This window comes from Lithobates pipiens, unplaced genomic scaffold, assembly GCF_037356315.1.
Source record: "Lithobates pipiens isolate NorthernLeopardFrog02 unplaced genomic scaffold, aLitPip1_a1.2 Scaffold_23, whole genome shotgun sequence".
In the NCBI taxonomy this organism is placed as follows: domain Eukaryota; kingdom Metazoa; phylum Chordata; class Amphibia; order Anura; family Ranidae; genus Lithobates; species Lithobates pipiens.
In genome coordinates, this window is record NW_027507785.1 from 167,300,432 (window position 1) to 167,588,789 (window position 288,358).

At 45.5% G+C, this 288,358-nt stretch overlaps 2 protein-coding genes across 2 annotated transcripts in view; both read right to left on the reverse strand.

The window, feature by feature from the left end:
• Positions 1 to 22,715: 22,715 nt before the first annotated feature.
• RGS21 (regulator of G protein signaling 21) lies at positions 22,716 to 223,972 on the reverse strand. The gene is made up of 4 exons (XM_077452568.1): positions 223,801 to 223,972; positions 71,650 to 71,741; positions 38,520 to 38,686; positions 22,716 to 23,023 (listed from the first exon to the last, which is right to left on the reverse strand). The coding sequence occupies exons 2-4, from the start codon at positions 71,690 to 71,692 to the stop codon at positions 22,823 to 22,825; spliced, it is 411 nt and encodes a 136-aa protein (XP_077308694.1). The 5' UTR covers positions 71,693 to 71,741; positions 223,801 to 223,972; the 3' UTR covers positions 22,716 to 22,822.
• Positions 223,973 to 279,502: 55,530 nt separating this feature from the next.
• The window catches only part of SEC22B (SEC22 homolog B, vesicle trafficking protein), a 10,959-nt gene continuing 2,103 nt past the window's right edge, over positions 279,503 to 288,358 (reverse strand). Inside the window, exons 3-5 of the mRNA XM_077452569.1 lie at positions 287,703 to 287,863; positions 285,412 to 285,558; positions 279,503 to 281,060 (exon numbers count right to left, since the gene is read on the reverse strand). Coding sequence (XP_077308695.1) covers positions 280,906 to 281,060; positions 285,412 to 285,558; positions 287,703 to 287,863 — 463 coding nt within the window. The 3' untranslated portion in view covers positions 279,503 to 280,905. The remainder of the gene's footprint in view (positions 281,061 to 285,411; positions 285,559 to 287,702; positions 287,864 to 288,358) is intronic.

Here is a 288,358-nt window from a genome sequence, read left to right on the forward strand (position 1 = left end):
AACACAGACTGTTACTGGGTAAGCTTGACAAAGGCCTGGGCCATCTCAATCTGCGGATTGGGTACGTAACGTGCAAAACAGGAGGACTTCCATCTACCCAACTTTTTAATAACATGGACCGGGACCCCTTGGCGGGAGGCCGTTGAAGCTGCCCCGATGCGAAACGAATGTCCTGAGTAGTGCGCAGGATTGAGGTGAAGGATGCCCAGGAGTATCCTGACATGCTCCATGAACTGGGCTGCGTTGAGAGGTTTTGAGTGAAAGGGTAGAAGTGGGCCAGTCCCTGGTTGATCGGCCAAAAGGGTCAACAAGCGGGAGAGGACAGTAACCGGACACCAGCGGTTTTAGGTCTTATAGAAATGTATGTCCGTCCCTGGGCCAAGCTGCTGTGTCTTGGAAACCGCTAAGTGCAAGATGAAGTGGTCCTCGAACCTGACTAGATGGTGCTTGCACAGCATACGTGCCGAGGGGCTACTGCAGGTAAACTCGCCTGGGCGCAGGAAGCCGTAGAAGGCCAGATGTATGGCTGCTTGCAGGACGACACTGACATGGAGACCGAAAGGTGAAGAGGCCAAAATGTCTGACATGTCCCTGAACACTTCGCCTGTGATGGGCAGCCGTTTGACGCTGGAAACTGGCCGACGTTTCTGAATGCCGCGCATGAGAGCCCGGACGGCGTGAAAGGTAAATAAGGAGGGCTTGGTAGGGTCCTGGAGGGACGTGAAGTGTTGTACCCCGGCCAAGTACAAGCGGATTGTGTTAAAGGATAATGCCAAGTCCGAATGGCAGTAGGAAAGGAAGGCAAGGACTTGTTTGACCCGGGAGGACTCTGTATTGTGAGATGATGTGAAGCGACTAAAGGCCCTCCAGGCCGACTGATAGGCCTTGCGGGTATTGTCTGAGAGGGAGTGATCGATGAGTTGCGTTGCTGCTGACAAGTGTGGGGCTAATCCAAGATCAGTTGAGACCAGTCCGGGATAGCTGCTGATGTTGGTTCGGCTCCGGGTACCTGATTAAAAAATGAAACAAAGTTAAAGCGGGAGAGAGCATCCGCCGCCTGATTAAACTTGCCGGGAACAAAGGAACAATGCAGGTTGAACTGAAACAATAATGAGAGCTGAGTCAGTCGCCGCAGGAAGGACATAATCTGTAGAGACCTGGACCTGCCTTTATTAACAATCTCCGCAGTGGCCAGGTTATCTGTAGAAAAGACCACCGTCTGGCCCGACCAGCTGCGGCCCCAGGTGTGTGCAGCGGCTACAATGGGATATAGCTCAAACAGGGAGGACGTCTCAGTGAAGCCAGGAATAGCCAGTATCTGTGGAGGCCAGGGGGCTGCGAGCCAGAGGTTGCCAAAGATCGCCACAAAGCCCGTGGAGGCCGCCGCGTCGGTCACCACCCGAGGTGAAAGGGCGGACACGGAGGGGACGAACAGGGACACTCCGTTCCAAGAAGATAAGAATTCCTCCCACATGGCTAGGTCTGCCATAGCCGCGGAATCCAGGCTGAGTACTTGCTCCGGGTCCTGAGAGTGGGATAACAAGGCTAACAGGCGTGACACGAACGAGCGTCCCTGGGGGATGATGCGCATAGCAAAATTAAGCATACCAAGAAGGGACTGAAGTTGTCTCTTGGTACAAGTTCTGGCATGAGTGAAGTCCCTCAGGACTGTCCTGATGCGGGTCAGTTTATCCGGGGGAAGGCTGGCCTGCATAGTGTTGGTGTCTAGGCTGACCCCGAGGAAGGTGATAGCCTGCGACGGACCCTCCACCTTGTGCTCGGCGATGGGGACATTAAGATTGTTGAAGACTACCCTCAACTTACCCAGATCTCGTGGAGGAGAGCCGGGTGGCTCTATCAGCAGGAAGTCATCCAGATAATGAATGACTTCCTGACACTGGGCTACGTGTAACAGGATCCAAGCAAGAGCCTGCGCGAAGGTGTCGAAGAGCCAAGGACTACTTTTGGACCCGAACGTGAGTTTAGTGGCAAAGTAGTACCGCTGCCTCCACTTGATTCCATGCCAGCACCAGAGGGACGGATGGATGGGAAGAAGTTTAAAAGCGTTTGAGATGTCGGCTTTGGAAAGCCAGGTACCTGTGCCTGTTTTAAGAATGGCCTGGATGGCCATGTCTACTGATGCATATTTAAGGGAGAATTCCTCAGAGGGAATAAGGGAATTGAGGCTGGGAACCGTGGAGGAATGAGGCGCTGACAAATCATAAACCAATCTGAGTTTATTAGAGAACTTGCCCTTGACAAGCCCAATAGGGCTGACTCGCCAGGTGCTGAAAGGGGGCTGTTCAAAAGGGCCGATGACAAAGTCCTGATCTAGCTCAGATTGCAGTAGTTGGTCGATGGCTAGTTCATCCGTGGCTGCTGACCGTAGGTTCTGGCATTCATGCGTGCAGTGAGGGAGAGAGACAAGTCCAGTGTGAAAACCTTCTGTGAAGCCCTGGACGAGGAAGGTGGACAGTGAGGGGGTAGGATGACTGGAAAGGTAGACACTAAGCCATGCGACATTGAGCCGGCTCAGTCAGGACCTTTTGAGCTGCTTGACCTCACACATGAGCCGGGGGTGAGCTCTATGGCACTGGGTGCACACATGGAGCAGCCTACACTGACTGAAGTTACACGACCCGCTGTTGTAGTTGTTGCAGATCGGAGCACCGCCCATGGTCTTAACTGGGCGCCCTAGCTTATCGGTCTGTGGCGGGCGAGCTGGTGCTTGCAGGCCCTGAGCGGTACCCGAGGTAGATGGACCGTCGAAGGGAGAGGCTGCCACTGAGGTAGCGCACCAGGCTGCAGTATGTGTTGCTGACTGGCATATTGCACACAGAGGGGACCGTAGCCCCGCGAAGTGGCGGCAAAACAGTTCGGTGTCCATGGTGCTCCAGTCCGTAGGGGTCTGGAACTGGGAGAGCCTGGCAGCTGCTCTAGCGGAGAAGGAGCGGTGATAGTCATAGAATGAAAACCCGCCGTACTTGTACCCCAGGTCAACTACCACATGGAGGTACCGATCTAGCTCCTCCCTTCTGCCAGGGGAGGCTGAGCAAATGATGTCCCTCATCATGCCGAAGGCCAGGGAAAACTCGGTGATAGAGAGTTTCCTGTCTAGTCTGGGATCCTTGGCCTTGAGGACCACTGATACGTCCCCCCAAGTATACGCCTTATTCTCTGCCAGCTCGTGAATCGAGATCAGAAGAGAAGCCAAGTTGACGTCCTTGCCCTCTAATATATCTTTTCTGATGTTTGCTGACACCAAATGAGATGGGTACACTATTGGTGCACCTCCGGAGATACCTGCGGGAAGACTAACAGCTGGCTGGGATGCTGGCTCTGGCGGAGAAACAGAGGGGTGGGTCTCGAGGAGGGCCACTCGGCCCTGTAGATCAGACATCGAGGTAGTGAGGGACGACACCAGGGTGTGGAGCTGCGAGATAGAGGAGGCGATGGAGCCCAATGAGGCCTGCTGAGCCGAAGCCTCCACCACCGCGGGGGGAGGAAACAGGAGCCGGAAAAGCTCTGCCTTTCTGGCTGTTGCTGGAAAGGGGACGCCCCTGCGTCTCAGCTCGGCTGTCAGCCTGGGAATGGTCCATGCCCTGAAGGCCCTTTGACTGCCATTTTCTGAAACGGATGGGGATAATGGAGCCGTGAGGTCCTCGCTGTCAGCCTGGGACATGGTAACAGAACGTGGGTCTGATGAGGCTACGCCCTCTGATCCGGGTTTTCTCCTAATACGGACCGAAGGAGGCACCGTCCGACCAGGTGCAGGCTGGACCTACTGAACTCGACTGACCTGAGGAGATGAAGGTGAAGTTTTTTGTTTGAGACTTGCACTTGATGAAGGCTAGCTAACAGTGGAGGTGAGACTTCAGACATGAGATGGAAATGACACCAATGAAAGAAACAGATGAAATTTCTCTTCTCTTCCCCCCTACCCCCTTTATTATATATATATTTCCCCCCTTTTTTTTTTTTTTTTTTCGTGAAATGAGGCTGACGAGCAAGGGCCCCCCGATAGGAATCCAACATTGAAGAATCAACTGGACTAGAAGCGGGAAGCGATACGTGACCGTGAAATGAGTAAATCTGCCATGACAGAGATCCGAATCGCCATGCCACAGACTTGCGACCGAGCACGAAACGGAAACTGGAGCATGTACTGAAATGAGGCCAATCCTGGGGCACGCCGGGACGAATTGGATCGTAAATGTGATTTATTCGTACCGGAACGTGATAGGTGAAATGAAATGAAACCCATGACAAAGACTGGAATCAGAAGACGAGCCCATGCACCTAACAGATGAATCCCGTCTTTGGAGCACGTACTGAAATGAGGCGTAGCAGCTGGGCACACCGGGACGAATCGGTGCATCCAATGAATGCAACAAGATTCGAATCGGAGCGTAATAAGTGACAGAAATGATATCCCATGACAGAGACAGGAATCAACGACTGGACTGATGGTAGCAACAAAGAATCCGTCTCTGGCGCATGTACTGAAATGAGGCGTAGCAGCTGGGCACACCAGAATGAATCGGTGCATAACAATATGCGACAGGATTCGAATTGGAGTGTAATAAGTGACAGAAATGATGTCCCATGACAGAGACAGGATTCAAGGACTGATCTGTAGTTTTACAAGAGAATCCGTCTCTGGAGCATGTACCGAAATGAGGCGTAGCAGCTGGGCGCACCAGGACGAATCGGTGCATAGAGGAATGCGACAAGACTCGATTTGGAGCGTAATAAGTGACAGAAATGGTATGCCATGACAAAGACCAGAATCGGGGACCATGCGTGTCCCTGCGAGTGATTCAGTCTCTGGAGCATGTACAGAAATGAGGCCGAACCCTGGGGCACTTCAAAGCGAATCGGTGCACCGGAGGTGCAACAGGATTCGCGCCGGAGCGCGACTAGTGACAGAAATGATTTTGAAACAGTAGAAATGACTGGGACTGAAATGAATGAAACGAGATGAAAAATGAGACATATAACACAATTGCATGAAACGAAGAGACATATTCGAACTGGAGTAGACCAAGCGAAACGTGCGGACTGTTTGCCTTGTCGTAACAAGCAGTCGGCTGTGAGTCGAACGATTCGACCGCTACAAATGAAATGCTCGGGCAGTCGAACGATTTCGACTGCCGTACCTGCGAATGAATCGCCTGACGTGGCGTAATCGAACGTGTCGAACGATGATAACGACTACATCGAAAATAGAACATAGTGACATGCGTATGAGGCCACCGAAACCTTCGATATGAAAGGACCGAGCGGCTCGTGAGTATAAGCATGATGACGGTACATCAAAACATAATGAAAAGAGGGTGCCGAAGCCCTACCTGCGACAGCCGGCCCGAGGCGTAGCGACGAATTCGACGGGTACAAATGACACTCCGACGGCAAAACCTACGGATGCTGATGGACGAGACGGTTTTGTCAAAATTGGAGACGAATAACGCGGGAGCTGACGAACGGCTCACTGCGTCTGGTCTGGATAGTCGGCCCTTGATATCTGACGTATCAGATATCGCGCACTGGAACCGACGAGGAAGGATGGGCGAACGGCTGCTTATATACCACCGGGCTCCACCCATAATTTCAGGCCACCATACTGGCCTTTCTATATATATATATATATATATATGACACAGAGAAAAATTAAGCAGAACTGGATGTTATATTCACTAAGAAATGTATGTTGATATACTGATAAATATGGTATATTAACATCTACCCCAGACAAAATTGTATGAAAAATCGCATAAAGACGAAAAAACTAAAATTAATACCAGTAACCTGCATGAAAATTGCACGCATATTAAGTTTTTTTGTCCTTATGCAATTTTTTTATGAGATTTTTTCATACAATTTTGTCTTGGGTAGATGTTAATATGCTATATTTCTCAGTATATAAACATACATTTCCAGTTCTGCTTCATTTTTCTCCGTGTCTTTCTATAGTTGTCAATTTCAAGTACACATATGCTCATACCATGGTTTCTGAAGTGTAGTGACCCAAATATATTTTTATGTGGAAAAAAACTTTTGAGCTAAAAAATATGGACACTTTTTACGCGTACACATGATTGGACTATCCGGCGGACTTTGCAGCGAAGGTCCGCCGGACTTTCTGAACGAGCGGACCTGTCCACACACGACCGGACTTTTACGGCGGACTATGGCGGGAGTCCGCTGGACTTTTGAAATGAACGGACTTGCCCAGGCACGGAGTAAAGTCCGTTCATTTTCAACGTGGCTCCAGATAGACGGAACTAACAAGGGAAGTGAATGTCGCCGCTTCCATCTGCGATATTGACACCTTGCTAGCCCTGCCACCTGGTATGGATTTAAAGGGGAACCCCTAAGCCCAAAAAACGGCGTGGGGTCCCCCCCAAAGTCCATAGCAGACCCTTATCCAAGCATGCAGCCCAGCAGGTCAGGAAAGGGGGTGGGGACGAGCGAGCGCCCCCACTCCAGAGCCGTACCAGGCCACGTCCCCTGCGGCCCCCCACCCCAAAGCACCTTGTCCCCATGTTGATGAGGACAAGGGACTCTTCCCGACAACCCTGGCCATTGGTTGTCAGGGTCTGTGGGCGGGGGGCTTATCAGAATCCGGGAGCCCCCTTTAATAAGGGGGCCCCCAGATTCCGGCCCCCTACCCTATGTGAATAAGTATGGGGTACGATGTACCCCTACCCATTCACCTGGGGGAAAAAAGTGTACAGAAAAAAAACACAACACAGGTTTTTAAAATACTTTATTAGACAGCTCCGGGGATCTTCTCTTCTTCTGTCTTCGGGGGTCTTCTCACTGGACTCCTCCGCTATCTTCTGCTCTTTTACTAGCGGAGGAGCCCGGCTTTCTCCTTCATTGCCGCCACCGTCCGGGGGTCTTCTTCCGACTTTGGGGGTCTTGTCCCTCTCTTCGGGGGTCTTGTCCTGCTCTTCGGTTCTTCTTGCCGGGCCTCCGCTTTCTTCTTCCAGCTCTTTTACTAGTGGGGGCCCGGTCTTCTGTCGCCGCCTCCTTCTGCTTCTTCTTCTTCTCTTCTTCTTCATTTTCTTTCTTCTTCCTTCTTCCTTCTTCCGATGTTGACAAGACTCTCTCTGGCCGTAATGACAGGGAGGCGTTGTGCAGCGACTTATATAGGGATAAGGGGCGGGGTCACCGGGTGATGTTACATGGTGCCCCGCCCCCTTATGATGTCACAGTCTTGGAGGATGCTGGGACTGTGACATCATAAGGAGCGGGGTCTCCATGTGACATCACCCGGTGACCCCTCCCCCTTTCGGATAAATTCGTATTCGTAACAGACAAATTTGAAAGGGAATTCCAATACCTATAATTTAATAGTTAGTTATTATTTAGAATTAAACAGATTTTTTTAGTTTTTTTCAGATTTTCGAATTTTTTAATTTCCGAATTTCCAAAAATTCAGAATTCCGAAATTTCAAAATTCAGAAATTCGGAAATCCGAAAATCTGAAATTCAGAAATTCGTAATTTCAGAAATTCGGAAATTCATAATTTCGCAAATTTTGAAAATTTTGGAAATTCGGAATTAACGAATTTGTCAAAATTCGTTAAAAAACTAATTCAGAACTAAACAAATTGCACATGTCTAGTAATTATGTCTGTTTATGTACATTCTTTCAATTATGTATGAAATAGTATAAAAATGTTATAGGTAGTAGCCATTTTCTGAATAGTTTACATCTAGAAGCCACTTCTATTCATATATATATATATACTTATATATATATATATACATTTATATATATATATATATATATATATATATATATATATATATACTTATATATATATATATACATTTATATATATATATATATATATATATATATATATATATATGAGCCATACTCATTTTTAGTAATAATTTTACTAATAAAGTGTTCATATTTATATATAGGCCACAGACACAAGACAACTTCTTGATTGCATTTGCATCCTTTGTTTAATACATGGTCCCATATTTTCATATGTAGTTTTTTGTTATATATTCACGTACATATACACTACCGTTCAAAAGTTTGGGGTCACATTGAAATGTCCTTATTTTTGAAGGAAAAGCACTGTACTTTTCAATGAAGCTAACTTTAAACTAGTCCTAACTTTAAACAAATATACTCTATACATTGCTAATGTGGTAAATGACTATTCTAACTGCAAATGTCTAGTTTTTGGTACAATATCTACATAGGTGTATAGAGGCCCATTTCCAGCAACTATCACTCCAGTGTTCTGATGGTACAATGTGTTTGCTCATTGGCTCAGAAGGCTAATTGATGATTAGCAAACCCTTGTGCAATCATGTTCACACATCTAAAAACAGTCTAGCTCCTTCCAGAAGCTACAAAACTGACCTTCCTGTGAGCAGATTGAGTTTCTGGAGCATCACATTTGTGGGGTCAATTAAACGCTCAAAATGGCCAGAAAAAGAGAACTTTCATCTGAAACTCGACAGTCTATTCTTGTTCTTAGAAATGAAGGCTATTCCATGCGAGAAATTGCAAAGAAATTGAAGATTTCCTACAACGGTGTGTACTACTCCCTTCAGAGGACAGCACAAACAGGCTCTAACCAGAGTAGAAAAAGAAGTGGGAGGCCGCGTTGCACAACTAAGCAAGAAGATAAGCACATTAGAGTCTCTAGTTTGAGAAACAGACGCCTCACAGGTCCCCAACTGGCATCTTCATTAAATAAATGAATAAGGAAGGCTATCACTCCATTTTGCAACGCCATGCCATACTCAGTGGACAGCGCTTGATTGGAGCCAATTTAATCCTACAACAGGACAATGACCCTAAACACACCTCCAAATTGTGCAAGAACTATTTACAGCAGAAGCAGGCAGCTGGTATTCTATCGGTAATGGAGTGGCCAGCACAGTCACCAGATCTGAACCCCATTGAGCTGTTATGGGAGCAGCTTGACCGTATGGTACGCCAGAAGTGCCCATCCAACCAATCCAACTTGTGGGAGCTGCTTCTAGAAGCGTGGGGTGCAATTTCTCCAGCTTACCTCAATAAATTAACAGCTAGAATGCCAAAGGTGTGCAATGCTGTAATTGCTGCAAAAGGAGGATTCTTTGACGAAAGCAAAGTTTGATGTAAAAACAATGTTATTTCAAATACAAATCATTATTTCTAACCTTGTCAATGTCTTGACTCTATTTTCTATTCATTTCACAACGTATGGTGGTGAATAAGTGTGACTTTTCATGGAAAACACAAAATTGTTTGGGTGACCCCAAACTTTTGAACGGTAGTGTATGTCTATGCTCACATGCTTAGATTTCCTTACCTGGAGATACACGTGTTTATATGGACACGGATGTTTGTTTACCATTACATCATTCCACTTTACGTTTTCACCTTTTTTCATATTATTTTCACAGTAGTTCACGTTTCTATTTATAATACATATCCTCATTTTCACTTTCTACACTATATAAATGTCTATATGGTTATGTTTTATATTGAGTATTTTTATTCCAACGCATATGCACTTTGGTTTAATATCCAACATTAAGTATTTTTAATTTTTTTGATTATATTCAATGTTTTTTGGTCTTTGCAGATAGCATCTTCCAAATATATATATATATATATATATATATATATATATATATATATATATATATATATATATATATGCACATCCACTTTTACACTTTTGTTTTTATCTTTTAGATTACTTAGTGGTGCACTCACATTTAACCACACATGTTAGCTATACACTAATGAACCCACTTTACCTATCAACTAACTCTAATTAGAGTCATTTATTCACAGGTTTGGGTCATAGGTTTAATAGATATAAGTGTGTATATATTGCAGTTAATGTTTGTGGTTCCTTAGCTATGAATAAGCACTTTTGAAAGTGTGAAACACTTCAGTCCTGTGATCTGTTGCTTGCTGTGACTTGTACTTTTTGGATTATTACTTGCTTTTTTAATAAAGGCATTTGATTTTGAGTGCGACTGTCCAGAATCTTCAATTCATCAATTTACCCGTGTATTGTCTTGTTGAGTACTAGTGTCAGGAAGCTAGTTGTTAGATAATTTGGACAGGGTATAATCCCCAATCTTCATTAAATTTAATAGGTATGATGCCCAGTGGGTGTGGAGAGGTGTACATCTTACGACATGTATGCATTCCTTGATCATCCAATCTAGGGTGAATACTGCTGTGCAAAATGTAAGCACATTGTTTCCCTGCAAGCCCAGGTTCTGAATCTGGGGAAGCAACTATCAGCACTGAGAAGTCCCTCCATACTAAAGGAGAGCCAGGAATGTACACGGCAGGGGCCAGCACAGAGGTGGGTTGAGACAAAGAGGTGCAGGCAATAGGAAAGTGTAGATGGGTGACAGTCAGGGTAAAGGGGAAGTGCCAGGGAGCATCTCAATAAGTACGCTCCATTGAGTGACATTGGTGAAACCAGTCAGGGACCAGCACTGCTGGAGCTGAGGGACTCTCCTAGCTGCCGGGGAAAGAACTCCTCCAGTGAGAGTGTGGGGGGGGGGGGGGGCGAATGGAAAGAAAAGACAGATTCTGGTGGTAGGGAACTCAATTCTTAGAAAGACAGAGAGGGCAATCGGTAACAAAGATCTGAAGCACCAAACTGTATGTTGTCTACCGGGCTCTCGGGTTCGGTACATCTCGGATCTGATGGACAAATTACTGGGAGGGGCTGGCGAAGACCTGGCTGTCATGGTGCACGTTGGCACCAATGACAAAGTCAGATAGATTGAGTGTCCTAAAGAAGAAAGGACCTCCAAGGTAGTATTCTCAGGAATATTACTGGTATATCGAGCCACACCAGAAAGGCAGAGAGAGATTGGGGAAGTAAGCAAGTGGCTGAAGAGCTGGTGTAGTAAGGAGGGGTTTGGGTTCCTGGAGAACTGGGTGGACTTCTTAGTTAGTCACCAGTTCTATAGAAGGGACAGACTGCACCTAAATGAGTAAGGTGCAGATCTGCTGGTAGTAAAGATGGCCAAAAAATTTGAGAGGTTTTTAAACTAGGCGATGGGTGAGTGTCCAGAGGTAGAGATAGTCAGCAATGAACATATTCCAGAGGGTAGTATTGTGGGCATTAGTGATAGGTTGACTAATGCACATAAACCCAAGGTAAGTATAGTAGCAAGTCCTAGTTGCAATATCGGAACATCCAATAAGAGGATAATATGCGACCAGTCTAAACTACATGGCATGTTCACCAATGCCAGGAGCCTGGCTGACAAAATGGGTGAACTAACGATACTGTTGTAAGAGGAGGATTTGGATTTTGTGGGAATTTCAGAGACTTGGCACAACAGCTCTCATGATTGGCTGGCAACCATTCAAGGGTATACCCTTTATTGCAAGGATAGAGAGGGTAAAAAAGGGGGAGTGGTATGTCTATATATCAAGAATAAGGTACAAGTGAATGTGAGAGATGACATCAATAAGGGAGCTAGGGAGGAGAGCTTATGGGTAGAGCTCCAAAGGGATCAAGCTAAGGGGAAAATAATACTGGGAGTATGCTATAGGCCTCCTAACCTGTGGGAGCAAGAGGAGATAGATCTCCTATCACAATTTGGATTAGCAGCAAGGATGTTAAGTGTTATCATAATGGGGGATTTTAATTATCCAGACATAGACTGAGCGGAGGGAACCATGCATTCTTCTAAGGCTCGCCAGTTCTTAAATGTCTTGCAGGACAACTTCATGGTTCAGATGGTAGACGCACCAACTAGAAATAAAGCATTACTGGATCTACTGATTACCAACAATACAGAACTGATCATAGATGTGGAAATATGGGGCAATTTAGGTAACAGCGATCACAGGTCAATTGGCTTCAGTATAAATCACACAAATAGGAAACATAAACAACAAACCTTGCTAGAAGGCATAAATTGGGATAAAATCTTAGGAACAAAGAACACGGAGAAGAGATGGGTTTGCTTTAAGAGCATATTAAATAAGGGCATTAGTCAATGCTTCCCATTGGGTAATACATTTAAAAGAGAGAAAAAAAGTCCTGGATGGCTTAACTCCAATGTAAAAATACATATAAAAGCATAGGAGAAGGCTTTCAAAAAACACAAGGTTGAGGGATTATCAACAGTATTCAGACTTTATAAAGAATGCAAAAAGAAATGTAAGGCAGCAGTAAGGACGGCTAAGATAGAACATGAAAGACACATAGCGGAGGAGAGCAAAAACAAATCCCAAGAAATTCTTTAAGTATGTAAACAGTAAAAAAAGAGAGGACAGACCATATTGGCCCCATAAAGAATGAGGAAGGACATCTGGTTACAAAGGATGGGGAGATGGTGAAGATATTTAATTTATTCTTCTCCTCAGTCTTCACAAGGGAATCAGGGGCTTCACTAATCAAAACTGCAGTGTTTATCCTCATGACACATCACAGGAAGCACCTCCATGGTTAACAGAGGACAGAATTAAAATTAGACTTGGGAAACTTAACATTAATACATCACTGGGACCAGATGGCTTGCACCCGAGGGTAGTTGCCAGACCATTGTTCCTAATTTTTACTGACAGTCTACTGAATGGAATGGTATCAGCCAATGTAGCACCAATATTTTAAAAGGGTCCAAAATACATCCCTGGGAATTACAGACCAGTTAGCCTAACATCAATAGTATATAAACTCTTGGAGCAGATGATAAAGGACTATATACATGATTTTAGTAATGAGAACGGTATCATTAGCAGTAATCTGCATGGATTCATGAAAAATCATTCTTGCCAAACCAATCTATTAACCTTCTAGGAGAAGGTGAGTTGCCATCTAGATAAAGGAAGGCCCGTAGACATGGTGTATCTGGATTTTGCAAAAGCATTTGACACAGTTCCCCATAAACGTTTTCTGTACAAAATAAGGTCCGTTGGTATGGACCATAGGGTGAGTACATGAATTGAAAACTGGCCACAAGGCCGAGTTCATAGGGTAGTGATAAATGGGGAGTACTCGGAATGGTCAGTAGTGGGTAGTGGGGTCCCCCAGGGTTATGTGCTGGGACCAATCCTGTTTAATTTGTCCATAAACGACCTGGAGGATGGGGTAAACAGTTCAATCTCTGTATTTGCACACAATACAAAGCTAAGCAGGGCAATAACTTCTCCGCAGGATGGAGAAACCTTGCAAAGCGATCTGAAAAAACATTTCGGGGCATCAGTCCTCAGGAAGGATATACTGGAAATGGAGCGAGTACAAAGAAGGGCAACAAAGCTAATAAAGGGTCTGGAGGATATTAGTTATGAGGAAAGGTTGCGAGCACTGACCGTATTCTCTCTCGAGAAGAAATGCTTGAGAGGGGATATGATTTCAATATGCAAATACCGTACTGGTGACCCTACAATAGGGATAAAACTTTTTCGTGGAAGGGAGTTTAACAAGACGTGTGGCCACTCATTAAAATTAGAAGATAATAGGTTTAACCTCAAACTACGTAGAGGGTTCTTTACTGTAAGAGCAACAAGGATATGGAATTCACTTCCACAGGCAGTGGTCTCAGCGGGGGGCATCGATAGTTTCAAGAAACTATTAGATAAACACCTGAACGACCGCAACATACAGGGCTATACAATGTAATGCTGACATATAATCACGCACATAGGTTGGACTTGATGGACTTGTGTCTTTTTTCGACCTCACCTACTATGTATGTAACTATGTGGTCCACACTGGTTGCTAGAACTTACTGCACATTAGTACTGCTCACTGATTTATTGCTAGACATTATTATACATCATTACTGCTCACCCATTGGTTGCTAGAGGTTACTGCTTATCATTACCACTTGATCATTGTTGCTAGAGGTTACGGCATATCATTACCGCTCACCGTCTTCAGCCCTGCATAACATCACACTTGTCTCCACTCTCCCAGCTCTGCAGAACATCACACATCTCCTCTCTCCCTGTTCTGCAGACCATCACACGTTTCCTCTCTCCCTCCTATGCAGAACATCACACATGTCTCCTCTCTCCCTGCCCTGCAAAACATCACACATGTCTACTCTCTCCCAGCAGAACATCACACATTTCACCTCCCCCCTGTCCATGTAGATCATCACACATGTCTCCTTTCCCCCTGTCCTACATATCATCACACTTGTCTCCTCTCCCCCTCTCTTGCAGGTCATCACACGTCTCCTCTCCCCCTCTCCTGCAGACAGGGGCGGACTGACCATTGGGCCACTCGGGCACTGCCCGAGGGCCCCATGCCACTAGGGGGCCCCATCAGGGTTGCCAGCCTCAGTAAAACCAGGGGCAGTATGTAAAAATTTGTGTTTTTTTTTACATCTGTCTCTGAAATGTCCCTTACCGACATCCTTTTGATCTAAAAATCCAGAGATTATAGCTGCCCCACCTCTCCAGTACCTTCTCAGCCAATAGAAACATGTCTGTGTATACTGTGTGATTGTATACTGTGTGTGTGTGTGTGTTTGTGTATACTGTGTGGCCCCATAATCTCTGATTGCCTGGGGGCCCCATAATCTCCTCTTGCCCGGGGGCCCCATGAGTTGTCAGTCCGCCCCTGCCTGCAGATCAGCACACATTTCTCCTCTCTCCCTGCCCTGCTGCAGATCATCACACGTCTCCTCTCCCCATCCCTGCAGATCATTACAAGAGAGGGGAGATGTTCTGCAGGGCTGCAAAAGGGGAGACGAGCACTGTCAGTAAACTAAGGAACTGGCAATAGTTTTTACCTTGCTACTGGACCCCCATACCACAGAGCTCTCCAGACCCGCCCCCCACATGGCTATAAATGCTCTACTGTTCAGCAGCCCAACCAGCCTCTCCACCCACAGGACAGTGTAGGAACAGCAGCAAACCAGCAGGGAGAGAAAAGGCTGAGCCCCAGAGCAGGCATGGAGTGACAGGCAGAGCAGAGGAGTCAGGCTGCCCTCCACCTTTGCAGCCTGACAACGCTGAGTCAGGAGACACCACTCCCTGTAGCAGAGCAACGGAAGCAGTCAGTGTAGGATGTTTCTTCATTCATCCTGGCGCTAGCCCTCCTCCACACATTCCTGAGTAGTTCAGGCTGGTGAAACAGCTGCTTTGGGCCCCACAACAATGACAGGGCCCAGGGCAGCTGCCCCTTTTGCCCAGAATTAAAGAAAAATGTCGGTCTTACAGTCTTTTTTTTGGGGGGGGGGGGGAATGAGCAGTGATCTTTGCCTTCATTAGCATTGTTCAAGTAGAGCTCCATCTCTCAATGGTTGCCTACCCCTACCTTGAACCATGTTAGAGTTTGCATGCACATATCCATAGATATTTTATTATCATGTTTTCACATATTTCTTATATATCTTTCATTCAGGTATACACGCAAACTCTATATGGGACCCTTAAGGTGTATAGCCAGATTTTATTTTATTTTGTTTGTTTCCATGGTAGATATGTAATGATGTATATATATTAGCTCTCATGTGATTTTATATATCGATGGTTTCCGTTACATCAGAGGGGGGGAGTGTCACCTATACGTCATTGGGGAAGCCCGGCTTCTCCATCGCATCAGGGGGGGGTGGGGTCAGGTGACGGGTGGCCCCGTCCTCCGCATATAAGAAACATCAACCCGCAGTGTCTCCTCCATGGAGACAGAAGATGAATGGATTTGCTGCGCTGGATCAGATCAGCCATCGCTGGAGAGATGATCATCCGTCGCTGGATAGCAAGAGTGAATTACCACCGCTGGAATCTTTTTTTTTTTTTATTTATTTATTTTTTTAATAAAGGACTTTTTCAAAAGTGTGTTTGTCTTATTTAAAGCGGTTGTATACCCGCTGAATTTTTTTTTTTTTTTTGCTCACCTGCAAAGCAAAAGGCATAATGAGCTAGTATGCACCGCATACTAGCTCATTATGAAGTACTTACCTTAGAACGAGGCCCCGACATTTGTCCCGATCCACGCCGAGGGAGCTGACATGTTCCCTCTGCGTTTCTTCCAGGTATCCGTCACTCCCGTGCATTCGCGCTGGAGATTTCTCTCTGGCAGGGTCTGTCGTCTGCCGGGCTTCCAGCCGGGAATCCCCTGTGTGCATGCGCCGCTGCAGCCAGTGGCGCATTGCGAGGGGAATATCTCCTAAACCGTACAGGTTTAGGAGATATTTTTTTTTACCTACAGGTAAGCCTTATTATAGGCTTTCCTGTAGGTAAAAGTCCCCAATTTGACTATACAACCACTTTAATTATTTTTTACACTTTCTTTGTGAAATGGTAGGGGTACTTTTGTATCCCCTTACCATTTCAAACGGGGGGGCGGGATTTGGGGGTCCCCTTGTTAAAGGGGGCTTCCAGATTCTGATAAGCCCCCAACCCGCAGACCCCCGCAACCACCGGCCAGGGTTGTGGGGATGAGGCCCTTGTCCCCATCAACATGGGGACATAATGCTTTGAGGGGTCACAGACCCCTAAAGCATCCTCCCAATGTTGAGGGCATGTGGCCTGGTATGGTTCAGGAGAAGGGGGGCGCTCTCTCGCCCCCCCTCTTTTCCTGCGGCCTGCCAGTTTGCATGCTCAGATAAAGGGTCTGGTATGTATATTTAGGGGGAACCCCATTGCAATTTTTTTTTAATTTGACGCAGGGTTCCCCTTAATATCCATACCAGACCTGAAGGGCCCGGTAACTTAATTTGGGGGAACCCCACGCTTTTTTATTTATTGATTTATTTATTTAATCAATGACTTTCAATGAGTGTTCTCTGTATTACGGGAGCTGAGAATTCATTATAGCCGCAAGTGATTTTTAAAGGACTTTTTTTCCTGCAGAAATGACACTTTGTGCAGGGACAGTTCTAAGCACCAGGAACATGCGCCCCTTCACAGGCATACTATAGACACCCCCCAGGTATGAAATTTAAAGGAATATTACACTTTTATTGTTTCACTTTAATCATTATTAAAATCACTGCTCCTGAAAACACAGCAGTTTTTAAAACTTTTTTTTGCATTGATACATGTCCCCTGGGGCAGGACCCAGGTCCCCTGACACTTTTTAAGACAGTAACTTGCATATTAGCCTTTAAAATTAGTACTTTAGAATCTTTTCTCTCTGTCAAATCTTTTCTCTATGTCGAATATTTTCTCTATATAATCTTGGACTAATAGAGTTAAGGTTAGGCACATTTGACCACAGGTTCAATAGACACAGATCGTTATTGTCAGAGTCACGTCGAATCTCCTATTCTATATCGAACTGTTGTAACAACAAAAATAAAGCATTTATTTATGTCGGATCTTTCGTTTTTCGGATTCTGCACTTTCGTTATCCTTTGTCAAAACAAAAAATGTCTAAGCACAACCAGCACAAGTAGTGTGCTCCATATTAACAGCGCAGATATATCTGTTTCAGGTCTATCTGTGACACTTGCACCAGTTTCTATATTAGAGGGAAATTGAATCTAGTGTGCATTCTGTCACCCAATTAACTAAGAGATTGTGGCAGTTTTCAGTATAGAAAAGTGCCACAGACCCCTGCCAGGTTGGACTTGGGTAGCAACAGAGAACATCAGTCCTAATTACCAAAGGAATAGAGCCTGCATCACTCTTTGTTAATTCCCCCTGTGTCTCCTGGTGGGACAATGGGACAAAGAACTCTCACTGAGGCACAACCCCATGGTATCAGGCCTTCATCAGAATTGCCGATGGTGTTAATATTAGGCTGCTGAAACACCTCTTATCATGGCATTTTCTTCAATATAACTCTAGAGTGAGGGTGCATGTACGTCTGGATCTACAAAAAGTGCTGATGACTTCAAATTACTTACTCTGTATTCCAGACACTCAGAGCCTCATGAACACTGGAAACTGACAGCTGATGAACTACATTGAAAAAGTCCATCTAACAGCTTTTACATACTGAGTTTATCAGCAGTTGGGGTTAGAAGCTTTTTTAACCATTTCCCATCCGGCGCACGCTGATGTACATCAGCAGAATGGCACGGCTGGGAAAATGGACATACCTGTATGTCCCTTTAAATTTTCCGCCATGCCATTGCATGCGTGCCGCTGGGACCTCCATGAGTCGGGTCACGGGTCCAGCGGACTTGATTGCCGCGGGGATACCTGCGATCGCCTCACGGAGAGGAAGAACGAGGAGATGCTAATTTTATCAAGCATCTCCCTGTCTGCCTAGTGACAGTGTCACTGATCTCTGCTCCCTGTGGGAGCAGAGATCAGTGATGTGTCACACGTAGCCACGCCCCCCCCACTGTTAGAATCACTCCCCAGGACATACTTAACCCTTACACTGCCCCCTAGGGGTTAACTCCTTCACTGCCAGTGTCATTTACACAGGAATCAGTGCATTTGTATAGCACTGATTGCTGTATAAATGACAATAGTCCCAAAAATGTGTCAAAAATGTCTGATGTGTCCGCCATAATGTTGCAGTCATGATAAAAAACACTAATCGCCACCATTACTAGTAAAAAAAAAAATTATTAATAAAAATGCCATAAAACTATCCCCTATTTTGTAAACGCTATAACTTTTGCGCAAACCAATCATTAAACGCTTATTGTGATTTTTTTTTTAACCAAAAATATGTAGAAGAATATGTATCAGCTTAAATTGAGGAACATTTTATATATATATATATATATATATATATATATATATATATTTTTTTTTTTTTTTGGGGGGATATTCATTATAGCAAAATGTAAAAATATAATGCGTTTTTATCAAAATTGTTCCCACTTTTATGTTTATAGCACAAAAAAGAAAAGCCAGCAGGGATGATTAAATACCACCAAAAGAAAGCTCTATTTGTGGGGAAAAAGAAGACTCCAATTTTATTTGGGAGACACGTCGCACGGCCGCGTAATTGTCAGTTAAAGCGATGCAGTGCCGAGTCACAAAAAGTGCTCTGATCTTTGGCCAGAAAAAATGGTCTGGGGCTGAAGTGGTCAACCACTTCATCCCCTGAAGATTTGGCTGCTGAATGACTGGGCCATTTTTTGCGATTCGGGACTGTTTCGCTTTAACTGACAATTGGGCGGTCGTGGGACGCTAAAACCAAACAAAATTGATGTCCTTTTTTTCCTCACAAATAGAGCTTTTTTTTTTGCTGGTATTAGATCGCCTTTGCGGTTTTTATTTTTTTGCGCTATAAACAAAAAAAGAGCGGCAATTATGAAAAAAAACACAATATTTTTTACTTTTTGCTATAATAAATACCCCCCTTTTTTTCAGTTTAGGCCGATATGTATTCTTCTACATATTTTTGGAAAAAAATCACAATAAGTGTATATTGATTGGTTTGCGCAAAAGTTATAGTGTCTACAAAATAGGGGATATATTTATAGTATTTTTATTATAATTTTTTTTTTACTAGTAATGGTGGCGATCTGCGATTTTTTTATCGGGACTATGACATTATGGTGTACACATCGGACACGTTTTTGGGACCATTGGCATTTATACAGTGATCAGTGCTATAAAAATGCACTGATTACTGTAAAAATGTCACTGGCAGGGAAGGGTTTAACACTAGGGGGCGATCAAGGGGTTAACTGTGTTTCTAACTGTTGGAGGAGGGGACTGACCTAGAGGAAGTGACGGATCGTGGTTCCTAGCTAATAGGAACTCACGATCTGTCACGCCTCACAGAATTGAACAGGGATTTGTGTGTTTACACACACACTTCCCTGTTCTGCCTCTTGCAGCCGTCTGTCATCATGACCAACGGCCACTAGCATCAGCACCCCCGCCGTGCAGCGAGCATGTGCACATGCCTGATCCTGCGAGCCAACCTATAGTTACAGTGGTTCGCGGGATCGTGCCGACCTGCCGCAGTAAAATGACAGCAGCTGGTTGGAAAGGGGTTAAAGATAATCACAGGAGACCCTCCCAAATGTCCACAATGCAGGAAAAACATGTAAATGATTAACTATTTCAGGCATTCTGTGAGAGAAGAGTGCAGTGCGCTTTAACTATATATTCTCTCAGGTTATAGCTTTTACATGAGCTTACAAACAGTTAGACCTCATGTACACTGCTGCTGGTAAACAGATGTTCAGAGGTAGTTGGCTGCTTTTTTCAGCTGCCCCTGAACTCATCCAATGTTATCTTATGTGTACATGTACAAAGGTTTGTTTAATGCCCTTTTTAAACAGGTGCGTTTATAGGCTTTTCTTTAAAGGCAAAAAAAGGATTTCAGACGCCGAAGTTTCCGACGTTTTAGACGCTAAACACGGGTTAGGGTTTCCGATTAGGGTTTCTCATTAGTGTTAGGGGGTTATAGTTAGGGTTAGGGTTTTCACCTTGAAGAACAAGTTAGGGTTTCCGGTTAAGGTTAGAGTTTCCCATTAAGGTTAGGGGGTATAGTTAGGGTTTTCCTCTAGAAGAACAAGTTAGGGTTATGGTTTCCCATTAGGGTTAGGGTTTCTGGTTAGGGTTCACCATTAGGCTTAGGGGGTTATGGTTTTCCCCTTGAAGAACAAGTTAGGGTTAGGATTTCCGGTTAGGGTTTGGTTTATTGTTTTCGGTTAGGGTTTCCCATTAGGGTTAGAGTTTTCTCTGTGAAGAACAAGTTAGGGTTAGGGTTTCAATTAAAATTTTAAAATTAAATAAATATATTAAATATATTTAAACAATTGCAATTTTGCATAAAAAAGAAAAAATAAATAAATGTAATTACATATACAGCTTATAAAAAAATATAAACAAAAAAATATACTAATCAATAATTATATTAAAAAATTTTCATTTTTTCCTCACATATGCTCATTATGGGATCCATAGTAAAAGCACCGAAATTGAGGTACAGTGCCTTGCGAAAGTATTCGGCCCCCTTGAACTTTTCAACCTTTTGCCACATTTCAGGCTTCAAACATAAAGATATAAAATTTTAATTTTTTGTGAAGAATCACCAACAAGTGGGACACAATTGTGAAGTGGAACAAAATCTATTGGATAATTTAAACCTTTTTAGCAAATAAAAAACTGAAAAGTGGTGCATGCAAAATTATTCGGCCCCTTTACTTTCAGTGCAGCAAACTCACTCCAGAAGTTCAGCGAGGATCTCTGAATGATCCAATGTTGTCCTAAATGACTGATGGTGATGAATAGAATCCACCTGTGTGTAATCAAGTCTCTGTATAAATGCACCTACTCTGTGATAGTCTCAGGGTTCTGTTGAAAGCGCAGAGAGCATCATGAAGACCAAGGAACACACCAGACAGGTCCGTAATACTGTTGTGGAGAAGTTTAAAGCCGGATTTGGATACAAAAAGATTTCCCAAGCTTTAAACATCCCAAGGAGCACTATGCAAGTGATCATTTTTGAAATGGAAGGAGTATCAGACCACTGAAAATCTACCAAGACCTGGCTGTCCCTCTAAACTTTCAGCTCAGACAAGGAGAAGACTGATCAGAGATGCAGCCAAGAGGCCCATGATCACTCTGGATGAACTGCAGGGAACTACAGCTGAGGTGGGAGAGTCTGTCCATAGGACAACAATCAGTCGTACACTGCACAAATCTGGCCTTTATGGAAGAGTGGCAAGAAGAAAGACATTTCTCAAAGATATCCATAAAAATTCTCTTCTAAAGTTTGCCACAAGCCACCTGGGAGACACACCAAACATGTGGAAGAAGGTGCTCTGGTCAGATGAAACCAAAATCGAACTTTTTGCCCACAATGCAAAACGATATGTTTGGCGTAAAAGCAACACAGCTCATCACCCTCAACACACCATCCCCACTGTCAAACATGGTGGTGGCAGCATCATGGTTTGGGCCTGCTTTTCTTCAGAAGGGACAGGGAAGATGGTTAAAATTGAGGGGAAGATGGATGCAGCCAAATACAGGACCATTCTGGATGAAAATCTGTTGGAGTCTGCAAAAGACCTGAAACTGGGACGGAGATTTATCTTCCAACAAGACAATGATCCCAAACATACAGCAAAATCTACAAAGGAATGGTTCACAAATAAACATATCCAGGTGATAGAATGGCCAAGTCAAAGTCCAGACCTTAATCCAATCGAGAATCTGTGGAAAGAGCTGAAAACTGCTGTTCACAAACGCTCTCCATCCAACCTCACTGAGCTCGAGCTGTTTTGCAAGGAAGAATGGGCAAGAATTTCAGTCTCTCGATGTGCAAAACAGATACAGACATACCCAAGCGACTTGCAGCTGTAATCGCAGCAAAAGGTGGCTCTACAAAGTATTAACGCAAGGGGGCCGAATAATTTTGCACGCCCCACTTTTCATTTTTTTATTAGTTAAAAAAGTTTCAAAAATCCAATAGATTTCGTTCCACTTCACAATTGTATCCCACTTGTTGGTGATTCTTCACAAAAAATTTTTTTTTTATATCTTTATATTTGAAGCCTGAAATGTGGCAAAAGGTTGAAAAGTTCAAGGGGGCCGAATACTTTCGCAAGGCACTGTAGATACAAGTACACTGCTGCTCTCTCAGCTGCTGCTACTCACTCTGGTCTCACAGAATGGCTGAAATAGTTAAATAATACTGTTTTTTGGGCTTTGGGAGGGTCCTTTGATGTTAACTTAAATAAACGCTCCTAAACACGGGAATGCAAACGCCGCAATAGATATGGCGAATTTGCAATGCCAACAGGCCTTGTGCAATAATAAGGGATGTTTAACTAGAAATCAACTTTTACAAAAACAAAAAAAATGAAACAAGACACAATACTGACAATTATGTTTATTTAAATGTTTTTTCAAAATACATCTTTCTAAATGACACTGACTAGTAAAATTATTTAATAATTACACTATATGATGCCACATTCATTATTAGAATGATAACCACCTTTTTTGTCCGTTATTTTCTTGCTTCTTCATCAACTCTTTATAATGTTCTGACCTTAAAAAACGAGGAAATGAGTCCTTTGCCATAAGGCACAAGATAAGTTCCTGAGCATTATCAAAACAATTAACTGTTGGCTGTGACATTTTCTGGGAGATCAGCTCTCTTGTTTTGTGGTCAATATTTACCTGGAGGAGATAAAAAAAAATACATGTTATAATGCCTTGGTATTACCTGACCTTTACTCATAAAGGAAATTAAATGTTGACTTCATCATTTTTATTACTAGTTTAGCATGTTTGCTTGCAAGATACTATGCTCACATTCAAAATGAACAATAGCTTGCAAAAAAGTCAGATTCAATAAATGTAATAATAGTATAAAGACTAGATATGAGCACATAGGTCTCCTAAAGTTAATTTACACAGATGTTGAGGCTAAAGCTGGCCATACACTGTTCAAAGTTTTAACCTGTGTGTGGGCTCCCTTGCTCGACAGTAGTTGATTGTTTTATCGACTTCTGTCAAAGGTACATGTTGAAATATTTTCCATCGATCGGTGGTTACAGCTGCTGATCTGTAAATTCTGACAGTGGCAGGTGGCGCTGTCAGAATACAATGTCTCAGTGAGGATTGTGTGGATGGAGAAACCTGTCAGGTTTTGTGTCTGGTGACTGAAAGAAAAAAACACTAATCGTGCATGGCCAGCCTAAAATGCTTCATATAGCTTAGTTTGCACTTCATGTGTATTTTAGATGGTTTTCAGAGGTGTTTTATTGACTGGAAAGGTGCCATTTTTCAAGCTTTGCAAGCCGCAACGCAGGTTGCAAGCAAGATCAAATTTAACCAAAAGTGATGTGTGTACTAGGACCAGTACAAAAGTGCAGTCGCTGTAGATCGGAGGGGGACATGCAAGGAAAATAAAAAAAACTGCATTTTAGCTTGAACATGATTAAATGATAAAATCAGCAGAGCTTCCCCTCATTTCAGATCTTCCCCTCTATCTACATCTACAGCGACTGCACTTCCAAGTGTACTTTCAGTACAATTTCAAGTGCACTTTGCACTTGTAATGCAAAGTAGATTTGCCTTTCATAAATAACCCCCTATGTACTAGATGATCGCTGTTTATGTAAATCACAGGCATTTACTTTGAGCATTCAAAAAGCTATATCTACACAAAAAAAGGCCTGTTCTTTAGCCCTGTGTGAACAAGGCCTCAATCACTTTTCTACCACTGTATGTTTTTTAATAAACAGAAAAAGTTTTTTTCCTGCGCTCGTGCAGGCGGTATTAATGTAAAATAGTAGTAACTTTGAATGGTAAGTAGGAGGATGAGCCGGATGAACATCGGGTGTTTGCCTGTTCGCCGAATAGAGAACAATTTGGGGTGTTTGTGGCGAATTCAAAAGCTGCGGAACACCCTTTAAAAGTCTATGGGAGAAATCAAAAGTGCTCATTTTTAAGGCTTATATGCATTGTATTGTCATAAAAAGTGTTTGGGGACCTGGGTCCTGCCCCAGGGGACATGTATCCAATGGACTGGGTACCATGGACCGGTTGATCCAATGGACTGGGTACCATGTGATAGCTGTGATTGATCACAGTGATCAAATTGTACTATTTAGAGTGCTAATGCCTCCCCTTCTCCTTAAAACAGGGGAGGGAGAGCGATCGAGTAATTGTGAATGAGACAAATAGGAATGCACCTGCAGATTCATTCATTTTATTGCAGTGACAGAAGGATCAACTTCATTGGAAGAGCTGCACTTGCAAGGGCAGCTAGGTGGAGCTGTTGCAGAGGTTTTTGGCATGGAAGTCAGGGTTGGGACAGCGTGGTGTGAGAGAGAGAGTGTAAGAGCAGAGGACCGGACCCCCCCCACCCCTGAGAGTGGCAATGCAGCAGACCGCACCCCCCTCAACCAGACTGGACCACCCCCACGACTGTACCGGACCCCTCCCCCATGACTGTGAGCATGAGCAGATGACCCAGGGACCTACAGTGGCGGCAGAGCGGGACATCGCAATGTGGAGTACTAGGGACAGGATCACTCCACAGACGCAGACAGGGGAGGAGGGAGGACATCCAGCAGGACCGTTAGGTGGAAGGCTGACAGGGAGAGGTGACAGGTAAGTGAACTGCAGACCGCAGGAGAGAGTGTGAGAGACTGATTGGAGAAGCGAGACTGAAGGTTACTGACTGCTAGTGTCAGATTACAAGGGGAGGTTGTGCAGAGTGACAGACACAAACTACAAAACCTGACTGACAGTGTATTGTGAGTACCTGAGTATTGGGTGTATTGTGAGTACCTGAGTATTGGGGGTATTGTGAGTACCTGAGTATTGGGGGTATTGTGAGTACCTGTGTATTGTGAGTACCTGTGTATTGGGGGTATTGTGAGTACCTGTGTATTGTGAGTACTTTAGTTTTGCGAGTACCTGAGTATTGTGAGTATTGTGAGTACCTGAGTATTTTGAGTACCTGAGTATTGTGAGTACTTTAGTTTTGCGAGTTCCCTAAGTATTGTGAGTATTGTGAGTACCTGAGTATTTTGAGTACCTGAGTATTCTGAGAATCTGTGTATTGGGAGTATTGTGAATACCTGAGTATTGGGAGTATTGTAAGTACCTGTGTATTGTGAGTACCTGAGTATTGGGAGTACCTGAGTTTTGTGTGTATTTTGAGTACCTGAGTATTGTGTGTGTATTGTGAGTACGCGAGTACCTGAGTATTGTGTGTGTATTGTGAGTACTTGAGTATTGTGTGAGTACCTGTGTATTGTGTGTATCTGAGTAGTGTGTGTGTGTATTGTTAGTACCCGAGTGTTGTGTGTATTATGAGTATCCGAGTATTGTGTGTGTATTGTGAGTACCTGTGTATTGTGAGCATCTGAGTAGTATGTGTGCATTGTGAATACCTGAGTGTTGTATGTATTGTGAATATACCCGGGTATGGTGAGTGCCTGATTACCTGTATATTGAGAGTATTGTGCGTGCACGTGGACTGTGAGTGTGCGTGGACTGTGAGTGTGCGTGGACTGCGAGTACACAAGTGCTAAGAATGCACGTGGGCTGTCAGTGCACGTGTTGCAAGTACCTGTGTATTGTCTTGTTGAGAACCTGTGTATTGTTGAGTATTAGTGTCAGGAAGCTAGTTGTTATTTAATGTGGATAGAGTATAACCCCCAATCCCCAATAAATTTGTGGGTATGATGCCTGGCGGGTGTGGATATGCGACTCGGTGTATATCTTGCAGCATGTATGCGTTCTTTGATCATCCAATCAAGGGTGAATACTGCTGTGCAAAATGTAAGCACATTGTTTCCCTGGAAGCCCAGGTTCTGAATCTAGGAAAGCAACTGTCAACACTGAGAAGTCCCTCCATACTAAAGGAGAGTTGGGATCATACCAGGCACGTCCTGGCAGGGGCCAGCACAGAGGCGGGTAGAGATAAAGAGGGGCAGACACCAAAGCAGAGTAAATGTGACAGTCAGGAAGGATAGAGGGGAAAGATTCAGGGAGGCTGATCCTGGGCTGGAACATCCCAATAAGTACGCTCTGTTGAGTGACATTGGTGAAACCAGTCAGGGACCAGCACTCCTGGAGCTGAGTGACTTCCCTAGCTGTCAGGGGAATAACTCCTCCAGTGAGGGTGGGAGTAAAGCCAAGGGAAGGGATAAACAAATTCTGGTGGTAAGGGACTCAATTCTTAGAAAGACAGAGAGGGTAATCTGTCACAAAGACCTGAAGTGCCGTACTAAATATTATTTACTGGGTTCGGTGCATCATGGATCTGGTGGACAGATTACTGGGAGGGGTTGGGGAAGACCCAGTTGTCATGGTGCACGTTGGCACCAATGACAAAGTCAGAGGAAGATGGAGTGTCCTATAAAACGATTTTAGGGACTGAGGAGCTAAATTGGGGAAAAGGACCTCCAAGGTAGTATTTGCAGAAATACTAACGGTACCTCGAGCCACACCAGAAAGGAAGAGGGAGATAAGGAAGTAAACAAGTGGCTGAGGAGCTGGTGTAGAAAAGTGGGGTTTGGGTTCCTGGAGAACTGGGGCAACTTCTCAGTCGGTTACCAGCTCCATAGAAGGGATGGACTGCACCTAAATGGGGAGGGTGCAGATCTGCTGGGAGTGAAGATGGCTGAAAAGTTTGAGGGGCTTTTAAACTAGGCGACAGGCGGGAGGGTCTAGAGGCAGAGATAGTCAGTGCGGAACATATTCCAGACAGTAGAATTGGGGGCATTAGTGTTAGGTTGATTAAAGCACCTAAACCGGAGGTAAGAATAGTAACAAGTCCTTTTCCAACCACAGAGCACCCAATAAGGAGATAGTATGTGACCGGTCTAAACTACATGGCATGTTGACCAATGCCAGGAGTCTGGTGGACAAGATGGGAGAACTAGAGCTACTGTTCTACGAAGAGGATTTAGATTTTGTATGAATTACAGAAACCTGGTTCGACAGCTCCCATGGTTGGCTGGCAACCATTCAAGGGTATTCCCTATATAGCTGGGATAGAGAGGGTAAAAAAGGGGGAGGAGTATGGCTGTAGAACAACAATGATGTACAAGTGAATGTGAGAGATGACATAACTAAGGGAGCAAGGGAGGAGGTGGAATCCTTGTGGGGATTTCTACAAAAGCAGGAAACTAAAGGGGAAAGTAATACAGGGAGTATGCTATAGGCCCCCTAACCAGAGGGAGGAGGCAGATCTCCTATCACAATTCAGATTTGTGGCAAGAGTGGGAAGTGTCATTATAATGGGGGATTTTAATTATCCAGACATAGACTAAGTGGAAGGAACCGCGCATTCATCTACGCGGCTCGCCAGTTCCTAGATGTCTTGCAGGACAATTTCATGGGTCAGTTGGTAAATGCACCAACTAGAAACAAAGCATTACTAGACCCACTAATTACCAACAATAAAGACCTGATCACGGATGTGAAAATATGGGGCAATTTAGGAAACAGTGATCACATGTCAATTTGTTTTAGTATAAATCACACAAATAGGAAACATAAGGGGAATACAAAGAGACTGAATTTCAAAAGAGACAACTTCACTAAACTATGAGCCTTGCTAGAAGACAATAATTGGGATCAAATCATAGGAACAAAGAACACGGAGGAAAAATGGGTATGCTTTAAGAGCATAATAAATAAGGGCATTAGCCGGTGCATCCCAATGGGAAATAAATTTAAATAGCGCTAATAAAAGTCCTGGGTGGCTTAACTCCAATGTAAAACTGCATAAAAAAGCAAAGGAGAAGACCTTTAAAAAATACAAGGCTGAAAATTCATCATTAGCATTCCAACTTTACAAAGAATGCAACAAGAAATGTAAGGGTACAATCAGGGCGTCTAAGATAGAACACAAAAGGCACATATTACATAGTTACATAGTAGGTGAGGTTAAAAGATAAGACACAAGGGGGGCGTGTCCGAATGTGAGAGGCGGCTGACGTGTTAATGAGGAGCTCCGGGTGTCCTATTCTCCATCCTAAACCATCCGTGCACAATATACATGTCAGATTGCCTGCCTGCTTCTCTCCATTCCCTGCAAAATCCTGGGCCTGTATTGCGGAAGATTCGCCCGCCATCATTCAAAGAGCCATCGTTCCAGTACGTCCATGGACGTCGACATCTTCCCGGCCTGTATACTGATGGAAGGAGCTGTTTTTGGCCCATCCTGCCTGCCCATCCACCTGCCTGCCGTGATCCTGTAGCCCGCCGGACCGCTGAAACTGCCCGCCGCGGTCTAGTGAAGCCTGCCGAGCACCGCTCTTTCCTGGGCTGCTGCCCCACGGAGGTGCGTCGTGGACGATCGGCCTCGGGCTCCAGAGTGCGGTCATATCTGCCACACCATCCATCCATCTACCTGCTATAATCAGGTGTGCTGCCCAGTATAGACTGCCTGGTAAGGCTGCCTGTGTGGGCTGATCGAGTTTTCCTGGGGCCCAGGTTTATCACCATCCTTCTGTCTCTGCCCCTGGACTCTGGGCCTTACCTACCTGGTACACCCAGCCGGTCATCCCCACTAACTGGGGGGTTTTCTGAAAGGTGGGGGGGCTGCTGGTGACCACGGTCTATCTATCCAGGCTGTGACCTCCTGACCCTCATCACCTGCTAATGATCTGGATTACCCCAAGCAGCCTCCTGACCGCTGACCTGGGGAGGATCGCCTTTTGTAGGGATCCCCCTGGAGACTTACCAGATGTCCTCCTCTTCCTCCAAAAAGGGGAAAAAGAATCTCAAATGTGGTTAACTCACCGCTCCGGCTGGCACCACCCCCTTCCCTGCTGCCGGATCTCACACTGGGCGGAGGACTTCAGGTTTTGTTATCGGAAATGGAAATGGGTCCTGAGGGGGCCCAGGAGGCGGATGTACCAGCCCCACTACCTGCTGATAGTACAGCCATGATCCTTGCTGCAATCAAGCAGAGCAGGACCACACTATGGTGCGCATCGACCACCTTGCTGAGGAGTGTTATCTCATAAGGAATGACCTCAACAAAATAAGGGGGAGAATGTCTGAAACTGAATCTAGAATATCAGCCACCAAAGATCTGACAGCCACCCATGCCACCTCCATTGCTGAATTGCAGCTCACAGTACAGTCCCTAGTCGCAAAGTCTGATGACGCTGAAAACCGCCTCAGGCGCAACAATATCAGAGTCCTGGGACTGTCTGAGAAAGAGGAAGGGGATTGCCCGGCTGAATTTGCGGAGGAGTTCTTTAAAAACCTTCTGGGCCTCACAGACGTCCCACCCACCTATGTGGTTGAGAGGGCCCATTGGGTGCCCACGGGCTGTGCCAGGCCTTTTCTGGTCCGCTTCCTTAACTACCGGGACAGAAACGGGATTCTCTCAGAATCCCACAAACATCCCACACTCAAATATGTAAACGCCTCCGTTCTCCTTTTCCCTGACTTTTCAGCTGACTTGCAGCGGAAGAGAAAAACCTTCAATGATTCTTGTTCTTCTTGTTCTTCCTTGAGATTTTGACTCGACGCGCTCTCTGGCCGCAATGACAGGGACGCGGTGTGCGGCGACTTATATAGGGACATCGCTGGGTGATGTCCCCACCCCTTATGATGTCACAGTCCCAGAGGATGCTGGGAATGTGACATTTCCTCCATTTTCTGTTTGCTTTCTTAGCAGCAGCTTGGCATTGCATGCAATTGCTGAGCCTATTATGTACTAGGACCTCAAGATTTTCCCTCCCCGTGTATAGATTGCATTCATATTTTTGCCACCCAAATTTTACATTTTTCTACATTGAACCTCATTTGCCATGTAGTTGGTATAGAAGGTTAATGGATTGGTTTGGCAAGAATAATTCTTCACGAACCCATGCTGATTACTGCTAATGATACCGTTTTCATTACTAAAATCCTGCATATAGTCCCTTATCATCCCCTCCAAGAACTTGCATACTATTGATGTTAGTCTAACTGGTCTGTGATTCCCAGGGATTTATTTTGGGCCCTTTTTAAATATTGGTGCTACATTGGCTTTTCTCCAATCTGCTGGTTCCATTTCAGTCAGTAGATTGTCAGTAAAAATTAGGAACAATGGTCTGGCAATTACTTAACTGAGTTCCCTAAGCACCCTCGGGTGCAAGCTATCTGGTCCTGGTGATTTATTAATGTTAAGTTTCCCAAGTCTAATTCTAATTCTGTCCTTTGTTAGCCATGTGGGTACTTCCTGTGATGTGTCATGAGGATAAACTAAAAAAGTTTTGATTACTGAAGCCCCCCGATTCCCTCGTGAAGACTGAAGAGAAGAATAAATGCAATACCTTCGCAATGTCCCCATCCTTTGTAACAAAATGTCCTTCCTCATTCTTTAATCGCTTGCCGACTGCCCGCCGCCATTTGACAGCGGCAGAATGGCTCCCCTGTGCAAATCGCCGTAGCTGTACGGCGGCCGATTTAAGGGGTATAGGGGGCACCCGCCGCGGTACTGAGGAGCTGGTGCACGTGCCTGGCGGCCGCGATGTCCACTGGGCACACACGATTGCTCCTGACAGAGCCAGAATGAGGATCTGTGTATGTAAACACACAAATCGATGTTTTGACAGGGGAGAGGAGAGAGATCGTGTCTTCCTAGTATATAGGAACACCAATCGGTCTCCTCCCCCTGGCAATCCCAACCCCCCCACAGTTAGAACACACTGAGGGAACACAGTTAATCCCCTGATTGTCCCCTAGCGTTAACCCCTTTCCTGCCAGTGCCATTATACAGTAATCAGTGGCTATTTTTAGCTCTGATCACTGTATAAATGTCAGTGGTCCCAAAAAAGATCACCGCCATTACGAAAATAATAATGAACGAATGCCAAACGAAAATAATAATAATAAAAATGCCATTAATCTATCCCCTATTTTGTAGACACTATAACTTTTGCGCAAGCCAATCAATATACGCTTATTGTAATTTTTTTTACCAAAAATATGTAGAAGATTACATATCGGCCTAAAATGAGGACATTTTTATTTATTTTTTTAATTTGGGGATATATATTATAGCAAAAATTAAAAAATATTGTGACTTTTTTAAAATTGACGCTTTTTTTTGTTAATAGCGCAAAAAATAAAAACCGCAGAGGTGATCAAATACCACCAAAAGAAAGCTCTATTTGTGGGGAAAAAAGAACATCTATTTTGTTTGGGTACAGCGCTGAACGACCTCGCAGTTGTCAGTTAGTTATCGCAAAAAATGGCCCGTCAGGAAGGGGGTAAATCCTTCCGGGGCTAAAGTGGTTAAGGGGAAAATATGGTCTGTCCTCTCTTTTTTACTGTTTACATAATTAAAGAATTTCTTGGGATTTTTTTTCTCTCCTCCTGTGTCTTTCGTGTTCTATCTTAGCTGCCCTAATTGCACCCTTACATTTCTTGTTGCATTCTTTATAAAGTTTGAATGCTGATGATGATCCCTCAACCTTGTGTTTTTTGAAGGCCTTCTCTTTTGCTTCTATATGCATTTTTACATTGGTGTTAAGCCATCCAGGACTTTAGTTCGCTCTTTTAAATGTATTACCCGATGGGATACACTGGCTGATACCCTTATTTAATATGCTCTTAAAGCGAATCCATCTCTCCTCCGTGTTCTTTGTTCCTAAGATTTTATCCCAATTTATATCTTCTAGTAAGGTTTGTCGTTTAGGGAAGTTGGCTCTTTTCAGCTTGTTCTGACTACCTGCTTTGGCTACCGTACCCTGGCTATGTTTTGACTACCTTTACTGAATTTTACCATTATATTAAAAGGTGTAATTTTTACTGCATTTTCTGTCTCTGTCTGATTTATGGTTCCTGACAGTAGGTGAAGGCCATGAATTCAGAAGATGCAGGCAATCCACCCAGTGGTAATATGTTTTCCAGATTGAATGAGCAGGACCACCACATGGAACAGTTTGCCATAGCGTTACAGGCCCTCCTGATTCGCACTGTTCACCTGGATCCTCCCACTGTGGCCATTCCAGAGCAATCTGTGTTGCAGGCTGTCCCTGTGCAGGCACCCGCCTCGAATATCACCTCTGTAAGAAGTATGTCTGCTTCCGCTCTGCTTCTTCAATGATTTTGGGTGATCCAGTTTAATGCAGAGGGTTTCTCAACCAGGTTGGGATATACTTTGAGATGCTGCCCCAGGCGTTCTCCATGGACAGAAGCAAAGTAGGCTTTATTATTTCTTTACTTTCTGATAGAGCCTTTGCCTGGGCAAACCCACTATAGGAGATGCAAAGAACCATTGTCCTGAGTTACCCTGAGTTTGTGGCTTCCTTTAAAAGGGTATTTGACCTTCCCGTACGCTCCATTTCTGCTGCCAAGAGCCTCATGTCCATCAAACAGAGTACGAGAACTGTTGCCGATTACGCCATTGAATTCCGTACTCTGACAGCAGAAGTCACTTGGAACAGTGAAACACTCATGGCTGCTTTTTCTCATGGCCTCTTGGATAACATCAAAGATGAGATAGCAGCCCGAGACATACCTACAGATCTGGAGAGGTTGATCACATTTGCCATTCTCATTGACTCCAGACTCTGAGAGAGAGTCCCACCCTTGCCTCCCTTACCCCCTATGCCTCCTGGTAATGAGTCCACCACTGAAGTAGAGCCCAAGCAGTTGGGCTTCACATGTCTCTCTGCATAGGAGAGGGCATTTAGAAGGAGGGAGAGATGGTGCCTTTATTGTGGCCAGGCAGGTCACTTTTTGAAGTCTTGTCCTTCCTGTCCAGGAAACGCTTGCACCTGAGGTCCTGCATGGGTCCTCAGACTAAAATACAGACACCCAGCATTGCTTTGGGCACACTGTATTGGCCAGGGCTGTATCTGCATCCATCCTCTCACCTGCTAGATTTCCTCCCACTGTCCAATACGCCTTCTTGCTATTGAATCAGGGTGAAACATCAAGACAGCATGAGCTACACCAGAGCACACCGAGCAGACCTCACTAATCAATCACTGCTTTCTGTTAAGTAGAAAAGCCAAAAATGATATACACTTTCTAGCACCTACCTAGAAGGGTGTTACACTTATGTGGTCTCTTTTGGTGTGTAAATAGAAATAGAGAAAAAGTGCCCAATATCATACAAAACTGCCTATTAGTATAGTTTGTGAGATCTTTTTTTGCAATACCATACTGCAATGTCTTAAAGTTTAATAAAATTTAAAAAACAGAGTGCACAAAACACTTTTAAACCACAATCGCACATTCCCTAAACCCCCTCTTATCCCTGTATCCCTAATTATTAAAAATATTTAACATAGAGACTTCAGATATGTGTTTAGTAGAAATTGGCTAGCACCAGGACAGTAAGTAAATTAGGGGTCAATTCACTTGACTGCATGCGATAACACGGTCACTAATTTGCATAAATTATTGCATAGGGTAAATAAAGTCCAATTAAAAAAATAAATACAATAAGGATTAAGCGGTATTTACCATAAAATGAAAAATGTGGCCTGGTTTGCATTGGGAGGAGGGACCCCACGCTGTTTTTTTTTCTTAATTTTTAATTGTCGGCATGCTTTTTTAACATTCAGATGTCAGCGGGGAACCCGCTAACAGCTGATGAGCCATCCGCTGTTAAAGAGTAACTCCACTTTTACGGGGAAAAAAATATCAAATAAAAAAAAAAATTACATAGCATATACAATTGTAAAACAAGTCATATTGTAATTGAATGTTATTAAAAATGACCTTTCCTTTTCAATCTGCAGCTCTGTCATTTTCTGTAAAGTACAATGCAATATGGTTCCCCAGAGGTGGTCTGTACACACAGAATGTGTACAGAATGTCCCACAGAAACATAATTTCCTGCTTTTCCCAGAAGTCTACACTAAGATACAAGTCAGATTTTTGGCATCCTCTGCAACAAAATTTTTTTGGTAATATACTCCCAATAGGAAATAACGTCTAAAGGGATGCAGACCCTGCACATTTCCTTATTAAAACCCTAATTCAGTAGCAGGTGGTTGATAATTATGGGACCACTCCCATTAGACTAACTGATCACTGGGGCACAGAGGAACAAACAGTGATTTCTTCAGAATAATACGGTAATAATAAATAATAATAAAACGGTAGGAATCTGCAACAAAGTTTGTTAAAATCCTTGCAATGTACATAGATCACTTAGAGGGGAATGTTTTTTTCTCAACAAAAGTGGAGTTACGCTTTAAGGACTTGGCAGCCGGCCCACACCTTAGCAACCAGCTCAATGCGGTAAACGACTGATTTATTGCAAGCGTTATTTTATCTCATTTTATTTAACTCTTTTTTTAATTGACCCCTAACTGAATAGGCAGCAAATAAAAAGAGGCAGTGCAGGTTTTATCTTGAAATAGAGATTGGAGTGTATTCATTTGGAGAAAATAGGCACAAATATTGTTCAGTGGCTGGACAGAGTTTCAATGCCAATTTGACAAAATGTATGGTTTTACAGCTGTTTGCCTAGGGACAGGAGCCACACTTCGCCAGCATTTTTTTTTCAATGCCGGCTCTTAGTTAAGGAGGGGGGTGCAGAGGGAGTTAGGGGGGTGATTGAAGCTGAACTTTAAATGCACTTTCAAATTGTGCCTTTCTTTGATGAAATGCTGAATGTTTACAAAACTACTGCCCTCATTCTCATACAGTTCAAACTGACACTTCCTAAAAGTGTGGAAATGTATAGGCTCCCTTTTACTTACACCTGCCCCCTGTCACTGACTCAGTGTCCCTTCTTGTAGCACAACCTTGTGATTTTTACATAGGCTGTGCCCACAAGCGATTGCATTGCTGTACATTTGCATTGATCTCCATGTAGGACTTTAAGCTAAAAGCTTCCAGCAAATAAACAAAACATCCTGAACTGGCATTCAACAAAGATTGTACCACCCACATGCAAGATCCCAATGTAAATGGACTCACAAGCTGGTGGTTGCAGGCTTAAATATAGAGAGTAGAGACAAGATGGTGGTTCCCAGAAGCGAACAGGCAACATTTTCAGTGCAGGAGATTAAGGCCCCTTTCACACAGAGGCGTTTTCACTAAAAATAGCGCCTGTATAGCGCCTGAAAAAAAGCATTTCCTTTCACTCCAGTGTGAAAGCCAGAGGGCTTTCACACTGGAGAGGTGCGCTAGCAGGACGGTAAAAAAAAGTCCTGCTAGCAGCATCTTTGGAGCGGTGAAGGAGCGGTGTATACACCACCCCTGAACCACTCCTGCCCATTGAAATCAATGGGGCAGTGCGGTTATACCGCCGGCGAAGCACTGCTGCAGCGGTGCTTTGTGGGTGGTTTTAACCCTTTTTTTGGTCACTAGCGGGGGTTAAAACCTCCCCACTAGCGGCCGAATAGCACTGCTAAAATGACGGTAAAGAGGCGCTAAAAATTTTATAAGCTCCTGATGAAGCTTTATGGTGAACGTAAAACATGTAGAGCATTTGAGTATCTCTGAGCTGATTTATTTGTGATATACTGTCTGGATAAACCTATTCTTGTATTGATGGTTATTTGTTCCTTGATGCTCCCACATTGAAAGCTTATGGGAATATATGTAGAATATGATATACTTTTAATATGTTAGACAGTGAAAGATCATGCTCTGAAGTATTGAGATTTTGTTTGTTTTAGAAATAAAAATTTTTTAAATCTACCCCCCCCCCCCCCTCTCTTTGTTATATCTATATTTAATGCCTAAAAAGTCCATCATTGTCAACAATATTTGTTGAGCCTTTTATCAAATAGCGCCGCTTTACCGCCGATGCCCGCACCACCCCAGTGTGAACGGGGCCTAAAGGAGGAAGGATACTTGAATACAGCAATAGTAATTAAAGAAAGTTAAAATTGATAAAGTTTTAGAGACTTGATAAAACGTCTCAGGCCGCGTACACACGGGCGGACTGTTCGCCCAACTTTGTCCGCTGAACAGTGTTTCAGCGGACAGTCCGCTCGTGTGTGGGCTTTCAGCGGACAGTTTCAGCGGACAGTTTGACGGACAAAGTCTTTCGGAAATTCCGAAAAACTGTCCGCTGAAACTTGGTTTGAGCGAACAGTCCGCCCGTGTGTAGGCTACTTTCGAAATGAGCAAACTGTTCCCGCTCGGAGGGAAGTCTGCTCATTTCGAGCGCGTGTGAAGGTAGGCGGGGCCCGCGACGGAGACGTCGCGGGCTCCGCCACCTGGAATGGACTTAAAGGGGAACCCCAACGCCGAAAAAAATCGGCGTGGGGTCCCCCCAAAGTCCACAACAGACCCTTGTCCGAGCACGCTACCCGGCCGGCCAGGAAAGGGGGGCGAGCGAGCGCGCCCCCCCTCCTGAGCCGTACCAGGCCGCGTGCCCTCAACATGGGGGGTGCCTTGGGGAAGGGGGGGCCGCGCGGCCCCCCCACCCCAAAGCACCTTGTCCCCATGTTGATGAGGACAAGGGCCTCTTCCCGACAACCCTGGCCGTTGGTTGTCGGGGTCTGCGGGCGGGGGGCTTATCGGAATCCGGGAGCCCCCTTTAAGAAGGGGGCCCCCGGATACCGGCCCCCCACCCTATGTGAATGAGTATGGGGTACAATGTACCCCTACCCATTCACCTGTAAAATAAAAGTACCCAAAAAAAAAACACAACACACGAGAAAAAATGTTTTATTGCACAGCTCCGGGGGTCTTCCGTCTTCGGGGGTCTTCTCGCCGGACTCCTCCGCTATCTTCTTGTAGCTCTTTTACTAGCGGAGGAGTCCGGCTTTCTTCCTCCCCGCCGCCGGCCTCTTCTCCCGACTTTGGGGGTCTTGTCCCCCTCTTCGGTTCTTCTGCCGGGCCACCGCGCCTTCTTGTAGCTCTTTTGCAGGCGGTGGCCCGGTCTTCTGTCGCCGCCGCCTTCCGTTCTTCTGCCGGGCCACCGCGCCTTCTTATAGCTCTTTTGCAGGCGGTGGCCCGGTCTTCTGTCGCCGCTGTCGCCATTGGCGGCGGCGGGGAGGAAGAAAGCCGGACTCCTCCGCTAGTAAAAGAGCTACAAGAAGATAGCGGAGGAGTCCGGCGAGAAGACCCCCGAAGACGGAAGACCCCCGGAGCTGTGCAATAAAACATTTTTTCTCGTGTGTTGTGTTTTTTTTTTGGGTACTTTTATTTTACAGGTGAATGGGTAGGGGTACATTGTACCCCATACTCATTCACATAGGGTGGGGGGCCGGTATCCGGGGGCCCCCTTCTTAAAGGGGGCTCCCGGATTCCGATAAGCCCCCCGCCCGCAGACCCCGACAACCAACGGCCAGGGTTGTCGGGAAGAGGCCCTTGTCCTCATCAACATGGGGACAAGGTGCTTTGGGGTGGGGGGGCCGCGCGGCCCCCCCTTCCCCAAGGCACCCCCCATGTTGAGGGCACGCGGCCTGGTACGGCTCAGGAGGGGGGGCGCGCTCGCTCGCCCCCCCTTTCCTGGCCGGCCGGGTAGCGTGCTCGGACAAGGGTCTGTTGTGGACTTTGGGGGAACCCCCACGCCGATTTTTTTCGGCGTTGGGTGTCCCTTTAAGTCCATTCCAGGCGGCGGTGCCCGCGACGTCTCCTTCGCGGGCCCCGCCTACCTGTACACGCGCTCGAAATGGGCGGACTTGCCTCCGCCTTACGTGGGCGAGTCCGTTCATTTCAAAAGTTGAGCGAACTGTTTGGCAAACAGTTCGCTGAAACAGTCCGCTCGTGTGTGGGCAAGTCCGCTCATGCAAATTTTGAGCGGACTGTTGCGGCAACTGTTTGACGAACAAAGTTTCAGCGAACAGTCCCCGCGTGTGTACGCGGCCTCAGAAACATTTTGTTAATTTAAAAAAAAATGTTTTGGCCTTTACTGTACATAGAGAGCAAGAAAAGTGGAAAACCCCTATCAGTTACCTTTTGCCAACAAACAAATACTGCAGAAAAAAATATCAAATATAATTTTTTATTTTTTTTCTGCAGATATAGAATCTTTACTTGAACGTATAGAAATGTAAAATTAGTCCTTATTTTATATAAAACATATTTTTTTATTTTAGGCTTATATTCGGCTTTTAATTGTATAGTAAGTTGACAAGCGGTTAATTCATGATAGTGGTCAACCTTTTTCTGTTCCTTATTGAAATTATTTGTTAAGTTGTAAAATGCCCTATATTTTTATATTTAGTTTATAAAAATAAATAAATAATACATTTTTTTTCATGGAAAATGTTTACTTTACCTCTCTTGGCGCTTCAGTTTTGATGAATTCACAATATATTTTGTTTGCTTTAACAGGAAGTTGGCTTGGTGTTTTGGTTTTTTTGAAGTCCTCACAGGCCAACCAAAACTCTATGTTTTCATCACTAAATTCTGACTTCAAGAAATCTCTAAATGCAGTAAGCCCATCTATGATGAAAAGAAAATGAAGCAATATTTTAAAGTGTTCAAAAAAGAAAAAGGAAAACATAAACTGCTAAAATAAAGGCAATATTGTAGTCTGTGATAATTTGCCCATGTTAATCAACAATTTACAAGAAAACTGAAAAGCTGTTTGACCTGATATGAGACAATGAACAATTGTTAGAAGATTTATCACTTTGCATAACATCAGGTTATAACTGCACATCCAGCGCTATAACATGCCAATAAATGTTTGCCTACGGCTATGCCAGAGAATACCCAACAAACATATTTATGGGAACTTTCACAATAAAGTATGTTGAAACTATGCATGTTGTAACTATGAGAACAATTATTGCAATATAAACTAATTCAGCAATTTATACAGAAAAAATACTGAACTCTTCCTACATTATATACATAAAGTATTGGTATACCACATTTACAGTGGTGTGAAAAAGTGTTTGCCCCCTTCCTCATTTCCTGTTCCTTTGCATGTTTGTCACACTTAAGTGTTTCGGAACATCAAACCAATTTAAACAATAGTCAAGGACAACACAAGTAAACACAAAATGCAATTTGTAAATGAAGGTGTTTATTATTAAAAGTGAAAAAAAATCCAAACCATCATGGCCCTGTGTGAAAAAGTGATTGCCCCCTAAACCTAATAACTGGTTGGGCCACCCTTAGCAGCAACAACTGCAACAAAGCGTTTGCGATAACGTGCAATGAGGCTTTTACAGCGTCCTGGAGGAATTTTGGCCCACTCATCTTTGCAGAATTGTCCTAATTCAGTTACATTAGAGGGTTTTCGAGCATGAACGGCCTTTTTAAGGTCATACCACAACATCTCAATAGGATTCAGGTCAGGACTTTGGCTAGACCACTCCAAAGTCTTCATTTTGTTTTTCTTCAGCCATTCGGTGGTGGACTTGCTGGTGTATTTAGGACCATTGTCCTGCTGCAGAACCCAAGTTCGTTTCAGCTTGAGTACACGAACAGATGGTCGGACATTCTCCTTCAGGATCTCTTGGTAGACAGCAGAATTCATAGTTCCTTTTATCACGGCAAGTCTTCCAGGTCCTGAAGCAGCAAAACAGCCCCAGACCATCACACTACCACCACCATATTTTACTGTTGGTATAATGTTCTTTTTATGAATTGCAGTGTTCCTTCTACGCCAGATATACTTGGACACACACCTTCCAAAGAGTTCCACTTTTGTCTCATCGGTCCACAGAATGTTGTCCCAAAAGTCTTGGGGATCATCAAGATGTGTTGTGGAGAAATTGAGACGAGCTTTGATGTTCTTTTTGCTCAGCAGTGGTTTTCTCCTTGGAACTCTGCCATGCAGGCCATTTTTGCCCAGTCTTTTCCTGATGGTGGAGGCATGAACGCTGACCTTAACTGAGGCAAGTGAGGCCTGCAGTTCCTTGGACGTTGTTGTGGGGTCTTTTGTGACCTCTTGGATGAGTCGTCGCTGCGCTCTTGGGGTAATTTTGGGCGGCCGGCCACTCGTGGGAAGGTTCACCACTGTTCCATGTCTTCGCCATTTGTGGATAATGGCTCTCACTGTGGTTCGCTGGATTCCCAAAGCTTTGGAAATGGCTTTATAACCCTTTCCAGACTGATAGATCTCAATTACTTTCTTTCTCAATTGTTCCTGAATTTCTTTGGATCTCGGCATGATGTGTAGCTTTTAAGGATCTTCTGGTGGACCTTACTGTGTCAAGCAGCTCCTATTTAAGTGATGCCTTGATTGTGAACAGGTGTGGCAATAATCAGGCCTGGGTGTGGCTAGAGAAATTGAACTCAGGTGTGGACAACCACAGTTATAGTATGTTTTAACAAGGGGGGCAATCACTTTTTCACACAGGGCCATGATGGTTTGGATTTTTTTTCACCTTTAATAATAAACACCTTCATTTACAAATTGCATTTTGTGTTTACTTGTGTTGTCCTTGACTATTGTTTAAATTGGTTTGATGTTCTGAAACACTTAAGTGTGACAAATATGCAAAGGAACAGGAAATGAGGAAGGGGGCAAGCACTTTTTCACACCACTGTAACAGTGTTAAAGTGGACTTATCCATAAAAAGTTAAGATGTGCTGATTTATAAGGGATTATATAGAAATTATAGTAATATTCTGAAAATCTACCATTTGCTTTGGATAGCAGTGCATTGGACACTTCTGTACTGTTGTGTAAGACAAGCATGAGATCATCTAAGTCAGGGGTCATCAACCCCCGGGCCGTGGCCCACTACCAGGCTGTGGCCTGTTTGCAGCCGTGCCACGAAGGCTGCACTGTCTGGCGTGCGGCGACTGAGCGAGCAGAGAGATGACATCATCTCTCACCGCCTACCCGAATCAGCGCTATTCTGCCCTCACAGTGGGGCTGCTACACTGTTAGAGATGAGGCGAGTGAGCAGAGAGATGAGTTAATCTCTCACTGCCCGCCTGCATGACTGCTCTTTCGCGCTCACAGCAGGACAGGGCTGCTATATTGATGAGATCATCTCTCATCGCCCGCCCCCCATCACTGCGTGGCAGAACACCTCTACACTGCTGGAGGTGAGGCAGTGGAGCGGAGAAATTCGATCATCTCTCACCCCCCACCCCCATCACCCTATTCTCCCTCACTATCCACTACTCCAGGCTTGCCTCTGAACTAATGCACACATCTGCAGTGACAATCTTCATGTGGTGGCAGGTGACAATCCACACCTGGTGGCAGTGATGTGGCAAGGGACAAAACACATCTAGTGGCGGGCGAAGTGGCAAGGGACAAAACGCATCTAAAGGCAGCTGACATGGCAAGTGACAATCCGCATCTGGTGGCATGCAACATGGCATGTAACAATCCGCATCTGGTGGCAGGTGACGTGGCAAGTGACAGTCTGCATCTGGTGGCAGGCGATGTGGCAAGTGACACTCTGCATCTAGTGGCACATTCTGCATTATGGTGAGTTACATAGTTACATAGTAGGTGAGGTTGAAAAAAGACACAAGTCCAACCTATGTGTGTGATTATATGTCAGTATTACCTTGTATATCTCTGTATTTTGTGGTTGTTCAGGTGCTTATCTAATAGTTTCTTGAAACTATTGATGCTCCTTGCTGAGACCACCGCCTGTGGAAGTGAATTCCACATCCTTGCCACTCTTACAGTAAAGAACCCTCTACATAGTTTAAAGTTAAACCTCTTTTCTTCTAATTTTAATGAGTGGCCACGAGTCTTCATAGTTAGTAAGTAAGGTTGAATAAAGACACCAGTCCATCTAGTTCAACCTGAGTAAGTGTCTACAATTGTCCCTATCCCTGTACAGTGCACACTGACATTGGTCCCTACCCTCAAGCAGTCCACAATCCAAGGTCCCCATTCATATACTAGGGCCAATTTTGGACAGAATCCAATTAACCTACCTGCATGTCTTTGGCGTGTGGGAGGAAACCGGAGTACCCGGAGGAAACCCCCACAGGCACAGGGAGAACATGCAAACTCCAGGCAGGTAGTGTCATGGTTGAACCAGCCCCCCTTCTTACTGCTAGGTGAGAGTGCTAACCACTACACCACTGTGCCACTGAGTCTTGTTAAACTCCCTTCTGCAAAAAAAGCTTTATCCCTATTGTGGGGTCACCAGTATGGTATTTGTATATTGAAATCATATCCCCTCTCAAGTGTCTCTTCTCCAGAGAGAATAAGTTCAGTACTCGCAACTTTTCCTCATAACTAATATCCTCCAGACCCTTTATTAGCTTTGTTTCCCCTCTTTGTACTTGCTCCATTTCCAGTACATCCTTCCTATGGACTGGTGCCCAAAAAAATGGGCAGCATTCTCTAGGTGCGGCCAGACCAGAGTCTTGCCATTGGCTGAGACACCCCATTCCATTCCTAATCTGTACTTGCTATGCCCTTGTCTTACCTAATGTCACCAGATACCTGGCCATCTAGTGACAGAAGAGAAAAGTACACCAATTCCAGAATTGGGGCAAAATCAATTGACCTCCTATCAATTGGCCAAGGCAACTATCACTTGGCAAATAAATTTAATCAGGGTGCTACATCAGTAGAATTACATTTAAAAATTTTTGTTTTAAAATGCTCAAATCCCAAAAATTTTTTTTGAATGAATCAAAATCTACCAGTGTATATGGTTTTTGCTCAGGAAAGTCCATTAACTCCAAAATTGAATGTTAAAAGCCAACATTCTTTGAAGTACTTTTGAACAATATTCATCATATCATCAAATGTATTGATGAGAATTATCTATAGGTTGAACGACTTTTCTTTATCATACATCATGGGACACAGAGCAGTTATTCATGACTATCTGGGTTATACGCTACCTCTAGGTGATTGGACACTGACAACCAATAGCAAGTAGGTTCCTCTCATATAACCCCTCCCATATGGGAGTTACCTCAGTTTTTTCGCCAATGTCTTCAGGTGATGGTCACAAACGTGAAGCTCTTCAAAATTTCATCAATTGAGCGTCCCAGTGAGGACGTTGTAATCGGATCCGTTCGGATGGCAAGAAGCTAAAAGAATGGTACCCGAGCCTCGATGCAAGAGCGAGGTTTTGCTTGTAATGTGTCCTATTTAGGCACTGGACCCTTGGATAGTGGTATTCTGGTCATTATCTTGCCCAAGATAACCCAAAGGGTGCTTTACAGGCCCAAGGGTGTGGACCTCAAGATGGGGGACCCGGTCCTTGAAGGTCCACAGAGGCACTACCCGCCGTGATGGGGGAAGATTGGGCCTGGCTTCTCAGGTCCTTCAGCGTGGACTGGTGAGTACTCCCTCTGGAAAAATCCTGGCCCCTGTATTGGCGGTCCTAAGATCCCAGGGAATTGCTGTGGTAGGATATCTGGATGATCTTCTGTTGAAGGATCAATCTCGTCCCTTTCTGGTCCAAAACATCTTAAAGACCGTACAAATTTTGCAACACCTAGGCTGGATTCTGAATATAAACAAATCAAACCTTCACCCCACTCAAGTATTAATGTACTTGGGCCTAAACTTGGACTCTATCCAAGAAAAGGTGTTTCTACCTCCTGTAAGGATCAACTCCATAGTGGAGCTCGTCCTGAGGGTGAAAAGAGAAGAAAAAAACATTGGTTCGCCTTTGTATGAGGCTATTGGGCAAAATGGTTTCGTCTTTCAGCGCATGTCCCTTATGCTCAATTCCACTTCAGGTTGTTCCAGAGCAACAGACTCTACGCAGCCTAACTTGGTGGTCAAAAAACAGCAATGTAAAGGTCGGAAAATCCTTTCCACCAGTGGCCTGGAAAGTGGTGACCACAGACGCCAGCCATCTGGGCTGGGGAGCAGTTCTGGGGGAAGCGTCGGTCCAGGGACAGTGGTTTCAAGCAGAGAGGGCCTTACCCATCAATCTCTTGGAGATTCAGGCAGCCCGACTAGCTCTGCATTTTTGGACGACCAAGCTGAAGGGTCTCCCAGTCCGAGTTCAAACCGACAATTCCACAGTGGTCGCTTATATCAACCACCAAGGGGGCACCAGGAGCGTAGCGGCTCAAAGAGGTGGATCACATATTAAGATGGGCAGAGAGGCATGTGCCATTTCTTTCGGCGGTATTCATACCGGGGGTAGACAACTGGAAGGCAGACTATTTAAGTCGCCAAAAGTTGTTGCCAGGGGAATGGTCCCTTCATCCCGAGGTGTTTCTCCAGATTTGTCAGTATTGAGGGACCCCGGATGTGGATCTTCTAGAATCCAGGTTCAATGCCAAGCTGGACAGATTTGTGTCCAAAACCAACGATCCTCTTGCAGTCGGGACAGACGCATTGGTGACTCGTTGGCACCAGTATTCCCTGCTGTATGCCTTTCCTCCAATCCAAATCCTGCCGCATCTGCTGCGCAGGATACAAGAGGAACTAAGACCAGTGATCCTGGTGGCCCCAGCCTGGCCCAGGAGGTCCTGGTACACGGAAATTGTGAAATTGGCAGTAGGGGACCCGTTGCTCCTTCCGTTACGCCCGGATCTATTGTCCCAAGGACCAATATTCCATCCTGCTTTACGGTCACTGAATTTGACGGCCTGGCTATTGAAGCCAGGGTGTTAAAGGACCACGGGGTTAGAGGTGCAGCCTTGTCCACTGTGATAAATGCTAGGAAACCGGTTTCCAGGGCCATTTACTACAGGGTTTGGAAATCATACATTTTCTGGTGCGAAGGGAAAGGTTGGAACCCTCCTAAGTGTACAATTGGAAAGATCCTTGCTTTCCTTCAGGCAGGTGTATGCTTAAGATTGGCCTTGGGCACAATTAAAGGTCAGATTTCGGCCTTATCTGTTTTTTCCAAAGACCCATTGCAGCCCATTCCTTGGTGCGTACCTTTATTAAGGGAGTGACGCACCTAAGACCACCGATCAAGCCCCCCTTATGCCTCGTACACACGGTCGGAGAATCCATCGGAATGCGTCTTATCGAACCGTGTCGTCAGATAATCCGACTGTGTGTGGTATGCCACGGACTGATTCCGTCCGAATCTCCATCGGACCCAATTTTCCAACATGTTGGAAATATTTCCCGACCAACTGGGCCGGTCGGACGTAATCCGATCATGTGTAGAGAATTTTGATCGGACCAAGTGCCACGCATGCTAAGATCAAATTCCTACATCAAAGCTGTTGGCTACTAGCCTGAATCTAGTCCCATCGTAACGAAATTACGTCATCACGTTCTGAAAGATCGGATTTTTCGACAACTTAGTCCGACCGTGTGTATGCAACAGTTTCGGACACAATCCGTCAGACTAAATCTGACGGACAAAATCTGACGGATTTGGTTGTGGAAATCTCCGACCGTGTGTACAGGGGCTTATACCCCTGGGACTTGAATTTGGTACTGTCAGTCCTTCAGTATCTTCCCTTTGAGCCTATTAAGCAAATTCCTTTAGTCCTATTGACCAGGAAATTAGTCTTCTTGGTGGCCAAAACTTCGGCCAGAAGAGTGTCGGAGCTAACCGCCCTTTCATGCAGAGAACCTTATTTGATTCTGCACCAGAACAGGGCAGTCTTGCGCCCTCGTCTGGAGTTTTTGCCAAAGGTAGTTTCCAATTTTCATTTGGATCAGGATATCATTCTGCCCTCCTTTTTTCCGAATCCCGGGTCTAAGGAAGAAAAGTTACTTCACTCGTTGGATGTAGTAAGGGCTATTAAGGTCTACTTAAGGGCGTCAGCCCCTTTCAGGAAAACTGACTCTCTCTTTATTCTGTCTAAGGGTCCTAAGAAAGGACAGGCAGCTACGACTTCAACTATCTCAAGGTGGATTCGCCAAACTATCGTTCAGGCATATGAGTTGAGGCATAGGATTCCACCGAGACCTGAAAGCACATTCCACTAGAGGGGTTGGCGCTTCGTGGGCAGTGCATCGACACGTGTCTTTGGCTCAGGTCTGCAGAGCAGCCGCTTGGTCTTCAGTTCACACATTCACCAGATTTTATCAGGTGGATGTCAGGTCTCGAGAAGAGACAGTCTTTGGTCATAGCGTATTGCAGGTGGCCTTATAGGGCCAAAGGACAGTTGGGACTTGTCTAAAGCCGCGTACACACGTAGCCGTCTGTCCGACGTACTTAGTCTGGCGGACGTCCGCCAAACTGTCCGTCGGAATTTTCGAACGGGCTACTTGCCCACACACGGTACTTTTTCAGCGGACTAATACGGCGTACTAAGTCCGCCGTACTTTCGAAATGAACGGACTCGCCCACACACGCGGAGGAAAGTCCGCTCATTTCGAGCGCGTCTCCAGGTAGGACGCCTGGTATGGACTTAAAGGGGAACCCCAACGCCGAAAAAAATCGGCGTGGGGGTCCCCCCCAAGTCCACAACAGACCCTTGTCCGAGCATGCTACCCGGCCGGCCAGGAAAGGGGGGCGAGCGAGCGCCCCCCCCCCTCCTTAGGCGTACCAGGCCGTGTGCCCTCAACATGGGGGGTGCCTTGGGGAAGGGGGGGGCCGCGCGGCCCCCCCCACCCCAAAGCACCTTGTCCCCATGTTGATGAGGACAAGGGCCTCTTCCCGACAACCCTGGCCATTGGTTGTCGGGGTCTGCGGGCGGGGGGCTTATCGGAATCCGAGAGCCCCCTTTAATAAGAGGGCCCCCGGATACCGGCCCCCCACCCTATGTGAATGAGTATGGGATACAATATACCCCTACCCATTCACCTGTAAAATAAAAGTACAAAAAAAAAACACAACACACGAGATAAAATACTTTATTGCACAGCTCCGGGGGTCTTCCGTCTTCGGGGGTCTTCTCGCCGGACTCCTCCGCTATCTTCTTGTAGCTCTTTTGCTAGCGGAGGAGTCCGGCTTTCTTCCTCGCCGCCGGCCTCTTCTCCAGACTTCGGGGGTCTTGTCCCCCTCTTCGGTTCTTCTGTCTTCTGTCGCCGCTGCCGCCTTCCGTTCTTCTTCTTCTCCTTCTCCTGGAGATGTTGACTCGACGCTCTCTCCGGCCACAATGCCAGGGACGCGCTGCGCGGCCACTTATATAGGGACAAGGGGCGGTGTCACATGGCTTTATGTCACATGGGTTGGTCACATGGGTTGATGTCACATGGGGACTGTGACATCGTAAGGGGGCGGGGTCACCATGTGACACCAACCCATGTGACATAAAGCCCCTTGTCCCTATATAAGTGGCAGCGCAGCGCGTCCCTGGCATTGTGGCCGGAGAGAGCGTCGAGTCAACATCTCCAGGAGAAGAAGGAGAAGAAGAAGAAGAAGAAGAAGAACGGAAGGCGGCAGCGGTGACAGAAGACCGGGCCACCGCCTGTAAAAGAGCTATAAGAAGGCGCGGTGGCCCGGCAGAAGAACCGAAGAGGCACAAGGCACCCCCCATGTTGAGGGCACGCGGCCTGGTACGGCTAAGGAGGGGGGGGCGCTCGCTCGCCCCCCTTTCCTGGCCGGCCAGGTAGCGTGCTCGGACAAGGGTCTGTTGTGGACTTGGGGGGGACCCCCACGCCGATTTTTTTTCCACTCAATTTCCCAGCAGTCAGTGTTCCGCCTATCACGGACATCCGCTCATTCTCATACTACGGACGAGGATGAGAGGATGTCCGTCTGTCAGACGAGGAGAGGATGGCACACAGAGGCTGCAGATCGGCACAGGTAGGCAGGGATGGACGGGACACAGCGACGGACGGGACACATCGACGGACGGGACACAGCGACGGACGGGACACAGGGACGGACGGGACACAGGGATGGACACAGGGACGGACGGGACACAGGGATGGACACAGGGATGGACGGGACACAGGAATGGACACAGGGATGGACGGGACACAGGGATGGACACAGGGATGTCTCACCCTCGGCTTATACACGAGTCAATAAGTTTCCCAGTTTTTTTGTGGTAAATTGGGGGCCTCGGCTTATATTCGGGTCGGCCTATACTCGAGTATATACGGTACATGTTTAGAGTTACAGAAAAGGTCTAGTGCTAGAATTATTGCTCTCACTCTAACGATCGCAGCATATGTAACCTGTGTGTATCAGGCTCCAATACTTGCCAATGCCTCACCAGCCACTGACCTCACCACACGTCCCTGAACTAAATGGCAAATTAATTAGGTTTAATGTAGAAAAATGTAAAATTATGCATTTGGGTGGCAAAAATATGAATGCAATCTACTCACTAAAGGGAGAACCTCTGGAGGAATCTAGGATGGAAAAGAACCTGGGGGTCCTAGTAGATGATAGGCTCAGCAATGGCATGCAATGCGAAGCTGCTGCTAACAAAGCAAACAGAATATTGGCATGCATTAAAAAGGGGATAAACTCCAGAGATAAAACGATAATTCTCCGGCTCTACAAGACTCTGGTCTGGCCGCACCTAGAGTATGCTGTCCAGTTCGGGGCACTGGTCCTCAGGAAGAATGTACTGGAAATGGAGCGAAGAAAAAGAAGGACAACAAAACTAATAAAGGGTCTGGAGGATATTAGTTATGGGGAAAGGTTGTGAGCACTGAACGTATTCTCTCTGGAGAAGAGATGCTTGAAAGGGGATATGATTTCAATAAACAAATACCATACCGGTGACCCCAAAATAGGGATAAAACTTTTTCGCTCGTGGCCAGAGGGTTCTTTACTGTAAGAGCGGCGAGTGTGTGGAATTCCCTTCCACAGGTGGTGATCTCAGCGGGGAGCATCGATAGTTTCAAGAAACTATTAGATAAGCACCTGAAAGAATGCAACATACAGGGATATACAATGGTCAGGGATTTTCTTGGGTCCCTTGGCCTGCTAGACAGGGCCGATACTAGGGTCACCGATGCCTGGGTGCAGAAATATTTCTGGTGGCCCCACATGGGCATGGTCATCTTATTAACTTTTCCCCATTACAAATGTTTCTATGTCAAAAACTCAAACACAGAGATGCTTCCCTAAGGAGTCTTCGTTACCCTGAGATCCTCCCATGATCCCTTAATAATAAACAAATTACAGAAAATTATACAGGAGATGGTCAGAGACTGCAGAAATGATACAGGAGATGGTCAGAGACTTCAAACATAACCCAGGACTTTTTTTCTTCTCAGAGAATAGGTGTAGGTACAGAGCGGCTGTAGTGAGAGCCAGTTATCGGAGTGGGAGCGTCAGTGGAGCTCCCGGCCGGGAGCTCCACTGACGCTCCCACTCCGATAACTGGCTCTCACAACAGCCGCTCTGTTCTGAGCATACAGGCTGCACGGGGGCGGGGTCAGAGAGTCAGTGGAGCTCCCGGCCCCGCCCCCTCTCAGCTGGCTAGCGAGGGAATACAGCTTCCCGTGTCCTCTGTGCACTCTGCAAAGCCGTCATCGGGGCCCCAATTCACGGGTAACGGGGCCCCCCCTACAAATCATCAGTGGAGCTCCCGGTTGTTGTAGTGAGAGGAGAGAATGGAAGCCCCGCCCACACACCTCTAAATGTATGTAATGAGTTTGGCTAGCCAGGTATGTCCTTACACCTATAAAATGCCTGACTGCTTAAACCCTGAGCTGTGCTATTCAACTGTAAAGCTGTGCGTTGCTGATAGTTCTCTGACCATCACCTGTATAATGTCCGCAGTCCCTGATTGTCTCCTGTATTGTATGCCCGCAGTCCCTGATTGTCTCCTGCAGTATGTCCGCAGTCCCTGATTGTCTCCTGCAGTATGTCTGTAGTACCTGATTGTCTCCTGCAGTATGCCCGCACTCCCTGATTGTCTCCTGCAGTATGCCCGCAGTCCCTGATTGTCTCCTGTAGTGTATGCCCGTAGTCCCTGATTGTCTCCTGCAGTATGTCCACAGTCCCTGATTGTCTCCTGCAGTATGTCTGTAGTACCTGATTGTCTCCTGCAGTATGCCCGCACTCCCTGATTGTCTCCTGCAGTATGCCCGCACTCCCTGATTGTCTCCTGCAGTATGCTCGCAGTCCCTGATTGTCTCCTGCAGTATGCTCGCAGTCCCTGATTGTCTCCTGCAGTATGTCCACAGTCCCTGATTGTCTCCTGCAGTATGTCCGCAGTCCCTGATTGTCTCCTGCAGTATGTCCGCAGTCCCTGATTGTCTCCTGCAGTATGTCCGCAGTCCCTGATTGTCTCCTGCAGTATGTCCGCAGTCCCTGATTGTCTCCTGCAGTATGTCCGCAGTCCCTGATTGTCTCCTGTAGTGTATGCCCGCAGTCTCTGATTGTCTCCTGTAGTGTATGCCCGCAGTCTCTGATTGTCTCCTGCAGTATGTCCGCAGTCTCGGTTTGTCTCCTGCAGTATGTCCGCAGTCCCTGATTGTATCCTGCAGTATGTCCGCAGTCCCTGATTGTCTCCTGCAGTATGTCTGCAGTCCCTGATTGTCTCCTGCAGTATGTCCGCAGTCCCTGATTGTCTCCTGCAGTATGTCCGCAGTCCCTAATTGTCTCCTGTAGTGTATGCCCGCAGTCTCTGATTGTCTCCTGCAGTATGTCCGCAGTCCCTGATTGTCTCTTGCAGTATGTCCGCAGTCTCTGATTGTCTCCTGCAGTATGTCCGCAGTCTCTAAATGTCTCCTGCAGTATGTCCGCAGTCTCTGATTGTCTCCTGCAGTATGTCTGCAGTCCCTGATTGTCTCCTGCAGTATGTCCGCAGTCCCTGATTGTCTCCTGCAGTATGTCTGCAGTCCCTGATTGTCTCCTGCAGTATGTCCGCAGTCCCTGATTGTCTCCTGCAGTATGTCCGCAGTCTCTGATTGTCTCCTGCAGTATGTCCACAGTCTCTAAATGTCTCCTGCAGTATGTCCGCAGTCTCTAAATGTCTCCTGCAGTATGTCTGCAGTCTCTGATTGTCTCCTGCAGTATGTCCGCAGTCTCTGGTAATCTCCTGCAGTATGTCTCCAGTCTCTGGTAATCTCCTGCAGTATGTCTGAAGCCTCTGGTAATCTCCTGCAGTATGTCTGCAGTCTCTTATTGTCTCCTGCAGTATGTCCGCAGTCTCTGATTGTCTCCTGCAGTATGTCCGCAGTCTCTGACACTCTCCTGTAGTATGTGTATTAATGTGCCCCTTTACTTGCTCAATTATTTAGGATTGCTCCACTGCTCAGTGAGAGGTAATGATGTGCATTAACCTGTAGCAACTAATCAGCGAACAGTAGTGATCTTCTTTAATCTCTAGCAGCCAATCAGTATGTGGTAATGATGTGCATTAACCTCTAGCAACCAATCGGCAAGCAGAAATTATGTGTTGTAACCTTTAGCAACCAGCCAGTGAGCAGTAAGGATAGGCTGTAACCTCTGGCAAACAATTGCAATCACTGCGTGATCTGCTGCAGTAAACAGATTTTGAGTCTACCTGCTATTTTTTTGTATGTCTCAGAATGGAGGGGGGGGGGGGGGGCCCAAGAAAATGTTTGCCCTGGGCCCAATCAAAATTAAAGACGGCCCTGAGTGTGTGTTACACAGAGCATAGGTATAAGGAGAGTATACTGCACAGAGCACAAAACACAGGAGTGCGTTTTACACAGAAAGCACAGGAGTGTGTTTTACACAGAAAGCACAGGAGTGTGTTTTACACAGAAAGCACAGGAGTGCGTTTTACACAGAAAGCACAGGAGTGCGTTTTATACAGAAAGCACAGGAGTGCGTTTTATACAGAAAGCACAGGAGTGCGTTTTACACAGAAAGCACAGGAGTGCGTTTTACACAGAAAGCACAGAAGTGCGTTTTACACAGAAAGCACAGGAGTGTGTTTTACACAGAAAGCACAGGAGTGTGTTTTACACAGAAAGCACAGGAGTGTGTTTTACACAGAAAGCACAGGAGTGCGTTTTACACAGAAAGCACAGGAGTGCGTTTTACACAGAAAGCACAGGAGTGCGTTTTACACAGAAAGCACAGAAGTGCGTTTTACACAGAAAGCACAGGAGTACGATGCACACAGACGGCACAGGAATGTGATACGCATAGGCGCCACAGGAGTGCGATGCGCACAGACGGCACAGGAGTGCAATATGCACAGGTGGCACAGGAGTGCGATGCGCACAGACGGCACAGGAGTGCGATACGTACAGGCGGCACAGGAGTACGATACGCACAGGCGGCACACGAGTGTGATACGCACAGACTGCACAGGAGTGCGATACTCACAGACGGCACAGGAGTGCAATACTCACAGACAGCACAGGAGTGCGATGCGATACAGACAGCACAGGAGTGCAATACTCACAGACGGCACAGGAGTGTGATGCGATACAGACGGCACAGGAGTGCGATACTCACAGACGGCACAGGAGTGCGATACGCATAGACGGCACAGGAGTGCGATACTCACAGATGGCACAGGAGGGCAATAATCATAGATGGCACAGGAGTGCGATACTCACAGACGGCACAGGAGTTCAATGCGATACAGACAGCACAGGAGTGCGATACTCACAGATGGCACAGGAGTGCGATGCGATACAGACGGCACAGGAGTGCAATACTCACAGACGGCACATGAGTGCGATACTCACAGACGGCACAGGAGTGCGATGCGATACAGACGGCACAGGAGTGCGATACTCACAGACGGCACAGGAGTGCAATACTCACAGATGGCACAGGAGTGCGATACTCACAGACGGCACAGGAGTGCGATACTCACAAACGGCACAGGGGTGCGATACTCACGGACAGCAGAGGGTTCAGAAATGCGTATTGTATGGATGTTGGGCTGAGGTTTGATTGTTTTGCTGGGCTGAGGAGTGCATGGAGTAGTGGTTTCAAGTGTGTGTTTCAGACAGTGCTCAGGAGTGTGCCATGCACATAAGACAGAGGTAACACACTGGCTAGTGTAGAACAATTATTGCCCCCTCCCCATTCCCAGTACAGACTATACCCTTAAATTACCCCAATAGAGACTTTTCTCTACTCCTGGCTCTCATTTAAGTCTGCAGAGATGTTATAGCATGTCGTATGTGACTTCTTACACCCCACTGTCTGTAAGGGGGGAGTATTAGGTGGACAAGCCGAGTGACTTGCTTATGTGTCAGCCTACTGCTCACCCCTTACAGCCTTCTAAATTAATGGTAAGGGTGACCAAGTCAGGGGGAAGTCAGTGAGGAGCTCAGGTATGTTCACTCTCCCCCTCCCCTCTTCATTCCCAGGCTGTCCTGAGCAGTGTACACAGACATTCTGTCCTACTGCTGGCTGCTGCTAACTGATAAAGTAACAGGCTCACTAACCCGCCCCTCCCCCTTTCACATACCTGCAATCGCTGGGCACAGCAGAGGAAGACTTCCTTTATACTTTACAGTCTTCTTTGCAGATCTTCCAGGACTACATGTCCCATGATGCACTGTTAGCATCTTCTGACTGGCCCTCCACTGTGGCCAATGGGGACGGAAGCAAATTGGACACCAAGCTGAGCAGCTAACAAGATGAGAGCTGTGCTCTGCTGACAGGAGAAGGGGGGCGAGCGGGGGAGATACGCTGACATCCCGCAGCTCGCCTCCCCCTTGTCACAGCACCACTTTTGTTCACTGGCGGACTGCACCACGGCCACCTTCCCCATGGTGGCACTACTTCACAGAACAAGGAGAGGAGGAGGGAGCCAGGAGGGGAGCACTCTGACACTTCAGTGCCTCCCCTTCTGCAGCGCCCAGGTGCAGAGCACCCCATGCACCCTGCCCAGGATCGGTCCTGCTGCTGGAAAAGCCTATTTATTTGGGTGGAGTAAGGTGATCGGGATTCTGTGCCACCTGGACAGCTGTCTGGGTGGATGTGTGTTGTATTGCCCTGGGCTGCTATGCCAGAAATGTAAGGCCTATCCCGGGGACATCACGCTGCTAGGCTATCTGAGAGCCTATCTAGAAGTAGTGCAGGGTTGGGACTGCGGGCTTGTAGTCAAATCAGAAGTAACGGTTCCACCGGCTGGAGAACCTGTCATGGTTGGGGGTAGAGGGGAAGCTGTAGCCACAAAGGGGCTATCCACCTTGCTACCGGATACCACTGTGGGTAAGCCGAGGCCAGTACCAGAGCAGACTTCTCACCAACCAGGGACGGTGAAGAAGTGGGAAAGGATCAGCAAGTGCCAAGACAGGGACCCAGCGGAACAGCAGAGGAGACGCTTGTGGAGTGCCAAGCCGGAGACCTAACATGTCAGCAGGGGTGAAGCTTGAGGAGTATCTGTGAGTACAAAGCGAGGGACCCAGTAGTGAACGGGAGAGAGAGGCACAGAGCAATGCCGAAGGTATTCGGCGGAGGGCCGGCATGACAGGGGTTAACGGGGGCGGAGCCAGGCAAGGGGTGTATTCCGGGGGACTGGACAGGTCAGAGTATGGGTGGGCTCCATACTCTGTGAGGCAGGAAGGGGAGGGGCCAATCTGCACGAGGAGCTGTGAGGGTAAGGAGCTTCCCACCCACCCGCCCTACGATTGGGAGAGATGGTGGTGACGGTGGGGAGAGGGGGTCGGAATACTGGTTGGTGGTTGTTGGCGGGGTGCAAGGTACTTGTGAAGGTCATATAGGCACCTAAAGGGCATGGTTTAGGGACCCGTCTGAGGGCGGCTCCCAGTTGGTATATGGGTACCTGCTAGTTGTCTCTGAGTCGGAGGCTTTAGCGACTTGAGGCCTGAGAAGTGGCTAGCAGGTACAGTCATGTGTTATGCCTATTGAACCTTGTGCCCCATGGTGGTGATAAAACGCAAAAGAGATATATAGATATATAGGTAAAAAGGTTTTTTACGTTATTTATGTTAATTATAAAAGTTATATTTTGGTTAATAAAAATAAGATTGGCTGTTGTGGCCAATTCAATCCACCCCGTGTTGTGTGATCATTGGAGGGTGGGATGGGCTATTGGTAACGGGTGCAGCCATAGTTAATACCATAGTCATGACGCTTGAGGAAGATACTGAGTGTTATAGTGAAAGAGCTCAGGGGATCCAGTTAGTGAATCTGATGTCTAGTGAGAGAGGCTTGGAGCTCATTGAGTGAAGACCCACAGTGAGTAAGTGTGGGGTAAAGGGAACTGTTCATGTTGCAGAAAGTTGAATACCTTTACCGTTAGTAATATATAAAGGATAGGGATATACAAAGAAACCACGTCAGCAACAGCTCCAGAGCAACCAGGGGACTCCATCGAAACGAAGATCGCGTAGTCAGATCCAAATAAAACCTAAAACGTTTTGCATTTAATACAACGTATTGCACTTACACTAGCCATAGTAAAAACAGCATTGCATGGTAAAAAAGGAAAGCGGCCACCACAGAACATCCAAACATGTAAAATGCATGACAACAGGAACATACAGCTCAGCCCAGGAGAGACTGATTTTTCTGGACTGTTTATTTATTTGTAATTTTTTTCAGTATTTTTAACCACTTGCCAACTGCCTCACTGTGATATACGTCGGCAAAAGGGCTCGTACAGGCAGAATCATGTACCTGTACATTGCCCTTTAAGAGGTGGCCAGTGGGCACGCGCGGGTCCCATGGACTCGATCGCCATGGACATACCCACGATGGCCTCACTGGGATGAAGAACGTAATGTAAACAAGCATCTCTCCGTTCTGCCTCGTGACAGTGTCACTGATCTCTGCTCCGTGTGATCGGAGCAGAGATCAGTGACGTGTCATACACAGCCACGCCCCCGCACAGTTAGACACATGCCCCTAGGACACACTTAACACCTACACTGCCACCTAGTGGTTAACCCCTTTGCTGCCAGTGTCACCTACACAAGAATCCGTGCATTTGTATAGCACTGATTGCTGTATAAATGACAATGGTCCCAAAAATGGGTCAAAAATGTTCGATATGCCTGCCATAAAGTAGCAGTCACGATAAAAATCGCTGATCGCCGCCATTTAAAAAAAAAAAGTATTAATAAAAATGCCATAAAACTATCCCCTATTTTGTAAACACTATAACTTTTCTGCAAACAAATCAATAATCGCTTATTTTTTTTACCAAAAATATGTAGAAGAATACGTATCAGCCTAAACTGAGGAAAAGTTTTTTTAATATATTTTTGGGGGATATTTATTATAGCAAAAAGTAAAAAATAGTGCGTTTTTTTTTTCAAAATTGTTGCTTTTTTTTTGTTTATAGCACAAAAAATAAAAACCACAGGGGTGATCAAATACCACCAAAAGAAAGCTCTATTTGTGGAAAAAAGAGGACATCAATTGTGTTTGGGTGCAACGTCGCACGACCTCGCAATTGTCAGTTAAAGCGACACAGTGCCGAATCGCAAAAAGTGCTCTGGTCAGGAAGGGGGGAAATTCTTCCGGGGCTGAAGTGGTTAATATCAATCACTGTAGCGCAACACACCTTTATTTTGTTTCTTGTTTTTTGTGGTAATATCTCACATTTGTGATGCTGCTTTTTTTCACACTGAATTATCTTTTCACATGTGCAATATTATTTTTGTATTTTTGGAAAGCTTTAGCCTAGTGTAAAAAGGCAAGTTAATGAAGGTAGAGTATGGTGGTAGGTAAATTTGCATTGTTCCCGCTGCTTCAAGAGGAGCTCCAGTCTTTTTTCTTAAAACTAAAAGTCAGCAGCAAACTGTAGCTGCTGACTTTTATAAACAGACACCTAAACAGATCATGCGAAGGATGTGCAGGGCCATCATTCATCGGTCCCCAGTGCTAGCATCTTAACTGTGGGCACCCAGCTGTGACAGCTTGCAGCTTCACAGCCAGGTGCCCACTGCATATGTGCAAGCCGTGCTGCACCTTCAAACTGGTCCCACAGCCTTCTGGGACCTGTAACGAGTCCCAGAAGACTGCAGGGAGGAAGGTGGGAAGAAGAACTTCCACTCAGATGCCTAGTGGGAGCGGGTACCTGTCAAAACCAGGTTCCCTGCTCCCACCAAAAAAATTGACAAATGTCAAAGAGGATCAATAAAAAAACAACATTGTGGCTCTCTACATGCAGCTGTTCTCAGCCTCATCTCCTCCTCTACAGTGGTTATTCACTGTGACTTCTTAGCCCGCTGTTCCTCTCACTCTGCCTGTGTGTGCATGCAGAGAATGGCTGCATGTAAGGATGCAGTGTTAAACAGGATCATGCATGTACTGGAGACTCTAGCAAGATTCTATAGGTCCCAGAGGGCACAGGGGGCACCCACATACCTTAAGCCGGACAGTACAGCTGGGCCACAGGTGGCAGAGCAAGAACTAAGGAGACATTTTCAAAAAGAATAGTACATCCTACTATAAACATAAAAAAACAAAAACAAAAAACAAAACAAAAAACTGTCTTTAATGTCACTTTAAGTAAACAAATAAATATTGGCAAATCAAGAAATCCAAGTTAGAAATGTAAAAATTGTTGTGATCAATCAGAGGCATACCGTTGTAGGGGCTGAAGTGGTTGCAAACAATGTTCATGTACATTGTATTACCCATAAATCTGTAGTAAAAACAACCTCTATTTGGGGTTGTGTATAAAAGTACATTTTTTAAATGCTGTCTTTTTGAGGGTTTATTACAAAAAAGATAAAGGTTTTTTTTTTTATTAAAGCAGTGTACCACATAAAAAAAATTCAAAAATGTTTAGTTAGGAAAATGAATCACAGAGTTTTTGTAAAGTAAGCCAATACATAAGGAAGCTGCTAAATTTGTTCAAACAACTGTAGCGCGGACATATTTTTGCCTATTAATGTGATGCTAATGGTTTACAATGCAAGCCTATGGACAATTCTATAGCTTAGTATTTGGTGCCATCTAGCGGTCAAATACAGAAAGTGCACTGGGAAATAACTTGTTTTCAACCATTGAACACAATACTGGAAGTGACTGTTGTTTTGTTTAGAAGGTTGACCCTTTTTACCCAGGAGGCTTGGTGACCTACCCATGAACACTTTCTAGCAGTGCATGCTGGGTAGGACATGAAAGAAACCCAAGTGGCCATTTTACGTCTCTTGGGATCTCGTGGCCAGCCTGTGAGGATCTGTGCTGAAGCCTCCTGTTACAAGAGGCCCACAGCCATCAAAGATCACAACCCAGCTTGTTTGCACAAGTGACCTGACCGTGCCTAAAGACAGTGACCGGATTGAAGATCCAGGGACACTCATCCGAGCACCGGTGGACCGGGTCCATCCAGTGGAACGGAACGGAGCGACTTGCCCAGTTGACAGAGAAGCAAGCTGCAGTCACTGGACCAAATCCACTACAAGGAGTTCTGATCCAGTTGGTGAGCGGGTCACAGACCCACAGTTGTTAACTTTGACATGATGTTGGACTCACATACAGGCCTCGCTGGGATCTGTAGTCCCACGGAGGAGCAGAGCAACTTACACTGAGCAGGCTTGAGGCCTATCTACTTCAACTACTCAAGCATTTGTAAAACAGTTCTTGGAGTTATACCTGGAGCATCTTAAGCTAACTTTCACCTATCTTTTGGATTAAAAATATCAGAGGAATAATTTCTAGCTAACAAAGAAAGAAGATACGGGAGAAAGTACTTTTAATGAGGCCTCACGTATAACTTTTAATGTAGTGGGAGCTCCCAGGTTTAGATACATAGAATATATATATATCTTTCATATTGTATTTCACTGTTGATATATATTGTACTGACATGTATGTTGGGATGACAGTGCATTCTCTGTAACCACCTGTTTTAATTTACTCGCAGTAAAAATATATTTCTGGTTAAGTATCCAGTTGTGTGGTGTACTGATTTTTCTCCACCAGGTGGAGCCAGTGAGTCCTGAGGATACAACACAGGTATATTGCATTACATGATATTGTACTGTATTATATTGCACCACAGCTCTGTCAAGGGGACTGAGTCAATTCAGGAGGGTTCATTAGCAGAGTGCAGGCTCCTTCGGGGGTAAGTGCTACACAACTATAAAATATAGCAAATAGTTTTTTGGTCTCTTTTCTTTTATATTGCTGTGCAGCATTCTAGAAGATCTTGCACCTGGGCTTTAGCAAAATGAAAGTGGTTAATGCTAAATAGGTTTGCAGTTGTTATGCTGCCTGAAGAAATTTGTGTGTCCCATTTGCATTGATGGAGTCATGCATATGCAACCTGTCTGTCTTTTCTGCCAAATTATTTGTTAACTGTTTTTTCCCCATTAGATTTGTTTCGGATAAACAAGGCCTGGTTGCTACAGTATATTGCATCTACCTTATATGTATTCACATGGGAACTGTGGTGTCAACATAGTCAGGTAGGAGCTAGACCTACATAATCCCTAAAGCTACACGAACATGTGTGCTACAGTTATTATAGTATATGATATTCTACATTAGTGTAAATATTCAATCCTGCCAAGATTTTTGACTTGAATGACCCTTTATGCATGTTTGTGTAGAGCAATTTGTCTTTGGCCAAAAATAGATTACTATTCTCTATAGTCACCCAAAGTCTAATACATTGGTTAACATCTTCATTTTCCCATTCTTCCTTATTTTAAGGGGTACAAGGTAGGCCTGCCCTCCTTTTTGCTATAGTAATAGAGAGCTTTGCCATTAACATTTGACAAATACAGCAATTTAGAGGCTTTACCTTTGGTAAAATAACAGAACAAACAGGCCTATAAAGTATACTAATGATTAAATATTATCTCTCCATGATACAGGCCTTTCTTTATCCTGGGACATTTAAACTACTAAAGAATTTGGTGAAAACTCAGGCCTTAAAGACAACTCCCATTAGTTTATAAAACTACTGTTATGTTTTATAGTAAACGATAATTGATTGGAGGTTAAATATATTAACTTATATATGTAAGGGTAAAGGGGTTGTAAACCCTTGTTTTCTTTTCTTTTTTTTAAAACATACTTTACCATGCAGTTCATTTTGCACAGAGTGTTCCCAATCATCCTCTTCTGGGGTCCCTCAGCGGGGCTGCTGGCTCCTCCCCCCATCGAGTGTCCACGTTGGAGGCGCACTCTCCTTGGTGGACACCCATGCGGGCGCACTCCCACGTCCCACATCTTTGTCCAGTCACACAGAACACAGGACTCGGTCCAGCCCCCGACACCACGTCATTGAATTTAATTGAGAGCAGGGGAGCCAATGGCTGCGCTACTATCAATCTATCCAATCAGGACAGGAGACACCAGGTAGAGCTGGTGTACTTATGGCCAGCTGGAGAAGAATCGGGGTCAGGTAAGTAAAACAGGGGCGGGGGGGGATGGGTGGAGCACCACAGAAGGTTTTTCACCTTATGCATAGAATGCATTAAAGTGAAAAACCATGAGAGTTTACAACCCCTTTTATAAATTTGAAATGTATGTATTTCTAGCCCAGGCTATTTAACAGATCTATGCTACGTATTTGTATGTATTTGTTTGGAACCCAATGATGCGTTGTTGCTGGGTCAAAACTGTTGCTAATTTGATGTAATTGTGAATGGGTTTGTTTCTATGAATAAAGACAAAGTATATGCTGCAGCCTGTATTTGTTTTCATATGTGTATGTGTGTATTAATATTATTATTATTAATATTATACAGAATTTATATAGCACCAACCGTTTACGCAGCATTTTACAATATAAAAGGGAGACAATACAGTTACAATACAATGAAATACAAGAGGATTAAGAGGGCCCTGCTCAGAAGAGATTACAATCTAATGGGGTGGGGCAGGTGGTACAAAAGGTTGTAACTGTGGGTAATGAGCTGATGAAAGTGGTAGAAGATTAGCTGGAGGGGAGGTGTGATGGGCTTCCCTGAAGAGATGAGTTTTCAGAGATTGCATGAAGGCAGCTAGAGTAGGAGATAGCCAGACAGGTTGAGGTAGACAGTTCCAGATGATGGGATAGGCTCTGGAGAAATCCTGGAGAGGAGCATGGGAGGAGGAGACAAGGGAGCTTGAGAGTAAGGGGTCTTGAGAGGAGCGTAAAGGACTGTTTGGGGCGATATTTGGAGACAAGATTGGTGATGTAGCTCGGGGCAGAGTTATGAATGGCTTTGTATGTTGTGGTTAGTATTTTGAATTTCATTTGCTAGGTGATCGGGAACCAGTTTAGGGATTGGCAGAGAGGGGTGGCAGACACTGAGCGGTTGGTAAGGTGGATACGTTTATGGAGAGGTAGGCCAATGAGAAGGGAGTTGCATTAGTCAAGGCGAGATATAACAAGGGATTGAATGAGTAGCTTGGTGGTATAATTTTGATATTCTAAAGATGTTATGGATGTGAAGTCTACAAGCTTTTGACAGCAATTGGGTTTGGGGCTGAAAGGACAGGTCAGAGTGAAGGATTACATCTAGTACCCTGGCATGAGGGGAGGGATTGATGGTTGCATTACTGATTTTGATGGAAAAGTCATGTAGGGGGGCATGGGCAGGGGGAATATTACCTTTATAGAGAGATTTTGTTTAAGGAAGTGGTGCGACATCCATGCTGATTTGTCAGTTAGTAAGTTAGTAATGTGAGAGGAGATTGAAGGAGTGAGGTGAAGAGCAGACAGATAGATTTGGGTGTCATCTGCATATAGATGGTATTGGAAGCTGTGGGCAGTTATCAAGTGACCAAGGGGGAGGTGTAGATAGAAAAGAGAAGGGGTCCAAGAACACAGCCTTGGGGGACCCCTAAAGAAAGGGGCAATGGAGAGGAGGAGACAGAGTTGTAGGTAACACTGAAGGAGCGCTGTGATAGGTAGGAGGACAACCAGGATAGAGCAGAATCTTGGAGGCCAAGGGAACAGAGTTTATTGAGAAGGAGCGGGTGGTCAACAGTATCAAAGGCTGCAGAGTGAGGTCAAGCAGTAGGAGTAAGGCGTAGTGGCCGTTCGTTTTAGCAGTTAGTAAATCATTAATGAGTTTTAGTAAGGCAGTTTCTGTGTGCTGCAAGTGAAAGCCAGACTGTAAGGGGTCAAGAAGGTTATTTTCACTGAGGGTAGGAGTTAAGACGGCTGTAGACTAAGTAATCTAGAGAAGTTTAGAGGTGAATTGGAGCAATGAGATTGGTCTTAAGTTGTTCAGGTTGGTGGGGTCCAGTGAGGGTTTTTAAGTATGAGAGTGATCTGCGCATGTTTTAGAGGGGAGAGGAAGCGATTGAAGATGTGAGTGAGGGAGCATAGGATTAAATAAGATGGGGAGTTGTGAAGGAACAGGATCCAGAAGACAATTGGTTAGGTGGGCATCTGAGAAAAGTTTTGTAACCTCTTCAGTAGTAGCCAGTCTAAAAGAAGAGAGTGTTGACTGTGCTGTTAGACAAGGTATGTTGAGTGGGGAAGATGTATGCACAGTGCAGGTGTCTCCACGTGTCTTTACATATTGCATCAATCTTGTCTTTGAAGTGATTGGCAGAGAGTGAGTTAATAGGTAGAGGGGGTTGGCGACTAAGCATAGAGTTAAAGGTAGAGAAGAGCCGACAAGGACTGGATGACAAGGTATTAATAAGAGAGACAAAGTAGGCTTGTTTGGCAGCATGGAGACAGGAATTGTATCTTAGGAGAGATGTAGAGATATAGGGTGAAGTCTTGCAAGCATTTGGTTTTACGCCACAGTTGTTCAAGAGCGTGGCAATGTCTCTTGAGATTTCTAGCGTTGTCCGTTTGCCAGGGTTGTAACGGTAGGGGCCTGATTCTGTATGTAGTTAGAGGAGCAAGTTTTTCCAGTGATGATGAGAGTGAACTGTTGTAGAAAGAGGTGGCCAGGTCAGGACAGGACAGGGGAGAGATTATGTCATATAGGTGGTCAGTAGCAGAATAGAGAAGAGAAGGGTTAAAGTGGCAAAGGTTCCTACAAGTAATCATTTGCTGCTTGGAGGGATGGGTGGTTGGAGGCAAGTATACAGTGAAGCTGATGAGATTGTGATAATAGTGTATATACAGTAATTCACAAAAGTGAGTACACCCCTCACATTTTTGTAAATATTTTATTATATCTTTTCATGTGATAACACTAAAGAAATGACACTTTACTATAATGTAAAGAGTGTACAGCTTGTATAACCGTGTAAATTTGCTGTCCCCTCAAAATAAAAACAACACAGCCATTAATTTCTAAACCGCTGGCAACAAAAGTGAGTACTCCCCTAAGTGAAAATGTCCAAATTGGGCCCAATTAGCCATTTTCCCTCCCTGGTGTCATGTGACTTGTTAGTGTTACAAGGTCTTAGGTGTGAATGGGGAGCAGATGTGTTAAATTTGGTATTATTTCTCTCACTCTCTTATACTGGTCACTGGAAGTTCAACTTGGCACCTCCTGGCTAGGGATGAGCCGAACACCCCCCCCCCCCCGGTTCGCATCCAAAACATGCAAACAGACCGAAAGTTAGCCTGAACTCTCAAACACCGTTAAAGTCTATGGGACTCAAACATGAGAAATCAAAAGTGCGAATTTTAAAGGCTAATATGCAAGTTATTGTCCTAAAAAGGGTTTGGGGACCCGGGTCCTGCCCCAGGGAACGGCCGTTTTTTCAGGAGCAGTGATTTTAATGATGTTTAAAGTGAAAAAATAAAAGTGAAATAGTCCTTTAAATATCGTACCTGGGGGGTGTCTATAGTATGCCTGTAAAGTGGCGCGTGTTTCCCGTGTTTAGAAGAGTCCCTGCACAAAATGACATTTCTAAAGGAATAAAAGTAACTTAAAACTGCTTGCGGCTGTAATGTAATGTCGTGTCCCGACAATATGGATGAAAATTATTGAGAAAAACGGCACGGGTAAACCTCCAGCCCATTACCAGGCCCTTTGGGTCTTGTATGGATATTAAGGGGAACCCTGCACCCAAATTAAAAAAAGAACAGGCGTGGGACCCCCAGGCCCTATATACTCTGAACAGCAGTATACAGGCAGTCCCAAGAAAGACAGGGACTATAGGTTTGTTCTTAAGTTGAATCTGTTTGTAATTTGGAACAGGTACATTTTGTAAGTGTAGCTCCAGCCAAAAAATAGATTTTTAACCTTTTTGGAAAACATGGGGAAGGGTTATCACCCCTGTAATATTTGTTTTGCTGTCTGTGCCCCTATTCAGAAGATTTCACCTCACTTTCTGTCCCAATGACAACTGGATTTTGAAAATTTGGGGTTTTTAGGGAAACAAGGATTGGTGATAAAGCATCAGTGGAGGAGACACCTTTTCCCCATATTAACTCTTACAGGAGAGAATTTCCCTTCCTAGGGGTAGATTAGGAGTAGGAGTCATTTGTAAGTCGGATTTATGAAAGTAGGGGCCTGCCCTATATACTCTGCAGAAATTTGGGCCTTAGGTGTTGGTGCTATCAGAACACTGTAAGCCCTCACAGTTACTCTTGGTGGGCACTGGAACGGGCCTTTCTGTGAAATATTATATCAAGAATTGTAATTACATGCCCCTGTTGAACAGGGGCAGAACATTTTTGCCTTTGGTGGGGGTGTGGTGGCATTGCCACAACACTGTAAGCCCTCACAGTTACTCTTGGTGGGTGCAGGAACAGGCCCTGCTGTGAAATATTAAATCAAACATTGTAATTACACGCCCCTGTTGAACAGGGGCAGAAAAAATTGGGCTTTAGGCACTGGTGCTGGTGCCACAACACTGCAACCCTCACAGATACTCTAGTTGAGCGTAGGAACAAGCCCTGCTGCAAAATATTACAGCAAAAATTTTAATTATACTCCCCTGTTGAACAGGGGCAGAAAAATTGGGCCTTAGCCACTGGTGGTGGTGCCCAGAACCAAAAATGTTCTTACAAGCTATCAACATGAACATTGAGGAGGAATAGGATAGTCACTCAGCATAACAGGACAGTCACTCAACATCAGCATAGGCAGTCTTGAAGGGATTTCACCTTCATAAAAAATTATTCGGTTACATCAGCATCAGGTGCTTAGTAGCTGATGATCCAAGACTGATTCATTTTTATGAAGGTGAGTCGATCAACCGAGTCGGTAGACAGGTGCACTCTGTGATCGGTTACAAAGCCTCCAGCAGCACTGAATGTGCATTCCGAAAGAACGCTGGATGCAGGACAGGCCAGTAGCTCAGTTGCATACTGTGCAAGCTCTGGCCAGTGATCCATCCTCAAGACCCACTAAACCAGAGGATTTTCAGTTGGAAAGGTCTCCAAGTCTGATCTTGCCCTTAGGTATTCCCACACCATGTAAATAAGACGCTGGCGATGGTTGCTGGAACCGATTAGACCTTGGTGCTGCAGACTAAAAAAATTGTCTGAATGCATCCGAAGATGATTCATCCTCTGCTCCCTCTGCGACGGCTGGATAAGTTCCGCAACCTTACCCTTGCAAAGTGGATCAAGAAGGGTTGCCAGCCAGTACGGATCCCTCTCCTTGATACCACGAATCCGAGGGTCCTTTCACAGGCTTTGCAGGATCAGGGAGGCCATGCAGTGTAGGTTTGCTAAGGCATTCGGTCCGGAGTCCTCTGGGTCACTAAGGACGACCTGATCTGCAGCCACATCCTCCTAGCCACGTACAAGCCCATGGGTTTCTGTGACTGTAAACGATTCCTTGAAGACTGCTGCTGATGCTGAGTGCTAGGCTCCACCTCTATACTGACACAATCCTCCTCCTCCTCTTCCTGTGTGATTGGCGGGCCCGCAGGAACACTGTCTGGATTAAGGGGGCATTGAGAGGTAAGGAAGTCCTCCTCTTCCTCCCTCTGTTCTGCCTAAAGTGCCCTGTCCATTATTCCATGCAGCGTGTGCTCCAACAGGTAGACAAGAGGGACAGTATCACTGATGCATGTACTGTCACTGCTCACCATCCTCGTGGCCTCCTCAAATGGTGACAGGACAGTGCATGCATCCTTGATCATGAGCCACTGGCATTGCGAAAGAAAGCCAAGCTCCTCTGACCCTGTCCTGGTGCCATAGTCACACAGGTACTCATTGATGGCCCTCTGCTGCATGTGCAGCCGCTGCAGCATGGCCAACGTTGAGTTCCATCTGGTGGGCATGTCACAGATTACGCGGTTCTTGGGCAGGTTGTATTCCTTTTGAAGGTCAGCTAGCTGAGCACTGTCATTATATGACCGGCAGAAATGCACAAAGACTTTCCTGGCCTGCCTCAGGAGATCCTGTAAGCCGGGGTACCTGCACAAAATCCGCTGCACCACCAAATTAAGGACGTGAGCCAAACAGGGAACATGGGTGAAGTGTCCCTGTCAGAGGGCAGGGAGGAGGTTGGTGCCATTGTCGCAAACCACCGTTCCTGCCTGAAGCTGGCGTGGTGTCAACCACCTCTGAGCCTGCCCCAGAGCTGACAGAATCTCTGACCCACTGTGGCTCCTGTCCCCTAAGCACACCAGTTCAAGCACCACATGGCATCTTTTTGCCTGAGTGCTTGCATAGCCCCTTGAATGCATATGAAGCACCACTGGTTCAGAGGACAAATCTATGGAGGAAGAAGAAGAGGAGGGGGTGGAGGAGAGAGGTATGTCAGAATCACCACTAGTAGCATTTTGGAGGCGTGGTGGCGGAACAAGCTCCAACAATACTGCACCCTGTCCTGCATCCTTCCCAGCTGCCAGCAGGGTCACCCAATGCACCATGTAAGATAGGTAATGTCCCTGTCCATGCCTGCTGGACCATGAGTCAGTGGTAATATGCACCTTACTGTTAACCGCTCTCTCCAGCAAGGCCAAGACATTGCCTTCCACATGCCAGTAGAGCCGGAATCGCCTTCCGTGAAAAAAAGTGGCGTTTGGGAACCTGCCACTGAGGTACCGCACATTCCACAAATTCACGAAAGGGGGCAGAGTCTACCAGCTGAAAAGGCAGCAGTTAGAGTGCTAGCAAATTAGCCAAGCTAGCATTCAGCCGCTGGGCATGTGGATGGCTGGGAACGAATTTCTTTGGCCGGTTTAGCAACTGGGGTAGCGAAATTTGCCTGCTACAATCGGGTGTAAGTGTAGCAATAGCAGATTGCCCCAAAAGTACTTGGCACACCTAATTCTACACCTTAATTCCTCTCAGTGCAGGTTTCTGAGAGAACTGAAGATATAGTGGGGTTGGAGATCCCAGCTGATGAGGAGCAAGGAGAGGTCCACCTTGTTCTTTGGTGTGGGTCTTTTAAGTACATTTGCCAACGGACTGCATGGGAGTTAGACATATGTCTGGTCAAGCATGTGGTGCCCAAGCATATACGGAGCTCTGCAGTGTGATGCAGCCAGATGGCTGCCCTTAAGCTGGACCCTGGAGGGCATCCTGCCTCGTTGGAGATGTGCCTCCTCCTTATCTTCCTCCTCCTCCTCCTCTCTCCTATCAGGCACCCACGTAGAGTCAGTGACCTCATCATCCCCTCCCTCCTCGTTAATGGAGCAAACCTGGCAGTATGCTGCAGCTGGGGGAACATGACTGCCAGTTTGTTGTCCTTCTTGGGCACCCCTTATCTCTAGGCTCACGTTACTGTCTTCCCCAATCTGGGTACCATCATCGGAGCCTTCAAAATGCTGCGCATCCTCCTTCAGCATGTACCCAACACTGTGGTCGAACAGTTCGGGGGACTCCTCAGGGCATGATGGTGGGGCTTGGGAAGGAGTGACTGATTACACTGAGCCGATGGAAGAGCCTGCTTTGGCAGCTGCATTGGCAGCCAAAGTACTCTGAGCCAAGGTGACAGAGGATGAGAAGGATGAGGACGGCTTAGTCGTCCACTCTACCAACTGTTCTGCATGTTGTGGCTCAACACGGCCAGCTGGAGAAAAAAAGGACAAGCGTGACCCATGGCCACGTGCTGAGGATGCACCATGTCCCTAACCTGCAATGTTGGCTGTAGATACAGAGCCTGCTTGCCCTCTTTTAGTGGCCTGTGAGCATCTGCCTCACCTTGTTGGCCTTCCAGACATATTGTATTTGATTTATTTGTAATGTATTTAAATAGGTACACCAGGAATGGCCTGCAGTGAGATGTAGCTGCACAAAGCTGGGATGTTTATATATACTGATTCTGAATATACTGCAGCTAACTGAATCAACTGCCTGCATGTAGCATATTGGGAAGAGAACAACAGGAATGGTCTGCAGTGAGATCTAGCTGCACCGGATACAGTACTCTTTATATACTGCAGCTAACTGAATCAACTGCCTGCCTGTGGTATATTAGGAAGAGAACAACAGGAATGGTCTGCAGTGAGATCTAGCTGCCCAGGATACAGTACTCTTTATATACTGCAGCTAACTGAATCAACTGCCTGCCTGTAGTATGTTAGGAACAGAACAACAGGAACAGTCTGCAGTGAGATCTAGCTGCACAGGATACAGTACTGAATATACTGCAGCTAACTGAATGAACTGCCTGCCTGTAGTATATTAGGAACAGAACAACACGAACGGTCTGCAGCAAGATCTAGCTAAACTGGATACGGTATACTGAATATACTGTAGCTAACTGAATGAACTGCCTGCCTGTAATATATTAGGAACAGAACAACAGGAATGGTCTGCAGCGAGCTCTAGTTGCACAGGATACAGTACTGAATATACTGCAGCTAACTGAATGAACTGCCTGCCTGTAGTATATTAGGAATAGAACAACAGGAACGGTCTGCAGTGAGATCTAGCTAAACTGGATTAACTGCCTGCCTGAGGTAGATTACAAATAGTACAGCAGCAACGGTCTGCAGTGAGATCTAGCTAAACTGGATCAACTGCTTGCCTGAAGTAGATTAGAAACAGTACAGCATGAACGGTCTGCAGTGAGATCTAGCTAAACTGGATCAAATGCCTGCCTGAAATAGATTAGAAATAGTACAGCAGGAACGGTCTGCAGTGAGATCTACCTAATGGAATAAACTGCCTGCTCAAAGTAAATGAAATTACACACTCTCTCCCTATCTATCTCTCTATAACGCCAGCAACACACTACACAGGGCCGACGTGCAGGCGGCCTTATATAGTGTGGGGCGTGTACTTAACCTCCAGAACACTCTGCCTTTGTCCAATTATGGCTCTGTTTGCTTACGGCGCTGTGATTGGCCAAAGCATGCAGGTCATAGTGCATGCTTGGCCAATTATCAGCCAGCAAACCACTGCAATAACGCAGTGCATTATAGGCCATGACACGCCACTCGAATTTGGTGCGAACGGCCCATAATGTTCGATTTTCAATGAACGATCGAACAGCCGATGTTTGAGTCGAACTTTGACCTCGAACTCGAAGCTCATGCCTACTTATGGCAAAGAACTCTCTGAGGATCTGAAAAAAAAAATTGTTTCTCTACATAAAGATGGCCTAGGCTATAAGAAGATTGTCAAGACCCTGAAACTGAGCTGCAGCACGGTGGCCAAGATGATACAGTGGTTTAACAGGACAGGTTGCACTCAGAACAGGCCTCACCATGGTCGACCAAAGAAGTTGATTCACATGCTCAGCATCATATCCAGAGGTTGTCTTTGAGAAATAGACGTGTGAGTGCTGCCAGCATTGCTGCAGAGGTTGAAGGGATAGGGGGCAAGCCTGCCTGACTACATCAAATTGGTCTGCATGGCTATCATCCCATAAGGAAGCTTCTTCTAAAGATGATGCACAAGAGCACCCACAAACAGTTTGCTGAAGAAAAGCAGACTAAGGACATGGATTACTTAAACCATGTCCTGTGGTCTGATGAGACCAAAATAAACTTATTTGGTTCAGATGGTGTCAAGCGAGTGTAGCGGCAACCAGACATGTGTGTCTTGCCTACAGTCATAGAGGGTTAAGAAAGTGCTGGAAAATAATGGTGGTCACACAAAATATTGACACTTTGGGCCCAGTTTATACATTTTTCACTTAGGAGTGTACTCACTTTTGTTGCCAGCAGTTTAGACATTAATGGCTGTGTGTTGAGTTATTTTGAGGGGACAGCAGATTTACACTGTTATACAAGCTATACACTCACTACTTTACATTGTAGCAAAGTGTCATTTCTTCAGTGTTGTCAAATGAAAAGATCTAATAAAATATTTACAAAATGTGAGGGGTGTACTCACTTTTGTGAGATAATATATATATACAGTGCCTTGCGAAAGTATTCGGCCGCCTTGAACTTTTCAATCTGTTGCCACATTTCAGGCTTCAAACATAAAGTTATAAAATTTTAATTTTTTGTGAAGAATCACCAACAAGTGGGACACAGTTGTGAAGTGGAACGAAATCTATTGGATATTTTAAACTTTTTTTAGCAAATAAAAAACTGAAAAGTGGTGCGTGCAAAATTATTTGGCCCCTTTACTTTCAGTGCAGCAAACTCACTCCAGAAGTTCAGCAAGGATCTCTATATGATCCAATGTTGACCTAAATGACTGATGGTGATAAATAGAATCCACCTGTGTGTAATCAAGTCTCTGTATAAATGCACCTGCTCTGTGATAGTCTCAGGGTTCTGTTGAAAGCGCAGAGAGCATCATGAAGACCAAGGAACACACCAGGCAGGTCCGTAATACTGTTGTGGAGAAGTTTTAAGCCGGATTTGGATACAAAAAGATTTCCCAAGCTTTAAACATCCCAAGGAGCACTGTGCAAGCGATCATTTTGAAATGGAAGGAGTATCAGACCACTGCAAATCTACCAAGACCTGGCCGTCCCTCTAAACTTTCAGCTCAGACAAGGAGAAGACTGATCAGAGATGCAGCCAAGAGGCCCATGATCACTCTGGATGAACTGCAGAGAACTACAGCTAAAGTGGGAGAGTCTGTCCATAGGACAACAATCAGTCGTACACTGCACAAATCTGGCCTTTATGAAAGAGTGGAAAGAAGAAAGCCATTTCTCAAAGATATCCATAAAAAGTCTCGTCTAAAGTTTGCCACAAGCCACCTGGGAGACACACCAAACATGTGGAAGAAGGTGCTCTGGTCAGATGAAACCAAAATCGAACTTTTTGCCCACAATGCAAAACGATATGTTTGGCGTAAAAGCAACACAGCTCATCACCCTCAACACACCATCCCCACTGTCAAACATGGTGGTGGCAGCATCATGGTTTGGGCCTGCTTTTCTTCAGCAGGGACAGGGAAGATGGTTAAAATTGAGGGGAAGATGGATGCAGCCAAATATAGGACCATTCTGGATGAAAACCTGTTGGAGACGCAAAAGACCTGAAACTAGCGACTTGCAGCTGTAATCGCAGCAAACGGTGGCTCTACAAAGTATTAACGCAAGGGGGCCAAATAATTTTGCACGCCCCACTTTTCATTTTTTTATTCGTTAAAAAAGTTTCAAAAATCCAATAGATTTCGTTCCACTTCACAATTGTGTCCCACTTGTTGGTGATTCTTCACAAAAAATAAAAAATTTATATCTTTATGTTTGAAGCCTGAAATGTTGCAAAAGGTTGAAAAGTTCAAGGGGGCCGAATAATTTCGCAAGGCACTATATATATATATATATATATATATATATATATATATATATATATATATATATATGTATATGTGTGTGTGTGTGTGTGTATATACAGTAGTTACATAGTTACATAGTTAGGTTGAAAATAGACACAAGTCCATCCAGTTCAACCTTAAAAAAAAATATATATATATATATATATATATATATATATATATATATATATATAAAATTTGTCTACTTACTGCAAATATATAACAGTTTTTTAAACACATGAATATTATGACAAGCTTACCTTTGTTGGCCAGCAATTTGCTCATGGACTCATGATATTCCATTCTATTGCTTAGCAGAATTTGGGTTGCTTAATGTATTCCTCTGTCTCTTCTGTAAAAGAAATAGAACAAACATAATTTACAGAATACAATAAATTGAACAACTTGTTGTTTAATATCTGTTTATTTCAGAAAAATAATGAAAAACACAAATAGTGTATACATATTATAGAAAATCAGGTACAAGTACAAGATCAGACAGAGGTTACCCATAGACAGGCAGGGACAAGGAGCTCAAAAATCTAAAAAACTAAGTATAGTAATAGCCTGGGTTTCGGCAATCATTATAACAAACTATAGCATAATATCAACTGTAAATAGCTGGAATTATATTATGGGGGGGGGGGGGGGGGGGGGGGGAGGAGAAACGGGGAAAAGGTGAAGGGAGGAATGGGAGAGAGAAGGGAAGGTAGCTAGTTTCAAGTGGAAATTTTAGTCTGGGTAAGCATATAAATCACAAAACAACACAATGCAGTAATAATCTTGCAGTAAACCTAAAAAGTTAGGAAACATCATTTGGCTTGTCCGTAGAGGAAGGATGCATAATATTTTTATATCCTGAAGAGGTTTTGAATTCGAACCAGAGGGCCCATCATTTTGGTGTGACGACTAATGTTGCCTTTGGCAATATGGGTGAGTTCCTCTCACAAACAGACTTCATAATTTTTTTGTAGCCAGCTTCTCAGAGAAGGAACCATTGGGTGGCCCCATAAGGTAGGTATAAGAGCTTTAGCCGTGTTCAAAAGATGTGGGATAAGGGATCGTTTATATGGTTTGACTGGTTCAGGATTGCTATGAAAGAGAATAGTCCATGGGTCTGATGGAAGAGAGAGACCAACAATCTTGTTAATGTACATCTGACCAATATGGGTGAATTAGGAGGCAGTCCCACCAGATATAGGCATGTGAGGCATTTTTCCCACAATTCCTCCAGCACGATGGGGAATTGGAAGGGAATATAAGGTGTAATTTGGTTGGAGTGTAATGCCATCTGGATAAAAGCTTATAAATAGTTTCCGCCATTTTGGATGAAGGAGGTGTGAGATAGCACTAGAACTTTATCTATTTGCTTATTGGTTAGTTGTGAGTGAAGATCAGCTTCCCATTTGGCATGATATTCCAGATATTCAGGACTCTGTAGTGTGATAAGAGCCTTATAAAACTGTGAGACACAATGAAGAGGGGGTCCTTATTGTTAAACATGGATTCAATTGAGTTTAAGTCTTATAGGTCACATATTGGGTGAGGCAGAGTAAGAAAGAATTGGTTTAGCTAGAAACTGAACAAATTTAAACTTTGAACAACTTTAAAAAGAAATTTAGTGAACCTCTGGGGATAAAAAAACAGGAGCCACTGTTGCTGACTTTATAAAACTATAAACTGTAGGGATAGCATCCTGACTGCACTACCTAGTGAGTAAAACATTCAACCAGTGAAGACTAAAAGTCTGAAGTCTCATCTTTATAAACCTTGCTCCATGCTGGGTTGTGTTTACGGCACATGTGTTGCGTGTATCCCCATGCCATCAGTGCCATTTCTGTCACATAAAAGAAAGGGTAGTGAGTCATATGGTTCTCCATACCCCAATCCCCTGCCCATCGTCCGGATCCCGACGTGACGTCACACGCTGGGGGGATGGGGGGATATATAGGAGCCTGGATGCTGGCAGCCACCTTTCCAAGGGAGCCTATTCGTTACACGTAGAATCAGGCAGGTATGCTGCTTTAGTTTTTTGTCTAGATGGACATAGATGGGGGTGATTGTCTCCCTCCATTGTGGATTTTGTCAGATCCTGTGCAAATATGCAATTCTATCTCCACACAGACCGGTGGGACATGCCTTAATATGGCTGTCGAAGAAATACATACCTCGATCATCAAGTTTAAAGGTACAATTAAGTCTATTGGCATTTTTTTGTAGTTTGTTTTGTAGTTTATTTTGTCTTACTCTAGTTCACCTTGTGGAACTGGTAGATTATTATTATCCTTGAATATACAGTAGTTATCTTTTCACTGGTATCTAACAATGTCCACTTCATCACTTTGCATTTAGGATCTTTCTGATCTATATGCATGTATATTTGTTTATAGCATGTTGAAAATCCCTGCTTATAACAACATCATTCAGAGGAGCAATAGGCTCCCTACACTATTAGCAGACTAAACCCAAGTAAGTAATGCATCTAACACTATGTTAGCCTTAGTGAAGTTTTGATACTATGCTTATCTAATGTAAATACAGGATACATCTTACTTTATAGTTTCCATGGCCATTTACCCCTGACTACAGGAGGTCCAGCGTTGGTTTAAATACCCCTGGTGGTGGGCTTGTGTGGTGTCAGTGGACAAACCCCACTCAATTCCTTCCCAATTTTCATGTTTTCCTCCATTTATTTTTTTGGGGGTGGATGTCTGTGTTTGCATGGTAGGTACAGCCTTGCTTAAATAGTGTTTATTTTCTCTCAGTATATTGATTATTGGTTTGTGTGATGTTTTATTGTGATGTTTATTTGTTTCATTAGTATTATTGTCACGCTTTTTCTGAAGAAGCCAAGATGGCGGGACATGTAGAACTACAAGCCTGATGGAAATCTCTTAGGCCGCGTACACACGCGCGGACTGTTCGCCCAACTTTGTCCGTCCAACAGTTTCGGCAAACAGTCCGCTCAAACTTAGCATGGACGGACATGGCCACACACGACGGACGAACAGTTTGCTGAAACCGTGCGCGATGACGTGAACGGCACGTACGACGGGACGAAAAATACGATGTCCTATACACTGCATTATAGCTTTCGGCGTGAAAATCCTTTCTGAGCATGCGCGCAACTTTGTTTGACGAACAAGCCTACACACGAGCGGACTGTTCGCTGAAACAAGGTTTCAGCGGACAGTTTTACGGAATTTCCGAAAAACCTTGTCCGTCCAACTGTCCGCTGAAACTGTCCGCTGAAAGCCCACACACGAGCGGACTGTCCGCCCAAACACTGTTCAGCGGACAAAGTTGGACGAACAGTCCGCCCGTGTGTACGCGGCCTCAATGTTGAATACCATTACCAATATATTCATTATCAATATATTCATTTTTTAACTGCATTTTGTAAATAAAATGTGGTCATTTTTTTAACAGTGGTTTGTGTAAAGAATTAAGCCCCATACACACTATCAGATTTTCTGCATATTTTTTCCTTCAGATTTACCAAAACCATATAATATGAGGTCAAACCTTAGGAGTTTCAATTTGTATGCAATCGGGCAGGCCCTTGCACTACATGTTTTTGATAAATCTGAAGGAATCTGAAGGCATTTTCTCTTTACTAAGTATCATACCCCAAAATACTTTATAGTTCCTTTACTTTCAGAGGTTCCAGTATGCTACTGGGAGATCAGACATCAAAGCAAACTTGTTTGCCTTAAAGCGGGGTTCCACCCTAAAGTGGAACTTCCGCTCATCGGAACCCTCCCCCCCTCCGGTGTCACCGTTGGCACCTTTCAGGGGGAGCAGATACCTGTCTAAGACAGGTATTTGCACCCACTTCCAGGCATAGACTCCCTGGCGAGCTGTCTGCTGGGACACACGGGTCCCAGAGACAGCGCGGACAATTCCTATTGTGCTGCGCAATGCGTGCATGCGCAGTAGGGAACCGGAAAGTGAAGCCGCAATGCTTCACTTCCTGATTCCCTCACCTAGAATGGCGGCGGCAGCAGCTGAGAGCCAAGTGATCGATCAACCTTGGCTGCTGACATCGCTGGACCCTGGGACAGGTCAGTGTCCATTTATTAAAAGTCAGCAGCTGTAGTATTTATAGATGCTGGCTTTTTTTTTTGCAGTGAAATCCCTCTTTAAGTTGGCATTTACATATTGTGCATACCTGAAATCAGAAGTCAACAGGAAATGCAGGAGAGGAATTTTAACAAGCCAATAGTAGTACAAGTATTAGAGAAAACACAGAGTGTATGCTAACACAACAGAGAGACCAGAAGAAAAACATGGCTACTTATAGAAACATTTGTAGCATGTGACATAGTGACAGTTCTCTTGTAGCCTTTCCTCTGGTAAAAAAAATATATATATACTTTATATTTTTTTATAGAGAATATTTCCCTGTTTTTCTCCAAAAATAAAGTAAAGATTTGATTGAGTATGTGAACAGTATGTGAACTTGAGAATAGGGATGAGCTTTGTGTTCGAGTCGAACATACGTTCGACTCGAACATCGGCTGTTCGTCCGTTTGGCTAAGTCCGAACATTTTGGTCCGTTCGCGCCAAATTCGTGTGGCGCTCACGGCCCACAATGCACTGCGATGGCGCAGTGCATTGCTGGCTCATGATTGGCCAAGCATGCACTGTGACCCCGCATGCTTGGCCAATCGCAGCGCCAGCAGCGAGGAGAGCCATGATTGGCCACATAGCTCAGGCTGTGTAGTGCACGCCCCACACTATATAAGGCCGCCAGCGCGGCGGCCTTGTGTAGTGTGTTGGCGTTTGAAGCAGTGGGTGTTCTGTGTACCTTTAACACAGTACACACCGATCGTTTTTGGCCGATTTTCGATCTTGCTGTTGTGTAGTGGTTGTTGTCTGCGTGCCCTGACCGCAGTATACACCGCTATATTCACCTCACCTATATAGCTAGTGATCTATCTTTTATAATAGAGCTTGCAGTCAGTAGTGTTAGGAGCTTGTGCGTGCTGTCTGCGTGCTCTGTACCCAGTACATACCGCTATATCCACCTACATAGCTGTTCTCTATTTGAGCCCACTTGCCATCTGCAGGAGTTATTGGAAGTTGTGTGTGCTTCCAGCACAGCACAGTATACATGTGTATATACCCCTTCATCTCTGGTGTTCTATAATAAAGGCATCTGCAGGAGTTAGTGGGTGTTCTGTGTACCTTCAACACAGTACACATCGATCGTTTTCGGACGATTTTCGATCTTGCTGTTGTGTAGTGGTTGTTGTCTGCGTGCCCTGACCGCAGTATACACCGCTATATTCACCTCACCTATATAGCTAGTGATCTATCTTTTATAATAGAGCTTGCAGTCAGTAGTGTTAGGAGCTTGTGCGTGCTGTCTGTGTGCTCTGTACCCAGTACATACCGCTATATCCACCTACATAGCTCTTCTCTATTTGAGACCACTTGCCATCTGCAGGAGTTATTGGAAGTTGTGTGTGCCTCCAGCACAGCACAGTATACATCTGTATATACACCTTTATCTCTGGTGTTCTATAATAAAGGCATCTGCAGGAGTTAGTGGGTGTTGTGTGCCTCTAGCACAATATACACTACCCAACTGCTTTTTTACCCAACTCCCTTCAGGCCATTACCATGTCTGGAAGGCCAGCAAGGAGAGCCGATAAAAGAGGGCAAGCAGGCTCTGTGTCTAGAGACAACAGTGCTGGTCATGGACGCGGTGCATTGTCATCAGCACGTGGCCATGGGACACGCTTGTCCTTCTTTTCGGCAGCTGGACATGTTGAGCCGCAACATGCCAACGACTTGGTAGAGCGGATGACCAAGCCCTCTTCATCCTCCTCATCCTCTCTCACCCAGTCTCAGGGTACTAGCAAAGCAGCTGCCAACGCATCGTCTTCCCTCCTCTCAATGTCATCATCAGTGACTCCTTCCCTAGACCCACCACGTCCTCCTGAGGAGTCTCCTGAACTCTTTGAGCACAGTGTTGGGTACATGCTCCAGGAGGATGCCCAGTGTTTTGTGGGCTCTGATGATGACACTCAGCTAGAGGAAGGCAGTAGCGTGAGCGCAGAGAGAGGGGATGCTCAAGAAGGACAGCAATCTGGCAGTCATGTTCCACAAGCTGCAGCATACTGCCAGGTTTGCTACAGCGATGAAGAGGGAGGGGATGATGAGGGCACTGACTCCACGTGGGTGCCTGGAAGGAGAGAGGAGGAGGAGGCACGTGTCCAACGGGGGCCAGCTTAGGGGAAGCACACCGACTGAATCACACCACAGAGCTCCGCCTGTGCAGGGCGCTGCCTCTGCACGTTATTCTAAAAGTTCTTTGGTGTGGGCCTTTTTTGAGACGAGTGCATCAGATCGCACCGCTGCTATTTGCAACTTATGTCTCAAGCGTATCTCGCGTGGCCAAAACATCAGCCGCTTGGGCACCACATGCTTGACCAGACATATGTTGACCTGCCATGCAGCTCGTTTGCAAGCGTACCTCAAAGACCCACACCAAAGAACAAAGCAGACCTCTCCTTGCTCCTCATCAGCTGGCATCTCCAACCCCACTAGACCTTCAGTCCTCTCTGAAACCTGCTCTGAGAGGAATGAAGGTGTAGAATTAGGTGTGTCACAGCCAAGTGCTTCCGGAAACTCTGCTAGCGGTACACCCACGTCCGATTATAGCAGGCAAATGTCCCTGCCCCAGCTGCTGGACCGGCGAAAGAAGTTCACTCCCAGCCATCCACATGCCCAGCGGTTGAATGCTAGCTTGGCTAAATTGCTAGCACTTCAACTGCTGCCTTTTCAGTTGGTAGACTCGGCCCCCTTCCGTGAGTTTGTACAATGTGTGGTTCCTCAGTGGCAGGTCCCCAAAGGCCACTTTTTCTCACGGAAGGTGATTCCGGCTCTCTACCGGCATGTGGAAGGCAATGTCCTTGCCTCGCTGGACAGGGCGGTCAGCGGTAAGGTGCATATTACCGCTGACTCATGGTCCAGCAGGCATGGACAGGGACGTTACCTGTCTTTCACGGCCCATTGGGTCACTCTTCTGGCAGCTGGGAAGGATGCAGGACAAGGCGCAGTAGTGTTGGAGGTTGTTCCGCCACCACGCCTCCAAAATGCTACTATTGGTTGTGACACACCTCTCTCCTCCACCCCCTCCTCTTCTTCTTCCTCCATGGCCTCTTCCAGTGCTCTGTCCTCAGAACCAGCAGTGCTTCGTAGGCGTTCCAGGGGCTACGCAAGTACGCAGGCAAAACGATGCCATGCCGTGCTTGCGCTGGTTTGTTTGGGGGACAGGAGCCACACTGGGGCGGATGTTTTGTCAGCTCTGCAGGGGCAGGCCGAGAGGTGGTTGACGCCACACCAGCTTAAGCCTGGAATGGTGGTTTGTGACAATGGAACCAACGTCCTCTCCGCCCTCCGACAGGGACAACTGACCCATGTGCCCTGTGTAGCTCACGTCCTTAACCTGGTGGTGCAGCGGTTCTTGGGCCGGTACCCCGGCTTACAGGATGTCCTGAAGCAGGCCAAGAAAGTCTGTGTGCATTTCCGCCGATCATTTAATGCCTGTGCTCGGCTGGCTGAGCTCCAAAAGGAGTTGAACCTGCCCAAGAACCGCCTTATATGTGACATGCCCACCAGATGGAACTCAACGTTGGCCATGCTGCAGCGGCTGCACATGCAGCAGAGGGCCATCAATGAGTACCTGTGCGACTACGGCACCAGGACAGGGTCAGGGGAGCTCGGTTTTTTCTCACCACGCCAGTGGGGCATGATCAGGGATGCATGCACTGTCCTGTCACCGTTTGAGGAGGCCACAAGGATGGTGAGCAGTGACAGTGCATGCATCAGTGACACTGTACCTCTTGTCCACCTCTTGGAGCATACGCTGCGTGGAATAATGGAAAGGGCACTTGAGGCAGAACAGAGGCAGGAAGAGGAGGACTTCCTTGCCTCTCAAGGCCCCCTTTATCCAGACAGTGTTCCTGCTGTGCCACCCATCACACAGGAAGAGGATGAGGAGGAGGAAGAGGAGGAGGAGGATGATTGTGTCAGCATGGAGGTGGAGGCTGGCACTCAGCATCAGCAGCAGCAGCAGCAGTCTTGTAGGGATGATTTACAGTCCCAAGAAACACGTGGACTTGTACGTGGCTGGGAGGAGGTAGCTGCGGATCATGTTGTCCTTAGTGACCCAGAGGACTCCGGACCGAATGCCTCAGCTAACCTACGCTGCATGGCCTCCCTGATCCTGCAAAGCCTGCGGAAGGATCCTCGTATTCTTCGGATCAAGGAGAGGGACCATTACTGGCTGGCCACTCTCCTTGATCCACGGTACAAGGGTAAGGTTGCCGACCTTATCTTGCCATCGCAGAGGGAGCAGAGGATGAGACATCTCCGGGAGGCCTTGCAGAAAGGTCTGTGCAACGCGTTCCCAGAGACTGGGAGGTTACAAACTCCTGGTCCTGGACAACGTGTTGCTGAGGCATCGGTCAGAAGGAGCGGTGGAGAAGGTGGCCGTCTGACTGATGCTTTTAGACAATTTTTTAGTCTGCAGCCCCAAGGTATGATCGGTTCCAGCACCCATCGCCAGCGTCTGATTTACATGGTGCAGGAATACCTAGGGGCAAGGTCAGACTTGGACACCTTTCCCACCGAAAATCCTCTGGCTTACTGGGTCTTGAGGATGGATCACTGGCCAGAGCTTGCACAGTATGCAATTGAGCTACTGGCCTGTCCTGCATCCAGCGTTCTTTCAGAACGCACCTTCAGTGCTGCTGGTGGCTTTGTTACCGATCACAGGGTGCGCCTGTCCACCGAATCAGTTGATTGACTGACCTTCATCAAGATGAATCAGTCTTGGATCACCCACAGCTACCAAGCACCTGAAGCTGATGTAACAGAATAATTTTTTTTTGAAATATCACATCCCTTCAAGACTGCCTATGCTGATGCTGAGTGACTGTCCTGTTATGTTGATTGTCTATCCTCTTCCTCCTCCGCTGATATGTTGGAAGAACATTTCTGGTTCTGGTTGATGCCATCAGCCCAATTTTTCTGCCCCTGTTTAACAGGGGCGTTTAAGTACAATTTTTGATGCAATGCTTTGCAGCAGGGCTAATTCCTGCAATAAAACTAGAGTATATGGCAGAGGTTGCAGTGTGGTGGCACCAGCACCAGTGCCTAAGGCCCAATTTTTCTGCCCCTGTTTAACAGGGGCATTTAATTACAATTTTTGATGCAATGCTTTGCAGCAGGGCTAATTCCTGCAATAAAACTAGAGTATATGGCAGAGGTTGCAGTGTGGTGGCACCAGCACCAGTGCCTAAGGCCCAATTTTTCTGCCCCTGTTTAACAGGGGCGTTTAAGTACAATTTTTGATGCAATGCTTTGCAGAAGGGCTAATTCCTGCAATAAAACTAGAGTATATGGGAGAGGTTGCAGTGTGGTGGCACCAGCAGCAGTGCCTAAGGCCAAATTTTTCTGCCCCTGTTTAAGAATTACAATTCTTGATATAATATTTCACAGGAGCGCCCCTTCCTGTGCCCACCCAGAGTAACGGTGAGGACTTATAGTGTTGTGGCACCAGCACCACAACCACCAAAGGTCAATTTTTCTACCACTGTTCAACAATGGCATGTAATTACAATTCTTGATAAAATCGTTCACAGCAGGGCGCTCCAGCGCCCACCAAGAGTCACTTTGAGGGCTTACAATGTTGTGGCAAAACCAACACCTTGTTCCGCCATTTCTGCAGAGCATATAGGGCAGGCCCCTACTTTCAAACATCCAATTTACAAACATCTCCTACTTGCAAACGGAAGGAGACAACAGCAAGTGAGATGAAAAAAGATGGACGACAAAACAAATTATACAGGGGTGATAACCCTTCCCTATGTTTTCCAAAAAGCTTAAAAATAGTTTTTTTGACTGGAGCTACACTTTAAAAATGTACCAGTTGAAAATTACAAACAGATTCAACTTAACACAACAAACCTACACAGTCCCTGTCTTGTTTGCACTGCCTGTATACTGCTGTTCTGAGTATATAGGGCCTGGGGGCCACACGCATTTCCTTTTTTTAATATGGGTACAGGGTTCCCCTTAATATGCGTACAAGACCCAAATAGGCTGGTAATGGGCAGGGAGGGCTACCCATGCCATTTTTCTCAATGATTTTCAACCATATTGCAGGAACCAGATATAACATTAAAACCGTAAGCAGTTTTAAATGGTGTTATTTCCGTTTAATGTCATTTTGTGCAGGGACTGTTCTAAACACGGGAAACACGTGGCACTTCACAGGCATACTACAGACACCCCCCAGGCACCATATTTAAAGGAATATTTCACTTTTTTTTTCACTTTAATCGTCATTAAAATCAGTGCTCCCGCCAAAACGGGCCATTTTTAAAAACATTTTAGGCATTGACCCATGTCCCCTGGGGCAGGAGCCAGGTCCCCAAACCCTTTTTAGGACAGTATCTTGCATATTAGCCGTTAAAATTAGCACTTTTAATTTCGAACGTTCGAGTCCCATAGACTTCAATGGGGTTCTAAAGTTCGTTCGAATTTGGGGTCCGTTCGAAAGTTCTGGTGCGAACCGAACCGGGGGGTGTTCGGCTCATCCCTACTTGAGAAGTAGAACCTACATGAAAGAGTGGGTTTGCTGTGACCACTCTGGCAAATTAATTCTCCTTGAATAAACTCTTGGGTGTAACACAAATATGTCTTCAGTGGATTTCCACTCAATGTTAACTCTATAAACAAGATAGAAATTCTCTCTCTCTTTCTTACATGCCTTTAATATAAATGTATCCACCTTTTCTCATATCCTGAGTGTTTAATTTTATATTATGATGCCTATTATCTCAAATTTGGAGATGTTAATTCAGTTCAACCAGATGTGTGATAGGCTTCAATGGTGTTGGGCACTGCCACCTTCTTGTGCCTTATGCATTCTCCTCTATTGCTTACAGGAGCAATGGAAAGCATATGCCTCTCTTAGTTTCAAATGGTTGATAAACTGTCACTTTTTTCAGTTACAACCATCAGCTTCCTCCCCATGGCCAACTAGAGTGGCTATATATATATATATATATATATATATGCCTACACAAGAACACACAAATTTGGTTGCTAAACAAGGGTACAAACAAAGATAATAGAGCTAAGGCTTGCTAAAATTGGGTGGTACAATATCTTCTCTCTAGTATAGAGCCTTCACATGGCTATTGGAGGATTAACTGGTGGCAGATGGTGCCTCTTAAGCTGGCCATACATTAAATAATTTAATGGATGAACAGGGTGAAATGGAGCAAGTTGTGAGTTTAAAGGATAAGTTAAGTTTGACAGATAATTTCTTCCTCTGAAAAAGCAAGAACTACATAGGGTAAAATGAAACAGGAATGTCTGGATTTGTTGGGGATTTTAAATCGTACCTTGGAAAACTTCCAAAGTAAAAGAGGACAAGGATTTAGATTTCCTTTCAAGTGCTTCTAGGAAATATTATCAATGGCTAATGAGTATTAGATATCAGATCTTTACAGGTAAAAATTGAGTAATAGCTTTCCTTACATAAACAACACAGAAAAACGTATATGAGAAGGTTACAGAAAGATGTGAAAGTTCCTTGCATGCAGTGATCATAGGACAGTTAACTTAAAATGAGTGTACAGAGAAACACTCAAAATAGACAGGGGCTAAGAAGTGTGTCTATTGTTAATGTGGGCCCCCAAACCAAACCGGAACCATATGCTTTATAACTGCAAGTAGTAAAGAAATTTTGGAATAAAATAGAAGAACGGGTGAGTGGTTCGATAAACAGACACATAGGGGGTCATTTAATATAGTGCTAATATGCAATAGCGCCACTAAATACTCTCAAAATAGCTCTTTCATGCTAATTTGCTCCTAAACGGAATTCACTATAGCGCTGGTGAAAAAAATACTCCCAAAATCGAATTCACTATAGCTCTCAGACAACAGATCGCTCACAAACCTTTACTCTGCTAGAACCTGGAGTAATGCACATGGGAATAATGTTAAGTGCATGATATGATCACTTAAATGGTACTTAAATATATGGTGTATTCTTTAAAGATAACGTGCTTTTAAACTGCTTTAAAAAATAATATATATACTGAAATATCTTGTCTAAGAAGAGATAAATTCCCCCTCTCTTTACAACAATGTTCCAGCACAACTGAGCATGCTCAGACATGCAATCTACTCTCATTTTAACTCCCATGCCTTTTTTACCAAGAGTTATAGTAAATAGCAAAATTAGTATTTAAATATAATGGTACAAGTGTAACTTCCCCAAATAAATACTTTTAATGTTGAGATGAACAGTATCTTTCTCCCAAATAAATTGTCCTTTCAATAATGTTGCTTCTTCTTCATCTGCTTTGTTTTTAAGAATGTTAGAATGTGGAATGTTTTCATGTTTTGGTAAAATATATTTCTCTCTGTCTCTCACTTGTTGCTGTCCATCTCACAAAAATCTTTACCCAAACTCACACAAGTGTCTTTACAAACCACACACAATACCATTGCTGATGCAAATTTAACCGCTTGTTTTACTGCAGCAGGCTGGCTCCGCTGCACAAAATCACGTTATTTTCTGTGATCTCACGAGGCTTGTCTAGCGGGCACTCGTGTGCCCGCTAGACAGCGGGTCCCGTGGACTCGATGTCTGCGGGCATACCTGCGATCACCTCACGGAGAGGAAGAATGGGCAGATGCTAATGTAAACAAGAATCTCCTCGTTCTGCCTAGTGACAGTGTCATTGATCAGCTCTCCCTGTGATAGAGAGCGCTGTTCAGTAACGTGTTAAACACAGCCCAGCCGCCCCCACAGTTAGAATCACTCCCCAGGGCACACTTAACCCCTACAGCGCCACCTAGTGTTAAGCCCTTGACTGCCAGTCACATTTACACAGTAATCAGTGCATTTTTAATCACACTGATCGCTGTATAAATGTGATTGGTCCCAAAATAGAGCCAAAAGTGTCCAATCTGTTTGCCACAATGTCGCAGTCACAATAAAAATCGCAGATCACCGCCATTTCTAGTAAAAAAAAAATTATAATAATAATAAAAATGCCATAAAACTATCCCATATTTTGTAGATGCTATAACTTTGGCGCAAAACAATCAATAAACACTTATTGTGATTTTTTTTTTAACCAAAAATATGTAGAAGAATACATATCGGCCTAAACTGAGGGAAAAAAATGTATATATTTTTTGAGGAGATTTATTATAGCAAAAAGTAAAAATTAATGCATTTTTTTCAAAATTGTCGCTATTTTTTATTTATAGTGCAAAAAATTAAAAATGCAGAGGTGATCAAATACCACCAATAGAAAGCTCTATTTGTGGGGAAAAAAGGACATCAATTTTGTTTGGGAGCCATGTCACATGATCTCGCAACTGTCAGTTAAAGCAAAGCAGTCTTGAATCGCAAAAAGTGCTCTGGTCTTTGGCCAGCCAAATCCTCTGGGGCTAAAGTGGTTAAAATGAGTCACAATTTTGTGTGTTGTTTAGTATTTCGAAATGATCATAATTTGAGCCCAAAAAATATGATATGTGTACTAACATCAGAAATAAAAATGTAATTCCCAAAATTCAGAGGGTAACATCACTATTCCACACTTACACTGTATTTATGTATAGGAGGGGGGCAGCACAGGGGCTAACAAATTAGCACTTCTGCCTAGCATCACTGAGGTTTTTGTTTTGAATCCCAAACATGCCACTTCATGTAGAGAAGTTGCCTGTTCTCCCTATGTTGTTAAACATAACTCCTGACTCAGGTTCCTACATAAATTATGTCTAAATGTAGTATTTATGTGTAGGAGGGTTCCACCACCATTGCAAATTATTTCATATGTTTTCCATGGGCAAGGACTATAATCAGTCTTAACATTTCCCCACCACTACTAATTGCAGCCTCTTACCAAGCCTAAACCCACAAAATGACAGCTGTTTATCTCTCAGCATGCTGACAGTAACCACAACCAGCCTTCAAAGCAGATGGCATATGCCAGAAAAAGGTTGTTCAATGGCTCTCCGGCCATTCCACAGTACAGTACATCTGCATTGATTAACTTCTTACACCCCTGGGACTTAGGGCTGTGACACCACAGAGATGCAGCATACATACCTGTGGCAGCACAGTGGCTAACTGGTTAGCACTTTTGCCTAGCAGCACTGAGGTTCTTGGTTTGAATCCCAATCCTGCTGCCTGGCTAAAAGGTTTGTATCTTCTTTTGTTGTGGTGTTAACGTTTCTTTTTCACCAGTGATTACATTTTTGCTAGGTTTAACATAAGGGCCGGTTCACACTGCAGGCGAGGCGAAACGACTCCGACTTGCCTCGCCGCGACCTGCCGCGACCTCAGCGGCAACTTGCAGATGACTTCTGTATAGAAGTCAATGCAAGTCGCCCCGAGGTCGCCCCCAAAAGTAGTACAGGAACCTTTTTTCTGATTCGGAGCGACTCGAGTCGCTCCTCTCAGAACGGTTCCATTGTACAGAACGGGGGCGACTTGCGAGAGCGAGGCGAGGCGAGGCGACTCGTGTCGCCTCGCATCGCCCGCTGTGTGAACCGGCTCTAAGGGAACCCCAAGAAATAACCTTATAAATCAAGCAAGTGTGGGTTTGCATCAAACCAAAAACTGTGGTGTTTTGGGCCAGATATGGATGTATAAGTCTGGTATGATCCTGCACACATATTTTTATGTTTTATGCTGATGATGATTGATGAATGCCCTTTGTCACCAATTTGTGTGAAGCAGCCCTCACAAAGTTGTCATTTCCTGTTTTGTACCCTCCACATGCCCAACAATGTACAAGTTTAATTCGGAGATTTTTGGGATCACTGATCATGGCCAGAGCCTTGGACATTTCTTATTTTGAGGTTTACCCTGCACAGATATCTATGTTGATGCATACTTTCATTTGTAAAGAGTGTGTATTCCTGATGGGCAGGTGTGAGCACTTGAGGCATACATGAAGAGACAGAAACCATTACACTGCTGGGTGTGTCCTTTATTGGGTGGGTCTAGGTGGATGTGCTAGCAAACATAGCTAGGTTATTTAGAGGTCTGCATTTGCGGTGGTTGTTTGGCCTAAGAACAGGCCTGAATCTTTTTTGCAGTGTGTATATTGGGTTACAAATAGTTTTTTTTGTGGGGAGGGGGGCCAAAGCTCCAGAGTGCTTCTCCCCTCCCTCTTCCTCGTCTGTGTCCAGAGGCGGAGGTGGAGCGCATGTAGCAGGTGCTGCGGTTCCCCATCCCGCCGGCAACTGACAAGAGCACATACCGCTCCCACTGTCCCCGCAATCCGTGCTGTCTGAGTACTGTTGTGGAGCCTAGTAACACATTCCAGTACTAGACTCCCCTAATCTTTATGTCCGGTGCGTGTGTCTGCCCCGCCCCCTCTGCGTGTGTCGGCTTTTCTCTTCTGGGTTGGCCGGAGCTGCTGCCAATCATCCAGTGCACTCCCAGAAATGCTGTTCGAGTGCCGCCCTCCTAGTAACCAAAGATGCCACGGATGCCCCGCCCCGTGCAACATGCACGGTGCTTCTGCTCCCAACGCACCCAAGCTACAGGGATCTATTAGACAGGTGCTGATCTATGGGGATACCTGCTATGGGGGGTTCTGATGGGGGACAGCTGCTGTGGGGGGGCTCTGATGGGGGACACCTGCTGTGGGGGGACACCTGCTGTGGGGGGCTCTGATGGGGGACAGACTCTGAGGGGGGGATGCCTGCTGTGGGGGGCTCTGATGGGGGACACCTGCTGTGGGGGAGGCTCTGATGGGGGACACATGCTGTGGATGGGGCTCTGATGGGGGACACCTGCTGTGGGGGGACACCTGCTGTGGGGGGCTCTGATGGGGGACCGACTCTGAGGGGGGGACGCCTGCTGTGGGGGGCTCTGATGGGGGACACCTGCTGTGGGGGGGCTCTGATGGGCACTTGGATATAAGCTGCGCATGCCGCAGGTCACTCTCTCCCCAGAATTCCCTCATTCTCAACTTTAAAAGTTGGGAGGTATGCAGGAGCAGATCAGGGGAGGAGAGACTGTGCCACCAACATCTCCTACTCATGCTGCTGTACTAGTGAGCGGCACTTGCCAGGTCAGCTGCCCGCTATGTTTCTTCTCCCTCCTTCATATTGGCCAGGGAAGAAATACAATAAATAAGGGAGCAGAGAAGAGGCTTGTGGGACATGTAGTCCCAAGGACTGGTGGCCCCATTGTGACCCGGAAACTGCAACCCACACAGCATGCTCAGCTGAATAAGAGAGGCTGGGGGGAGAGAGAGAGAGCTCCAGGAGCCCAGAAAAGCTTTCGGGGGAAGTGCACCCAGGACTCTAGGGAGAGGACAGTGCTGAGGGGATGCCATCAGAAAGAGAACCCCGCTGCCCTGTGCCACCAGAGGGAAAGCCGCACAGCCTGTCGCCATCCCCGGTGCAGAAAGGAATGGAGTCATTGCCAGAATACAGATCTGAGCACCACCCAGAGGAGTCGCCACGGGCAACCTAGAGTGAGCTGACTCCTGATCAGAAGAACTGATGTTGCTGTATCGCCGGGTCTGGTGAGAGGGCTGGTCGGCCAATATCTACTCCCATCCTTAGGAACTGCAGTCTCTGACCATTTCCTGTAGCATGTCTGCAGTCTCCGATCATCTCCTGTACTATGTCTGCAGTCTGCGACCATCTCCTGTACTATGTCTGCAGTCTCTGACCATCTCCTGTAGCGTGTCTGCAGTCTCTGATCATCTCCTGTACTATGTCTGCAGTCTCTGATCATCTCCTGTACTATGTCTGCAGTCTGTGACCATCTCCTGTACCATGTCTGCAGTCTTTGACCATCTCCTGTACCATGTCTGCAGTCTTTGACCATCTCCTGTACCATGTCTGCAGTCTCTGACCATCTCCTGTACCATGTCTGCAGTCTCTGACCATCTCCTGTACCATGTCTGCAGTCTCTGACCATCTCCTGTACCATGTCTGCAGTCTCTGACCATCTCTTGTATCATGTCTGCAGTTTGTCTGGGGGCTCTTTCTAAAAGACTCTCTAGTGGAAGCCCTCTCTGTGTGCATTAGAGAGACCCCCCTCCAGTTCCTATTAGTGTACTCATTTTCTTTATTGTTAAAAGATCATGGGAGAATCCCGGGGTAGTAAAGACTTCTTAGGGGAGCATCTCTGTGTTTGAGTTGAAGCCATAGAAAAATTTGTAAAGGGGAGGGGCTAGTAAGATGACCACCCCCATGTGGGAGCGCCAGAAACATTTCTGCACCCAGGTGTCTGTGACCCTAGGATTGGCCCTGGGGGGGGGGGGGGGTGCATAATTCCTAACCCAAACTCAACTAAAGGCTGTGGTTTGATGATTTCTTCTAAATCTCACATGTTAGACTTACAACTGCTATGTAATTCTTTAGATGAAAAGAAAGGTTCATGCTAATTCATTCCTGCTGTGTGTGTCAATGTATTTGTTTGTGCTGCCTGTTTGGCTTTTGTATTAATTGTGTCTGTTTTTGCTTATGATAATCCTGCCATGTAACTTTTTGGGGGTTTGGGGCGAAAACCTTTGATCATCAAAAAGGTTAGTCGTGCTTGTTATTAGCTTGGTTCGTATGCCTGCTTTTCTAATGTGATTTTTGAATGTGTCTAATTTTTTGTGTCCTACCCTAACCCTAACCCTAACCCAAATTGTATGCTCTTTTGCCCATATTGTCAAATGCTGCAGCATCATTTCCATGCCTTTTATGTTTTTTGGCCCAAGTACAATAATGTACCAAATTTTTAAACTAATATTGAAATAAAAAGTAGATCTTTATTATTATTTTTTGCTTTGCTTGACTTATACAGATTATAAATACATATTTTCTAAGTTCAAACTATTCATACCCCTTCAAATCTGTATTACGGTAAATCTAGTTGCATACAAAAGTATTTGGTTGTGCACACATGCAAGTCCTTGAGTAGAAAGTGTAATGATGGGGAAAGGAAAGAAAAACCCCAAATAAAACCTAAAAAAAATAGAAAAAAAATCCCTGCTCTAATGCTGAAATTGTAGGTCTCTATTAATTCTTTTGTGGACTAGGTAAACCATAAAATATGTCAACTAAATGTGAATTCTCTCTAAGCACCAAATTAAGAAAAACATACCCCAAAAACTATTTTTTAAACAAAATTTGGCATGGGGTCCTCCCCAAAATTGATACCAGGCCCTTTGGGTCTGGCATAAATTTTAAGGGGAACTACATGACAAAATGTAAAAGAAACAAATACCCCAAAAAACATTTTTTCAACAAAATCCATACCAAACCCGTATCTGAGCATGCAGCCTGAAAGTCAGGATAGGGGGTGGCGAGTGAGCACCTCCCCCTCCTGAACCATACAATGCTATATGCCCTCAACATGGGGAGGGTTCTTTGGGGTGACCCCAAAGCACTTTGTCCCCATGTTGATAGGGACAAGGGCCTCTTCCCGACAGCCCTGGCCGGTGGTTGTCGGGGTCTGTGGGTGGGGGGTTATCGGAATCGGGAAGCCCCCTTTAACAAAGGGGCCCCAAGATTCTGCCCCCCCCATGTGAATGGTGCACAGGTACATTGTACCCCTACCCATTCATCAAAAAAATGTCAAAAAATACAAACTACAAGAGACCGTTTTTGACATATCCTTTTTTTAAAAAAGTGTTCTGCGATGTACATCCATCGTCAATCACGGCTCCTGACGGACCTGAAAAATAGAACAAAAATCCAAATGCACCCCATAGGGTGCCATGATTGATGGATGTACATCGCGGGACACTTTTTTTTCTTTTTCTTTTTTAATTAAGGATTTGTCAAAAACTGACTCTTGTGGTTTGTATTTTTTTGACACTTTTTTGGTGAATAGTTAGGAGTACAATGTACCAAATACCCATTTAAATGGGGATCTGGGGGCCCGCTTGTTAAATGTAACTTCCAGATTCCGATAAGCCCCCCTGCCCATAGACCCCGACAACCACCGGCCAGGGTTGTCAAGAAGAGGCTCTTGCCTCTTCTTTGGGCGCCCCAAAGCACCCTCCCCATGTTAAGGGCATATGGCCTGGTATGGTTCAGGAGGGAGGCTTGTCTCCCCCCATCCTGACCTCCAGGCTGCATGCTCGGATAAGGGTCTGGTATGGATTTTTAGAGGACCCCACCCCAATTTTTTTTTTAATTTTGGCATTGAGTTCCCTTAAAAACAATACCAGACCCAAAGGACCTTGTATGGACTGGAGGGGGGGACCCATGCATTTTTCCATTTTTTTTCCCTAATAGTCAATGCCACATCAGCATGAGCATGGCTGTTTCCATAATATTAATAGGCTAGTGGTCAGCACTTCTACCTTGAATGACTCAGGCCTTGAAGGACTCATGGGTTTAAATTCCACATAGGGTATCACCTAATAAAAGATTGCACTGGATTCAGTATAATATACTGAAAACAGGTGAAGGCCTATTAGCAATGCACTTTATTTTGGTTGATTCTATTATAGTAACTCTTCAAATGCATGCAATAGTATGTAAGTAGTCAATATTATTATGGCGTGGAATTCCAAACATCACACAATAGTTACCTGGCAGTTTACATTTTTTTGTGCACTGGAAAAATAAACACAGCTGCCTTAGGTGGGTGGTAGATTGGCTGGGATTTGAACTCACAACTTGAATGATCTGGAGACTTGTGAGCAGACCACCAAGCCATTGTGCTAAAGAGGAGTTTCCATTTGAAAAAAAAAATTAAGTCACCAGCTACAAATACTGCAGCTGCTGACTTTTAATAATCGGACACTTACCTGTTCCGGGGTCCAGCGATGCGGGGGGTCGAAGCTCCGCTTGTCCCTCCTCTGCTCAGCGGCGTCGGCATTGCAACTGTGGGCATGTGAGAAAAAAGAAAAAGAAAGTGGGCTGCGCTAAGCGCAGCCCACTTTCTTTTTCTTTTTTTCTGTGAATGTAGTATAACATTTGGGTATTGCTGCTTGTTTTCTGTTTTGTTTGATTTGGCTAAGCGCAGTTTTTTCTTTTTCTATAACTGTGGGCATGTGTGAGCGGCGCCGCGCGCCGTGATTGGCCACGCAGTCATCTGGGACCTGTCACATGTCCCAGATGACTGACAGGGGAAGTGATGTCACCAGCCCAGGCACTGAAGGAGGCAGACTAAGAGGGACCCCCTAGCAACAGGCATTTTGAGGTAAGTTAAAAACATTTTTTAGGAATTATAATCATTTTTTGTTGTTGTGTGTAACACCATTTAAGTACCCTCAGACCTGCAAAATAGGATAATATAATTAAAGAATGAACATAAATAATTACGGCTTTATAGTCACCTAAATAAATAAAAAATATACAACAGATATGTAACATAAATGTTCAATACTTGTAACTTTACAGAATAGCAGACATTACTCTATAATACTCATTCATAACTGCATTCGTTAGCAAAAGAAGAAAACAAACTATGAATACTAATTGGAATATAAAATAGATGCACATGAGGTAGAGAATATCTCACATAAAGAAGTTATATTCACATTCAGGGATCATGGTTTCAGTGCTATATAATAACTTTGTAGCAATTGGCACTTGCAGATCCTTAGAATCGTCGAATAGCGCCGATTCTGAATTTATTAAGGCCGCTAATAGCGCAATTTTTCTTTCACATGTTCACCTAGTTGAACTCTTAATTGCCTGAAATGGGAGCTATTACATGTAGAGCGTCCAATACTTCCTGGTACTCTTAGTAAATGACCTCCATAATAATAGCATTTAAGGAAATTGTGTGTTTATTTCTTTCCTCGCAAAATGGATGGAAATTCGATAATCCAAATTATTGTTAATAATGTATGTATAATAAATGTATGTTGTCTCAGGAAATAGCAAGTGGGGTAAATGCTGGAATAAATATATAATTAAATTCCAGTGCTAAAGTTTATAACTCAGAGGTTGTTTTGTGTGTATGTGTGTTTGCTGCTAATGTTTTTGTTTTTTTACTTTAAAAAGTAATACAAAAAAGAAAAATGGCAAGTCTAATAGGCTTCGGAAAAGACGCACTGCTCCCAGTATTACATGCAGACCTAGTCAGACACATGTCTATCTCTTCTCTGCAATACAGGTCTATATAATTAATCTTGTTCTGAGGGGTGTGGCCATTATTCAGCTCTGCCAGAATAGAACAGCGCAATAGCTATACAATCATATTTGAGAAAGGAATGAAATTTGTGAAATTTGCACATAATATTGTAGCAAGTCCGAAATAGAAAAGGTAAGTCTGGACGGCCACACTACTCAAAAATCACCTTTATTAGAAACTTCACAAACAAGGTAAAAACATCTAAAAAAATAAAAACAGCAGAGGAAGACTTGCTCTACGCTAGGGATGAGCTGAACACCCCCCGGTTCAGTTTGCACCAGAACTTTCAAAAGGAACCGCAAATTCGTGTGAACTTTAAAACCCCATTGAAGTCTATGGGACTCGAACGTTCGAAATAAAAAGTGCTAATTTTAATGGCTAATATGCAAGATGTTGTCCTAAAAAGGGTTTGGGGACTTGGCTCCTGCCCCAGGGGACATGGGTCAATGCCTAAAATGTTTTGAAAAACTTTAGTTTTTTCGGGAGCACTGATTTTAATGACGATTAAAGTGAAAAAAAAAAGTAAAATATTCCTTTAAATATCGTGCCTGGGGGGTGTCTATAGTATGCCTGTGAAGTGCCACGTGTTTCCCGTGTTTAGAACAGTCCCTGCACAAAATGACATTTAACGGAAAAAAAGTCATTTAAAACTGCTTGCGGTTTTAATGTAATATATGGTTCCAGCAATATGGATGAAAATCATTGAGAAAAATGGCATGGGTAGCCCCCCCTGCCTATTACCAGCCCCTTTGGGTCTTGTACAGATATTAAGGGGAACCCCGTACCCATATTAAAAAAAGGAAAGACGTGGGGCCCCCAGGCCTATATACTCAGAACAGCAGTATACAGGCGGTGCAAACAAGACAGGGACTGTGTAGGTTTGTTGTGTTAAGTAGAATCTGCTTGTAATTTTGAACTGGTACATTTTTAAAGTGTAGCTCCAGTCAAAAAATCTAATTTTAAGCTTTTTGGAAAACATAGGGAACGGTTATCACCCCTGTATAATTTTTTTTTCACCTCACTTCCTGCTGTCTCCTTCCGTTTGCAAGTAGGAGACGTTTGTAAGTTGGATGTTTGAAAGTAGGGGCCTGCCCTATATGCTCTGCAGAAATGGCGGAACAAGGTGTTGGTGTTGCCACAACACTGTAAGCCCTCAAAGTGACTCTTGGTGGGCGCTGGAGCACCCTGCTGTGAACGATTATATCAAGAATTGTAATTACATGCCATTGTTGAACAGTGGTAGAAAAATTCGGCCTTTGGTGGTTGTGGTGCTGGTGCCACAACACTATAAGTCCTCACAGTTACTCTCGGTGGGCACAGGAACGGGCCCTGCTGTGAAATATTATATCAAGAATTGTAATTACATGCCCCTGTTAAAAAGGGGCTGAAAAATTGGGCCTTAGGCACTGCAACCTCTCCCATATACTCTAGTTATAGTGCAGGAATGAGCCCTGCTGCAAAGCATTGCATCAAAAATTGTAATTACATGCCCCTCTTAAACAGGGGCTGAAAAATTGGGCCTTAGGCACTGGTGCTGGTGCCACAACACCGCAACCTCTCCCATATACTCTAGTTGTAGTGCAGGAATGAGCCCTGCTGCAAAGCATTGTATCAAAAATTGTAATTACATGCCCCTGTTAAACAGGGGCTGAAAAATTGGGCCTTAGGCACTGCAACCTCTCCCATATACTCTAGTTGTAGTGCAGGAATGAGCCCTGCTGCAAAGCATTGCATCAAAAGTTGTAATTACATGCCCCTGTTAAACAGGGGCTGAAAAATTGTACCTTAGGCACTGGTGCTGGTGCCACGACACTGCAACCTCTCCCATATACTCTAGTTGTAGAGCAGGAATGAGCCCTGCTGCAAAGCATTGCATCAAAAATTGTAATTACATGTCCCTGTTAAACAGGGGCTGAAAAATTGGGCCTTAGGCACTGCAACCTCTCCCATATACTCTAGTTGTAGTGCAGGAAGGAGCCCTGCTGCAAAGCATTGCATCAGAAATTGTAATTAAATGCCCCTGTTAAACAGGGGCAGAAAAATTGGGTTGGTGGCATCACCCAGAACCAAAAATGTTCTTCCAAGATATCAGCGGAGGAGGAAGAGGATAGACAATCAACATAACAGGACAGTCACTCAGCATCAGCATAGGCAGTCTTGAAAGGATGTGATATTTCAAAAAAAAAAATTTGGTTACATCAGCTTCAGGTGCTTGGTAGCTGTGGGTGATCCAAGACTGATTCATCTTTATGAATGTCAGTCGATCAACCGAGTCGGTGGACAGGCCCACCCTGGGATCGGTAACAAAGCCACCAGCAGCACTGAAGGTGTGTTCCGAAAGAAGGCTGGATGCAGGACAGGCCAGTAGCTCAATTGCATACTGTGCAAGCTCTGGCCAGTGATCCATCCTCAAGACCCAGTAAGCCAGAGGATTTTCGGTGGGAAAGGTGTCCAAGTCTGACCTTGCCCCTAGGTATTCCTGCACCATGTAAATCAGACGCTGGCGATGGTTGCTGGAACCGATCATACCTTGGGGCTGCGGACTAAAAAATTGTCTGAACGCATCGGTCAGACGACCACCTTCTTCACCGCTCCTTCTGACCGATGCCTCAGCAACACGTTGTCCAGGACCAGGAGTTTGTAACCTCCCAGTCTCTGGGAACACGTTGCACAGACCTTTCTGCAAGGCCTTCCAGAGATGTCTCATCCTCTGCTCCCTCTGCGATGGCAAGATAAGGTCGGCAACTTTACCCTTGTACCTTGGATCAAGGAGAGTGGCCAGCCAGTAATGGTCCTCGCCTTGATCCGAAGAATATGAGCATCCTTCCGCAGGCTTTGCAGGATCAGTGTCACGTACCTGGTGGTAGAGCCCGACTTGCAGGAGGAGACCTCTCTTGCAGCTCCGACTCAAGGGCCCTGGTAGTGTATACAGGTAACACAAGAGGGGCACGAGTGTCTGGCAGGATCAACAGCTGGATCAGGGAATGACTGGAATCGGAGGGAAACAGGATCAGCAGGCAGGTGCAGGAAGCTGAAGCAGAGCGGCAGGCAGAGAGGCTGGACCAGGACACCAATGCAGGAACTCTGGCAGAGGCAGGACTTCAGGCAGGTGCTGGAACCACTACTGGAGGTAGAGCAGCAGACGGCACCGGAACAGGAGGCTGGAAGCAGAGCAGTCAGACAAGCCGGGTCAGAGGTCAGACGGTCAGCAAAGGTACCAAGGATCAAGCAGGCGGATGGTCGGATGAGCCGGGTCGGTAAACGGGAAGGCAGCAAGGCACCGAAGGATCAAGCAGAGGGGAGGTCAGGCAGGCCGGGGTCAGATGCAGGCGGATAGCTGGAGCAGTAAGTAAACAAGCCGGGTCAACAGGTCACAGAAGGCAGGTTCTCAGAATCAGGGTACTCGCACGCTGTAGATCAGACAGCAAGAACTGGATGTGACCAACTGAGTTAAATAGCCCGCCTGGCGCCAACGAGCGCACACACGCGCTCACGACCGCGCGCGTGCTCCCACGCACGCACACGCGCACGGACGCGCAGGCGCGCACCCGCGGACGCGCGGCGGAAGGTCCGGACTGACCACTGCTGCCAGGATCCTCGTGACATTGCCCCCCCCCTCAAGGGGCAGCCTCCGGATGCCCAACCGGGTCCATCTTTCAGGGTGCAATCTCCTGAAAGCTTGGATTAAAGTCTTTGCATGGATATTCTCCACAGACTCCCAAGAATTCTCCTCCGGGCCATAGCCTTTCCAATTAATTAAAAATTGAGCTTGGTTATTCCTTTTCCTACAATCCAGGATAGCTTCAACTTCAAATTCCTCCTCCCCATTCACTATTACAGGATCCGGAGGATTCACATTCCGGTCAGGAAAAGGATTGGGGACAAAGGGTTTCAACAGGGAGACGTGAAAAACAGGGTGGATTTTGAGTGAATCCGGGAGCTCCAGCTCATAAGCCACCTCGTTAATTCTCCTCTTTACAGGGAAAGGGCCCAGGAATTTGGGACCCAATTTCCTGGAAGGACAAGACAATCTAAGGTTCGCAGAGGATAACCATACACGGTCACCTGGTTCGAGCAACAATTCACCCCGCTTCTTCCTGTCGAACACTTCCTTATTCTGCTCCTGGGATCTTGCCATGGTCTTCTGTAATAATTGGTTGTTCGAGGAGAAAAAATGTATAGTTTCCAAGACTGCTGGCACAGAACATTCGGGAATGGAATTAGGAAGGAAAGCTGGATGAAAACCATAATTAGCAAAAAACTGACTTTGCTTGGTAGCAGAATGCATGGAATTGTTATAAGCAAATTCGGCCAACGGAAGCAGTGTGATCCAGTCATCTTGAGAAAAGGATGAAAAACAACACAGGTATTGCTCGAGGGTCTGATTGGTCCTCTCGGTCTGACCATTCGTCTGAGGATGGTAAGCGGTGGAGAATGATAGCATAATTCCCAGGACTTTACACAGTGCTTTCCAAAACCGCAAGGTAAATTGCACTCCGCGGTCAGAAACTATATTGGTCGGGATTCCATGAAGTCAAATTATTTCCCTGATAAACATCTGGGCAGTCTCGGATGCAGAGGGGGTACCCTTCATCGGAATGAAATGGGCCATTTTAGACAGCCGATCTACCACCACAAAGATGGCAGGATGCCCAGCTGCAGGTGGTAGATCGACAATGAAGTCCATAGACAACATCTTCCAAGGCCTGTCTGGAATGGGCAGAGGTTTCAGTAACCCCCAGGCTCTGGACCTACGGGTTTTGCTCCGAGCACAGGTGGTGCAGGACTCCACGTAACTCCTACAGTCCTTAAGTACTTGGGGCCACCAGAAAGTACGCTGGACAAGATCAGCAGTCTTGTAGGCACCAAAGTGCCCTGCTAGTGCATGATCATGGCAAAGTTCGAGAATGGCCACCCGTAAGCATTCGGGTACAAAGATTTTGCTGCCGTACCAAAACAGTCCATCCCTGACCTGTAACTCAGTTCCCACGGTGGGTGTTGACCCCATGGAAGCTTGTTTCAACCGCGAGAGCAGATCTTCCTGTAGCAGGAGAAAGTTCCCTGGGGCCAGGATAGTGTCAGGGGGCGAAGTTTCTTCGGATTTGTGAAACATCCTAGAGAGGGCATCGGGTTTCGTGTTCTTGGAGCCGGGCCAGTAAGTAACATGGAATGAGAACCTGGAAAAGAACAAGGCCCACCGAGCTTGTCCCGGTCTCAGTCTCTTTGCAGACTTCAGGTATTCCAGGTTCTTGTGATCTGTGTAGATCAGGATAGGATGAGCAGCTCCTTCTAACAGGTATCGCCATTCTTCCAGGGCAGATTTTATGGCCAGTAATTCGCAATCACCTACGTCATAATTTCTCTCCGCGGGGGACAGCTTTCGGGAAAAGAAGGCAACTGGAAAAAGTGAAGCTTTGGTACCTTGTTGTTGGGAGAGGACAGCTCCAACAGCGATTTCAGAGGCGTCTACTTCCAGGACAAATGGTAGAGAAGAATCAGGATGTTTTAAGACATCCGCGGAGGTAAACAGTCTCTTGAGGGACTCGAAAGCGACTTGAGCTTCTGGGGACCAATGAAAATGCACCCCTTGCTTGGTTAGTTGCGTGATTGGGCAGATGATAGCGGAGAACCCCTTGATAAATTTCCTGTAAAAATTGGCAAAGTCAACAAAACGTTGGACCCCTTTCTTGTCAGTGGGAGCTGGCCAGTCAAGAATTGCAGAAATCTTTTGTGGATCCATCCTTATTCCTTCTACAGAAATAACTAGGCCCAGAAATGAGATACTTTCTTGTTCAAAAGCACATTTTTCAGCCTTAGCATACAGCCCGTGTTGCCGGAGCCGGTCCAGGACACATTTAACATGTTTGCGATGAGAGTCCAGAGAAGGGGAAAAAATGAGGATATCGTCAAGGTAGACAATGACAAACAAGTCTAAATAGTCCCGGAAGACATCATTAATGAAATACTGGAAGGTAGCGGGAGTATTGCACAATCCGAAGGGCATCACCAGATATTTGAAATGCCCAAAGCGGGTACGAAAAGCTGTCTTCCACTCATCCCCACTTCTGATACGAACCAGATTATAGGCCCCTCTGAGATCCAGCTTAGTGAAGGTAGAGGCAGTTCCCAGTCTCTGAAATAATTCTGGTACCAGAGGAAGCGGGTATCGATTCTTTACTGTTATCTTATTTAACTCTCTGTAGTCGACACAGGGCCGGAGGGTATGGTCTTTCTTTTCCACAAAGAAGATGCCTGCACCCGCTGGGGAAGTGGAGGGTCGAATGAAGCCTTTCTTCAGGTTTTCGTCTATGTACATTTTCAGAGTCTCCTGTTCCAGTTCGGTCAGTGGAAAGATCCTGCCAAAGGGAATTTCAGCCCCGGGAAGGAGTTCAATGGGGCAGTCATATGCCCGATGGGGCGGCAGAGTTTCCGCCCCCTTCTTACTGAAGATGTCTAGGTAGTCATGATATACTTCAGGAACTGCTTGGCGAAGCTCAGAATCAGAGTCCAGACATAGTAAGGCAGAGGATTCGCCAGGATTCTTCAGGAGACAGTACTGCTGGCAATAAGGAGAGAAAAATGTGATCTCCCCGGTCACCCAGTTTATAGCAGGGTTATGAGCCTGCAACCATGGCATGCCAAGGATGATTGGAAACAAAGGAGATGGGATAATGTCCAAGCGAAGCAGTTCCTGATGCAGATTGGAGACAGAAACTGAAAGGGGGGTAGTCTCTTGCGTAACTGGTCCAGATTTTATTGTTGAGCCATCGGCCAGGTGGATAGAGAGTCCTTGAGCCTTGTACAGCAAAGGGATTTGGTGTTTACTGGCAAAAGAAGAGTCCATGAAACAGCTACAAGCCCCCGAGTCAATGATAGCGGGGACCTGCAAAGTCCTTCCTGGGAGCTGCAATGAGACAGAAAGGGCGAGGTGAGAAGAGGTCTTAAGCCAAGCAGTAGTAGAGCCAGACGAGACAGACATGCACTTACGGAGCTTGGCAGGACAGTTCCTGACATAGTGCCCAGGTTGTTGACCCGACGACGTTGGCGTTCCTCCATCGTGAGAGCAGGGCGAAGGACTCCGAGCTGCATAGGTTTGGAAGTATCAGGTGCTGGAACAGGACTAGGAGTGGGAGCCGGATGAGAGTAGTTAGGTACCCGAGGCAGCATCCAGGAGGGACGGGTAGACCCAGCACCTCTTTCAGCTCTTCGCTCCCTCAGCCGTCGATCAATTTGAATGGCCAGATTAATCAGGGCATCCAGAGTTTGTGGGACTCCCACACGAGCCAGTTCATCTTTCAGTGGGTCTGAGAGCCCCATACGAAACTGGTAACGAAGGGCCGCATCATTCCAGTCCGTATCTGTACTCCGACGGCAGAACTCAGCGACATAGTCCTCTACGGCCCTACGCCCCTGTTGAAGGGTATGCAGAGCGGCTTCGGCCGTGGCGGAGAGTTGAGGGTCCTCGTAGAGCTGGGCCATAGTATCAAAGAAGGTGGTCAGGTTGGTTAGCACCTCTGCTTTCTGTTCCAGCAAACGATGAGCCCAAGCTTGAGGATCTCCCAGGAGCAAGGACACCACAAATCCCACCTTGGTGGCCTCAAGTGAGAAGGTGCGAGGCTGTAGGGCAAAGTACAGTTCACAAGAGTTCTGGAAAGCTCTGAATTTACTTCGCTCTCCAGAAAACTTTTCAGGCGTGGGAACCCTGGGTTCGGGAGGCAACATTACCACTGTCGGAGAAGAGGTGCTGGAGACGGCAGCGGACGGAAGAGGCCCCTGAGCGGTTGTGGGTGAAGTGAGAGCTTGGACATTTTCCTCCAAAAGAGTGTATCCCTCCTGGAGACTCTTAACAGCCTGGGTGAGGCCAGCCAGAGGCAAACAAAGTTCGTCCATGGGAGAGGCTCCCTGCGCGGGCTCGGACATGGCTGTCTGATACTGTCACGTACCTGGTGGTAGAGCCCGACTTGCAGGAGGAGACCTCTCTTGCGGCTCCGACTCAAGGGCCCTGGTAGTGTATACAGGTAACACAAGAGTCAAGAGGGGCACGAGTGTCTGGCAGGATCAACAGCTGGATCAGGGAATGACTGGAATCGGAGGGAAACAGGATCAGCAGGCAGGTGCAGGAAGCTGAAGCAGAGCGGCAGGCAGAGAGGCTGGACCAGGACACCGATGCAGGAACTCTGGCAGAGGCAGGACTTCAGACAGGTGCTGGAACCACTACTGGAGGTAGAGCAGCAGACGGCACCGGAACAGGAGGCTGGAAGCAGAGCAGTCAGACAAGCCAGGTCGGAGGTCAGACGGTCAGCAAAGGTACCAAGGATCAAGCAGGTGGATGGTCGGACGAGCCGGGTCGGTAAACGGGAAGGCAGCAAGGCACCGAAGGATCAAGCAGAGGGGAGGTCAGGCAGGCCGGGGTCAGATGCAGGTGGATAGCTGGAGCAGTAAGTAAACAAGCCGGGTCAACAGGTCACAGAAGGCAGGTTCTCAGAATCAGGGTACTCGCACGCTGTAGATCAGACAGCAAGAACTGGATGTGACCAACTGAGTTAAATAGCCCGCCTGGCGCCAACGAGCGCACACACGTGCGCACGACCGCACGCGCACGACCGCGCGCGCGCTCCCACGCACCCGCGGACGTGCGACGGAAGGTCCGGACTGACCACTGCTGCCAGGATCCTCGTGACAATCAGGGAGGCCATGCAGCGTAGGTTAGCTGAGGCATTCGGTCCGGAGTCCTCTGGGTCACTAAGGACAACATGATCAACAGCTACCTCCTCCCAGCCACGTACAAGTCCACGGGTTTCTTGGGACTGTAAATCATCCCTACAAGACTGCTGCTGCTGATGGTGAGTGCCAGCCTCCACCTCCATGCTGACACAATCTCCTCTGACCCTGTCCTGGTGCCGTAGTCGCACAGGTACTCACTGATGGCCCTCTGTTGCGTGTGAAGCCGCTGCAGCATGGCCAATGTTGAATTCCACCTGGTGGGCATGTCACATATAAGGCGGTTCTTGGGCAGGTTCAACTCCTTTTGAAGTTCAGCCAGCCGAGCACAGGCATTAAATGATCGGCAGAAATGCACACAGACTTTCCTGGCCTGCTTCAGGACATCCTGTAAGCCCGGGGTACCTGCCCAAGAGCCGCTGCACCACCAGGTTGAGGACGTGAGCCACACAGGGCACATGGGTCAGTTGTCCCTGTCGGAGGTTGGTGCCATTGTCACAAACCACCAATCCTGGCTTAAGCTGGCGTGGCATCAACCACCTCTCGGCCTGCCCCTGCAGAGCTTATAAAATATCTGCCCCAGTGTGGCCCCTGTCCCCAAAACAAACCAGCGCAAGCACAGCATGGCATTGTTTTGCCTGCGTACTTGCGTAGCCCCTTGAACGCCTAAAGAGCACTGCTGGTTCCAAGGACAGAGCACTTTAAGAGGCCATGGAGGAAGAAGAAGAGGAGGGGGTGGAGGAGAGAGGTGTGTCACAACCAGTATTAGCATTTTGGAGGCGGGGTGGCGGAACAACCTCCAACACTACTGCACCTTGTCCTGCATCCTTCCCAGCTGCCAGAAGAGTGACCCAATGGGCCGTGAAAGACAGGTAACGTCCCTGTCCATGTCCATGCCTGCTGGACCATGAGTCAGAAGTAATATGCACCTTACCGCTGACCGCCCTGTCCAGTGAGGCAAGGAAATTGCCTTCCACATGCCGGTAGAGAGCCGGAATCGCTTCCGTGAGAAAAAGTGGCGCTTGGGGACGTGCCACTGAGGAACCGCACATTACACAAACTCACGGAAGGGGGCCGAGTCTACCAACTGAAAAGGTAGCAGTTGAAGTGCTAGCAATTTAATCAAGATAGCATTCAACCGCTGGGCATGTGGATGGCTGGGAGTGAACTTCTTTCGACGGTCCAGCAGCTGGGGCAGGGAAATTTGCCTGCTACAATTGGACGTGGGTGTACTCCTAGCAGAGTGCCCGAAAGCACTTGGCTGTGACACACCTAATTCTACACCTTCATTCCTCTCAGCGCAGGTTTCAGAGAGGTCTGAAGGTCTAGTGGGGTTGGAGATCCCAGCTGATGAGGAGCAAGGAGAGGTCAACATATGTCTGGTCAAGCATGTGGTGCCCAAGCGGCTGATGTTTGGGCCACGCGAGATATGCTTGAGACATATGTTGCAAATAGCAGCGGTGAGATCTGATGCACTCTGATGCACTCGTCTCAAAAAAGGCCCACACCAAAGAACTTTTAGAATAACGCGCAGAGGCAGCGCCCTGCTCAGGCGGAGCTCTGCAGTGTGATTCAGTCGGTGTGCTGCCCCTAAGCTGGCCCCCGGAGGGCATCCTGCCTCCTTGGAGATGTGTCTCCTCCTCCTCTCTCCTACCAGGCACCCACGTGGAGTCAGTGCCCTCATCATCCCCTCCCTCTTCATCGCTGGAGCAAACCTGGCAGTATGCTGCAGCTTGTGGAACATGACTGCTAGATTGCTGTCCTTCTTGAGCATCCCCTCTCTCTGCACTCACGCTACTGCCTTCCTCTAGCTGAGTATCATCATCAGAGCCTACAAAACACTGGGCATCCTCCTGGAGCATGTACCCAACACTGTGCTCAAAGAGTTCAGGGGACTCCTCAGGATGATGTGGTGGGTCTAGGGAAGGAGTCACTGATGATGATATTGAGACGAGGGAAGAGGATGCGTTGGCAGCTGCTTTGCTGAGCCTGGGTGAGAGAGGATGAGGAGGATGAAGAGGATTTGGTCATCCACTCTACCAAGTCTTCGGCATTATGCGGCTCAACACGTCCAGCTGCCGAAAATAAGGACAAGCGTGTCCCATGGCCATGCCTGATGACGATGCACCGCGTCCACGACCAGCACTGTTGTCTCTAGACACAGAGACTGCTTGCCCTCTTTAATCGGCTCGTGCCTGTCTGCCTCTCCTTGTTGGCCTTCCAGACATGGTAATGGCCTGAAGGGAGATGGGAAAACCAGCAATTGGGTAGTGTATATTGTGCTGGAGGTACATAACACCCACTAACTCCTGAAGATGCCTTTATTATAGAACAACAGGAATTAAAGGGTAGATACCGGTGTATACTGTGCTGTGCGGGAGGCACACAACACCAACTAACTCCTGCAGATGGCAGATGGCTCAATTAGAGAAGAGCAAAATAGGTGGATAAAGGTGTATACTGCGCTCAGGGCACACAGACAACACCTAGAAACTCCTGCAGATGGCTGATAGCTCAATTACAGAAGATCAATATAGCTATATAGGTGGATAATGGTGTATACTGCACTCAGGGCACACAGACAACACCCAGAAACTCCTGCAGATGGCTGATAGCTCAATTACAGAAGAGCAAGAACGCTAATAGGTGGATACCGGATGGTGTATACTGCGTTGAAGGTACACAGAGAACACCCACTAACTCCTGCAGACGCCAACACACTACACAAGGCTGCCGTGCTGGCGGCCTCATATAGTGTGGGGCGTGTACTACACAGCCTGAGCTATGATTGGCCACAGGCATCCTGCCTGTGGCCAATCATGGCTCTCCTTGCTGCCCGCGCTGTGATTGGCCAAGCATGCGGGGTCACAGTGCATGCTTGGCCAATCATGAGCCAGCAATGCACTGCTATGGCGCAGTGCATTGTGAGCCGTGAGCGCCACACGAATTTGGCGCGAACGGCCCACAGAGTTCTGGCTTTGCCGAATGGGCAAACAGCCGGTGTTCGAGTCTAACACCAAGCTCATCCCTACTCTACGCTAACACTTACTAATACCATCCTAAACTTCCACTCTCAAACACATAAAGGAAACTAGATACCCCATCATCAGGTGAAATCAACAGGGAGATCAAGCACAAAAGGAAAAGAGAACTCACCCACAAAAAGCACATAAATGTGTACTGAAAACAGCAAATTAACTATATTATGCATAAATCAACTCATAATTAAACATGCAATAATGTAAAAAGAAATATACATAAATGCAAAAAAAAATAAAAAAAATAAAAAAAATAAAATGAAATACTCATAAATAAACTTAAATCAATAAAGTGCAAAGGAAAAAGAAAAAAATTAGTGACATCCTACTCAAAATTCAGCTCCACAGCCCTCCTAGTTTGCATCGGAAAAATCCCAAATACCTCTCTTTTACAGAGAAGCCAGAATAAATCTCCACCTCTCTTTGGGATCATAATCTTTCAATAAGCTGCATACAGATAGCCACGGAATTACCATCATGACACTCATTGAAATGCTTAGCGACATTGGTTGCATAATTTTCTCCATGTCATACAGGAGATTGTGAAGGCAATCCTGCAGCCTCCTCATAGTCCTCCCTGCATATTACACAGGACAAATACTGCAAGTGATGACATATGTAACATTTCCAGTGTTACAATTGACAAAGGAGAGAACTTGAAATTTCCTCCCACTGTTGGTGGACCTAACAATGTCACCCCCCAAAAATATGGGGAGAAAAATAACTTGGAGACAGGAAGGTACCTAAAGAGGGGGCTAGTCTTAACATAGTCTTAACATAGTCTTAACACCTCATCTTATAATATGCACTATCAGCAGCGGTCGGTCAATAAGGGGCGCAGTGGTGCCGCCCCCCCAATACCTATGTGCCGGCCCCTAATATCCATGCGAGTTCTAAGAGTTTTTTTTTTTCAAGCACACGCTTAGAGCCGGAGGCTTTAATTGGCTGAAAAAAAGGAGGCCCACCCACTTGTGACATTAGCGATTGAACATTTACTATTGTCTTCCTGCTTCTCCTTCCAGGCAATCAGGACAGGAAACAAGTCCCATGACCAGATTAGCCAGGAGGACAAGCAACCAGATTGGCCGGGAGGAGAAGCTGGGGAAGCAGTCCGCGACCTGGGTGGGGTAAGTGTGGGCCTGGCAGACTGGCGAGCGGGGCTGGCAAACGGGTGTGCAGGGCTGGCAAACGGGTGGGCAGGCAGGTTTGTTAGCACCCCCCAACACACTGTCTACTATCATTATACAGCACTGGTGAATACCTACTAGCAATATATATTTGACCTTGTTAAACTCTAGGCTGTAAGCAGTATAAAAGACAGGTACCAGCTCATTGGGTTTCTTCTTGTCTCTATCAACTAGTAATTCCTACCTAGTTTTGGTCTCGGCAATAAACAAATCTCTTTTCAAAATTGACATTGGATAACCCCACTGATGGAATAATTCCCACATAGGCTTGCTGGTTAAACTGGTCATCATTCCTATAAATATGACGCAGCCTTAAAAAATTGCCTGTCGGTATACCCTCTATAGTATGAGTGGGATGTTCCAAATCCGCCTGCAACACAGCATTGGCTGCTAGAGATTTCCTATAAAGTCCAGAAACAACCTATACATTAATACATAACGTTACGTCCAAAGAGGAAATGCAAACAACCTCCATTCGGTCATTTAACCTCAGGTTTAGGTCATTATTGTTCAAATAGGCTAAACAGCTCTCCAAACTGCCAATGACCTTGAAAGCAACCAACACAGCAAATCATTGATGTAGTGAAAGTAAAGTTTTATACATGATCTGAAAGGATTCCCATCTCCAAAAATGCGGGTCCTCTCCCACCAACCCCTATAAAGGTTGGCAAGAGAGGGGGCAAAAATCAATAAATAGTCCAAACTTTGTAATGTAAATTCTTTCTGCCCCAAAAATAATGGCTCTGGTGTTCCCGAAAAAGAAATGAAACTGCCTGGCTTCCCAATATAAGTGAAACGGACGAATAAAAATTGGAAACATCACATGTAACCCATATATATTTCTCCCTCCAGGGAAACCGTTTCAACCTATTCAGCAACTGTTTGGTATCCCTCAGTTACCCAGGCAGACTGGTAACCATGAGCCGCAGCTGATAATCAACCCATTGACAGATTTGTTCCTTCAAGGAGGCTATGCCTGCAGCAATTGGTCTCCGCAACAAAGGGTCAAGACCTTTGTAGGTATTTGTGAGATAGTGGAACGTCAGCATAAAATGCAGATAGGAAGCCGCAGATCCCTTTTGAATGCATTAGTAGGATTGCCTTTAAGCTTAGCACAGGTATCATCGTCTGACAATTGGTGTATAATTTTTGATTTATGAACTTCGACATCCAAAAAAACAGACAACCCGCCATTATCAGAACTTATTATCACAATGCTAGAATCAGCACATAATTTTTTTAGTGGAATTCATTAGGGGTTAAATTATGCTTTAGCACCCAACCTGAGGCAGATATGGAGGCTAGGTGTGTACGGTCAACCTCTGGTACTGGTCCATTTCCTTTTTTTCTAGAATGTGCAGGATAAAAGTCAGATCTCAATTTGAATGGTATACTAATTTCAGATATAGTAAATTCATCTGACTCACCTAATCAGACTCAGAGGCAAGATCTTCAAGGTCACAGACCCCACATCAGTCCTGAAAGTCCATCTGGACATTAGGAACCTGATCATTGACAAAATGTTGATCACTTACATCATTATCACATAATACCAAAATAATATGATGCTCTGAACAAATGTATTTACATCAAGAATTGTGTCAAGCAAACTGAAATGTCTGCTGGGACAAAATTCAAACCTCTGGAAAGAAGAGACATCTCATCACTTGCTAAATGTGTCTGGGAAAAAAACATATGGGTTACATGTGATGTTTCTAATTTATATTTATACATTCCAGATACATTGGGAATACAGGCAGTAAAACAAATTTCTGGCGCACCACAGCTATCATTCTTTAGTGCAGAAAGAACTCATCACTTTTGATGGGGTTCCCTATCTCCAGAAGTGCGGGGCAGTTATGGGGGCTAAGTTTTCCCTTTTCTCACCAACCTTAATATGGGTTGGTGGGAGAGGAACCACATGTTTGGAGATGAGAACCTTTCAGATCATGTATAAATCTTACTTTTGCTACATTGATAATTTTCTGTTAGTTGTTTCCAAGGACATTGGCAGTTTGAAGAGCTGGTTGGCCTATTTGAACAATAATGGCCTACATTTGAGGATTACTGGCCAAATGGAGGTTGTTTCCATTTCCTTTTTTAGATGTAACTTTATCTGGTATAGATGGACAGGTTGTTCTGGGACTTTATAGGAAACCTCTAGCCAGTAATACAGTGTTGTGGTAAGATTTAGGAAATCCCACTCATACTATAAAGGGCATACTGACCGGACAATTTTTAAGGCTGCGTCATACCTGCCTTTTCTGGAGTTTAATGAGGTCAAGTATTGTCACGATCAGGAGTGAGGCCGAAATGCTGAGAGGGCTCCCCTTGCGGCCGAGCGCAGCACAACCCTGAAGTTGACACAGGGATGCAGTGCCCACAGTAGCACAGGTTGCCAGGTAGCAGCAGCAGAGGCCAAGTACGGAGTAAGCAGGCCTAGATGGGCAACTGTGCTAGGAAGTCCGAGAGTAGGCAGCGGAAGTCCAGAGAATAGTCAAACAGGCCGGGATCAGGTGCAGGAAGCAGATCAGGAACGTCGGGTACAAGCCAGGAGTCAGAGCCAGGAGAACAACAGGAGCAGGTCAAGCAAGCCGGGTCGGTACACTGGAGATCGGAAAACAGGAAACACGGGTACAGGTTCACAGGAGAGCTGACGATAATCCAGCAATGCGGGAGTGTCAGGCGATCGTTTAAATGGACGAGATGACCGGGTCACGTCGTGAGCGCGTTGGAGCGATCGTACGTCTACGTCGAGTACGTTGTGTATTCGTGGCATCACCGCGTATGCCCGCCCGGTTAGACGTAGCGTCGGTCGTTCGTCTAGAAACTACCTTGCGCTTACGTAGGCGCCGACGCGCGTTAACACGAACGTACCTCGTGATATTGCGGCTATTTCCCTGACAGTGCCTCCCCCCAAGGGGCAGCCTCCGGATGCCCAACCGAGCCCATTTTTCAGGATACCGGCTGCGGAACCTATGTAAAAGTTTAGGAGCATGTACGTGGTTGGCAGGCTCCCATGAGTTTTCCTCAGCAGAATACCCCTTCCATTTAATTAAAAACTGGATGGTCCTACCTCTCCGACGACAGTCGAGGATGGACTCCACTTCGTACTCGGTTTCTTCACCAACCTGAACTGGAGGCGGGGGCATTTCTTCTCTTCCTGAAAATGGACTAAAGGTAACAGGTTTAAGGAGGGAGACATGAAATATGGGATGGATTTTAAACGATTCAGGCAAAACAAGTTCAAAGGCTACGGGATTAATCTCCCGTTTGATCTCAAAAGGACCCAGAAATTTAGGTCCCAGTTTCCGGGAAGGACAAGGCAGTTTAAGATTTGCTGCTGAAAGCCACACCTTATCCCCTGTCTTGAAGGTAGGGTTGACTCTCTTCCTCTTATCATACTGCTTCTTGTATTCCTCCTGGGCCCTTCTCATGGAATCTTGCAGTGCTTGATAGTTCGAGTGAATGAGATTTACTCTGTCTTGGACTGCCGGGACAGACGATTCAGGGATGGTGTTAGGCAGGAATGAAGGGTGGAATCCGTAGTTTGCCCAGAAGGGTGACTGGTTGGTGGAGGCGTGCACTGAGTTGTTATATGCGAATTCCGCACAAGGTAACAAGGAAACCCAATCATCCTGGGAGAAGGAGCAGAAGCATCGCAGGTATTGCTCCAATGTTTGGTTTGTCCTTTCGGTTTGTCCGTTACTCTGTGGGTGATAGGCAGACGACAAACATATCTTAATTGAGAGCAACCTACACAGTTCTTTCCAAAATTTGGAGGTGAATTGTACCCCTCTGTCCGATACAATGCTATCAGGTACCCCGTGTAACCGGACTATCTCCTTTATAAAAGTTTTTGCCGTATCTAGGGCAGAGGGGGTCCCTTTTAGCGGCAAAAAATGCGCCATTTTGGACAGGCGATCTACGACTACCAAGATGGCCGAAAACCCTTCAGAGGGAGGTAGTTCCACAATAAAATCCATGGAAATTTCTTTCCATGGTTTCTCTGGGACTGGCAGTGGCCTTAACAGACCCCAGGGTCTGGTGTTGGATCCCTTATTGCGCTGGCAGATGGTGCAGGAATCCACGTATAATTTACAGTCCGCCCTTAAAGTAGGCCACCATAGGGACCGCCGTACAAGGTCTGTCGTTTTCCGCACTCCAAAGTGGCCTGCGAGTTGGTGGTCATGGAAGGTCTTCAATACCAGTAACCTGGCCTGTTGGGGAACAAAAATCTTGTCCTGGCGCCATAGAAGCCCTCCTTGGCTCCTCAGGGAAGAAACTTCGGTCTCCGTACACTGCCTAGTAGCCAGTTCGATAGAAGACCTTAGGTCTGGCTGTATTAACAGGAAATTTTGGGGAGACAGAATTGTACTGGGTGGAGCTCCTTCAGGGGTATCAGGAAACATCCTAGATGAATCTTGAAAAGAACAGAGCCCATCGGGCCTGTCGGGGTCTCAGACGTCTGGCCGTACGGAGATACTCCAAGTTCTTATGGTCCGTAAAGATTAGAATGGGGTGAGCGGCACCTTCCAGGAGGTACCTCCATTCTTCAAGAGCGGCTTTGATCGCTAGAAGTTCCCGGTCCCCTACATCATAGTTCTTCTCTGGGGGACTCATCTTCAGAGAAAAAAAGGCTACGGGATGCAGTAAAGCTTTGGGACCTTGGCGTTGGGATAAGATCGCCCCGGTGGCCACCTCCGAGGCATCAACCTCTAGCACGAAGGGCAAGGCGGGATCTGGATGCTGCAGGATGGGCACAGAGGTAAAAAGGATCTTGAGCTGATCAAAGGCGGACTGAGCTGCTGGGGACCAGTGGAACTTGGTGTGCTGGCGAGTGGTCAAGGTGATGGGGGCTACGATGGTGGAGAATCCCCGTATGAATCTTCGGTAGAAGTTTGCGAACCCGATAAACCTCTGTACACCCTTTTTGTCGGAAGGAGCGGGCCAATCCAGGATGGATTTCACTTTCTGCGGGTCCATGGCAATTCCACCTGTGGAAATAATGAGTCCCAAGAAATGGATGGATTCTTTCTCAAAATCACACTTCTTGGCTTTGGCATATAACCCGTGAGTTCTAAGAATACATAGTACCTTCTTAACATGTACCCTGTGAAGTTCTAGTGAGGTTGAAAAAATCAGAATGTCGTCAAGGTAGGCGACAACAAAGTGGTCAAGGTGCTCCCGAAAGATATCATTAATGAAATGCTGAAAGGTTGCCGGGGCGTTACATAGGCCAAAGGGCATGACTAAATACTCAAAGTGACCAAATCTTGTTCTGAAGGCGGTCTTCCACTCGTCCCCTTCCCGGATACGGACAAGATTATAAGCCCCACGTAGATCAAGTTTCGTAAAGATACGTGTGGTATGGAACCTCTGGAGGAGTTCAGGGATAAGCGGAAGAGGATAACGGTTTTTGAGGGTAATATTATTTAATTCCCCATAGTCCACACATGGTCTTAGGGTCTTATCTTTTTTCTCCACAAAGAAGATACCTGCTCCGGCAGGGGATGAAGAGGGACGAATGAATCCTTTGGCCAGGTTTTCGTCAATGTATTGTCTCAGAGCCTCCAGTTCAGTCTCCGAAAGGGGAAATATCCGACCAAAAGGAATGGAGGTCCCGGGTAACAATTCAATGGGGCAGTCATAGGGGCGGTGTGGAGGTAGGATATCGGCTTTCCTCTTGTCAAACACGTCTCGGAATTCCTGGTAGACTGTTGGTATGTGAGAAGCCGGACTGGGTACAGGTTGTACAGTCAGACAACTGGACAGGTTGCGAGGGACGGGATCTAGGCAGTGCTGCTGGCAGTAGGCAGATGTGAAGGAGACCACCCTTGTGGGCCAATCGATCTGAGGGTTGTGCGCCTGTAGCCAAGGGATCCCTAGGATAACAGGGAACATCGGGGAGCTCAGAACATCGAATTTAAGGAATTCCCGGTGACCCGAATCGGTGACCGTCAGGATGGGACTAGTTTCCTTGGTGACATGACCTGAACTAGGTAAGGAGCCATCGGCCAAACGGACGGTCAGTCTCTGTTCCTTGAGGTTCAGTGGGAGAGCCAGGCTCCTAGCCAAGGTTAAGTCCAGAAAGCAGCTGCAGGCTCCAGAGTCAATGATGGCTTGTAGAGGGATCCTGCTGCCTGCCACCATCAATGAGACTGGAAGAGTGATGTGGGCAGAAGCTGACTTAGCTACCTGAAGATGAGATGGGGTGCTTGAGACTGGTTTACTCGGCCTTGTGGGGCAGTAGTTAATGAAATGTCCCGATTTCCCACAGTAAAAAACAGAGGTGTGCCTGACGGCGAAGGAGTCTCTCTTCGGAGGTTAAAGCGGGACGGGGAGTGCCCTCCAGAACGGGAGCTACTGCTGGATGAGCTGAAGGTGGGACCTGGATGGAGCAAGTAGTCCGAGAGCGTTCAGACTGACGTTCCCGTAGACGCCTGTCGAGCTGGATGGCGAGTAAAATGAGGTCCTCAAGAGTAGTGGGGATCTTCAATCTGGCCAACTCGTCCTTAAGGGCTTCGGACAACCCCATACGATAGTGAAATTTTAGTGCTGCTTCGTTCCAGCCGGAGTCAGAGCTCCAGGTACGGAATTCTACTGAATAGTCCTCCGCAGGTCGCCCACCCTGGCGAAGGGCGTACAAAGTTGCTTCGGCTGTAGCTGTCCGGAAAGGGTCATCATACAAGCGGGCCATGGCTTCAAAGAACAAGTCCAAAGTATCCACATAAGGGCTGCATTGCTCCAGCAGGCCGTGGGCCCACGTCTGGGGATCGTCCCTTAGTAATGAAATGGTGAACCCCACCTTGGTTGCTTCTGAAGAAAAGGTCTTAGGTTGCAGGGAGAAGTAGAGGAAACATGAGTTCTTGAAGGATCTGAATCTTCTTCGGTCCCCGAAGAAGCGCTCCGGGGCTGGGACTCGTGGTTCTGGGGCAGCTGAGATTGTAGAAGCAGGAACTTGACCAGAGAAGGTGGATGGTTCAAGCGGGTGTTGCAGGCGTTCCTTCAGCCAATGATATTTCTCTCGGAGCTCCTGAATAGCTGGAGTAAGGGCCGTAAGTTCTTGAAAAACGGCCTCCAATGGGGAGGAACCTCTGTCGACCTCTGACATGGCTGGATTATACTGTCACGATCAGGAGTGAGGCCGAAATGCTGAGAGGGCTCCCCTTGCGGCCGAGCGCAGCACAACCCTGAAGTTGACACAGGGATGCAGTGCCCACAGTAGCACAGGTTGCCAGGTAGCAGCAGCAGAGGCCAAGTACGGAGTAAGCAGGCCTAGATGGGCAACTGTGCTAGGAAGTCCGAGAGTAGGCAGCGGAAGTCCAGAGAATAGTCAAACAGGCCGGGATCAGGTGCAGGAAGCAGATCAGGAACGTCGGGTACAAGCCAGGAGTCAGAGCCAGGAGAACAACAGGAGCAGGTCAAGCAAGCCGGGTCGGTACACTGGAGATCGGAAAACAGGAAACACGGGTACAGGTTCACAGGAGAGCTGACGATAATCCAGCAATGCGGGAGTGTCAGGCGATCGTTTAAATGGACGAGATGACCGGGTCACGTCGTGAGCGCGTTGGAGCGATCGTACGTCTACGTCGAGTACGTTGTGTATTCGTGGCATCACCGCGTATGCCCGCCCGGTTAGACGTAGCGTCGGTCGTTCGTCTAGAAACTACCTTGCGCTTACGTAGGCGCCGACGCGCGTTAACACGAACGTACCTCGTGATATTGCGGCTATTTCCCTGACAGTGCCTCCCCCCAAGGGGCAGCCTCCGGATGCCCAACCGAGCCCATTTTTCAGGATACCGGCTGCGGAACCTATGTAAAAGTTTAGGAGCATGTACGTGGTTGGCAGGCTCCCATGAGTTTTCCTCAGCAGAATACCCCTTCCATTTAATTAAAAACTGGATGGTCCTACCTCTCCGACGACAGTCGAGGATGGACTCCACTTCGTACTCGGTTTCTTCACCAACCTGAACTGGAGGCGGGGGCATTTCTTCTCTTCCTGAAAATGGACTAAAGGTAACAGGTTTAAGGAGGGAGACATGAAATATGGGATGGATTTTAAACGATTCAGGCAAAACAAGTTCAAAGGCTACGGGATTAATCTCCCGTTTGATCTCAAAAGGACCCAGAAATTTAGGTCCCAGTTTCCGGGAAGGACAAGGCAGTTTAAGATTTGCTGCTGAAAGCCACACCTTATCCCCTGTCTTGAAGGTAGGGTTGACTCTCTTCCTCTTATCATACTGCTTCTTGTATTCCTCCTGGGCCCTTCTCATGGAATCTTGCAGTGCTTGATAGTTCGAGTGAATGAGATTTACTCTGTCTTGGACTGCCGGGACAGACGATTCAGGGATGGTGTTAGGCAGGAATGAAGGGTGGAATCCGTAGTTTGCCCAGAAGGGTGACTGGTTGGTGGAGGCGTGCACTGAGTTGTTATATGCGAATTCCGCACAAGGTAACAAGGAAACCCAATCATCCTGGGAGAAGGAGCAGAAGCATCGCAGGTATTGCTCCAATGTTTGGTTTGTCCTTTCGGTTTGTCCGTTACTCTGTGGGTGATAGGCAGACGACAAACATATCTTAATTGAGAGCAACCTACACAGTTCTTTCCAAAATTTGGAGGTGAATTGTACCCCTCTGTCCGATACAATGCTATCAGGTACCCCGTGTAACCGGACTATCTCCTTTATAAAAGTTTTTGCCGTATCTAGGGCAGAGGGGGTCCCTTTTAGCGGCAAAAAATGCGCCATTTTGGACAGGCGATCTACGACTACCAAGATGGCCGAAAACCCTTCAGAGGGAGGTAGTTCCACAATAAAATCCATGGAAATTTCTTTCCATGGTTTCTCTGGGACTGGCAGTGGCCTTAACAGACCCCAGGGTCTGGTGTTGGATCCCTTATTGCGCTGGCAGATGGTGCAGGAATCCACGTATAATTTACAGTCCGCCCTTAAAGTAGGCCACCATAGGGACCACCGTACAAGGTCTGTCGTTTTCCGCACTCCAAAGTGGCCTGCGAGTTGGTGGTCATGGAAGGTCTTCAATACCAGTAACCTGGCCTGTTGGGGAACAAAAATCTTGTCCTGGCGCCATAGAAGCCCTCCTTGGCTCCTCAGGGAAGAAACTTCGGTCTCCGTACACTGCCTAGTAGCCAGTTCGATAGAAGACCTTAGGTCTGGCTGTATTAACAGGAAATTTTGGGGAGACAGAATTGTACTGGGTGGAGCTCCTTCAGGGGTATCAGGAAACATCCTAGATGAATCTTGAAAAGAACAGAGCCCATCGGGCCTGTCGGGGTCTCAGACGTCTGGCCGTACGGAGATACTCCAAGTTCTTATGGTCCGTAAAGATTAGAATGGGGTGAGCGGCACCTTCCAGGAGGTACCTCCATTCTTCAAGAGCGGCTTTGATCGCTAGAAGTTCCCGGTCCCCTACATCATAGTTCTTCTCTGGGGGACTCATCTTCAGAGAAAAAAAGGCTACGGGATGCAGTAAAGCTTTGGGACCTTGGCGTTGGGATAAGATCGCCCCGGTGGCCACCTCCGAGGCATCAACCTCTAGCACGAAGGGCAAGGCGGGATCTGGATGCTGCAGGATGGGCACAGAGGTAAAAAGGATCTTGAGCTGATCAAAGGCGGACTGAGCTGCTGGGGACCAGTGGAACTTGGTGTGCTGGCGAGTGGTCAAGGTGATGGGGGCTACGATGGTGGAGAATCCCCGTATGAATCTTCGGTAGAAGTTTGCGAACCCGATAAACCTCTGTACACCCTTTTTGTCGGAAGGAGCGGGCCAATCCAGGATGGATTTCACTTTCTGCGGGTCCATGGCAATTCCACCTGTGGAAATAATGAGTCCCAAGAAATGGATGGATTCTTTCTCAAAATCACACTTCTTGGCTTTGGCATATAACCCGTGAGTTCTAAGAATACATAGTACCTTCTTAACATGTACCCTGTGAAGTTCTAGTGAGGTTGAAAAAATCAGAATGTCGTCAAGGTAGGCGACAACAAAGTGGTCAAGGTGCTCCCGAAAGATATCATTAATGAAATGCTGAAAGGTTGCCGGGGCGTTACATAGGCCAAAGGGCATGACTAAATACTCAAAGTGACCAAATCTTGTTCTGAAGGCGGTCTTCCACTCGTCCCCTTCCCGGATACGGACAAGATTATAAGCCCCACGTAGATCAAGTTTCGTAAAGATACGTGTGGTATGGAACCTCTGGAGGAGTTCAGGGATAAGCGGAAGAGGATAACGGTTTTTGAGGGTAATATTATTTAATTCCCCATAGTCCACACATGGTCTTAGGGTCTTATCTTTTTTCTCCACAAAGAAGATACCTGCTCCGGCAGGGGATGAAGAGGGACGAATGAATCCTTTGGCCAGGTTTTCGTCAATGTATTGTCTCAGAGCCTCCAGTTCAGTCTCCGAAAGGGGAAATATCCGACCAAAAGGAATGGAGGTCCCGGGTAACAATTCAATGGGGCAGTCATAGGGGCGGTGTGGAGGTAGGATATCGGCTTTCCTCTTGTCAAACACGTCTCGGAATTCCTGGTAGACTGTTGGTATGTGAGAAGCCGGACTGGGTACAGGTTGTACAGTCAGACAACTGGACAGGTTGCGAGGGACGGGATCTAGGCAGTGCTGCTGGCAGTAGGCAGATGTGAAGGAGACCACCCTTGTGGGCCAATCGATCTGAGGGTTGTGCGCCTGTAGCCAAGGGATCCCTAGGATAACAGGGAACATCGGGGAGCTCAGAACATCGAATTTAAGGAATTCCCGGTGACCCGAATCGGTGACCGTCAGGATGGGACTAGTTTCCTTGGTGACATGACCTGAACTAGGTAAGGAGCCATCGGCCAAACGGACGGTCAGTCTCTGTTCCTTGAGGTTCAGTGGGAGAGCCAGGCTCCTAGCCAAGGTTAAGTCCAGAAAGCAGCTGCAGGCTCCAGAGTCAATGATGGCTTGTAGAGGGATCCTGCTGCCTGCCACCATCAATGAGACTGGAAGAGTGATGTGGGCAGAAGCTGACTTAGCTACCTGAAGATGAGATGGGGTGCTTGAGACTGGTTTACTCGGCCTTGTGGGGCAGTAGTTAATGAAATGTCCCGATTTCCCACAGTAAAAAACAGAGGTGTGCCTGACGGCGAAGGAGTCTCTCTTCGGAGGTTAAAGCGGGACGGGGAGTGCCCTCCAGAACGGGAGCTACTGCTGGATGAGCTGAAGGTGGGACCTGGATGGAGCAAGTAGTCCGAGAGCGTTCAGACTGACGTTCCCGTAGACGCCTGTCGAGCTGGATGGCGAGTAAAATGAGGTCCTCAAGAGTAGTGGGGATCTTCAATCTGGCCAACTCGTCCTTAAGGGCTTCGGACAACCCCATACGATAGTGAAATTTTAGTGCTGCTTCGTTCCAGCCGGAGTCAGAGCTCCAGGTACGGAATTCTACTGAATAGTCCTCCGCAGGTCGCCCACCCTGGCGAAGGGCGTACAAAGTTGCTTCGGCTGTAGCTGTCCGGAAAGGGTCATCATACAAGCGGGCCATGGCTTCAAAGAACAAGTCCAAAGTATCCACATAAGGGCTGCATTGCTCCAGCAGGCCGTGGGCCCACGTCTGGGGATCGTCCCTTAGTAATGAAATGGTGAACCCCACCTTGGTTGCTTCTGAAGAAAAGGTCTTAGGTTGCAGGGAGAAGTAGAGGAAACATGAGTTCTTGAAGGATCTGAATCTTCTTCGGTCCCCGAAGAAGCGCTCCGGGGCTGGGACTCGTGGTTCTGGGGCAGCTGAGATTGTAGAAGCAGGAACTTGACCAGAGAAGGTGGATGGTTCAAGCGGGTGTTGCAGGCGTTCCTTCAGCCAATGATATTTCTCTCGGAGCTCCTGAATAGCTGGAGTAAGGGCCGTAAGTTCTTGAAAAACGGCCTCCAATGGGGAGGAACCTCTGTCGACCTCTGACATGGCTGGATTATACTGTCACGATCAGGAGTGAGGCCGAAATGCTGAGAGGGCTCCCCTTGCGGCCGAGCGCAGCACAACCCTGAAGTTGACACAGGGATGCAGTGCCCACAGTAGCACAGGTTGCCAGGTAGCAGCAGCAGAGGCCAAGTACGGAGTAAGCAGGCCTAGATGGGCAACTGTGCTAGGAAGTCCGAGAGTAGGCAGCGGAAGTCCAGAGAATAGTCAAACAGGCCGGGATCAGGTGCAGGAAGCAGATCAGGAACGTCGGGTACAAGCCAGGAGTCAGAGCCAGGAGAACAACAGGAGCAGGTCAAGCAAGCCGGGTCGGTACACTGGAGATCGGAAAACAGGAAACACGGGTACAGGTTCACAGGAGAGCTGACGATAATCCAGCAATGCGGGAGTGTCAGGCGATCGTTTAAATGGACGAGATGACCGGGTCACGTCGTGAGCGCGTTGGAGCGATCGTACGTCTACGTCGAGTACGTTGTGTATTCGTGGCATCACCGCGTATGCCCGCCCGGTTAGACGTAGCGTCGGTCGTTCGTCTAGAAACTACCTTGCGCTTACGTAGGCGCCGACGCGCGTTAACACGAACGTACCTCGTGATATTGCGGCTATTTCCCTGACAAGTATATAGCACTTAGATGTTTACCAGTGCTGTATAATGATAGTACATAGTCTAAGATACTGTCAAAAGGTGTTAGGACTGTATCCCGGCGAGCTCCCACTTCAGGTACCTTCTGGGTTCCAAGTTGTTTTTCCAGTGAGAGTGGTAAAGTGACAAGTTGGTTACATTTTAAAGCAGTGGTGGTGCGTCCATAAGGGCGCACGGGCGCTGCCCCCTCTCTCCAACCACCCCCTCTATCACCAATAGATAGATTCATGCATTGCATGAATCTATCCATGGCCTCTGCTGCCACCCCCTATTCAGGCGACCAATCCACATTTTCGGGCATCGGGCACCTGAATTACAGTGACGGGGGTGTTTTTGAAGCACCCGATTAGAGTCATAAGCTCTAATAGGCATCAAAAAAGCTAAACAGCAAATGAATATTCGCTTCCCTAACACTGAACCGCCTCTCCGCCAATCAGGTGCTCGGGTCTGTTACCCATCACCTGATTGCCTGAAACAACAGGCGCTTTGATTGGACGCCTATCAGGCGTCCAATCATAGGAAAGGATGGGATGAGAGAACGGGAGAACACATTGAGAACATGGAGGAGCATGGAGGATACCGCTTGCCGAGGGTGGGGGGGCACAGTGACAGCAATCAATGGGCACAATGGGAGCATTCGATGGGTACAATGGGACCATTCAATGGGCACAATGGCAGCATTTGATGAGCACAGTGGGAGCATTTGATGGCACAGTGTGAGTATTTGATGGGCACAGTGGCAGCATTTGTGGCTCAGTGGCAGCGTTTGATGGCACAGTGGCAGCATTTGATGGCACAGTGGCAGCGTTTGATGGGCACAGTGGCAGCATTTGATGGGCACAGTGGCAGCGTTTGATGGCACAGTGGGAGCATTTGATGGAAACAGTGGCAGCGTTTCATGCGCACAGTGGCTGCATTTGATGGGTACAGTGGCGGCATTTGATGGCACAGTGGCTGAGTTTAATGGCACAGTTACTGCGTTTGATGGGCACAGTGAGGCTGCAATTGATGGGGTTTTTTTTTTGTTTTTTTTAGTTTGTTTGCGCCCCCCAAAATTGTTGAGCACCAGCCGTCACTGTTTTAAAGAAAACTTCACATGTGGTTCCAGTAGGTGCCCTTGTTGTCCCCATATTATTGGGGGTGGCATTGCTAGGCCCATTAACAGTGGGTGGGGGGGTAATTTTAAAGTTCTCTCCTTTGTCAACTGTAATACAAGATAAGTTATATATGTCTTCACTTACAGTATTTGTTCTGTGCAGTATCTAGGCAAGGAGGTTGCAGGATCGCCTCCATGATCACCTGTATGACACAGAGAAAAATCATTCAACCAATGCCGCTAAGCATTTTAGTCAGTATCATGGCAGTGATTGTGCTGCTATCCATATCCAGGTTATTCAAATCATAAGATGCCCAGAGAGAGGTGGATATTTATTCAGATTTCTCTGTAGAAGAGAGGTACAGTGCCTTGAAAAAGCATTCATAACCCTTGAAATTTTCCACATTTTGTCATGTTACAACCAAAAATTGTAATTTGTTTTGTTGGGATTTTATGTGATAGCCTAACACAAAGTGGCACACAATTGTGAAGTGGAAGGAAAATTATAGATGGTTTTCAAAATATTTTACAAAGAAATATCTGAAAAAAAGCATGGCGTGCATTTGAATTCAGCCCCCTTTAATCTGATACCCCTAACTAAAATCTAGTGGAACCAATTGTCTTCAGAAGTCACCTAATTAGTAAACAGAGTCTACCTGTGTGTTATCTCAGTATAAATACATCTGTTCTGTGAAGCCCTCAGAAGTTTGTTAGAGAACCTTAGTAAACAAACAGCATTATGAAGGCCAAACAAACACACCAGACATGTCAGGGATAAATTTGTGGAGAAGTTTAAAACAGGGTTAGGCTATATAAAAAATATCCCAAGCTTTGAACATCTCACACAGCACTGTTTAATCCATCATCCAAAAATGGAAAAAGTATGGCACAACTGCAAACCTACCAAGACATGGCGGTCCACCTAAACTGACAGGCCGGGCAAGGAGAGCAGAAGCAGCCAAGAGGCTCATGGTAACTTTGATGGAGCTGCAGAGATCCACAACTCAGATGGGAGAATCTGTCCACAGGACAACTATTAGTTGTGCACTCCACAAATCTGGCCTTTATGGAAGAATGGCAAGAAGAAAGCCAATTTTTGAAAGAAAGCCATAAGAAGTCCGTCCTGTTTGCAGTTTTTGAGAAGTCATGTGTGGTGACACAGCAAGCATGTGGAAGAAGGTGTTCTGGTCAGATGAGACCAAAATTTAACTTTTTGGCCTAAAAAGGAAAATACTATGGGTAGCGGAAAACTAATTGCACATCAACCTGAACACACCACCCCCACCGTGAAACATGTTATGTTGTTGGGATGCTTTTCTTCAGCAGGCACAGGGAAGCTGGTCAAACTTAATGGGAAGATGGATGGAGCCAAATACAGAGCAATCTTAGAAGAAAACCTGTTAGAGTCTGCAAAAGACTTTAGACCGGGGTGGAGGTTCACCTTTCAGCAGGACAAATCCCTAAACATACAGCCAGAACTACAATGGAATGGTTTAGATCAAAGCATATTCATGTGTTAGAATGGCCCAGTCAAAGTCAAGACCTAAATCAAGTTGAGAATTTGTGGCTAGACTTGAAAATTGCTGTCTACAGATGCTCTCCATCCAATCTGACAGAGCTTGAGCTCTTTTGCAAGGAAGAATTGGCAAAAATGTCACTCTCTAGATGTGCAAAGCTGGTAGAGACATACCCAAATTGATTTAGAGTTGTAATTGCAGTGAAAGCTTGTTCTACAAAGTATTAACTCAGGGGGTTGAATACAAATGCACGCCACACTTTTCAGACATTTAAACAATTTTAAAAACCATTTATCATTTTTCTTCCACTTCACAATTATGTGCCACTTTGTGTTGGTCTGTCACATGAAATCCCAATAAAATACATTTAGGTTTTTGGTTGTAACATGACAAAATGTGGAAAATTTCAAGGGGTATGATTATTTTTTCAAGCCACTATATTTGGGATTTTTCAGATGCAAACTAGGAAACCTATGGGGCTGAATTTTTTGTGGAATTTCACTCATTTTCATGAGTGACATGCCCAGCATTTGTTTTTACTTTATTGATTTGAGTTTAATTATGAGTATTTATTTTGTATTATTTTAATTTTTATATTTGTATTTTTGTTTTTGCATTATTCTATATTTCTATTTTTCAGCAAAGCATTTCAAATTAAGTTCAGGAAAGGAGCCATACTGTGGATCTCTATTGACCATTGAATGGCATTAAAGGGAGTTTGCCAGGAGGACAGGAAAGAGTCACATTTTCTGAGGCTGTAGAGGACACGGCTTCCTCTTGCGATGAGAGAGCCCAGTGAGTGCACATCCTTGTCCAGTGTGCACCACCACTGCTGCACAATGTTGACCTGAGCAGGTTCCAGAGAGCTGAGTCCATGTGTGCCGACAGCCAGAGTCACCTGGGTGCAGAGCAGAGAATGGACTAATCATTTTATTTGAACGGATAGTGAGCTGCAATATTGCTGGAACTGGTAAGGCGCTGCTGTGGGTATTTAAAAACTGCTGCTCAAGAGACTGAGCCCTTTAGGAACTGACCATACAGCTATCTAGCCATCTTATTGCTGCCTTTAGGCCTGACTGGGACCATTCTCATGTGCACCAACGGTACAACTGGGCCTCAAGGCTAGCAGGCTGAAGCATTAGAACTAAAGACAGCTGCTACACAGAGACCTTCACTTATTGCATATGCTAAGAGGCATCTCTCAGGGGACATTGTACCATATCATAGCCATTCTCCTAGAGTGTACTCTAGACTAGTTATAGTATTATTTATATTGCAGTTAATGCTTGTATGCACTGTTGCCAATGTTGCTGATTCATCCCAGTTAATTCCAGTCTAGTGGTACAGAACTCTATTCTAAGTTACCTTGGCATAGTGATTTTACTGTCTAGTGTGTCTGAACCTACTTTCTGTGTGTTCATTTATGCTCAAACCACCATTTATTCGAACTCGTACCAACTCGTTGAGTTCATTTACAAACTAAACAGTCAGGGAGGCTGAGAATGTTTCAAGGTGCAGAACAAAGAACCCAAATTACCAAGCGGCTCCTGCAGGGGTAGCGCTCTAATAGTAAATAAGAAATTACTGACCTACCATATATTTGCAAAGTAGAGTGACTTAAAGAGATGCTGTCACCAACTTAAAAAATTACAAGTAAAAGAAGAAGTGTAACTATTTGAATTGCTTACTTGCAGCATTTTCCTCTTCTGTAAAAAGAGGCAAGTCCCGTGCACAGCCCCTTTCTTAATGCCAGATCATTGTCCTCTTCTTATTTCAAACTTTCTACTTATTTTCTCTGCTAGTCCAACTTCTCAGGGAATGATACTGCCATATTCCCCCAGACTAAAGGCCAAGAGGTCAAGAACTTTGTCCGCAACATGCTTTAGAGTGGGATAATTCAGGAGAGTTGCAGTCCTTGGGAAAAATCAAAGGCATAACTAGAAGTTTTGCAACTCTGGTAGTTCCCCCACTTGTGTCAGTAGTTCATTTTTATTTTACTTTTTTATTTTTTTTAACATGTTATTTATTTGTTTTTAAACTATTTTATTTTTTATTATTTTTTTTAAAAAATTGTAGGAGTCCCATTAGGGTGCTTTGGTGAAATATCAGGCATCTAAACAGGCCTCTAATGTTTCACCTTTGAGACGAAAAGGCTGGGAAACAGTTCCTCTATATGCGCCCCCGCTGCCCCTCCTATCCATTTGTACAGAGGGCCGCACAGGCCCACTTGAGCATAGAGCTGGGTTGCAATTGCGACCCCTGTGACCAAGTATGTAAGGAGGGCTGCCTGTGATTCTGTGTGGACTATCGCAAGCTGAATGCCTGCACCCAATGGGAATAGGCCCAGAGTGGAGGAGTCACTCGTAGCACTGGGCCAAGCTCAATACTTCTCTATACTCTACCTTGCGAGCAGTTACTGGGAAGTCCATTAGGTCAAATTTGCAGAAGGTAAAATTTGTGGAATACCTTTGCAGGCATACATCCCCACCGAACAGCAAAAAATTCTACAAATTGTGGTCCCCCAAGTCGCACATCCTATGGGTTTGTCAATTGCTGCATGCCTCTAGAGGACATTTCATACTGAGGCCCTGGTCAGGAGATAATTCTTTTGCCCACAATGGCAGAATGAGTGCAACATAATTTCAGGGAGTGTGCATCTTGCACCATACACAAAGCCCCCCAAGTGAAGACTACCCCAATGACGATCACCACCTCTGAACCCTTTGAGCTGGTGACAATGGACTTTCGTACGCTCTCCAGCTCCCTTCTAAGTTCCGCTATACCCTGATTTTTGTGGATCACTTCACTGAGTTTGCTGTGATTGTGCCCACCCACCGGGCCAGTTTGTATGCCTGTACTCTCACAATATACTGTTCTCATCCACCTCAGCCACTGAGTGCAGCACGCTGTACCCTACCCACATGCTGTCATCCTAACAATTAATGACGTCATGTGCACGCCCCACCACAGCATCACAGGAGGACAAAAGTGGAACTTCCTCTATCCAGGCATGCTTCCTGCTTTGCTTTCTGGCACCTGCCCTCTACCTGCTTGTGTCTAAAAGTTACAGGGGCGCTGATATAAGGACACCTAATGTAAGGCAGCTTCTGATGGGGATACCTGATGCAGAATAGAACTGTGACAAGGAGATCTGATGTAAAGGAGAACACTGATGGGGACACCTGATGTAAAAGGATCCCTGTCCTCTGCCCTGCCAGTGGTGAGGTGACCCCTGTCCTCTGCCTCTCCAGCATTGATCTCTGTTCTCTGCCTCTCTAGCGTGGATCCCTGTCCTCTGCCTCTCTAGCAGTTATCCCTGTTCTCTGCCCTGCCAGTGGTAAACCCTGTTCTCTGCCTCTCCAACAGTGAACTCTGTCCTCTGCCCTGCCAGTGATGACCCCTGTCTTCTGTCCAGCCAGTGGTGATCCCTGTCCCCTGCCCTGCCAGTGGTGAGGTGATCCCTATCCTTTGCCTATCCTGCGGCGATCCCTGTCCTCACCCTCTCTAACAGTGATCCCTTGTCCTCTGCCCTGCCAGCAGTGACCCCTATTGTCTGCCGTGCAAGGAGAGACCCCTGGCCTTGGCTCAGATGATGCCTATCCTTGGCTCTACTGACCCGGTCCTATCTTCAGCGTAAAGAAGAACAAGGAGTCCTGGAAGTAATGATTTGGCCCCCACAGAGCCCTGATCTCAACATCATCAAGTCTGGGATTACATGAAGGGAAAGAAGGATTTGAGGCAGCCTGCATCCACAGAAGATCTGTGGTTACATCTTAAAGATGTTTGGAACAACCTACCTGCTGAGTTCCTTCACTGTGTGTACCTAGAAGAAATGATGCTTGTGTTGATGATGTTTTGAAGCCAAAAAGGGTAGTTACACCAAATATTGATTTGATTTGGATTTCTCTTTTGCTCATTTAATTTCAATTTTGTTAATTGATAAAAAAATAAACGATTGACACTTCTATTTATGAAAATATTCTTAATTTACAGCATTTTTCAGACCTACCTAAAACCTTTGCCTAGTACTGTGTATATATACTGTGTATATATGCTCTGAGCCATAGCACAAACATAAGATTTCTTTGCTGGAAGAAATTCACTTATCTTAAAGCGTTTGTTACTCCAACAGTTCATATTCCTGATATGTGCCTGCTGTACCATGTACTTGTATGAGAAAGTACATTGTTTTCTTTGCATTGCTTCCTTTGTGTGAAATCCCTGATGTTTCTGCCAGTCCCTCTGCTTTCCTATTAAAATTTACCATACTAAGCAGGAGAATACACTGTGGTCAGACTTGTCCTGACATGCATCCACTGCACAGCCATTCATTGGGAAGCTCAGTGTGCTGCTGCTTCTCCTCCCCTCGCTCTTATGCAGCTGAGAACAGAGAGAATGTGATCACTTATAGGAAGTAGGGGAACAGCGGGGATTTCAAATTCCTGGATAGCTGAAGAGACTAAGGGAGCCCTGACCATCTAGGTTTTTTTCCGAAGGTAAATACAGCGGAGACTAGAAGAGTGGGGAGCGGTTCCAGTGTTTACCTTTACATTTTTTCAGTAAAGATGAACTAACACCCTGATGTAAATGTAAATTTCCTGAAACCACTGGCAATCCCCTCTCAAACAATGGTGCAGCAAAGCAATCCAATCCATTAGACCAATGTTTCTCAACCTTTTTTCAGATGCAGCACCCATTAAAAGAATGCAAAATCTCAAGGCACCTCAGTCTAAAATGTAAAAAAACATAACTATTACTTATCAATTAAAAACCTGTGCCTGGGAGCAGAGCCATCTTAATAGCATCATGGGCCCCTGGGCAAAGTAATGCTATGGGGTTCCTACAAGTTTGCTCCAATTTACGCACCTACTCTCAAGAATGAAAGTACAATATTTCTACTTTACAGCATGTCACTTGCTACTGTCCCCTGCAACTAGATTCATCGTGTCACTTGCCACCGGTCCCCTGTCACCAGATTTAGCATGTTACTTGCCACCGTCACCTGCTACCAAATTAAGCATGTCGCTTGCCATCCATCCCCTGCCACCAGATTAAGCGTGTCACTTGTCACCGGTCCCTTGTCACCAGATTCCACATGTCACTTGCCACTAGTCCCTTGTCACCAGATTCAGCGTGTCACTTGCCACTGGTCCCTTGTTATCAGATTCAGCGTGTCACTTGCCACCCGTCCCCTGTCACCAGATTCAGCATGTCACTTGCCACCATCACCTGCCTCCAGATTCAACGTTCACTTACCATCCAGCCCCTGCCACCAGGTTCAGAGTATCACTTGCCACCATCACCTGCCTCCAGATTCAACGTTCACTTACCATCCAGCCCCTGCCACCAGGTTCAGAGTATCACTTGCCACTGGTCCCTTTTCACCAGATTCAGCGTGTCACTTGCGACCCATCCCCTGCCACCAGATTCAGCATGTCACTTGCCACCGGTCCCTTGTCACCAGATTTAGCGTGTCACTTGCCACCAGTCCCCTGCACCAAATTCAGCATGTCACTTGCCACGTCACCTGCCTCCAGATTCAGCGTGTCACTTGCCACCGGTCCCCTGCCACCAGATTCAGCGTGTCACTTGCCACCTATCTCCTGGCTCTCTCTCCCTCCCCTTCAGCTGGGCATGCTGGGGGCTGCAGTTTCCCTTTTAGGATTGCTTGCCAGTCCTCAGGACTACATGTCCCTCCTTTGTGCTCCTTTTTTTGGGGGGAAATAGGAAGAAGAGGGCTCTGCTCCCGAGTACAGCAGCATGAGGAGGACAGGGGGGGAGAAAAGCGTGCAGCTGCTCCCTCCAGAGAAACAGCCGCTCTCCCCACTGCTGACAGTAGAAGGAGGGTAGGCAAGAAATAGAACCCTCTTCTGACAGCAGTGCTGCGGCTAGAGTGGCGAGGGGCAGCACAGTTTGTTCTCTTCAAACACGCTCATCATCAGCATTTGAGGTTCGGCGCCCCCCTCTGCCTTAGCTCACTCAGTGAGGCTCAGGAGAGGTGGTGACAGCCCAGCTGGCAGGCGGAACCAAAGATGCCGCCGGATTGCCTGTGCCCACTCAGCCTGACTCCTTGCCCCAATGCTAGTGCTATTTGTCTGGCTCTGATGGGGCCCCAGGTAAACGTGGGGCCCTCGGGCAGAGCCCAGGGGTGCCCACTCAGTAATACGGCCCTGCCTGGGAGAATGCACACAACCCCTTTACATAGTTAGTAAGGTTGAATAAAGACAGCAGTCCATCTTGAGTGAGTGTGGGTGTGTCTGCAATTAACCCTATCCCTGTGCATTGTGTCTCATTAAGATGCTCATCTATTATATTATTATTTATTTAAGGTACAGCACCAACAGTTTTACACAGCTCTCCACACATACATTGCAGGCTCACATCGGTCCCTACCCTCAAGGAGCTGACAATCCAAGGTCTCAAACTCACATATATATATTAGGGCTAAATTTGGACAGAAGCCAATTAACCTCCCAGCATGTCTTTGGAGTGGAGAGGAAACCAGAGTACCTGGAGGAAACCCACGTAGGCACAGGGAGAACATGCAAACTCCAGGTAGGTAGTGTCATGGGGATTCGAACCAGCAACCCTTTTTACTGCTAGGCGAGAGTGCTACCCACTACACCACTGTGCCACCCTTCAAATGTTAGGTGCCCCTCGTTCATGTCAGAGTCCCCTTATCATGCCAGATTCCCTCCTTCACATCAGAGCCTTCCTTCTATACATTAGTACTCTCCATTACATCAGAAACACCCCTATACATGGGAGCCCCCATCACATCAAAATCACTCCCTATACACCAGAGGCCCGCCATCACCACAGTCTCCCGATCACACAGTCCCCAATCATGAGCCATTCAGTCACCCAGGACCTCAATACAGATTCCCCAATCATGCAGTTCCCTCCTCACCCTAGAGCCCTATCTTTTGGATCCAGCAGCATGGCAGAGGGCAGGAGGTAAAGGCAGGCTGGAGGAGGCAACTTCTCTCTTCTACCAAATGCTGAGGGTGGCCCTGCTAATGCAAACAAATTGTATCAGAGCACTTAGTCTTTCATGGGTCATTATGGTTCTCAGATAATTCTTTATCTGTGCCAATTTAGCTGAATGGCCTTTCTCCCAAACACCTAGGCCATCATGCTCAAATATATTTTAAGAGCTACAATAACACCTGGAAAGGGATCTGCAAGACCTTTATCATGTAATAAAACTGCCTGTTACAATGGAGTGAGACATGACCGGAGCTTGGCAAAGGCTGCAAACAATTTGCTGAACAATTTCCTGAACAAACACATTACTGAAGTCTTGAGGGAAAATAAGTTTCACTTTTTTTTTTAAAGAAAGTCTGGGGCCCCCTCTGGCAGGGGGACCTGGGGAAATTGCCCCGTTTGCCTCCTTATAAATCCAGCACTGCCACCAAGTAACCTTTAACCTTAGCTCCAGCAATGAAAACATTTCCGTCTCTATCCATTTGCTTTCTTAAGAATTAAATCTTATGTCTCTTCTTTTGAAGAGACCCAAATAGACTGGACAAAATAACTGGACAAGTTCCAAACAGGCTGGACAAAGCAACTAAATTCCCCCCTACAACACCCCAACCCAGAAAATGTGTTATCTCCAGTTTTTATGACTCCAGCCGACATTTTTTAATTTATATTTATCTTCAACAACTACAGGACCTAATAAATGGGCTCAAATTTTCCCTCCACAGAAATCTCCAGGATCTTTGCAGCTATCCTGGAGAACAAGCAAAGCGACCATGTACCATGAGAGGATTTTTATTATAGTTTATACCAGGCTTTCTCAACATTTTAACCTTAGAGGAACCCCAAAAATAATTTTCATGTCTTGAGGAACCCTTACTAAAACCAATTCATCAGGGCTCAAAAGGAACAATGCCCCTTATATTAGTGGTCAATAGTGATGGCCGAACGGTTCGCCCGGCGGTCGTTTCGCGGCGAATTTCCGACTTTCGCCGTCCGCGGGTTCGAACGCCTTTTTCCGTCGTTCGCCCCGGCGGACTTACGTGTTTAATGTATACAAGAACTTTAACCTTTCGTGACACGTTTATCATGTGTTACAGGACAACCAATTGAGACATGACAGCTCATGGACACTTGGACATTCCCCCTAACCTATAAATACACCCGATCCGGTGGCCATTTTACATTCTTTCTTCTGTCACTGTAGGGAAAGGATCCTGTGTGGAGTAGGGACAGAGAAAACGCTAGCTATTTGGTACACAAAAGTTCTTTTCAGGACTGGTATAGGTGTTAGGTCAGCAGCCTGAGTTTCTTTTGTCAGTTTAGATAAAGGGACAGAGCGCTGTATGCTGCTATTTTAGGGACAGCTCAGCCAGATTAGTCTTTCTTCATCATCATCATCATCATCATCATTAGCTGTTACTATCAGGTCCACAAAAGAGCTGTTCCAGCTAATCGTTCCAGCCTACTCTTTTTTGCCAATTTGTATAGGGACAGGCAGGAAGCAGTGTGTCAGGCAGTGAGGATAATTTTAAAGACTTGCTGTTACTATTAGTTCCACAAAGGTTCTTTTCAGGACTGGTATCAGTGGTACGGTAATAGGCTTGTACACGTATAATATTCTTTCTTCCAAATATAGAAAGAATATTATACTTGACTGCTGCCCTTCTGCTGCAGTCTGCTAATCATTCACAACTCACTTGTTCCACAAAGCTCTTTATCAGGACTGGTAACTTGGTCTGTCTAGGGTGCTACGGTACATAGGCTTGGGTGCGGTACAGTCTGCTGTTCTGTAAGGACCGCTATCGGTCCACAATACATAGGGTTGCCGTGCACTACTGCTGACCGCTGCCCTATACTGCAGCAGTCCTTCAGCGGTATAGGGACTGACGCACAGTCTGCTAAACACTAATACACAACCTGCTTGGTCCACAAAAGTTCTTATAAGGACTGGTAACTTGGTATAGGGTGCTACGGTACATAGGCCTGAGTGCAGTACAGTCTGCTGTTCTGTAAGGACCGCTATCGGTCCACAATACATAGGGTTGCCGTGCACTACTGCTGACCGCTGCCCTATACTGCAGCAGTCCTTCATTGGTATAGGGACTGACGTACAGTCTGCTAATCACTAACACACAACCTGCTTGGTCCACAAAAGTTCTTATAAGGACTGGTAACTTGGTATAGGGTGCTACGGTACATAGGCCTGAGTGCAGTACAGTCTGCTGTTCTGTAAGGACCGCTATCGGTCCACAATACATAGGGTTGCCGTGCACTACTGCTGACCGCTGCCCTATACTGCAGCAGTCCTTCATTGGTATAGGGACTGACGTACAGTCTGCTAATCACTAACACACAACCTGCTTGGTCCACAAAAGTTCTTATAAGGACTGGTAATTTGGTATAGGGTGCTACGGTACATAGGCCTGAGTGCGTTACAGTCTGCTGTTCTGTAAGGACCGCTATCGGTCCACAATACATAGGGTTGCCGTGCACTACTGCTGACCGCTGCCCTATACTGCAGCAGTCCTTCAGCGGTATAGGGACTGACGCACAGTCTGCTAAACACTAACACACAACCTGCTTGGTCCACAAAAGTTTTTATAAGGACTGGTAACTTGGTATAGGGTGCTACGGTACATAGGCCTGAGTGCAGTACAGTCTGCTGTTCTGTAAGGACCGCTATCGGTCCACAATACATAGGGTTGCCGTGCACTACTGCTGACCGCTGCCCTATACTGCAGCAGTCCTTCATTGGTATAGGGACTGACGTACAGTCTGCTAATCACTAACACACAACCTGCTTGGTCCACAAAAGTTCTTATAAGGACTGGTAACTTGGTATAGGGTGCTACGGTACATAGGCCTGAGTGCGTTACAGTCTGCTGTTCTGTAAGGACCGCTATCGGTCCACAATACATAGGGTTGCCGTGCACTACTGCTGACCGCTGCCCTATACTGCAGCAGTCCTTCATTGGTATAGGGACTGACGTACAGTCTGCTAATCACTAACACACAACCTGCTTGGTCCACAAAAGTTCTTATAAGGACTGGTAACTTGGTATAGGGTGCTACGGTACATAGGCCTGAGTGCGTTACAGTCTGCTGTTCTGTAAGGACCGCTATCGGTCCACAATACATAGGGTTGCCGTGCACTACTGCTGACCGCTGCCCTATACTGCAGCAGTCCTTCATTGGTATAGGGACTGACGTACAGTCTGCTAATCACTAACACACAACCTGCTTGGTCCACAAAAGTTCTTATAAGGACTGGTAACTTGGTATAGGGTGCTACGGTACATAGGCCTGAGTGCGTTACAGTCTGCTGTTCTGTAAGGACCGCTATCGGTCCACAATACATAGGGTTGCCGTGCACTACTGCTGACCGCTGCCCTATACTGCAGCAGTCCTTCAGCGGTATAGGGACTGACGCACAGTCTGCTAAACACTAACACACAACCTGCTTGGTCCACAAAAGTTTTTATAAGGACTGGTAACTTGGTATAGGGTGCTACGGTACATAGGCCTGAGTGCGTTACAGTCTGCTGTTCTGTAAGGACCGCTATCGGTCCACAATACATAGGGTTGCCGTGCACTACTGCTGACCGCTGCCCTATACTGCAGCAGTCCTTCATTGGTATAGGGACTGACGTACAGTCTGCTAATCACTAACACACAACCTGCTTGGTCCACAAAAGTTCTTATAAGGACTGGTAACTTGGTATAGGGTGCTACGGTACATAGGCCTGAGTGCGTTACAGTCTGCTGTTCTGTAAGGACCGCTATCGGTCCACAATACATAGGGTTGCCGTGCACTACTGCTGACCGCTGCCCTATACTGCAGCAGTCCTTCAGCGGTATAGGGACTGACGCACAGTCTGCTAAACACTAACACACAACCTGCTTGGTCCACAAAAGTTTTTATAAGGACTGGTAACTTGGTATAGGGTGCTACGGTACATAGGCCTGAGTGCAGTACAGTCTGCTGTTCTGTAAGGACCGCTATCGGTCCACAATACATAGGGTTGCCGTGCACTACTGCTGACCGCTGCCCTATACTGCAGCAGTCCTTCATTGGTATAGGGACTGACGTACAGTCTGCTAATCACTAACACACAACCTGCTTGGTCCACAAAAGTTCTTATAAGGACTGGTAACTTGGTATAGGGTGCTACGGTACATAGGCCTGAGTGCGTTACAGTCTGCTGTTCTGTAAGGACCGCTATCGGTCCACAATACATAGGGTTGCCGTGCACTACTGCTGACCGCTGCCCTATACTGCAGCAGTCCTTCATTGGTATAGGGACTGACGTACAGTCTGCTAATCACTAACACACAACCTGCTTGGTCCACAAAAGTTCTTATAAGGACTGGTAACTTGGTATAGGGTGCTACGGTACATAGGCCTGAGTGCGTTACAGTCTGCTGTTCTGTAAGGACCGCTATCGGTCCACAATACATAGGGTTGCCGTGCACTACTGCTGACCGCTGCCCTATACTGCAGCAGTCCTTCATTGGTATAGGGACTGACGTACAGTCTGCTAATCACTAACACACAACCTGCTTGTTCCACAAAAGTTCTTATAAGGACTGGTAACTTGGTATAGGGTGCTACGGTACATAGGCTTGAGTGCGGTACAGTCTGCTGTTCTGTAAGGACCGCTATCGGTCCACAATAGATAGGGTTGACGTGCACCACTGCTGACCGCTGCCCTATACTGCAGCAGTCCTTCAGCGGTATAGGGACTGACGTACAGTCTGCTAAACACTAATACACAACCTGCTTGGTCCACAAAAGTTCTTATAAGGACTGGTAACTTGGTATAGGGTGCTACGGTACATAGGCTTGAGTGCGGTACAGTCTGCTGTTCTGTAAGGACCGCTATCGGTCCACAATAGATAGGGTTGACGTGCACCACTGCTGACCGCTGCCCTATACTGCAGCAGTCCTTCAGCGGTATAGGGACTGACGTACAGTCTGCTAAACACTAATACACAACCTGCTTGGTCCACAAAAGTTCTTATAAGGACTGGTAACTTGGTATAGGGTGCTACGGTACATAGGCTTGAGTGCGGTACAGTCTGCTGTTCTGTAAGGACCGCTATCGGTCCACAATAGATAGGGTTGACGTGCACCACTGCTGACCGCTGCCCTATACTGCAGCAGTCCTTCAGCGGTATAGGGACTGACGTACAGTCTGCTAAACACTAATACACAACCTGCTTGGTCCACAAAAGTTCTTATAAGGACTGGTAACTTGGTATAGGGTGCTACGGTACATAGGCTTGAGTGCGGTACAGTCTGCTGTTCTGTAAGGACCGCTATCGGTCCACAATAGATAGGGTTGACGTGCACCACTGCTGACCGCTGCCCTATACTGCAGCAGTCCTTCAGCGGTATAGGGACTGACGTACAGTCTGCTAAACACTAATACACAACCTGCTTGGTCCACAAAAGTTCTTATAAGGACTGGTAACTTGGTATAGGGTGCTACGGTACATAGGCTTGAGTGCGGTACAGTCTGCTGTTCTGTAAGGACCGCTATCGGTCCACAATAGATAGGGTTGACGTGCACCACTGCTGACCGCTCACCTATACTGCAGCAGTCCTTCAGCGGTATAGGGACTGACGTACAGTCTGCTAATCACTAACACACAACCTGCTTGTTCCACAAAAGTTCTTATAAGGACTGGTAACTTGGTATAGGGTGCTACGGTACATAGGCTTGAGTGCGGTACAGTCTGCTGTTCTGTAAGGACCGCTATCGGTCCACAATAGATAGGGTTGACGTGCACCACTGCTGACCGCTGCCCTATACTGCAGCAGTCCTTCAGCGGTATAGGGACTGACGTACAGTCTGCTAAACACTAATACACAACCTGCTTGGTCCACAAAAGTTCTTATAAGGACTGGTAACTTGGTATAGGGTGCTACGGTACATAGGCTTGAGTGCGGTACAGTCTGCTGTTCTGTAAGGACCGCTATCGGTCCACAATAGATAGGGTTGACGTGCACCACTGCTGACCGCTGCCCTATACTGCAGCAGTCCTTCAGCGGTATAGGGACTGACGTACAGTCTGCTAAACACTAATACACAACCTGCTTGGTCCACAAAAGTTCTTATAAGGACTGGTAACTTGGTATAGGGTGCTACGGTACATAGGCTTGAGTGCGGTACAGTCTGCTGTTCTGTAAGGACCGCTATAGGTCCACAATAGATAGGGTTGACGTGCACCACTGCTGACCGCTCACCTATACTGCAGCAGTCCTTCAGCGGTATAGGGACTAAGAGTTTTGTCACAGGGTCATTTAAAAAATGACATGCAGAGGAAGAGGCAGGCCCTTCCGCAGGGGTGGTAGGGGTAGGGCAGGAGCAACAGGCTTGAGCCAAAGTGGGAAGTTGCAGAAGGTGCGTTCAATTACTTTAAAGGATGCACCAGACTTGGTTGAGTGGCTCGCTCAGCCTTACTCTTCTGCACCCTCCTCATCCTCTCGATCTGCACCCTCTTCTTCACTCTCTGCTATGTGCACCCCCAAAGACACTACCACCAACAACACGACCACCACCACCACCACCACATACCTTCCGCTTGAGTCACTGGAATTATTTTCCGATCCATATCAAGAGGACATTTCTGATGCGCAGCCACTCTTGGTATTGGATCAGGAAGAGGAGGTAGCAACAAGCGCTACTCAGCAGTCTGACGCCAGTACCCAGATCAGCCCAAGGAGGAGGTTGGTCCCCGGTGTTGCTGCCTACTCTACTTATAGCGGTGGGGAAGGTGACGTTGATGATGACGTGTCTAGTGATGTCACGTGGGTGCCCACAAGAGAGGAAGAGGAGGGGAGTTCAGAGGGAGATATGGACCAGCAGATAGGGAGGAGAAGCAGCAATGACTTACATTGCACAGCAGGGACAAAGCAGACTGCAAATGTATCAGGAGCGAGTCATCGACCATGTACGGTCACATCTGGCGCTCCCAGGACACCGGCACATGGCTCCGCAGTGTGGGCTTTTTTTAACGTGTCCGCTGCTGACAATAGCGTTGCCATCTGCAATCTTTGCAGTCAACGCGTTAGTCGCGGTAAGCCCAATACTCACCTAGGGACGACCGCCTTAAGAAGGCACATGAGCAGCCATCACCGAGCCCAGTGGGAGCAACGGAACACACAAAGCCACACTGCAGGCTCTCACCGTCCAGCCTCGTCTTCTACTTCTCCTTCTCCTCTCTCCTCACAATTGTCCTCCACTCCACCTTCCATCACGCCAAGCTCACATTTTTCTGCAAAAAGGCAGGCTTCCGTGGGCCTAATGTTTGAGCGTAAAAAAATGATGACGCCGGATAACCCTCTTGCCCAACGGTTGGCGGCTGGCTTGTCAGAACTCATAGCCCGCCAACTACTGCCATATAAACTGGTGGACTCGGAGGCCTTTCGCAAATTTGTGGCCATTGGAACACCACAATGGAAGGTCCCAGGAAGGAAGTATTTCTCAGAGAAGGGCATCCCAGAGCTATATGGCCATGTTCAGCGGCAAGTGAATGTATCTCTGGCACACAGTGTCGGTGCCAAGATACATCTGACCACAGACACGTGGTCTAGCAAACACGGGCAGGGAAGGTATATCAGTTTTACTGCCCACTGGGTGAACCTTCTGACGGCCGTCAAGCATGTAACCCGTGGCACCCGTGTAGATTTGGTTTTACCGCCACGGATTGCATGCAGGCCTGACTCTTCTTCTCCTCCTCCTACTCCATCCTCCTCCCTCTCCTCCTCAGCTGCCTCCTCCTTTTCCGCTGCTAGCGTCTCTTCCACTGCACCGCCCAAGCTCCCCAGAACCTATTCCACATGCCAGGTGAGACGTTGCCATGCCGTGCTGCGTCTGTTGTGCCTGGAAGCAAAGAGCCACACTGGCCCGGCACTCCTTTCAGCTTTGCGTTCACAGGCAGATGAGTGGCTAACACCGCTCAATTTGACAGTTGGTAAAGTGGTGTGTGACAACGGTGCCAATCTGCTTAGCGCATTGAAACAGGGCAAAATCACGCACGTGCCGTGCATGGCACACGTCTTAAACTTGGTCGTGCAGCGATTCCTTGTCAAATACCCTGGGGTCCAGGACATCTTGCGGCAGGCAAGGAAAATCTCGGCCCATTTCAGAAGATCTTACACGGCCATGGCTCGCCTTGCTGACATTCAGCGGCGACACCATCTGCCGGTCAGACGTCTTATTTGCGATTGCCCGACGCGATGGAACTCAACCTTCTATATGCTTGATAGGCTGCTCCAGCAGAAACGTGCAGTTAACGTCTACCTGTATGAACTCTGCGAAAGAAACGGTTCTGGGGAGCTGGGTTTTTTTTCACCGCGCCAGTGGCTGCTCATGCGCGACACATGCAGACTTCTGCGGCCATTTGAGGAGATCACCAAACTGGTCAGTCGCAGCCATGGCGCCATCAGTGACATGGTACCTTATGCCTTCTTTCTGGAGCGTGCATTGCGTCGTGTCATTGATCAGGCTGTGGAGGAGCAGGAGCGGGAAGATGAGGAAGTCGCAATGCTGGATGAATTCCCAGGGGGGGCTACTCTATCTGAGACAAGTCAACAACAGGAGTCTGATGAGGAGTCAGAGGAGGATGGTGCCGGGGCGGATGAGCAGGAGCAAGAAGAGCATGCTTTAAACCTTTCTGGGATCCCTGTTGTGCGAGGATGGGGAGAGGAGAATGAAGAGGACGACATTATCCTGGATGATGAGCAGGAGCCAGGCCACCACACCGCTTCCACTTTAGTGCAAATGGGGGCCTTCATGCTCCAGTGTTTTAATAGGGACCCCCGTATAAAAAGCATGAGGGTCAAGGACCAGTACTGGGTGGCAACGTACTTAGACCCCCGGTACAAACACAAAATGGCGGAAATGTTACCGCCGTCGCAGAGGGCTGTCAGAATGCAGCACTTCCAGGCCTTGCTTCGAGAAATGCTGCATTCTGCTTTTGCGTGCGCTGGCAGAGGAGCAATTCCCACTCCCAGAGAAGGATTTGCGGGTACCAATCCAACAGCGCCTGCAAGAAGAGGCCGGTTTGAAGATGTGTTGGTGACTTCGGATATGAGGTCATTCTTTCAGCCGACCCATCGACAGGTGTCATCCGGATCCAGCATCAGGGAACGCCTAGACCGTCAGGTGTCCGACTACATTGGGTTAACGGCCGATGTGGACGCTCTGAGGAGTGATGAACCCCTAGACTACTGGGTGGGCAGGCTTGACCTCTGGCCAGAGCTTGCCCAATTTGCAATCGAACTGTTGGCTTGCCCCTCATCCAGTGTCCTGTCCGAAAGGACGTTCAGCGCAGCAGGGGGGATTGTGACCGATAAGCGTACTCGCCTAGCTCACCACAGTGTTAACTACCTCACATTTCTAAAAATGAATGAGGCATGGATCTCGGAGGAATTCAACACATGTGATCAGTAGACCATGTATATGTCTATAAACAATTTTTGGAATCAAGCACACAGACCTTCTTAATTCATTTGGCTCACTTCCCTGACCCAAAAAAGCACACCGTACTATATGCCCCTACCCTCCTCTTTGAAGAGGTTGAGCGGTGTCATATTTCTACTGGGGCTGCTTATTATGAGGGGTTCCCACCATCCCTGTGCTGTGCTGACTTCCTCCTGGGTGTTCTTATTATGAGGGGCTCCCACCATCCCTGTGCTGTGCTGACTTCCTCCTGGGGGTTCTTATTATGAGGGGATCACACCATCCCTGTGCTGTGCTGACTTCCTCCTGGGGCTGCTTACGGTGCTGCTGTCAGCGCTGTATGTCACGGAGCTGCTGTCAGCGCTGTATGTCACGGAGCTGCTGTCAGCGCTGTATGTCACGGAGCTGCTGTCAGCGCTGTATGTCACGGAGCTGCTGTCAGCGCTGTATGTCACGGAGCTGCTGTCAGCGCTGTATGTCACGGAGCTGCTGTCAGCGCTGTATGTCACGGAGCTGCTGTCAGCGCTGTATGTCACGGAGCTGCTGTCAGCGCTGTATGTCACGGAGCTGCTGTCAGCGCTGTATGTCACGGTGCTGCTGTCAGCGCTGTATGTCACGGAGCTGCTGTCAGCGCTGTATGTCACGGAGCTGCTGTCAGTGCTGTATGTCACGGAGCTGCTGTCAGCGCTGTATGTCACGGAGCTGCTGTCAGCGCTGTATGTCACGGAGCTGCTGTCAGCGCTGTATGTCACGGTGCTGCTGTCAGCGCTGTATGTCACGGAGCTGCTGTCAGCGCTGTATGTCACGGAGCTGCTGTCAGCGCTGTATGTCACGGAGCTGCTGTCAGCGCTGTATGTCACGGAGCTGCTGTCAGCGCTGTATGTCACGGAGCTGCTGTCAGCGCTGTATGTCACGGTGCTGATGTCAGTGCTCTGTATTACGGTGCTGCTGTCAGTGCTCTGTATCTCCTGCACCCTCTTGTTTGCCTACCCTGGTCCCTGACCTTCCCTCTCCTCCATTGCCTTCATTAGCTCCATAGTCCTGAATTGTCAGAACAATTTCCCAAATAAAAAAAAAATGCTTGTAGTTATCGATCCCAAATTCACCTCATACATGTATTATGCTATTGTCCAGGTGGTGGGACTACGTGCTACCCCCTAATAATTACCCCGTGGCCGCAAATTCGACCTAAAGGTTTGCGAAATTCGCCTCCCATTGAAGTCAATGGAGCCCGCGGCGAACGGTCGTTTTCGCGAACGTTTGTGTCCGTTCGCGTTTCGCGTTCGCGAAACGTCCCGTCGGAAGTTCGTCCATCACTAGTGGTCAATAGGAAGAATGTCCTCCTTAAAGTGGTGTTTAGAATGCCACCCTTAAAGACAGTTAAAAAGATATTTGGTGTCATGCTGCTGGCTTTGCTAAGTGATGGTGAACCTTGAACTCTGTAGGTATCATCAAATGAACCCCTAGCAACCTCTTAAGGAACCCCAGGATTCCACGGAACTCTGGTTGAGAATGGCTGGTTTATACATTTCTCTAAACAATAGCCTGGCAACAATATAACAAATTCTCTCTGTAAATCTTTAATACTTTCCTTGTAATATTATGTGATTTTATGTATGACACACTTAAAAGACAATTGTAATAGCTTTCTTTTAGCTAATCGCATTCTTAAATAAAATTAAAAAAAACGAAAAAGAAGAAGGTGAAATAATTTTCACAAAACAAAACCTAATATAAAAATGCAAATACTATGTTTAAACCTGGTTTCAATGCAAATGCTTGCCATTTTAAAGTATCAGCCATGCAAATTATATATCTCTTGACAGAATGCTTGCTTCTATAAATTTTTACTGGAAAAATTCCCAGGCTTATGGGTTTGCATGTTCAGTCAGATGAAGAACACATGGCACTAATCATTTATCAGACATTTCTGGATTATTCAATTACAGATTTCTGGAGCAAAGGATCATGAAAAATGACTTGTCTAACCTGATGCTACAGTAAAAACAAAGGCCTTATTTGCATACATTTTTCAAGAAATCTGGTTGCAGAACGTTGTGTTAAAGTGGAGTTCCACCCAAAAATGGAACTTCCACTTTAAGGGAGGCGACCCTCTGACATGCCACATTTGGCGTTTCATTTTTTTGGGGGGGGAGTGGAAACCCTCTTTTTAGAGGGTTCCAGCTCCCACTTCCTCCTGGCACCATGGCACGGGAAGGCAGATCACCTCTCCCCCCTCCCTCTCGGCAATAATGTGGGAAATGTCACAGGTCCCAGATAATTGTCCGGCCTCACGGTGCACGGCGCGGCTCACGGATGCGCAGTGGGTGACCAGCTGTGAAGCCACAGCCAGGCGCCCACAGTGACAATGCCAGCGCCGCAGAGAGGAGGGGGAGATGAGCGAGGCTTCGTACGCCCACATCGCTGGACCCTGGGACAGGTAAGTGTCCGATTATTAAAAGGCAGCAGCTGCAGTATTTGTAGCTGCTGACTTAAAAAAAAAAATTTAAGCAGAACTCCACTTTAAGTTGCTTCTTTACTTTGCAGTCCTACTCTAATCAAAAAGAGAACCAACAGAGGAAAATATATGAACATTAACTGAACAGACAGCTCTGTCCTAAATTTGCTATACAGGTATATAATTAATCCAAATTCTAGTGCAATATGTGTAAGTCATATAATCATCAATTCCAATAAACCTCTGTCATAGTGCTCAGGTAAATTAAAGTGGCATGATAACATATTCATGTAAATATATTGCGCTATTTTATCAGAAGCTCAAATAAAAGTTCTAGTGCTAAAGTACAGTGGGTATAAAAAAGAATCACCCCCCCCTTTTAAAATAATCACATTTTGTTGCTTTGCAGGCTGAAATGAAGAATGACACAGTTTTTGTTTTATCCAGCTGTATTTACTAGTGCAACTTATAACATACAAGTGAAAGATATAACACCAACATGTCAGAAAAAATAAAAACAAAAACAGAAACACTGCAGGAGTGGTGTTATTTGGATGGTGAGCTTTATTGGATTTCCGCCAGACATTTTGTTTGGTGTTGAGACCAAATAATTAAATTTCAGTCTCATATGACCACCTTAAACGCACCTTGAAGATTTTGGGGCCACATGGAAAAAGGTGTTATGGTCAGGTGAGACTAAAATTTATTTATTTTGCTTCAACACCAAAAGATATGTCTGATGAAAAACAAATACTCACCATCCAAATAACAACAGCATGGATGTGGTAATATCCTGTTATGGGGGTGTTTCTCCCAGCAGGGACTGGAGCACTTGTCAGGATAGAAGAAAAGCATCTGTTTTCAACATTGATCCTGACATATGGACTTAGCTCTCTGGTTACCTTGTGGTGGCTTCTCATCTGGCATTTAACCTATGTCTTGGGCACTCAGACTGCAGCATAGTATACCACTATATAGGATACCTCTTTCAGATAGTGACCTAAATTCTTTGGATACCTCCTTGAAGGATTGATACAGATTTGCTTCAAATTTAGTATTAAAGGGGTTGTAAACCCTCATGTTTTTTTCGCCTTAATGCATCCTATGCATTAAGGTGAAAAAACACCTGACAGTCACCGCCCCCCCCCCCTTTACTTACCTAAGCCCCTTCATCTCTTCAGTGGGGACACGCTCTCCCTCTCTCCATGGGGTCCCAGCTCTGGATTGGATAAATTGATAGCAGCGCACCCATTGGCTCCCTCCACTGTCAATCAAATCCAATGATGTGGACGCTGGGCCGAGTACGCCATTTGTGTCTGTGAACGCAAAAGCTGGACTCGGAAGCAAACCCGCAAGGAGAGTGCTTCTCCTAGGGATTATCTGATGTAGGGAGGAGCCGTGAGAGCCCCCAGGGGACCCCAGAAGACGAAGATTGGGGCCACTCTGTGCAAAACGAACTGCACAGTGGAGGTAAGTATGACATGTTTGTTATTTAAAAAAAATAAAAAAGATCCTTTACAATTACATTAATTTGAAGTTATAACATGAGTTTGAAGGAGGTAAGACTTTTTGAGAGTCGGCACTGCGTCGCTTTAACTGACAATTGCGCGGTCGTGCGACATGGCTCCCAAACAAAATCGACGTCCTTTTTTTCCCACAAATAGAGCTTTCTTTTGGTGGTATTTGATCACCCCTGCGGTTTTTATTTTTTGCGCTATAAACAAAAAAAGAGCGACAATTTTGAAAAAAACACATTCTTTTTTACTTTTTGCTATAATAAATATCCCCCAAAAATATATATATAAAAAAAATGTTTTCCTCAGTTTAGGCCGATGCGTGTTCTTCTACATATTTTTGGTAAAAAAAATTGCAATAAGCAATTATTGATTGGTTTGCGCAAAATTTATAGCGTTTACAAAATCGGGAATCGTATTATTGCATTTTTATTAATAATTTTTTTTATACTAGTAATGGCGATGATCAGCAATTTTTATTGTGACTGTGACATTATGGCGGATACATCTGACATTTTTGACACATTTTTGGGACCACTGTCATTTATACAGCAATCAGTGCTATACAAATGCACTGATTCTTGTGTAAATGACACTGGCAGTGACAGGATTAACCAGGGGGTGGCAGTGTAGGGGTTAAGTGTGTCCTAGGGGCGTGTTACTAACTGTGGGGGCTGGGCTGTGTGTTAGTGAACACTGATCTTTGCTCCAATCACAGGGAGCAGAGATCAGCCTCACTTGTTGCTAGGCAGAACGGGGAGATGCTGTTTACTTCGGCATTTCCCCGTTCAGCCTCCTCCTCCTGATGGCAGGGCGGCAATTTCATCTGGACGTACCTGTACGCCAGTTTGCCTGCCCTTGCCATTCTGCCAATGTACATCGTTGCGCGCCCTTCGGGAACTGGTTAAAGGGGTTGTAAACCCTCAAGGTTTTTCACCTCAATGCATAGAATGCATTAAGGTGAAAAACCTCCTGTAATGCTGCAGCCCCCCCAAGCCCCCCTTTTACTTACCTGAGCCCTCTCTTTCTCATGCCAGGGATGAGCACAACAGCAAAAGCCAATGTCTTGATTTGATGGATTGATAGCAGGGCAGCCATCAGCTCACATGCAATGACATGGACCCTGGGGGGTAGGGCCGACTCCTGCTTTTTGTGTCAATAGATACAGAAGCTGGACTCGGGAGCACACCCGCACGGGTGTTTTCCGAAGGAGAGCCCTTCTCCCATGAGACACTCAAGAAGAGGAGGAGCTACTATCGCCGCCAAGGCCCCCCGAAGAGGAAGATCTGGGCCACTCTCTGCAAAACCAACTGCACAGAGGAGGTTTGTATGATGTGTTTGTTTTGTTTTTTGTTTTTTAAACTGAAGCTTTACAACTCCTTTAATACTATTATTGTGATACTTAACTATGCTGTTTCTAGTCTATTGTAGATCAAAAGTGATTTTTAACCCTTAAGCTCCTGAAGAAGCGTATGTCACATGAAACATGTCGAGCAAGACTTTAAGCTGGACACCACCACTCCTCAATTAGCCACTACTAGATACCCACAATTAGGGAACTCTGGATGTTTTCTGCATTACGCATACATTGTACTTGTTTGAGGGCTCCCTACCCTCCCTATAATTTGAGGGCAGATGGTGATAAAAAGATCAGAAAGGTTATTTGGGCTTAATGAGACACAATAATATGATATCTTATGCAATATGTCTATACATGTTTTCTAAAACCCTTTTTTGTTAAGTTTCAATAAAATGTATTACTTTTTTACAAATTTATCTCAAGGTGTGGTGCCATTAAAGTCCCATTTTTCTATTTTCATCCAATTTCGTAGAAGGAAAAATGGATGGAGCAAAATATTTTCAAATTCTGAAGGAAAATCTGCTGTCCTCTGCCAGAAAGTTATCAATGGGAGGAAGGTTTGCCTTTCAACATGACAATGACCCAAAGCACACAGCAACAAATGACCACACAATGGTTGAAGGAGAAAAAAGGGAATGTCCTTGCATGGCCTAGTCAGAGTGCAGACTTAAACCCTATTGAAAATCTGTGGAATGAAATGAAGACTGCAGTCCATAAATGGTCACCATCAAATTTAAAAATAATGAACTTCTGCAAATAAGAGTGGGTAAATATTGCAAAGTCTAGATGTGCAAAGTTAGTAGAGACATAAAATTCTGACATGTTGGTGTTATATCTTTCACTTGGATGTTATAAGTTGCACTAGTAAATACAGCTGGATAAAACAAAAACTGTGTCTGTCTCCGTTTCAGGCTGCAAAGCAACAAATTGTAAAAAATTTAAGGGGGGTGATTTGCACCCACCTGCTCCCCCACTGTGACAGCTATTAGGGATCTTCTCCCCCCCCCCCCCCCCCCGGTCCGGCAGCCTTTGCAGCAGTCGACTGTAGTTTTCAATTAACTACCACAGCACTGTGTATGGTGTGGTAGTTCTTTGAGTCTTCCTGCCAGAGTGTTTTGGCTTTGTTGTATGAGGTACAAGCAAGCTGATGCAATGACAGATCTGCAGGAGACCTGCATGGCATGAGTGATCATCTGATCGCTGGTACAATGCTTTACAGGCTCCAAAAACAGAAACTAATAAATGCTAATTTTTTTTACCTGCAAAAATGTGCATTTATTATTTTTTGTCAAAAGGTAAACTTGTCCTTTAAAATTAACATATTTAACACATATATTGATTTTAAGGAATTTGTATGAAAATTAGATATTAAAACATTTTTTGAATTAAATAAGCATGATGTGAAGAATAATTCATTCCCAGAGTTCTGCTTTGTTAAGAAATTATTACAAAAATGGGAAACTGTGTTTGCTCGCCGATGATCATGGGGTGAACTCAAAACAGCATTATATATGTTTATGTTACTACAACACAGAAGTATTTTTAGAGACAAGCTTTGTTAACCATGTAAATATCTCGCTTTATATTATGTGTTATTCATAGGTGTGAGCTGTTGATCTGTGCAAAGGTAATGCCGTTTCTGTGAAAATAAAGAATATATAAAAAAAAAAAATTATAAACTAAAATATACAGAATACCAACATAGTAATCTTAGAAATGCTTCAGTGGTTGAAAATTATATAAAAAAGATAAATACTAAGAAGATCAAGAAATATTCAGAACATATATCAAAGAGCTAGAAAGGAGAAAAAAACAGTAGTGAGAGCTGCAGATAAACAGGGGTTGGAGAGAATCGTTATTTTAGATAAGAAGCATTATCAGGAAGAAATGGAGAGACTATCAACCATAGAGGACACACATAAAAAGATTATCTGGCAATCCGACAAAGGAACTAAAATATAAATTAAAGAATGTCATAAAAAAGGTTGATATTTTTAACTTAAAGCGGAGGTCCACCCTAAAGTGGACCTTCCGCTCATTGGAATCCTCCCCCCCTCCGGCGCCACAATTGGCACCTTTCAGGGGGGGGGGTGCAGGTACCTGTACAGTACAGGTATCTGCACCCACTTCCGGGATGGCTCTCTGCGGAAAGGGGCGTAGATTACGCCCCTTTCCGAAAGTCCCCTGCTGCCTGCTGGGAAACACAAAGATCCCAGAGGCAGCGGGTCCATCCTTATTGCGCAGTGCGACTCACGAATGCGCAGTAGGGAACCGGGAAATGAAGCCGAAAGGCTCCACTTCCTGATTCCCATACCCAAGATGGCGGCGGCAGCACCTGAGAGACGATCAAGAGATCGGCTTCGGGTGCCGACATCGCGGGCGCGCTGGACAGGTAAGTGTCACTATTTTAAAAGTCAGCAGCTGCAGTATTTGTAGCTGCTGGCTTTTAAAAAAAAAAAAACGCGGACTCCCGGCGGACTCCCGCTTTAAAAATAAGATACTTGATCCCAAAATCTCCAAAAATTCCCACAATATAATACCTCCCTAAGATCCACAAAAATAGAAATAAACCCCCAGGAAGACACATTGTAAGTGGAATTGATTCTTTGTTCTTTAGAGTAGGAGAATACATAGATTTGTTGCTATAAAAAATTGTGATGAAAAAATTAGGCTTTTCGAAAAGATAGTGGTGAGCTTATTAAGTTATTAAAATCCAATACATTCACTGATGATAGTTTTCTAGTGACAGTGGATGTCTATTCATTGTACACGAGTATTGATCAGATTGATGGGATTGAAGCAGTAAGATGGGCATTAGAAAATAGGTCTAATTTAAAAAAAAAGCACAGAAAATTCATCCTTGCGTTGTTGGAATTTGCAATGAAGAACAACGTCTTCTAGTACAATAAAGATGTTTTCCAACAACTCAAGGGCGTAGCCATAGGAGCAAAGCATGCTCCCAGTGGTGTAAATCTCCTAATGGCAAAATGGGAGGCAAAAAACATATATGAAAATTGGCCAGAGATGGTGCTATAGAAAAGGTATATTGATGACAACTTGTTGGTGTGGAAGCGGCCATGGATTAATTTAGATAGCTTTTTAAATAATATGAACCACACAACAGGTATGTAGATTACAGTCAGGTGAACTATTTAGATGTGACCCCTGTGAGATTGTGAGATGAGCTGGGGATGGCTTTGTATGTTGTTAGTATTTCGCATAATGTAATTATCCATATCGCATATTTTAAGGGCTGCTGGAGACGATGAAAGCCTACATACAGTTATACCCACAATATATCAGGTCTTGCTCAAGCAGCTTCCCCCCCTGCACACTGAACACTGACGGTTGCTCAGCACTGTTGCTATTCAGAGAACACTTTGTATTTTGTAAATACAAGGCATTCTCTGATTGGATGAGAATAGATCATGACATCATTCACCCCTCCTCTCCACCTTGTCAAATCATAGAAAACATATTGTATTCATTATAAAAATGTTAGAGAAGAGATGGCAGCATAACATACCAGGGGTGATCAGCGCCCTCTGACCCCAATTTTGGGGGTGTTACCGTTCTTTCTGTCTAGTTCTTTTAAATACTATAACATTTACAAAACAAGACTGTAAAAGCATAAAGTAAGCCTGATCTGATAATTAAATACCTACATTAACAAAAGTGCTGAAATCCAAACATGTTTTAGGTCTAGGCTTTACACATTAAGGTACCCCCTACCTGGAGTTGTCACCTTCTATTTTTCACACTATGTTTTGCTATTATGCCCAAATATATATTTTCATGTGTTGTGTGTTTTGCATGAATTTCAAAAGACTTCAGCACATCAAGCCATGCTTTAAAATGCAAATGTTCAATGCCAGCCTTAGAGATCAACACACCCTGAGCATGTCATGCTAATACACCTTGTAGTATGGGATCTCGAGTAACAAGCTCCAGAGGGTCCAGAGATAGAGATAGTCAGCGTGGAGCATATTCCAGAGGGTAATATTAGGGACATTAGTGGTAGGGTAACCAAAGCACATAAACCCAAGGTAAATATAGTGGCAAGTCCTAGTTGTAATCTCAGAACATCCAAGAGGATAGTATGTGACCGGTCAAAATATATTAATGCATTAAAATGTTTGTTCACCAATGCCAGAAGTCTACCAAGCAAAATAGGTGAGTTGGAAGCTCTGGTACATCAGGAGAGCTATGATGTAATCGGTATTGCTGAAACTTGGCTTCATTCCTTACATGATTAGGCTATTATTATTCCTGGCTATGCACTCTTTCGGAAAGACAGAGTAAAAAGGAAAGGTGGAGGGGTCTGTCTGTATGTGAGAAGTGATCTCAAAGCGAGTGAGAAAGAGGACCTGGTGGACAGAGAGTGTGATGAGTCTGAAGCATTATGGGTGGAACTGCATACAGATGTGCGTAGTTCAAAGTTAATCATTGGAGTTTGTTATAGACCACCCAATGTTAATGAGGAGGTGGAGACTCAGCTCCTTGCACAAATAGAAAGGGCTGCAAGGGCTGGAACAGTGATAATAATGGGGGATTTTAACTACCCAGAAATTGAGTAATGGCACTGCTGGGACAGTTAAAGGGCAAAAATGTATAAACCTATTACAGGACAATTTTATGGTCCAGTTTATTGAGGCCCCAACTAGGAATGATGCTCTGTTGGACCTGGTAATCTCAAACCACGCAGAATGTATTACTAATGTTCAAATAAAGGAATACCTGGGTAGCAGTGACCATAACATGATTTCATTTGATGATAGCTGTAAGCAAAAATCACATACGGGAAAGATAAAAACACTTAATTTCAAGAGAGCAAATTTTCCAAGGATGAGGGTTGCTCTCCAGGACCTAGACTGGGAGAGAATATTGGCATCAATGGGCACAGAACAGAAATGGGAATTCTTCAAAAAGACTGTTTGTGATCTCACTGCAAAGTATATTCCCATGGGCAATAAGTTTAAAAGGCTAAAAATAAAACCGATGTAGCTCACGGCCAAAGTTAAAAAAGCTATAAACTATAAAAAAGAGCTTTTAAAAAATATAAAAATGAAGGAACGCTAGTGTCATTTAAATGTTACAAAGAATATAACAGAATATGTAAAAGGGAAGTCAAGGATGCAAAAATTCAAAATGAAAGACAGAATGCAAAAGATAGTAGGACAAACCCCAAAAAATTCTTCAAATATATTAATAGTAAAAAGGTCAAGTCTGAGCATGTAGACAAAATAATCTGGAGTGGGTGACTGGGGAGAAAGAGAGGGCTAACTTATTAACCACTTCAATACAGGGCACTTTCGCCCCCTTCCTTCCCAGCCCAATTTTCAGCTTTCATCGCTCTAGCGCTTTCAGTGACAATTGCGTGGTCATGCTACACTGTACCCAAATGAAATTTTTATCATTTTGTTCACACAAATAGAGCTTTATTTTGGTGGTATTTATTCACGACTCCGTTTTTTATTTTTTGCGATATAAGCGCAAAAACGCGGAAATTTGGAAAAAAAACTATCTTTTCTTTTTTCTATTTTAAAAGAAATCCAATAAAATCAAATTTTGTCATAAATTTAAGCCAAAATGTATTCCGCTACATGTTTTTGGTAAAAAAAATTCCGTTAAGTGTATAATAATTGGTTTGTGTGATCACGGACATATGTACGCAAATGATCATGTACATATGTGTGCAGGTGATCACGTATATATGTGTGCAGATAATCATTGGAACATGTGATTTTTAGTGGGACATATGTGGGGGACATGTTTTTATTATTTGGGGACATGTATGTTTTGGGGACATGTGTGTTATGGGGACATATGTGGGGACTGTGTTTACACTGTGTGGTGTGTTGTGTATTACACTAGACTGGTGATCAGTGAGTAAAAAGCTGTAAAAAACAGCTCATACTCACTGATCATCAGCCGGCTGCAGCGATCTGCTCTCCTCTCCTCAGCGATGACTTCTGTGTGAGGAGAGGAGGAGCCGATTGCCTAGCAACCGGCTGTTTGTTTACATCACATGACGGCCGTGATTGGACACGGCCGTCATGTGATCAGGAGGGCCAATCAGAGAGCCCTCATGCCGATCTGAGATGCGCCGTGCCTGGGTGACACGGGCGCATCGGGATCGCACCGCTGCGCGGGCACGCGCGCACGATCCCGCTCCTTCTGATGGACGTTCCTGAATGTCCTATCAGAAGTAGACGGCTCCCACCCGGCCGTATATGTGCATTGGCCGGGTGGGAAGTGGTTAAATACTTTCTTCAACTCTGTGTATACAAAGGAGCATGGGGGAGTTCATGTCCATAATGGGGGTGGTAGTGACACAGCCCCAAATCCACAATGGCTCAAAAGTGATATGGTCCAGAAATATTTGGACACAATAAAGGTGGATAAAGCACCTGGGCCTGATGGTATCTACCCACGGATCCTAAAAGAATTGAGCTCTGTAATTTCAAAGGCATTGTATCGAATTTTTAGGGACTCATTAATGACAGGAATAGTACCACTGGATTGGCGCAGGGCCCATGTGGTGCCTATATTTAAAAAGGGAACAAAGTCTTTACCAAGTAACTATAGACCTGTTAGTTTAACTTCCATAGTTGGGAAGATACTGGAAGGATTAATAAAAGACCACATAGACGATTTCTTGCAGGAAAAAAATATTTTAAGCAACAGACAGCATGGATTCATGAAAGACAGATGTTGTCAGACAAACCTGATTTCTTTTTATGAGGTGGTAAGTAAAACCTTGGACAGAGGGGTGGTGGTGGACGTGGTATACTTGGATTTTGCAAAAGCATTCGATACAGTTCCACACACACGGCTCATGTGTAAGGTAAAGTCTACAGGTTTGGAAATATCAGTTTGTAAATGGATAAAAAACTGGCTAAAAGACAGAATTCAGAGAGTAGCGGTTAGTGATTCTTACTCTGAATGGTCTAAGGTTATCAGTGCTGGGACCCTTACTTTTTAATATCTTTATAAATGATATTGGGTCTGGGATCAAAAGTAACATTTCCGTCTTTGCAGATGACACCAAGCTATACAGTGGAATAACGTCCTTACAGGATGTCTCCAATTTACAAGCTGACCTCAATGCTCTGTCTAATTGGGCGACTATGTGGCAGATGAGGTTTAATGTTGAGAAATGTAAAGTTATGCACTTGGGGCTAAGAATATGCATGCATCATACATTTTAGGGGGGGTACAACTGGGGGAATCCATAGTGGAGAAGGATCCGGGGGTTTTGGTAGATCACAAGCTCACAGCTCATGCAATGCAGAGCTGCGGTTTCCAAAGCGAGCAAAGTTGTTTCCTGTATTAAGAGAGGTATGGACTCCAGAGAGAGAGATATCATTTTGCCCCTGTTCAAATCATTAGTAAGACCTCATCTGGAATATGCAGTTCAGATTTGGGCACCAATTCTCAAAAAGGATATCGGGGAACTGGAGAAAGTGCAGAGAAGGGCAACCAAACTGATAAGAGGCATGGAGGAACTCGGCTATGAGGAAAGATTAGAGGAACTGAATTTATTCACTCTTGATAAGAGGAGATTAAGGGGGGATATAATCAACATGTACAATTATATAAGGGGTCCATATAGTGAACTTGGTGTCGAGTTATTCACTTTACAGTCAACAAAGATGACAAGGGGGCACTCTTTACGTCTAGAGGAAAAGAGATTTCATATCCAAACATGGAAAGGTTTCTTCACAGTAAGAGCTGTGAAAATATGGAATAGACTCCCTGCAGAGGTGGTTCTGGCCAGCTGAGTGGATTGCTTTAAAAAGGGCCTGGATTATTTCCTAAGTGTACAGAATATAACTGGTTACTAACATTTATAGGTAAAGTTGATCCGATTGCCTCTCGGGGGATCAGGAAGGAATTTTTTCCCCTGCTTTAGCAAATTGGATCATGTTCTGCTGGGGTTTTTTGCCTTCCTCTGGATCAACTGTGGGTATAGAATTGGTTATATGGGATTGTATGATATTATTATTATTATTATTATTAATAATTTTTTTTTGTGGTTGAACTGGATGGACTTGTGTCTTTTTTCAACCTGACTAACTATGTAACTATGTAAAGCTATAGGATAGTCATGGCACTTAGACTTATATTGATTATAGTGAGTAACAGCTTATCAAAAAACCTGATAACCCATCATTCCATTTGCTCCTGGGACACCCAAAAGAAGATGGTCCCTCCAGGCAGTGGGGTAGCATGGGGGGGGGGGGGTAGCCACTGATGGAGCAATATTTAGAGGGGCACAGACAGGGCCGGTGCCACCATAAGGCTGCATTGGGGGGGGGGGGGGAGGCGATAAAATTCAAGTCCCTAGCCACTTACTGGGGATTTTAATTTTTAGATACCAGTCCCCTGGCATGCAAACTAAAGCCTCCACAATGAGGCCAGTAGGAAAGCGGTGGGTGGATCCCGATCCCGAGTGTGCGTGGGCAGTGAGCAGCACACTGTGTGCAGGGGCCTCTGCTGGACGCAAGCACGCAACCGGAAGTAGTCACCGCGAACCGGAAGTCATTATTGCGGACCGGAAGTAGAGATCATATCACCGGAAGTAACATATGTGGTGGCGTGGAACGCCAATGTACTACTTGTCTGCCCATTTTCTTGTTGTTATAATGTAATCAGCCATTTTACATTTTTAATAAATTAGTCTGTTAGTTGGGTAATACACTATCAGAGATTCCATTCATTTTTATATGTAGATATAGCTAATCAACGCAAGTTCCCACGTACTACTTCTAGTGGACGTTCACCTCTACATTTGGTATATCTGCATTCACGGAATCAAGGGATTATTCCCATAGATGGCTAAGGCATTTATTCAAGGCATTTATTTATGCCCATGAGGTAAGAGCACTGAGAGCACTGTGAGCACATCAGTGGAACTACAGTCAGCGGTTGGCAGTGGGAATTGTGTCGCAAAGAGCACATATATTCACCTGAATTACAGCATTGAACTTTTGTCACTTTTTAAGCACTTTCAATTTTTGGCTTGCACTTTATGGACTGATAAGCACTTTTTATTTATTGTAGTGGAAGCACTTTATATTGTTCAGACCTAATCAATCATTGCACACTCTTCGCAGGTTGTGAATGTGATGTGTATAAATACATTCTATTTCTATTGTTTTATACGGTATTCTAGTGACTGAGGTTATGCGCAAAAACCAAGGGTGCCAGTGGAAGAGAAGGTCAGGGTGGAGGAGGCTCCCCGTTGGTTGCTGCAGCTGCCATCACCAACGGAAAACCTGCTGAAGATATTTGCCTGTCTGCACGGGACACAGCTAACCTTCCTGTGCCTGGTGCTGCAGGACCGGTGAGATGTGGGGGGAGTGTGTGTGTGTGTGTGTGTGATGAGGGAGGGGGTGATTAGAATGGAGGGATCTGGCGGGGTATCTGGAGGTGTGATCAGAGTAGAGGGATCTGGAGGTGGGATTAAAGTGGAGTGATGGGGTGAACTGGGGGGTGTGATCAGAGTGGAGGGATCTGTGGGTGTGATCAGAGCGGAGGAAATCTGACAGTGTGATCAGATTGGAGGAATCTGGAGAGGACGTATCTGGGGGTGTGATCAGAGTACGGGGTTATTTGGGGGTGTGATCAGAGAGGGAGTAATCTGGGGTGTGTGATCAGGGTGTGGGTAATCAGAGTGGGGTTATCTTGGGGGTATAATCAGAGTGTGAGTATCTGGGGGTGTCATCAGGGTGGGGGTATCTTGTAGGTATGATCAGGGTGGGGGTATCTGGGGCATGTGATCAGAGTGGGGGGTTATCTGGGGGTATGATCAGAGTGTGAGTATCTGTGGGTGAGATCAGGATGGGGTTATCTGGGGTGTGTGATCAGTGTGGGGGTATATTGGGAGTGTGATCAGAGTGGGAGTATCTGGGGACATGATCAGGGTGGACGTATCTGGTGGGTATGATCACGGTGTGGGTCTACTCTGATCAGGATGGGGGTATCTGGGGGTGTGATCAGAGTTGGGGTGTATCTAGGGGTGTATGATCAGGATGGGGGTATCTGGGATGTGTGATCACAGTGGCGGTATCTGGGGGTTGTAATCAGAGTGGGAGTGTATCCAGGAGTGCGTGATAAGGGTGGGGTATCTGGGGGTGATAAGAGTTGGGTATCTGGGGGGTGGTCAGAAAGGGGGGGTATCTGGGGGTGGATCATCAGGGTGGGGGTATCTGGAGGAGGTGATCAGAGTGGGGCGTTTCTGAGGGTGTGATCAGGGTGGGGGTATCTAAATGTCCATGGGTTAGGGGGTGCAAATTACTTGCCTTGCCCCGGTTGTGGACAATCCACACTATGCCACTGCCTCCAGGCATTTATCCTCTTGCCCAGCGCCATCTGGATAAAACCATCCCACAGGGCAGATAAAGTCCTGGTTCTCCAGTAGGTATGAGCAGAACACCCCCCGGTTCGGTTCCCACCAGAACCTGCGAACAGACCGAAAATTTGCCCGAACTTTAGAACCCTATTAAAGTCTATGGGACTTGAACGTTCAAAATCAAAAGTGCTAATTTTAAAGGCTAATATGCAAGTTATTGTCCTAAAAGGGTTTGGGGACCCGGGTTCTGGCCCAGGGGACATGTATCAATGCAAAAAAAAGTTTTAAAAACGTCTGTTTTTTCGGGAGCATTTATTTTAATGATGCTTAAAGTGAAAAAAAGTGAAATATTCATTTAAATATCATGCCTGGGGGGTGTCTATAGTATGCCTGTGAAGTGGCACATGTTTAGAACAGTCCCTGCACAAAATTACATTTCCAAAGGAAAAAAAGTCATTTAAAACTGCTTGCGGTTTTAATGTAATGTCTGGTTCCGGCAATATGGATGAAAATCATTGAGAAAAATGGCATGGGTAGCCCCACCTGCCCATCACCAGCCCCTTTGAGTCTTGTACGGATATTAATGGAAACCCCATACCCAAATTAAAAAAAGGAAAGGCGTGGGGCCCCCAGGCCCTATATACTCAGAACAGCAGTATACAAGCGGTGCAAACAAGACAGGGACTGTGTAGGTTTGTTGTTAAGTAGAATCTGTTTGTAATTTTGAACTGGTACATTTTTAAAGTGTAGCTCCAGTCAAAAAATCTATTTTAAGCTTTTGTAACATTTGTTTCCGTCTGTGCACCTCTTCAGAAGATTTCACCTCACTTTCTGTCCCAATGACCAATGTTTTTTTGAAAATGTGGTGTTTTTAGTAAAGCAAGGATTGGGATAAAGCATCAGTAGAGAGGAGATAAGTTTTTCCCATATCAATTCTTACAGGAGAGAATTTCCCTTCCTAGGGGTAGATTTCATCTCACTTCCTGTTGACTTCCGTTTGCAAGTAGGAGACATTTGTGAGTTGGATGTTTGAAACTAGGGGCCTGCTCTATATGCTCTGCAGAAATGTGGGTCTAAGGTGTTGGTGTTGCCACAAGTTAACACTGTAAGCCCTCAAAGCGACTCTTGGTGGGTGTTGGAGCACCCTTCTGTGAACTATTATATCAAGAATTGTAATTACATGCCATTGTTGAACAGTGGTAGAAAAATTGGGCCTTTGGTGGTTGTGGTGGTGGTGCTGGTGCCACAGCACTGTAAGTCCTCACAGTTACTCTTGGTGGGCGCTGGAACGGGCCCTGCTGTGAAATATTATATCAAGAATTGTAGTTACATGCACCTGTTAAACGGGCTGAAAAATTGTCCCTTAGGCACTGGTGCCACAACACTGCAGCACCTCACAGAAACTCTAATTGGAGAGCAGGAATGAGCCCTGCTGCAAAGTATTGCATCAAAAATTGTAATTACAAGCCCATGTTAAACAGGGGCTGGAAAATTGGGCCTTAGGTACCGGTGCTGGTGCCATAACACTGCAACCACTCACAAATATTGTAGTTGAGTGCAAATTGTAATTACACTCCCCTGTTAAACAGGAGCTGACAAATTGGGCCTTAGGCACGGGTGCTGGTGCCACAACACTGCAACCCCTCACAGATACTCTAGTTTGAGTGCAGGAATGAGCCCTGCTGCAAAGTATCACATCAAAAATTGTAATTACACGCCCCTGTTAAACAGGGGCTGATAAATGAGGCCTTAGGCACTGCTGCTGGGGCCACAACACTGCGACCACTCACAAATATTGTAGTTGAGCACAGCAACGAACCCTCTTGCAAAATATTGCATCACAAATTGTAATTACACACAATAACAGGATAGTCACTCAGCATCAGCATAAGCAGTCTTGAAGGGATGTGACATTTCAAAAAAAAATATTAGTTTACACCAGCTTCAGGTGCTTTTTTAGCTGGTGGTGATCCAAGACTGATTCATCTTTATGAAGGTCAGTCGATCAACCGAGTTGGTGGACAGAGCGTTACAAAGCCTCCAGCAGCACTGAATGTGCGTTCCAAAAGAATGCTGGATAGAGGACAGGCCAGTAGCTCAATTGTATACTGTGCAAGCTCTGGCCAGTGATCCATCCTCAAGACCCAGTAACCCAAAGAATTTTCGGTGGGAAAGGTGTCCAAGTCTGATCTTGCCCCTAGGTATTCCTGCAACATATAAATCAGACACTGGCCATGGTTGCTGAAACCAATCATACCTTGGGGCTGCAGACCAAAAAATTGTCTGAATGCATCAGTAAGACGGCCACCTTCTCCACCGCTCCTTCTGTGACTGACCGAAGCCTCAGTAACACGTTGTCCAGGACCAGGAATTTGTAACCTCCCAGTCTCTGGGAACGCGTTGCACAGACCTTTCTGCAAGGCCTCCCGAAGATCTCTCCTTGTCTGCTCCCTCTGCGATGGCAAGATAAGGTCCGCAACCTTACCCTTGTACCATGGATCAAGGAGAGTTGCCAGCCAGTAATGATCCCTCTCCTTGATCTGCTGAATACAAAGATCCTTCCGCAGGCTTTGCAGGATCAGGGAGGCCATGCAGCATAAGTTAGCTGAGGCATTCGGTCCGGAGTCCTATGGGTCACTAAGGACGACATGATCCGCAGCCACCTCCTCCCAGCCACGTACAAGTTCACGGGTTTCTTGGGACTGTAAATCATCCCTAAAAGACTGCTGCTGATGCTGAGTGCCAGGCTCCACCTCCATGCTGACACAATCCTCCTCCTCCTCCTCGTCCTCTTCCTGTGTAATCGGTGAGCCAGCAAGAACACTGTCTGGATAAAGGGAGCCTTGAGAGGCAAGAAAGTCCTCCTATTCCTGCCTCTGTTCTGCCTCAAGTGCCCTGTCCATTATTCCATGCAGCGTGTGCTCCAACAGGTGGACAAGAGGTACAGTGTCACTGATGCATGCTCTGTCACTGCTCACCATCCTCGTGGCCTCCTCAAATGATGACAGGACAGTGCATGCATCCTTGATCATGGCCCCCTGCCGTGGGGAAAAAAAACGAGCTCCCTGACCCTGTCCTGGTGCCGTAGTTGCACAGGCATTCATTGATGGCCCTCTGTTGTGTGTGCAGCCGCTGCAGCATGGCCAACGTTGAGTTCCACCTGGTGGGCATGTCACAGATTAAGCGGTTTTTGGGCAGGTTAAATTCCTTTTGGAGCTCAGCCAGGCAAGCACTGCCATTATATGACTGGCGGAAATGCACACAGACTTTCCTGGCCTGCCTCAGGACATCATGTATGCCCGGGTACCTGCCCAAGAACTGCTGCACCACCAAGTTAAGGACATGAGCCACACAGGGCACATGGGTCAGTTGCTCCTGTTGGAGGGCGGAGAGGAGGTTGGTGCTATTGTCACAAACCACTATTCCTGGCTTAAGCTGGCATGGCGTCAACCACTTCTCAGCCTGCCCCTGCAGTGCTGACAGAATATCTGCCCCAGTGTGGCTCCTGTCCCCCAAGAACACCAGCGCAAGCACGGCATGGCATCTTTTTGCCTGCGTAGTTGCATAGTCCCTTGAACGCCTATGGAGCACTGCTGGTTCCGAGGACAAAGCACAGGAAGAGGCCATGGAGGAAGAAGAGGAGGAGGGGGTGGAGGAGAGAGGTGTGTCATAACCAGTAGTAGCATTTTGGAGGCATGGTGAAGGAACAACCTCCAACACTACTGCACCTTGTCCTGCATCCTTCCCAGCTGCCAGGAGAGTCACCCAATGCACTGTGAAAGATAGGTAACGTTCCTGTCCATGCCTGCTGGACCATGAGTCAGTGGTAATATGCACCTTACCACTGACCGCTCTGTCCAGCAAGGCATGGACATTGCCTTCCACATGCCAGTAGAGAGCTGGAATCGCCTTCCGTGAGAAAAAGTGGTGTTTGGCAACCTACCACTGAGGAACCACACATTGCACAAACTCATGGATGGGGGCCGAGTCTACCAACTGAAAAGACAGCAGTTGAAGTGCTAGCAATTTAGCCAAGCTAGCATTCAACCGCTGGGCATGTGAATGGCTCGGAGTGAACTTGTTTTGACGGTCCAGCAACTGGGGCAGGGAAATTTGCCTGGTACAATCGGAAGTCGGTGTACCGCTAGCCGATTGCCAGCAAGTACTTGAGACACCTAATTCTACACCCTCATTCCTCTCAGTGCAGGTTTCAGAGAGGACTGAAGGTATAGTGGGGTTGGAGATCCCAGCTGATGAGAAGCAAGGAGAGGTCTGCTTTGTTCTTTGGTGTGGGTCTTTAAGGTACACTTGCCAACGAACTGCATGGCAGGTCAACATATGTCTGATCAAGCATGTGGTGCCCAAGCGGCTGATGTTTTGGCCACGTGAGATACGCTTGAGACATATGTTGCAAATAGCAGTGGTGCGATCTTATGCACTCATCTCAAAAAAGGCCCACACCAAAGAACTTTTGGAATAACGTGCAGAGGCAGTGCCCTGCACAGGTGGAGCTCTGCGGTGTGATTCAGTTATTGTGCTGCCCTTAAGCTGGCCCCTGGAGGGCATCCTGCCTCATTGGAGATGTGCCTCCTCCTCCTCTCTCCTATCAGGCACCCACGAGCCTGGGTGAGAGAGGATGAGGAGGATGAGGAGGGCTTTGTCATCCACTCTACCAAGTCTTCAGCGTGTTGCGGCTCAACACGTCCAGCTGCCGAAAATAAGGACAAGCGTGTCCCATGGCCTGCACTGTTGCCTCTAGACACAGAGCCTGCTTGCCCTCTTTTATTGGCTCATGACTGTCTGCCTCTCCTTGTTGGCCTTCCAGACATACTAATGGCCTGCAGGGAGATGAGAACACCAGCAATTGGGGTAGCTTTAGGTGCACACTGAGCAGATGACACAGTACACCGACTGTAATTACTGCAGCTGCCTGCCTGTGGTATAGGATCTGAAGAACACCAGCAATTGGGGTAGCTTTAGGTGCACACTGTGCATATGACACAGTACACCAACTGTAATTACTGCAGCTGCCTGCCTGCCTGTGGTATAGGATCTGAAGAAAACCAGCAATTGGGGTAGCTTTAGGTGCACACTGTGTAGATGACACAATACACCAACTGTAATTACTGGAGCTGCCTGCGGTATAGGATCAGCAGAACACCAGCAATTGGGGTAGCTTTAGGTGCACACTGTGTAGATGACACAATACACCAACTGTAATTACTGCAGCTGCCTGCCTGTGGTATAGGATCAGCAGAACACCAGCAATTGGGGTAGCTTTAGGTGCACACTGTGTAGATGACACAATACACCAACTGTAATTACTGCAGCTGCCTGCCTGTGGTATAGGATCTGAAGAACACCAGCAATTGGGGTAGATTTAGGTGCACACTGCGCAGATGACACAATACACCAACTGTAATTACTGGAGCTGCCTGCAGTATAGGATCAGCAGAACACCAGCAATTGGGTTAGCTTTAGGTGCACACTGTGCAGATGACACAGTACACAGACTGTAATTACTGCAGCTGCCTGCCTGTGGTATAGGATCTGAAGAACACCAGCAATTGGGGTAGCTTCAGGTGTACGCTGTGCAGGTGGCACAATACACCGACTCTAACTGCTGCAGCTGCCTGTGGAATAGGACCAGAACAACACAAGCAATTGGGGTAGCTTCAGGTGTACACTGTGCAGGTGGCACAATACACAGACTGTAACTGCTGCAGCTGCCTGTGGTATAGGACCAGAACAACACCAGCAATTGGGGTAGCTTCAGGTGTACACTGTGCAGGGGGCACAATACACCGACTGTAACTGCTGCAGCTGCCTGTGGTATAGGACCAGAATAACACCAGCAATTGGGGTAGCTTCGGGTGCACACAATGCAGAGGGCACAATACACCGACTCTAAGTACAATAGCTTCAGAGGAAATAAACATACTGTCTCTCCATCCATCTCTCTCTATGAGCCGCAACACACTACGCAAGGCCACTGCGCAGGCAGCCTTATATAGTGTGGGGCGTGTCAGGGTCAGATTAAGAGAATCATGGGCCTGGGGTTGAGGATTTCGGTGGGCCTTTTTATGGAAATAAATAAAATGAAGATACAAACAATTTTTTGTTAAAACAAATTAGTGCCAGTCCGTCCACTGTGGAGGGATCCCAAGATGGCAAAGTTCGGTTCACACTGCTGAGACCCAAAGTTGTGTGACTTTCTTGCATCTTTTATGATTTAATATTGCAGTCTACTGCATCCAAATCGCACCAAAATTCCATAAAATTACTGGAATTACTGTCCCTGCGCCCTGAGTCACATTGATTAAGACTGCACCCACTAAAATTAATGTGTTTTGATTTTTGTAATTTTTTTACACAAATAGACCTTTTTTGGTGGTATTTAAACACCACTGTGGTTTTTATTTTTTGCTAAACATGAAAAAAAAGACATGTTTAAAAAAAGAAAAATACGTTTTTCTTAGTTTGTGATAATATTTTGCCATAAGTCATTTTTGTTCTTCACTGATGTGCACTGATGAGGCATTGATAAGGGGGGCGCTGATGAGGCTGTACTGATATGCGCACTGATAATCTGCACTGATACGCAGATCATCAGCGATGGGCTATGATGGGCTGCACTGATAGGCAGCACTGATGGGCAATGAAAACTTGCACTGATGAGCTGCACTGATAGGCAGCACTGATGGGCACTGATGAGCTGCACTAATGGGCACTGATGAGCAGCACTGATGGGCTCTGATAGGGGTCACTAACAGACAGCACTTATGGGCACTAATAAGGTGGCACTGGTGAGGCAGCACTATTATGTGGCAATGATGGGCACTTATGGGTGGCACTGACACTGATAGGTGGCACTGATGATTAATGATAGGTGGCACTGATAATCTGCACTGATAGGTAGCACTGATGAGCTGCACTAATGGGCTCTGATATGGGTCACTGACAGACATCACTTATGGGCACTGATAAGGTGGCACTGGTGAGGCAGCACTATTATGTGGCAATGAGGGTCACTTATGGGTGGCACTGACACTGATAGGTGGCACTGATAATCTGCACTGATAGGCAGCACTGATAGTCAATGATAGGTGGCACTGATGGTCAATGATAGGTGGCACTGATGAGCTGCACTGATGGGCAGCACTGATAGGGCTCTGATAGGTGGCACTGACAGGCAGCACTGATGGTCAATGATAGGTGGCACTGATGAGCTGGACTAATGGGCTCTGATAGGCGACACTGACAGACGGCACTTATGGGCACTGATAGGGTGGCACTGGTGAGACAGCACTATTAATGCGGCACTGATGGGCACTTATAGGCAGCACTGATGTGTGACCTTGACACTGATATGTGGCACTGATGATCTGCAGTGATAGGCAGCACTGATGGTCAATGATAGGTGGCACTGATTAGCTGCACTGATAGGTAGCACTGATGGTCAATGATAGGTGGCACTGATGAACTGCAGTAATGGGCACTGATTAAATGCACCTATAGGCACTGATAGGGCTCTGATAGGTGGCACTGACAGGCAGCACTGATGGTCAATGATAGGTGGCACTGATGAGCTGCACTAATGGGCACTGATGGGCAGCACTGATGGGCTCTGATAGGCGGCACTGACAGGCAGGACTTATGGGCACTGACAAGGTGGCACTGATGGGCGGCGCTGATCAGCTGCACTGTTAGGCAGCACTGATAGGTGGCACTGGCACTGCTGAGCTGCAATAATGGGCACTGATAGTTGGCACTGATGAGCTACACTGATAGGTGGCACTAGCATTGATTGGATGGCACTGATGAGCTTCATTGATAGGCAGCACTGATAGGAGGCATTAATAGGTGGCACTGATGAGCTGCACTGATAGGGGGCACTGATAGAGGGCACTGGCACTGATAGGAGGCACTGATAGAGGACACTGGCACTGATAGAGGGCACTGCCACTGATAGGAGGCACTGATAGAGGACACTGGTATTGATAGGTGGCACTGATAGAGGGCAGTGGCACTGATGAGATGCACTAAATGGGCACTGATGGGTTGCCTGCACAGTCACTATCGAGTCGCACACATATATTACCGCCCCCCCACCCCCCCCAATGTAAGTTAACTACTAGCCAATTTCAAAAATTTCTGCCTGAGTCTGCTATTGACTTCGCTAGCGGCTAGCGCCTGTGGCTTACTTGAACTTAACTGTGCTGTGTCCACTCCAGGCAGATATATCTCTCGGCTCACCGCTCGCACTCAGTACATCCAGTCCTTTCCTAGTCAAGCCTCGGGACGCTGGGGAAGGCCTCCGAATGACGTCACGCCAGCCCGGACGTCAAGCTCCGCCTACAGGAAGGATGCGAGCAGCCGAGCACGCTCAGCCGAGGCGGCGCGTTGATACATACCACCCGCATTGCAGGGCATTGTCTGCAACATTATCAACGCCGCAATATGTGGGCCTAAAATGCAGCTGCCTGGCAATAACAAAGGCATATACCGGCCGGCGGCCGGGCCGTTGTGATTGACTTATATTGCATGTAAATTAAAGTGTTTGGGCCTATAATATTATGGGGGCCTGGAGCTTCAGCTCCAAACACCCCTATGTTAATCCAGCCCTGGGGCGTGTACTAAACCCCCTGAGCCCTAATTGGCATCCTGCCTGTGGCCAATTATGGCTCTCTTCGCTGATGGTGCTGTGATTGGCCAAGCATGCGGGTCATAGTACATCATCAGCCAGCAATGCACTGCGATGGCGCAGTGCATTATGGGCCATGAGCGCCTCTCGAATTAGGCGCGAACGGCCCATAATATTCTGGTTTCGCTGAACAGGCGAACCGCCGGTGTTTGAGTCGAACATGGGTTCGACTCAAACACTCAGATCATCCCTATTCTCCAGCATACTGAGGTTAGGCCCAAATGAAGAAACACTCAAAACACACATTCTACCCAAGGAGAGCCCAGTAGGGGAGAGAAAGCCTTCTGGAGAAAGCCATACCATCGATCAAGGACATCAAGAATTGGTTATGTCAGATACATATTTATAACTCAGTTATTGCCATTCTCACTCTATTTACTGGATCCTCCATCTAGTAACAGGCAGAGGTAATCAACCCACTGAGCAAATGGAAGACCTGCAGGGAACAGAAAAGGGCAAGTAACAACTCAGGCTAGAAAAAATATACACAAAATTTAGTCAGGAACACAACAGCATATTGCTTGTTTCCTATTCTATCTCAGGCTGAATAGCATTCCACAACATAACAACTCTTATGCCCTGTACACACGGTCGGAAATTCTGACGGAAAAGGTCCGATCGGATTATATTGTCGGTCTTCGGTGCACAGATTCTTGGCACAGAAAAACTTAGGATAAAAACAAAGGGTAAAAAAAATTCCAGGACAATCCTAACTAATTTTAAAAATGCTCCCTCCCCCTTCCTAACACCTATGTTGACTAACCTGTGTAAGCCCTTGTACACACGGTCGGAGAATCACATTCTGAATGTGTCCTATCAGACCGTGTTGTCGGATAATCCGACTGTGTGTGGTATGCATCGGACTGATTCCGTCGGAATATCCGTCGGACCCAATTTTCCAACATGTTGGAAATATTTTCCGACCAACTGGTCCGATCGGACATACTCCGATCATGTGTAGAGAATTCAGATCGGACCAAGTGCCACGCATGCTCAGATCAAATTCCTAGACCAAAGCTATTGGCTACTAGCCTGAACGTAGTCCCATCGTAACAAAATAACGTCATCATGTTCTGAATGATCGGATTTTCCGACAACTTGGTCCGACCGTGTGTATGCAACAGTTTCGGACACAATCCGTCGGACAAAATCCGATGGATTTGGTTGGCAGAATGTCCGACCGTGTGTACAGGGGCTAAGAAAGATCTGTATACTTACTGATTTTTAGGCCACTCTGGTCTGGTCACGTTATTCGGCTCCCCTGTGTCAGCCAGTAGTAGCTGCAGAGAGGAGGAGAGAACACCAACAATGGATAGACATGGGCGCCGTCAATAAATTTATTTTGTTTCGTTCCGTTTCATACAAAAAATAATTTCGTTAGATTTGCAAACTTTTCGTAAAAGAAAGTTATGATGAATTTATCATTATGAGGGGTTCCCACCATCCCTGTGCTGTGCTGATTTCCTCTGATTGGTGAACAAAACACCAGTCACGTTTCTGTTAATTTGGATCCGAAATTTAGAAATTCGTTAACTAAATTTTGTATTTTGTATAAAATTTGTAAGCATAGAAATTCCCATAGGGTTCCTACCATCCCTGTGCTGAGTTTCCAGATCTGTACACCTGCTCTGTGTCCATTATGAGAGGTTCCCACCATCCCTGTGCTGACTTCCTGTGGTTTTAACTTTTAGGTTTGTTAACTTTTCGTAACAATTACAAATTTTCGTTATGAATTTGGATCAAAAATTCGTAAACAAAATTTCGTATTTCATACAGAATTGTTATGCATAAAAGTTTGTTTCCCTGACAGACTCCATGGCAGCCTACGTGTGGGTTGACCCCGCCTCCACTCCAATGCTATAGGACCCCATTCAAATAAAAGAGCACTCACCACTCCACACGGTGTGTTCCTTTTTTGTCCTCCTCCATTTGGACCTACACATGCTGTTCGGTTGGATTTCGGATTTCTCTCTTTGCATACCTATGCGGTGCAAGCTCAGTACCCAGCCATGGACGGGCGAGTAGCTTTGAGGCTGGATAGTCCCCTGTATGAGGGTGGTTGCCTCAGGATGCCCCGGACGAACGTTCAGGAGGAATCACTACGGCTGGCAAGGTCTGAAGAGTTTTTTCTTTCTCCATGGCAGTCATATATTTGTATATGTTTGTGGCTATTCCCTGGCATTTGTTTATTCCCCCTGTATGGAGGCTGGAGCGCTTTGCGTTCCAGGTCGCCGCATTGTCTTCTGCGTTCTGGACGCGCCTGCACAGTAGCCTCTTTCGATATTGAGGCTTGGTGTGCGCAGTTCGACCGAGCTATAGCGGCTGCACAGGCGCAGTATGGCCATCCCTCTACTACGCAAGTGCGAGGTGAGAGAGCGGTGACGTCATGGGCGGGGATTTTAAAAACCAGACTGCTGCCTCAGTCTCACTGGGTATGTCAGTGCATCGGAAGCAGCAAGCCTGTTTTCTCCAGCCCCAGTCTGCAAAGGTAAGTATCGTTACTATGGATAATTAGATGCAGTGTGTGCATGTTGGATTACATGTATTTAAAAAGAAAAAAAAAAAAAAGAAAAAGTTTTAATTTGGTAATCTTGTTTAAAAAAAAAAAAAAAAAATATATAATATATATTTAATGAATTCTTTCTAAATATTATTAAGTGAGATATATTTATGTGCTTTCCCTTGGGACCTCATCTTTTCTTTGCAGACTATCTTGTATCGTGACGCTCTTCGTCCAAAAATTATGGACAAATCACCACCTTTAAGTGCACTAGGTATGTGCTGATAAGGAGAGGGGTGGAATTAACAGTCGCATTTGTTTGCGTTTTCTTTTTGATGCCATTTTTTCCCCTTTTCCTGTCTTGTGTTAGCCCTTTCAGGTTGGATCCTCAGGATAAAGACCTTGCCAGGCCACATCGCCATTCGTCTAGATCCAGGAGGTAATCACCGCATGGATCTCATCATCAGAGGAGAAGTTCACATTCCTCCTCCAGACACCGCTCTCACCGCCATGATAGTCACTCTGATCGCAGAGCCTGCTGGGGATGGGCAAATCGCTGTGTAATCAATACTATGCCCAGGCGGTTGGAGAAAAAGAATCAGAAAGCCAGCGTATGGAATCCCTGGTGAAACCTGTGGTGCAGCAGTCTCTGAGAGACATGGACACCTCTCACACGCTGAGTCAATCTACTTCCTTGTCTGGCCCTCAGGCTGATGAGGCCCGTCATGATCCGGGCACTTCCCAGCCCTATGCAGCATCTAATGCGACTTCGGAAGACGAGTTCCTAGGTGAGGAAGATATCGGGAGTTTAGACTTTGCTATGGTCTCCCCTCTGATTAAGGCAGTTAAGGAAGCCCTTAAGTGGGAAGACTCATCTACTCCTCCAGCCAAGCAAAAGAAATTCTTCAAACAGCTGGGGAAGGAACGTCCAAACTTTCCCTTTCTTACTGAACTCAAAGATATTTTTGAGGAAGAGTGGAGTAAAGTGGACAGGAAGTCCTCTATGACTAATAAAACTTCCAGGTTGTATCCCTTCAAAATAGAAGATGTAAAGCATCTGGAAAATGCCCCCCTGGTGGATGCGGCTTTGATGCGTTTGGCCAAACATGTTACCCTCCCATTGGAGGATTCAGTGTCCTTTAAGGACGGCCTGGAGAGGAAAATTGACCAGGACCTTAAGAAGATTTATGGTCTGGCTGGGATGGCCTGCAAACCTGCCCTGGCACTAGCAGCTATGTCTAAGGCCATGGAAGCTTGGTCTGAAAATGTGGAATCCTTCCTTAAGGGCGTTTCCGAGTATCTGGCTAAGAATTCAGCAGCAGCAGAACTGAAGCTGGCGGCAGTCTTTCTGGGGGAGGGGTCCATTGATCTAATCCGTCTGTTGGCATGTGTGATGCTGTCGTCAGTTATGGCTAAGCGGGCCTTGTGGTTAAGTCCCTGGCTAGCTGACCCGGTTTCTAAGCAGGCGTGGTGTAAGATCCCCTTCGAGGGCTCTACATTATTTGGTAACAAGTTGGATGACGCCATTACACGTGCTACAGGTGGCAAGTCTGGTTTCCTTCCCCAGGACAGAAGACTTTTGGGTCAGAAGAGACCACAGTATAAAAAACGCATCCCAGAGCGGACAAGGGACGCACGTTCCTACAAACCGGGTCGGGACTTCAGAATGAATTGGTACAGAGGTCAGACTTCCTTTCGTAAGCCCAGCAAGAACCAGTCATCCAGTGGTCGCGAGCAGGCTAAGTCTTTCTGAGGTTGCGCCCGCCCAGACAGGTCGGGTGGGGGCTCGGCTATCCCTCTTTTGGCACGTTTGGGTGGCCTCGATCTCAGATTACTTGGTAGTCAGAATGGTCTCGGTGGGCCACAGATGGACCTTCCCCAGCTCCCCTCCTCCCAGGTTCGTGCACACCCTGCTCCCTCGATCGGAGGAACAAAGTCAAGTACTGTCTTCTTATGTGGATCTGCTGAAGGCTCAAGGTGCGATAATTCAGGTGCCAAAGGAAGAGTGGTTTCAGGGAGTCAATTCTCTTCTTTTCCTGGTTTGAAAGAAAAGTGGTTCCTGGCGCCCAGTGATAGATCTCACCTATCTAAACAAATACATAGAGTATGGGAAATTCAAGATGGAAACTCTTTCGACCATTCAACAAGCCATACAGACGGGAGACTGGTTGATTTCGATCGACTTAAAGGACGCCTATTTCCATGTCCCGGTAGAAAAGGATTTTCAAAAATTCCAAAGATTTCACGTAGGTCAAGACCATCTCCAATTTATTTGCCTCCCCTTCGGGTTGACGACCTCTCCCCGAGTTTTTTCAAAGGTTCTCCTGGCTGAAGTGGCCTTTTATCAGGTTAAAAGGTATTTCGACTGTACCATTACCTGGACGACCTGCTGGTTCTGTCCCAAAGCAGAGAACAATTGCTGAAGCACCGGGAACAAGTAATCTCTTCTCTGTCCAGCTTCGGGTGGCTTCTAAATCTGGCAAAAAGTCATCTAGAGCCGGTCCAATGGCTAATATATCTAGGAGCCCAATTCGACACTCTGCAGAGTACTATCTCTCTCCCGGACGAAAAAATACCGACAATACGAGAAAGAGTCTCTCGGGCTCTATACACTCAGCACCTAAAAGCTTCTCAGTGTCTCAAGATCATTGGTACGATGGTCTCGACAGCCCCGATGGTGAAATGGCCTTTGTGGAGGCTTCGCCCCTTCCAAGCAGGTTTTCTCAAGCAGGGGGAGTCAGGGGACAAAAATCAGAGTATTCGTATAACCTCAACCATGAGAGAGAGCCTCTTTTGGTGGCTACAGCGCAAGAACCTGCTGAACTGTCATTCCATCATCCCCATCTCCTGGGTCACGGTCACGACCGACGCCAGTGGGACAGGTTGGGGGGCTCTCTATGGATCAAATCTTGCACAAGGCAAGTGGGATGCTCATCTCCCCTTACCAGGGTCAAATGTCCTGGAACTTCGGGCAGCCTGGTGTGCTCTCCAGCAATTCTCTCACCTTCTGAAAGGGAAGTCAGTGTTATTACGGATGGACAACACCACGGCAGTGTCCTACGTGAAAAGGCAGGGGGGTACTCGGAGCTCCACTCTTCTACGGGAGGTCGAACCCATCCTATCATGGGCACAGAAAAACCTGATGAACGTCTCAGCGGTCTTTGTGCCAGGAGTTTAGAACTCTCAGGCGGATTTTCTATCCCGGTCTCAATTGGACAACAACGAATGGTCTCTTCATGTTCAAACCTTCAAGTAGATCCTGTCATTAGGGGTCAGTCCAGCAGTGGATCTTTACGCCTCTCCCGGCAATTTCAAAATGAAGAAATTTTACACGCAAAGTCGTTGCAGTCAGGCCTGCGGGACGGACGCTCTGATGGACCAGTGGAGGTTCAGGAGGGCATATGCTTTCCCTCCACTTCCCATGATCCTCAGATTCCTTCAGAGGCTCCGAGTGGAAGCAGTAGAAGTTGTGATGATAGCTCCCTATTGGCCCAACAGGCCTTGGTTTCCCCTCCTGGTCCAACTCAGTGTTCGAGATCCCATACCTCTCCCTCTCAGGCCGGACCTTCTTTCTCAGGGTACAGTTCTGCACCCTTGCCCAGCAGTTCTGATACTGATAGTCTGGTTCTTGAAAGGAAGAGGCTGGACTCTATTGGTTGTGCATCAAGTGTGATTTCCACTCTGATGTGTGCAAGGAGATCAAGTACAAACAAAGTATATGGCAGAATCTGGCACAAATTTGTTAAGTTCTGCTCTTCTTCGAATAGACCTTTTGAACATCCAGGAGTACAGGACATTCTTAGCTTCTTGCAGCCTGGCCTCGATCTTCCTTTATTGGTAAGCTCCCTCAGGGTGCAGGTGTCGGCTCTATCGGCTTTCTCAGGTACATCTTGGGCAGTGCATCCACTGATTCGTCAGTTCTTCCGGGGAGATTCAAGACTCAAACCCCAAAGAAAGCCTAGATTTCCCAAGTGGGATCTTCCTCTGGTCCTGGACTCAATCTCCGGTCTAAGTATGACGGGGCCATCCCCGCTCTCTATTAAGGATTTCTCAGCAAAAGTGGTTTTCTTAGTTGCAGTCACCTCAGCCAAAAGGGTTTCGGAAATTGGATCCTTGGGCTTCAAAGAGCCTTTTTTGACGTTCTTTCCGGACCGTGTAGTCCTTATTCCCATGTTGGGATCTAATCCAAAGGTTACTTCGGTGTTTCACCAAAACCAGGAAAATGTCTTGCCTACTTTTAGGACTTCAGATTCTAATGACGTTCACCCTTTGGATGTTGGAGAAGCCTTGAAAGAATATCTTCTTATCACTTCCCCCTTCAGACGCTCGGAGCATCTCTTTATCTTACCTTCAGGTAGCAACAAGGGCAAGAAAGCTTCAACTAGGACGCTGGCCAGCTGGATTGTAAGAACTATACAACGGGCATATAGGGCAAAGTGCTTGGCTCCTCCAGAGGAGGTGACGGCTCACTCTACCAGGGGAATGGCAGCCTCATGGGCAGCGGCTCGGCATTTGGCTCCTGACACAATCTGCAAGGCGGCCTCTTGGTCTTCTATTAATACGTTCATGTCACATTACTGTTTTGAGCCTGCTTCTCTATCCTCTGTAAATTTTGGTTTAAAGATTTTATCGGTTGATAAAGCAAATTAAATGTTTTCTGTTTAAAGCATACCCACCCGTGTGGCCGGCTAGTTATTTCCCACACGTAGGCTGCCATGGAGTCTGTCAGGGAAAAAGGAAAATTTATTGTCAAATACTTACCGTAATTTTCCTTTCCTGATGGACTTCATGGCAGACGGAGTTCCCACCCATAAGTCTTATGAGGAGGCTAGTTACGGAACACCGTGTGGAGTGGTGAGTGCTCTTTTATTTGAATGGGGTCCTATAGCATTGGAGTGGAGGCGGGGTCAACCCACACGTAGGCTGCCATGGAGTCCATCAGGAAAGGAAAATTACGGTAAGTATTTGACAATAAATTTTCCTTTATTTCTGATTCATATGAATGTCGGAATTTTCATTTCGTACAAAACGAATCACACATGTCTAACAATGGATGGGTCATAGTAAGCCCATGGATGACGTCACTGCTTTCAGGCATTGCCAGCCATTGTTGAAGGCCCCCTCTTACACAAGACCCACAGGAGCTGCCTGAAAATAGGTAAGTATACTAATCTTCCTTACACTGGTTATTCAGAATTGGTGTTGGCGGGGGGGGGGGGGGGGTATTTTTGATATTAGTTAGGATCTTCCTGGAAATCGATTTTAACAACTCGCCAGCATTCTGCTCCTGCTGTGTCTAATCACACAGCTGATCCGAGGGTACCATGGACTGGATCTCCGCCAGCACCCATCGATCATTGGGAAGAGAGCCAGGGTGGCGATCTGCCTGAGTAAACAAGGGGGATCGCTATTCTGTCAGTACATTAAGCATGGGATCCTGTGTTCCTGTAAAGCAGGAACATGGATCCATGCCTTCCGCTAGTAAAAGCACCTCCCACACAGCGCACAAACACTGGCAGGGCACACAATTAACCCTTTGATTGCATTTGATGTTTAACCCCTTCCCAGCCAGTGTCATTAGTACATTGACAGTGCATATTTTTTAGCATTGATCACTGTATTAGTGTCACTGGTCCTCAAAAAGTGTCAAAAGTGTCAGTGTCCCGACTGTTCGCCGAAATATCGCAGTCACGCTATTTGCTGATCCCCACCCTCGGGAATCCTCGGGTGCAAGCCATCTGTTCCCGGTGACTTATTAATGTTACGTTTTCCAAGTCTATTTCTAATTATGTCCTCTGTTAGTCATGAGGATGCTTCCTGTTTTAAAACATATCACATAAAAACCGAGTGCCGGTTTGATGCCGGTTAACTTCGGTCAGCCTGGGACGGTTCCTGGAGGGTTCTGCCTGCCGCCTGAAGCCCGGGGAGGCAACGGACGGCCGGGGACAATGCTGACCAGCCACCTCTCAGTCTGTGGAAAATATTCCATACTTTGTAGACGCTATACCTTTTGTGCAAACCAATCAATATACACTTATTGGATTTTTTTTAACTAAAAATATGTAGCAGAATACACATTGACCTAAATTGATGAAGATGCTAGATCTTTTAATTTTTATGTGATATGTTTTATAACAGGAAGCATCCTCATGGCTAACAGAGGACAGAATTAGAAATAGACTTAAACCTTAACATTAATAAGTCACTGGGACCAGATGGCTTGCATCCGAGAGTCCTTAACCACTTGCCGACCGCCGCACGACGATGTACGTCGACAGAATGGCACGGGCAGGCATATGGGTGTACCTGTACGTCCCTGCCTTCCCACGGGTGGGGGGCCCGATCGGGCCCCCCCTCGGTGCCTGCGCCGGTCGGTATTCGTTCGGGAGCGATCCGGGATGAGGGGGCGGCCATTCATTCATGGCCACCCCCTCGCAATCGCTCCCGACGAATGGAAATGCTCCGTGACATCACTTCCTCTCCTGTAATGTAAACACAGGAGAGGAAGTGATGTAATCTCTCCTCCGTGTCAGTATTTTTCGTTCCAACACCGAGGAGAGAGGATCGGTGAGTTGCACCAACACGACACTACACAGTAGAACATGCCAGGCACACTCACACCCCCCCCGATCACCCCCCCAATTACCCCTGCCCCCCAGTCACAGTGACACCAATGTCATTTATTTTTATTTATTTATTTTAGCATTGGTGTCATTTGTGACTGTAATAACTGTTAGGGCAGTTAGGGTTAGCCCCCTTTAGTTCTAAGGTACCCCCCTAACCCCCCCAATAAAGGTTTAACCCCGTGATCACCCCCCGTCGCCAGTGTCACTAAGGCTGGGTTCACATTGCAGCGGTTTATGAGAACGGATGTGATTCGCACCGCACTGCAGTGCAAATCACATCCGATCTCTGTGCGATTCGAGTTCAGCCATACAGATAGTATGGCTGAATTTGCGTCGCACCCGCCGCAAATTCGCACGGGACCCTTTTTTTGGTCAGCAGCAGAATCGGATCGCATGGGTGTTCACACCATGCGATCCGAGTTTGCAGATCGCACTGCGATATGCGAACTGATCTGGGGGTGTCATTAACATTTCACTGACACTCCCAGCAGTTCGCATAGGGCAGTGTGAACTGCCGCCGGGAGGCATGCGATGCGGGAACCCGCCGCGGATTCGTGGCGTTCCTGCATCGCTCCAGTGTGAACCCAGCCTAATAAGCGATCATTTTTCTGATCGCTGTATTAGTGTCACAGGTGACGCTAGTTAGGCAGGTAGGTATTTAAGTTCGCCGCAGCTTTTTATAGCGCCAGGGACCCCCATATACTACCGCATAAAGCCCCCTGATTGCCCCCTAGTTAACCCTTTCACCAGTGATCACCATATAACTGTTACAGGTGACGCTGGTTGGTTAGTTATTTTTTTATAGTTTCAGGGCACCCGCCATTTATTACCTAATAAAGGTTTAACCCCCTGATCACCCGGCGGGTGTCATTTGTGACTGTAATAACTGTTAGGGCAGTTAGGGTTAGCCCCCTTTAGTTCTAAGGTACCCCCCTAACCCCCCCAATAAAGGTTTAACCCCGTGATCACCCCCCGTCGCCAGTGTCACTAAGGCTGGGTTCACATTGCAGCGGTTTATGAGAACGGATGTGATTCGCACCGCACTGCAGTGCAAATCACATCCGATCTCTGTGCGATTCGAGTTCAGCCATACAGATAGTATGGCTGAATTTGCGTCGCACCCGCCGCACCCGCCGCAAATTCGCACGGGACCCTTTTTTTGGTCCGCAGCAGAATCGGATCGCATGGGTGTTCACACCATGCGATCCGAGTTTGCAGATCGCACTGCGATATGCGAACTGATCTGGGGGTGTCATTAACATTTCACTGACACTCCCAGCAGTTTGCATAGGGCAGTGTGAACTGCCGCCGAGAGGCAATGCGATGCGGGAACCCGCCGCGGATTCGTGGCGTTCCTGCATCGCTCCAGTGTGAACCCAGCCTAATAAGCGATCATTTTTCTGATCGCTGTATTAGTGTCACAGGTGACGCTAGTTAGGCAGGTAGGTTCGCCGCAGCTTTTTATAGCGCCAGGGACCCCCATATACTACCGCATAAAGCCCCCTGATTGCCCCCTAGTTAACCCTTTCCCCAGTGATCACCATATAACTGTTACAGGTGACGCTGGTTGGTTAGTTATTTTTTTATAGTTTCAGGGCACCTGCCATTTATTACCTAGTCTCACTAGTGTACCCCTAAATTTAGGGGTGTCTACTTTCCAAAATGGGGTCATTTGGGGGGGGTTTGTGCCATCTTGGCATTTTATGGCCTTCAAAACTGTAACGCCCTTAGAAAGCCTGAAGGCGGTGCTTGGTTTCCGGGGCCCCGTACGCGGCTAGGCTCCCAAAAAGTCCCACATATGTGGTATCCCTGTACTCAGGAGAAGCAGCAGAATTTATTTTGGGGCGTCATTTCACATATGCCCATGGCATGCGTGAGCAATATATCATTTAGTGACAACTTTGTGAAAAAAAAAAAAAAAAAAGTTTGTAATTTTCCCGCAACTTGTGGCAAAATATAAAATATTCCATGGACTCAACATGCCTCTCAGCAAATAGCTTGGGGTGTCTACTTTCTAAAATGGGGTCATTTGTGGGGGTTTTGTGCCATCTTGGCATTTTATGGCCTTCAAAACTGTAATAGGTAGTGAGGAGTGAAGTCAAATATTTACGCCCTTAGAAAACCTGAAGGCGGTTCTTGGCTTTCGGGGCCCCGTACGCGGCTAGGCTCCCAAAAAATCCCACACATGTGGTATCCCCGTACTCAGGAGAAGCAGCAGAATTTATTTTGGGGTGTCATTTCACATATGCCCATGGCATATGTGAGCAATATATCATTTAGTGACAACTTTGTGAAAAAAAAAATAAAAAAAAATTAAAGTTTGTAATTTTCCCGCAACTTGTGGCAAAATATAAAATATTCCATGGACTCAACATGCCTCTCAGAAAATAGCTTGGGGTATCTACTTTCTAAAATGGGGTCATTTGTGGGGGTTTTGTGCCATCTTGGCATTTTATGGCCTTCAAAACTGTAATAGGTAGTGAGAAGTGAAATCAAAAATTTACGCCCTTAGAAAGCCTGAAGGCGGTGCTTGGTTTTCGGGGCCCCGTACGCGGCTAGGCTCCCAAAAAGTCCCACATATGTGGTATCCCCGTACTCAGGAGAAGCAGCAGAATTTATTTTGGGGTGTCATTTTACATATGCCCATAGCATGTGTGAGCAATATATCATTTAGTGACAACTTTGTGTAAAAAAAAAAAAATTTTTTTTTTGTCATTATTCAATCGCTTGAGGCAAAAAAATAAAATATTCAATGGGCTCAACATGCCACTTATCAATTTCCTTAGGGGGTCTACTTTCCAAAATGGGGTCATTTGGGGGGGTTTTGTACTGCCCTGCCATTTTAGCACCTCAAGAAATGAGATAGGCAGTCGTAAACTAAAAGCTGCGTAAATTCCAGAAAACGTACCTTAGTTTTTAGATGTGACAACTTTTGCGCAAACCAATAAATATACAGTTATTGACTTTTTTTTTACCAAAGACATGTGGCTGAATACATTTTGGCCTAAATGTATGACTAAAATTGAGTTTATTGGATTTTTCTAATAACAAAAAGTAGAAAATATCACTTTTTTTCAAAATTTGCGGTCTTTTTACGTTTATATCGCAAAACATAAAAATTGCAGAGGCAATCAAATACCATCAAAAGAAAGCTCTATTTGTGGGAAGAAAAGGACGCAAATTTTGTTTGGGTACAACATTGCATGACCGCGCAATTACCAGTTAAAGCAGCACAGTGCCAAATTGTAAAAAGACCTCTGGTCATTGACCAGCAAAATGGTCCGGTCTGAAAGTGGTTAAGTAATTCAGTCAAGTAATTGCCAGACCATTGTTCCTAATTTGTACTGACAGTCTACTGACTGGAATGGTACCAGCTGATTGGAGAAAAGCCAATGTAGCACCAATATTTAAAAAAGGGAAAAAATACATCCCTGGGAATTACAAACCAGTTAGCCTAACATCAATAGTATGCAAGCTCTTGGATGGGATAAGAGACTATATACAACATGTTAGTAATGAAAATGGTATCATTAGCAGCAATCAGCATGGATTAATGAAGAATTGTTCTTGCCAAACCAATCTATTAACCTTCTATGAGGAGGTAAGCTGCCATCTAGAAAGGAAGGCCCAACAATGTGGTGTATCTGGATTTTGCAAAAGCATTTAACACAGTTCTCCATAAATGTTTACTGTACAAAGTAAGGTCCGTTGGACCATAGGGTGAGTACATGGATTGAAAACTGTCTACAAGGGCAAGTTCAGAGGTTGGTGATAAATGGGGAGTACTCAAAATGGCCAGGGGTGGAACGTGGGGTTCCCCAGGGTTCTGTACTGGGGCCTATCCTATTTATTTTTGTTCATAAACAACCTGGAGGATGGGGTAAACAGTTCAATCTCTGTATTTGCGGATGATACTAAGCTAAGCAGGGCAATAACTCCGCCGCAGGATGTAGAAACCTTGCAAGAAGATCTGAACAAATGAATGGGGTGGGCAACTACATGGCAAATTAGGTTTAATATGGAAAAATGGAAAATGATGCATTTGGGTGGCAAAAAAAATAATAATGAAATCTACTCACTGGGGGGAGAACCTCTGGGGGAATCAAGGATGGAAAAGGACCTGGGGATCCTAGTAGATGATAGGCTCAGTAATGGCATGCATTAAAAAGGGGATTAACTCAAGAGATAAAGCGATAATTCTCCCACTCTACAAGACTGGTCCGACCTCACCTGGAGCATGCTGTCCAGTTCTGGGCACTGGTCCTCAGAAAGGATGTAGTGGAAATGGAGTGAGTACAGAGAAGTGCAACAAAGCTAATAAAGGGACTGGAGGATATTAGTTATGAAGAAAGGTTACGAGCACTGAACTTATTCTCTCTGGAGAGGAGACGCTTGAGAGGGGATATAATTTCAATTTACAATTTACCATACTGGTGACCCCACAATAGGGATAAAACTTTTCTGAGGAAGGGAGTTTAATAAGACACGTGGCCACTCATTAAAATTAGAAGAAATTAGGTTTAACCTTTAACTGCGTAGAGGGTTCTTTACTGTAATGCCCCATACACACGATCGGATTTTCCAACAACAAATGTGAGCTTGTTGGCTGAAAGTCCGACTGTGTGTATGCTCCATCGAACATTTGTTGTCGGACTTTCCGCCAACAAATGTTGGCTAGCAGGTTTTCAAATTTTGTTGTCGGAATTTCCGATCGTGTGTACACAAGTCTGACGCACAAAAATTCATGCATGATCAGAATCAGGCAGAAGGAGCCGCACTGGCTAATGAACTTCCTTTTTCTCGGCTCGTCGTACGTCTTGTATGTCACCACGTTCCCACATTCGTAAATGGTTGGACAACATTTTCATGACCGTGTGTATGCAAGACAAGTTGGAGCCAACAACCTTCAAACAAAATTCCACAGTTTTGTTGTCGAAAAGTCTGATTATGTGTACAGGGCATTAGAGCGGCAAGGATTGTGGAATTCCCTTTCACATGTGGTGGTTTCAGCGGGGAGCATCAAAGTTTTAAAAAAACTATTAGATAAGCACCTGAATGACCACAACATACAGGGATATATAATGTAATACTGACATATAATCATGCACATAGGTTAGCAGGACAGGACAGGTTGCACTCAGAACAGCCCTTGCCATGGTTGACCAAAGAAGTCGAATGCACGTGCTCAACATCATATCCAGAGGTTGTCTTTGGGAAATAGACGTATGAGTGCTGCCAGCATTACTGCAGTGGTTGAAGGGGTAGGGGGTCAGCCTGTCAGTGCTCAGACCATACGCCGCTCACTGCATAGAATTGGTTTGCATGGCTTTCGTCCCAGAAGGAAGCCTCTTACATAGTTACATAGTAGGTGAGGTCGAAAAAAGACACAAGTGCATCAAGTCCAACCTATATGTGTGATTATATGTCAGTATTACATTGTATATCCCTGTATGTTGCGGTCATTCATCTTCTAAAGATAATGCACAAGAAAGCCCACAAACAGTTTGCTGAAGACAAGCAGACTAAGGACATGAATTACTGGAACCATGTCCTGTGGTCTGATGAGACCAGGATAAATTTATAAAATGATTTGGTTCAGATGGTGTCAAACATGTGCGGCGGCAACCAAGTGAGGAGTTCAAAGACAAGTGTGTCTTGCCTACAGTCAAGCATGGTGGTGGGAGTGTCATGGTCTGGGGCTGCATGAGTGCTGCCAACACTGGGGAGCTACAGTTCATTGAGGGAACCATGAATGTCAGACTGGGCCGCAGGGCAGTTTTCTAACATGATAACGATCCCAAACAAACCTTCAAGACGACCTGCCTTTCTAAAGAAGCTGATAGTAAAAGTTATGGACTGGCCAAGCATGTCTCCAGACCTAAACCCTATTGAGCATCTGTGGGGCATCTTCAAATGGAAGGTGGAGGAGCGCAAGGTCTCTAACATCCACCAGCTCTGCAATGTCAATGTCCTCATGGAGGAGTGGAAGAGGACTCCAGTGGCAACCTGTGAAGCTCTGGAAAACTCCATGCCTATGAGGGTTAATGCAGTGCTGGGAAATAATGGTGGCCACACAAAATAACTTTGGGCCCAATTTGGACATTTTCACTAAGGGGTGTACTCACTTTTGTTGCCAAAGGTTTAGACATTAATGGCTGTGTGTTTTTTGAGGGGACTGTAAAATTACACTGTTATACAAGCTGTACACTCACTACTTTACATTAGCAAAGTGTAATTTCTTCAGTGTTGTCGCATGAAAAGATATAATACATTTTTACAAAAATGTGAGGGGTGTACACTTTTGTGAGATACTGTATATTTTTAGCAGAGACCCTAGAGAATAAAATAGCTATTGTTGCAATAATTTATGTCATGCAGTATTTGCGTAGCGGTCTTTCAAACGCAATTTTTTGAGTAAATAGGTACCCAACGTGCCATGCTTTAAAACTGAGCACGCTCGTGGAGTGGAAACAAACTATGGTATTAAAAAATCTCCATAGGCGGCGCTTTAACATTTTTACAGGTTACCTGTTTAGCGTTACAGAGGAGGTCTTGCACTAGGAATATTGCTCTCACTCTAACAATCACAGTGACACCTCACATGTGTGGTTGCCCCCCTGCTGAAATTCCCTCTCCTAGCACAAATATTTTCCCCACAATTTCCCCTCCCAGCTCAAACCCTCTCTCCCTCAAAGTCCCCCCAGCACACATCCCACCCCCCAAAAAAATAATCACTCCAAGCACAAATCCTCTGCTTCTCAAATCCCCCCCCCCCCGAGTAGACACCCCCTCCACTCCAAATCCCTCCAACCAGCACAAATCCCCCCAAATTTCTCCTCCTAGCACAAACACCACCCCAATCTTCCCTACTGGCACAACCACGCCCCCCTCCCCAAAAAAATTCCCCTCCTAGTACAAATCCCCTCTACCATATCACCTCTTCTAGCACAAACACCCCATATCCCCCTTCCTAGCACAGTTCATCTTCCCTGATTCCCCCCCCCCCCACCCAACACAAATCCCCTCCCTCAATCTCCTTATGGCACCCCCATCTTACATGATAATACAGTGGCCAGGGCATCCGCCCCTCCTACCCACCCCTTGTCCCGGCCCCGCTTGCGCGACTTGCATATGCATATGTGTTCGCTTCTGCGCACAAGTGGGATGGGGTGCTTTAAAAAAAATGTTTTCCTTCTTATTTTAGTCTTTATTTTTACACTGCCACTTTATTTATTTATTGATTTTGATCACTTTTATTCCTTAAACATGTAAACATTCCTTGTAATAAAAAGAAGGATGACAGGTCCTCTTTATTGAGAGATCTGGGGTCAAAAAGACCCCAAATCTTTCATTTACCTTTAAATTAAAAGAACATTTTTTTAAATTTCGCTTTAAAAAAAAAAAGAATACTATGGCCCGATAATGGAAGTGATGTCAGATTTCGTTCCAGTCCTCCAAGGGCATAAAGACGAGTGGTGGCCATCTTGGCCTCACTTTTCTCCATGTTCAGCTAGTGGCTGCATCGGATCACTCCCGGGCTTTGCCGATCTGTTAGGTAAGCCTGGGAATGTCCAAGAAGCCCGCCGATTCTAAAAGAGATCACTTTTATCTTACAGAGAATCACCCATAGTAAAAAACAATACCAGGGTTATGGCAGCTAGCTGCTGCCATAACACCTGTATTTAATACCAAAGTAATGATAACATTTTACTATGGGGCCGGAGAAGTATGGGTTTCTTCTGAAACAGGAATTTAAGTGAATAGTTCCACAATGTGCGTGGTTGTAGTGCGTTTGTCTGATAATTAGGGGGTCAAAACAGGCGGCAATACAATGTCTCTTCACTACCTGTCTATTGCTGTCTGAAGAATAGCGGAGCTAGTGTAAACAAGGCCTTATAGTTAAACAGTCACAAACAGTTGCAAAGAGGTACAATTCTATCTAATTCAGCCAATAAAAAAAATCAAACAAAGAGAACCTCCTTATACACAGAAAGGAAAAAAGAAAACAAAAACAGTATGGTTCAATTTGCTCCACCAGGGGAGAAAAATCCTTCCTGATCCCCCAGGAAGTAATCAGACATTCACTGAATGAACTATACCTGGTGTGTTTTTACCTATAAATGTTAGTAGCCAATTATATTTTCTGCATTTAGTTATTTTTTTTAAAGATTCTATTGAGCTGACCAGAACTGACCAGAACTCTTTACTGCAGACTTATTGGCTACTGAGTGGTGCTAATAAGCTTATTGTTAACCAATATTCTCCAGCTCCATTTTGCCTAACTGTATCCTACTTAATATATAGGGGGCAGCACTATTCCCATGGCCAAGGTACATCACTTTACATTTGTAAACTTTCTTTGTTATTTTGCTCATATCACCATTTTGACCTGATCCTTCTGTAACCTGAGAAACTATACCCTCTTTATTGTCCAAAAGGGGTAACAGAGTGCTCATTTACTCACCATGCTCAGATGCAGGCCCAGTCCCCTTTAACTCCCTCTCCCACAATTGATAAAGAAATTAACCTGATTATTAAATTAAATATAACATAGTCCTGAGTTAAGCAATAATAGTCAATCTTGTGTGATGAATTCTACAAGACCTTTTGAGGTAGCTAAAACAGAAATGTTAGGATGTTTTCTGACCATGACCATCTGGTAGCATATGTCTAAGGTTATCCTAAAATTTAGTTGTTTATCTATAGTGTGGTATCCCATACTTGGCAATCTTTTCCAATTAGTTATGCCGACAAAGTTGTATAATGTCTACTGTTGGCCAATCCTGTACATTATATATTTTCTACAGTGTATAAACACCTTGGTTGGATAACAGCTTTGGGACGGTCTCCACTGGAGAAGGTCCGTACATGCATATGTTTGAATAGACATCCTTCAAGACGAGTGGTCTTACCCTCATTTTTTTTACAACAACTCCTGGGTTTCCTCAGCTCACCTAGGTAAGATGCATTTCTTTGCTACTATCCCTCAGTAGCTCAGGGAGGCTACAACTGAAAAGGCAGAGGTAGCTGAGCAAGAGATCTGTAACCAGATGGGAGGCCCTCGTGTGTCTGAACCAGCATGTGGGCAGCTGGGCTAGAGCCCACATTTTCTGCAAGACTTTCCCCAATTGCTGCCAGAGTACTGTAGTACCAGTGGGGTGTCGCTTTAACAGAACTCTGAAACTCCAACAGTAAAATACACAGTTTAATGCCGGCCATACACGGTTCGATTTTCGAAAGAATTTTCTTTCAAAAATCGTATCTAAGAATTTTCGTATGAATTTCGCACCATTAGTGGGCTGCAGCAACAGCCGATTTTCGTGCGGAAATAAAATTTGAGGAATCGGACATGTTGGAAATTTTTAGAAAAACGAACGATTTTCTAATCAATGATGGGAGAATCGTGCGAGAAACGTAAGAAAATGTACGGAGATAAAAGAAAATGTATGGAGATAAAAGAAAATGTATGGAGATAAAAGAAAATGTACGGAGATAAAAGAAAATGTACGGAGAGAAAAGAAAATGTACGGAGAGAAAAGAAGATTCCCAGCCAAGAAAATTATTTTCTGTAGCAACATGAGGTGAAATTGAAGGCTTGGTCGGCCGAATTTCGAAAATCAATGGTGGCATCATCGGATCAAAAAAAAAACGAATTTTCTGATTTTGAAAAGAAAATTCGTTCGAAATTCGACCGTGTATGGCCTGCATAACTCTTGATATGTTTACTATTTTACCCACTAAAGGATGTATAGTTTAATTCAGCCCATATGTGATTTACAGAACACTACTACTACTGCTTTACTGTACAGCTAAACAGGTCACACCCTTTTTTCTAATTAAGAAATTCATCTTCCAGGCTCAGCAATATAGATTAAAACGTCTCCACTCCACCTTGAGACTACAAACTGAATATCAGTCTTATCAATTTTGCCTAATAAGGAGGGAGCTGTTTTACAAAGCAATACAGCTTACCCAGTAAGCAAAATTGCGAAATCAGGAACTAGCAGTATGATAATACCAGGGCTTTTTTTCAACAGGAACGCGGCGGAATTCCGGAACCTCCAGCACTGAATGTATGTAATAGCATGGAGTATGGGTTGTGCTGGAGGGTCTATTGATGTTGGCTGCTGGGAGATCTGTTGTTGCTGCTTGGGGGGGTCTAATGTTGCTTATGTGGATATTTTGTTAATGGGTGTGATATTTTGTTGTGGGTGGTTCACTGTTGCTGCAGAGAATCTATTGTTGTTGGGTGGAGTCCATTGTTGCTGGGGGAGTCTATTGTTGTGTGGAGATCTATTGCTGGGATTCTATTGTTGCTGGCTGCAGGGGATCTATTTTACTGCTTTTCTTTTTCTCATTAACATGCTCCACACACACGATTTAGCACCACAAAATGATACTTGGTTCTATATTCTCTAAAAGGGGCAGTGCTGGTAGGTGTGTAGGGGGTGGAATCAAGGGACGGTGGTCAGAGGTGGGTAGAGGGCAGAGACAAAGGGTGACTGAGAAAGGGGGAGTTAGAAAAAGAGCCCTGGATAATACTAATAATAATTCCCAACCATCCTGGATTTGATTGAACTGTCCAGAATTTCAACAAGATCCTGTAGCCCAAAGACAAGTGCCAGAACACACATCCCATCACTGCAGGGCTGTCTTTAAGGCAGGGCAAAAGGGGCAGCTGCCCTGGGCCCTGTCATTGTTGTAGGGCCCAAAGCAGCTGCCTCATACTTGCCAACTATCCCAGTTTAAATTCCCTTGTTCCTTGAAGTGTTAGTCCTGTGCTGTGTCCCGATATCTCAGTGTAAAGTGCTACTACTAATGCTGCCCAGCTCTGCCCTATTGTTGTGTACAGACGACTCACCTGCAGACCCTGTGTTTATATGTAAATAACCAGCATTCATATGTAAATAATGGTGACATTACTAAGTAAATAGCTGCGTCCGGTGGCATTGATATGTAAATAAAGGTGGCATTCATATGTGTATCTTGCGCCCATGCAGTGAGGAGATGATATGCTGTAACCTCTAGCAACCAATCAGTGAGCAGTATTACTGCACATTAATCTATAGAAACCAATTAACAAGCAGAAATCATTTTGCTGTAACCTCTAGCAACTAATCAGTGAACCGTAATGTGTGCTATAACCTCTAGCAACCAGTCATTAAGCAGTAATGATATGCTGTAACCACTGACAACCAATCGCAATTGTTGCCTGATCTGATATAGTGAACTGATTTTAAGTCTAGCTGCTATTTATTGTATGTCTCAGAGCAGGTGGAGAGTGAAATTGCATGGGGGGGGGGGCCCAAGAAAATTCTTGCCCAGGGTCCAATCAATATTAAAGACGGCCCTGCATCACTGCACATGACACTTATGCACACACTGCTGGACTGAGTGATCTCCTGCTTGATAGTATGACTATACAGCAGTTCTGTACAGAACAGAAAGCGGCACAGGACATCCAGGGTTAGATGATAAAGCTTGCTGGAATAGTCTCAATACACCTTTTAATTATTTTTCCTGTGGTGCCAAGACACACATTTTTCCCTCAAGGTCTCGGGGGCAGATATAGGAGCCAAAAAGGAAACCGACACACAAAACAACACACATGTGCCTTTTATGAGCCTATAGCACACAGCAGTGTTTCCAAACACTGGTGAATCATGTACCATGAAATACAGGAGAAAAATTGTATATTTAGCCTTTTGCCTAGATTTTAATTTTAACCTGTTAAGGACTAAGAGCAGCAGTACCCATCCTACAGCCCATGATCCAGTAAACCTGCTGCTTACCATAAACTACCCCTTGCAATGAGAGGGGTTTATATACAGGGCTTTATGATTGCAAGCCAAAGGGACTTTTTCCCGATATTGCCTGTATAATACCGGCTAGACATGTGCAATTAGTTTTTGATCAAATATAAATTTTGGTTATTTGGAGATTCGGATGCATCAAATTTATATAGCAACAGATTTAGATGAAATTCATTTATTTAGTTTGGTATATTTGTTTTCTAAAGAATTCCAAATTTTCGTAATGCTTCGAATTCTGATTGGTTGAAGAATAATTGATCGACCAATTTGAATTCTGTGTAAATAGCTGGTTGGGGGGGTCAGAAAGCTGGCTACCGCGTTCTTAACCGATGACTCTTTAGCTGTCAGCGCTGGGCTTCCCCACTGACAAATAATGTATACAAAAGAATGCTGGCAATTAAAAATGTAGAAAAAAACAGCATGGGCACCCCACCCTTCGGTATGGTATAACTTTTAAGGGAAACCCACATCAAAATTTTAAAAATAAACGGTGTGGGATCTCCCTAAAATCTATACCAGACCCTTATTCGAACATGAAGCAAGGAAGGCAAGGCAAGGAAAGGAGGGAGGATGAACAAGTCCCCCCCACGAACCATAGCAGGCCACATGCCCTCAACATGGGGACAAGGGCCTCTTCCACACAACCCTGGCGGGTGGTTGTGGGGATCTGTGGGGGTCCCCAAATCCTTGCCCCCCCATGTGAATGATAAGTGTATATTCACCAAAAAAGTGTAAAATGTAAAGAAAAACATAACACAAGTTTTTGACAAGTCCTTTATTAAAAGATCAAAAAAATGTCCCCCGGTGTATATCCTTTGTCAATCACTTCGCCGTCGCCATTGCTGATCCCAAAAAATGCACAAATGCACAGCTGTCAGTGTGGGGAAGCACACTGACAGCTGATGAATCGTCGATTGTTAAGGACATGGCGGCCCGGATTCCTGGCCCACTCCTTAACAACCACCTATTCTTCAAACAAAACTTAATTTGCTCGATAATTTTTCAACCGATCCGAATTTGAATAATTTAAAAAATTTGGAATTTGTTCGAAAATGAATAACCAAAACTAAATTAAATGAATTCCAAAACGAATCAAGGAAAATAAATTAGTTACGTGACGTATCCAGACAGACATAGACTGGGCGGAAGGAACCGTGCATTAGTCTAAGGCTCACCAGTTCCTAAATGTCTTGCAGGACAATTTCATGGGTCAGATGGTAAATTAGAAACATTACTAGCCCTACCGATTACCAACAATAAAGACCTGTTCACGGATGTGGAAATAAGGGGCAATTTAGGAAACAGCGATCATAGGTCAATTAGCTTCAGTATAAATCACTAAAGGAGAATACAAAGGCACTGAATTTCAAAAGAGACAACTTCCCTAAACTACGAATCTTGCTAGAAGATATAAATTGGGATGAAATCTTAGGAACAAGGAACACAGAGGAGAGATGGGTTTGCTTTAAGAGCATATTATTTATTTAAGAGCATGAGCCAGTGCATCCCATTGGGAAATAAATGTAAAAGAGCAAACAAAAGTCCTGCATGGCTTAGCTCCAATGTAAAAATGCATATAAAAGCAAAGGAGAAGGCCTTCAAAAACTACAAGGCTGAGGGATCATCATCAGCATTCAGACTTTACAAACAATGCAGCAAGAAATGTAAGGGTACAATTATGGCGGCTAAGATAAAACATGAAAGACACATAGTGGAGGAGAGCAAAAAAATTCCAGAGAAATTCTTTAAGTATATAAACAGTAAAAAAGGAGGGCAGACCATATTGGCCCCATAAAGAATGAGGATGGACATCTGGTTACAAAGGATGGGGAGATGGTAAAGGTATTGAATTTATTCTTCTTCCCAGGGGGGCTTCAGTAACCAAAACTGCAGTGTTTATCCTCATGACACTATACAGGAAGCACCCTCATGGCTAACAGAGGACAGAATTAAAGATAGACTTGGAAAACGTAACATTAATAAGTCACTGGGAGTCACTGGGACCAGATGGCTTGCACCTAAGGGTCCTTAGGGAACTCAGTCAAGTCATTTCCAAATAATTTCCAGACTATTGTTCCTAATTTTTAGTGACAGTCTACTGAATGGTTCCAGCTAATTGGAGTAAAGCGAATGTAGCACCAATATCTAAAAAAGGGCCAAAATACATCGCTGGCAATTACAGACCAGATAACCTAACATTAATAGTATGCAAGCTCTTGGGGGGGATGATAAAGGACTATATACAAGATTTTAGTAATGAAAACTGTATCATTAGCAGTAATCAGCATGGATTCATGAAGAATCGTTCTTGCCAAACCATCTATTAACTTTCTATGAGGTGAGCTGCCATCTAGATAAAGGGAGGCCCGTGGATGTGGTGTATTTGGATTTTGCAAAAGCATTTGACACAGTTCTCCATAAACATTTACTGTACAAAGTAAGGTCCGTTGGCATGGACCATAGAGTACATGGATTGAAAACTGGCTACAAGGGCAAGTTCAGAGGGTGGTGATAAATAAGGAGTACTTGGAATGGTCAGGGGTGGAAAGTGGGGTCCCCCCAGGATTCTGTCCTGGGACCAATCCTATTTAATTTGTTCATAAGTGACCTGGAGGATGGGGTAAACAGTTCAATCTCTGTATTAGCAGACGGTACTAAGCTAAGCAGGGCAAACACTTCTCCGCAGGATGTGGAAATCTTGCAAGAAGAGCTGAACAAATTAATGGGGTGGGCAACTACATGGCAGATGAGGTTTAATGTGAGAAATTGTAAAATAATGCATTTGGGTGACAAAAATATAAACGCAATCTACTCACTGCGGGAGAACTTCTGGGGGAATCAAGGATGGAAAAGGACCTGTGGGTCCCAGTGGATGATAGGCTCAGCAATGGCATGCAATGCCAAGCTGCTGCTAACAAAGCAAACAGAATATTGGCGTGTATTAAAAGGGGGATTAACTAAAGAGATAAAGTGATACTCTCACTGACCACTGGTACTAGGGCATTTATCAATTCCACTGATCACTGATGCAGCAGCATTCTTTGCTCTTACTGACCACTGATACAAAGGCATTTCATTCTGCCACTAATAATGCAGGGACATTTATTAATACCACTGACAACTAATGTTGGTGCATTTACTACTCCTGCTGACCTCTGATACAGGACTATTTATTATTCCCAATGACCATTGATACAAGAGCATTTTTTGCTCCCGTTGACCACTGAAGCAAGGGGGGTGTAATACTTAAAAAAAAAAAACACTTATCGATTCAGATCCTAAAGGAAAAAAACAGAAACCAGGAAAGCACACAAATCTTTGCACATAGACACCACAAAGAAGAGAGAACAGCTAACAGTGGGACCAGTGATGCAGCTGGATGACAGCTTAATCTTTCCTCCGCCACCACCATTTCATGATGCACCAAGCGCTCAATCCTGGGAAAACTTGTAAATGCATATTGTTACTGTTTTTAAAGTGTTTATTACAGAACTGGATCAGTGTGCTCCTCTTTCTCTGTGTCAGTAAAGCTGCTGATGATCTGTTACTTGTAGTCCTACAGCTTTAACATGCAAAACTGTTCTGGATCTTGTAGTCCCAGAATATTAGCTCTGTTCTTCCATTGTTCCTGCACAGTATTGAGTGCTATAGGCATTGGCTAGTCTCAAATGCTGATTAATAAAATCTGTTATGTAGCCGCCTAGCCAAGCTATATGTCTCTCATTCATGCTGCAACTCTGGCTGGCACTCTTTCCCTCCTTTCAGAATGCAGCCAATCAGAAAGGTTCCCTCCCCTTCACTTGTCTATTTAAACTCATTGCAGGTCTCAACTTGCTGCTCCATTAATGCTTTTGCAAGCTAGCTGTCAAGCCCTGTACCAGCCTGCTATACAGTCTGCTTTTCTCCATTGATTCCAGTGTACTGACCTCTGGATGTGTTTCCTAGTTATCTGAGTCTGCTACCTGCATGACCCTTGGGTTCATTCTTTGCTCTCCAAGTATACTACTTACCCTGACCCTTGGCTTTGTTTCTAGTTATCCCCAAAGGGGCTTTGGTGAATACCAGCTGGTACTTAGACTCCGTGCCCTGGGGACTCCATCACCTACTTTCACAAGAGGCTACCCTCTCCCGGAGTTTTCAATGTGGTTATAACTCTGCAGATCTAACTCCCAGTTCTAACCTGCCCTACTTTGAACAACATAACATGAATGACCCTCTAAAAGCTAAAATAACAAAACCAGGTTCACTGCAGTGTTCACATTCAGAAATTTCCCTTGCAGTATATTTTTCTTCCACTAGATTTCCTCAGTCTGATTGCCAGCATCATTCGACTCCTTTGAGACCAGGTGATCCTAGCTTATGACTGAACAGTGAAAGAGGAAGCAGAACAGTGATGACCTCATCTCTCTTTCACTCTTTCTTCTCCTATCAGCATGCTGCATGTCATCGCATGAAACAGTTGGCTCTTTTTATTGCTTCTACCTCTCACATTCCAGCCCCCTTTTACAAGGACTGGAAGCCACTGATACCAGGTATGTATTCTATATTAATTTTACAAATACATTGAAAGTGTAATTAAACCCAGACTATAAAAAAAACTCTCATTACAGTCTATATAACAGAACGTTCATACTCACTTACAAAGCCACTAAAGCCTTTGTTTTGTGTAGACTGAACTACACCTGATTGATCCTGCCTTCAGCTGTCCCTCCCATATGCTCTGTGTCCCCATTGCAGGTTGGGATTGTGTAGACCAGATGGTGTCCCCCACTGAGCATAATTAATTTCAGTTCCCTTATAAGCTCTATATTTCTTTTTTCTTAGCCCACATGACTATAAAGTCATACATGTGGGCATATGTACAGGTGTAAATGGCACTCCCCTCCCTCCTAAATCAGTATTACATATGTCAAAAGTAATTGGTAATACATATAATGTAAAAAAAAAAAAAAAGAAGGAGAGCCTTGGATGCTGAACACCAAATGTATGCTTTAAAAACACACATCTGATGTCCAATAAGACCTCTTGCACACTTTACTGATGAATGAGCACCAGACATTCCTGGCAGAAAATATGCAAGGATGGGCTGTATATCATTTGTGAGTATTTGCGCATATTCGCAAGTATTTTAAAGTATTTGTGAGTATGCACACACAAGCAGGAAGCATGGCAGGAAGCATGGCATATGCATGTATTTGTGTGTATACACACAAAAATACTGACCGGATTTCTGCATTTTTTTTACTGATCAATATGCAGCACTTATTTGCCCACCTGTGTGTACAGGCACAATGAAAATAGGTCTAAGATCAGTAAAAAACTAAATCTGTACTGAGCATTTTTAAGCTGCAGTGTGCATGAAGCCTTGTGAGTGAGTGCAGGGGAGTGGGGGGGGGGAGAGCAGAAAGCTGTGACTGACTGCTCAGGGATTCCTGAGAACTGAGGGATCGGCTGTGATTGATCGCTTGGTTATCAGTGTTAGAGCCTGTGGAGGACAGATGCAGCATCTTAAAAAAAATAAAAAATTAACCCCATACTTCTCTTTTAAAGATTTATTGGGCGCTGTAAAACAGGTATTTGATATTTGTAACCTTGAATTGTTCTTCTAAAAACTGTCACAGTACCGATCATACTGTAGAAAGCATCAGTAGAGTAATAGATGCCCCTCCCAAACATGTGACCACACAACAGCTCTGCAGGCATAAGGTAAATAAAAATACAGTGGCATGATATATATATAATATATGCAAATTAATTATGGCAATTAACACTGTTTAGTAGTACTTTAATTTTGTATTCTGTTTGGTAACTTTATCTAAAACTCAATAAAACAGAATTTCTTAAAAAAAAATAAAAATACATTTAAAGCGGGCCTTCGCTCTTCTATAGCACTCTCCTTCTCTCTATCCTGCTCCGCCTCCACAGTACCGATAACAAAGTTTTACTTTTTTTCCAGCAAGGAGGAGGAGGGCGGGCCTAGCAGAGCTTGCACCCAGAAGAGTCGACAGTTGTCAGAATGCAACAATGCGGCACCGGACCCGTGCTGTGGCTTCAGAGAGGAGGATTCCAGCAGGTCAAAGCTGGATCCGCTGGCTAGGTGAAAATCCTTACTGTGCAGAACACAGTATCAAGAAAGTAGGGGGGAGGGAGACATTGGGGGGGGGGGGGGGGGAAGTCTGAAGTTCCTTTTTAATAATGGTTTAACCACTTAAGGACCGGAAGGATTTACCCCCTTCCTATCCAGGCCATTTTTTGCGTTACGGCGCTGCGTTATTTTAGCTGATAATTGCACCCAAATAAAAATTATGTTTTTTTCCCCCACAAGCAGAGCTTTCTTTTTAGTGGTATTTGATCACCTTTTTTGCACTATAAACAAAAAAAGGCAGTCAATTTTGAAAATCAACATTTTTTATTTTCTGCTAAAAAACATACCAATAAAAAAAAAATTTAATTTCTTCATTAATTTAGGCCAATATATATTCTGCTACATACAGTATTTTGGTTAAAAAAAAAAAAAAAAAAGCGTATATTGATTGGTTTAGGCAAAAGTTATAGCGTGTACAAAATAGGGGATAGATTTATAGCATTTTTATTATTTTTATTTTATTTTACTAGTAATGGCAGCGATGAGTGATTTTTAGCGTGACTACGATATTGCTGCGGACATCTAAGGCCGCGTACACACGCGGGGACTGTTCGCTCAACTTTGTCCGCTGAACAGTGTTTCGGCGGACAGTCCGCTCGTGTGTGGGCTTCAGCGGACAGTTTCAGCGGACAGTCTGACGAACAAAGTTTTTCGGAAATTCCGAAAAACTGTCCGCTGAAACTTGGTTTGAGCGGACAGTCCGCCCGTGTGTAGGCTTGTTCGTCAAACTAAGTCTCGCGCATGCTCAGAAAGAATTTACACGCCGAAGGTTGCATTGCAGTGTATAGGACGTCGTTTTCTAGTCCCGTCGTACGTGCCGTTCACGTCATCGCGCACGGTTTCAGCGGACTGTTCGTTCGTCGTGTGTGGGCAAGTCCGTCCATGCTAATTTTGAGCGGACTGTCCGCTGAAACTGTTTGACGAACAAAGTTGAGCGAACAGTCCCCGCGTGTGTACGCGGCCTAAGTTACATTTTTGACACTTTTTTGGGAACCAGTGACGTTATTACAGTGATTAGTGTTAAAAATATGCACGGACATTGTATTAATGACACTGGCAGGGAAGGGGTTAACATCAGGGACGATGAAGGGGTCAACTGTGTTCCCTGGGTGTGTTTACTAACTGTATGGGGGATGGGCTCAGGGCCAATACTAGGGTCAAAGACGCCCCCACATGGACGTGGTCATCTTACTAACTCCTCCCTGTTACAAATGCTTCTATGTCACAAACTCAAACACAGAGATGCTCCCCTAAGAAGTCTTTACTACCCTGGGATTCTCCCATGATCTCTTAATAATAAACAAATTACAGGAAACGGTCAGAAACTGCAGACATGATGATACAAGAAATGGTCAGAGACTGCAGACATGATACAAAAAATGGTCAGACTGTAGACATACTATGGGAGATGGTCAGAGACTGTAGACATGATGATAGAAGAGATGGTCAGATACTGCAGACATAGCACAGGAAATGGTCAGAGACTGCAGACATGATACAAGAGATGGTCAGAGACTGCAGAAATGATACAAGAGATGGTCAGAGACTTCAAACATAACCCAGGACTTTTTTTCTTCTCAGAGAATAGGTACAGGTACTCACCCCCCCCCCCCATATTGCACAGAGTACAGGGTTCCGGAGTGTGCAGCACACAAGGATTTAGGAGTATGTATTACACAGGCTGCAGGCACAGGAATGTGTGTTACACAGAGCATAGGGATAAGGAGCGTATACTGCACAGAGCACAAAGCACGGGAGTGTGTTTTACACAGAAAGCACAGGAGTGCGATGTGCACAGACAGCACAGGAGTACCATACTCACAGACGGCACAGGATTGCGATACTCACAGGCGGTACAGAAGTGCGATAGGCACAGATGGCACAGGAGTGCGATACTCACAGATAGCACAGGAGTGCGATACTCACAGATGGCACAGCAATGCGATACGCACAGATGGCACAGGAGTGCGATACTCAGACGGCACGGGAGTGCGATACTCACAGACGGCACGGGAGTGCGATAGGCACAGGCGGCACAGGAGTGCGAAGAGCACAGACAGCACAGGAGTGCGAAGAGCACAGACAGCACAGGAGTGCGAAGCGCACAGACAGCACAGGAGTGCGATACTCACAGACAGCACAGTAGTGCGATACTCACAGACGACACAGGAGTGCGATACTCAGACGGCACAGAAGTGAGATACGCACAGACACCACTGGAGTGCGATAGGCACAGACGGCACAGGAGTGCGATAGGCACAGACGGCACAGGAGTTCGATAGGCACAGACGGCACAGGAGTGTGGTACTCACGGACAGCAGAGGGTTCAGGAATGCGCATTGTATGGATATTGGGCTGAGGTTTGATTTGTTTTGCTGGGCTGAGGAGTGCATGGAGTAGAGGGTTCAAGTGTGTGTTTCAGACAGTGCTCAGGAGTGTGGCGTGCCATGCACATAACACAGAGGTAGGACACTGGCCAGTGTACAACAAATATTGCCCCCTCCCCATTCCCAGTACAGACTATACCCTTAAATTACCCCAATAGAGACTTTTCTCTACTCCTGGCTCCCCCTCAAGTCTGCAGAGATGGTATAGCATGTTGTGTGTGACTTCTAAGGCCCCATGCACATGAGACGCCGGTGCAAACTCTGCTAAACACATGTTTTAAAAACGCATGTTTTGCCGCGTTTTCTTGCTGCGTTTACCCGGGTTTTACCGCGTTTGCGTCTATAAGCGTTTGTAAAGATAATGGGCACAGCAGAGGAAGCCTTCCTTTACACTTTACAGACTTTTTTGCAGATCTTCCAGGACTACATGCCGCATGATGCACTGTTAGCATCTTCTGATTGGCCCTCGACTGTGGCCAATGGGGACGGAAGCAAATTGGGCACCAAGCTGAGCAGCTAACAAGACGAGAGCCACACTCTGCTGACAGGAGAAGGCGGGGCAAGCGGGGGGAGATACTGTCTCTGTGGGGAACAATCGTGGGTGGTCACTGGCCAATCAGCGTGAGCACACGCCCATAGAAGCTAGTGCTTGAACCGCTGTACCAGTACAGCAATTTGCGCAGCCGAGCCAGCTTGCTGCAGTATGAATCGCCTTACTGCTGACCATATGCACATATGCAGCTTTAGAAGTGGTTTTAAGTATCTGTCATGGTTCAAAATCAGAAATACTAAATATCTCCATCCCTCACACGAATGTCACCAGCTTGAAACCGTCCTTTCCATTTAGCTGGCAAAAACGCTCGATGAAATATTTTGGCATTTTCCTCACCCCTAAACATAGTTGCATAGTTACATAGTTAGTCAGGTTGAAAAAAGACACAAGTCCATCCAGTTCAACCACAAAAAAAAAAAAAAATATATATATATATATATATATATATATATATATAATAAATATTATACCAGCCCATATACCCAATTCTATACCCACAGTTGATCCAAAAAACCCCAGCAGAGCATGATCCAATTCGCTAAAGCAGGGGAAAAAATTCCTTCCTGATCCCCCGAGAAGCAATCGGATTTTCCCCGGATCAACTTTACCTATAAATGTTAGTACCCAGTTATATTATGTACACTTAGGAAATAATCCAGGCCTTTCTTAAAGCAATCCACTGAGCTGGCCAGAACCACCTCTGCAGGGAGTCTATTCCACATTTTCACAGCTCTTACTGTGAAGAAACCTTTCCGTATTTGGAGATGAAATCTCTTTTCCTCTAGACGTAAAGAGTGCCCCCTTGTCCTCTTTGTTGACTGTAAAGTGAATAACTCAACACCAAGTTCCCTATATGGACCCCTTATATATTTGTACATGTTGATCATATCTCTTTATTTCATGCGAACTTCATGACCCTACTGAACACGATAAGGGTGGACCTACATAAGTGGACCCAACTCGCACATTCATGGTTGGGGAGAATAAGTGTTGTAAAGTTGAACATATTGCCCAGGCTGCTATTCCTATTTCAGACGATTCCATATAGAATCCCTCCAGGATTCTTTAAACGGATACAATCTTTAATTTGCAAATACGTCTGGAACCGTAAGTGAGCTAGAATTGCCAGAAACTTGCTTACTAGATCTAAACGTAATGGGGGACTAGCCCTACCTGACATTAAATTTCTTAGCGGTTGTGTTAAACAGAATTTCAGACTGGAAATATCACAAAGACTCTAAGTTATGGATGGCCCTTGAAACTGAACTTAGTGGTGTGGATTTATTCCCTAGAATATGGATACCTAAGAAATTCAGGAATCTGTCCACATCCACCTTGCCTCTCGCGGGGTCCACCTTTATGATATGAGACTCCCTGTGCAAAACACACAAATGACCATATAATTCTCCCCTCATGGAATTGTCTGGGCATGCCTACTTCCCACCAGGGACACTGGGCCCTAAATCTCACTCATTGAGCTTTGGATCTATGACCCTATTGCATCAAGTAACATCTACCACAGGCATTCTATCTCTCACATCCCTCCTGCCGTCCGCATATCGGCCTGGGTGGATGATCAATCGATTTCTAAACCCATTTCCTACTTCTACCAAGCCTTACTAGCTCTATCTTCAAAAGACGAACCAACTTTCCTACATGAATGGGAGCAGGACCCACAGAAACCATTGTCTGCAATTCTACAACTAATACATACCTCTTCGATGTCTACTAAAACAGCTGAGGTGAACTAATGTATGTGAGAAATAATCTCAAAGTGAGTGAGAAAGAGGACCTGGTGGGCGGAGAGTGTGATGAGTCTGAGGCATTATGGGTAGAACTGCATACAGATGCGCGTAGTTCAAAGTTAATCATTGGAGTTTGTTATAGACCACCCAATGTTAATGAGGAGGTGGAGACTCAGCTCCTTGCACAGATAGAAAGGGCTGCAAGGGCTGGGACAGTGATAATAATGGGGGATTTTAACTACCCAGAAATTGACTGGGGTAATGGCACTGCTGGGACAGTTAAAGGGCAAAAATTTGTAAAACTTTTACAGGACAATTTTATGGTACAGTTTATTGAGGCCCCAACTAGGAATGATGCTCTGTTGGACCTGGTAATCTCAAACCATGCAGAACGTATTACTAATGTTCAGATAAAGAAACATCTGGGTAGCAGTGACCATAACATGATTTCATTTGATGTTAGCTGTAAGCAAAAATCACATAGGGGAAAGATAAAAACACATAATTTCAAGAGAGCAAATTTTCCAAGGATGAGGGCTGCTCTCCAGGACTTAGACTGGGAGAGAATATTGGCACCAATGGGCACAGAACAGAAATGGGAATTCTTCAAAAAGCTTGTTTGTGATCTCACGGCAAAGTATATTCCCATGGGCAATAAGTTTAAAAGGTTAAAAATAAAGCTGATGTGGCTCACGGCCAAAGTTAAAAAAGCTATAAACTATAAAAAAAGAGCTTTCAAAAAATATAAAAATGAAGGAACACTAGTGTCTTTTAAATGTTACAAGGAATTTAACAGAATATGTAAAAAGGAAATCAAGGATGCAAAAATTCAAAATGAAAGACAGATTGCAAAAGACAGTAGGACAAACCCCAAAAAATTCTTCAAATATATTAATAGTAAAAAGGTTAAGTCTGAGCATGTGGGCCCTTTGCAAAATAATCTGGAGTGGGTGACTGGGGACAAAGAGAAGGCTAACTTATTAAATACTTTCTTCAGCTCTGTGTATACAAAGGAGCATGGGGGAGCTCATGTCCACAATGGGGGTGGTACGGACGCAGCCCCTAATCCACAATGGCTCATAAGTGATATGGTCCAGAAATATTTGGACAGAATAAAGGTGGAGAAAGCACCTGGACCTGATGGCATCCACCCACGGATCCTAAAAGAATTGAGCTCTGTAATTTCAAAGCCATTGTATCTAATTTTTAGGGACTCATTAATGACAGGAATAGTACCACTGGATTGGCGCAGGGCCAATGTGGTGCCTATATTTAAAAAGGGAACAAAGTCTTTACCAAGTAATTATAGACCCGTTAGTTTAACTTCTATAGTTGGGAAGATACTGGAGGGATTAATAAAAGACCACATAGATGAGTTCTTGCAGGAAAAAAATATTTTGAGCAACAGACAGCATGGATTCATGAAAGACAGGAGTTGTCAGACAAACCTGATTTCTTTTTATGAGGTGGTAAGTAAAACCTTGGACAGAGGGGTGGCAGTGGACGTGATATATTTGGATTTTGCAAAAGCGTTCGATACTGTTCCGCACACACGGCTCATGTGTAAGGTAAAGTCTACAGGTTTGGAAACATCAGTTTGTAGATGGATAGAAAACTGGCTAAAAGACAGAATTCAGAGAGTAGTGGTTAATGATTCTTACTCTGAATGGTCTAAGGTTATGAGTGGTGTACCCCAAGGTTCAGTGCTGGGACCCTTACTTTTTAATATCTTTATAAATGATATTGGGTCTGGGATCAAGAGTGAGGCCGCGTACACACGCGGGGACTGTTCGCTCAACTTTGTCCGTCAAACAGTTTCAGCGGACAGTCCGCTCAAAATTAGCATGGACGGACTTGCCCACACACGACGAACGAACAGTCCGCTGAAACCGTGCGCGATGACGTGAACGGCACGTACGACGGGACTAGAAAACGACGTCCTATACACTGCAATGCAAACTTCGGCGTGTAAATTCTTTCTGAGCATGCGCGAGACTTAGTTTGACGAACAAGCCTACACACGGGCGGACTGTCCGCTCAAACCAAGTTTCAGCGGACAGTTTTTCGGAATTTCCGAAAAACTTTGTTCGTCAGACTGTCCGCTGAAACTGTCCGCTGAAAGCCCACACACGAGCGGACTGTCCGCCGAAACACTGTTCAGCGGACAAAGTTGAGCAAACAGTCCCCGCGTGTGTACGCGGCCTAACATTTCCGTCTTTGCAGATGACACCAAGCTATGCGGTGCAATAACGTCCTTACAGGATGTCACCAATTTACAAGCAGACCTCAATGCTCTGTCTAATTGGGCGACTATGTGGCAGATGAGGTTTAATGTTGAGAAATGTAAGGTTATGCACTTGGGGGCTAAGAATATGCATGCATCATACACGCCAGGGGGAGTACAACTGGGGGAATCCATAGTGGAGAAGGATCTGGGAGTTTTGGTAGATCATAAGCTCAATAATAGCATGCAATGCCAAGCTGCGGTTTCCAAAGCGAGCAAAGTCCTTTCCTGTATTAAGAGAGGTATGTACTCCAGAGAGAGAGATATCATTTTGCCCCTGTTCAAATCATTAGTAAGACCTCATCTGGAATATGCCGTTCAGTTTTGGGCACCAGTTCTCAAAAAGGATATCGGGGAACTGGAGAAAGTGCAGAGAAGGGCAACCAAACTGATAAGAGGCATGGAGGAACTCAGCTATGAGGAAAGATTAGAGGAACTGAATTTATTCACTCTTGATAAGAGGAGATTAAGGGGGGATTTGATCAACATGTACAAATATATAAGGGGTCCATATAGGGAACTTGGTGTCGAGTTATTCACTTTAAAGTCAACAAAGAGGACAAGGGGGCACTCTTTACGTCTAGAGGAGAAGAGATTTCATCTCCAAATACGGAAAGGTTTCTTCACAGTAAGAGCTGTGAAAATGTGGAAAAAACTCCCTGCAGAGGTGGTTATGGCCAGCTCAATGGATTGCTTTAAGAAAGGCCTGGATTATTTCCTAAGTGTACGTAATATAACTGGGTACTAAAATTTATAGGTAAAGTTGATCCGGGGAAAATCCGATTGCCTCTCGGGGGATCAGGAAGGAATTTTTTCCCCTGCTTTAGCAAATTGGATCATGCTCTGCTGGGGTTTTTTGCCTTCCTCTGGATCAACTGTGGGTATAGAATTGGGTATATGGGCTGGTATATGTATATATGTATGTATGTATGTGTATATATATATATATATATATATATATATATATATATATATATATATATATATATATAAATGATATTTATTTATTTTTTTTTTATTTTTTTTTGGTTGAACTGGATGGACTTGTGTCTTTTTTCAACCTGACTAACTATGTAACTATGTAACTATGTAATGGTGTGATGGCACTACACCCCAGTAGTGCTCATTAAGGTTTTTCCGAGTATATCCCCACTCTGCTGGTGAGGATGCGGCGAACAAGCCACAAGCCAAGAAGAACCGAAGAGGGGGACAAGTCTCCTCTTCGGGAGACTTGTCCCCCTCTTCGGTTCTTCTTGCTGGGCCTCCTCTTTCTTCTTCCAGCTCCTTTACTAGCGGTGGCCCGGTCTTCTGGTGGCGACAAGAGCTGGAAGAAGAAAGTGGAGGCCCGGCAAGAAGAACCGAAGAGGGGGACAAGAACCCCGAAGAGGGGGACAAGAGCCGCGAAGTCGGAAGAAGAGGCGGCGGCGACAGAAGACCGGGCCACTGCTAGTAAAAGAGCTGGGAGAAGAAAGCGGAGGCCCGGCAAGAAGAACCGAAGAGGGGGACAAGACCCCTGGGCGATGACGAAGAAGAAAGCCGGGCTCCTCCGCTGGTAAAAGAGCTAACAGAAGATAGCGGAGGAGTCCGGCGAGAAGGCCCCCCAAGATGGAAGAAGACCCCTGGAGCTGTGCAATAAATTATTTTAAAACCTTGTGTTGTGTTTTATTTACATTTTTTTCCCCAGGTGAATGAGTAGGGGTACATTGTACCCCATACTCATTCACATAGGGTGGGGGGGTGGTATCTGGGGGCCCCCTTATTAAAGGGGGCTCCCAGATTCCGATAAGCCCCCCGCCCGCTGACCCCGACAACCAACGGCCAGAGTTTTCGGGAAGAGGCCCTTGTCCTCATCAACATGGGGACAAGGTGCTTTGGGGTGGGGGGCCAGAGCACCATGTTGAAGGCACGTGGCCTGGTACGGCTCTGGAGGGGGGCGCTCGCTCGTTCCCACCCCCTTTCCTGACTGGCCGGGCTGCGTGCTCGGATAAGGGTCTGATATGGACCTTGGGGGGGACCCCCACACCGTTTTTTTGGCGTAGGGCTTCCCCTTTAAGTCCATACCAGGTGATGTGGCCAGCGAGGTGTCAATCTCGCCGCCGAAGGCAGCGACATTGACTTTCTTCACTAGTCCCGTCTACCTGGAGCCGCGTTCAAAATGAACGCACTTTCCTCAGTGTGTGGGCAAGTCCGTTCATTTCAAAAGTCCGGCGGTTTGTCCGCCGCACCTTGTCCGCCATAAAAGTCCGGTTGTATGTGGGCAGGTCTGCTCGTTCGGAAAGTCCGGCGGACCTCCGCTTCAAAGTCCGGCAGTTTGTCTGATCGTGTGTACGCGGCATTAGAGTGTCTTGACACCATTTCTAAATAATTGTAACAACTTGGTCACCATCATCTTAATCACTGTCTGCTAGAACAGAGTAGGAATCATACAGTCGTGTTCATCCACGTGTTCTTGGGAAGAATCTGACAAGGGTTGATTTGCCTGACAAGGTTCGGGGACTGCTCATTGCCCGAATATACTGTATGACCCCTTCACAATGCAAGTGGAAGCAACTTCTTTAGAATGTTTTGACCACATATTCAATGAATGTGACAACCTGTTATGCCGCGTACACACGACCGGACTTTTCGAGGGACTAGGTCCGACAGACTTTAGACTGAGTTCTGACGGAGTTCTGACAGAGTTCTGACGGACTTTCCGAATGAACGGACTTGGCCACACAACAATCACACCAAAGTCTGACGGATTTGAACGTGATGACGTACGACCGGACTAGAATAAGGAAGTTCATAGCCAGTAGCCAATAGCTGCCCTCTCGTTGTTTTTTGTCCGTCGGACTAGCATACACACGAGCGGATTTCTTGGTAGGAACTGGGTCCGGCGGAGTTCTGGCGGAAAAATTTGAAACATGTTCCATTTCTAAAGTCTGTCAGACTTTTGCAAATCAAAAGTCCGCTGCAGCCCACACGCGATCGAATGGTCTGCCGGAATCGTTCCGTCGGACCTTTGATGTTGAAAAGTCCGGTCGTGTGTACACGGCATTAGGTGTCAACATCTTTATCCCTAGCTGTTTGATCCAGCACGGCTTATACAGCCATGTTCATCCATATCTGCTTTTTCAAAGTCTGAAGAAGATTGTTTGCTTGGAAAGCTAGGAGACTGCTCACTGATAGAATAGCTAACCCTTTTATAGGGTGAGTGGAAAATCTTCCTTTAGGCTGGGTTCACACTAGTCCGAATTGGAGGCTGGGAAAACTAGTCCGAATTGGATACGGATTTTTCCGTATCCAATTCGCATAACAGGAGATTGTGACCGGCTGTCTATGGAGCCGCTTCACACATCTTCGCAGCAGCTCCTACTGTGCATCTTTTGGTCCATTTCAGGTCTGAATTCATCCCAAAATTCGGGCTAAAATCAGATCTGAAACAGTAAATGGGACACAACGGACTCCTGCTGTGAGCTGCTGCATCCCTCAGTGTGAACCCAACCTCAGAGTGTATTAGCCTCATGTGACAATCTGTTAGGTGTCTCGCCTGGTATTTCTAGGCAGCTTCTCATTGCCAGAGCAGATAACCCTTTTAAAGGGTTAGTGGAAACCACTCCTTTAGAGCAAATTCACAACATGCTTATTGAATGGGACATCTTGTTAGGTGTCATCATCTCTATCCCTGGCTGCATGAAGCCTCTTTATAAAGTCTGAAGAGGGCTGTTTTGCCTGGAAAGGCTATGAGACTGCTCATTGCCAGAACATATAACCCCTTCACAGGGTAGGTGAATATCTTCTTTTGAGTGTATTGGCTACTTATTTAATGCATGTGACAACCTGTTAGGTGTCATCATCCTCATCTCTGATTGCTTGAACAAAGCAAGAATAAAACAGTCATGTTCATCCGCCTCTTCCCCTTTGGAGAGTCTGTTTTGCCTGGGAAGGCTATGAAACTGCCCATTGATAGAGCATATAACCCCTTTACAGGGTGAGTGGACACACTCCTTTGAATGCATAGGCCACTTGTTAAGTGAATGTGACAACCTGTTCAGTATCATCATTCTCATCTCTGGCTGCTTAAACAAAGCAAGATTCATAGTCATGTTCGTCCGCGTCTTCTCTTTTGAAGAGCCTGAAGAGGGTTGTTTAGCTTGGGAAAGCTCTGAGACTGCTCATTGCCAGATTAGATAACCCCAGGGTTTTGCCTGCCGCTTAACAAAACAGCTAACAAAAATAATTCAATGCAGTAGAAAATAGTTTGCTTAGTAACACATCCTAAAAGGTTAACTCCTGCTAGGGGGAGGATGAAGCTACCATCTGCAGACCTGATTCACCAGGTGGTTAATGAACTAAACCTAGCCCTGCAAGGAATCAGGACATAATGAAAAAGTTTTGTTAAGAACAGCAACAAAAACAAAGGAATTTGCAACAGAATTACAATAATATTCTGCAATGTACACAAACCCAACAAGGGAAATGTAGACATCATAAAGCATGCTTCTCACTCAGTTTTTTTTCTTCTTTTGGCAAAAACTGGAGAGCACAAAGTAATATAAAAAGGATGTCTTATACTTCAACAGGCAATAGCTGGCTACAGTAGTCATCCACAGGCAACTCCTCTACCTTCTCTGGGAATGCTGGTCTTTTGAGGGGGTTGGCATAATGGCAAAATAGTAAAGCAAACTTAGGAAGCCACCAACAGGTTAAAGCCATGTGTAAACAAAGTATTCATTTGTGAAGCTGTATTGTTGAGTGCTCCCTGTGGAGGAGCTCAGGGTATGCATAGTAGCTGCTGGGAGCAAGGCACAACAATACCCAGCTAAACAGCATACATTTAGATACAAAGCATTTTTAAATTTAGCTCACCCAACCTCCACCGACCGACTGTAAACACTGGCACTGTGAGGGCACATGTGCCTAGGGGAGACTCTGCTGACACCACTGTCCACTTTACATGGACCCAGCGGACCCCAGGCAAAGCTGTTAGCCATGATAAAAGCTGCCCGAGGACCAGCAGCGGGCTCCCTGGATTATGGGTCATTTAGCGGGTGCACCAGGGACCGCGTCCTGCTAAAACCCACACACGGACGGACAGCCAGCTCTTTAGACCAGCCAGGTAGAGGAGCACACCTAGGTCCTGCACATAGGAGGAAAAAGTAAGGCAGAGGCTGCAGATGTGCTCAAATTTATATGAATTAGGTCCTGGAAGCATGGTGGGGGGGGCGTCAGGAAAATGCTGCTTAAAAACAGTCAATTCATATATTCATTAGATAAGTGCCCATGTGCCACATAAAAGTCACTTCTATCTTTCTTTATGTATACTCCACCACGTGACCTTTAGAAATAGTGCTCACTCACCAGAAGCCTGGGGACCTTATAGATATTAACAGCTTGCCGCCCACCCACAGTAGTGTACAGCAAGGGGGCAGCAGCTCCAGACAGGACAACATATCTGTACGTCACCGTCTTTCTTCCGGGTTCAATGTGCACATATGCATGCCCCCTGCCGACCCATACTGTAATTGGCTACAGCACAAGTTTAGCAGCTGATTTCAGCCAATGATTTTGGCTGAAGTCAGCTGATCAGCTGTGGCCAATCACACAGAGTTCTGTGTTTACAAAAGCACAGAACTTCGTGTACTGTGAACAGCGATCTGACTGTTTCTTTACTATCAGGGAGAAAAAGTAGACAGATAGTAAAGTAAAAGCAGAACATATTTCTCACATTACACATTGTTAGGCACACATTTAAACCTGTGATTGCCCCTAGATGTTAACCCCTTCCCAGGCAGTGTCATTAGCACAGTGACAGTGTGCAGCATTACCACTACTCAGTGTATCAGTGTCACTATTGATGTCAATGTCAGTCAGTTAGTATACCTCCCAGCCAGCGTCAGCTAGACAGATTGTCTGCCACACTATTACTATTACAGTCCCAATATAAGTCACCGATTATGGCCATTATCAGTATAGTGTCATAAATTCCAGTATACAGTATCTCACAAAAGTGAGTACACCTCTTCCATTTTTGTAAATATTTTATTATATTTTTTCATGTGACAACACTGAAGAAATGACACTTTGCTACAATGTAAAGTAGTGAGTGTATAACAGTGTAAATTTACTGTCCCCTCAAAATAACACAACACACAGCTATTAATGTCTAAACTGCTGGCAACAAAAATCCAAATTGGGCACACAGCGTCAATATTTTTGTGGCCACCATTATTTTCCAGCACTGCCTTAACCCTCTTCGGCATGGAGTTCACCAGAGCTTCACAGGTTGCCAATGGAGTCCTCATCCTCTCCTCCATGACTACATCACGGAGCTGGTGGATGTTGGAGACCTTGCACTCCTCCACCTTCCATTTGAGGATGCCCCACAGATGCTCAATAGGATTTAAGTCTGGAGACATGCTTCGCCAGTCCATCACCTTTACCCTCAGCTTCTTTAGCCAGGCAGTGGTTGTCTTGGAGGTGTGTTTGGGGTCATTATCATGTTGGAATACTGCCCCGCCGCCCAGTCTCTGAAGAAAGGGGATCATGCTCTGCTTCAGTGTGTCACAGTACATGTTGGCATTCATGGTTCCCTCAATGAACTGTAACTCCCCAGTGCCGGCAGTACTCATGCAGCCCCAGACCATGACACGCCCACCACCATGCTTGACTGTAGGCAAGACACACTTGTCTTTGTACTCCTCACCTGGTTTCCGCCACACAAACTTGACACCATCTGAACCAAATAAGTTTATCTTGGTCTCATCAGACCACAAGACATGGTTCCAGAAAACCATGTCCTTAGTCTGCTTGTCTTCAGCAAACTGTTTGCAGGCTTTCTTGTGCATCATCTTTAGAAGAGGCTTCCTTCTGGGATGACAGCCATGCAGACCAATATGATGCAGTGTGCGGCGTATGGTCTGAGCACTGACAGGCTGACCCCCCACCCCTTCAACCTCTGAAGCAATGCTGGCAGTACTCATACATCTATTTCCCAAAGACAAGCTCTGGATATGACGCTAAGCATGTGCACTCAACTTCTTTGGTTGACCATGACGAGGCCTGTTCTATTCACAAAGTGTTGCACCATAAGGATCATACAGCAAAGGATGAAAATACTGTAGATGCACATAGCTGTATTATGATACTGCATAGCTAGTGGAAAATGCTAAACATTTATATATTATTGTATTATACTATACTGTAAATGTTTACTGTAAGGCAATAATATGATTATGGTTAAGGCAACAAGGCTTCATGATAACTGCCACCTGTGCCTGGATTATAATGTATTGATGATGTAACCAACATTACGGACAATTCAATGGTAAAACATATATTTGAAAATAGCCAAGGGTCAATCCAGAAAGTCAGCAGCATTACCAGAGGAGGACATGAGGCATAGTTCAGCAACCGCCAAAGGTCAAACTAGAAAAATTAATCAAAGGCATCAACAAAGTTGAGATGGAATTTGGAAAACACAACAAGCAAAGTTCAGAGACGTCAGATAACTATAAATCAGGAACTAGCAGAGGTCACCATTTGATACAGAATAACTGCTGTGTACCTACAAAGATGGATAACTAAACCCAAAGATGGGAACTGAGAAAACCAATACAGAAATTTATAAGGGACAGGATCAATCAATGCAAAACTGAGATTATGACTGTATTATTCCATATATGCAATTGCTGATGGTTGTTTTTTTCTATTACCTATGTTCAGACCACAGAACCTGGAGCCAAACAGTCAGCTAAAGAACAGAATACCTGCTAGTGTATCTGAAGGGAAGCTTGACTAGATTTGTATTAGTTGGATCAAGTTGAGTCCTTGAATTATGGGGTCTATATGGTTTAGGATCCCTAATGTTTCTGGATATAACATCAGCCACAGCATTTTATAAACTATATTTGTAGATTATAGAGGACTAAAAATGAGAAAAGTCTATTGTGGCTGCTAGCAATAATCAATGTTGTGTTCTCCCTGCTGGAAAGGACCCCCCCCCCTCGAGAACACAATGGCTCCGGGGTAAGGATACACAGTCAGTGTTAATAGGGGAAGCAAGCGATTTTCTTTCCTGCAACCCATGATTGTAGGAAAGAAAAACTTTGCGTCTATAGTCAGCTTAAGGCTCTCTTGATGATAGCCTGAAGGTTCATTAATTGTAGTAACCCTCGCCACACCAGAAGGTATGGTGGTGTGGAAACGGTGAAGAGGGATTTTTACTAATAGAAAAGGCATCAGTACTAGTAGGGACACATCCTACTGATGGTCGAGGTTAATCATCTGCTACACCGTCATGCTAGCTGTGAGAAGGTACAGGCCTAGATCATCAGCTCGAGCAGCCCACTCCCACACATCCCAGGGAGAAATTCAGTGTTTCTTCCAGAGCGCACACTACACCTCCCTGGGCGCCATAGTGGTGGCACCTCGTGGCTCAGGCCCGAGAATCCAAATGCCTGATCTACCTGCATCTCCTAACTTATCCTCCATATTGGACTCCATACCAGGGACCCCTGCGCTCTTTCATCTGGACTTGTCAGCGATGGCCAACTCCCCGCTGAGGGGGGAGACAAGCCACCTGGATGGTGATATCCAGGCGCTCCTGCAGGCCTTACCCACCAAACATGACATTGAGGCCCTGATTCTCCTGGTGGAAGAGACACACCGCTGAGATATCCAAGCCGTCAGGGCGGAAGTTCACTTGCTCTCGGAAAGTGTAGATGCAGGGGTGACATCAATATCCTCCCTGAAACATCACGTGGCAGCCCTGTAGCATTCTCGCATTTCATAGGCAGATACGACGGTGGACCTTCAGATCGACTTGGAGGACCCAGAAGACAGGAATAACCTGCGGCTGCAGGGCCTCCCCCGAGGCTACAGGCACTAAAGATCTTCAAGCTACGGTGAGTGATATCTTCCAAGAGGTCCTAAATTCCCCACAGACCACCGTGGAGTTGGATAGGACCCATGGGGCCCTGGGCCCCAGATCTAATGACCCCAAGAGGCCCCGGGTTATGGGGTGCCGCTACATTGCTACCCCCAGAAGGAACTGACGGTGCCCCCATCAAGATTCTCCCAGATCTATCTAGGGCAACGCTTCAGCGCAGGGAGCACCTGCACCCTATCCTTGACCTGGCAAGAGAACGGGACTGCACTTACAGATGGGGCTACCCGCTGACGGTCACCTTTTGGAAAGCCTCTGCCTCCTTTACCTTGCATACACCTGCAGACTTACTAGAGTTATTTGCCTTTCCAGATGCGGAACCCATCCAGGTCCTGAATTGGCTCCAGCTTATTCCTGGACCACGGGATCACCCTCAAGCATGGCAGCAAAGAACCCCCGAGCCCCCTCCAGGGAACAGTCTTGGGAATCCTAGGTGACAACCATTCTACTTCACCTACAGTGAGGTCTGTTACAGCAGGACTAATGGGGGATGTTCTTAGTAGTCTCTGCCACTTACATGCGGCTGGAATGGTCTGTCCTCTTTTTTACAGGTTTTTTTTTCCTCTTTTTTTTTTAAAGAACCCGCATGCTGCTGCATGGATACTCAGTGCACTTTAGGGGGACCCAGTCCCTCTATGGAACTTTACAGATACATATTCCCATACCGATTTCATGATAGGATACCATACTCATTATGGCTGCTAGGTCTTTGTGCCTCAATGCCTCAACAAATACTGCAGCTGCTGACTTTTAAAATAGTGACACTTACCTGTCCAGCGCGCCCGCGATGTCGGCACCCGAAGCCGATCGCTAGGTCGTCTGTCGGGTCCTGCCGCCGCCATCTTGGGTATGGGAATCAGGAAATGGAGCCTTTCGGCTTCATTTCCCGGTTCCCTACTGCGCATGCGCGAGCCGAGCCGCGCAATCCGGACGGTCCCCGCTGCCTCGGGACACTTGCGCAAAGGGGCGGGCAGTTGTGGAAAGGGGCGTAATCTACGCCCCTTTCCGCAGACAGCTATCCCGGAAGTGGGTGCAGTTACCTGGATTATCCAGGTAACTGCACCCCCCTCCCCCCTGAAAGGTGCCAATTGTGGCGCCGGAGGGGGGGGGATTCCGATGAGCGGAGGTCCATTTTAGGGTGGACCTCCGCTTTAATGTTTCCCTGCTAAAGAACTATATTGCTCTTCATATGCCAGTGATGCCTTCCCGAGATCCTCTTGTACTCACCTAGTGTCTACGTAACAACTTTGTTATGCCTGCTGAATCTGGGGTATATGTTGCTCAGCATACACTGGACTTGTGTTGCGGGGACATTGTATGTGAATGTTTAGGTTTGACTACCTTATTAATCTGAACGCACCTGCTAGCTACCAGTGTGCTAGAATTCTCTGCTAGGTCTACTAGTGGAGGGTTTAACAGTTTTACAAGTGTTGACATGTATGTCCTGTGTCCCCTCTATGAGATAAAAGCAAACTCTGCTAACAGGGTGAGTTACATGGCAGCCATCAATGTGGCCAAGGGCTACTGCATAGACTGTTGTCTCTGCTTACCATCGCTGTCTTAATTTCACTGGGCCCGTGCCATTTGCCTGACATGTGGCTCCCCTCTTGGTATGAGATACATATCTTGTAAGCAATGGCCTAATCCTTGGGGAGGCCCCATCCCTCTCCCATTCCCCCTTCCTCCACCCCTTTCCCACTCTCCCTCCCCCCCACCTTTCCCTTCCTCCCCTCCCCCTACCTACCCTAGATGCCTCAAGGTTGCGGAGGGCCCTACTAATTGTTTGTGCATGTTGAATTATACGTACCAGATACTCAGCTCTATTGTTTTCATTATTTGCCCAAGTCAGAGTGGGTAGGGACGGCCGGAGTTCCATTCCCGTTTGTGTCTATCCAAACCCCCACATAGGCCAGCATTCGGTCTCCAGTCTTGCACTGGTGAGCGTATTAGCAATAGTTTGCTACCATTTTAGTGATCTTTTACTCTGTTCTGCTTCTATTCATTTTTCTTCCCCGCTTTATCTGTTTTCTCTATCTTCCCCCCTCCTCTCCACTCTTCTCCTCCCACCCAATCCCTGAACATGGAGGTTATCAATGTGATTTTCGCTAAGGGACTTAATGTTCCAGGGAAAAGATGGATGCTCTTGCAAGACTTACATCGTCTTAAATCAGATGTAGCTTTTATACAGGAGATTCATTTTAGAGACAACAAATTGACTCATACTTTCCAACGGCTTACCATTCAACCAATTTGACAGCAAAGTCACGGGGAGTGTCTATTCTTCTTTCGAGCAGAGTGCTGTGGCCCTGCTTAGACTCCATTATGGACCCTTGTTTTTAAAAGGCATGGTTGGCGGTGTCAAGGTAACTCTGGCGAATCACTATGTCCCTAATAACCACCAAGATATCTTCTTAAGCAGGACGCTAGCTCGTCTAGTGGATTTCACCGATGGGCAGCTGATTATAGGCGGGTACTTTAACGTCCCCCTGATCCTGTCTGATGACACCTCTTCAGGACTGTCCTCCATCTCCCCTGGCTCTTGTAAATGCATTGCTCAAGCTCTGCATAAGAACCAACTAGTTGACGTGTGGCACCTTCTACGTCCCTCAAAGAGGGACAATATCTTCTATTCTCTACCTCACAAGGTATACTCACGCATCAACTACTTTTTGGTACCTTGCGCACAACTAGATGCAGTGCGAGCCTCCACCATAGGCTCCATTACATGGTCCAAACACTTCCTGGTGTTCCTATCCTACACCCTCACTGATTCCATGACACCCAGGACCAAGTGCTGGAGACTAAATGAAAGCCTTCTGCAAGACAAAGAGGTCACTAGGGAACTAGATTTTTACTTCAGAACCAACTGCACATCAGAATGCGACCCCAGCATTGTTTGGGAGGCACACAAAGCAGTTATTTGCGGTGTTTGATAAAAACATGGGTCAAGGCTCAAAATGTCATTACTGGAGGACCTAAGGGGCTTATGCCGCGTACACACGAGCAGAATGTTCGACAGAAAAAGTCAGACGGAAGATTTTCATTGTATATTCCGATCATGTGTATGCCTCATCTGACTTTTTTTTTTTTATTATTCTGACAGACCTAGAAATAGAACATGTTCTAAATATTTCCGATGGAACCAATTCCTATCAGGAAAATCGCTCTTCTGTATGCTATTCCGATGGACCAAAATCGACACATGCTCTGAAGCAAGTACGAGACAGAAGCTATTGGCTACTGGCTATTGAACTTCCTTTTTCTAGTCCCGTCGTAGGTGCTGTACCTCACCGTGTTCTTGGCGATCGGACTTTGGTGTGATCGTGTGTACGCAAGACAGTTTCAGCAGAATTCAGTCGGAAAAACCTTCAGAGTTTATTCCAACGGAAAAAACGGTTGTGTGTACAGGGCATTAGAAGCATGTCATAAACATGCACTGTCACTTTCCTTAGAGAAAGACCTTCTCACCAGACATACACAAATTACAGAACTCCTACAATTTAAAGCTAAAGCAGCATTGCAGATTTGTCGAACACTATCGTATGAATCTGGAAACAAATGTGGCAGAATGCTGGCTAGATCACTGAGGGAACAGAAATTGGCGATTTATGTACCATATCTGATACCGCAACATGGACTCAAAGTCACAATGCCCCACAAAATTGCACAGGAGTTCCAGAAATATTATGACTCCTTATATAATCTGCCATTTAAATGTTCCATCACAGGAACATATAAATTCCTACCTGTCTTTCTCCCACATGCCCCAACTATGGAATGTGGATAGAAATGCCCTAGAAGATCCCATCACCATAGAGCAGTGTTTCTCAAATCCAGTCCTCAGGCCCCCCCAACAGGTCATGTTTTCAGGATTTCCCTCAGATGAAACGGCTGTGGTAATTGCTAAGGCAGTGAAACTGATCAAATCACCTGTGAAAAATAATGGAAAACCTGAAAACATGACCTTTTGGGGGGGCCTGAGGACTGGATTTGAGAAACACTGCCATAGAGGAACTTCAGGGAGCCATAGGGGCTACTAAACCAGGAAAGGCGCCAGGCCCGAATGGACTCACTATCCAATATTATCAAGCCCTCCTACCCTCTCTCAGCCAATTCATGGTCAAACTGTTTAACACAGTAGGATCCTTTGCTGTAGACACCTTACAGGCCCATATATCAGTGTTTCCTAAAGAGGACAAGGACCCAGCCTCCTGTGGGAGTTTTAGGCCGATCTCGCTGCTCAATCTAGACCCCAAACTCTCCACAAAGATCTTGGCGACTAGGATTCAGCATCATCTACCGCATATGATCCATTTAGACCAAGTAGGATTCGTCCCAACCCGAAAAGTTAGAGATAATACCACCAAGGTCCTAAACTTACTACATGCAGCCAATAAGTCCCATGCCCACTGTGTGTTTCTTGGCACTTATGTGGAAAAAGCCTTTGATAGGGTGAATTGGGACTTCATGCTTTCAGTTCTAAAGTATGCTGGTTTCAGCACCAATATGCTCCAGTGGATTTCCACAATTTACTCCTATCCGTCAGCTCGGGTTCGAGCCAATGGGGTCCTGTCAGAACCTTTTAAAATTAAAAATGGAACATGACAGGGATGCCCACTGTCGCCCCTTCTCTTCACTCTGTCACTGGAACCCTTTTTATGTACCATATGTTTGAACCCAGATGTCACTGGCATAAATGTTGGGGGCACTCAACAAAAGGTTTCGGCCTAAGCTGATGACATGCTATTTTACCTTACAAACCCCTTGATCTCACTTCGGAACCTCCTTAAGGAATTTGAGAGATATGGAGCCCTCTCCAATCTCAAAATCAACTTTAGCAAATCTGAGGCGATGGGAACCTCCCGCAGCCAATTCTCTCACAACTCCAGAGAAACCTTACTGCCCGCCCACCGTCATATGACATCATGGACTTTAACCACTTGGTTCCCACACTACGTCTATTGACGTCATGGGGTTTCGGTGGTTATATCTAAATGATGCCTGAGGCCACAGACATCATTCAGATATTGCCGTTTTCAGCCGGCGATTCCCTGCACCATAAGAACGATAATAGTGGCTGTTCCGCCGCTTGATCGTTCTTACGGGCGGCGGGAGGGGACGCCCCCCCTCCCGCCGCCCTCCGGTGCTTCTACCGACTCACCGTGAGTCGGTCACAGGATCCGCCGGCCCCAGCAAGTAATCATAGAGATTTCCGGCGGACTAGATTGTCCCCGGAGTCTCTATGATCGTTCGGAGGCCAGGCGCGATGTTATGACGTCACGCCCGGCCTCGGTATTCAAATTAACGGCGCCGATCTGGCTAGGAAGCCAGGATCGTTTTTTTTTTTTTTTTATTCCCAGCCTAGAGGTGAGATATGGGGTCTTATTGACCCCATATTTCACTGTAAATAGGTCCGATCGTGCCATATTCCTATTACAAGGGATGTTTACATTCCTTGTAATAGGAATAAAAGTCATCAATTTTTATTTTATTTTTTTAAGTGTAAAACTAAAAAAATAAAATTAACAATAAAAAATAATAATAATTTAAAGCGCCCCTGCCCCCGTGAGCTCGCACACAGAAGCGAACACATACGTAAGTCCCACCCACATAGGAAAACGGTGTTCAAACCACACATGTGAGGTATCGCCGCGAACGTTAGAGCGAGAGCAATAATTCTAACCCTAGACCTCCTCTGTAACCCAAAATATGTAACCAGTAAAAAAATTTAAAGCGTCGCCTATGGGGATTTTTAAATACCAAAGTTTGGCGCCATTCCATGAGCGCGTGCAATTTTGAAGCATGACATGTTGGGTATCTATTTACTCGGCGTATCCTCCTCTTTCACATTATGCAAAAAAATTGGGCTAACTTTACTGTTTTTTTTTTAAGCATGAAACTGTTTTTTTTCTGAAAAAAACTAGTTTGAAAAATTGCTGCGCAAATACCGTGCGAGATAAAAAGTTGCAATGAGCGCCATTGTATTCTCTAGGGTCTTTGCTAAAAAAACATATATAATGTTTGGGGGTTCTATGTAATTTTCTAGCAAAAAAATTAGGAATTTTACATGTAGGAGAGAAATGTCAGAATTGGCCTGGGTGCGAAGTGGTTAAGCGGGGATATCTGAATGATGCCTGTAGCTACAGACATCATTCAGATATTGCCGTTTTCAGCCGGCGATTCCCTACACCATAAGAACAATCACAGCGGCTTTTCCGCTGCTTGATCGTTCTTATAGGAGGTGAGAGTGGACACCCCCCCTCCCGCCACCCTCCGGTGCTTCTACCGACTCACCGATACGACTGGTAAATCAGAGAATGGATCCTCCGGCCCATGATGTTGATCATAGAGATTTCCGGCGGACCAGATGGTCACGAGTCTCTATGATCGTCGGAGGCCAGGGCACGATGTTATGACGTCACACCTTCAAAAAACTTTTTTTTTTTTTTTTTTATTTCAAGCTTCCCAGCCTAGTGGTGAGATGTGGGGTCTTATTGACCCCATATCTCACTGTAAAGAGGACCTGTCATGTCATATTCCTATTACAAGGGATGTTTACATTCCTTGTAATAGGAATAAAAGTGATCAAAACATTTTTTTTTCAAAAAAGTATCAAACAAAAAAAAAGAAAGTATAATTAGCAATAAAAAAAAGTGTCCCTGTTCCAGTGTGCTTGCACGCAGAAACAAATGCATACATAAGTCCTGCCCGCATATGAAAAAAGGTGTTCAACCATACATGTGAGGTATTGACGAGAATGTTGGAGTGAGCGCAATAATTTTGTCCCTAGACCTCCTCTGTAACTCAAAACATGTAACCAGTAAAAAAAATTCAAGCGTTGCCTATGGGGATTTTTAAGTACTGAACTTTGTCACCATTCCACGAGCGTGTGCTATTTTGAAGTGTGACATGTTAGGTATCTATTTACTTGGCGTAACTTCATTTTTTACAATATGCAAAAACAATGGCTAACTTTACTGTTTTTTTTCCCCAAAAATTGCTGCACAAACACTGTGCGAGATAAAAAGTTGCAACATCTGCCATTGTATTCTCTAGGGTCTTTGCTAATATATATATATATATATATATATATATATATATATATATATATATATATATATATATAGTGTTTGGAGGTTCTATGTAATTTTCTAGCAAAAAAAGGATGATTTTTATATGTAGAAGAGAAATGTCAGAATTGGCCTGAGTGGCAAGTGGTTAAAATGGAATAGCTCGGTGCTGACATACATAGGCACGCTTATCCCTTCCAATATATCCAAGATATTTTAATTAAACTTTCCCCCAATGGAATACCGAACTCCACTCGTGATTTGGCCAATATAATATCCTCAAAATGTGTATCCTTCCTAAATTCTACAAGCTCTACAAATTGATATCCCATCTAACTGTTTCAAACAGATCCAAGGGGTATTTTTTGCATTTTTATGGGCCCATAAATGCCCAAGATTAAAGCAAATCCAGCTCACACTACCTAAACAATATGGGGGGCTAGTGGGGCCAGACGTTCGTAAATATTACTAGGCTGTACATCTCATTGACTGGAACAGACATTGCAACATCAAATTATGGGTTCAATTAGAACAGACTCAAAGTGCAATATCTCTCTGTAAGGGGTGCCTATACCTCATTATTGAGGGACGTGACCTTCCCCTAATTGGCCAGACCGCGAGACTCTGTTCATCTTTATTTGTGCAAGCGTCTCTCTCTTCCCCAACTTTGCCATTATTCTCAATCTTGGTAAATCTACTTTTTACCCCTAGTGAACACACCTCCAGAACCCCACTCCCTACGCTGCCTCCACGAGTGGGAGCGAGATCTTGGTCGCACTCTCAGTTCACAACAAAGATAACATATCCTTCAATTTATGTACAAAACCTCCATCTGCACGAAAGTGAAAGAAACTAACTTTAAACTTCTAACCACATGGTATAGAACACCAGTGAGGTTACAATAAATTCTCCCCGCAACTTCCGATTGTTGCTGGAGATGCCAGGAAGAACGGGGCACCGTTCTCCATATTTGGACCTGTCCCAAAATAGAACACTTCTGGAAGGAGGTTAAACGCATTGGTCAAAAATGAGTGTCCAATACCGGATGACCCAGCCTTTTTCCTCCTCCATGCCTCCAGTGCCCCCAGGAAAATCTACAAAAAATCAATCATTCGCCATCTCCTTGATGCTGCCAAGGCATGCATTCCTCTTTAATGGAAATCTCCACAGTCTCCGATGATCGGGATGTGGCTTAAAAAAGTAGAGTAAATAAATAAGCTAGAAGACCTCTTCCTCTTGGCATGTCACCAACAAGAATGCTACTCCAAGACTTGGATGCTCTGGAACATGTTCATCTTCTCTGATGAAGGTCGAACCCTTTTTGACTGTGACTCTGCCAAGTAAATCTACCTTACTATGACTCTGCATACACTTGGTACTTTAGAAATACCAAACATGCAATTCAAATATCATCTGTGCGGCTCGCAACCTCACATTTCATATCTCTCCACCCCCCTCTCTAATCCTCCCTCTGCCCCCCCCTTCCCATAAATCCCCCTCTTTCTTTCTCCTTCTTCTTACCACCCCCCCCCCCCTTTTCCGTTACACTCTTTTCCTTTCTTCTTCTCATACTCCAACATCTTTTTCTCACTTCATGGATCCGTACCTCTACGGCTCTATGTTACCGTTCTTTATACAAAATTGAAAAAAATAATGATCTGGGCTGGTTCCGTGGTCCCACCCTATTAGAACAATTTATTCTCTGGCTATGATTACCTTAGCCCTGGCCAGTTCCGAGGTAATGTCTTCTCTATGTCTAGGCAGGAATATACACAACGCTTTGGGCGGTTAGTAGCATAGGGGGTTATTTATGAAAGGCAAATCGACTTTGTACTACAAGTGCACTGCAAGGCACTTGGAAGTGCAGTCGCTGTAAATCTGAGGTGTGGATCTGAAATGAGGGGAAGCTCTGCTGATTTTATCATCCAATCATCCAATCATGTGCAAGCTAAAATGCTGTTTTAAATTTTCCTTGCATGTCCCCCTCAGATCTACAGCAACTGCACTTCCAAGTGCACTTGTAGTGCAAAGTGGATTTGCCTTTCTTAAATAACCCCCATAATGTTTTCTTGTGTTTTCAACATTTCAACTTCTGCAATGAATATATGTAGTGCTTTACTATATAACAAAAATGTTCACACCATGTTGTGTGTCCTTGAACCATGCCCTTTGACTAAATAAAAGATTTGTAAAAATAAAAGAGAAAGTTACAATGGAAAATGAAAATCCCCAGGGGCGTGTCCTGACCATGGAGGAGTGAGGAAGTGCTTCACCTCAGCTCCGCTCCATCGCCGCATACATTAGCTACCCTCAGCGGGGAAAATCGATCTGCACCACCGGGCTCCATGTCCCAACGCTCCCGGCAGTCTTCCCGACCGCCGCAGGGTAATAAAAAGCGGCAGGGACAGCTGGATCAGTTCTTCCCGGGCCCCCATGGACAGGGCCGCGACGGATCCAATATGGCGCCGACCGGGAAATCTCAGAGAGCTGGGAAATCCTCACAGCCTGCTACAGCGGCGCCTCTTCAGCCGACCGGACCGTCTCCCCTGGCCTCTCCGGTGCCCTCCCCAGGATCGGTAAGCGATTGGGCCCCCCCTGCCTCCCCCGGGTCCCTGGATGGCCGCTCAGAGGTCTCAGACCTCATGGGAGATGATGCAATACGCCGCCATATTATGTCCCTCCCCACCAGAGAAGACCTGGAGAGGTTCACTAGCAGAGTGGAGAAGGCTTTCACCGCTGATATTGCCCAACTTAAAGCTGATACCACACACCTGGGTCACCGGGTGGAGGCCTTGGAAGAGAAGCTAGAGGAGACTTTCCCCACCATTGCTCTGCTGCAATCTAGGTGCCAAACACAGGACCATCAGCTTGATGTACTGCTGGGGCAATTAGATGATGTTGAAAACCGCAGCAGGAGGGCCAATATCAGGATTAGAGGACTCCCAGAGGCTACTGGACCCAGGGATATTGTCCCCACTCTGACAGATATCTTTAGAGACATATTGGGACTCCCAGCCACTGCTCCTATTGAAATAGACCGAGCCCACAGAGCACTGCGCCCCCCGTCTCAAGACGCTGACAATCCCAGGGACATAATCTGTAAACTTCACAAATACACTATCAAAGAACGGATTATGCAAAAAGTGCGGGGTAAGCCCTTTTATGATTTTGATGGTGCTCGACTGACTTTCTATCAGGATCTCTCGAGGCGCACCCTCATGCAGCGGAGAGCCTTCCGTCCGCTCCTTTCTGTGCTCCAGGCCGCAGGACTGGCCTACCGCTGGGGCTTCCCCTTCTCTCTGCATGTGCTCAAAGATGGCAGACAAGTGACGATCTTCCACACTTTCTATCCTCTCTGGGGCTGGAGCCTGTGGACTTTCCGGATTGGAGAGGACCTCCGAGCGACTTGCTTGTCCCCCCCTTCCCCCGAGATGGTCTACAGTCACACGCAAGCACCGGAGGAGGGACAGGCATAGTTCGACCCGTGACCCTTCCGTGGTTCCTTCTACCACCCGAGACTGATGCCGAGCCTGGGCTGTGTGATAGAAAGCTGATTGCTGACTTTCTCTGATGTGATTGATGGTGTCTGGGCCCCCCCCCCACGGGAATTGCGAGTATGATGTTTTGGCCCCGAGCCCCCCCGGGTGTTCCGGGGAACAGGATGTGCCCCATGTGGCTGCAGACTCTGGCCGCCGTGGCGGCAAGAATTTCTGGTGACTTCTCTCCAGCCTTAGATACTGTTCGACTCTCAGACTAGGCCTACATGGCGGAGACTGTTTGCACTCCCAATATAGGAGGGTGATCTGCCACGGCGCCCCCCTTTCTTCCCTTTTTGTGGGGCACTAGGGGAGGGGGGGGTTTGATTTGGTTTCTGTTTTCATTTTTCCCCTTTTTTTTGCCTATGTAGCTACCTTTGAGATCCCCCCCTCCACGGACTGAAGTTTGCTGTGACTCCACCACGGTGGTGGGGCCCCTGCCAGGGACCGGCCAGACCCCACGTCCCCGAACGCAATCAGCCTACACTGTGTTTCACCTTTTTTCCTCCTCTTTTATTTTTTATTTTTTGTTTTTCTGGATCGGATTTTCCCCCGAATTGAGGCTATACTGCTTTCGGATGTGGTGGGCGGGGCGGGGGCCTTCTCTTTCCCCCCTTGTTTTGGTTCACGTTCCCCACATAGGCCACCCATCCATGGGTTTAGTTCCCTATTGGGACTTTAGGAGGAGGCTGGGAACCCCCCCGGATGGTGGGGTGGGTCTCATCCCCCACCAAGCCGCTGCATTGTTCAACTTTGCTGTAGCTGTGTTGTTTTTATGTTTTTGGTGTTTCTGTACTAACTCCTTGTGTTCTTTCTCTCCCTATCTCTCTCCTCTTCTTCTCCCTCCCTTTTTATTCCCCCCCTTCCTAGGAGCCTGCCATTGCTGCGGTCCCTGCGCCAGGTGAGTTGGGACGCTCGCTCAGTCCTCCACCCTTCAACTCTCCCATGTCTACACTCCAGGTAATTTCCTACAATGTACGGGGTCTCTGCTCTCCGGGGAAAAGGAACAAATTGTGGTGGGAACTTAAAAAGTTGAAGGCCCAAGTGGTCTTCCTACAGGAAACGCATTTTACCAGCCACTCCCTACCCAGGTTGCCCACCCACATGTTTAATCAATGGTTTCACAGTACATCTCCTAAGGCCAAATCCAAAGGGACTGCCATAGCGTTCCATAAGACGTGCCCTTTTCAGCCAGTAGATAGCAAAATTGACCCTCAGGGCCGATTTGTTTTCCTAAAGGGCACCATAGCTGGGAGCATGTACACATTCGCCTCCCTTTACGCCCCCAACTCTGATCAGCTTACCTTCCTAGACAATACCCTTGACCTATTGACAGAATTTAAAGCCGGGTATCTGATTTTAGGCGGGGACTTTAATGTCTGCCCGGACCTTCTGCTCGACACTTCGAGCACCCGACCCTCACACTCCCATGCTTTTTTCAAACACTTTCGCAAATCACTGCAGGCACACCTCTTACTTGATACCTGGAGGATTTTACATCCTTCCGGACGAGACTTTAGTTATTACTCGACCGTCCATGACGTGTACACGCGCATAGACCATGTCTACGTTGATTGTCCCACGCTTGAGCTTCTGCAGACGGCATCCATTGGCAGCATCACCCTATCGGACCATGCACCGGTTGGAGTGACCATTCAGCTACCCTCTAGTCCCCATAGGGCCTGGACGTGGAGACTAAACGAAAATCTCCTGGATGACTCTGCGGCGGTTGCCAAGGTGTCGGAGACCATCTCCCACTATTTTAGGGAGAACACCTCGGATGAACTAAGTGCGGGTGTGCTTTGGGAAGGGCACAAAGCCGTGATTAGAGGTGAACTAATATCAATAGGCTCCCAAATCAAGAAAATGCGCCAAGCGGATTTCAACAGGGTTCTGGCCGCCTTACAAGCAGCAGAACTCTCCCATAAGCAGGGGGGGGGCCCAGCGGCTAAGCAGAAGCTTTTTGAGTTGCGTGACCTGTTTTCACGTTTATTAGATCGCCACACGAGTAGGCAGGCCAGGCATCTTTCACACAGATACTATGAACATGGTAACAAATGCGGCCGTATGCTGGCTAGGGCCCTCCGCAAGAAACATGCTCAAGCCTACGTACAGAAGCTCCGTTCCCCCTCAGGTGACATTTCGGTCCAATCCAACAATATTGCCTCAGGGTTTCAGGAATTTTACACCCAACTTTATAACCTTTCCCCAGCCTCGCCCTTAAACGCTCAGCCTCCCAAGTCTGCTGCCATTCAAGAATATCTAGCGTCGGCGGGAGTCCCTACACTTACCGCGGAACAATGCGTCGACTTGGAGCGGCAAATTTCGCTGGAGGAAATTGCGCTAACGGTGAAGTCCCTGCCCAAGGGCAAGAGCCCAGAACCAGATGGTTTTTCTGGTACCTACTACAAGATTTTCCTGCCCCTCTTAACGCCACATATGTGCACCTACTTTAATTCCGTCGCGCAGGGGAATCATATCCCAACCGAAGCACTGTTGGCACATATTACGGTGCTGCCAAAAGAGGGCAAAGATCCTACCGTCCCCCAGAGCTATCGCCCGATATCCCTCCTTAACGTCGATATTAAAATCCTAGCAAAAGTCCTGGCAAACAGACTTGGGAGTCTTATGCCCCAAATTATCCACCCAGACCAAACGGGGTTTATTCGTGGCAGGGAGGCGAGAGATAACTCCATCAGGGCAATTCAACTCATTCACTGGGCACGTAACAATCCCAATCCTAAACCTTGTATCGTCCTTTCGACGGACGCCGAAAAGGCGTTTGACCGCATCGACTGGGTGTACTTACGGGCGGTACTGGAAGCTCAGGGGTTAGGGACGCGTATGCTGTCCTCGATTATGGCCCTGTACTCCACTCCGTGTGCACAGGTGAAGGTGAATGGGGTGCTTTCCTCCCGGTTCCCGATTCGAAACGGCACGAGACAGGGGTGTCCTCTGTCTCCCCTCCTTTTTGCCTTGGTCCTAGAACCAGTGCTCTGCACGGTGAGGGCGAACACAGACATTAGGGGCCTGAAGGTTGGGATGACGGAGCACAAACTGTCGGCGTATGCGGACGATGTGCTCTTCTATCTCTCTGAACCCCTGATCTCGTTGCCGGTTCTGTTGAAGGAGCTGAGGACTTTTGGTGAGTTATCCAATTTCAAGATAAACCTTTCCAAGTCTTTTACCTATTCACCTTGCCCCGTCTCAAGCGGAGCATTTGCAATTAGCATTCCCCTTTACCTGGGCCACGTCTTCTATTAAATACCTGGGCATTCAGTTGACAAACCGCTTTGATGCCTTATATGCCACCAATTTCCCCCCCTTACTACATACGGTCAAGGCGGATTTGTTGCAGTGGACCAAAACCGCTTTTACGTGGTTAGGCCGCATTAATATTATTAAAATGAATATCCTGCCCCGAGTACTATTTTTTCTACAAATTATACCCATCTCCCTCCCTAAATAGTTTTTTACCCAACTGAATAGCATTCTGTCGGCATTTGTGTGGAACACAAAGAAACCTAGAATAGCCATGGCCTTGCTGAAGCGTTCGAAGCTGACGGGGGGTCTGGGGGTTCCAGATATCCAGAGGTACCACAGGGCTATTGTCCTACAGAGGATACTTAATTGGAAATTTCATACTAAGTCAAAAATGTGGGTCTCTCTGGAAAAATGGCTGGCTGGGAGAGACTTGGCTTATGCACCCTGGTTGTCCCCGGAACATAGGGGGCTGTCGGAAGATTTCTCCCCACTAACTGTACAGGTTCTTTTAAAATGGGACAAAATGAACAAGACGCTGGGTCTGTCCCCCCCTGTTTCGCCGCTTGCCCCGCTGGGGGGGGTTCCTGTGGTTCCCGCCGGGGGAACGGAGGGCCTTTTTTGGCCCCTGGGCAGCTGATGGGAATGCCAGCTGTGGACAGTTTCTCAGCGGCGGCCAAATGGTCAGCTACGAATCCCTGCAGACCGGGCACGTGCAGACAGCTATGAATTTTTGGCGATACAGGCAATTGCACCACTTTTTTGAAGTCCATGGCCCCTCAATCAGGGATGAAGCGCTCCTTACACCCTTTGAACGTCTTTTTGTAGAAGACGAACCCACTCCCCACATGATCTCGGAATTATATCACTTGCTTGGCTTTGTTACTGAGGTCGCTAGACCAACGTACATACGGGTGTGGGAGAGAGAGCTGCAACTTGACTTTTCCACGACCCAACTGTCCCACCTATACAAACTCACTCACACAAGCTCCATGGAGTCCAAAACCCAAGAAACGAATTATAAAGTCCTGTCTCGCTGGTACAGAGTGCCAGCAGACTTAGCACGTATCTACCCTTCGGTATCGGCCCGGTGCTGGAGGGAATGTGGCCAACTGGGCACCCTCCTTCATATTTGGTGGGATTGCCCACGAATCAAGCCATTTTGGGCGGACATCCGATCGCACATAAAAGCAGTCTTGCATTTAGATGTACCACTGTCTCCGACCAACTATCTTTTACACATCCCTCCGATCCCGATTGGTAGATACAAAAAGAGCCCTCTGCCGCATCTGTTGAACGCGGCCAGGCGTCTTATACCGACCTACTGGAAACAAATCAGGACTCCCACATGGGAAGACTGGGTCAAAAAAGTGAATGACATTAGAGAAGCTGAACATTGGGTGGCAACCTGTAGAGGTACACGGGCTAAGTTTGACAGCATATGGCAGTCATGGACAGCCTACATGTCCGAAACTATATACGCTACCTCCAGTCTGGACTTGGCTCTACTGGAGCTGGCGGAACCTTCTTTGAGATCCCGCACACACACTGATGTTCCCACCTAGTGGTTGTTTTTCACCTTCTTGCCCCATGGACGGAGAGACGAATTTGCTGCTGAGACTCGCCTGGTGCTGGACCGCTGCACTTCTCAGGGATGTCAGGTAGGCTCCACCCTCATTCCTCACCCCATTTCCCAATCCCCTCTTTACCCCTTCTTATCTCTCTCTCACCCTTTCTACTGTTCTTCTTTACCTTCCTTCTCTGTATTCTACACTTTAAGACGTTGCTTTTTATTGACCTACGTGGTATTGAGATGTGGTGGAGCGTTAGGTTTCCTGTGGGCTAGTTGGTCCTGCAGCAGCCCTGTTTAGCTGGCGGGGGGGAATCCTTCTGTCCGGAGGGGTCCATGCTGGGACGTCTCTCCTGGGCGGGGGGGTTGCTGTGGGCCTGTCTTACCCCCGGGGGACGCTCGGAGGAGGTAGCTGGAGGCGATTGTGCCCCCCTCTCCTGGGCGGCCGCCGGGGGTGGTCCCATGCCTCCCCGGCCTTCTGTATGGGGGGGGAGGGGGATTAGGCCCCGGCCCGTCCTCTCCTTCCAATTCAGAGGCGCCTCGGAGCGGGGCCCTAGCCCATGGAAACCGGAATCGGCATGAGTAGGCAAGAAGACACTCCAGACGTTCATTACCAGTCGATTGCCTGACTCATGTGTCTGACATAAGCTGCCAACTCTCGGCCACCAGGACAGTTCTTATGGGTGTCATTGCTTCCTACAGTTTATTTGTTCTGTGTTTGGTCCTGACACGCCTGTCTACTGTATACTTAAGTGTATTTTACCGTTAAACTATCTCAAAATAAAGATTTTACAAAAAAAAAGAAAATGAAAATCCCCAAAAAATCATGGCACCTTTCATACATCCCATTTAAACATTGTCTTCTTGTAGTTGTAAGTCTTTTGTTAGCGTCAATTCAGTAGCCACTGCCTGGTTTGCTTTTCTGGTGTCATATGTACGATGAAAATGAGAAAAGAGAAAAAAGGACAAGGGAGTCTTAGTTAATAGTGATAGATACAGAAGAGAAGCGGAGAAAAAAACAGAGAACAGGAGGTTGGAGGGCAGCAAAGTAAGAAAGGTGGGTAGTGCTACTTGATTTTATCTTAATTTTATCTTAATTTTATGCTTAGAATTTATGCAAACGAATTTTTTTTAGCACTGTAGCACCAAAAAAAAAAAAACCTGACTATGCACTTTTGTTGGTTATATTTTGTGTTAAATATCTAGTGATGTAAAAATTGCAAACAAATGTAGACTACATGGCAGCATTAGCATTACAGCAAGGGCACAAGTGTAACCTAGTTCAGATCTAATGGCTGCCAAATGTCACCCCTATACTTGCAGTTTTCCTTTTATTGCAGAGACTTACTCTATTGTTAGAAACATTCACAAATTTTGGTGCATTCAGTTAACTACCAGTATTGGAAAACAAAAAAGCATCAGAGGCCATAATAACCATTTCTGTTAATTACAAGAAATTCTAGTTCAATATTAAAAAGCATACATGGTTTCCAATTATCTAGAAATATACAGAAAATGCCTTGCATAAAGCCTTACAAGAGAACTCATTCAGGCATCCACTTCAAATTGAGTCCTGAGTATTGCATATCCAGGTTGAGATGTCTTGGGGGGAATATTCATGCAAAAAGGTTATTATTTTTAATGCTTAGAAATAGCAAGTGATAATCTCTCAAATAGTGCCCGAGGCTTAAGAGCCTGCCTGATATATTAATACAGTCACAAATAAGGTACATATTATGGTTGGCCATACACCATGCAATTTTCTTATTCAATTTTCTATAGATTTACCTTTAACTATGTAGTGCAAGGGCCTTCCTGACTGCATACACATGGAAAGTGTTTAGGTTTGAGCTCATATTATAGGGTTTTGGTAAATCTAAAGGAAATTGAATAAGAAAATTGTATAATGTATGGCCAGCTTAATATACTGTATATATTTACATGTATAGTTAAATTTCCAAAGTCAAAACGCAAGGAAAATAATTCTTATTTTCAAAAACTGACAGTTATTTTCGGCGTATTCCAATGAAAATTGACAATCACAGTCCCATGGCTGAAAATAAAGATCCTCATCTTTATGTAAATCATAAATTAGTATAGTGTGATTTCATTAGTGTTGTGCTTAGATGGTTATGATACTCATTAGGCTATTGTACATTACAACCCATTTTAGAGGGTTAGATTATAAAATACTTTTTTATTTTCCATTATCTGAAAATTAGGGTTTTGTGATACTGTTTATCCATACAAGGCGCTGTAGATTTAGCAGCTAAATGGAATAAATAAAAAAAATTTAAAATGCAAGAAAAGTTATCATTATAGGTTAGTGTTAAATTTTGTGATGTCGGGTGAGGGGCTGTTCTATAATCATTCCAAATCATAAACTTATCTACATTTTACCCACTCCTTGACCTTAACAGAGGAAAATTAAAAAATGCCAGAAATGTATTGTATAAGCAAAATACATAAGTATAAAAAGAAACAAAGTATATACTATTGACTTCTTTTCTATCTACAAGTCTTGCCTTCCTAATAAACAAATGAATAATAATGAATAATAAAATAATAATAATAATAAAAAACTATAGAAAGAATCACCGAGCAGCAATTCTTGTTGGTACCAATTTTTATTTTTCAGCAACCAGTAGTAAATACCTAGTAATATTGTTTTGAGGACGATATGATATAACTGAACCAATAAAAAAAATAAAAAAATACTGTTTCAGCTATGCCTTGAAGATGTCAAAGAGGGAAGACACTGACACATTTGATAGAAATACTTTGTAATTTTTTCCTGGGGCAAAAAATTGATTTAAAACAAACAATTTACAGTAATAATAATCTGCACAGAACCAAAAAATTGTTTGCTACAAACCCTGCCGTGTCCTTCAAGAAATATATCCTTACTACATACTGGATAGTTTTACTTTCTAAAAAAATACACGTGGTTGAGTGTATATGAACTTTATGAAGGAATGGATAACTTGAGTACCAAGATGTAGGCGGAACTCAGTTCCTAATAAAACATTTTGAATAAATACAAATGATGACCCTTGCACTTTTGATGAGTTACGCCAGAAAAATTAATACCACATATATTTAAAAAATCACCTTTTTTATTGCTTGCAAATATTACAATTTTATATGGGTGTTTCAGTGTTAGAAATTTCAGCACATAAATTTTCAGCAATAAAAACTTTTTAATGCCTGCATTATTTCATCCCTTATCACGCTTAAAAATAAACTTGTAGCACAGATTAGAAAAAAATACATTCATAACCTTGTCCTTTAACCTAATCCCTAACATACTACACCTCCGGTTGGATATATACTACTATAACAACAGTAACAATACAAATATAATGAAACACCAAAACCAATCTATACAACCAAAGTTTTGCCACCTATATAGAGTGCATGAAATTATAGGCACCAACGAGATCTTAATCTCTAGATTTTGGAAGCCTAGAGAAGACTCTTGATAATAGATATGCAATAAAATTAAGTTTTTCTTATCTTCTCCTACTTTTTTGTTTTATTTCTTAACATGCAAGGTACAATGTCAAAAAAATGTATTCCCCACTTTCTACAATCTTGGGTGCATGTATATTTATACTTTTTTTTTTATTATTATTGCCATCTTTTGATCTAATAAAGTCTATTCCTTTCTCTCTCTCAATTTCCCTTTCTCTACCTCTCTAAAAAGAGAATGCTTTCCATTCATGTTTTTAAGGGGGCATAATTAGGCTGACGTGAAAACTAAATTAATAATTTATAATATCATGCCAAAATAAATAAAACATTCGACTTACACAGATTTATATAGTTGAATGGCTTGAAAATCCAACTGTTGCTTTTGTCTTCTTCTGTAATATATTATACGAGTGTTGAAACGTGGAACTCTTTGAAATTATACTAAATGTATAGCCTCACATTTATAGGAACATGGAAAGGGAGAGCTTAGGATAAGGATGTCAAAATATATATAGCATACTTCCTGTGTTTTCTACGTGTAAAAAACAAAGTGGATATAGTTAGGTAACCACATGCTAGCAAATACTTTTGAAGATTTAGGGCACCTGTCATAGTACATGCAAACAAATCATGTTTTTAGATGCAAAACAGGCATTGTGGTATTCCATTTGTTGGAAAACATTTTTCAATCCTTCCATTGACCTGATTTGCTTTTGCAGCTCTTACTGCACAGTGATTTTTGCATAAGAAAATTATCTCTACTTTCCTACCCCACTACGTATAATTTTTCCGATAAAAATGTGTTTGTAATTCAAATGATTGGGAAAGCATTCCCTAACGGAAAAAAAAACAACCTAAAAGTGAACAAAAATTAGTTTTTTTTACTATTAAAAGTATGGCATTTAATAAAATCAAAGAGATTGCACAGTGAAAAACCACACAAATCGCTTCAAATTAATTTAATTCATCATAAATACTGGACAGACAAGACACGACAATTAAGAGCCATCTGCAACTGTTTAGAAGCAGATATTTACTGTTCTAGATTCAAACAGTTTTTTTTTCTGCTTTTGCAAACCCAGATATTACCTTTTAAATGTAGTAGTGGCTCATTACTGTGCTGTACATAGTCTGTTAAGGAAAAAGAGCTGTGGGAGGAACCCAGAAGATCCTAACCCCTACACAGGAGGTAACAGAAAGAAGACCAGTCACTCTATACAAGAAGAGAAAACAGCAGTGACTGGTCTTTATTGCAGGAACTCTGCACCGAGGCAAAGCCTAGTGACCTGCTGTTCTCTGCCAAGCCTGCCGCTGGTGACCTGCCATTCACTGCCAAGCCTGTCGCTGGTGACCTGCTGTCAGGAATCTGTCCGTTCTGTGCGATCGGGTCTCCATACGCGCACGCGCGTTCGTGCCGCGGGTCGTCGTGGGCACGAGCGTCTTCAGACGCGCGCGGGTGCACGTCGTTCGTATGTGCGCGCGGTACACGCACGCACGTGTGCGTGTTAGTACCATTGGCGCCAGTGGCCCTTTTTAAAGGCACAGCTGCGGAGGTTCTGTGCTGTTCGTCTGCAGCTAGTACCTGAAGTGATCTGTTATTCTGCCTGAACCCTATCTGATACCTGACCCGGCTCCGTTTGACTCCGCTGATCTCTCCTGCTCCGACCCCGGCTTGTTTGACCCTTCTTGGACTGATACCTGTTGCCGAACCTCTGCTTGTTACCTGATTCTTCTGCTGGCTCCTGCTTGCTTCTGTGTCTGCTACCTCCTCATCCAGAGATCCACCCTTCCTGGTTCCATGGCCCGTGGCCTTTCTCCACCAGATGCCTTCTTGCTACAGGGAGCTCCTGCACCTGAAGATCTCTATCTACCTGGCATCTGCCGATGCACCTGGCTGGACCCTCCTACCCCGCTGCGCTCCTGTCTCCCTGTTCCCATTCCAGGGAGACTAGAACCAGAACCGTAAGAGAGGTCTCCTTCCACCAAGTCAGACTCACTATCTGAAAATCCTAACAGTACGAACAGCCATGACTGAGTCTGCGGAAGGGGCCTCCGCCATGAAGGAGATCTGCTCGCACCTTGCGGCTCTCACCCAGGCCGTGAAGTCCCTTCAGGATGGCTACACCAGGTTGGAGGAGCGTGTTCAGCATCTCTCTACCCCCGGTTCATCAGTCACCGCACCTCAGCCTCCTCCTGTTCAGCCTGCCACCCATTCGACCGTCATGATGCTTCCACCTGAACCTAGGGTTCCCATTCCGGAGAGGTTTGCAGGGGACCGCTCTAAATTCCGGGCCTTTCGCAACGCCTGCCAGTTATATTTTGCCCTCCAGCCCAGGACCTTCTCCCTGGAGGCAACTAAAGTGGGGTTTGTTATCTCCCTTCTGCAAGGAGAACCTCAGTCCTGGGCCCACCACCTTCTGGAGAATGACAGTCCCCTTACTCAGACTCTCTCTACCTTCTTCGAGGGGATGGCTCAACTTTACGATGATCCTCAGCGGGCTGCCACTGCGGAATCCGCTTTAACTGCGCTCCAGCAGGGCCGTGGGACGGCTGAGGACTATGTCTCGGACTTTAGACGCTGAAGCGCAGATACCCAGTGGAACAAGTCGGCCCTAAGACATCAATTTCTCATGGGCCTGTCTGAGGGCCTTAAGGATGAATTAGCCCGTGTTGGTACCCCTGACGCCTTGGAGGACTTAATTGCCCTGGCCATTCGGATCGATCGAAGACTTCGCGAGCGTAGGGCCGAACGCTCCTCCCAACCCCAAAGACCAGCCTGGATGACCGCCAGAACCCCGTCTTCCACACCCTTTTTCTCTCCTCCCCCTCAAGGGGGGCCTGCCAGTGTTGCTCTTGCTCCTGAGGAACCCATGCAGCTTGGATTACTCCGGCCTACTCTGTCTCCTGAAGAGCGAGCCCGCCGCCGACAGATGAACTTGTGCCTATATTGTGGCGGTTCCGGACATTATGTGGCCAACTGCCCTCTTAAGACACGTAAGTGCCTCTCTTCTGTGTCTCACAGTTCCATAACCCTGCCTTCCAACTCTTTCCATGTTGCCCTTCTGCTCTCATTTCAGCTACAGGAAAGAACGATCCACGTCAACGCCATCCTTGACTCCGGGGCCTGCGGTTGCTTCATTGACGCTGCCTTCACCAACTTACATTCCATTCCTCTCCAGAAAAAACCTCATGGACTCTCTATCTTCCTGGCCGATGGTTCCCAAATTAAATCCGGCCGAGTCACCCAGGAGACCCTTCCACTACCCACCACCACCTCCTGCCAACATACGGAACTATTAACTCTTGATGTCATTTCGTCACCACTTTTTCCTGTGATCCTGGGCATACCATGGCTGCAGGCACATAATCCCTCCATTGACTGGTCTTCCGGGGAGGTGAGGTTCCTCTCCCCTTACTGCCAGGACCACTGTCTTCCTGGGGCTTCTGTACAGCCCAGAACGCTTCTCTGCCTAGACCCAGACCTGGACTTATGTCAGTCAGTCCCCGAGCCTTACCACGAGTTTCTGGACGTCTTCAGTAAACGGGGGGCTGATTCCCTTCCCCCGCATCGCCCTTACGATTGTCCCATTGAGCTCCTTCCTGGGGCAGAGATTCCGTTTGGACGTGTCTACCCTTTGTCCGAAAAGGAGCAAGAGGCCCTGAAGGCCTACATCTCCGAGAACCTCAAGAAGGGGTTCATCCGTCACTCCACGTCTCCTGCCGGTGCTGGAATATTTTTCGTTACTAAAAAAGACCAGACCCTTCGACCTTGTGTGGACTATCGGGAGCTGAACAGAATCACGATTAAAAATCGCTATCCCCTACCCCTGATTCCGGAACTTTTTCAAAAACTGAGGTCGGCTACTATCTTCACCAAATTGGATTTGAGGGGAGCCTATAACTTGGTCCGTATACGAGCAAGTGACGAGTGGAAGACTGCGTTCCGAACTCGCTTTGGGCACTACGAGTACCTAGTGATGCCTTTCGGGTTGTGCAACGCCCCAGCCACCTTCCAGCACTTGATTAATGATGTTTTCTGGGACTTTTTGGATATTTTCGTTATCGTATATCTTGACGACATCCTGATTTTCTCCAGGTCCCTGGAACAGCACCGTGGACACGTCAGCAGAGTACTGCTTCGGCTCCGGCAACACGGACTTTACGCTAAAGCCGAAAAATGTAAATTTGAGCAACAGGATATCCAATTTCTCGGCCTTGAAATCTCCCCAGCAGGCATCAGGATGGACCCACAAAAGGTTGCTGCTGTCCTCGAATGGCCAGCCCCCACCGACAAAAAGGGCATCCAACGCTTTGTGGGCTTCGCTAATTTTTATAGAAAATTTATTAAGGGGTTCTCAGCCATTATCTCTCCCATCACCCAGCTCACTAAACAAAATATGCGTTTTCATTGGGGTCCTGAGGCCCAGGCCGCCTTCAAGAAACTCAAGAACTTGTTTACCTCTGCTCCCATCCTCAGCCACCCGGATCCGTCTAGACCCTATATTCTGGAGGTAGATGCCTCTGAGATAGCAGTAGGGGCGGTGGTTTCCCAGCGCCTAGGTAAAGATGACCTGATGCACCCTGTGGGGTTCTTTTCTCGAAAACTCTCTCCGGCAGAGAGGAATTACGATGTGGGGGACCGAGAATTACTTGCCATTAAGTCTGCTTTGGAGGAGTGGAGATACTTACTTGAGGGGGCGGTACACCCCGTACTCATCTACACGGATCACAAGAATCTCGAGTACCTCCGTACCGCTAGACGTCTAAAACCTCAGCAGGCCCGCTGGGCCCTCTTCTTCTCTCGGTTCTGCTTTCACATAACCTATCGCCCTGGATCAAGAAATGTGAAGCCGGATGCGCTCTCCCGCATGTTTGACAGCCCCAAGGACACCGCGCCCCTGGATACCATCCTCCCTGCTAACGCCTTTCTACTCATTCAGCCAGACCTAGTGTCTCTGTTAAAAAGAGCTTCCTCCACATCCTCCTGTCCCCCAGGAATTTCATTAGCATCCAGAGAGGGCCTGCTTTGGAAGGACAATCTGATCTTCGTCCCTGAAGACGTCAAAATAAAGATCTTGGGTCTCCTCCATGACCATCCTCTCGCAGGGCACTTTGGTGTTCGCAAGACTTTGGAGCTTGTACAACGCTCCTTCTGGTGGCCAGGCATGAGGGAGTTCTGCAAGCAATACGTGAATTCTTGCCCTGTGTGTAGCCGGAATAAGGTCCCCAGAAACCGGGCCTGGGGGCTGCTTAAACCTCTTCCCGCACCCGACCGCCCCTGGCGGATGATTACTATGGATTTTATTGTGGAACTTCCCCCTTCTGAAAACTGTACTGCCATCTTTGTGGTTTGTGACCGTTTGTCTAAGATGGCCCACTTCCTACCCTTAAAGGGAACCCCCTCCGCGACTGAGACGGCCCACATTTTCATCAAGGAGATAATCAGGCTTCACAGGGTACCCACCAACATCGTATCTGATAGAGGGGTCCAGTTCACCTCCCGTTTCTGGAGAGCCCTATGTGAAGCTTTGAAAATAGAGTTGGGCTTGTCCTCCGCCTACCACCCACAGACCAATGGGCAAACGGAACGCACCAACCAAACCCTAGAGCAATACATCAGATGTTTTTCTTCCTTTGTTCAGGACGATTGGGTTTCGCTGTTACCTCTGGCGGAATTCGCCTACAACAATGCCAGCCATGCTACCACAGGGCAGTCCCAGTTCTTTGCTAATTACGGTTTTAACCTGTCTTTTCTTCCCGATATCCTTACAGAATCCCATGTTCCAGCGGTACAGGACACAGTATCTTTTCTTCAGCGGAATAACCAGACCCTGCAGGAGGCCATAACCAAGGCTCAGGCTGACAGCAAGAGGAGCTTCGATCGAGGGAGAAGGGGAGAATTGATCCTTCAAGTCGGGGACCAGGTATGGCTGTCTTCTTCTAACTTAAAATTAGCCTGCCCCTCTAGGAAGTTGGCACCCAAATTTCTGGGTCCATTTCCTGTTAAGAGGAGGATTAACGAGGTGTCATATGAATTGTCCTTACCTGATTCCATGAGAATACACCCAGTCTTCCATGTAGCTCTGCTTAAGCCTGCTGTACCTGATCCCTTCCCTGGTAGAGGAACAAGGCCACCTGACCCTGTGCTGATTGATGGCAGCGAGGAATATGAAGTGGAAGCCATCCTGGATTTCAGAAGACGACGGGGACAAGGTCAGTTTCTGATTAAATGGAAGGGCTATGGCCCGGAGAATAATTCATGGGAACCTGCTGCTAACTTACATGCTAATAGACTAATCCAGGCCTTTTTTGCTGCACATCCGGAGAAAAGAGTCGCTAGGGGCACCCGGAGGTTGCCCCTTGTGGGGGGGCAATGTCAGGAATCCGTCCGTTCTGTGCGATCGGGTCTCCGTACGCGCACGCGCTTTCGTGCCGCGGGTCGTCGTGGGCACGAGCGTCTTCGTATGTGCGCGCGGTACACGCACGCACGTGTGCGCGTTAGTACCATTGGCGCCAGTGGCCCTTTTTAAAGGCACAGCTGCGGAGGTTCTGTGCTGTTCGTCTGCAGCTAGTACCTGAAGTGATCTGTTATTCTGCCTGAACCCTATCTGATACCTGACCCGGCTCCGTTTGACTCCGCTGATCTCTCCTGCTCCGACCCCGGCTTGTTTGACCCTTCTTGGACTGATACCTGTTGCCGAACCTCTGCTTGTTACCTGATTCTTCTGCTGGCTCCTGCTTGCTTCTGTGTCTGCTACCTCCTCATCCAGAGATACACCCATCCTGGTTCCACGGCCCGTGGCCTTTCTCCACCAGCTGCCTTCTTGCTACAGGGAGCTCCTGCACCTGAAGATCTCTATCTACCTAGCATCTGCCGCTGCACCTGGCTGGACCCTCCTACCCCGCTGCGCTCCTGTCTCCCTGTTCCCATTCCAGGGAGACTAGAACCAGAGCCATAAGAGAGGTCTCCTTCCACCAAGTCAGACTCACTATCTGAAAATCCTAACACCTGCCATCTGCTGCCAAGTCTGGCGCTGGTGACCTGCTGTCTGCTGTCAAGCCTGCCGTTGGTGACCTGCTGTCTGCTGCCAAGTCTGCCATTGGTGACCTGCTGTCCTCTACCAAGCCTGCCACTGGTGACCTGCCGCCCACTGCCAAGCTTGCTGCTGTTGACCCGCTGTCCGCTGCCAATCCTTCCACTGGGGACCTGCCATCTGCTGCCAAGTCTGCCGCTGGTGACCTGCCATCTGCTGCTAAATCTGCCGCTGGTGACCTGCCGTCCACTGCCAAGCCTGCCACAGGTGACCTGCCATCCCCTGCCAAACCTGTCATTGGTGACCTCCTGTCTGCTGCCAAGCCTGTCATTGGTGACCTCCTGTCTGCTGCCAAGCTTGACTCTGGTAAACCACCATCTTCCGTCAATCCTGCTTGTAATCTTCTGCCAGCTGCCCAGCCAGACTATGCTGATTCCTGAGCTGCCGCCCAGCTGGACTTTGCTGATTCCTGAGCTGCTGCCCAGCAGGACTATGCTGAATCCCAAGCTGCCACCCAGCCAGACTATGCTGATTCCAGGGCTGCCACCCAGCCAGACTATTCTGATTCCCCAGCCATACTCTGTTGATGGGGTACTCAGCCAGCCTCCATATCCCGGCTGTGGGGCACCCAGTTGGCTTCCAGGCTCTGACAGTGGGGTACATTGAAGCGCCGTTAAAGCGGAAGTAAACCCATTCATAAAACAGTTTAATTTACAGCTCGTGCCGAAAATGTAACACTCCCATTGGTTTTGCTCTCAACCAAACTGTCAAACAATCCAGTCGATGGTGTCATAACTGATCACATGTGAAGCATCATGGTAGTTGCAGATTAACCTCTTAAGGAGAGGGCCTATTTTTCAAACTTGTTTACAAGTTAAAATCTATTTAAATTTTTTTTGCTATAAAATTACTTAAAACCCCCATACATTATATATTTTTGTTTTCTAATACCCTAGAGCTTAAAATAGTGGTCGTTGAAATACTTTTTGTCACACCGTATTTGTGCAGTGGTCTTACAGATGCACCTTTTTTGGAAAAAAAAACACTTTTTTGAATTAAAAAATAAGACAACAGTAAAGTTAGCCCAAAAATGGTGTCACTTTTATTTGTATTACAAGGAATGTAAACATCCCTTGTAATAGAAAAAAAGCATGACAGGTACTCTTAAATATGAGATCTGGGGTCAGAAAGACCTCAGATCTCATATTTACACTAAAATGCAAAAAAAAGAAAAGAAAAATGTTGCTTAAAGAGCTATAGGCGGAAGTGACATTTTGACATCACTTCTGCTCTGCAATGGTATGGAGACAGGTGAGGGCCATCTTCACCTTACTCATCTCCATACCTAATAGGGAGAAGGACACGATCGCCTTCGCTGCTGCCAGCGGCTCCGGTAAGCGATGGAGGGCACCATAGAGCGGCGGGAGGGGGGGCCCTCTCCGACGACCGATAAAAGTGATCATTCCCAACCACCTGAAACTACAGCTGTAGTGACCGTAGCAGTACTGGATCTGAAGTTGCGATCACTACTCCAGGACCTGACCTACGATATTGCAAAAGAAGGGGGTAAAATAGCACATGAGCTCCGGGGAGAGATAGATCAATTGGGAGAAAGCACTGACACCTTGGAGAACAAGTTCGATGAGCTGAAGTATGTCCATGTACTAGAGGAAGATAATGCCGCCTTGAAGCACACAATCTCCCAGCTCCAGCTTCAGCAGGAAGATTTGGAGAATTGGGAAAGGCACTAGAATCTGAGAATCCGAGGGATCCCTGAAATGGTCAGTGATAAGGAGCTTCACTTTTACCTCCTGGGTCTGTTCGTCTCCTTAACTCCCCACATCCCGGACATAGATTGGCCCCTTGGCTCTAACCCCAGAGATTTTATCGTCCATTAACACTACTACGAGAATAAGGAAGCCCTCAAAGTTGCAACCCACAACAAATCACGCACTGACAAACCAAGATCCAAATTTTCAGTGATCTCTCCCCAATTACTTTAGCCAAAAGGTGCAACTTCCGCCCTGTTACTACCCATCTACATAACCATCAAGTGCCTTACCGCTGGGGGTTCCCCTTCCGCCTGTCCGCTTCTATGGAGTCCAATTCTCGCTGAGGGACCTCTATGAAAGAAAAGCTTTTGTCCGCAACCTGGGTCTCCCATCCATCCCTGAGGAAGAATTCCAGCTCCAGGTTTCACATCCCAAACCACTCACGACCCCAGCCAAAATCTGGACCCCAGTTCAACAACGATCACAGAAAGTCTTTTCCACCCCTCAACGGGCTAACCCTCACAGATTCCCGACCTGAAGAGACCCCCTACCTTCATCATCCTTTCGTTTTTTCATACCTTGGCAATGTGTTTAGTTTGGCTATGCCAGTGACCCTATTGGAGACCCTCTCTTACTTAGAGACCCCTTTCTTACCCTGTTTGGTAAGTCCCACCACCCATGTTTCTCTGGAAGCTGATTATTTCCCTTTTGTTCAATTAGCTTACTACCACTGACTGCTACATCAGAAGATACGGGAACTCCCCTGTTGGTTCCTGCCTGGGTATCCTGAACTTTCTTTACCTTCAGGTTTTTTTTCAAATTATTTCCTTTTTTTATTGTTTCTCTATGTTTTTCTTTGCATGCATCTTTTTTTTTACCTTTCTACGGTTCTTAATGCTAATTCTATGACACCATTTCAACTTCTATGTCTATATACCTCTATGTGTTTTACCTCATGGATGTTCATTTACTTGTTTAATTTACTAAATTCAATAGTATGCTAGCAATAAACACACCTGCTCTGTCATGGCCCTTAAAATATACTCATGTAAAGTAATGGGCCTAAATTCCATTGGGAAGCGATGGCAAGCTTTGAAGGAATTTAGGTCCTCCAACGCAGAGGTGATTATAATTCATGAGACCCACTTTAAACCCAGTGGACCATTCAAATTCGCTTCCAAACATTTTCCCATGGCCTATGTGGCTTCGGACCCTTCTGGAAAAGCAGGTGAGGCAATCCTCATTAAACGATCTTGCCCAATCTGGGTCCTCCCATTCTACCAGGACCCTCGCGGTCGGTTCGTACTTGTAATCACCTGAACACTCAATTCACTTTGGCTAACATATATGCTCCAAATGTAGGACAAATCAATTTTCTCACAACAGTTTTTGAGAAGTTACATGCCTTTTACGATCATGAGATGCGATTTCAATGTGTGCATATCCCAGACCAGGGATAGACGAGCCTTATTTCAAGATACTCCACGGATCGCTACCCAGAAATTGTCTGCCTCTTTTCATAAATTAACTAGATCACATAACCTCTTTGACATCTGGAGAGTAAAGAATCCCACTCAGAAGAGTTACACGTTCTACTCCCCTCCCCATAAGTTATATTCTAGATTAGATCATTTTTTTGTCACAACTCCTCTTCTTCCTTATGTAGTCTCCTCGGAGATAAACCCTATCACTTGGTCGGACCATGCATCTCCGAAGAAGAACGGCGCCTGCGCACTGAGTCCAGGTTGAAGCCCCACCATCCAAGTGGACATAGGGTTGCTCATAGTAACAGGGCCCCTCGCGGGCTCGCTTCACTCGCCACGCTTCGGGCACGGCCTAGCTTCGCTCGCCACGCTTCGGGCATGGCCTCGCTTCGCTCTGCTATTTTATATTCTAACTCTATGTCCACTTGGATGGTGGGGCTTAAACCTGGACTAAGTGCGCAGGCACCGCTTATCTTCGGAGATGTTCGGCTTCTCCTTGTCCCCCGTACTGCGCAAGCGCAGTACAGGGCGGACACTATGTGATAGGAGACACTATCTGATCGGACACTGGCTCACAAACCCCCAGGCCCAGATGGTCTCCCCTATGTTTATTATAAAACCTTCTCCCTGATTCTAAAACCCTACTAACAATCCCTGTATTCCTCTCTCCTTAAGGGCTCTATCCCATGCTTGACTCTCACAGTCCACCCAGGTGTGTTAGAAAAGCGAATTAATATTCACTTTCCTAACACTGAACCGCCTCTCCATTAATCAAGTGTGCGGGTCTGTTACCCGTCACCTGATTGGCTGAAACGATAGGTGCAGCTATTGGATGCCAATCGGGAGGAGAGGACGGGAGATGAGGACGGCAGGAGACACATGGAGGACCCCGCTTGTGGCTGTCACCCACTGCCCCACCGAGACAGGGTAAGTGCCTGGCAGACGGCGAGCAGGCATGGGGGGATTCACAGTAGCAGCATTCGATGGCACCCCAGCAGCATTTGATGGGGACACTGGCGGCATTTAATGGACACAGTGGCAGCATTTGCTGGGCACAGTGGCAGCATTTGCTGGGCTCAGTGGCGGCATTTGATGGCACAGTGGCAGCATTTGATGGCACAGTGGCAGCATTTGATGGGCACAGTGGCAGCATTTGATAGGCACAGTTGCAGCATTTGATGGCACAGTGGCAGACTTCAATGGGCACAGTGGCAGCGTTTGATGGGCACAGTGGCAGCATTTGATGGGCACACTGGAGGCATTTGATGACACAATGGCAGAGTTTGATGGGCACATTGGCAGCATTTAATGGGCACAGTGGCGACATTTGATGGCACAGTGGTAGCATTTGATGGCCACAGTGGCGACATTTGATGGGCACAGTGGCTACATTTGATGGGCACAGTGGTGGCATTTGATGAGCACAGTGGTGGCGTTTGATGGCACAGTGGCACGTTTGATGGCACAGTGGAAGTGTTTAATGGGCACAATGGTCGCAATTGATGGGCACAGTGGCTGCAATTGATGTTTTATTTTCTGAATATTTCAGTTTGCTTGCGCCTCCCTATAAATTTTCAGCACCAGCCACCACTTGCTTATATGTATGTGCATTATTTTATATATATATATATATATATATATATATATATATATATATATATATATATATATAGTATATGTGTGTGTGTGTGTGTGTGTTTATATGTATTTATGCATATTTTATGTATGTGCTTTTTATCCTGACCCTCTATATGTGTACAATCAGAACCAATTTTTTATTTTTTTTATTTGCTTGTTCATAGTACCAGCAAAAAAATGCTGTTCCTCCGAAAAGCGATCCATACTCAGATCACTTTTCAGAGGCATTTGACAGCCGGTAAAGAGGCAATATGTTGCCTACTTACCACCTGTTTTAACCCTTACATGCATCACCATACTGCAACTCTATGCAATGCACACAGTTGCAGGGTGGTTGCAGTGCAGCCCCGTTCACCTAGGGGTATACTTCAAGGGTGCCCTGACTGGAAAAAGATTGAGAAATACAGACATAGAAGAACCCATCTCTCAATTTTCCTCTTGCAGCCACTGAATGCCTGTGGGAGGGAGAGGAGGAGAACCGGGGGGGAAATGGAGAAAAATTGGTTCTTTTATATGCAGCCACCCACTTGTGACCGGGCCCTGATGTTCCACCCCTGGGTTCAGAGGAAAAGGCCCTGTCCAGGGGTCAGGGAGGCCCTTCATGGTTTCTTGCATCGGAGCCCTGAGGGTTCTAGTTACGCCTCTGCATAACCACCTACTTACCACCTGTTTTAACCCCTTACATGCATCACCATACTGCAACTCTATGCAATGCACACAGTTGCAGGGTGGTTGCAGTGCAGCCCCGTTCACCTAGGGGTATACTTCAAGGGTGCCCTGACTGGAAAAAGATTGAGAAATACAGACATAGAAGAACCCATCTCTCAATTTTCCTCTTGCAGCCACTGAATGCCTGTGGGAGGGAGAGGAGGAGAACCGGGGGGGAAATGGAGAAAAATTGGTTCTTTTATATGCAGCCACCCACTTGTGACCGGGCCCTGATGTTCCACCCCTGGGTTCAGAGGAAAAGGCCCTGTCCAGGGGTCAGGGAGGCCCTTCATGGTTTCTTGCATCGGAGCCCTGAGGGTTCTAGTTACGCCTCTGCATTAAGATAATGTTTTTTTGGTATAGAACCCCTGACTTATTACATGCCCCTAACCCTACTTCAGGGGTGTCCAAACTTTTTTCAAAGAGGGCCAGATTTGATGAACTGAACATGCTCGAGGGCCGACCATTTTGCCTGACATTCTTTGAACCATTAAAATTCGGTCTAAGTGTGTTCGGCCGAGCACTAATACACTACCCAACAAGAATTCTCATGCCTTTGTGGCTGTGTGTGGTGAAGAGATGAACTCAAGTGTATTATTTGGATACACCGTATTTTTTGGGGTATAACACGCACCTTCACTTTAAGAGGGAAGCTTCAGGAAAAAAAAAATTAATTTTAAATAAAGAACTGAAGCAAAATAAGGGTCAGTGCCCATCTGCAGACCCACAATTGCCAGGAACGCAGCGCCCACCATTGCCAGGAACGCAGCGCCCACCATTGCCAGGAATGCAGCGCCCACCATTGCTAGAAATGCAGCGCCCACCATTGCTAGAATTGCAGTGCCCACCATTGCCAGGAATGTACCCACCATTGCCACGAATGCAGCCCCACCATTGCTAGAAATTCACTCACCATTGCCAGGAATGCAGCCCCACCATTGCTAGGAATGCAGCGCCCACCATTGCTAGGAATGCAGCGCCCACCATTGCTAGAAATTCACTCACCATTGCCAGGAATGCAGCCCCACCATTGCTAGGAATGCAGCGCCCACCATTGCTAGGAATGCAACGCCCACCATTGCTAGGAATGCAGCGCCCACCATTGCTAGGAATGCAGTGCCCACCATTGCTAGGAATGGCAGTGCCCACCATTGCCAGGAATGTACCCACCATTGCCAGGAATGCAGCCCCACCATTGCTAGAAATTCACTCACCATTGCCAGGAATGCACCCACCACTGCTAGAAATTCACTCACCATTGCCAGGAATGCAGCCCCACCATTGCCAGGAATGCAGCCCCACCATTGCCAGGAATGCAGCCCCACCATTGCACGGAATGCAGCCCCACCATTGCACGGAATGCAGCCCCACCATTGCACGGAATGCAGCCCCACCATTGCACGGAATGCAGCCCCACCATTGCCCGGAATGCAGCCCCACCATTGCCGGGAATGCAGCCCCACCATTGCCGGGAATGCAGCCCCACCATTGCCGGGAATGCAGCCCCACCATTGCCGGAAATGCAGCCCCACCATTGCCGGGAATGCACCCACTATTGCCAGGAATGCAGCCCCACCATTGCCGGGAATGCACCCACTATTGCCAGGAATGCAGCCCCACCATTGCCGGGAATGCACCCACCATTGCCGGGAATGCAGCCCCACCATTGCCAGGAATGCACCCACTATTGCCAGGAATGCAGCCCCACCATTGCCGGGAATGCACCCACTATTGCCAGGAATGCAGCCCCACCATTGCCGGGAATGCACCCACTATTGCCGGGAATGCAGCCACCATTGCAGCCACCATTGCCAGGAATGCAGCCACCATTGCCAGGAATGCAGCCACCATTGCCAGGAATTCACCCCCAATTGCTAGGAATGCAGCCACCATTGCCAGGAATTCACCCACCATTGCCAAGAATTCACCCACCATTGCCAGGAATGCAGCCACCATTGCCAGGAATTCACTCAGCATTGCCAGGAATGCAGCCCCACAATTGCAATTGCCAGGAATGCAGCCACCATTACCATCAGTGCAGTCATGGAGGGCAGGACGAGCGCCAAAGACATCCTACAGGAGAATTTCCTGTTTACACAACGGCCCCTTTAAGAGAAAGTCCCGCCTCCTCTGATGGACAGAACAGTCGTCCAATGGCAGAGATGGGACTTCCTATTACAGCTGCCATGTACACAGGAAATTCTCAGCCTGTGTGCACGGCACTCGTCCTGCCTCCTCCCTCCAAGGCAGCTGGACTATATATCTTTTGTGACCCCGGCGCTGGGAGATCGCCGGGGGCCACAAAAGATGTATATGTTTAAATAACCAGGCGGGCCGTTCAAAACCGGGCCGCGGGCCGCGATTGGCCCGCGGGCCGGACTTTGGACATGCCTGCCCTACTTATTTCCAACTTATGCTGGAGATGTGGTGAATCTGTAGGATCTCACTTTCACATCTTTTGGGAATGTCCCATCATCGGCCCGTATTGGACTTAGATTCAGACTCCTCTACAAAAATTACTTTCTACACCCATTCAATTGAACTCTATACACTTTTGCTTAGGTCTCCCTATCCTGGGTATTTCTTTTTTTTTTTCTGCCACATCAGCGAATCTTCAGCATAGACTATAAATCAACTTTACGTTCATCGCTGTCTCTTATTATTAGTCTTCATATCATTGTGGCGTTTCTTTTGTTAATTTCTCTTGTAATTTAAAAGAATATTTATATATAACTTTTATTTCGTTTTATTTTACAAAAAATAAAAAATAAATAAATAATTTTTTTTTTTATATTATTTCATCCTACTCCCGTTATTTAATAAATTTTAACCCCATCCCACCCCACCCCCCCTAACCCCAACATGTCAGTAGTGTCCCTACTCCAAGTAACTTCCTCTTAACCTAATCTTTATGGTCTTAATTGTGCTATATAGCTCCATTCTCGCTTAAAATCTTTCCAACTACTCCATTTTTTTATAAATACTGCCCTTTCATCTTCTTCTCTCAGACTTAGGCTTTCCAGATTAAATATTTCCTCTACCGCATCTACCCACTCCCATGTCGTTGGACATTCGACCTCCTGCCATTTTCTGGGAATCAGTTTTTTCGCTGCGTTTAAAAGATGCGGGATAATTGTGTCCTGATATTGTTTGACCCCTCCCTCTGTACCATGAAAAAGTACTATCCAGGGATCTAGTTTCATAGTTATTTGAGTTATTTCCTTTATCATTTGTAGAATCTTTTCCTAATATGTCTTAATTTTGGCGCACTCCCACCATAAGTGTGTCATTGTTCCTGTTATTTTACAGCCCCGCCAACACTCGGCTGTCCCTTCCTGTTGGTATTTGGATATCTTGTCCGGGGTATTATACCATCGGGAAATAAGTTTATAATTCATCTCGGCTGTTTTATTGTCTATTGCCGAACAATGTGTTATTTTCAGTATTTTATTTATTGTTTCTTTATCTCTTTGTGACCCAAGTTCCCTTTCCCACTTATTTATGTATGGCGGTGTCTCCCTCTGGCTGGCCGATATCAGCAATCCATACAGCTTTGAGATTGTGCCCTTAACTCTGTCAGCTGTACAGCCCCGTCAGTTCATCTTCAGATCTAATTGGCTGAGGCAGTTTTTCTATGAAATGGGCCAGCTGGAGATAGCGCCACCTATCACTCGCCATAAATCCCTTGTGTACTAAATCTTCATGTGAAATAAGTTTCCCTTTTTTAATTATATCTTTTATTTGTGACCCTTTGTGTTTTATCCAATTCCCTCCTATCTCCCTTCTACCCGGGGGAAAATACTCATTATCTTTCAAAGTTATCAAAGGTGAGTTATAGTGTCCATTTAATCTTTTATATACCCCATCCCAAGTCTTAAATACAATCTGTGTCAACTCGTTTGTGCCTATATCTAATACCCTATTTTTTGGAGGGTTTATCCAATTCATATCCATATTATCTTACTAAGTTGTGCCTTACTATATATATATTCTAAATTGACACACCTTTTCTCATCTTTTTTTTCCCTCACCCATTCGACAATTCTCGACAACACAGCCGCCTGATAATAATATTGTAAATCAGGGACAGCCAGTCCCCCCCGCCTTTTCTCTTGTTTTAGTACACTGTGGGAGATCCTAGGTTTTTTATTATTCCATATATATTTGCTCATTAGTGATTTTAACTTTAAAAAATAGCTGGAAGGTATTCCGATCGGCAACATCTGGAATTTATATAACATTTTTGGGAGGATAAACATTTTGAACACATTTATTCAACCTATCCAAGAGATCGATCTATTACCTACCCTTCTGAGTTCAGTTTTAATTTCATTTAATAAAGGGATATAATTTAAGTGGTAAATCTTGTCCAAAGTACTTGCCAATTTTATTCCCAAATATTTCAAATCTTTACCCCACTTAAATTTACATTGTTCTTGAATTAGTTGTACTTCTTGTATGCTTACGTTTATATTGAGAATTTCAGATTTTATTTGATTTATTTTGAAATTCGATAGTTTACCATAATCGTCTAGGGCCTCAATTATCTTAGGCAATGTACCTTTGGGGTTACTTATATAAAACAGTACGTCGTCCGCATATGCTGCTAGTTTATGCTCCTCCTGCCCCGCCGTGATTCCTATTATTTCCGGGTTGTTTCTAATCGTCGCAAGTAGAGGTTCCAACGACAGCACGAAAAGAAGGGGCGACAATGGGCAGCCCTGTCTAGTCCCGTTTTCCATCTCAAAAGGAGAGGAGGGCAACCCATTGATGTTTACAGTCACTGTAGGAGGATGATACAGCGTTTTAATCCATTTGACCATCCTTGGACCGATACCCATTTTGTCTATTGTCTGAAACATAAATCCCCAATCGACCCTATCAAAGGCCTTTTGGGCATCTGTTGACAATAATAAGGCCGGGGGTCCTCTCCCTTTGAGATAGAATCAATAAGGTTCTAACCCCGTTATCTTTTCCCTCCCTACCGGGAACAAACCCTGCCTTGTCCGGATGTACCAGTAAATTCATTACTGTCTTTATTCTATTTGCTAATACCTTAGCAAATAATTTAGTATTTGCATTCAAAAGTGATATTGGTCTAAAACTGGCACACTTAGTCTCATCTTTTCCTTCCTTTCGTATGACGGTAATTGAGGCAGACAATGCCTCTTTACTCACGGCGTATTCTGTCCCGATTACGTTCATATACTTACAAAGTTTCGGTATCAGGATATCCTTGAACCTTTTATAGTAGCTGATTGTCAGTCCGTCAGGTCCAGGGCTTTTCCCAGGAGCTGATTCCGCCACGCTTTGTTTATTTCTGCTTCAGTTATGGGGTTTTCTAAAAAAAAATTATCAATTTCACTGATCCTAGGAAGTCTCGCCTTGTTTAAATATTTATCTATTTCTTTTGTTTTCCCTTCTATACTCGTCAACCTATTTTTTACTGCATATAATCTCCCATAATATGTTTTAAATGATTCAGCTATTTCTTTTGAGGTATACACCATATCCCCGTGTTCTGTTTGTATTTTCTCTATATAATTAGTAGCTTTTTTCTTTTGGAGCATATTAGCTAAGTATTTAGTGGGTTTGTTCCCCTCTTGATATCTTACTTTACTAAGTTGATTATAATATTTTTTGGTTTCTTGTTCCATTAACCCACGTAGTTCTTCTCTTCTGGATATTAGTTTCTGATATATCTTTTTGTCTGCGATACCCAGTTTATGTTGTTGTTCTATTCTAAAGATTTCCTCCCTTAGTTTATTGCTCCTTTCGGCCCGTTCTTTTTTTTTCTGCGAACCCCGGGCGATCAGGATCCCACGGATGTACGCCTTATGGGCATCCCACAAAATTTGCCCAGAAATTCCCTCGGTCTCATTAATTAAGAAATACTTTTCTAATTCTTTACTCACTACTTCGCCCCCTTCCTTATCGTAGATTAGTGCTTCATTTAACCGCCACCTAGAGGCTTGTTTACTATGTCCAGGAATCTGTATTTTTATTTTTATAGGCGCGTGATCTGACTGTGTTATTATTTCTATGCTTGTTTCCAGTACAGTCTCTAGGACTCTGTGTTCCACAAAGATATAATCAATCCTAGAATACGTCCCGTGCACAGGGGAGAAAAACGTATAGTCCAGTATTTTTGGGTGTTGTACCCTCCATACGTCCACTAGTTGATTCTTACTTTTAGATTTTGAATTATCTTTTTTAGTTGAACATTACTCCTTCCCGGGTAGCACGGGACATACTATCCAGCTCGGGGTCTAAGCAGAAGTTCAGATCTCCCATTATGACCACGTGACCGCTTTTAAATTCTTGTATTTTAGCCAGTATTCCCTTTAAAAATTTTATAGGATTTTTATTCAGGGAGTAGATATTAACCAGTGTATACCTAGTATTTCCCAGTTTTCCTTTTAGAAATAAATATCTTCCTTCTGGATCTGTTTCTCTTCCTTCTAAAATAAAGCGAGTGTTTTTCCCAAATCCTATCGCTACTCCTCTTGCCCTCTTTGAGATCGTATCCCCATAATACCAGCTCGGATGGTCTTTAGAGTAAAGCCTGATCCTTGACGTATGTGATATATGCGTCTCTTTTAGGAAGATCACATCTGCCTTAAACTGTTTTAATTCTGCCAAGATTTTGTGCCTCTTTTTTACTGTGTTGAGCCCCTTGACGTTATAGGACAGGAAGTTTAAATCCATTTTTTTATTATCCATAATCTCTATTATGACCTTGTTTTCTTTTCTTTACCTTAAGGGTTTCACTACTGACATGTCCTCCCCTCACCCCCCATCCCAAACCCCTCCTCCCCCCCGCGCCATGTCCCCCCACCCCCTCCCTCCCCCCTTCTTTTAGCCACCATACGGCCCTCGACTTGTTGATAGGCCTGAAATCTCTGGCCATTTCCAAGTCTTTAATGCTCTGAGGTCGGGTTCAACCTTTTGCCTCCATTCCCTCCCTCCTTAGATGTATTTCCGAAGAAAGGGGGGGGGTAATGGGCCTGCCCCCCGTCCGGCCCATTAATCATACTATCTCCTCCCGTCTCCATCCCTCCCCCCGTCCCCCGAAAGATTTTTGTCTCCTCCTCTTATGCTTTAACAGTCATATTCTCAGGATATTTCCTCAAACCCGTCTGTCCAGCCAGGTAAAGTTGGAGTTTGAATCTCCAGTTTCTCACAGAATTCTCCTAACTCTTCAGGGAAACTTAATTTAGCAGTTCTTCCATCTTTAAATGCTAACAGGCAAGCCAGGAAAGCCCATGTATATCTAATATTCTGTGCTCTCATCTGTTTCAGCAGGGGTTTTAAGAGGCGTTTTCTAGCCAAGGTCTCAGGTGCTAGGTCAGGGAAAATTTGTATCTCTGTTTCTGCGTATTTAAATGGGGCTTTTCCCCTTAATTTTCTCCAGATCTCCGCTTTGTCTTCGTAATGTTCGAATCTTACGATAATATCACGTGGTCTTCCCCTTCCTATTTCCTCAGATTTTATCTTCCAGACCCGGTGCACCCTCTCTATCCTGGGAAATGCCTCCTCTACATTGTCTAGTATAGGACAGAATATGTCTTTCATAGTGTCCCTTAACTCCTCTTTTTTGTTCTCTGGAACAGATCGTATTCTCAGATTTTGTCTTCTATTTCTATTTTCTTGATCTTCGAGTCGATAGAGAATTCTCCTCTGGTTCTGGTATATTGTCTTGACTTGTGCCTGTACTTTGTTTAGCTTCTGCACTCGTGTATTGATTCTTTCTTCCACTGCCTCGACTCTCGCTAGTAAATATCCTAAGTCGCTTCTCAGCATGCTGATATCGGATTTTATAGAGTTCTCCAGTTTTAGGAGCATCTCCCTCATTGTCCCTTTTGTTATTCCCTGTTCATCTATCTTTTGATCTTCACTTTTACTTAATTCCAATTCACTCTCAGTTGTCAGTTCATCTCTAGATTGATCTGAGGTTTCCCCTGTTTTTTTTTTCCGACCCCCTATTTTTCCCATGGTTAGGGGGCAACTTTTCCTTCCCACCACCTCTCGGACTGGCTCCTTGAGTCATGTATTGTTTTATGGTACTTTCGGTGGTTGTATTTTTTGGGGTCTTGGGGCCTCCTCCCTTGACGGTTTGCTTTGAGGCTCTACTCATGTTGCTTTTTTTTTTGTCTCACGTGGTCGTCTCCCCAGTTTGCTGGTCTCCTCGTGTCCTCTCTTCGCGGCAGGAGGTTTTTGCCAGGAACTCCTTCTTCGCTTTTCTAAGTAACCGACTGTAAATTAGCCTATACAGCCGCCCCAGACTTTCCTGATTGTCTTGGTTCATCTGATCTCTAGGGAAGCTATTTTTTTCCCCCTATTAATATTCCCGGGGGGGGGGGGGTGGCTATTTTATCTCCTCGCGGCTTGTTTTATGAGGCTTCTATGATGAGCCTCGTTGCAAACACCTTAAAAGGTTTTCCGTTCAATTATGGATTCCTTGCTGTTTCCTGTCAGTTACTCTGTATTAATAGTCCATTAGAGGCGTATAGTTCCCCGACAGAGAAAAAATTTAAAACAGCAGCCTTACTTATCTGGTTAGGACGTTGTTCCACGCATTCCCGGCTACTGACCAACCAAATAGCCTCTTATGTGCATCCGCCAGAGTGGTCAACCTGTACACGGCTAAGGGATTTTTTCCAGTGAATATATCATTCTTGTTATTCTCTACCTATTACTCCTCCATATTAATAATCAGTCAGTGAGAAATATTTTATGAACAGACGGATAAGAAGAGTCAACAAGAGGCAATATAGTGCAGCAATCAGACTTGTCTATTCCAGGGCATTATTCCTCGATCGTTTTTCCGATTGATACACACATGTGAGTCCCGTAATAGGAAATTGAATTATAGATTAATAACAGGTTTCCCCTGCTGTTATGTCTTTTCTGTCTTCCAACTTATTACCGCTATTTTAACAGGCCGTCAATTCAATATGCTTCATATAAAGACAGATACAGTGTATGAGGTCATAACCGATATGGTAAACTCCTAGCAGGCTGCAAGGAAGCGACTGGGTGATTTTCCAAACATATGATGTCATTCATGCAGTTTCCTGCCAGCTGCTACTATGTTAACCAACAGTCGTTTAAAATAGCTCATATATTGGCAGATAGAAAATAAAGAGAGCTACCATACATATCTTTCCAGGCGTTATTCCTTCAAGATTCCTAATGTTGTCCTCAGGTCACCTTGTTTAGGCGTCCGCAGTAGTGATCTACATATGAGCAACTGGGGGAATGTCCACACATTTATATCATTTCCACTGTTCCCAACCTGTTCCCACTCCGTTTACTATCCGTCAGCTTACTTTAGTTCATGCACAGATCTGTGGGACAGTAAAGAACATACAATATGGAGCCACCACCATGAATATGTATGTATTTCAGACAATTTCCCCCTGCGTTTTCTACGTTGCGGCCTGGTAGCTATTTACAGACAATCACTACGTTAATCTAAATTACGGACACCTGGAAAAGCTCTCCAACTTTATAGCCATTCATGCTGCACCTTATTCTTACTCCAGTTTTAACAGTCAATATTTAAACATAGTCCTTATGTAAACAGCTATAACTTGCAGGATATCTGCTAGACTTATCTGTTTCACTCGTTGTTCCTCCACGTGTGAATCCTCTTCCGAGTCTATGTCTCCAGTCTCCTTAAAATGGAAGTAAACCCTTCCAAACAACTTTGACCTACAGGTAAGCCTAGATTAAGGCTTACCTGTAGGTCCAAGTAATATCTCCTAAACCTATATGGTTTAGGAGATATTTGCCCGAAAATGGGCACCGCTGTCTACGGCGCATGCGCCGTAGACAGCGGCGCGCATGCGCACTAAATGCGGCAAGTCCAAGAATGGATTTGCCAAATTTGTCGACTCCCGTGCACATGCGCGGGAGTGACGTCATCGCGGCCTCGCCGTATGACAGCGGCGGAGCTGCGAGGCGCGACTCCCGTGCGCATGCGCGGGAGTGACGTCATCGCGGCTTCGCCGCTGTCATTGGTCGGAGCTGCGAGACGCCACCAGCAAGATGGACGCGGCGGACTACAGGGATCAGCGGCGACTTCGCTGGCTCCTGTGTCAGGTAAGTGACACATAATGAGCTACTATGCGATGCATAGTAGTCCATTATGCTTTACCTTTGCAGGGAAAAAAAGAGGAAGTAAACCCATCAGGGTTTACTTCCTCTTTAATTGCCCATATGTTGCTTCAGCATTCTGCTGGTACACCTGTACCGAGGAGGTGGGGGGGCGGGGGGGGGAGAAGACGGAGGACAGACCGCCGTTACCAGCGCTACTCGTTGTCCCTTGGCCGGCAGGTAGGCAGGTTCCGGAGTGGCGTCATGCGGCATTACATTTAATCTGCCGGAGCCTCTCACCCTCCGGCATATCTCCGCTCTCAACTTCCCTTCCGCACGCCTTCTCCGACCGAGCCTCCTCGTAACCCCTCCCTCCAACAAGAGCGTCCCTACATCATGACGGTCCACAGTGTACGCTATCCTGGGTATTTCTAATGCCATGTACACACGACCGGACTTTTTGGCAGCAAAGGTCCGATAGGACGAATCTGTCGGACAATTTGATCGTGTGTGGGCTTCATCGGACCTTTGCTATCCAAAAATCAGACAGACTTTAGAAATAGAACGTTTTAAATCTTCTCGCCGGAACTCCACCAGACCCAGTTGCTGGCAGGAAACACGTTCGTCTGTATGCTGGTCTGACGGACCAAATACGACGCAAAGGCAGTTACAGCAAATGTGTCACCAGTAAAGCAATAGAAAAAAAAATATCCATATCACTAATGAGACTGATGTGAAGTATGATGAAAGACAAACTGTAAAAGAGCCTAGGCATATGAATAAAAACAAAGGAGCCAGGAAGAAACCAACACCCATTCCCCTCTCCTCCAGGAATACACATTACCCCATGGAACAACCTAAGGATGGCCATATGCTGGTAGGATTTTGTTAAAAATGTTCATGTTAAGAATGCTTGCTTGATTTGATCAGAAGCCCTTGTACACACGGTCGGAGATTCTGACAACCAAATCCGTCGGATTTTGTCTGACGAATTTTGTCCGAAACTGTTGCATACACACGGTCGGACAAAGTTGTCGCAAAATCAGACGTGATTACGTTATTTCGTTATGACGGGACTACGTTCACACTAGTAGCCAATAGCTTTGGTGTAGGAATTTGATCTGAGCATGCGTGGCACTTTGTCCGATCGGAATTCTCTACACATGATCGGATTATGTCCGATCAAAGCATTTTGTCGGAAAATTTTACCAGCAAGTTGGAAAAGTTGGTCCGTCAGATACTCAGACGAAAACAGTCCGATGCAGACCACACACAGTCGGAATATCCAACAAAACAGTCCGATCGGACACATTCCGTCGGAATCTCCGACCGTGTGTACAAGGGCTTAGTGGGGTCAACCGTAGTGACAAGAAAATTTGAAGCAGCAGGATGCAAAATCTTTCTTGATCTAACAAATTTCTAACAGTGAATGTGGTTGTTCATTTGGGAAATTATATTTATTCCATAATTGAATGTTACATGAAAACAAAAACTTTGAAGTAAATTTGCTATGAAAGTTTGTCTGAAAATCCCGGGGATCTGTGAGAACTGAGCCATCGGCAATGTTCGATTGCTCGGTTCTCAGTGCAGAGGACGCAGGGGACAGATACAGCATCCACCTAGGTAAGGATAAAAAAAAAAAAAAACCCCATACTTCTCTTTTTAATCCTCCTCTATCTGAACAGTTAACCTTTCTCTAAAATGAGACCTCAACTCCTCCGCTAAAACGAAGGAGTCCATAAAACGAAACCTCTCCAAAGCTAACATTTAACCCTAAAACAAACCCATAACCCCCAAAACTTAAAGATTAAGCTGTTAATCTGAAATTGTTTTTCTTTCTTATCTGGCCTCCTGGGTTATCCTCTAAACATATACTTACAAGACCAAAGAATCATCCGTTGTCCTGCTGTAATCTGCCGAAGGCCACCCCACTGCAGGTCCCATGCCACCACATAATTACCCAACTTCTACTGCATACACACCCACTGCTGCATTAGAAGCCTATACACTGATAGAAAGCAGTCAAGCACCAAAATTATGCAACAATGAGATCCCTACGATCTTCTGTAGATCTCTATACAGAGTTGTTGCTCTGCCACGTTCTTTTAATTTTAATCATGTGTAGCGCACCCCCCCCCCCCCCCCATAGAAGCCGCTCGTGAATAGGGATCCTGCCAACCTGCACAGCCAGGCACACCGAATTTCCACAGGCACACTTGAGACAGGAAACAATCAGGCAACTTGTTTTTGTGTTTTTCTTTTAGGGGTTAATAAACTTGAATGGAGAGGGAATGATGATGGGATGCCCACTTGACTGGAACAAACTTCTTCAGGGAATGAATGAATATGTGCAACAAAAGAAATCAATCGTAATATAGTATATAAATGGATTCTTCTTACTGGATAGTTCTTCAAAGACTTCATCACGAGTGCTCAAAAGGTAGATGGCAACTCACCAGAGGTGTTTGACAACTTTTTAAGGTAGGTCAAAAAATGCTCTGTCAGATAAATCAGCAAGATCCTGAATAAGGCTGCTCTCCACCATGGGACCCCCTCTGCCAACAACCGAGGACATGGAAAAGTGTTTCACCAAGAACACAAAAGAGAGCTCTTATGGTGCAGTACGTTTGATAAAAAATGGGTTTAAAAGGTATCAAAATTTTGCACTCACGTGATTTTGCCAAGCCTGGCACCAGGGTGTCTACAGCATGTGCGAATGAATATATCGGACTCTCAGCAGCGTGCGATCCACGCCTCTTTCTGAACATGATAGTGGTAAGAAAGTCACATATGGCACCCCGAAATTATAAATCCCCGCTCCGACGTACATTTTACCGTACTGGCATCATCAGGAAGTGAAAAGTATGTCGGCAAGGGGATTTGTCATTTCCGGGTCCCATATGTGACTTCCTTACCACTATCACATTCAGAAAGAGGCGTAGATTGCACAATATATCCATCCGCACATGCTGTAGACACTATGGTGCTGGGCTTGGCACAGTCACATGTGAGTGCAAAATTTGAATACCTTTTAACCCCATTTTTTTATAAAATGTACTACACCACAAGAGCTCTCTTTTGTGTCCTTGGTGGAACACTTTCCCATATCCTCGGTTGTTGACGGAGGGGGTCCCACGGTGAGAGATGCCTTATCCAGGATCTTGCTGATTTATCTGACAAAGCGTTTTTTGACCTACCCTAAAAAGTGGTCAAACACCTCTGGTGAGTTGCCATCTAACTTTTGAGCACTCGTGGTGAGATCTTTGAAGAACTCTTTAATCAGAAGAATCCATTTATATCTATGGTGTTGGGATTATCACATTTGGACTTTATATATGTTTGCGACCATTTCATGCTATATTACTATTGATTTCTATGTTGAATTCCCCATTTGATTTACAGTGCCAACACCTTTACTTATAGTTTCAAACTTCTTCAGTCTATATACACTAATTTCCTTCCTCCTGCACAATCTTGCTTGCAGATCCACTGTGGTGTCACCCTAAAAAGTCTTTAGCGAAGGCCCTTTACAGGCAGGGACCTATACTTGAGAACGATGGGTTGACACCACTAGCACTTTCACTGCACTTCCTCCCGTGGTTACTGGTCCCAATACCACCTCTTCAGGCTCTTCCAACCCACCTGGCTGCAGCAGCCCCTTGCACTAGCCCTCCTGACTACATCCCACAGTCCACCCAGATTGCACACTCACCAGCCCACCCGGCTGACTTCTCATGGAGACCTCCTGGACATTCTCGCTGGCTCCTGCTGTCCTCACTCTTGCTCCTGTGCCTCTGGACAGGACTCGTCTGTGTTGTAAGAGGATCCCTCCAGCACCCGAGCCCCAGGCTCAAGGTCACCCCCCCCCAGACTAGGGGGTTACCCTCAAGGGCCGCCAACAGCCTCCTCAGCATTCTAGCTCCAGCTTCCACCTAAACTCCACTGTCCCTACTGATCTGACCCTGAGTATTTAAGAGGGTCCTACCCCTACCAGCCCATTCCTGGGGATTGGCTGGGGCCCTCCTCAATACTCCAGGCAGCTCATGCTAAGATTTCCCCATTCTTCTGGAAGTTTCTCCAAGGTTTCAGAAAATAGGGGGAGGTACCAGAGATGCTGTCTGATGAGTTATCCGGCCTCCCTGAGTCACTAACCCTGACCCAGATTCAACCCAGCCTTGCTCTCAGCCTGGCCAAACTTACCTACACTACAACTAACACTAGTACACACACTTGTCCGTTTTCACTACTCTGCTTGCTCAGCGGGGATCGCTCCGTTGATCCCCGCTGAGCCAACAAATGACAAGTCCCTCTTTGCACTCTGTACAGGGATGGGCCTGTCAGAGAGTCTGCTCTCCCCTGTGGGCGGATCGGATGATTAAGGACCGCCTGTCCATTTTCATCTGATCCAATGCACAAGAGGGGTGGAAAATAGGACATCTGTCCGTCTGGATTTTGAGGAGCGGACCAGAGCAGAACGGATGTCAGCAGACATGTCACCTCTGACATCCGACGCTCCATAGAGCTGTATGGAGTGACCGCTCAGATCCACCTGAAAAAACTGACAGGCAGATCTGAACGGTCCACCTGTGTGAAAGGGGCCTTAGATAGAAGGTGCTACACCCACTCCCCAAAAAAACAGGCTGTCTCCATGGCTAGAAAAAAAGAACTCATGAGCCTAGGAGCAAAATGCAGGGCATCATATAAGAAAATAAGGGAGGGGAAAAGGGAAATAACTTGAACAGGGTTATGCACAAAGTAAGTTATCAAAAAAAATACAAAATTTTCAAAGAACACTTAGTACATCACATATTCACAATATATACATCCTAGCTACAGGTCCCTGCAACTACCTCTACACAGTATACACACAGAAAACTCAGCTGGAGCACCTCCCCCTAGAGGGAAGCCCTCCCAGCTGGCTGGAAAATGTTGAGTCCATATGGCAACGATACCTTCAAAACAGAACAAGGGAAACACATTCATAATCCTAACTTACTAACTACCTGTACAGTCTATCAGACCTGCTGACAAATATAAACAAACTATATCACAAACACTTTTCTTTTCAAGAGTCTCTGGTAGGAGGAACCCCACTCCAGAGCTGTTGTGTGCTGCACTTCCCGCTGGAATCTGGAAAGCCTGGGCAGTTCTCTTGACTTTCCCTTCCAAGGAAGAACACATGCGTTGGGCTACCCACTACCTGTGCTCAGCTGCTCTGGTCTGGGTGGTTTATTGAGGAAAGTCTGTCTGACACTGACTGGGATCTCCAGGGCTCCTCTGGTCCCTTCAGCAGGATCTGGCACATTCAAGAAATCAGACAACACTTCCACATGTTCCTGGGAATCTCCCCACTCCTCCTCCAAGCTACTGTGCGATGACCAATCTGCAAACCCACTATCCAAGGGCCCAAATTCTGCCTGCAGTCTGGGTGACCCCCAGCCTATGCACTTACCGCTACCACTTCCCACTGGCTCACCAGAAGACAAGTTGTCTTCCTGCAAAGGCTCGCTCCCAGTGGCGCTGGCAGGGTCTACGGGTGTGGCAAAAACTTCAGGGATGTCATCTAGCTCCTGCTGGGCAGTACTCACAGGTTCCCACTACCTCCAGGTGCAGGGAGTAGCGATGGGGACATGTTGTGCTCCATCCTACACCAATCTGTACCTGGGGGAGTGAAAACGTCTTTTTCTTTCTTATGAAGAGTTGAAGTCATTGACGGAGCCAATCATGAGTTGGAGTCGTTATATTGATGATATTCTAATTGTATGGGCGGCACCTCTGAACTTCTAACTAAGTGTCTGGAGGCTATGAATAAGAATGAATATAACCTGAAATTCACCATGCCTTATGATCACTCTTCCATCAATTTCCTTGATGTAACTATATCCATATATATATATGATGGTAGCCTAACCAGCACGTTATACCATAAAGACACTGCATGTAATAGTATTTTGCATGCCGAGAGCGCTCACCCGGCACCACTCATCAGATCAATTCCATTTAGCCAATATTTCCTGCTACGTCAGAATTTTATGCCTTATTTGACTTTTAAAAAGGAAGCTGATGATCTAAGGGATAGATTGTTTCTAAGGGGCTATTCCTGGAGTACTCTGAAAAAGGCCTATAAAAAGGCCTTACTCAGACCAAGACAGGATTTATTAAAAAAACAGCCCATAGTCAGAGCGGGTGAATCACAATCTGAGCATCATTACGAGATATACTAAACAAAATCATCAGGTGAACAGGATTATTTCTAAGTACTGGCATCTTCTACAAGTAGATCTGGTATTGAACTCTTTTGTGCCAAAGAAGCCATCTACCACATATTGAAGAACAAAATCTGTTAAAGATACTCTAATACAGAGTGAATTTACAGGGGAATTTCGAACTGACCCCTGTAAACATCCGGGTACATTCCGCTGCCGTGGATGTGCAATATGCCAATACATGCATATTGGTGAAAATGTAGTTCTACCTAATGGGAAGATCTTTAAACCAGCTCACTTTGCTAACTGCAAGACTATAGGGGTGGTATATATGCTGATGTGCCAATGCGGCACTTTCAATATAGGAAAAACCAAACAAACATTCCACAAGAGAGCTCTGAGACACATCAGCAGTATGAAAAAATCCTCTCCTGATTTACCCCTTGGTCATCATGTAAGAGATGTACATGCCGGTGGTCTAATACCTAAAATTAGCTTTATTATTCTGGATAGAATACACCCTAATACTCGGGGGGGGGGGGGGGGTGACTGGAACAGAATGTTGCTCCAACTAAAAACTAGATGGATTTCAAATTTAAAGGCGACATCGGCCCCCGGCCTCAATGATATATTTTGTTTTTGCCCTTTCCTTGAGGGCTTTACCTCAGGAGGGTGGGAGGAATGAGGCCCCTCACGTGTGTTTGTGGGTGGTGATGGTTTGGTGAGTATATTTTTATTTTTTCTTCTTGCTCTGCTCTGTACTGGGTCTTCCTGATTCCATATGACCGTGAGGCACTACCTCTGGCCCTGTTCATTAATGTTTCCCAACCGGCGCACCTTGGTGTTTTGGGTGGTGGCGGCCCCTGTGTTTGTCCACGGCTGGTCCATGTACAGCGTCGGTGCACGTTTGAGGCAGGGCGACGCTCGCTGTATTTGGGGGCTGTGCCACTGCGCCTTCCTGTGTGGGGGGGCCCTTTAGTTTCAACTCGTCTGACCAATATTGGCCCCCTTTTGATTAGTGGAAATTATATATATTATTATTTTCTTTACTGGCTGAGACTGTGTTCAGGCCTGGGACTTAACTATATGTGTTTTTCTTTGGTCAATGCGGGGGTGGGGTTTTGTGAATGTAGGCGTTTGCTTATGGGTGCCTATGGCGATGGTATGCCGGTGCACATTTCTGAGTGCTCTTTGTATATTTGGGTTATCTCCATGCGCGGTGTGTATTGCACTTGGTTCTTAGTTATGCGCACGCGCGTGCACCTTTACTCACTGCCGACGAAATGCGGGATTACTATTGCTGGTGTACACTCAATATATATGCATATCCCCGTATAATGCAGGGACAGCATTACACCTCGGACCTTATGCGCATGCGTGAGTATTCTTATCCACGCATGCGCGTTCGCCTCTACCCCCTATTTAATCCAATCAGCTGAGAACATGATCAGCTGTTGTCGGTGTGTCACGCCCTTAGAACCCTCCAGTTACCCACTCAGCTGGTTCCAAATAGACAGATTTATAAAGGTATAGTTACGGTCTGGCTTGCTGGGCGTTCAATTGTGAGTTTTGCTCTTTTTTGATATAGTGACATAATACTCTTGGTTCTAATTAGATATCTTTTCCTATAGTTACCCATAGTGGCCGAATACACTCTTGGTGCCGCATTTGGTCTTACCTTTGCGTGTATTAACAAACTACACTCCTCTGTCCGTGGGATGATATATATCTATGTAGGTATTAAAATATTTATGTTTACTCCTTTTGTTGTATGGGCACATATGTGTATATATGCATGTATTAGGAATGCTTTGATGGGTGTCAGGTGTGTGTATGTTTATGTGAGTATGTTTGCGCATGTTTTGTGTTCATATGTGTGAACATAGGTATATATGTGGATGTTGGTCATGTATGTATATGTGTGTTTGTGGTAGTGTGTATATATATATATATATATATATATATATATATATATATATATATATACAGAAAAACTGTTGTGTTTTTTTTCCAATATATAGAACACCTATTGGCTCTTTTTGGCAGTTTGGGGTGGATCGATTGTGTGACCCTTGATGGGTCTCCTTCCTTGTTATGTCTTTGACCATGATTTATTCTGTTAACTGTATATTTGAATAATGCAATTAGTAATTAAATCAAGCACTAATGTTAGGTGTTTTTTTATTCGTGGGCTCTGTATAAGGTCTATAAATACCCTGAAACAATCGTTGGGTTGTACGTTTGTTTGAGCCATTTTTTATGTATTATATTATGTTGTTTATTATCATATATTTTTTTCAAATGTTCCATATGTATATTTAAAGAAACTTTTGTACTTAATAAAATATTGTATTAATACTAGATATCAGTGTTTTCAGTCACTTATAAAGTCCCGCTTTACTGGGGGATTATTCTCCCTTTTTCTACTCACAGGTGCAAGGCCCCTGACTGAGCTGCTGGCCGTGGTAGACTTCCAACTCTCTTTCCCAATGTCACTTCTCTTCACAGGGGAGTCGCCAGCCCCAGACTCAACTCTGCCTTGAGCAGATGTTTCAAGGCCCACTTCCGAGACTTCCGTGGCTGTATAGTGCAGAGACCTGACCACAAGTCAACATTGTAATTTAGTGGCTCCTGTTTGCTGGGTGTTAGCCTGGTAAGCAGCTTGTCATAGTGCCCGCGCCAGATGCAGGCACTGACCACCGTGGTCAGTATTCTGCATCCGGGACATAGTAGGCACAGTCGCTCAGTTCTTTCGATTCATTTTGAGGATGAATCCCCTGTAATGCTCCAGCTGGACACCAATGTCCACCAGTATCCACTCCTGAAGATCAGACAACCAGGTCATCACTAGGTACACACGTACACCTTCCACCATCCTGCTCCTCGCTCTCACTGTTAGTAGGGCACGCTAGGTCTCCTTCGGGGTGTGGATCCACTCCCAAGCTTCCAGACTGGCTGGTGCAGGCAGCTCTGATGAGCATGTCTTTTTCAACCCACTCCGCTGTAGCTCCCTGTTAACTGTACTGAAGTTTGCCGGTACAATGATGATACATACACTGGCACTTGCAGAACTTGTCCAGACATGCCGCTCAGCACCGATTGTGCCCGAACAAATGGGAGCAGGCGACAGCACGCATTTACTGTGGTGAGTAGCATGAATAACAGCAAAGTCTGTAGAACATATCTCACTGTAGTTAGCAGGGTTAGGACAGTCTTCAGCCGTGGATGGGCAACTGACAGACATATCAGCTGTGGTTGGGCAACTGACAGATGGCCTCCTGCAGGCACCTGCTAGCTTAACCCGATTACCATGGGCAACATCAGATATTTTAGTGTAGATTTTACTGTTCTCAGCATGACATTGCAGCATACAGTCTCACTTTCCAGCTTTAAGCAGATTGCTGAATGTTTTGTAATCAATGGGCGCGATCGCCTGCCGTGGTTGCCACGGGTGACAGCACATGGCACAGTTCACTGAATAGCAGGTTTTAACACAAGTATCTGTCCCAGTCGCAGTTGAGGCAACTAGGTATGCAGGCAGCAGTGGTTTCAATAGCAGCTCCCGCTAGTTACTAAGGGCAATGGCACTTGGTTATAGCAAACAGTCACAAATAGGCAGGGTACATAAGTCAATTTCCCCATTTTAACCCCCATGATGGTCCTAGAACAAAGTGCAGTTTTCTGGCTATGCTAGGAGCAATGGTCGTGCTGTTACCATGGGCTATATGGGCCCCCAAATGTAGCGCATCCCCTGTAAGAGCCGCTGATGAATAGGCATCCCCTACCCTGCACAGCCAGGCACACTTAAGCAGGAAACAGTCCAGCAAATTTATTTTTCTGTTTTATTTTGTGCTTAATAAACTTGGATGGTGATTAGATGATTATGGGATGCCCACTTGACTGGAACAAAGTTCAACTATATACACAGTTCATACACACTCCTTTTCTTCCTCCTACACAATCTTGCTTGCATATCAACCATAAACTCACCCTAAAAGTCTTTAGTAAAGGGCCTTTACAGGCAGGGACTGTGGACCCGTATACTTGAGAATGATGGGGTGACACCACCACCCCTTTCACTGCACTTTCTACCATGGTCACTGGTCCCAGCACCAACTTTTCTAGGCTCTGTCTGCCTGCCTGGCTGCAGCAGCCCCTTGCCCTAGCCCTCCTTTCTACAACTCACAGTACTCCCAGACTGCACACTCACCAACCCACATGGCTGACTTCTCCTGGATACCTTGATGTGCTCGCTTACTCCTGCTGCCATCACTCTTGCTCTCATTCCTCTGGACAGGACTCCTCTGTGTGTTGTAAGAGGATCCCTCCAGCACCTGAGCCCCAGGCCTGAGGTCACACCCTTAGATTAGGGGTTATCCTCAAGGGCCAACTAAATCCTCCTCAGCACTCCATCTTCAGCTTCCACCTGCACTCCACTGCCCCTACTGACCTGACCCTGAGTATTTAAGAGGGGCCTACCCCCTACCAGCCCATTTGCTGGTGATTGGCTGGGGCCCCCTCTCAATACTCCAGACAGCTATGCTTAACATCCCTCTGATTCTTCTGAAAGCTTCTCCAATGTCCCAGCAAGTAGGGAGAGGTACCAGAGGTGCTACCTGATGAGTCATCCAGCCTTCCTGAGTCACTCACCCTGACCCAGATTCAACCCAACCTGGCTCTCAGCCAGGCCAAATTTACCTACACTACAACTAAGACTAGCAGACTTCGCTAGAGGGTGCTACACATGTATTAAAAATGGATGTATAATCATTTTTTTTTTGTAGTTTTGGACAGAATAATGAAGTTTTAGAAATGCTGTCAGGTGTTTATTGCTGTCTGTATCCCCACTGAAGTACTTCAGTGACAAATCCACACAGATGGCCAATTCAATATTTTAGGGTGAGGGGAAATCTTACAATAGGGACACTAGTTCTGGTGTCGAATTAACCTAGTTTTGTAGAGGTTTCTTTTTGCATCTCAAGGGTAAAAGGAAATCTCCCCAAAAAGACACACATAAGAAATGAACAGACAGGGGTTTTAACCATTGCCTACTCTATTCAAAACAAATACATTTGTATACATAAGCTAACAATAGTTCAAGGGATGTTTAGAGTTGATATATATATATATATATATATATATATTTTTTATATATATATATATATAAACCAACCCAATTGGTGCTTCTTCATTTTGCTTCTTACCTTTAAGATGTGGTACCTCCTCCAGCTTTCATTGAGAAAAGAAAAAGTTGCATAACCACTACTGTCTTCTTCCCAAATGTTTACGTTTCCTGCTTTGGTATTTTATTGAGGAGAAGAGGGTTGGTAAAAGGGCTGCGTTCAAACCAGACCTAGAAGGCCCATGTAAATTCTAGATGGGAGAAAATGTGTGAACTAAGGGTACCAAAGAGAGCATTTTTGCATTGGGTCAGACAATCTGGCTTTTGCTGTCTCATGCAGCAGAGTCTGTGTAATTCTGGATTTGGTTTCAGTTATAGAAAGGTTGGAAGTTTTCCATGTTTTATGATTGTCTGCTACACGGCAGTAAGAACATGGACTAAAAGTTTGAATATGACCTTGAGCTGGTCTAATGGCCTGACACAGAGGAGAGCACAGAGGATTCCATGCCTTATTAGCATGGTGAAGGCAAGAAAACATTGGTCTAGCATTGCTGAGCCACCGGGCACATCCACCTGCGCCTTCCGCAGTCAATTGGAAAGATGGATGGAACACTGGGTCACAGGTAAAGGACATGAAGGGTTCACTTGGTGACTGTTAGGGATAAGCTTTATGTTCAGGTCGAACATGAGTTTGACTCGAACATTGGCTGTTCGATCGTTCATCGAAATACAAACATTATGGGGCGTTCGCTCCAAAATTCGAGCGGTGCGTCACGCCACATAATGGACTGCGACATCGCAGTGTATTGCTGTCTGATGATTGGCCAAGCATGCAGTATGACCCGCATGCTTTGGCCAATCACAGCGCCGTCAGCAAAGAGAGCCATAATTGGCCAAAGGCAGGGTGATTTGGACAATTATGGCTCAGGGAATTAAGTCCACGCCTCACACTATATAAGGCCACCTGCACATCGGCCCTGTGTAGTGTGTTGCTGACGTCGACTGAGAGAGAGTGTCATTTCATTTAATTGAGCAGGCAGGCAATTCAGTTAGCTGCAGTGTATTTAATATATATATATATATATATATATATATATATATATACATCCAGGCTTGTAATATCTATATCTATATATATATATATATATATATATATACACTGTATCCAGTTTAGCTAGATCTTATTGCATGCCGTTCCTGGTGTACTGTTTCTAATATACTTCAGGTAGGCAGCTTATTCATTTAGCTGCAGTGTATTTTTATATATATATATATATTGTAAGGGATCTTCCCGGGGTAGGGTGTGTTTGGACACAGTTCACAGCAGACTTGGAATTTATAAAGCAGATCTTGGCGTTTATTCGTGGTACAAACAGTCCAGCAAACAAAATATACAGCAACACCGTGCTTTCTAAGTACAACAAAAATAAAAGTCCTAGCCCGGCTGGGCGCTTACTAACAGGGTCTGCTCACCTATCTGACACTTACAAACACAGCGTCTTTCGCCTGGATATCGCAGGGTGAGTTTTAGCTCCAGCAGTGGCTGTGCTTGCAGCTTCCTTCAACACATAGATTGTTTGTTCCCTGGCTGAGAGCAACCACCTGCAGACCCTGCAGTGCCTTTAGCTTCCCAGGCTAATTAGGATCAAAGCTCACCTGATCCCAAACCCAGAACTGGATCGGGGGATGTGGAATGACAGGTCCCTCTACCAAACCTACCTGCCATTCCATATAAACCCAGGCCCGGCAAAATTAAATAACAACTCAGCAGCATATCGCTTCTGAGAAACTGATCCATCCTGGATTTACCATCTCACACTGTGTAGAAACCTAGGTGAGATGTACACCCCCTCAACCACTTCTCCAGTGACATGTCTACATATCCCCCCCCTCTTTTTCAGACCGGAGGGCTGAGCCTTTTGTCCCCACAGACAACTCACCCTTGACAATGCGTCAGCATTTGCCTGTAATTTCCCTGGCCTGTGTTCCACAGTGAAATTAAAGTTTTGTAGGGAGAGAAACCATCTAGTCACTCTTGCATTTCTCTCCTTGTTTAACTTCATCCATGTTAGGGGGGCATGGTCTGTCACCAACTTGAATTTCCTGCCTAGCAAGTAATACTTTAACGATTCTAGGGCCCACTTTACTGCCAAACATTCTCGCTCCACAATGGCATCATTTTTCTCGGCCGGGGTTAGTTTTCTACTCAAGTACGTCACTGGATGCTCCTCACCATTCACTACTTGTGAGAGTACTGCACCTAAGCCTGTGTTAGAGGCATCTGTCTGGACCAGAAATTCTCGCCTGAAATCGGGGGTAACTAACACAGGTGGTTGGCACAAGGCAGACTTAAGGCTTTGGAAAGCCTTCTCGGCCTCTGGGGTCCACGTGACCATTGCTGTCTTTCCGCCCTTTGTCAAGTCAGTTAGTGGAGCAGCAACTGAGGCAAAGTTCGGCACAAATCTACGGTAATACCCCGTAATACCCAGGAAAGCTCTAACCTGTTTCCTTGTCAGGGGTCTAGGCCAATTCTGTATTGCCTCAATTTTATTTAGCTGTGGCTTAATCAACCCTCTCCCAATAATGTAGCCCAGATATTTGGCCTCTTCTAGGGCTAGAGCACACTTCTCGGCATTTATGGTCAACCCCGCATCACTTATGGCATCCAACACGGCCTGTACCTTACAGAGGTGACTTTCCCAATCAGGGCTAAAAATGACCACATCATCGAGGTAGGCAGCTGAGTAATCACGATGTGGTCGCAGAATCAAGTCCATCAACCTCTGGAAAGTTGCAGGCGCTCCATGTAACCCGAATGGCATCACTACATACTGGAATAGCCCATCAGGGGTGGAGAATGCAGTTTTCTCTTGAGCCTCACCAGAAAGTGGAATCTGCCAGTAGCCCTTTGTGAGATCGAGAGTGGTTATGTACCTGGCGTTACCCAACTTCTCAATCAACTCATCTACCCTGGGCATAGGATACGCATCGAACTTGGAGATCTCATTCAACTTTCTGAAATCGTTACAGAACCTCCAAGTTCCATTGGGCTTTGGGATTAGCACAATTGGGCTGGACCATTCACTCTGTGACACCTCAATTACCCCCAGAGCAAGCATACGTTTTACCTCGGCAGATACGGCTTCCCTACGTGCCTCCGGTATCCTATAGGGCTTAAGGTTTACTCTGCTTCTAGGCTCAGTTTCAATGTGATGATGGATGAGGTGTGTACGCCCTGGGAGGTCAGAGAACTTGTTTTTGTTTTTCTGTAAAAATTCCTGAGCCTCCTGTTTCTGTGACACTGATAGAGTATCACCTACCTTGACTGGAGGGATTGGTTGTGACAAATCATTAACAGTATTTGTCGCCACCAAGGATTCCCTGTCTTTCCAGGGCTTGATCAAGTTTATGTGATAAACTTGGAAAGGCTTCCTTCTACCTGGTTGGTGCACCTTGTAGTTCACCTCACTGATCTTTTCAACAATTTCATAAGGACCTTGCCACTTCGCCAAGAATTTACTCTCAACAGTGGGGACTAGTATAAGGACCCTATCGCCTGGGTTGAATGTCCTGATTCTTGCGGACCGGTTGTAAATTCTACTTTGGGCCTCTTGAGCCCTCTGGAGGTGTTCCCTTACCAGGGGCATTACAGTGGCTATACGGTCCTGCATTTGTGCTACATGCTCAATAACACTCTTGTATGGGGTGGACTCATTCTCCCATGTCTCTTTTGCAATGTCCAGTAGACCCCTAGGGTGATGACCATAGACCAACTCGAATGGTGAGAACCCTGTGGACGCTTGGGGCACCTCCCTAATAGCAAACATGAGGTAGGGTAATAAATGATCCCAGTCACGACCATCTTTTGCCACCACTTTCTTCAACATATGTTTCAAAGTTTTATTAAATCTCTCCACCAATCCGTCCGTCTGGGGGTGGTACACAGAGGTACGGATGTGTGAGATTTTAAATAGTTTGCATAATTCCTTCATTACTTTCGACATAAATGGCGTACCTTGGTCAGTTAGGATTTCTTTGGGGATCCCAGTCCTAGAGAACATATAAAACAACTCACGTGCAATTGTTTTAGATGCAGTGTTTCTTAAGGGTACAGCCTCAGGATAGCGGGTCGCATAATCCAGGACTACCAAAATATACTGGTGTCCTCTAGCTGACTTTACAATGGGACCCACTAAATCCATGGCAATACGCTCAAAAGGCACCTCTATAATAGGGAGCGAAACCAAAGGACTGCGAAAATGTGACACTGGGGCACTAACCTGACATGTGGGGCACGACTCACAGTATTTTTTAATGTCATCATATATGGCCGGCCAAAAAAACCTCTGGAGAACCCTCTCTCGCGTTTTGTCAGTCCCCAAGTGTCCCCCAAGAACATGGGTATGTGCCATGTCAAGCACCTGACGCCGGTACGGCTTAGGTACCAGAAGCTGTTCCACAATCTCATCTTTAACCTTATTGACTCTATAGAAAAGATCATTAGTCACCGAAAAATGTGGAAATCTTTTTTCAGCATCTGGTTCCTGAGGTACCCCGTTCATAACAGCAACCTGCTCTCTCGCATTTTTGAGAGTGGGGTCCTGTAATTGTGCAGTCCCAAAATTATCGCTAGACACCTCTAAGTCTAGTATATTTTGCTCAGTGGGAGGAGCCTCCTCCTCCCCAGCCAGGACCTGCAAAGGAAAACAATCATTTTCATCCTGCACATTTTTATCATTCACAGTGGACAAGGCAACCCCCTTAGAGGTATCCTCACTCCTTTTGGGGATTTTTCTTTTTTCCCAAAGAGCCCAGAATAATGGAAAATCGCGCCCCAATATTACATTATGCATGAGGTTTTTAACCACACCCACTTCATATTGTACGGTGCCTTGTTCAGTCCCGACTTTAGCCAGCACTATAGGGTACACTTTTGTATCACCATGTATGCACACAACACTCATATGCTTTTTAGACTCTAAGTCCCCAGTCACCAGGCTAGCATGCACCAAGGTTACAAGGCTTCCTGAGTCCATTAACGCTTTAACAGGAAAGTCATTGATTGTGATGTTGCAGATTTGCGGTTCAGTCTCTAGTCCAGGAACTGCAGCACAAGATGGTTCCGCAAATAGCGACTGACGCCGGCTAGCGTCACATTCCATGGGTTCAGAGGTAAGAGGGCAATGGGCAGACACGTGTCCCGCCTCATGGCATCTCCAACACTGGATAGGGCCTGGTCTCTTTGGCAAGGAGTCCTTTTCAGAGCCCCTTAGCCACCCGGGACCATCACCAGTCTTTTGTCCCTGAGACACCACTTGAGCCCTTTTCCCCCCATCAGCACCCCTCCACACTCCCCCAATAGATGGAAGTCTCTTACCAGCTGACGGCACAGATCTGGCTCTCCGGGGAGGTGAAGATGCTGCAGGAACATCACGGAGGTAGTCCTCAGTCGCCTGGAACCTCTCCACAAGGTTGACAAGTTCGTTTGCGTTCCTAGGATCACCTTGTCCCACCCAGCGTTGCAGGTCAGTAGGAAGCGCTCGGAGGTAGCGATCCATCACGACCTTCTCTAGGATTTGTGCAGGAGTAGAAGTGTCTGGCTCCAACCACTTTCTTGCCAAATGGATTAGGTCATACATCTGGGACCTCGCTGATTTGTCCAGACTGTAGCTCCAGTTGCGTACCCTCCGGGCACGGACTGCAGTAGTAACTCCTAGTCGGGCAAGTACCTCCTCTTTTAGCCGAGTATAGTCCTTAACCTCTTGCTCACTGAGGTCATAGTAGGCCTTTTGAGGTTCACCTGTTAAATAGGGCGCAATTACCTCTGCCCACTCAGCGGCTGGTAACTTCTCTCGCTCAGCCACGCGCTCAAATACTGTTAGATAGGCCTCAACATCGTCCTCAGCAGTCATCTTTTGCAGCGCTTTCTGCACAGTCCTTCTCCCAAAAAAAATCTCTGGAGCGGCTCCCTCCATTGTGGGTGGATTAGCAACCACAGGCGCCTCTCGATTTACTATCAGGTGCTCGATAAGTTGTTGTTGGCTTTGGCGCAAAGCTTGCAACTCTTCCTTATGCATCCGCTGTTGTGCAGCCATCATCTGCTGTTGTGCAGCCATGGACTGTTCATGTCGTCTATTGGCCTCTGTCTGCGCCTGCTGTTGTTCAGCCATGGACTGTTCATGTCGTCTATTGGCCTCTGTCTGAGCCTGCTGTTGTTGCAAACTCACTTGCATAAACTGCTTCAGCATCTCCTCCATGTTGCTGGACTGTTTTTGGAGTGTAGTTGCAGCTTTCACCCAGGACATCAGCAGCTGTAGCCAAGTCTGTCCACACCGTTGCCCCTAGCAACCGCGTTGCCCGCTACCTCCACCAATTGTAAGGGATCTTCCCGGGGTAGGGTGTGTTTGGACACAGTTCACAGCAGACTTGGAATTTATAAAGCAGATCTTGGCGTTTATTCGTGGTACAAACAGTCCAGCAAACAAAATATACAGCAACACCGTGCTTTCTAAGTACAACAAAAATAAAAGTCCTAGCCCGGCTGGGCGCTTACTAACAGGGTCTGCTCACCTATCTGACACTTACAAACACAGCGTCTTTCGCCTGGATATCGCAGGGTGAGTTTTAGCTCCAGCAGTGGCTGTGCTTGCAGCTTCCTTCAACACATAGATTGTTTGTTCCCTGGCTGAGAGCAACCACCTGCAGACCCTGCAGTGCCTTTAGCTTCCCAGGCTAATTAGGATCAAAGCTCACCTGATCCCAAACCCAGAACTGGATCGGGGGATGTGGAATGACAGGTCCCTCTACCAAACCTACCTGCCATTCCATATAAACCCAGGCCCGGCAAAATTAAATAACAACTCAGCAGCATATCGCTGCTGAGAAACTGATCCATCCTGGATTTACCATCTCACACTGTGTAGCAACCTAGGTGAGATGTACACCCCCTCAACCACTTCTCCAGTGACATGTCTACAATATATATATATATATATATATATATATATATATATACACAGTCAGTCTCGTATATACAGTATATATATCCACTGTATCCAGTTTAGCTAGATCTGATTGCATGCCATTCCTAGTGTGCTGTTTCTAATATACTTCAGGCAGGCAGGTGGTTCAGTTAGCTGCAGTGTATTTAATATATATACACAGTCAGTCTCATATATATATATATATATATATATATATATATATATATATATATATATCCACTGTATCCAGTTTAGCTAGATCTGACTGCAGCCCGTTCCTGGTGTACTGTTTCTAATATACTTCAGGCAGGTGATTCAGTTAGCTGCAGTGTATTTAATATATATATACATATATATATATATATATATATATATATATATATATATATATTAGGGCTGTTACTGATTAAAATGTTGGTGTTCGATTGTTGTTTTTTTTTAAATCGATTAATCGACTAATTTAGATTAATTATAATGCACATACAGATCCAACTTCTTTTAGCTGATCTCCTTGCATTGCAACTCTGCATTAGTCAGTAGTCAGTGGTAAATGTGGTATACACTATATACAATCACCCGGCACTAGTTAGTTTCCACAATCCATGACTTAACATCACAGTTCACACAAATACGTTTTAAATTCAAACTGTAGCACTGACAAAAGTAATTTTTTTCCACAGTAGCGTGACAATACCTCCACCTCCGGTCTAACTAATCACTCTCACCATATGGCATGGACCCCTGTGCAAACAGGTGGTCATACAAGTGGGTATCAAAAGGGTTAACACGGACCATAAACTTCTCTCAGGTCTCCTTAAATCTCAGCAAGGACGCCAAGTCATGGGTAGAAAGAAAAGATCTAAGTGCTGACAGCTTAAGTATAAGATTTAATTTTCGTGTTCAAACACAAACTACTCACATAAAGATGATAAAAACACAGCACGTAAAGCCGACAGTCGTGTTAGTTCCATAGGGCAGCAGCGGGTGACGTCATGCGTAGCTCCTCCCCTGTACGCGTTACATTCAATCATAACTTTGTTATCACCAGACTCCTCCCTCCTCCAATGACGTCGATGTCCATAATAAAGAGCTTCGACAAAATAATTTTGATCAATCAAAAATATGAATCGAGGAATTCATCTTTGATTTCCACAGCCCTAATATATATATACAGTGTATATATACACACATACATATATATATATATATATATATATATATATCCACTGTATCCAGTTTAGCTAGATCTGACTGCAGTCTGTGCCTGGTGTACTGTTTCTAATATACTTCAGGCAGGCAGGTGATTCAGTTAGCGGCAGTGTATTGCTGCAGTCAGTCTTGTGTATATATATATATATATATATATATATATATATATATATATATATTTATTTATTTATATATATATCCACTGTATCCAGGTTAGCTAGATCTCACTGCAGGCCATTCCTGGTGTACGTTTTCAAATATACTTTCAGGCAGGCAGGCAGGTGATTCAGTGCAGTCTGAAGTGCAAACAATATATATACAGTCTTCTACATATATATATATCCACTGCATTCTAGTCTAGCCAAGCTTATATCTGACTACAGACCATTCCTGGTGTACGTTTTCAAATACACTTACAGGCAGGCAGGTGATTCATTGATCTGCAGTGCATTAAATATATATACAGTCTCCTACATATATATATCCATTCATCCAAGCATTCTAGTCTAGCCAAGCCTATATCTGACTGCAGGCCATTCCTGGTGTACTTTTTCTAGTAAACTTCAGGTGGTGTTTTGCTAATAAAATTTTGCAGCATGTCTGGAAGGCCACCAAGGAGAGGCACACGCTCACAGGCCACTAAAAGAGGGCAAGCGGGTTCTGTGTCTACAGCCAACAGTGCTGGTCGTGGACACAGTGCATCCTCAGCACGTGGCCATGGGGTACGATTGTCCTTTTTTTTGTCAGTTGGCCGTGTTGATCCACAACATGCAGAAGAGTTGGTAGAGTGGATAACTAAGCCGTCCTCATCCTCTATCACCCAGGCTCAGAGTAGTTTGCCTGCCAATGCAGCTGCCAAAGTGGCCTATTCCATCGGCTCAATGTTGTCAGGGCTGGCTTAGCCCTTCCTTCTCTGGGCTGGCCGCTCAGCTGTCGGCTAATTGCCAGCTCTCTTCTCTCTCCACAGTTACCAGCTGGTCCTGATGATGCTCGTCTGACCTTCCTACTTAAAGCCTTCCAGCTCACTTCACCTCTGCCTTCACCTTGGTCACATCACTACAAACCATCTCCTGCGGTTTGTTTAAAGACTGGCTTGCTGACATGCCTGCTGGCTCCTTATCCTGCTTGCTGTTGCTCTACTTGGATCCCTGACTTCTGGCCTGGCTGACTACCCGATCTGGTTACTGGACTCTGGCTATGCTTGACTACGCTTTTTCTATTTACCCTTTTATTTTTATTAATAAATAAGTGTGATTTAATTGTACTTCTGTCTCAGTCTGATTCATGGTTTCTGACAAATGTCATCAGTCACTCCTTCTCTAGCCCCACCATCATGCAGGGTGGAGTCCCCGAACTGTTTGACCACAGTGTTGGGTACATTCTGCAGGAGGATGTGCAGCATACTGCCAGGTTTGCTCCACTGACGAGGAGGGAGGGGATGATGAGGTCACTGACTCTACATGGGTGCCTGATAGAAGAGAGGAGGAGGAGGCACATCTCCAACGAGGCAGGATGCCCTCCAGGGGCCAGCTTAAGGGCATCCATCCGACTGCATCACACCGCTTATTTTGAAAAATTATTTGGCATGGGCCTTTTTTGATACGTGTACAGCAGATCGCACCATTGCTGTTTGCAACATATGTCTGAAGAGTATCAAGTGTGGCCAAAACAGCAGCTGCTTGGGCACCACATGCTTGACCAGACATATGTCGACCTCTCATGCAGTCCATTGGCAACAGTACTTAAAAGACCCACACCAAAGAACAAGGCGGACCTCTCCTTGCTCCTCATCAGCTGGGATATCCAACTCCACTATACCTTCAGTCCTCTGAGAAACCTGCACTGAGAGGAATGAAGGTTTAGAATTAGGTGTGCCAAGTACTTGCGGGCAATATGCTATCGCTACACCAACATCTGATTGTAGCAGGCAAATTTCCTTACCCCAGTTGCTAAACTGTCGAAAGAAATTCGGTCCCAGCCATCCACATTGTCAGTGGCTGAATGCTAGCTTGGCTAAATTGCTAGCACTCCAACTGCTGCCTTTTCAGCTGGTAGACTCTGCCCCCTTTTTGTGAATTTGTGTTATGTGCAGTACCTCAGTGTCAAGTTCCCAAACTCCATTTATTTTCACGGAAGGCCATTTTGACTCTCTAACGGCATGTGGAAGGCAATGTCTTAGCCTCGTTGGACAGGGCGGTCAGCGGTAAGGTGCATATTACCGCTGACTCATGGTTCAGCAGGCATGGACAGGGACGATACCTTTCTTTCACGGCACTCTGGGTAATTCTGCTGGCAGCTGGGAAGGATGCAGGACAGGGTGCAGTATTGTTGGAGCTTGTCCCGCCACCACAAGTCCAAAATGCTAGTAGTGGTGATTCTGCCACACCTCTCTGCTCCACCCCCTCCTCTTCTTCTTCCTCTATGGCCTCTTCCTCAGCAGATTTGTCCTCTGAACCAGCGGTGCTCCGTAGGCGTTCAAGGGGCTACGCAAGCAAGCAGGCAAAAAGATGCCATACGGTGCTTACGTTGGTCTGCTTAGGGGACAGGAGCCACATTGGGGCAGAGATTCTGTCAGTTCTGCAGGGGCAGACTCAGAGGTGGTTGACACCAGCTTCAGCCAGGAATGGTGGTTTGCAACAATAGCACCAACCTCCTCCCCGCCCTCCGACAGCGACACTTGACCCATGTTCCCTATTTGGCTCACGTCCTTAATTTGGTGGTGCAGCGGTTCTTGTGCCAGTACCCAGGCTTACAGGATCTCCTGAGGCAGGTCAGGAAAGTCTGTGGGCATTTACGCCAGTGATATAATTCCAGCGCTCGGCTGGCTGACCTTCAAAAGGAATGCAACCTGCCCAAGAACCGCCTCATTTGTGACATACCTACCAGGTGGAATTCAACGTTGGCAATGCTGCAGCGGATGTACTCACAGAAGAGGGCTATCAATGAGTACCTGTGTGAGTATGACACCAGGACAGGGTCAGGGGAGCTTGTTTTTTTTTGCCACTCCAGTGGCTACTGATCAAGGATGCATGCACTGTCCTGTCACCATTTGAGGAGGCCACGAGGATGGTGAGCAGTGACAGCGCATGCATCAGTGATCTCTTGTCTTCCTGTTGGAGCACATACTTTGTGAAATAATGGACAGGGCACTTGAGGCAGAACAGAGAGAAGAAGACTTTCTTACCTCTCAAAGCCCCTTTATTCAGACAGTATTCCTGCTGACCCCGCCGATCACACAGGAAGAGGAGGAGGAGGATCGTGTCAGCAGGGAGGTGGAGTCTAGCACTCAGCATCAGCAGCAGTCTTCAAGGGATCATTTTCAGTCCCCAGAAACCCATGGACTTATACATGGCTGGGAGGAGGTGGCTGTGGATCATGTCATCCTTAGTGACCCAGAGGACTCTGGATTGAATTCCTCAGCAAACCTTTGCTGCATGGCTTCCCTGATCCTGCAAAGCCCTAGAAAGGACCCTCGGATTCGTGGTATCAAGGAGAGCGATCATTACTGGCTGGCAACCCTTCCTGATCCACATTACAAGGGTAAGGTTGCGGAACTTATCCAGCATTTGCAGAGGGAGCAGAGCCTGAAACATCTTTGGGAGGCCTTGCAGAAAGGTTTGTGCAATGTGTTTCCAGAGCCTAGGAGGTTACAATTTCCTGGTCTTTCTGGACAACGTGTTGCTGAGGCTTCGGTCAGTCACAGAAGGAGCGTTGGAGAAGGTGGCCGTCTGACCCATGTGTTGAGACAATTCTTTAGTCCGCAGCAACAAGCTCTGATTGGTTCCAGCAACCATCACTAGCTTCTGATTTACATGGTGCAGGAATACCTAGGGGCAAGATCAGACTTGGAGACCTTGATCTACTGGCCTGTCCTGCATCCAGTGTTTTTTCTGAACGCACATTCAGTGCTGTTAGAGGCTTTGTAACCAATCACAGGGTGCGCCTGACCACAGACTCACTTGATCGGCTCACCTTCATAAAAAAGGAGTCAGTCTTGGATCACCAGCTACCAAGCAGTCAGAAATGGAAGAAAAAACAAAGAGGGGGCACCAGCCATGTGCATTCATTAATGCACATGGCTGGTGTGCCCCCTTTGTTTTTCTTCCATTTCTGACTGCTAGGGTTCCCCCAATCTTGAGGGCAGCAAGGCCTGTGCTCGTGTATTGCTGGTCTGGTGGTTTGCTTGTGTGCAGGTGTGTATCATTTCTGTGTGTGAAAAAAAACAGCTACCAAGCACCTGATGCTGATGTAACCGATTAATATTTCAGTGAATGTGAGTTCCCTTGAAAACTGCCTATGCTGAGTGACTATCCTGTTATGCTGAGTGACTATCCCATTCCTCCTCAATGTTCATGTTTATATCTTCAAAGAACATTTCTGCTTCAGGGCACCACCACCAGTGCCTAAGGCCCAATTTTATTGCCCCTGTTTAACAGGGGCATGTAATTACAATTTTTGATAAAATATTTAACAGCAGAGCTCGTTCCTGCGCTCAACAAGACTATCTGCGAGGCTTTAAAGTGTGGTACCCATGCCGTTTTTCTCAATAATTTTCATCCATATTGCAGGGACCCGACATTACATTACAGTAGCAAGCAGTTTTAAATGACTTTTATTCCTTTAGAAATTTCATTTTGTGCAGGGACTGTTCTAAACACAGGAAGCATGTGCCACTTTACAGGCATACTATAGTCACCCACCAGGTACGATATTTAAAGGAATATTTTACTTTTATTTTTTCATTTTAAGGATTATTAAAATCACTGCTACCGAAAAAAATTGCCGGTTTTAAAACTTTTTTTTGCATTGATACAGATCTCCTGGGGCAGGACCTGAATCCCCAAACACATTTTTAGGACAATAACTTGCATATTAGCCTTTAAAATTCGCACTTTTGATTTTCCACGTTCAGGTCCCATAGACTTTAACGGTGTTCGAATGTTCGCTCAAACTTTTGGTCCGTTCGCATGTTCTGCTGCGAACCGAACTGGGGGTGTTCAGCTCATCCCTAATGACTGTTATCTTCTGGAGTTTATATTGGTGTCCCAGACCTGCATGGTATGTTTCAGTATAGTGTCCCTTCTATAAACAAATTAGGGACCATATTTCACTAGTCAAACAAAGAAAGATGGAAACCCCTATTAGTCGACAGGCAGGCCTGTACCATGATTTTTACCTGGCCATGCTAGACTTTTATGCACTTGAGCATGTCCCAACATCAGACCGTGGTGGAGACATTGACTATACATTATTGCAGATAGAAACCAAATGGATCTGTGTATTATAAGCTACACATCCCGCAGGACTCAATGAATCTATTGGTTATAAACATTTTCTATAGATGGACCCTTGTTTAGTCATTGTCAGTTGTTTGCTAATGAGGTGGAGTATGGAATATATGCTGTTCTCTCCTTTTTTTTGTATTTTCAGTTTTTTAGCATTGGAATTGGGACACCTGGGGGCCCTTGAGGTCCCCTACTGTTCCCTGTGCTAAAATACAGTTCATCGTACAGGTGCCCAGGGCATCCTTAGTAGCCCCAAACCCTCCCATCCCCCCGTTTCTCCACATTAGTTGGGATTTGGGGGTGACAGGTGGGTTTGGGATTTCTATGGGGGGACCCCATTTCTCTCGGAGGGGGATTGCACAGTTAGTGGCCCCACATGACCTCGTATCTTCTAGGTTGGTGGTTCTTCACACCATCCCCCATTGACCCTCTTATACATCTTGCTTGACACTCTGATGCCCATGGAGTCCTGGCAGATACGGAGCACCTTCACTCCTCCGGTGCTCTGGGTGGCGGTGCATGCCACCACAGCCGTACAATGCCCGGGCCAGGAGATGCGTTCCACCCCTCCGGCACTTGCGTTCCAGCCAAGGAAGAGTTGGAGGGGCTGCACATACATGCCTCCCCCGACGATGTTTGACATCCCGGCTGGGGGTATAAAAGCCAGGCTCCCGGCGACCATTTTGCTGGAGTCTGGGAAGTATCTCCACATGAAGACAAGTGGTTATCACCATTTAAACAGGTGAGTGGAAGCAGTGTTCAACTGATATTAAACTTGATCTTTAATGGAGGGAGGCATTATATATAGTTACAGTGCATCCGGAAAGTATTCACAGTGCTTCACTTTTTCCACATTTTGTTACAGCCTTCTTCCAAAATGGATTAAATTATTATCCTCAAAATTCTACAAACAATACCCCATAATGACAACATGAAAGAAGTTTGAAATCTTTGCAAATTTATTAAAAATGAAAAAAATCACATGTACATAAGTATTTACAGCCTTTGCACAATACTTTGTTGAAGCACCTTTGGCACTAATGACAGCCTCAAATCTTTTTGTGTATGATACTACAAGCTTGGCACACCTATTTTTGGGCAGTTTTTCCTATTCTTCTTTGCGGGACCTCTCAAGCTCCATCAGATTGATTCAGATCTCTCCAGAGACGTTCAATTGGGTTCCAGTCTGGGTTCTGGCTGGCCCACTCAAGGACATTCACAGAGTTATCCTGTAGCCACTCCTTTGGTATATTGGCTTTGTGCTTAGGATTGTTGTCTTGATGGAAGATGAACCTTTGCCCCAGAGCGCTCTGAAGCAGGTTTTGATCAAGGATGTCTCTGTACATTGCTGCATTCATCTTTCCCTTGATCCTAACTAGCTGAAAAACATCTCCACAGCATGATGCTGCCACCACCATGCTTCACTGTAGGGATGGTATTGGCCAGGTGATGTGTGGTGCCTGGTTTTCTTCAGACATGACGCTTGCCATTCAGGCCAATATTTGTTACATCAGACCAGAGAATTTTTTTTCTTATGGTCTGAGAGTACTTCAGGTGCCTTTTGGCAAACTCTAGGTGGGCTGTCATGTGCCTTTTACTGAGGAGTGGCTTCCATCTGGTCACTCTACCATATAGACCTGATTGGTGGAGTGCTGCAGAGATGGTTGTTCTTCTGGAAAGTTCTCCTTTCTCCACAGAGAAATGCTGGAGCTCTGTCAGAGTGACCATCGGGTTCTTGGTCACCTCCCTGACTAAGGCCCTTCTCGACCGATCACTGTTTGGCTGGTTGACCCGCTCTAGGAAGAGTACTGGTGGTTCCAAACTTCTTCCATTTACGGATGATGGTGGCCACTGTGCAGCAATTTTTCTGTACCCTTCCTCAGATCTATGCCTCGATACAATCCTGTAATGGAGATCTACAGACAATTCCTTGGACTTCATGGCTTGGTGTGTGCTCTGACATGCACTGTTAACTTTGGGACCTTATATAGACAGATGTGTGCCTTTCCAAATCATGTCCAATCAACTGAATTTACTACAGGTGTACTCCAATCAAGTTGTAGAAACATCTCAAGGATTATCAGGATGCACCTGAGCTCAATTTTGAGTGTCGTGGCAAAGGCTGTGAATATTTATGTACATGTTATTTTTTTTTTAATTTCTAACGATTTCCAAACTTCTTTCACGTTGTCATTATGGGGTATTGTTTGTAGAATTTTGAGGAAAAAATGAATCAATTTTGGAATAAGGTTGTAACATAACAAAATGTGGAAAAAATCCCCCCTTGCCATTGCATAAAATCAGTGCTGGAGGTGCCAGAAGTGCGTTCTCCCGGGTTCCTACTGAAAAAAAAAAGGCCCTGCATGCAGCTACTCCAGTGGGAGACACAACCATCATTTAATAGGTGTATGCTATATGTAGATTTTTTTTAAGCCTTCCACTATCTTCTTTGTATAATTTATAGATTCATACTTGGACCTTTATTCTAGTGGATGTTTTAGCCACATCCAATTTGGTGTGTCCCTTGACACCAGGCATTTCTACCACTAATTTGAGTATATGGATCAGGGGCAGATCCAGAGTCTAGTCTCGGGAGGGGCATTGCTATAAAATATGTTTTTTTGGCGGCAATTTATATGGGAAATGGCTGGTATTGGCGCTCCAATCATTATGGCACCATGGCTGTGATGGTGTCAGGATGATTGAAGCACATAATTTCTATCATTACATTGTAATATAAAATTAAATGGTTCAACTCACCATAATGCAGAATCAGTGGGAGCCCTGAGGGTGTCACTTGCCATGTCACCTGCCACCAAATGCGGATTGTCACTTGCCACGTCACTTGTCACCAAATGCAGATTGTCACGTCACCTGCCACACATTGTGGATCGTCACTTGCCACATCACCTGCCACACACTGCGGATTGTCACTTGCCACGTCACCTGCTACACATTACAGATTGTCACTTGCCACGTCGCCTGCCACATATTACGGATTGTCACGCCTACTGCCACACATTGCGGATTGCCACGTAGCCTGCCACACATTACAGACTGTCACTTGCCACACATTGTGGATTGTCACATATTATGGATTGTCACTTGCCACGTCGCCTGCCACACATTGTGGATTGTCACTTGCTATGTCATCTGCCACACATTACAGATTGTCACTTGCCACATCACCTGCAACACATTACGGATTGTCACTTGCCACGTCCCCTGCCACACATTACGGATTGTCACTTGCCACACATTGCGGATTGTCACTTGCCACGTCGCCTGCCACACATTGCGGATTGTCACTTGCCACACATTGCAGATTGTCACCTACTGTGTCACTTTTCTACTAAAGTGGTCTTTTGCTGTGTCCCAGAGTGAAGTTAGACAGCAGAGAGATTACATCAACTCTCTGCTGTCTAACTTCACTCTGGGACACAGCACAGCTTCCCGCACAGTGAGGGCGGAACTGCAGGGATGCAGGGCAGTGAGAGATGTCATCTCCCTGCTCCCCTGGCTTCCTGATTGGCCAGCAGCCCTCAGGCGCTGAGCCGCTAAGCTGCTCCCCCTCTCACCAACCGAGCCGTCCGCACTGTCACCCGTGGAACCGGCCGTATTGTCATCTGCAATTCTCGGAGGGGGCAATTGCCCCGTTGCCCCCGTGATATGGATACCATTTAACTAAACACATTTTTTTGAAAGCCATAGGCTCTGGCAGTATACTTGTCTGTATTATTATTCATATTGGAGATCCTAAGTTGCCTTGTGTCATTATGCTCCCCTGCATGGGTGTAGGTGTACAGTAGGGGCCTGACTTTAGGGTAACCCTCGACCATCTGGGATTGTCCCTCCCCTCTGTCTCTGGCCTTTGGTCCTAAATGGGTACAATCTCTGGGAGCCCTGGTATGTGATATGAACGCGATACGTTATATAGACTGATTGCTGTATGTATTTTTTCCCCAATTATGATTATATCTCTTTAACTACTTCAGCCCCGGAAGATTTGCCCCCTTAATGACCAGGCCATTTTTTGCGATTCAGCACTGCATCGTTTTAACTGACAATTGCACGGGTATGCGACTTTGTACAAAAACAAAATTGATGTCCTTTTTTCCTCCACAAATAAAGCTTTCTTTTGGTGGTAATCAATCACCTCTGTGATTTTTATTTTTTGCGCTATAAACAAAAGAGAGCGACAATTTTGAAAAAAAAATAATTTTTTGCTTTAATAAATATCCCCAATTTTGCTTTTAAAAACCAAATTCCTGCCTCAGTTTTTGCCAATATGTATACTTCTACATATGTTTGGTAAAAAAAAAAAAAAAAACGGACTAAGGGTATATTGATTGGTTTGTGCAAAAAGTATAGCGTCTACAAAAGAGGAACTATATTTATGGCATTTTTAATTACAATTTTTTTTTTTTTTTTACTAGTAATGGCAGTGGGATGCAACATTGTGGGGGACAGATCAGACACTTTTTTTGGACCATTGACATTTATACAGCAATCAGTGCTATAAAAATGCACTGATTACTGTATAAATGACAGTGGCAGGGAAGGGGTTAACAGTAGGGGGCAATCAAGGGATTAACTGTGTGTCCTAGGGAGTTCTAAGTGCAGGGGGATGGGATTATCTTGGTGAGGAGACCGATTGTTGTTCATGCTTAGTATGAACAACAGATCAGTCTCCTCTACCCTGAGAGCATGGAGATCCGTCTGTTTACATTGACAGATCTCTGTCCTGTCTCTGTGCGGAGCGATCACAGGTACCCAGAGGTCATCGAGACCGCCAGGCACATGCACGCCCCCTAGTGGTCTGAAAGTGAGCAGAAGTATAGCTACGACAGAATGTCCAGGGGAGCCAACCTGCCGCAGTATAACTATGACGGCTGGTCGGGAAGCTGTAAATAGTTGTACTGTAGCATACTGCCTAAAGAAGCCAATTTAGCAAAACATGTAGAAGACAAAAGTGCACTTGGGACTCAGGATAATGTAATAACATATTGTATATACATTATCCATACATTTAAGGATTATCATTTTTGTATAAAAAAAATATATATGTTTTAATACTTTCTTTTTGGTGGACTTAAATGGCACTTGAAAAATCCCATCCTATCTTTGTCAAATTATATCAGTCTGGGTGTCACACCACTGCCTCAAACTTAACCGGTCTAAAACCGAGCTCATATTTCCTCCCCTGCGTGCCCCTTCCCCCGACTTCTCTGTCAAGATCAATGGCACAACCATCAACCCATGCCAAGATGGTATGTGTTATCCTGGACTCTGAACTCTCCATTCAGCCCCACATCCAATCACTTTCCAAAGCGTGCCACCTCAACATCTCCAAAATACACCCCTTTCTAAGATTCCTTTCACACTGGGGCACTTTTCAGGCACTACAGTGCTAAAAATAGCTCCTGCAAAGTGCCCTGAAAGAGCCGCTGCTGTGTCTTTAGTGTGAAAGCCCCGAGGACTTTCACACTGGAGTGATGCCGCTGGCAGCACGGTAAAAAAAAAAAAAAAAAAAAAGTCCTGCTAGCAGCATTTTTGGAGCGGTGTATACTCCGCTCCTGCCCATTGAATTCAATGGGCAGCATGGCTACACCGCCAGCATAGCACTGCTGCAGCTTCACGTGGTTTTAACCTTTTCTTGGCCGCTAGCAGGGGGGGGGTAAAAGCGCCCACTAGCTCCCCTAAATCTAGCAGCGCTTTACTGCTAATGCGGCCCGCTGTCAGTGTGAAAGGTGTCTTAAACAGGCTATCCCCTATTCACACCATCATAAATGATGCTGCCAGGCTCATCCATCTTACAAACCACTAAGCATCTACTACCCCTTCTCTGCCAATCCCTCCATTGGTTGCCACTTACCCAACAAATTAAACTCAAAATACTATCAATAACTTACAAAGCCACCCACAACTTTGACTCCAGCTACATCAGTACTCTAGTGTCAAAATACCAAGCAAATCGTTCTCTTTGTTCCTCCCAACACCTCCTACTCACTACTTCCCTTGTCACCACCTCCCATGCTTGCATCCAGGTCTTCTACCAAGCCTCTCCCATCCTTTGGAATTCCCTACCCCAATCTATCAAACTATCTCTAACTCTATCCACTTTTAGACGACCTCTGAAAACTTCTCTTCAGAGAGGCCTATCCTGCCTCCACCTAACAGCTCATTACATTTTGTATCACTTGACCCTTTTAGATTGTAAGCTCTAATGAGCAGGGCCCCGATTCCTCCTGTATTGAATTGTATTGTAACTGTACTGTCTGCCTTCACATTGTAAATCACTATGGAAAACTGTTGGTGTGTTTACTGTATATTTTTTGGTTTAATTCCATTTTTAGAAATACCTATGCAAAATACTGTGGATGTGTACATTTCCAAAATTATCTGAGCCTGATTAAAAGAAATATTACACCCAAATCCGCCGAGTCAGATGCTGAATGGTGAACATAGCCCAAGACAGATGCAAACCAGCACAGTCTAGCTCTACAATCGCTTACAAACAGGGTATGTTTGAGCTTCAAAACTTGCTGACCGCCTAACTGCAAATATACATCATTACTTTGAGGATAAATACCGATGTTATGGCTGCAGCTAGATGCCAGAACCCTGGTATTTTTTTTCCCCTCAGGCAGTCAACTTTCCCATAAAAGCCATCACTGCAGGATCGCTTTTAGAAGCAGGGAACTAAAGTTACAGCTCGGTAGCTCCGGGAACCATCCGGCATCGGCAGGGTTTTCCATAGGAATTGGCAAAGGTTAGGTGGCCACCACTCATCTCTATTCCCTTTGAGGACCAGAGTGACGTCACTTCTATTTCCGATAACCATGTGATCAGCTGTGTCCAATCACAGCCGGTCACATATAAATGCAGAAGTGATGGTAACTGGCTCTCCTCACACGGACAGAGCGTGTGGCAAGGAGAGCCGATTAGCGGCATCTCCTCGAAGGGGAGACCAGGGCACTGATCATCAGTGCCCTGATTACAGTAAAGCCCCAACAGTGCCCATCAGTGACACCAATCAGTGCCCATTACTGAGGCCAGTCATTGCTGGCTTTTAGTGTCCATCAGTGCCCACTGGTACCACCCATCAGTGTGGCATATTAGTGCCTCCTCATCAGTGTTGCCTCATTAGCAAAGGAAAAAATTTACTCATTTACAAAATGTACCAACAGAAACTAAGGAAGATCTTTTTTTTTTTTTTTTTTTTTTTTTTTTTTTACGAAAAAAGACCAAAAAAAATAAACAAACAGCAATGAATAAATACCACCAAAAGAATTTGTTTGAAGAAAATGATTAAAAATTAATTTGGGTACAGTGTTGCATAGCCACGCAATTGTCAAAGTGCGATTACGCTGAAAGCTGAAAAATGGCCTGGGCAGGAACAGAGCAAAAAAGTGTCCTGTATTGAAGTGGTTAGATATTTTTAAAGAGAAAAAAAAAATATAAAATAATATTTTGCTTTTATCTTTTACTTTCAAGAGTAGGGGGGAGATTTGGGGTCTTTTAAACCCCAGATAGGACCTGTAATGCTGTACTGTTATTGTAAGGGAGGTTTACATTCCTTGCAATAGTAATAAAAATGATCAAAAAAAAATGAAAAAAATGAAAAAAAAATTAAAAAACAAAAAGTGTAAAAAATGAAAAAAAATTAAATAAAAAAACAAAAAAAGGTTTATTTTATAAAAGTGCCCAGTCGCATACATAGGTCGTATGTAAACAGTGTTTGCACCACACATGTGAGGTATTGCCATGAACGTCTGAGCGAGAGCAATAATTCTAGTAACTCTAAACTGCTAACCTGTAGAAAAAGTGTCACCTATGGAGATTTAAGTACCGTAGTTTGGCACCATTCCACGAGCACATGCAATTTTAAAGCGTGACATGTTAGGTATCCATTTACTCAGCGTAACATCCTATTTCTTATTATACAAGAATATTGTGGAATATATAATGTTTTGTTTTTTTATTTATTAAAAAGTGTTTTGTTGTTTTTTTTAAATTGGGTTTGAAAAACCATGTGACATCAAAAATTTCAAAAGACCGCTATTTATTCCCTAGGGTCTCTGGAAAAAAAAAAATATGTATAATATTTGGGGTTCCAAGTAATCGTCTAGCAAAAAATACAGATTTTAACTTCTAAGCAATAACAAATGGAGCACAAGCACACACCATCTTGTTTTTTTTTCCCCTAGGGAGGCCTGCCCCTTGCAGGATTAACAAACAAGCTAACTTTGAAACCCTTCCACCAAGCTAGACCCCTGAGGTCTTCACTAGGAGTCTCCTTTGGACCTAGTAGAGAAAAAAGAAAGTTAAATGCTGCCCCATGATGGGAGATGTTGTTGTCTTTATGTTTATTTTGTTTCCGTCCTGTCCAGGCAGATGGCGGGGGTCATCTTTTATGTGTGGTCTCCTGTGAGGAGACAGTAAAAATATATGCATACATGTACATAGAGTCTGCCTAGAATTTGGAATACTATAACTAAGATTTATTAAAATGTATTTATTAAATTACATTAAAAACAGCTTATCTTCCACACACATCCCCCCAGCAGTTTTCTACCCAATAAACTTTTTTGTAGAGATCCAAGCAGGTGCTAAAAAATGAAAGGTTTGATTATGCCTGTGTACATTTATTTAAAACCAATTTACTTTTTTGGTTGGTCCTAAAAATTACAGTAAGAAGTGAAGAATATACACTATGCACACTAGTCAGCCTTATTTATCAAGTATCTGTAAAGTAAATTTTTGATTGGACTCACAGCAAGAAACCACTTGCTCGCTGTTGGATAGTGTTTACATACATTCAGCTGTGCTGCAAAATACCAGAATAAAATGCTTGCCTCAGTTGGAGAAGAATCAACTAGGTCTAGTACAAGAACACCAAGAGGGAGGCTAGAGCACACACTGAACAAGACACAGTCAACTCTTTCCCTAATAATTCTTTTTTTATTATATGGGGGGGGGGGTTGGAGAAAGATGCTAAGCTGAGCATAATACAAAGGCCTGTACGATCATACACCGTTGCCCAGAAGCAAGCATTTTCTAAAGCTGGCCCTATACTAGAAGAATTTATTTAACCAAAAAAACAAAAAAGAAACACACACCACACACAACCAACATTTTGAAGTACTTAAGAACAACAGTCATAGTTACTATGTACTGATGATCATACAAATTTTTGACCGTAAATCTACTTAGTTGTATGGCCAGCTTACGTGTAATTCTCCTGAGCAAAAGTGAAGGAAAAGGGTATTTATCATGCGATAGATACATACGCGCACACGCACGCACGCACGCTTTGCCTCTATTTGAATGAGGTGTTTTACAAGGTAAGGGTTCACACATACTTTACGTCCACTATGATAAATAAGGCAGACTGACTCTTAAAAACACAACCTACCATCTCTCTCATGAAAAAAGCCATGGGATAGGAAATATATGTATCAGCTTTAGGCTTGTTCTGAGAAGCTAGGATTTATTTTCTTTCTTTCTTGACAACCTAGTACACTATTCCTGGCAAGTATTACCATGTTGCTTGCTAGCAGGATAACTTAAGCATGCAAAGGATTGTGCTGTTAAATAAATGATCAAGTTATTTATATTGAACTGTAATGGAAAGAATTCTCAAACGTGAGTAGGTTTGACATTTCAAAAACAAAAATTGCTAACGTTTTAAATTGCCGATGTTTCTGGTCTTCTAATTCAGAAAATTTTAACTCCATCTCTGAGCCAGTCCTTTCAGATGCATTAATCCAAAACTGGATGATCCTGAAGATTCCACACTATTATTATTCTGTTTTAGCAGTTAAAAAGACAAAGATGATGGCAACAATTAACTGTCCAACATTTAACCTTTACAGCCTTCTTTGATGTGCATTATATTTCAAAGCCACCAAAACCGGACATACAGAATAAGCATTACTGCAAACACTACAACAGCCGCCAGCTTGGCATAGGTGGATCGCATGTTCAGGTATTTTGCATCTTGGCGGTATTTTTTGGACAAACTTGACAAGTTGCTGGCTTTTGAATCCAGTGCTGCAGAATAAGAGACAATAGATGAATAGGCATCCAATTTAGCACACACATTGGAGAGGAAATGTACAGACAGGCCACAAAAATAAAATGAATGTATATCTTCTACTAGTATTAGAAATTTAAATACAAAACAGTAATAGGTAAATCTGAAATGAAAAATGGAATATAAAAAAGGAGACTGAGGCTATAAAACACACACCAATGAATACATTCCTAACTGTGCAACAAAGAATGATATAGAAAATAAGTAAAAAGTGTGTGATGTGGATTATGCAATGGGGTTGATTTACTAAAACTGGAGTGCGCAAAATCTGATGCAGCTGTACTTGTTAGCCAATCAGCTAGAACTGCAAAAAGGGTGAACTGTATAAACCGATCACAGGACAATTTTATGGGACAGTTTATAGAAGCCCAACAAAAATGATGCTCTGCTGGACCCGTTAATCTCCAGCAATAAGGAGATTAGGAGATTGGAGTGTGGAGAATAAGGAGACTTTAGCAAACAGTACATGACTGGCTCTTTAAATGTGATTGTTAACCCACTTTTATTAAATGCTGCCATCCTCACTGCACCATTATAATAACTGTCTAAAAAAAAAAAAAAAAAAAACACACACAACAACCACACACCCCTGCAGGATTGGACCTGTATGAGCTCCGCTTCTGCGCTCAGCCGATTGCTCTCCAGCTCACAGCTCCAGCTGACATCGAGGGAGAAAGGAGGGGGGGGGAGAAAGGGGGGGGAGAAAGGAAGGAGACAAGGACAAATCAGCTGAGTGGCGGGAGCGGAGCTCATACAGGTCTAATCGTGCAGTCTCTTACAGAACACAGGGACAATTATTATGATGCTGCAGAGAGGGTGGGAGCATTTAATAGATAAAATGAGAGCGGGGGGGGGGGGGGGGGGGGCGCAGGCAAGGGAAGAATGAGGAGTAGTTGAGATCATAATATGATTTTATGTTATAGAAATATAAATAGCCATCCCATAGTGGATAAATATTTAAAATTTTAATAGTGCAAGTGTCCAATGCTAACAATTGTACGTAAAAACTTAGAAATATCGTCATTTAAGGACACAGAACATAAATAGCAATGTTTTAAATGGATTTTATGTTGGTGCCCAGTAGCGGGGCAGAGTCCAGCATTGGTGTCTATGGATGCAAATGCTGGACTCGGGATCGTGCCCGCAAGGTAACCCCCCTGGGAGAGCGTTTCTCCTAGAGGGTTTTCTGATGTGGGGAGGAGCCGCCGAGGGGGACCCCAGAAGTCGAGGATTGGTGCCACTCTGTCCAAAATGAGCTGCACACAGTGGAGGCAAGTATGACATGTTTTTTTTTTTTTTTTAAATAACAAAGTCTTTACAATCACTTTAAGGCAAATTCCCCCCCCCCCCAAAAAAAAACTCTACATTTACAGCAAACATATTTACTGTATCAACGTTTTAGCCCAAATCTGGCTATTTAGTTTACCTATTCAGCAAGCTGTCTCCACTATGGACCTGCAAGTACAACTTGTATAGTAGTAAATAGATTTGTTGATTTTCTAAAGTATCACATACAAGAGTATTGCCTAGAGCAGTGTTTCTTAAACTGTGTGCCGCGATTGCAAGTGTGTAGTGGGATCACTCATGTTGTTCACTGGGCTCAGCGGTAGCTGTGCCGGCGCCACACCGCAAGACTCCATGGCTCCAGTCTTCACCGCTGATCACAAAAATTGTTAAATCTTTTCAGGTGTGCTGGAGACATTCGGAGACACTTGCACTTGGGTGTTTCCGATCGGCTCTGAGTGTCACCGGCGCCCCCGCACATCTGGCCAAATGCAGTATTGCACACCCCAGAGGCTTGAATCATGCTAGTTTTCAAGTTAAAAAAAAATAATAGCTCCTATTGGATAATGATCGCAATCCGAGGTATTACTGTATCTCTCTTTGTGCTGGGAGTGCACCACATGGAGTGCTCCCTGCAAAAGATACTAGGGTTGGACCGAAAGACCGAGGCCCCGTACTAACAATCGGGACCCAGAATTTCCAATTCCAGGTCACCTGATCACTGTGGTAGCCACAGTGACCAGTCACAATGAAGCCCACCCCTGTGTTTCTCTCTCTGTGCCTGGAGAGAAAGCATCTCTCTTTCCTTGCAGAGAGGAAAAAATAAAGAAAATAACAAGAAAAAATACCTAGATCAAAGTTTAACCCCTTCCCACCGAGCGTACGCAGATGTGCGTACTCGGTTTCCGGGGGTTATACCGGGATGATGCCCGCACCTGCAGGCATCATCCCGGTACCGTTTTTTCACAGCGGGCGATTGGCTTTCCAGCCATAACAACCTATGCGGCTAAAAGCCGCTCGGCTGTTATGCCGGAGGAGCGGGAGGGGACGTCCCCCCCTCCTGCCGCTCTTACCGGTGCTTCCGCTCAATCGGGAGCACCGATGCACAATCCGATGCCTGCAGCTGCTGGGCAGGGACTGGAATGAAGCCGTAAGTGGCTTCATTACAGTCTCCCAATAGTAAACACGGAAGCGACGTCATGACGTCACTTCCCGTTTACCGGGCTGCCAATGGCACCGGATTTAAAAAATATATACAGTATTCAGAGTCGCCAAAAACGGCGATCTGAATACTTTGAAGTGTAAAGGAGGGATCGGGGTCTTTTTTTTAATTTTATTTTTATTTTTTTTAAAGCAATTTATTCATTTTAAAATAAATTTAAAAAAAAAAAAAAAATCTTTAAAGCATCCGCCGTCCCCGCGAAGCAAAGAAAACGCATACAGAAGTCGCGCCCGCATATGCAATTGGTGTTCAAATCACACATGAGGTATTGCCGCGATTGTCAGAGCGAGAGCAATAATTCTAGCACTAGACCTCCTCTAACTCTAAACTGGTAACTGTAAAAAAAATTTAAAGTGTCACCTATTGAGATTTTTTTAGGTACCGTAGTTTGGCGTCATTCCACGAGTGCGTACAATTATAAAGTGTGACATGTTTGGTATCTATTTACTCGGCGTAACATTATATTTCACATTATGCAAAAAAATTGGGCTAATTTTACGGTTTCGTTTTTTAATTCATGAAAGTGTCCCTTTTCCCAAAAAGTTGCGTTTAAAACACTGCTGCGCGAATACCATGTGACATAAAATATTGCAACAATCGCCGTTTTATTGTTTAGAGTCTCTGCTAAAAAAATATATATAATAATGTTTGGGGGTTCCAAGTAATTTTCTAGCAAAAAAATATGGATTTTAACTTGTAAACACCAAATGCCAAAAATAGGCTTAGTCATGAAAGGGTTAATCTAGGTTAGTGATTGGGTCAAGTAAGGGTCTAAGGTCAGGGTCAGTATATTTTGGGTGGGAATTTTTTTCTCTCTTTTAACTACTTCCATACCGGGCCTATTCTGGCACTCCCCTCCTACATGTAAAAATAATTTCTCCGAACCCCCAAACATTATATTTGTATTTTTAGCAGAGACTCTAGGGAATAAAATGGCGGCCGTTGCAACTTTTTACATCATACAGTATTTTATTTGCGCAGCAATTTTTCAAATGTGTTTTTTTTTTTGGGAAAGAAATACATTTTTGGCCCAAGGCTGAAAAGACCATTATAAAAAATAAAACGGTCTCAGCCTTAACAGCCGCGTTCCCGGCAACGTTTACTTCCGCTGGCCCGGGCCTCTGAAGGTCATAGAGATGACTGGGTCACCAGAAATCTTTATGCTCAACTTTCAGCAGCGGCCTTTTTATGCTCCGGCTCGCCGATCACACGGGCAAGCCAGATAAAGCACCGGAGGGCGTCGGGAGGAGGGGTGGGATTTCCCCCCCCCATCATCAAAGAAAATCAGGGAGATAGCCATAATTATTTGAAATACTACCAAATAAAAGCCCAACTTGTCCTGAAAAAAATAAAGAATAATCCACCTGGATACACAAAGTAGTTGCTGCAATCGGCTTGCTATGGGGGCACTCGGAAGAGAGGAGGAGCAAAGAATGCAGGCAGGAGACCCCAGAAGAGGTGCAAAGTGACTGTTCAGTGCAATGCAAAGTTAAGATCAATAGGCTTATCAAATTCTGGTTAAAGAACAATATTCAGAGTAATGATTCCTACTCTGAACGGTTCAAGGTTGTAAGACCGATTTCACACTGCTGCACAGGTCAATCCCAAGTTTTTGTGCCTTTTACCCACGGCTTTAGCCCTGGTCCCAAAGACTTTCTATTAGGAAGGCATTCTTTGGTGTGTTTTCTGAAAGGGCATCAAAAGTCCTGCATCACAAACTTATACATATGTAAGTGTACTTGGACAACTATTAAAAAGTCAAAACCATCCAACAATATTTTTGATGTTTCACATAAGCATACCTGAAAGCGCTTCTCCACGTAATAAGACTTCTTCAATGTTTGCTACCATGATTCTCTGCACATCATGTAACTCAGTGTTAATGGAGCCCAAGTTTCTTCTTGCTCGACTATCAATATAGGACTTTTTTGTCTTCTGAATGTAATTATCTACATAAATACAACACAATTAATCATCGGAATACTATTTTTATGGTAAGATAATGCAAAACCTGGACTAGATTTAGTTTAGATACTTGTAGTGTAACACTGGCCATACAATGATCGACTGCTGGGCTGGCCAAATTTCGATCTGTGTGTGGCTCCCCCAATAGACAGAATTTAATTGTCTGTTTGACTTCTGTTGAATTGACATGTTGGAAATTTTTCCATCCAAAAGCAGCTGCAGCCTAAGAGCCCCTCCATTTGTGTGGATGGAGGAATGAGTTTTGTTTTTTTGCCCCCTTTCACCTAGCGGACTGACCAGGGGTGGGGGGAATAAAAAAATAAAAATAAAAATGATGAAACGCTAATTTAGCAGGGTGGATTAAAAAAAAAAAAAAAAAAAAAAAAAGAGAATTATATATATATATATATATATATATATATATATATATATATATATATATATATATATATATATATATATATATATATATATATATATATATATATATATATATATATATATATATATATATATTCTGGATTTTTTTTTTTTATCTGTTTTTTTTTTTTTTTTATCAAATTCATTTTACTAAAATACTTTTAGCTAAATCTCTAAAGATAAATTTTCTATCCACAATACTTTAATATTTTCGTTTATTCAACATGAAATGGAGATTTATGTAGCATGAGGCTATATATTCTGCAAGATTTACATTTTTGGTAAACTCATTCAATGAATCCAACCTCTGCAAGCTGAGATAACATGCACTGCATTGATGCATTCACACAATTTCACAGTAACCATGAGATAAAACAAAGTTCAGGAATATTATTTTATCCCATTTTTTTTTCAAATCTATGTACACTACAAATTGTATGATTGAATCGGTACTGATATAACTGTTTTACTAACCTAACCATGTTCCTCACCTTGTTGTGTCACTGCAGCAAAACCAGCCGTCCCATTAAAGTGAATGGGACTGTTGGCGAGTCAGCAACGGGTCAGAAGAGGAGCCGCTGCCGAACAGAGATGACAGCTGACCTTTAAAAATTATAATTTAAATTGAGTTGATTTAAATCAAGCCTTTTTACTAGTGATTTAAATCAAATTCACCCTGTCATTTAGATATTCTAACTAACTGAATGTTGCTAGGCTGAAATGGTAGAACAAATGATTCAATCAAGTGGATGTATTTAGTAGGTACAAATCAAAGAAAAAAAGATATCAGATAGGATGGAAAATGCAATAGTTTATATGTAATTGTGTGGTTTATAAAGCAGTAGACTAATCCTAGAACAACTGTCTTTCCAAAATGTTTACACACAGAGTTATTGGACTGGATGTGAGTGTTGGGAGCTCTGAATGTATAAACTAGTTTCATATTTGGTTCCCACCAGTTGCATTATGTGTGGATTTTTTTCCTTGCAGTTTGCAATTGTCAGCAAGGTTTACTCACTCATTCATCTGCTTGGGATCTTCTACAAACTGTAGCACACACTAACAGCCAAGGGCTGACTTCACAGACATGCACTTGGCAGCACAAGCAGAATGTTAATTTAGAACATACACCATCTAAAAGGTAGCATATACATGCTCAAATTAAAGTGCATGTACACTCATTTTGTGCAAATAGGGCAAAAACACAAAAACAAAAGTCATTAGGCTATTACCTGTGCTGGTTGAATATTTTTCAATGATTTAAAAAGGTAAAATGTTGCATCTGGCCACTAGATGGCACAACATATCACAGGAATTTCTTATGACGCAGCACCAGATAGTGGCCAAATGCAGTACTTTCCCTTTTGAACCAATGAAAAACATTTGTGAAACATGGGGAAATAGCCTACTAGCATTCACTTTTTTGCCCAATTCACACAGAATTAATGTACATACAATTGCACAGGGCAAATTGCTATGCAAAATTTTTATTTAAAAAAATAACAAGTCATATTTTTACTTGTGCAGTTCAAGTTTTCCTTTTAGAATTTTTCACACATAAATATGCACTGCATACATGTGGAAAGCATATTCAAGGTTCTGGTAACGTTTCATATACATCCAAAATGGTATGTCTTTGCATACCAAAGATATGTCTGTACATCTGGTTATTTTATTCAATGATAGCATGCCCGTTTTTATAACTCACCAAACTCTATAAAGGAGTAAGGCCTTGATACAGTTGGTACCTTCTTCCCATGCTGCTCATCAAATTCATTGTACAAATCTTCTAAATAAGCAAATGCCAGCTTCTTCGGAAATGACATTTCACACAGTACGAGATAGCAAACACCTTTTTCAATTAGGTAACTGTAGGTTACAAAATATCAATTATTAATTTCCACATGGAGCAAAGTACAGTGCTGGAATGGAGCCTTTTGCCTTTACCAAATGTATTTTTCATTTTATACTCTGGGTTCAGTTTTGGTCCTTTTCATTGATGCACTCAGACTGCTCAGTGACATTCAAGGCAACTGCACCCTAAATGTGCTAAAGCTCTGCTTCTAAAATTATTTATGTAAACCAATCATTACAATAAGCACAGCAATATATCAAGGAAAACAAAAACGTAGTGCTACATTTGTTTTCCTTCGTATATGAATTTTGTCACATTCGTGTGTAGCAGCTTGGTTCACTTTTTTCATATAGGTTAGTGCAATAATATTCTTTGCATCATATCAAGAATGAATACAAATGAGGCTGCATTTTCAAGCAAAGCAATGGAAGTCTTTGGGATTTCATAAAGGGAACTACTGAGAAGTAAAACACCTTGTGAGAAGGTTCTGGTTGACATTCATTGCTCAC

Excerpts from the sequence above, each read along its gene's own strand:
- RGS21 (XM_077452568.1), bottom strand. The coding sequence starts at position 71,692 with ATGGAATATCATGAGTCCATGAGCAAATTGCTGGCCAACAAAG. Across the intron at positions 38,687-71,649 it reads CAAATTGCTGGCCAACAAAG|ATGGGCTTACTGCATTTAGA; the intron begins GTAAGCTTGTCA and ends TTTTCATCATAG. Across the intron at positions 23,024-38,519 it reads AAACTGAAGCGCCAAGAGAG|GTAAATATTGACCACAAAAC; the intron begins GTAAAGTAAACA and ends TATCTCCTCCAG.